This window comes from Girardinichthys multiradiatus, chromosome 11 (assembly GCF_021462225.1).
Source record: "Girardinichthys multiradiatus isolate DD_20200921_A chromosome 11, DD_fGirMul_XY1, whole genome shotgun sequence".
Lineage (NCBI taxonomy): Eukaryota > Metazoa > Chordata > Actinopteri > Cyprinodontiformes > Goodeidae > Girardinichthys > Girardinichthys multiradiatus.
This window is the reverse complement of record NC_061804.1, coordinates 23,317,793-23,579,446: the sequence shown is the minus strand read 5'-3', so window position 1 is coordinate 23,579,446 and position 261,654 is coordinate 23,317,793. Positions and strand designations below refer to the sequence as shown.

Below are 261,654 nucleotides of genomic sequence, written 5' to 3'. Positions count from 1 at the left end.
GAGGCTGGAAAAATCTTCTTCCGTCTTGTTCTTGTTGCTTATTTTCTGTTTTATTCTTTAACCTATTCTTCTATCTGTTCTACTGTTTTAAGCTTACCCCAAAGCTTTCTGTCACCAATCAATCCTGCACTGACAGATGAGCTTAGGGTACCTCTTCCCTATTATTAGTTGTGTTTCTGGAGAAAGCATCTCATTGACATGTTTAACAGGTCTTTGTCTTGAAAATACTACCTTCCTTCCATAAAAGAAAAAAATTGAGGTCACTCTGTAAGTTCCAGACTGACAGGAAATACTAACATTTGAATAACAAATGAACATACTAAATAGAAGAATCTCTGGGTCCGTAAAAAGATTTACAAAGGTTTTTTTCCACATTCAAGAAATAATCCACTGTGGGTAAATTTACAATTTTAACTTTTAATGAACGTATTTGATTTTATCCATATGTGTGTCATCTTGATGAGACATAGACACCCCTAAAAATTACAGTTTGGATCAATAGTTTTCATACATTTGTTTTAAGATATTTTTTGGCACTACAGGCCTTTATTTTTAATTTTTAATTTCTCGACAGTAGCCAGGCAGGAAAGAGGGGCAGAGAAAGAGAGGGAGAGGCAAAGGTTGTCGGCGAGTCGAACCCAGGACAGCCTTCTACTACAAACTTCTACTGGAAGTTTATTCGTAACTACAGGCAGACGGCCAGCCCCTTGACAGCCCTATTGATTGTGGATTCCACAAACTGTTTTAATAAATGCATGGTGGTAGTATAACAATATCCTAATCAGGAATTATACACTGCTCAAAAAAATAAAGGGAACACTCAAATAACACATCCTAGATCTGAATGAATGAAATATTCTCATTGAATACTTTGTTCTGTACAAAGTTGAATGTGCTGACAACAAAATTCCACAAAAATCATCAATGGAAATCAAATTTATTAACCAATGGAGGCCTGGATTTGGAGTCAAACACAAAATTAAAGTGGAAAAACACATTACAGGCTGATCCAACTTTGATGCAATGTCCTTAAAACAAGTCAAAATGAGGCTCAGTATTGTCTGTGGCCTCCACGTGTCTGTATGACTTCCCTACAACGCCTGGTCATGCTCTTGATGAGACGGCGGATGGTCTCCTGAGGGATCTCCCCCCAGACCTGGACTAAAGCATCCGCCAACTCCTGGACAGTCTGTGGTGCAACGTGATGTTGGTGGATGGAGCGAGACATGATGTCCCAGATGTGCTCAATCGGATTCAGGTCTGGGGAACGGGCGGGCCAGTCCATAGCTTCAATGTCTTCATCTTGCAGGAACTGCTGACACACTCCAGCCACATGAGGTCTAGCATTGTCCTGCATTAGGAGGAACCCAGGGCCAACCGCACCAGCATATGGTCTCACAAGGGGTCTGAGGATCTCATCTCGGTACCTAATGGCAGTCAGGCTACTTCTGGTGAGCACATGGAGGGCTGTGCGGCCCTCCAAAGAAATGCCACCCCACACCATTACTGACCCACTGCCAAACCGGTCATGCTGAAGGATGTTGCAGGCAGCAGATCGCTCTCCACGGTGTCTCCAGACTCTGTCACGTCTGTCACATGTGCTCAGTGTGAACCTGCTTTCATCTGTGAAGAGCACAGGGTGCCAGTGGCGAATTTGCCAATCCTGGTGTTCTCTGGCAAATGCCAAGCGTCCTGCACGGTGTTGGGCTGTGAGCACAACCCCCATTTGTGGAAGTCGGGCCCTCATACCATCCTCATGGAGTCAGTTTCTAACCGTTTGTGCAGACACATGCACATTTGTGGCCTGCTGGAGGTCATTTTGCAGGCCTCTGGCAGTGCTCCTCCTGTTCCTCCTTGCACAAAGGCGGAGGTAGCGGTCCTGCTGCTGGGTTGTTGCCCTCCTAAGGCCTCCTCCACGTCTCCTGGTGTACTGGCCTGTCTCCTGGTAGTGCCTCCAGGCTCTGGACACTGCTGACAGACACAGCAAACCTTCTTGCCACAGCTCGCATTGATCCTGGATGAGCTGCACTACCCGAGCCACTTGTGTGGGTTGTAGAGTCCGTCTCATGCTACCAAGAGTGTGAAAGCACCACCAACATTCAAAAGTGACCAAAATATCAGCCAGAAAGCATAGGTATTGAGAAGTGGTCTGTGGTCCCCACCTGCAGAACCACTCCTTTATTGAGTGTGTCTTGCTAATTGCCAAAGATTTCCCCCTGTTGTCTATTCCATTTGCACAACAGCTGTGAAATTGATTGTCAACCAGTGTTGCTTACTAAGTGGACAGTTTGATTTAACAGAAGTTTGATTTACTTGGAGTTATATTGTGTTGTTTAAGTGTTCCCTTTATTTTTTTGAGCAGTGTATTTGTTCTCTGCACTGAGTTATTTAGGGTTAGGCATTTGCCAATATCTCACCCCAATCTGATTTTACATTAAATCAATAAATCAATCTTATGAATAGGCCCACGCTTAAAATCTAGCTTTAAAGTGCGGTGAAATAACACACTAGATTTGTTTAAGATTTTATTATCTACAGTAGTAAAGTGATTATGTCCCACTTAATTGACTCACCAATGAAATTCCAGGCTCAGTAGTATCCCATTTTTCCTGACAGCATCAAATATTTTGCATCAACCAGAGTTACTGTAGTAAAGCCCTAAGTTAACCTTGTATTATGGGGTTAACTCGGTCAAGAAAGCTAACATAATGTTCTGACAATGCATTCCCTAAAAACTCTCCTAGCCTTAGTATTACGCTGATCTTAATCAGTATCAACAGTTACAGTTATCAAAAAATGCATGTCTTTTGTGTTAGCATGTTGCTTATCTTAGCACCTTAGCATGAACTGTATTTTCAATGAGGTGTCAGCTAATTGTATGATGACAAAATTTAGAAAATATACATGTTTCCATATAAGTATGGTGATCAAGAGATCACACACATAATTCACTGAAAGCATCATAGGTTATAAGCAGAGTTGTAAATGACTACATTCAAATAAGCATTATTGGGTGTAGCTCAGTTTTTATAGAACTCACAACTGAACAATGCTGTTATTTACAAACTTGAAGTGAGTTTAGCTCTGCCTGGCAAAATTTAAAAACCCTCTATTTAGGAGTGAGCAAATGATATAAACTGTGTGTTTCTAGGGAAAATCCTTAAAATCCCACACAAATAAGAAGCTCGAATTAAATAATAGATTTTGTCTTTAATTGAGTAAAGATTTTGTTTCCTGATGTGCTTAAACAGAATCAGGAGTTTATAAAAGAGGAGCACTGTGGCCTTGCAGTAAGAAGGTCCTGGGTTCAACTCCCGGCCGGGGGTCTTTCTGCATAGAGTTTGCATGAACTCCCCGTGCATGCGTGGGTTCTCTCAGGGTACTCTGGCTTCCTCCCACAGTCCAAAGGCATGCCTGTTAGGTTGATTGGTTTCTCTAAATTGCCCTTAGACGTGTGAATGAACGTGTGCATGGTTGTTTGTGTGTTGCCCTGCGATGGACTGACAGTCCAGGGTGTACCCCGCCTCCCGGCCATAGACTGCTGGAGACAGGCACCAGCTTCCTGGTATAAAATGACTGACTGACTGAATTAGGGTTGCAAAAATAAATCTAAATTACAATTTTACAGTGAATTTGAGGAACTGCCTCAACTCCCTGCTATTTGAGTAGCAATTTGCTCTTGTCTGATTGTGCTAGGCTTGGGATGTCCAAAATAAAAAACATGTTTTAACACAAGCTTGGCTATAAGTGTAATTGGTAGCAGGTCAGTTTGAGCCAAATGTCTATGATCAATTTTATAAATATATTAGAGGAGCTGCAATGTCATGTCTTGAACACTTGGTTGAGGAGACACACACAGCATATGTCTTCCAACTATTGGGGTAAAGCAACTCTCACATTTGTTTTGTAGATCAGGCAAATGCTTATGAGCATGTAACATGAGACACTTTGAGAGTACTGTTCAAGTATGGATTCCCAGGGATGTCCTTAAGAATCTTTGTATAACCAAAGGATTAACTGTGTCTGCAATCCCACTTCAAGGTCAAACTTCTTCTCAGTCAGGTTTAGACTCTGCCAGGGCTACCTTGTCACAAACGTCTTGTTAATGATTGAGGGTTGGATGGAATATAATACAGATACAGATTTGGGTCTCGTCTTAAGTAATGTAGTTGTTGCTATGTCCTTTTTGTTCGATTTACCCGTCCATCCATGCTCTAACTCTCACCTAAAGTAATGAGATACAGATTGCGACAGAAAGAGCAAGATTCTAAATAGAAACATCTGAAAAAATAACTTCCTTGGTTAGGTGGCTGTGTTCACAGGGTGAAGATCTGCATCATTCATTGAAAGCTTGGAGTAAACCCACTGGTCCAATTCATCAAAAGGAGTTAATTGAGGTGGTTGAACTATCTGATCAGGATGCCCTCTAGGTGCACCCCTCTAAAGATTTTCTGGGTACATCTGAATTGGAGGAGTCACCCTCTCAGATCAGTGGAAGACAATGGGTGGATAGATATTTCTCAGTTTATTCAGTTTCCTTCTTATGCCATGGCTGGCAGCTTCAAATATTTTAAATCTCTAATCTCTTTCCACTAATTGAAAAATAAAGATCACACAATAGTATAATAATTGATGTTCAAACATCGGCTTTCTGATCCTGTGCAGTTTCTAAGACATCCAGTCTCTTTGGCTCAGTGTTGGATCGTTAACCACCCCTGAGGATCTGATGAATTTGAGTATGACACAAAAAGGCAGGTAGCAGCAAAAAAATGGGGAGGCTCACTTGTCCGTTGTAATGGAAATTCTTTTATTAAGCATTCCATAGTGTATGACCTTTAGGTTACCTCACTCCTCAGAACATCTGTGTTAGAGGAGGAAGCTGTAAAAGCCATTATCAGAAGTTTAATGGTTAAAACCCACAGTTAGGATGATGTGTTGGGAAGGACAGATGGGTTCCTAGATTACTTTGTCACCTCTGAACCCGAGAAGGGTCTGGGGTCATAACACACAGACTCTTTGAAGTTGAGATAACACTGTCATGTTCTGGTATAAATACTGTGTGTAAATGTTGATCGGGGCTCTGCCTAACTGACTAACCTCAGTGACAGAGTCATTCAAACGCTGAATGCCTTTGAATAAAACTTATAAAGACAAAGTCCGGATTTTCTCTTGTTATGAGTCAACTTCTACCCACTTTGATAAGAAAATTCCACAACAATTTTAGCGTCACGAACAGGATCTAACGTGCGAGAGGAGACTGCAGGATGGGACACGGACGCCTGGCCAGTCTGAGAGTTGTTCTCAGTCCACCTCCATATTACGGGAGGGGAGTCCGGGTGCCCGCCTGCGGCTTCTGGCCAATTGGATCCGAACTATTTGTCTTCAAATACATCTGGATGAGAAGTTGCTCTGTATGATATAATGTATATTATTATTTTTATTACACATTAACCATCATCTCCTAACTAATTAATTAGGTTCCAGAGTTGCGAGAGGGAGGACATCAGCTGAGGGCCCGGTCACCCTGTTAAGGAATGACAGGGAGGTTCTTATTGGTAACAATGGGATAAAGCAGAACACAGGGTTTTGCGGGTGGTTTTTAGCAATTTTCTACACTTCATAAAGGAGAAAAGCCAGAGGGCAGACGTGCTGCTGAACGGGTAAAAAGGAAAAAAAATGGTTCCGGAACCTTGAGGCATCAGGGGTGTCTCCTTCTTCAGACTCTGATTTATAAAATAATGAAAGGAAAAAGTGGGGATGATTGTGTTAAATGTGCTTTAATTTGGAAGATAACATTGGTTTTTCACAGTGTGGAAGTTTAAGTGTAAATAAATAAAAACAAAACAAAAAAGAAGTTAAAACTTTCCTGAAGGAAGTTTCATTTGTCTTAAATATTGCGATCAGTCGGAAAAGAAGGTAAAAAGTGAAAAGGGACATTAGAGAGTCGAAAATAAAGTTGTTTTAGAAAGGAGTATAGTGCATGTTGTGGAAGGAAGTGACAGGCAGGTGGACAACTGACTGACTGACTGATAATATTTCTTTGTGCAAAATCTGAACCTATACTAAACTTTTTCTTCTGCCTCTCTCACACACAAATACACACATATATGGGATTTGAGTTCAACATCTGCGTTTTTGAGTCTGGATTTTAGAAACCTGCCCTTCTCCATGGCTATTACACAGAGACGCTTCTCCAGCACAGCCTGAAAGAGAGAGATCTGCCTTCCTGTCTGCCTGTTTATTGCAAATCGCAGTGTGAGTTTCCACCAAAAACGAAACTCAGAAGAAGTCTGGCCCCACTGAGATGGACAACGATCCATGCTGTTTGCAAGAGCCAGATGAGTGATACACTGGATTTATATTGAAAGCATCTTATGCGGGCAGAAGAGAAACAAGCCGGAGCAAAGTTTCTTCTTTCTCCCTCCTGAAAGAAGTCAAAGTGGACAAAGAATGATTGAATGTCTCACCAACAGACCGGGGAAGAGCCTGGTTGTTTTTTTTGGACTGATAGAGGACTGTGTGTGTGACAGTCTGACACTGGAGCGATTTAGAAACTGATGGGGGTAACGTACAAACACACACACATTTGCATAAATCTTTTCCTATTTTCTGCAACGAAGAACGCTTATTAACCGCTGCTCATGTGACGCTTGCTTGACGTTGAGAGATATAGCGGGTTAAAATATTATTTTAGGGTTAGAAAAGTATCTTTAAAAGGGTGATAACTTAGCTCATTTGATACTTTTCAGTTAATTCTTTCAGAGAAACAAGTTCTCTTTTGTTGTGGAATATTTAGGGTCAATTATTCTAGTTATTAAAAGTTATTAAAAGCAGAGGAAGTTACAACATCTCCAAAACTCAGCAGTAACCAAGTGTTTCTATGTTATTCTCAGGACAGATCTCATGAAGGAACATTTTTTAAAACCCAGCGCATGCGTAAAACCTGATGGGTTTCTCCTTCAGGCATTATTTTCTGTTGTCAGATTTTGTATCCCATAAATCTAATGGGTAGAGACCTCATTAAAACAGGCTTAGTTCTACTGCAGATGGTCTTCATACAGTACTTACAGTTTGGTGCAGTTTATGTTCGCAAGTGCTAACTGACGCTTATGGAAAGTACAAATTCATTGTTTTTCACAGCAGCTGCTGGGAAGAGGTTATATTAATTTTTTTCCTTCCCTCTTCTGATTCATGCAGCGTGTTGGTTTACACTGTACCTTATATCAGGTCCTGACAAAAACTATGGAAGGCTTGGTTCTGCAGTTTCTTTTTTCTCCCTTTGGGGAAGGAAAGGAAACCTGATCAGTTCTGTGTTGCACAGAAATATTAAAACACTTGTTGTTTTCTAAGATATAACCAGCTAAAACTTTTAAAACTTTTGAGAGTAATTGGTTTTGTTAAACACATTTTCCTTGGTAAAACAAACCATTAAAATGAGAATGGGAAAAATTGGGTTACTTTTGAAGGTAAGAAAGAATCTGATTGGACAGTGGTACCACACAAAAATTAAACTAATCTCATGTTTTCTAAAAGACTCTGCATGAAAAGGCCTTCAGAACTGTGGAGTTATTTTCCACCACAGTAACAAGTTTTTTAAGCATGCTTTTTCTTTATTTTAAAACAGATCTGCTTTTTGTTTTGTTTTGTTTTTGGCTTTTTAGCATAATGTTTGTCTGACGCTTCTTATGAACTGGGTTAGAAGCAAATATGATCTGAGGTAAATTAGGAGCTGTGAACTAATAATTTTAAATCTGATTATTGTCCAAGCAGAAATAATATATTTAGCCAATTCTTCAATCTCTGCAGAAAGTTAACACCATTGTTCAATGCAGTAGTACTCAACTTGTGGTTCCTGGACTCCTGAAGCCCGTGAGCCATAGATTTTGGGTCCATAAAATTATAATATTTAATTAAAGGTAGACCGATTACCTATTAAAACAGATCTAAGTCAATGATGAGTTCCAGTCATTTTGGTGGCTTTGAAATGCAATAATACTCAAAATTTCTACTCTGGGGAACACAGATTGGGGTTAAAGAGTTTTGTTTTGGAACCAAGGTTAGGATTTTTATAACAGAATCAAGACAAGTAAAATCGTTCATTTTAGGAAAAGAAAAGAAATAAAGGCTCTCTTAACAGTAAGAGGATGGTCGGCTCAAGCTCCAGTCTCCTTGTTTGATTTCTTAGGGTTTAAAGATTAAAGGAATACATATGAGTACAAAGGTACACAAGGTGATTTCAGATTACTAAGAGATAAAATATTGGAACATTTATCAGCATTTGGATTGTAAAAGAGGGGTTCTAGTAATACGTTTTCCCCAACTCTCAAAATTTAAATAGCCCAAATTAAAGAAAATTAGGTTTGTTCTTTTTGAAACACTATGTGGGAAAAAGTCCAGTTTGGAGACAAGCTTCTTATCTTAATTTCTGATTAAGTCAAACACTGCAGTTTTGTTTAGTTTGGGTATACCATAAAAATGTCAATGCTGACTTTTTTAATTTCCCCTCGGGGATCGATAAAGTATCTTTGAATTTGAATTGAATTAAATTAAAAATACTTCTTTGCATTTAACATGAAATTCTGCAATACAGCTGCGATCAAATTGAGCCAAACAAAAAGAGAATTATAACAATAACTCTCAGGATTGTAGTTATTATTATAGAGTTACAGTATAAAGAATTAGCAAAAGGTTTCAGCATCAGTGAATTTGGAATCAATTAAGAGAAAACTTTTGCTGTGCTTCTAAATAGTTTGAGATCTCTTTGGATTATGTGCACTCATTTTTTAAAAAGGATCCTGAAGATTATCATAACAACATTGATCAATTACAGCATTAAAAGATATGGCTGAGAAAACATATTCTGAAAAGAGATTGTTAAAAATTTCTTTTAATTCTTGAAGCTTCAAATTTGGCCATTTGTTTGTCTTTGATATTTTGTCTTTGTTTTGTTGGAATGAAGGTTCGTTTATTTGTTGCATGAAACAATAATCCATGTTTAGAATAATGTTTCTAAATCCCAGATTGATTAAAACTTTGAGTTTTCAGGAGAGTTAAGAAGCTGCTTGTTTCTGAGGTAGGTGCATGTTAACAGTTTTGCAGTTTAAGGATCACTAAGATGGGTTGGGATGAAGAAACTGTGGGTCCGCCCATAGGCTGCCAATCAGAGGTTAGTTCTGCCTGACTCCGCCCACCTACCAGGTTGGTTCATGCCTTTGCTTCCATGGTAACGCTCAGCACCTCCCTTCCTGAGTTTTAACACTGTTTAAGAGACAATAGAATTAAAATGCTTGTAGTGATTGTTGCCTTAATAACATGTTTTCTTTGGATGTAGCATGACTTTTAGATTTATGTGTTTTACTATAAAAAGGTTAATGAAATAGTTTACACTAGTTTGAAGAATTAGTTTTGCATACAGAATCATTGGTGATTTATTATATTGGAAGTTTCCCTGGTGCCATTAAGCTAGCTGACAGTTCAAGATATGCCAAAAGTAAGGAATATATTTTTGATGAAAATCTGAGTCATGACTTTATACTTGGTGGGAATTATTTATTAGATTCGAATTTGTAGGGTTTATGCATCTGAATTACATTAGATGGCTATTAATCTAATACTCATCTTCTTACAAGACAAATCAGCATGATATGTGACTAATTTCTAAGTGAGACATTGATGAACTGACTAATTAAAGTTTGTGTTTAGTTGTTAATGAAACTGAATTGCAGTTAAAAACATCTGGATTTTCTTTATGTAGCTTTCATTAAATTCATAGTGACACATAGTTATGTCAGAATTCATTTCTTTGGTTCTAGGTAATGTGATCTTGGTTACTAGAAAATTTTTGTACAAACCTTTTGCTGGATTGTCGCATGGGTTGGACCCTGCGTCAGAAGAGGGGAATGTCAGAATAAAGCAACATGGGGTTCCAAAAGTTTTAGCACTCATGGGAAAAAGGGTAACTCGTACCTCCAGTGAGGACTTAGTGACAATGCGAAAGAGACGTACTTTCTTTATATAAATGGTGCATAGCTCCCTAAGACCACATTCTGAAAACCTCTCTGAAGGTATGCTGTTGATTCTTTTGTGAAATTTTACATATCCACAGATTAGACCATTTTTGAAATTCTTTTTGGGTATTCTGAAACTATGAAATATTGACCTGTAATCAGACCTTCCACAAACATCATGTCACATTTTTGATATTCAGAATATTTAGCTGATGGTCACTGCTAGTATATCAGGTGAAGTCAGAAGATCAATTCTTTTAATTTTGTTGGATGTTTTGATGAAGTTCATGTATTTAAGCACTTAGGTTTGAGAATGGGACTTTGAATTGAAAATTAGCCAAGCGTTGTGAAGGCTCTACCTATTGTTCTCCCTTATATAAGATTGAGACAAAGGACACAGGCAAATCTCAGTCCTTTTGAAGTGCTGTGTGGCAGGTCTCCTAATTTGGACATGGGGATATTGCCAAGATCATTTTCTTCCACATCTTTGTGTGAAGGTAGGATGTTGTTTTACTGTCAAAACCTGTCCACTGTGTTTTCTCAAGTTTCACAGACAGTGAAGGCTGCATTACCAGAAACAGCCACTTCCACCCTCCAGTTCTTTATTCCTGGCGACTAGATTCTGCTCAGAGAGTCTAGGAGAAAACACTGGAAGTCCAGGGCTGGAATGGCCCATATCAGATCCTACTAGACACCCAGGAAAGCTGCAGGAAAGCTCTAGGTCCTCCAGCTTCATCTGGCGTCCAGGACACAAGTCATCTTCCAACTGGATCATCCACGGCCTGAAAGGTGTGAGGACAGCGGACCACCACAAGACAAAGAACTGTAAGCTGATCACTGGCGAGCGATTGAAGAGGTGGTTGAAGAACACTGTTCTTACAAGGGCACAATAATCCCTTGGGCAGTGCAACGTTATTTCAGAATCTACTTAAGGCCATCGCATTGCCTGAAAGTTAGAAATCATAAGGTCATTTGCCTCACTGCACACACACCACAGTGAGAGACACATAGGAAACATACAGGGAAGACCTCTACACATTGCACGTAACCTTTCTCTGGATGATGGACTGTTGACGTCTGCAACAGAGAGACAGTCAAACATGCGCCATGATGCTTATTCTCCTTAATTTCTTAATATTTGGTGGCTATTAGGCTCCTTTGCCTGGATAGCAAGGGTCAGCCAAATTCTTTTCTCCCACTTTGACAGCGAGACTGACTCTGAGGAGGAAATGCTTTTATCTAACTTTCATGGTTATTGCTCGATATGGTATTATTACAAATTTGAATGTGTTCATTTCCACTGTTGTTTAGTTGGACTATGGAAGCCTAACTTCCAGCAGGTTAGAGTTCCTGTTTCTAAATATATTTCTAGAGGAGCTTCCTACGACCGCCCACCTGTACCAGACAGGTAACAGGGCAGCTTGAAGCCACTCAAGAGAGACAGCAGAATTTTGCTTTTTTTGTTTTTTAAGTTGTGCTTATAATTTGTTTTCTTTGGAAAAAGCTGTTTGCTTTCAGTACCAGAAGAAAGGACATTCCACTTCAAGGTCACGATGCAGCTATATGGAAGGTGGTATGTTCTGATGCTAATGATTGGTATTGCAAGTATTTTTATGACTCTTGTGTTCATTTGGGAAAAGGTACAGCAAAGATAATGTAAGGCTAATCTGAGGAATTATGCTAATAATACTCATCAGCGGATTCGAAGAGAGATTCATCACTTTCCTGACTACTATGATCATGCTGATAATGTCTGGTGGCAACGGATGCATCAAACTGTGAGGAATATTGGAAATGACAGTTGCTATGTTTGTTGTTTGATTCCACGTGCTATTAATGATCAACCATTTTTAATACCTGTTCCTATTGATACTACTTTCTTTCCAGATAGGCAACATAACCAGCTGGTGGAGGCCATTTTTCCTTGGGTGAGGAATTATACTGTTAGGGAAAGCAGAAATGTTAGTAGACTTTCTAGTGAGACTAATTTAACATGTGCGTCTACGGGAACTCTTTATAGAATTTGGGGTATTAGAAATCCGATTAAAGATCCAGATATTTGTATTGCTCAGGAGGAAAGTAGACCTTATTTCCTTGGGAAGACAGTAGGTTGCGAAGCTATTATATCTGTTTTATGTGCTTTAATCAACAGACATAAATTTGAGTCATGTCCTATCAGAACTGATCCTTCTACTATTTCAGGATCTTTGGTCCCAGATCCCTTTGTGTTAACTTTTAATCTTACTGCTTTATCTGAGGAAGGTTTCACTGTTCTGACTACGGAGCAGCAGGCTATTAGAACGATGAGTTTGCAAATAGAATGGCTTTGGATTATCTGTTAGCTGAGAGGGGTGTTGGTTTTGAAGAATTTTCCTTTAGTTGTGATTATCTTGTAATCAGAAGAAAGGAGTGTGATGGAAATTCTTGCAGTAAGCATTCCACAGTGTATGACCTTTAGGTTACCTCACTCCTCAGAACATCTGTGTTAGAGGAGGAAGCTGTAAAAGCCATTATCAGAAGTTTAATGGTTAAAACCCACAGTTAGGATGATGTGTTGGGAAGGACAGATGGGTTCCTAGATAACTTTGTCACCTCTGAACCCGAGAAGGGTCTGGGGTCATAAAACACAGACTCTTTGAAGTTGAGATAACACTGTCATGTTCTGGTATAAATACTGTGTGTAAATGTTGATCGGGGCTCTGCCTAACTGACTAACCTCAGTGACAGAGTCATTCAAACGCTGAATGCCTTTGGATAAAACTTATAAAGACAAAGTCCGGATTTTCTCTTGTTATGAGTCAACTTCTACCCACTTTGATAAGAAAATTCCACAACACCGTAAACTGGCGGTTGTAGTCAGCACGGAGATAATTAAATCTTTATGCAGACGTTGGTCTCCTGTGTTGACTGTCAGCTTGAAAGCTCCTGCATGGCCTTCTGTCACCTGCCTGAGCTTCAGGGATTCCTTCTCTGACACAAGCTTGTTATTCTTGTTCAAGGGGAAAAATTAAGTGGACCACAAATTTGGAATATATACAATTCTTTATAAGTGAAATGAAAGGCGCTAAAATATCAGAGGTTAACTGGTTAAATGAGATTTCTGTCTTTCTTCTGTTCTATGTGTACAGGTCCTTCTCAAAATATTAGCATATTGTGATAAAGTTCATTATTTTCCATAATGTCATGATGAAAATTTAACATTCATATATTTTAGATTCATTGCACACTAACTGAAATATTTCAGGTCTTTTATTGTCTTAATATGTATGATTTTGGCATACAGCTCATGAAAACCCAAAATTCCTATCTCACAAAATTAGCATATCATTAAAAGGGTCTCTAAACGAGCTATGAACCTAATCATCTGAATCAACGAGTTAACTCTAAACACCTGCAAAAGATTCCTGAGGCCTTTAAAACTGCCAGCCTGGTTCATCACTCAAAACCCCAATCATGGGTAAGACTGCCGACCTGACTGCTGTCCAGAAGGCCACTATTGACACCCTCAAGCAAGAGGGTAAGACACAGAAAGAAATTTCTGAACGAATAGGCTGTTCCCAGAGTGCTGTATCAAGGCACCTCAGTGGGAAGTCTGTGGGAAGGAAAAAGTGTGGCAGAAAATGCTGCACAACGAGAAGAGGTGACCGGACCCTGAGGAAGATTGTGGAGAAGGGCCGATTCCAGACCTTGGGGGACCTGCGGAAGCAGTGGACTGAGTCTGGAGTAGAAACATCCAGAGCCACCGTGCACAGGCGTGTGCAGGAAATGGGCTACAGGTGCCGCATTCCCCAGACCTGGGCTACAGAGAAGCAGCACTGGACTGTTGCTCAGTGGTCCAAAGTACTTTTTTTGGATGAAAGCAAATTCTGCATGTCATTCGGAAATCAAGGTGCCAGAGTCTGGAGGAAGACTGGGGAGAAGGAAATGCCAAAATGCCAGAAGTCCAGTGTCAAGTACCCACAGTCAGTGATGGTCTGGGGTGCCGTGTCAGCTGCTGGTGTTGGTCCACTGTGTTTTATCAAGGGCAGGGTCAATGCAGCTAGCTATTAGGAAATTGTGGAGCACTTCATGCTTCCATCTGCTGAAAAGCTTTATGGAGATGAAGATTTCATTTTTCAGCACGACCTGGCACCTGCTCACAGTGCCAAAACCACTGGTAAATGGTTTACTGACCATGGTATCACTGTGCTCAATTGGCCTGCCAACTCTCCTGACCTGAACCCCATAGAGAATCTGTGGGATATTGTGAAGAGAACGTTGAGAGACTCAAGACCCAACACTCTGGATGAGCTAAAGGCCGCTATCGAAGCATCCTGGGCCTCCATAAGACCTCAGCAGTGCCACAGGCTGATTGCCTCCATGCCACGCCGCATGGAAGCAGTCATTTCTGCCAAAGGATTCCCGACCAAGTATTGAGTGCATAACTGTACATTATTATTTGAAGGTTGACGTTTTTTGTATTAAAAACACTTTTCTTTTATTGGTCGGATGAAATATGCTAATTTTGTGAGATAGGAATTTTGGGTTTTCATGAGCTGTATGCCAAAATCATCCGTATTAAGACAATAAAAGACCTGAAATATTTCAGTTAGTGTGCAATGAATCTAACATATATGAATGTTAAATTTTCATCATGACATTATGGAAAATAATGAACTTTATCACAATATGCTAATATTTTGAGAAGGACCTGTATGTGCATGTTTCCTTGGTGCACATGTAATGTAATGGGTTTACTGCGCAATTAGTTGTAGCCCAAGTTTTTGAACTCCTAATTGGAGCTCAAAAACTCCATCTGCATTTCACATTACAGAGATAATGTGAGGTATATTTAAATTCTTAAAAACACAAGAATGCTGCAAAACAATAAAAATCTTCTGTCTTGATAAACTCAACCCACATACGAAACACAATGTAATACTGTCTTGAGTGGCAGTGTCAGGCTGATGAGAGAACAGAATAAAAACTTCACTGGCAAATAAGTTCAAATCATAGAGGGATTTATGTTAGACAGATCCAGCTCACAATCAGCTGAGGGTGTAGAGCTTGGCTGTGAAAATGAACACGATGATGTCTCTTAGCAGGAAGTCACAAAAGAGCAGCATGCCAAATGTGAGATTAAACTTTGAAGTAAATAGATACCATGCACAGCAAAACATTGCAGTAGATATAAATCTTTGCAGTGTTTTTACTAATACTTCGTATATATTTGCTGAGTGAAAATGTGCAAAGCATTGATTTAGAAACCAAAACCAAAAATGATAGAATTAATCAGTTTTGTTTATTTACTGAATTAAACCACGAGTAAGCTTTTTGGGTAATTTATGTTTGAATGCAATATTATTTTGTGCTAAATTATTTTAACATGTATTTCATCCTTCTTCTGTGCCGGTTTAGTAATGTTAATGACGATATAAATGATGCACACTATCACTGTGGCCACAAGAGGGTTCTGTCACATGAAAGTTGCTGAAACTGTTCATGTTGTCAGACAACCTCATGGAGTTGTGTTCTTGGAATAAGTAAACAAGGTGTAGGTTTATATTTGATGTTAAGATAGGCTGAGACACAAGTAAATATTGAACCACAGAGGCACCAAATGCATAGCTAAAAACATATTGAACAAACTCAGCACATACTGAACCAACAATAAAACCCAGGAATTGTATCTTCCTTCTCATTCAGTTGTAGAATAAAAGCCTGAAATGGTGTACTAACCTTTACAAACTTTATTTTAAGAATCACTTTTGTCTTTGTACTAAGCCTGAATAAGCTCAGTGCAACAAGCCTCCCCTTAAGGCCATAAATGTAGTTTCTCAGGGAGCCAGTAAGGAACCTTGAAAGACATTAACATTAAATACCACACATGGGGAGGTGGGGGGGTGATCAGCACCCAGTCACCTTCTTTCACCTCACCAGGAACCTGTAGGGCTTCAGAAACATCATTTGGCCAGCTATTAGCATTTTGTATGTCTCTAAACTGTAATGTCTTCCTCATGTAGTCTGCTAACGTCGCATCTTGTTGTGGATCTTTTAGGTCTTTTTGTAAATCAGGGATATAATAAGGTCTGCCATGTATTATTTCAAAGGTGTTAATCCACCCTGAGCTGATGGGGTTATCCTCATATTAAGTTTTACTATATCTAAACATTCAACCCAATTTCTTTTTGTTTCTTCCATTGTCTTCCTAAGCTTACTTTTAACTGTCCCATTTGTTCTTTTTACCAACCCTGCACTTTAGGGGTGATAGCTACAATGTGTTTTCAGGTCAATCTTGAAACATTTACCAAGTTCTTATATGACTTTGTTAACAAAATGTATTCCATTATCACTATAAATCCTTCTTGGAATTCTAAATGTACATTGTCCCTTTTTGCCACTGTTATAGCATCTGGGCCTTTGCAAGGAAAGATTTCCTTGGGGGTACATATCAAATAAGAAAAAAAAATGTTGTAAGTTTTTAGTAAGTATTAAATCCATATTTAATCCATATGTAGTGAATTGTTTGTTCACTTAGCCAATCATCCCCCCGGTTGAGACATGGCTCTGCACATGCCTCACATTTGCAATTCAGTGGAACATTGATTTAGGTAATATAGGCTTTCCTTCAGAGCATCTAGTAATCCCTTCATATTTACCCTCAACTAATTTAGCTGGTAACAGCACAGCATATAATAATTTCAGTAATAACTCTGCATTTTTCATTGTGCTACCAAATATACCTTTATTTTTATTTATTTCCATACAAAATATGTGCTGTCCAAGATGTTAATAAAACCCTGTAAGGTGTCTCGATAGACAAGGTTAAATCATATTTAATTTGATCTTTCCGGCAAATATTTCTCTTTGGCCATAATAACATTGCTCTCTTTTAATTATCTGGTTCCATAACAAATTTTTTTTTTGTATTCATCAGCAAGATTATAACAGCTGTGAATAATCTATTCTAATTTAGTTTTATTTAGATGCATCTATTCTAAATCTAACCTCTTTTATTAAATGCAGTAAGTCCTCATTATATTTAAAAATGAGGTCACTATTTCTGTTAGCTGCTATTATTTTAATAATGCTTGGTTTAGTTTAGGTTTCATTAGTTCTAAAAAAAACCTCACTCCTCATCAATTTAGAAAGCTTAATAAAATTGATGAACACAAAAATAAAGAACACGTCATGTCTTATAATCTTAGTTTGTCTCACCCAGTTTTATAAACACACCTGCACAGTTTCAGTCATCTATAGCTGTTTCCTTTTTAATTACACTTAGTATTTATTTCAAGTAACTAAAGTTTATTTCAATTATCTCAAGTTTTCTCAATTTCAGGAATAGTAATTCTGTCCAGTAATTTTGCTAAGGAGCATTTCATCTTGTGTTAAATTTTAATTGTAATTTGATCATTCTGAACCTGACTGGGAAAAGTCCAAACATTTGTTAAAATCATTTTGTTTCACCATAAAACTTGACCTAATATGATGGTACTGTTGAGGATCATACTTGCACTTATAGGCTTTCATTATTATCATGCACATATACCCTAATTTTTACATAACATAAAACAAACATTTCACAAAAACAGACAGACAAAATGGACAAACATTGGCCACATAAAATTTAATAACTCTGTTTGTAAAATAAATTCAACAAAATTAAAGACAGGTCTATGAGCTTTCTTATGTTTATCAGTATTTCAATTCAGGTAGAATCTTTACTATCTTTAGATGATTTTGGAAAAATTCTGGAAAACTTATTGAGGTAAACATTTGGCAAATGATCATTAGAACATCAGACCTTTATTACCGCCTTTAAGGTCCCTCAAAGACACTCTTTAATGAAATCAATCATTCCCATTCACACACATTCACACACTGACAACTTTTCCCCCCATGGCTGTCAATAATATCCACTTGATGATTTTTAAGATTTTGTATTTTTATAATGTAAAGCACTTTGAATTGCCCTGCTGCTGAAATGTGCTATACAAATATATTTACTTAGTTACTTCTCTATCAGAGCAATTTCATTTACAAAAATTCCCATACAATTTTCTTTTTATATTTTTAAAATCAAGTCTCTGGATCCAGAGACTTGAGGTACTCAGGGCGGATCTCATCCACCCCCGAAGCCCTGCCACCGCGGAGCTTTTTAACCACCTCGGTGACTTCAGCCTGGGTGATGAAAGAGTCAAGCCCCGAGTCCCCAGCCTCTGTTTCCACCACGGAATGCGTGATGGCAGGATTGAGGAGATCCTCGAAGTACTCCTTCCACCGCCCGATAATGTCCTCAGTCGAGGTCAGCAGTCTCCCGCCCCCACTATAAACAGTGTTGGCGAAGCACTGCTTCCCCCTCCCGAGGCGACGGACGGTTTGCCAGAATCGCTTCGAGGCCAACCGGTAGTCCTTCTCCATGGCCTCACCGAACTCCTCCCAGGCCCGTGTTTTTGCCTCTGCCACAGCCCGGGCCGCAGCACGCTTGGCCTCACGGTACCCGTCAGACGCCTCAGGAGTCCCACAAGCCAACCACAGCCGATAGGACTCCTTCTTCAGCTTAACAGCATCCCTTACTGCCGGTGTCCACCACCGGGTTCTGGGATTGCTGCCGCGACAGGCACCGCAGACCTTACGGCCACAGCTACGGGCAGCAGCATCGACAATAGATGCGGAGAACATGGTCCACTCGGACTCTATGTCTCCAACATCCCCCGGGATCTGGTCGAAGCTCTCCTGGAGGTGGGAGTTGAATACATCCCTGGCCGAGGGCTCCGCCAGACGTTCCCAGCAGACCCTCACTATGCGCTTGGGCCTGCCAAGTCTGACTGGCTTTCTCCTCCTCCAGCGGATCCAACTCACCACCAGGTGATGATCAGTGGACAGCTCAGCCCCTCTCTTCACCCGAGTGTCCAAAACATGCGGCTGAAGATCTGATGATACGACAACAAAGTTGATCATCGACCTCCTGCCTAGGGTGTCCTGGTGCCAAGTCCACTGATGGACACCCTTATGTTTGAACATGGTGTTCGTTATGGACAATCCGTGACTAGCACAGAAGTCCAATAACAAAACACCACTCGGATTCAGATCGGGGAGGCCATTCCTCCCGATCACGCCTCTCCAGGTGTCACTGTCGTTCCCCACGTGGGCGTTGAAGTCCCCCAGCAGAATAATGGAGTCCCCAGGAGGGGCACTATCCAGCACCCCCGACAGGGACGCCAAGAAGGCAGGGTACTCTGCACTGCCACTCGGCCCGTAGGCTGAAATGATAGTCAGAGACCTCTCCCCAACTCGAAGGCGCAGGGATACGACCCTCTCATCCACTGGGGTAAACCCCAACACGAGACGGCTGAGCTGGGGGGCAACAAGCAAACCCACACCAGCCCGCCGCCTCTCCCTGTGGGCCACTACAGAGTAGAACAGAGTCCAACCCCTCTCAAGGAGATGGGTTCCAGAGCCCACGCTGTGCGTGGAGGCAAGCCCGACTATTTCTAGTCGATATCTCTCGACCTCCCGCACAAGCTCAGGCTCCTTCCCCCCCAGCGAGGTGACATTCCACGTCCCTAGAGCCAGCCTAAGCATCCGGGGATCGGGCCGCTGAGGTCTCCACCTTCGTCCGCCACCCAATCCTCTTTGCACCGGTCCCTCACGGTTCCCCCTGCAGGTGGTGGGCCCACTCGTTCGGGCTTGGCCCGGCCGGGTCCCACGAGGAGGAACCCGTCAACCAAGCGCTCTCCAACGAGTCCCGACACCAGGCCTGGCTCCAGGGTGGGACCCCAGATCCGCCATACCGGGCGACATCATGTGCCTCGATATTTGTTTCTTCATGAGGGATTCTTGAACCACTCTTTGTCTGACCCATCACCTAGAGCCTGTTTGCCATGGGAGACCCTACCAGGGGCATTTAGGCCCCAGACAACATAGCCTCTAGGATCATTTGAGCACTCAAATCCCTCCACCACGTTAAGGTGATGGTTCAAGGAGGGATGTTGTAGGGCTGTCATGGTTGACACGTCTCTTCAACATTGCGTGGCGGTCGGGGACAGTGCCTCTGGACTGGCAGACTGGGGTGGTGGTCCCCCTTCATAAGAAGGGTGACAGGAGGGTGTTTTCCAACTAAAGGGGGATCACACTCCTCAGCCTCCCTGGTAAGGCCTACGCCAGGGTATTGGCAGAGGAGAGTCCAGCCAATAGTCGAACCTCGGCTTCAGGAGGAGCAGTGTGGTTTTCGTCTCGGCCGTGGAACACTGGACCAGCTCTACACCCTCTACAGGGTGCTCGAGGGTTCATGGGAGTTTGCCCAACCGGTTCACATGTGTTTTGTGGACCTGGAGAAGGCATTCGACTGTGTCCCTCGTGATGCCCTGTGGGGGGTGCTCCAGGAGTATGGAATCGGGGGCCCTTTACTAGGGGCCATCCGGTCCCTGTACAAGCAGAGCGGAGCAGGAGTTTGGTCCGCATTGCCGGCACTAAGTCGGACCTGTTCCCAGTGCATGTTGGACTCCGGCAGGGCTGCCCTTTGTCACCGGTCCTGTTCATAACTTTTATGGACAGGATTTCTAGACGCAGCCAAGGGCCGGAGGGGGTCGGGTTTGGGGACCAGTGGATTTCGTCTCTTCTTTTTGCAGATGACGTGGTCCTGCTGGCCCCCTCTAGCCAAGACCTACAGCATGCGCTGTGGCGGTTCGCAGCCGAGTGTGAAGCGGCTGGGATGAGGATCAGCTCCTCCAAGTCCGAGGCCATGGTACTCGACCGGAAAAGGGTGGCTTGTCCTCTTCAGGTTGGAGGGGAGTTCCTGCCTCAAGTGGAGGAGTTTAAGTATCTCGGGGTCTTGTTCACGAGTGAGGGAAGAATGGAGCGGGAGATCGACAGACGGATCGGTGCGGCTGCCACAGTAACGGGGGCGCTGTGCCGGTCCATTGTGGTGAAGAGAGAGCTGAGCAAAGCTCTCAATTTACTGGTCGGTCTACGTTCCTACCCTCACTTATGGCCATGAACTTTGGGTCATGACCGAAAGAACGAGATCCCGGATACAAGCGGCTGAAATGAGCTTCCTCCGTAGGGTGGCCGGGCACTCCCTTAGAGATAGGGTGAGGAGCTCGGCCATCCGGGAGGGGCTCGGAGTAGAGCCGCTGCTCCTCCACATCGAGAGGAGCCAGTTGAGGTGGCTCGGGCATCTATACCGGATGCCTCCTGGACGCCTTCCTTGGGAGGTGTTCCAGGCACGTCCCACCGGGAGGAGGCCCAGGGGACGGCCCAGGACACGCTGGAGGGACTATGTCTCTCGGCTGGCCTGGGAATGCCTTGGGCTCCCCCTGGAGGAACTGGAGGAGGTGTCTCCTCCAGCATCAATTCTTTTTTATCCACCAAGGATCAATAAGGTGGTGTTTGTGGGTCCACCTTGAAGGTGTTGTCTTTTGGGTCCATCCAATCTGGAGAAGTGTCAGGTTATCATTGTCAGGTCAGTGAGGTTCATAAGTCAGTCAGAACCTTGGTCATTTGGTCTTGGGTCGTTTTTGGTCATTTGGTCTGTGCTCATAATGTTTCATGGATCTAACCGATGATTAGTCAACAAAACCTCCACACAGTGTGATGTTATTTCTCAAGCTTCCACCTGTTGAAGAAAAAGTTATTGTTAATAAATTAACTGCATTTCCCAGGAACACTGCATTCCTCCTGGATGATCATCACCTGTTGAAAAACGTCATTATTATGTTAGTTGTTTCACATATTCAATCAGATCATTAAACATTCCAGTAGGTTAAGTTATTATTATCTCATCTTCCACATAGAAGGTATCAGTAGGGGGTTGTTTTTTCTTTCCACTGACCACCTTTTCAGCATGCATTGCCCAGTTCTGCCAACTGCTAACCGAGCAGGTGGGTAGATCAATATTATCTTTTGTGACCCAGTTACGAATCTCAGGTAAAGCATTTGCCTGGAGGGCATTTTTTAACTGCTGTTTATAGGGAGTGTCATCAGCAGTGTCATTGATGCCATCCAGTTTAATTGCCTGTTTTCTCCGCCTAGTATTACCCAGACTGTTGCATGCCCAGAATGAAGCATGGGGGTGGATGAGGGATGGTTTGGGCTGCCATATCATGGCATTCCCTTGGCCCAATACGTGTGCTAGATGGGCGCGTCACTGCCAAGGACTACCGAACCATACTTGAGGACCATGTGCATCCAATGGTTCAAACATTGTATCCTGAAGGCGGTGCACCAATACACACAGCAAGACTGGTGAAAGATTGGTTTGATGAACATGAAAGTGAAGTTGAACATCTCCCATGGCCTGCACAGTCACCAGATCTAAATATTATTGAGCCACTTTGGGGTGATATGGAGGAGCGAGTCAGGAAACGTTTTCCTCCACCAGTATCACGTATTTACCTGGCCACTATCCTGCAAGAAGAATGGCTTAAAATCCCTCTGACCACTGTGCAGGACTTGTATATGTCATTCCCAAGACGAATTGACGCTGTATTGGCTGCAAAAGGAGGCCCTACACCATACTAATAAATTATTGTGGTCTTAAACCAGGTGTTACAGTTTCATTGTCCAACCCATGTATATATAACAGAGGTGCATTTTGTTATACATATCTTGTACCATCAAATCAAAACAGAATTTCTCAATGGGCCCCCAGCATCTCCTGGAAAACAGGCTTCTAGATCAAACACCTAGGTTTGATCCGGTTTTCCGCTTTGAGTTCTAATCTCGGAGAATGCAGGGGTTTTAGACTGAGATACGATGGCACCTAATATCCAAATCAGAATTCCTTACGACACCTCTCAGCTGTCCTTACGAGTACCTCTAAACTCAAAAACTCCTATTTATTCTTATTTTTCTAATATACTTAGTTGGTTCCGTCTTACCTGTGCATTCATTCACACTGTCTGTCGAAACGCGTTGATCCACCTTTCCGGTGCCCCTTGGCCGATTCAGTGGTTACCAACACAGAATGCAGGATTTTTGTTCTCCAGACATTCTGGAAGCTGCGCAGAATGGATCCCCACATGTACCACTGAGCCCCGGGGTGGCAGATTTTCAGCGATCCGGCTCGAAGGACCAATGAAGCTAATCTCCGGAGCTGTTGGGGGGGTGGCATGCTGTCCGGCCGACCAAACTGCAAGTTACTGGTAACCACGGTGATGTGGTCCCTGTTGTCCTCCTTTCAGAAACTGCTTCACTTCTGCTTCTGCAGATCTCAGAGAGAAAGTCAAGCAACATTTGTACCGTAATTTACCCCTTTTTATGAATGAATACCGGATACACATACAGCAATTCATTCGTACTTAACTTTGTGCATATAATAGAGTGTTCGTCACTTCCTGTTTTCGCTGTTGCACTTTGTGGATTGTTTGGTGTGTGAAGGCTCTCTCATTTGATCTGATTTCTCTCTACTGTGATACCTCTTACTTGTTCTAATACATAAGCACGTTAAAACACATACTTTCTGTTGCTGCTTTTAATGTTTGGGGAATGTCCATGTTTTACAGGATTTTTTCTAGTAGTGGTAAGGAGTCGCTAGCTTAGCATTAGCTTTAGCTCCAGCATGGCTACCCTTTCTGCTGGTTCTCTCTCTGAGTCTCCTCCTCTCTCCTGCTCTCTGTGTCAGATGTTCAGTTTCTCCTCTGCCTCCTTTAGTGATATTGGTACGTGTAATAAATGTAGCATTTATGTTGCTTTGGAGGCGAGGGTGTCAGAATTGGAGGCCTGGCTCTGCGCTGTTGAAAAACCAGCAGATAGCCGAGGCACCTTAGCCAGCGTGGAGCCATTGAGGGTAGGTCCCAGTAGCAGTCCTTCAGCGGAGCCCGCGCAGTCAGGGCCTCAGGCCAGCTGGGTGACGGTACGTACAAAGCATAGTCCTAGATCCCAGCCCACAGGTCACCACCAACCGGTCTTCGTTTCTAACAGATTTTCCCCGCTCAGCAACACACCTGCTGAGGAGCCGACTCTGGTAATTGGCAGCTCCATAAGGTGGCACTAGAGACACCAGCGACCATAGTCAAATGTCTGCCAAGGGCCAGAACGGGCGACATCAAATCCTACCTGAAACTGCTGGCTAAGGATAAGCGTAAATACAGTAAGATTGTTATTCACGCTGGCGGTAATGACACCCGATTACGTCAATCGTAGGTCACCAAAGCTAGTGTTGCTTCGGTGTGTAAGTTTGCCAAAACAATGTCGGACTCCGTCCGTTCTCTGGTCCCCTCCCCGATCTGACCAGTGACGACATGTTTAGTCGCATGCTGTCATTCAACCGCTGGCTGTTGTTGAAAATTAAAATCATGCAATTTCATGCTATTAGTTTAGTTTGCATGTGAGAACATTAAACTGAGATTTAACATGAGTGAGCCTTGAGGAGAGAGTACAGATCACAGCAGGGGTCGTGATGGCACAAGGGTGAAACAGAGGTTAGAAGGTTCTCGGCAGCTGCAAGCAATAAAAGCTGGCTGTAGGGACAATAAAGCAATACATGTCAACTTTTGGCCATGGTATAGATGCCACAAGGGAGCTTGGCTGATTTACAACAACTGACGGAAAAAGGGAAGGCACAGTCAGTAAGCTTTGAAGTCAACAGTATAAAGATGTACTGGAACTTGTAATGACAGAGACATCTGGGTAAAGACAGCCATGCTTTGCTGAAAATCTGCAATCTCTCTCCGTAAGGGCCCTTATGTAATTTTGTTTTCTTTATGTAATTTGCTTTTCTTTGTGTTATTTTGTATATTCATCTTGCATTAGAAATCCTTGGACTTATTATTTTCCAAATTAAACTTGCGTTAATCTTAATTTCCTGCTCTTCATCTGTTCTTTCTCATGACATCCGGACTGGGAGAGGTTGAGGCTGCAAGAATATCAGTGATAGCATTATTTGACCTCAACACTTGTCCAGACAACAATGTGGGCTACATTGATAATTGACGAACATTTTGGGGAAAACCTGGTCTGATCCGGAGAGACGGCATCCATCCCACTTTGGATGGAGCAGCTCTTCTTTCTAGGAATCTGGCCAAATTTATTAGTTCTCCAAACCTCTGACAACCCAGGGTTCACACCAGGAAGCAGGTTCGTAGTTCAACACTCCCCACGCAGCTTCTGTACTGCTACTCACCCATTACCCTATTAAGACAGTGTCTCGCCCACGGCCAAAATTGAATAGATTAAAAAAATAATCTAAAACGAGGAAATCAGGAAAATCTAATAAAAATAAACACAACTCAGACTAAAAAGAAAAAGAAAACAATTAAATGTGGCTTACTAAACATAAGATCTCTCTCTTCAAAGACTTTGCTAGTTAGTGACCTGATTTGTGACAATCAGATTGATTTATTTTGCCTCACAGAAACCTGGCTGCAGCAAGAGGATTATGTTACTATAAATGATTCAACTCCTACTAATTATTTAAATTTTCACATTCCTCAAAATACTGGGCGTGGAGAAGGAGTAGCAACCATCTTTCAGTCCGATTTATTGACTAGTTCCAGATCAATCAATAACTACAACTCTTTTGAATATTTAATCCTTAGTTTTCCTCATCCAAATTGCAAAGCACTAAAACCACTTCTCTGTGTTGTTTTGTACCATCCACCAGGTCCTTACTCTCAATTTGTAGGTCAGTTTTCAGACCTTTTATCTGATTTAGTGTTAAATACAGATAAGGTTATTATAGTGGGGGATTTTAACATTCATGTTGACACTGAAAGTGATAGCTTAAATATAGCCTTTAATGCTATCTTAGACTCAATTGGCTTTGCTCAAAACATTAACAAACCTACCCACCTTTGTCTTCATTCTCTGGACCTTGTGCTGACATATAGCATTGAGTGTAAAGACATAACAATATTTTCTCATAACCCTGTCCTGTCTGACCATTTTTTAATAACCTTTGAGTTTAATTTAACTGAGTACTCCACACCTGAAAGAAAATTTCATTATAGTAGATCATTATCAGACAATGCTGTAACAACCTTTAAAGAATCTGTTCCACTTTTGATTTCCTCATTATCACAGAAAAGCACAGTGGAGGGCACTGCCCCTTCACAAATTGATTCTCTTGTTCATAGTGTTACTTCATCATTGCGTGGTGCATAAGACTATGCAGCCCCCTTGAAAAAGAAGGTAATTATTCATAGGAGGCTAGCTCCCTGCCTTAATTCAGAACTACGTACTTTAAAGCACAATGTTAGAAAATTGGAGAGAAAATGGCGCTGTACACACCTAGAGGATTCCTACTTAATCTGGAAAAATAGCCTACTGTTGTATAAAAAGACACTTCACCCAAGCTAGAACAGCTTATTTCTCATCATTAATAGAAGAGAACAAGAATAATCCCAGGTTTCTCCTGAGTACAGTTGCTAAACTTACACAGAGTCATAGCTCTGTTGAGCTATCCATTCCCTTAGCTCTCAGCAGGCATGACTTTATGGGATTCTTCCAAAATAAAATTGATTCTATTAAAAAGAAAATCTTTGACATACTCCTGAATATGATTACTTCATCCTCAGCAAGTGAGACAGCATTGGAAGTAACTGTAGAACCTGATCTGTGTTTGGACTGCTTCGATCCTGTGGAGCTTCCTGAGTTATCAGAAATATTAGCTTCATCTAAACCTTCAACTTGTATGTTAGACCCAATCCCAACCAAATAATTTAAGGAAGTCTTCCCTCTGATTACCAGCCCCATTTTAGATATAATTAATTTATCCTTAGTAAATGGATATGTACCACAAACTTTTAAGGTAGCTGTAATTAAACCTTTGCTTAAGAAACCTTCGCATGATCGAGATGACTTAATAAATTACAGACCTATATCCAATCTTCCATTCTTATCTGAAATTCTTGAGAAAATAGTTGCTAATCAAACGTGTGAGCATTTACACAGCAATGACCTGTTCGAAGAGTTTCAGTCAGGCTTCCGAGCTCATCATAGCACTGAAACAGCTCTGCTGAAAGTCACTAATTATATTCTTATGGCCTCAGATAATGGACTTGTGTCTGTTCTGGTTCTGTTAGATCTCAGTGCTGCATTTGATACAGTCGGTCACAATATTCTCTTAGAAAGGCTGGAATATGCTGTAGGGATCAGGGGAACAGTGCTAGGCTGGTTTAAATCTTATTTGTATGACAGATTCCAGTTTGTTCATGTAAATGATAAATCATCTTTAAACTCCAGGGTTAATTGTGGAGTACCACGAGGTTCAGTACCTGGGCCAATTCTCTTTACTATATATATGCTTCCAATAGGTAAAATAATCTGGCAGCATAGAATACATTTTCACTGTTATGCTGATGACACTCAGGTTTACTTATCCATGAATCCTGATGAGCCCAACCAATTAGATAGACTACAAGCATGTCTTGAAAACATAAAAACTTGGATGACTTTAAATTTTCTGCTTCTAAATTCAGACAAGACAAAAGTTGTCGTCTTTGGAACGGAGTCTTAAAAAAAACAAACTGCTTAGTCAATCACTTAACCTGGATGGCATTAAATTGACCTCCAATAATAAAGTAAAAAACCTTGGTGTTATTTTTGACCAGGACATGTCATTTAAATCCCATATTAAACAGGTTTCTAGGATTTCCTTCTTTCATCTCTGGAACATTACCAAAATTAGAAATATCCTGTCCAGGAGTGACGCTGAAAAACTAGTCCATGTTTTTGTTACTTCAAGGCTGGACTATTGTAATTCGTTACTATCAGGATGTCCACAAAATGCAGTTAAAAGCCTTCAGCTGATTCAAAATGCTGCAGTAAAAGTTCTGATGAAAATTAAAAAGAGACATCAAATTTCCCCTACTTTAGCTTATCATCATTGGCTCCCAGAATATCCAGAATAGAATTTTAAATTCTCCTCACATACAAAGCCCTTAATGATCTAGCTCCATCATACATCAGAGATCTGATTGCAGAATGCAAACAGTTAGTGTGCTACCAAAGGCTGTTTCCACAAGAAAACACTGAGTGCTTGTCTGTCACATACGGGTTTCAAACAATTAAAAGGCAAAAATATTTTTCTTTTATTTACAACTTCTATAAACTTACTGCATGTATTACATTTAGCAAAAAACTTTTTAACTGCAAAAACACACATACAAATGCACAAAATGTTATTTAATTTATATTTACGCCACCAACTACATTTTTTGCAACCTAAAGATGCGTAAAAACCCTAAAATTACTTCTAATTCATTCATTGATATACGGTAATATTATACTTAGAAAAATAAAAGCTTCAGTTTAAGTTTGTTCATTCAGGTGGCAATAAAACTCTATCTATTTTAACAATATTATTCAAAATGTTTGTGAACTTTATCCCTGTTATGCATTACTTTCTGTTCCCCAGTGGTGTGAGTAATTTGTAAAAAAGTGGCTTCTTTCTCCTAGTCACTCTTCAAAATTGAATGGATGGGAGAACATGACATTTAAGTAAACCAGATGCGTGTTGATCCTCATGAATCAGGAAAAAGCCTTAAAAATAGCTGCTTGCACAAACTTACCCATATCTATAGACAGAGCAATGCATAGAATGTTCAAAACATCTCCAAATGTGACAAATAAGGCTGGGAACCAAGATACAAAGTTAACACCCTTTTGGAAGACTGTAGCAAATTCAATTCAAATCTGAAAATAGCCAAGGTTGTAAATGCCAGTATCAATGTCAAATGTATTTATAAAGCACATTTAAAAACAACAGTTGGCCAAAGTACTTCACAATTACACCAACAATCATAAAACAATATGGTATTTGTTTACAGCTAATGCTGGTTATTGGATATGCCCCCACACTAAAGAACCTATTTGTAAGTATTTTGCCCCCATCTAGTGTATACAGTGTGAGCTACATCTATTTTATGAAAGCAGTAATGCTCGGTCAGCAGGCAGCGTGGATTTTGGTTGATAAACTAAACATTCGAAATTTGAAGTAATTGTGTAAAGAAAAATATATATACCAGCTTAATTATGTCATTCAATAGTGGTATATCTGAATATACAACATGTGACAAAAATTCTTACTTATTCGTAATTTTTGTTTTGTAGCCTTTTTACAACATCAGGCACTATTGAAATGCAATATTAAAATAAATTGGCTATTTATATAATATTTGTAGAATCATAGAAATAGTAGTATGTAGAAGTATGTAACATGGAATTATTTTATGATAAATTCATATGATGAGTAAGTAATTAATAATTCTGAATATATTTAGCTGTATTTGCACTACTATGATGACCGCAATGTGATGGTTGTTCAAAGGATTATTTTTTTGTGCCATACCTATTGTTGCTAATAATTGAGACGCCTACAGATACACGTAATTTTAGGTGCAATATTGGAATTCAAAAGCAATTTAAATGGCTAATGCGAGTGTACCTTACGCCTGTGCATTTAAATAAATACAATAATAATATCCCAGATCTTTGTGTAAAGTGTAATTCTAAAGGGACTTTAATACACTGCATGTGGGAATGCAGACAAATCAATATATTTTGGAAAGAGGTGAGATACATAATTGAAACAAATCTCTCAAAGCCATTTCCATTCGATTTTAAATTATTTCTGTTAGCTTTATACCCCGAGAAGCCTAATTTAGGATGGCAAAATGTACTTTTATAGATATACGTCTGCTATCTGCAAAAAAGTGCATTGGAAGAATGTCAATAGACCTGGTGCCACCCAATGGATGAGGCATATGTTGTCTAATTTGCCACTAGAAAGAATAATATACATTAGAAAGTCCAAACAATAAAGTTTTGAGGAGATTTGGGGTCCTTTCATTAACTTGTTGGACTCTTGATTTGCTGGAACCCGCAAGGCGACAAGCTGAATAGACTTGTACAAAGCTATTCCATCAGTTTGACAATGCTCAATTACCCCTGTTGTTTTGAGAAGCTGTGTTTTTTTAATTTTAGGCCTTCAAGAGAGGGCTGTGTGCGCATGTGATCTCATAAAGACGCACGGTCTCGACATTAAGAAATATTTGTCTGGTGCATACATACATGCAGTTAAAAGCAATACACTTTTTTTGTCAGTGTGAAATCACTTTCAGCTGACCTCCACAAGTACAGCAAAAACTGTTATACAAAGCAAGTTAACATTCATCAATCATATAAAGAGGGGTTTCATAGGTTCTGATATATGGAGTTGCACCTCGAAGTGGGGAAAAGCTGTGTCTCACTTCGTCTTGCAGCTGTATACTTGACAGGAGGTGGGGGAGGTTTGAATGGAGGCGGGAGGTCCATCCTACAGGAGGTACTGATTAGTGACATTGCTGGATATTAAAAACGCACAAAAGTTACAGGTCACGCGATTCCATAGCAAACTATGAGAGATGTTAGCATTTTTCATGTCTGATAACCCTGCTTGGGTGCAGGGAGCTGGAGAAGGATGAAAGTTAAAATTTTACCTCTTTTTTCTGAGTTGCCTCCAGTAAAGAATGATGACCATGACAATCAATAACAGCAGAAGAACGGTGACGGACACCAACAATGTATGACTCCGTCTGGTTGCTAAGGAGCAGATTGCATGAAAAAAAGCAAAATCAGTTATTTGGAGGATAGACAGCTGCAGATAAATTCGTAACGTATTGATTACCTTTCCTCCAGATTCCATAAATGCTCTTAATGAATGCAATGCTATAATACATAGAGGCTGAAAAGTGTTTCTTGTAACCCCCCCCCCCAGTTGTGCTGTAACTTTGGACAATCTGTCTAATTAGTCTTGCACCCAACAAGGTATCTAGCCTGAGGCTGATAAAGTTAAAGTTTGTAAAGGTCACACGTGAAGATTTTGTGTATGGTAAAGACGGACTGTGGATAATATTCAGCAGTGGCTCTTTGGGGATTTGTTTTTCAAGCATACAGTTATGCAAATTGTTTTCATTGTTCACGTTTAGATCTATGTGACCTGGCCTTGATAGCCACAAATAAAGCTTTTCCACATTGTCTCTAAAGGAAAACAGAAGAATTCAAACATTTTCAATGCAAAAACAAAAGCAATACAATTGGACCTTAGCTGGAGTCCATTAAAAAAATAACATCAACTCTGTTGATATTGCCCAATCCTGAGTGCATTTTAATAGCAAACAATAATAAACTATATTTATCAAATATTACCTTTGTCATTCCTTACAATCACTGTAGCTCTGGCAGTTGGAACTGTTCGAGGGTGTCCAGTACGTTCTAATATGTTCTGGGTGGTCCTGAACTCCTCTGTGCTTATTGAGACTTTAGCCTCTGTGTACAGTCTGTTAATACTTGACTCATTCTTCGTCTCATCACTGGCTGTTCTCTGTGCTGACGTGAGCTCTGTCGTGTCATTACTCGGCATGCTAGAGCTGTGTAAGTGACTGGCGATGGATTGTGTTGTTGAAGGAGTTATATGTCCTTCAGCAGGGACTATAACTGTGCTGGAGTTTGGTTGAGTGGGCCACTGTATATCTGTTGAAACTGTGGGGGTTAATGAAATTGCAGCGTTGGTGTGTGGTGAATCAGTTGGACCCTGAGTTGACTTTGTAGGACCTGAAAGTTAGAAAACAATAATAAAAACTGATGGCTTAGCATCACTGTAAGCTGAATGAGGTTATGTTTGTTACATTAAATACTTTTTTGGAACTACAGAAATATCCAATGAGCCATGTGCAAAAAATTTAAAATTATGCCTTAAACTACAGAAAAAAAACTAAAACAACAATCACAAATTCAATGGTATGATTAATTTTTCAAGTTTTCTTTTCCTGCAGAAACATTAAAACAAATAAATGGCACATGGGCTCTAAAAACATCCATCCATCCATCCATCCATCCATCCATCCATCCATCCATCTCCCTTAGTCATGGCCTAACTCACAGTCAATGGACAAGATGATAAAAAACCATGCACACAAAAACATTTGTACGAGATTCCCTGGGATTCCTAAAAAAAATCCTGGGGTTTTAAATCCAGGGGCTTTTGATGGAAAAGGGGTTATATACAAACTCATATTTAAATATTTAAATTTAAATATAATTTAGAGAATCCATTTAACTTAACATGCTTGTTGTGAGAGGAAACCGGAGTACCCTGAAAAAAAACTCCCCAAGCATTCAGTAGAAATTGCTACAAAGTCAATAACTTGATCCGATCAAATGTCCACTGTTGCCACATGCTCATTCAAGAGGAGGGATTGTTGCAACTTCAGTTACTTAATTGAATCAGCAGGATTTCCTTAGAAAAAAAAAATTCTTTTTCCATATTGTTTTCTTTAAAAGGCTCTAGTTTTTAATTAGTATCCAAATAATTGAATATACGTTTTTTGTAATTTATGCTTCATTAAGTTGATCACAGTCAAGGAACATGTGATGTTCATCCATGAATTCCTGTTTTGCCGAGAACTGGAACTGTGACGATCAAGGCTGGAAAAGGATCCACATTTATCTTGCCACCACGTTCAGTGAGCAGCATGGTATAGGCAGTTAAAAAGAAAGTCTTCAGAGCAAAACAAAAAACTATTTTAAGGCTTTTGTACATCTATATAGGAATGCCAATCAATAAAGAAGGTGCTGTAAATTTAATGAAAAACACATTTTGAGGATGCTGCGATGGACTGGCGACCTGTCCAGGGGGTGCCCTGCCTCCCGCCCATAGATTGCTGGAGATAGGCACCAGTTTCCCCGCGACCCACTATGGAAGAAGCGGAAGAAAATGACTGACTGACTGACTGACTGACAATTTGAGGAAGGGAATTTCCTGTAAACCTGAATACCATGTGTTACCATTAAATCTTGTTTTTGTCGGGGTGTGACTTTTTGGACTTTGTGGCTTTGTGTTTGTTTACCTTTTGCTTAGACGTTTCTATTTTGGTTTTTGCATCATGTTTGTTTAGTTCTCTTGCTCCCTTTACTGCCTCCTAGTGTTTTGTTGTTTCTTTCCCCTCGCTCCTAGTCTCCTTTAGAGATTGCTGTTCTATTATTTATTATGGTTTTCTTATAATTATGATAATTATTATATTTGTTGTTATTCTGGTTCCTTTGACCTCGTATTATTCTAGTCCCCTTGTCTTCCTTGTATTCTCTAGTTTAATTTCTCATTTAGTATCTTTGTGTTTATTTATGGTTTGGTATTTGTTCACTTTGCACTCTTCTTGTTCACTAGTTCATGTTCTCTGTTCCTCCTCATCTTGGTTCCCTTTCTGTTTTATTCTATTCTGTGTTAGTTCCTTTATTCTGTTCTTTCTAGCTTAGTTCCTTATGTTTAGTTTCTATAGTTCTAGTTCTCCTTCCTGTTAGGCCAGCTTTAGTTATTGTTTACATCTTAGTTTGTATTTATTTTAGTCTTCTCTTCCTCTGCTTCATTCCCTGTTTGGTTCAGTCAGTGTTTAGTTTTGTTTACGTTTGTACTTAGGGTTTCTTTAAGGTTTCTTTGGATAGATCTTAGGTTATGTTGTTCTTTTGTTCCCTTTAGTTTCTCTGTTTACTTTAGTTAATAATTATTCTAGGTTCTTATGTTTCTTTGGTTCTTTATCTTTGTCCTTAGCTTCCTTTAGTTCTTGTTTCCTGATTCTTGTTTATGCAGTACTTACTTATAGTTTTGTTTTATAGTCAGTTCCCTTTAGGTTATGTTTTAGTCCAGTTCCTCTCATGTCCTCTTTGTTTTCTAGTTAGGTCTCCTTAGCAACTATCCATACTCCCTCAGTTCTCTGCAGCCTGGTTCACACCTGTTTTCTATTCTCCTCTGATTTCCTGCCTCTGTGTCTCATTGGTTCATACCTCACTCCCCTCTGCTTATAAGCTCTCTAGTTCTCTTTGTTCTTCGCTGGTTCCTATTGGTCCACTATTATGCCTATGTTTCGTGCTACGCTCCTGCAGTGACTTCATGTAAGTTTTGGCTCAGCTCCTGTTTACCCCTGCAGTGATAATTACTAAGTTTTTGCTATCTTTTTGAAACCTTTAGAATGTGGACTATACAACATTTTGCTACGTTTTGAGAAGAAGCCTTTGCATAAAACTTTAGACTTTTACAACATGCTGTTACCCAGCTCTTGTCTGCGCTTTGGTCCGCCAGAAAACTCGACAGTTTTGTCCAGAGGCAACATAATTATCACTTGTGTGCCCTCTGAAGGTCACTACTTATAATATATTTTGTGTGGATGGTCCACGCCTTAAAATGTGCAAAACATGTAGGCTGTGAATAGTTTTTTTTCCCTTAGTAAGACATTTTAAGTTTGCTCTGAACTCTTTCAACAAAACCTCACATGATCCATTATCATATGGGTCATGTGAGGTTTGCTAATCTTTACGATGCATACATGTCCTAAAATGTCAAGCTATTTCTTGAATAAAGTTCACAATATACAGCAACATTAGAGTACCTGGTGCACAGGGATAGATTAGTAAAATGCTGCCCAAGTTGGCATTTATGAGTATATGGTAAGATCATTCAAGAATAATATATTGGTAAGCCATGACCACAGTCTTCAGGCAAAAATGTGCCCATAAATAGCACAAAATCAATATTACAGTAGTCCTACATTTTTTTTTTTTTGAGAATGGGAAAAGTAAGTTTTCCTCTCCAGTAAAATGCAAATGCAAGCCCCACTATAGAAATCTCAGCCTCTCATATTAGACATGACAGAATCAATAAAAAGATCCTTCATTTTTTTTTTGGTTTTGTTGCAGTGCTGAAAAAAAAAACAATTTGGTGCAGCAGTTTCCTTTCAAGCAGTGTTCAGTGTGCTTATGCTGCTTCTTGCTGTACTTCTCTAGTCTGCCCAATAGACTGTGCTCTCACCTTCTTCCGGGTTTCCGTACGTTTGTTTCTGTGGTTTGAACATGAAGATGAAGGACAGGAAGGAACTTCTGACATCTAGGCGGTCTTCCTTTTGTCACTCATTCTCATGAAACAAGTATACAGGATTACATGTAGACATTATTTTTTCACCTGACCACAGCCAACTCTCAGCAGTTGCAAAACCGTAGTAGTAGACGGTTTTTTGAAGAATTAAATCCTGTGAGTTCTATATCAGCTGAACTCAGTTTCATTTTCATCCTTATCCCTTTGAACAATTGATTTGCAGCAAATAACCGTGTATTTCTCAATTTATTCCCAGTTATCCTTATGACGTGGCTGTCAGCTTTAAATCCTTTGAATCTCTACGTTCCCTTTCAGTTAGTTAAAATTAAAACTGAGTGAGCTACAGCATAATAATGGAAGTTCAAGTATGAGCTTTCAGATGCAGTGCAGTTTATTAAGACATTCGACCTCTTTGGCCCAGTGTTAGATTGTTAATCCACCCCTGAGGATCTGATGAAATTGAGTTTTACACAAAGAGGCAGGTAGCAGCAAAGAAATAGGGAGGCTCACCTGTCCTTAAACTGGTGGTTGTAGTCTGCACGGAGATCAAAAACTCTTTATGCAGACGTTTGTTTCCTGTGTTGACTGTTAGCTCGTAAACTCCTGCATAGGCTTCTGTCACCTGCCACAGCTCCAGGTATTCGATCTCTGACACAAGCTTGTTGTTCTAGACCACAAACAGATAATTTAGAACATTAAAAACCCTGTTAGAAAACAATAATTTTGCATGTAAAGTTAAACTACACTGCTCAAAAAAATAAAGGGAGCACTCAAATAACACATCCTAGGTCTGAATGAAGGAAATATTCTCATTGAATACTTGTTCTGTACAAAGTTGAATGTGCTGACAAACAAATCACACAAAAATCATCAATGGAAATCAAATTTATTAACCAATGGAGGCCTAGATTTTGAGTCACACACTAAATTAAAGTGAAAAACACACTAGAGGCTGATCCAACTTTGATGTAATGTCCTTTAAACAAGTCAAAATGAGGCTCAGTATTGTGTGTGGCCTCCACGTGCCTGTATGACCTCCCTGCAACGCCTGGGCATGCTCCTGATGAGATGGCGGATGGTCTCCTGAGGGATCTCCCCCCAGACCTGGACTAAAGCATCCGCCAACTTCTGGAGAGTCTGCGGTGCATCGTGACGTTGGTGGATGGAGCGAGACATGATGTCCCAGATGTGCTCAGTCGGATTCAGGTCTGGGGAACGGGCGGGCCAGTCCATAGCTTCAATGTCTTCATCTTGCAGGAACTGCTGACACACTCCAGCCACATGAGGTCTAGCATTGTCCTGTATTAGGAGGAATCTAGGGCCAACTGCACCAGCATACGGTCTCACAAGGGGTCTGAGGATCTCATCTCGGTAGCTAATGGCAGTCAGGCTACCTCTAGGGAGCACATGGATGGCCATGCGGCCCTCCAAAGAAATGCCCCCCCACACCATTACAGACCCACTGCCAAACTGGTCATGCTGAAGGATGTTGCAGGCAGCAGATCGCTCTCCACGGTGTCTCCAGACTGTCACGTCTGTCACATGTGCTCAGTGGGAACCTGCTTTCATCTGTGAAGACCACAGGGCACCAGTGGCAAATTTTCCAATCCTGGTTCTCTGACAAATGCCAAGTGTCCTGCACGGTGTTGGGCTGTGAGCACAACCCCCATTTGTGGACGTCGGGCCCTCATACCATCCTCATGGAGTCGGTTTCTAACCGTTTGTGCAGACACATGCACATTTGTGACCTGCTGGAGGTCATTTTGCAGGGTTCTGGCAGTGCTCCTCCTGTTCCTCCTTGCACAAAAGCGGAGATAGTGGTCCTGCTGCTGGGTTGTTGCCCTCCTACGGCCTCCTCCACGTCTCCTGGTGTACTGGCCTGTCTCCTGGTAGCGCCTCCAGGCTCTGGACACTACGCTGACAGACACAGCAAACCTTCCTGCCACAGCTCGCATTGATCCTGGATGAGCTGCACTACCTGAGCCACTTGTGTGGGTTGTAGAGTCCGTCTCATGCTACCACGAGTGTGAAAGCACCACCAACATTCAAAAGTGACCAAAACATCAGCCAGAAAGCATAGTTACTGAGAAGTGGTCTGTGGTCCCCACCTGCAGAACCACTCCTTTATTGAGTGTGTCTTGCTAATTGCCAAAGATTTCCCCCTGTTCTCTATTCCATTTGTACAACAGCATGTGACATTGATTGTTAATCAGTGTCTCTTCCTAAGTGGACAGTTTGATTTCACAGAAGTTTGATTTACTTGGAGTTATGTTGTGTTGTTTAAGTGTTCCCTTTATTTTTTTGAGCAGTGTATATATTTAAATACACTATATAAAGAAACACATAACTGTTTTCCTCACTGTGACAACAAATTAGCCTGAATGCATCCTGTTTTTAAACCGTCTGGATTACCAAAATAGTTTGGTTACCATACAAACTTAGTATTTCAAATCATTTTAAACTGTATGATTTCTTCAGACATTTTGGGCATCCTTCCGCAAGCTCCTCACATTTGTTTCCTGGAAGTTTGGCCCATTCCTGCTGACAGAACTGATGTAACTGAGTTGAGTTTGTAGGCTGCCTTGCTGAAATTTACAATGGGGCTGAGATCAGTGTTTTGCGGTTCCCACTCCACAACATTGACTTTGCTGTTCTTTAGCCACTTTGGCAGCAGGTTTATGGTCTTTGTCCGTTTCAAATACCCATTTGTTCCCATTTAACTTCCTGGTTTATCTCTTTAGATTTTTCTTCAGTATTTCTGTACACATATACAGTACATCCTAATGAATTTGTATATTATTAAAAAGTTAGTTTATATCAGTAACTCAGTTCACTAATTGAAACACATTATATTGACTAATTACACACAGAGCAGTGTTTTCTAGTTTTTATTTTTGTTACGATCGTCATTTAATTTCCCTTTGAGATTAATAAAGTATTTTTGAATTGAATTGAATGATGATTGGCAGCTTGAAGCTAATAAAAACATTAACATTAAACATTAAATTTCTTAGAAGATTAGAATATTATATCAGACTGATAAAAAACATATTAATAAAGAAATGTGGACTAAATCAAAGTATGTTTATTACCTGCTTAAAGGTTATTTTCTAAAAGGTACAAATTAGCCTAATCAGAAGGCATATTCCAATTTACTGAGATGCACTTGTAATGTTCTTTCCTCATGATGATGTATAATTATTATATTTTATTAAATATACCAGTTCCTCCAGCAGCAAAACACTCCCACAATTCCTGATTCTGCCATCCTTGTACTTCATAGGTGAGTTGGTTGTCTCAGGCTTGCAAGCTTTAGCTTTGTTCCTTCAAGAGTTACAATGGTCATTATAATCAAATGGATAATCAGAGCCCTAGGCATGACTCCAAATGTTAAGGTCTCTGTCTTGAGTGCACTTGTAAAGTGTAATGTGTTTTTTATGTTGTTTTCGAACGGCCTTCTTCTGTTTGAGTGGCCTTTCAGCCAATGTTGGAACAGAACGTGTTTCACTGTGGATAATGAAACTGTTCCCAGCTCAGCCATCATCTTCACAAGGTCTTATGCTTTGATTCTGTGTTTGAAATGTACATTTAACAATAAAACACATTAATCTCTGCGACACACAGAATGCGTCTCTTTCCTAAATGGTATGATGGCTGGAAATTCCCATGGAGTTTATACTTGCATATAATTATTTCAAGAGTTGAACATTCACCTTCAAGCAATTCTCTCCCTGATATCTTGGCACATTTCTTTGGATTTTTTCATGGTGTCACAAAAGGACACAGTGTGTTTGGCCTGTGGCTCTAATTAACTCAATTGTTAATTAATCACATGCCTACAAAGCCATGATATCATTATAGAGACTTTTCCAAATTGTTTAAACACAGAGCAAACCTTTTGTATGTACACATCTGAATTTGGAAAAATTGGTTCTGAAAAATACATGACCTACCTAATCCTACCTGACATAAGACAGGACATGTTTTGTTTGGTTTAATGTCAGACCATGAGAAATTGGTCTTTTTATGAAGTCTACATATATATATATTGGGATTCAAATATGACAGAAATGAAGGGTACTGAAATCTCATGCCATGACAGGAAAATGTAACTTCCCATGTTTAACTTTATTTAGGTACCAGGGTAGCTTTTGGCTTCTGGATGGATTTTAATCGTCAGCTTTATTTATTATATCTGTCATAATCTGCCTGCGTTAGGAGTTTTAGTTTCCTTATTCTCTTGTGTTAGGTTTTGAGTTTAAGTTCAATTCAATTCAGTTTTATTTATATAGCGCCAATTCACAACACATGTTGTCTCAAGGCACTTCACAACAGTCAGGTACATACATTCCAATTAATCCTAATCACTGAACAGTGCAGTCAGATTCAGTTATTTATTCAAATTGGATAAAAAGGTTTTCTGTCTAAGGAAACCCAGCAGATTGCATCCAGTCAGAGACTTGTATCAGTCCCTCCTCCCAGATGAACATGTAGAGACAGTGGAGAGGAAAAACTCCCTTTTAACAGGAAGAAACCTCCAGCAGAACCAGGCTCAGTGTGAGCGGCCATCTGCCACGACCGACTGGGGATTTGAGAGAACAGAGCAGAGATACAAAGAGAACAAAGAAGCACTGATCCAGGAGTCCTTTCTATGGGAAGGAAAAGCCTGGTCTGTTTTTTCTGAACTTCCCTGTTAATGTTTTCAGTTGCCCTTATTGTAGTTAATTCATTGTGGTTTAGATTCATGATTTATTTTTATGTTTAGATGTTACTGTTACTTCCTTGGACTCCCTGCTCATCTGTGTTAATTAGCCTTTCTCCTTCAGTTGTCCTGCATCCAGCTGCTCCATATTTCTCCTGATTGGCTCCCCATGTTTATTAGTTATATTCTCTATTATGGTCTTATAAGACATTAAAGCTGCATGCAGCATTGAAGGCCCTCGCAGCTCAGCTTAACTCGGCCCGTGCAGCGACCGTGGGAGTCTGGCATCGCCGCCCGCATGCCACCGACATAGCCGTCGCTTGATTCCACACGTCGCCACTACCTGACACTGAGCGAACTGTTATATGATCTTCGGTCATGCAGAGTTCTGGTCTGGTGAGAAGCATTTAAAATTTGGGAGAAATCCGATGTTCCAGATGGAAGCTGCACTCAGTTGTTTATTAGTGGGCGAGGCTAAAATGATGTCATCAGTTGACTGTGACAACATGTTCAGTATTGATCCCTGATGATGTATACTACATTTGAAGTGGATCCAATGATGTATGAGGGAGATAGAGCACTTAAAATTTCCTAGGGGGTGCTGTTGATCCAAATTCCAATGTAATCCAATAGAGCTGTGTGGGGGTTGACAAAGGTCAACCAAAGCATGGCTTTGGGGTTGATTTAAAAAAAAAAATATTCTAGGGGGGTGCTGTAGAAGAATTAGGCCACCACATATTTCATCAGATCTCTTTTGGGGACTGGACTAGGATCACTCATTTTGAATTTGGTGCAGATCAGATGATCTATGTGGAAATTAGAGCCAAACGTATGGCCATGGCATGACGTTAAACATCACTGCACCACCACGGCCACGCCCTTTTATGAAAAGTCACTGTGCTTCAAACAAAGTTAGACCCACTAGTTATCAGCCACCTGACACAGTTTCAAGTTGATTAAGTGTAGACAGCCAGATAGCGACCTTTCCCAGTAAAAAAAGTAACTTATTGTTCTCTGGGGGCGTGGCTTTGATGATGTCAGCATATGAACCCATAGGATCGTTGATAACCCGAAGGTCCTCCTTCATGCCCACTTTGGTGTAATTTGGCATTTGTTTGGGAAGGTTATTGCAATTTCTCACTTTGGGCGCGAACGGCAAGTTCGTGCCCTGGCCACACTCCCTAAACATGGCCGAAAAATCACGATTTTGATGACTTTTAATCCCCCATGCCTTAACTGCATATTGACAAAATATGAAGCCGATAGCTCAAAATCCCTAGGAGGAGTTTGTTAAAGTTCGGGGTGAGTAAAAGTGAAAAATGTGTTTCCATTACCTTCGTCCACCTGTACTGTGCATTGGAGTTCACTGTGCATTGTATTGTAGCATTGTCTCCAAAGTGGACCTCAAACACGCTGTTGGCATTGCACAATAGTTTGATCTCATCTGGGGAGAAAGCTTGAGGTAAATATGAATCCTTAACAAAACAAGAATGACGCAAAAGCAATAAAACATTTCAGTCTGTCTTCTTTTGTTAATATGGTCAAAACGTCTTCATGTAAAAACTGTTATGGTAAATGGCTGATAAGGGAACAAAAACCTTTTTCTGGCAAATTAAGTTGAAATTAAATATTCATAATGTGCATAGACTTAAAAAAGCATTTTGCTGTATCACTTTTTTATAAAGGAGCAGACTTACCTCTTACTGTTAACTTTGTCTCGTTGGTAAAACTACCTGAAACAAACGTCAAGATCTCACAGCTATATTTCCCACTGTCCCATTTGTTCACCCAGGGAAGGTGTAGATACGAACCCATTAAATGGTTTTCATCATCTCTTTTTACTTGGATTGTGAAGTTAGGCCAATACTGAAAGTGTCCGTGTATTGGGTTATACACGGCAAGGCTTGTTCGTCCATTTTTAATCCATTTAATTTGGATAATCTTGTGATAAATAGCATTTTTCAGCAAGCAAGGCATGGTAATGTTCTCGCCCACCTCAGCTTCCAGTGTTTCATTAACAAACAACTCAGAATTCTTTGCTCCTGTCAGAAAGATGAAATAAAAATGAAAGTAGAGAACATGGGGAGACAAAAATCTACCACATTTTAAAGCTGACACAGGTTGCTGGGCACTAGAATCCATACAGATAAAACACACTTAACTAAGGCAGCTTGTGATGCCACAAGTCAATAGACAGTTTACATCTAATGGTGAACATCTTAACATTGCTGGTATATAAAAAAAGCAAGAGCACATGTGCATTGGATTACCTCGGATAATAGAAGCAAGGAGCAGAAGAGAAAAGGCTATCCCCAGTACACTTTCAGCCATGTTTGAGCAAGTGATTAAAGCCAATCACTTTGAATCCATAGAGCGATTTAGCAAATACAGTAACAGTTCACCATCAACTGAGGTGGAAGAGTGAGACTGGAAGACTGTGAGAGTGCTAACAGGGTGATCTAGCTTTACAGGAAGCCACACAAAAACGAATGCATCATGTGCCTAGCACTGAAAGCTTGAGGTTGAAACCACTCATGTAAAGCAGACTTTTGCAGTCACTCTAAATTTTTTCAGCGTTTACTGCAACTTAGTGTTTGTCAGCAGTGGTAAGTAAAAATATGCAAAAAATAGATTTGAAATTATTTAAGAATAGTACCAAGGGAAATACCAAACGCAGAAGGATTAATAAATTTTGTTTATTTACTGAAATCTATCCTTCAAACATGCTCATGTCCCTTGTGCTGAAGTGCAATATTTTTTTGGCTTCAGTCTTATTTTTCCTTTGAAACTCTAATAATGGTTCCTGCTCTTTTTTGCTACCATAGTTATCACTGTGACCACTAGAGAGTTCTGTCACATGAAACAGCCAATGTCCTGTCACATAATGTTGTGAAGAACACCAGATTAGACAATTTTTCTTTAGCTTAGATGCAGAAACAACCAAGCTAGGGAGTTACCTTTAATGCAAGATAGGCTGAAACACAAATAAAAGTGCATCCTTAAAGACAATCAATACATAGCCTAAAGCATAGTAAACAAACTCAGCACACACTCTTAAAAACACATTTTCATTCAGTTTATCATCTTTGCAATGTATGCTGCTTAAAAGAGACTTTAGTTTTTAACCTTTTTCCAGACAGCCCTCTTACTAATAGCCACAAAAATGTAGCTTATAAGATCAACACCACCAACAATATTATTTTTCAGTAAACATGTTCCAAAACTCAATCTTAAATTAAGAGAATTTTTCAACGTAAAAATATTTCAATGGAATTTTATGTGAAAGACCAACACAAAGTGGTATACAATTGTGAAGTGGAATGGAAATTATACATTATTTCTTTTTATTTTATTTTTTACAAATAAAAAACTGAAAAGGGCATTGTGCAAAAGTATTTAGCCCCCCTGAGTCAATACTTTGTGGAACCACCTTTAGCTGCAATTACAGCTGCAAGTCTTTTAGGGTATGTCTCTACCAACTTTGCACATTCAGTGACTAAAACTTGTGCCCATTTGTCTTTGCAAAACAGTTCAAGCTCAGTCAGATTAGATGGAGAGCATTTGTAAACAGCGGTTTTCAGTTCTTGCCACAGATTCTCTATTGGGTTTAGGTCTGGACTTTGACTGGGCCATTTTAACACATTAATATATTTTGTTTTAAATCATTCCATTGTACCCCTGGCTTTATGTTTAAGGTCGTTGTCCTGCTGTATTTGGCTCCATCCATCTTCCCATCAACTCTGACCATCTTCCCTGTCCCCGCTAAAGAGAAGCACCCCCAGAGCATGATGCTGCCACCACCATATTTGACAGTGGGGATGGTGTGTTCAGATGTGCAGAGTTAGTTCTCCGCCACACAGTGTTTAAATTTTGGCCCAAAAAGGTCAATTTTGGTCTCGTCTGACCAAAGCATCTTCTCCCACATGTTTGCTGTGTCCCCAACATGGCTTCTGGCAAACTGCAAATGGGACTTCTTATGGCTTTCTTTTAACAATGCCTTTCATCTTGACACTCTTCCATAAAGACCAGATTTGTGCAGTGCACGACTAATAGTTGTCCTGTGGTCAGATTCCCCCACCTGAGCTGTGGATCTCTGCAGTTCATCCAGAGTCACCATGGGCCTCTTGGGTGCATCTCTGATCAGTGCTCTCCTTGTTCGGCCTGTGAGTTAAGGTGGACAGCCTTGTCTTGGTAGGTTTACAGTTGGGCCATACTCGGATGAGGGTTTAAACAGTGCTCCGTGAGATGTTCAAAGCTTGGAAATATCTTTTTATAGCCTAAGCCTGCTTTACACTTCTCCACAGCTTTATCCCTGACCTGTCTGGTGTGTTCCTTCAACTTCATGATGCTGTTTGCTCCCCGATATTATTTTAACCAACCTCTGAGGCCGTAACAGAGCAGCTGTTGTTGTATGGAGATTAGATTACACACAGGTGGACTCTATTTAGTCATTAGCAATCATCAGGCAACTTCTGAAGGCAATTAGTTGCATTCAGTGTAAAAGTGGCTGAATACTTTTGCACACTTCACTTTTCCGTTTTTTTATTTGTAAAAAATGTTTTAAATCATGTATGATTTTTCTTTTCATTTCACAGTTGTGTACCACTTTGTGTTGGTCTTTCACATAAAATTCCAATAAGATATATTTATGTTTGTGGTTGTAATGTGACAATACGTGAGAGAGAGAGAGAGAGAGAAAGAGATTTTCTAAGAAACATAATTTTCTGTTTCCGTTTGTGTTAAGACATAGTTGACAAAATGAACAGAAATAACTATAGAATGCATCTGTAGTGATGAAAGGTTTAAACATGTAATTACAATTATAATATTTATATACTTATAAAATGTATAAAAACATTTTTCTGGTGGCATTTGTAGTTTACATATTCAACATAAAACATTTATTCATTAATTTACTTACAAAATCTAGCAATTACTGTAAGTTAAACCGCCTTGTTTTTCTCTTAATAAAACTTGTACTGGGTGGTCTTAAAATAGTTAGTAGACACCATTGAGTTTGATTCTTTTTGGTACCAGTAAGTGAAATTTGTGGCTTACAAAACATACATTTAAGCTCTAAATTATTCATACCCCTTGAAGGTTTAGGTTTAGAATAACCATTTACAGGTCCTTCTCAAAAAATTTGCATATTGTGATAAAGTTCATTATTTTCTATAATGTAATGATGAAAATTTAACATTCATATATTTTAGATTCATTGCACGGTGGCGCAGTTGGTAGCACTGTTGCCTTGCAGCAAGAAGGTCCTGGGTTCAATTCCCAGCCTGGGGTCTTTCTGCATGGAGTTTGCATGTTCTCCCCGTGCATGTGTGGGTTCTCACCGGGTACTCTGGCTTCCTCCCACAGTCCAAAGACATACCTGTTAGGTTAATTGGTCACTCTAAATTTCCCTTAGGTGTATGAATGAGTGTGTGCGTGGTTGTTTGTGTGTTGCCCTGTGATGGACTGGCGACCTGTCCAGGGTGTACCCTGCCTCTCGCCCATAGACTGCTGGAGATAGGCACCAGCTCCCCCGTGGCCCACTATGGAATAAGCGGTAGAAAATGACTGACTGACTGACTGCACACTAACTGAAATATTTCAGGTCTTTTATTGTCTTAATACGGATGATTTTGGCATACAGCTCATGAAAACCCCAAATTCCTATCTCACAAAATTAGCATATTTCATCCGACCAATAAAAGAAAAGTGTTTTTTATACAAAAAACGTCAACCTTCAAATAATCATGTACAGTTATGCACTCAATACTTGGTCGGGAATCCTTTGGCAGAAATGACTGCTTCAATGCGGCGTGGCATGGAGGCAATCAGCCTGTGGCACTGCTGAGGTCTTATGGAGGCCCAGGATGCTTCGATAGCGGCCTTTAGCTCATCCAGAGTGTTGGGTCTTGAGTCTCTCAACGTTCTCTTCACAATATCCCACAGATTCTCTATGGGGTTCAGGTCAGGAGAGTTGGCAGGCCAATTGAGCACAGTGGTACCATGGTCAGTAAACCATTTACCAGTGGTTTTGGCACTGTGAGCAGGTGCCAGATTGTGCTGAAAAATGAAATCTTCATCTCCATAAAGCTTTTCAGCAGATGGAAGCATGAAGTGCTCCAAAATCTCCTGATAGCTAGCTGCATTGACCCTGCCCTTGATAAAACACAGTGGACCAACACCAGCAGCTGACACGGCACCCCAGACCATCACTGACTGTGGGTACTTGACACTAGACTTCTGGCATTTTGGCATTTCCTTCTCTCCAGTCTTCCTCCAGACTCTGGCACCTTGATTTCCGAATGACATGCAGAATTTGCTTTCATCCAAAAAAAGTACTTTGGACCACTGAGCAACAGTCCAGTGCTGCTTCACTGTAGCCCAGGTCTGGGGAATGCAGCACCTGTAGCCCATTTCCTGCACACGCCTGTGCACGGTGGCTCTGGATGTTTCTACTCCAGACTCAGTCCACTGCTTCCGCAGGTCCCCCAAGGTCTGGAATCGGCTCTTCTCCACAATCTTCCTCAGGGTCCGGTCACCTCTTCTCGTTGTGCAGCGTTTTCTGCCCCACTTTTTCCTTCCCACAGACTTCCCACTGAGGTGCCTTGATACAGCACTCTGGGAACAGCCTATTCGTTCAGAAATTTCTTTCTGTGTCTTACCCTCTTGCTTGAGGGTGTCAATAGTGGCCTTCTGGACAGCAGTCAGGTCGGCAGTCTTACCCATGATTGGGGTTTTGAATGATGAACCAGGCTGGGAGTTTTAAAGGCCTCAGGAATCTTTTGCAGGTGTTTAGAGTTAACTCGTTGATTCAGATGATGAGGTTCATAGCTCGTTTAGAGACCCTTTTAATGATATGCTAATTTTATGAGATAGGAATTTTGGGTTTTCATGAGCTGTATGCCAAAATCATCCGTATTAAGACAATAAAAGACCTGAAATATTTCAGTTAGTGTGCAATGAATGTAAAATATATGAATGTTAAATTTTCATCATGACATTATGGAAAATAATGAACTTTATCACAATATGCTAATATTTTGAGAAGGACCTGTAGTTTGACCAGCATGTTCCCTCTTACTGGAAGTAAAAATAACATTTTGGAGTGGCCAACCACAGTCCCGACTTGAACCTGATATAGGATATGTGGATGGAACTAAAGATTAGCCTGATGGCATGGAGGCCTTCCAACCTCAAAGACTTGGAATCCATCGCCAAAGATAACTCATCAAAATACCTATGAAAACTTGCAAATCTTGGTCATAATTTATAAGACGTCTTACACTGCTGTAATTCAGATAACAATTTTTTCATTGATAAGTTTTACTTCTTCATACCCCTTTTCAGACAATTTATATTAATTAATAATCAATGTCAGATCTCAGGTTAAATATACTGACAAGTTTGCTTGTTGGAAAATGTTTATTTTACTGGTTGCTATTTGTGTTTAAGTTAATTTAATTTATTTGGAACTGAAAATTTAATTTAATGTTTACCAAACACTTTTTTGTATGGTATTTGGATATTTGTTTGTTTGTTATAAGCATTTCTGATATTGATTTATTTACCAAAATCATTGTCTGAAATAAATAAAAAAAAGTGTATGAATAATTTTCAACATAATTTTTCATATGATCTAGTTGAGACAAAGAAAATTAGTGTTAACTTTTATGAAATTTAGTTTATTCACATTTTAGGAGCTCTCATCTTCATTCATTACAAAGAGTCACCTAAGACCCTACATTGCATTTAGGTGATTGATCATTTGGAAGTCATATTATGTGTCTGACCTTTATCACTTACTGTATATTAGGACTAACAAGAGTGAAGGCCATGTAATAAATTTCTATCAGTATTCTGCCAGGGTTTAGAGAGAGACTTTGCTGCTTTGCTCCATTAGATAAGGGCAGTGTCACTTCCATTGGGAGTTGTGGGATTCTCAAGGATTTCTGACATGAGTTATCACTCTGCTTCGTTCAGCTGTCCAGGAGAAACTGTGATAACAAAAATATAAAGCTAGTTTAGTGTCTGTAAAATCGCTTCTCAATTCCCATAGTAAATAAAAAATATGGTAGAGATTGTTTTCACAATTTATCGCATAATGACAGAGTAATTACTTCTGTCTCCACTACCTTGCTTTCTTTTTATGTGCTTTTATGTGTGGTGAAAGTAACAGCTAACAAGGAGGAATACTCAGCTCATCCTCTACACATTTGCAGGTAATAGTTACACATTTAATTCATGCATGCTCAGGAAGTCTCAAGGGCTCTTGGATACCCCTGTGAAGTGCAGCAAATTATATTTTGAGAAGAATGTTACATGAGAGCAGTGACTGCCAACTCTGAGTAAAGGTATTTAGGTGTGTGTGAGAGAATGTGATGCATATTTGCACATTTCTGACCTCAAGGGGGTGGGTAAGCTGCATTACGTGTTCACACATTGTCCGTGGCTCATTCAGACATTTTTGGTACTGCTATGAACACACTCACATCTCTGAGCAAGTGAGACCTTTAAAGTGGATGCATTATTAAAATCTAAGCATGTTGGACAGATTGCGTGACAGCAAACCAGTTTAAGCCCAAGACTTTTTCATGATGCTGCTTTTACATATAACTTTGATTTCAAATTCTAATCAGGATCTTGTTGGGCCCAACTGCCCAAAAGGAACGGACTGATCAAACTACATCTCCCAGGATTCATAATATTGCCAGAGATTCTGCTGGCCTCACAGAGAGAAACTTTGCTGGTTGATTCCAATGGCTTGCGGTGTAAGGGAGCGTGAAACACTTTGAACATTTGAAGAAGAAGCTTGGAAAAAGCTTTAGATCACTGCCTGTGTATCCGCACAGTTACGACCTTAAACCCGCTGCTTGTGGTACCAGCCCTGTAGAATTTGAATATAGATTGTTGTTGGAAAAATTTATATAAGTTATCATTGTTCAGTTTACATCATGTTTATGTCTGAAGTTCTACTATAGTTAAGATGATTCTTATGATTGTTTTTTAGTGTGAAAAAGGGTTCGTGGAAGGTTAAGGAATGTGGTCTGGAGTGGATCACTCCCTGGACATGACAAGCTTATACCATTAACTACTGTGTTAAATTGAAATCTCTGTAAGATTTGGCTGAACCAATTCCCGCCTTTTGCTTGTTGGAATGTGAGTTGTAAATAAAAGGCTGGTGCAAAGATTTTCCCTTTGTGAGAAGGAAGTCGCTGTTCTGGCAGAGGACTGTCTCTCTCTTGCAAGTCAAACTTACTTGGTTCACTTGTGTCTTATTTTACACTTGTCTGTATTTATCAGCTTTCTAACTCTAACAATTATCCAAGAAGAGATGGATCTGTCTCTAGTTATGTCAATAAAGTGGTTTTCCTCCACTGCCAAGTAGGAAACGTTCATGTCACGTACAGTACCAACTCGGCCTCGCTTAGCCCTGCTAAGAAGGAGGTACCAAAAAGGTAGGTACCGGTACTGAAATAACAGTAATGGAAATGCTTGTTAAGCGAGCCGAGTGGAGATGAGTCGAGCCAAATCGAGCCAGTGGAAAAGGGGCAATAGTGGAAAAGGGGCAATAGTTTAACTTCTTCTATCCACCTTACAGAGCTATGCTTCCAAATGAAGTTTTTTAACGCAATGGTAAATGGTCTGCAATTGTATAACGCTTTATCAAGGCCAAGGACTCCAAAGCGGTTTGCACTACAATCAGTCATTCACTCATTTACACACCGACAGTGGTAAGCTACACTGTCCAACGGATGTGATGCTGCCATACAATCGGTACCAACGGGCCCTCTGACCACTATGAGCAGGCAAGACGGATGAATTGTCTTGCACAAGGACACAACGTGTTATACAGACGAAGCAGGGGTTCAAACCGGCAACCCAACAGTTACAGGAAGAATCCCTTCCACCTGAACCACAATGCCCCATAGTTGCCATTTCTGACACAGTTCCTTAACACTATCAGTCCTTTAGTTGTATTGTCAGGTGGTGTTAATAAATTCTGCTTCAAACACTGTGTGAGATTGTGAAGCATTCAGAAAGCAACTGCTTGTTGTTTAAAACACTGTTAATAAATCAGCTTGGTGAAATTTAGGGCATCTCTTTGATGGGCTAATGAGATAAACAATGCAATTTTGTAGATAAAAGGTCTCCCTGCACTGATCTTCCACATAGAAAATGGGTGCTACTAGTACCCCGGCACCAGTTATTTTTGATTCCACCTCCACAAGCAATGGCTTTGGTACTGAACAACTTGAACAACTCTTAAATGTGCCACACAAAGCATACAAATTTTGTCAGGAGCTATGGGTGGGTTCATAGATACTAGCAGCCAATCAATAGGTTGTGGGCGCTATGTTTGTATAAATGGCTGTTTGTCTTTTAGTGTGCTAAATTTAAAGCAAGAAAATCTTAAAAACACAGACTTTATAAGTAACAAAAAGTCAGATTAGTACTGCAATACTACAACCTCACTGCTGTTTTTTTAATACCACCCCATTATTTATGCCCCTTTTCCACTGGCTCGATTTGGCCAGCCCGGAACAGCTCCACATGGCTCTACACGTTGTGTGTTGCATTTCCATAGATCTGCTTCCGCTCCGCTGAAAGGAACACCTCCTGGAGGTGCGGCTTTAAAGCATCATGGGTCTTATTTGTGAGCTTGATTGGGGTTCTTCTTCAATTCCAAGAAGATATAAACCGAAGTCCTATGATCGCCAGAAAAGCTTGCACCTCATCGTTGCTCCAAGGGGTGACTTTTCCGGATAACTGTACGAACTCCATCATATGTTTCTCTCACTCGCTTGAATGCACGTTTGAAAATAGCAGTTGTTTGTTTTTTTAACGCTGGTCAGTGATCAGTGAACAGCCGTTTGTTCACGTCACGTACAGTACCAACTTGGCCTCGCTTAGCCCTGCTAAGAAGGAGGTACCAAAAAGGTAGGTACCGGTACTGAAATAACAGTAATGGAAATGCTCGTGAAGCGAGCCGAGTGGAGCTGAGTCGAGCTGAGTCGAGCCAAATCGAGCCAGTGGAAAAGGGGCATTAGTTTAACTTCTTCTATCCACCTTACAGAGCTATGCTTCCAAATGAAGTTTTTTAACTTAATGGTAAATGGTCTGCACTTGTATAACGCTTTATCAAGGCCAATGACTCCAAAGCGGTTTGCACTACAATCAGTCATTCACTCATTTACACACAGGCAGTAGTAAGCTACACTGTCCAACGGAAGTGATGCTGCCATACAATCGGTACCAACGGGCCCTCTGACCACTATGAGCAGGCAAGACGGATTAATTGTCTTGCACAAGCAACCCAACAGTTACAGGAAGAATCCCTTCCACCTGAGCCACAATGCCCCATAGTTGCCATTTCTGACACAGTTCCTTAACACTATCAGTCCTTTAGTTGTATTGTCAGGTGGTGTTAATAAATTCTGCTTCATACACTATGTGTGAGATTGTGAAGCATTCAGAAAGCAAACACTGTTAATAAATCAGTCTGGTGAAATTTAGGCATCTCTTTGATGGGGTAATGGGATAAACAATGCAGTTTTGTAGACAAAAGGTCTCCCTGCACTAATCTTCCACATAGAAAATTGATCTGTCTCTAGTTATGTCAACAAAGTGGTTACCCTCCACTGCCAAGTAGGAAACGTTATGGGCTCCGCGAGCCAGCCAGCCAATGACTCTGTACACTGAGAACGCAACCAAAAACACAGTAAGAGGCAATGACTCTGTACACTGAGAACGCAACCAAAAACACAGTAAGAGGCTTGTGTCTAGGCAGAGATAAATTAGTTCAAGATGGAATGATTTATATTGTTTCATTGTGTTTGTTGATGTGCTTTAAAGAATTGTATGCAGGCCACCGAGCCGACACTCCACGCTGTCTCTTGGGCTCTGGACTGTTTGAGTTTATTGCAGGTTGCTGAGTCTGCTCTGCACAACTGGTTAGATTGGGAGTAGCATTAAAAAACCATACAACTGGGTCTGTTTATTTCATTGGGCTTAACCTTTATTCTTCTTCAATACACATTCATACCTTTGTTTTATGGACTCATAAGGTTTTGCTTACTTTGACTGGTCTTTCCTGCTGTTTGCAGTCATTCCCTTTGTTTTAATTTGCAACAATGTTGTGTGTACACTTATTTTGTCTGCTAGCGTGAGTGCTAGTTTGCACCCACCCCAACATACGCACGCACGCACGCACGCACACACACACACACACACACACACACACACACACACACACATCCGTGTTTTACTATCTTTATGAGGACTTTTCGGTTACTTCCATTGACTTCCATTCATTTTCCTTGATTTTTAGTGCCTAACCCTGACCCTAACACTAACCCTAACCCTAACCAGTTAATACCTAACCCTAACCCTAACAATAACTCAATTCATACCCTCATCCTAAACCTAACCCCTGTCCCAAGAACGGAATTTGAAAAAGTGAGGACCAGGAAAATGTCCTCACTTTGTCAAAATGTCCTCACTTTGCGATAAAAATACAAAAAATGGTTCTCACTCAGCAACAAGTACAAGAACACACACACACACGCATTAAACCTGCTTAGTAAGATCTTTCAGGTTTAGGGAAGTCTGGACCCGTTAGATGGAGAGCTGGATTGAGCAATCCCTTTAGACATGGGAAAGTAGGAGGGAGGGGTTAGCTCATCGGACAACAAAAACACACACACATCCCACAGCCTTTGGACTAATTTCCTCGATCTCACTCCCCAATAATATATTTTGGTCCTAACACATACATATCCAACTGTAACTGTGTTGAACAGTGACATTGTTGCAATGTACTTTTGTATTATTTTAATATTGTGAATTAGTTGATTTGTTTCTCAGTTATTCCTCATCCTTTTTTTAATCATCATTCTTTTGCTAAATCTGTCTTTTCTGTTGTTGCCATTAGTCAGTGGAATACCTTACCAAATGAGATTATAACATGTACAAGTATCTCAGTGTTTGCATATTTGACAAAGAATTGGCTTCTATCAAAACTAGTTTGTACTCATTAGTATGTGTGAGTGCGTAAGTGTATGTGTGTATGAACAAATAGGTGTGTTTATTGTATAGGTGCAAGTGGGTGATAGAGAAATGGTGAATCCCTGGAGGTCTTTAATAATTGGCATTTCTCATATACATTTACATGGAAAACAGTAAGTTTTGATTAACATTAGCCTGTCAAGGGACCACAGGTGGAAATTGGTATATTTTGCTGTAACCTTGCACCATGCATATTTCCTGTTTTTAGGTCAATGTATTGTTGTGCACTGTCCCTGTACAAATAATAACTTATGAATGATGATGATTATTAACTGGTTTAGCAGTTTGCCAACTATATTTTTCTATTTCCTTGGTGGTTGGGTTTAATGTTAGCTAGCATTGTTAGAACTTTATTGGCTCATGTATTTGTCTGCAAAGTTGAACTATTGTATTAATAAATTCTCTTGTTCTGGAGAGAAGATGTTTGTATTTATTCTGTGTATGTGTACAGTGCTTGTTGTTTGAGAACACAAGTGCATGAATTCACTCCGTCATCTATTGTTTTATAATACCACCTCATTAGACTGGCATTCATAGAACAATGGCTGGCAGATATTGAAGGTTGTTTGGCTATAATTTTTAACAATCAGGTGGTGCTCCAACTTGTTAGTTTGACTAAGAGAAATATTCAAATTTCATTATTAATACTGTTATTAATTAATTATTAATCATAATTCTTAATAGTTGCTGATAGGTTAACATTGTTCCTAATCACTGCGCTAAAATCGAATAGCGACTGTTTTTCGGAGTTCATATAACTGTAAGCAGCTTTCTTCATCATCCTCTTCATTGAGTTTTGAATTAAACGTATTTGAGCTTGGGTGCTAAAACCCAGTTTTATGTTATGTGATCTACTGACCACCCAAATAAAAATACAAATACTTGTTAAATGAATTTTTGGAATTTTTAGCAGAGATCATGGGAAAATATGATTAACTCCTTTTTGTTAAAGAATTTTACGTTATGTGTGTTGTCCTGATAAACCGATGGTTAAGAACTTTTAAAGTCTATTCATAGTCTATTTTTAATTTCACACAATCGGTGTCTGGACCTACAGTATGTGGCTGGACCTTATCTTATCATTCTGTCTTGTCTGTTTCAAATTTGATGTTTGGGATTGTATTTTATGATAATAAGCCTGTGTTATTTGATATTCCTTTGTCCGATAGCTGAGTTAAACGTTGCGCTTCTGCGCTGTAGTGATGTTTAATCAATCCATCCACTACTGTGCAGTTTTCAGCTTTGTTTGATCAGAAAAGTGTCTTTCTTGGCTCTCTGTCAGTGGACACAGATGGACTCAGCTCCTGGTTTCACTCTAGCTGCTAAACTGCATTAGATGCCATGCCTCTAGTAAAAACCAGACAGCATAAAGGTAAAGCTGAGCCTTGGCTAAACAACACCATATGTATGGTTAGACGTAAGTGTCAAAAAGTTGAACGGAAGTGGAAAAATGACAAACCGTAGGTGTTATTTTAAATATGCTAGCATCGTTTTCAGGTCTTGTGAAACAAGCAAAAAGGAAGTATTTGTCAGTGTGTCACATTGTCACAGGCCACATGTTTTATTTAAAACTACTGTCTCTGCTCTAACTGCTCCTGAAAATACTTTTAAGTCTTCCCCAGAGGCATGTGAAAAAGTGAAAAGGTGAATAATGTCAGGGCTCTTGTATCACCCCATGCTTTTGAGCCTTCGTCTTTGCCTCTTGTTCTGCTGCTTTCTACCAGTTTGAGCCTGTGACTTTGTCTGTTCTATATGGGGTTGTTGATTATCTGAAGCCCTTGGGGTCCACTGCTGATGTTTCACCTCACTTGTTTAAAGAGCATATTTATATGAGGGTTTTTAATGACATCCTTTTAGCTACAGATTCAGGGAACCATGCAATCCTAGTTTTTCTAGACTCAACAGCTGCTTTCAACACAATAGACAATAACATTCTGATATCCTGCTTAGAGCATTGCATAGGCATCCAGGGTACTGCACTAGAGTGGTTCAAACCGCACCTGGCTGACAGAACGTTTTGTGTGGGACTAAATGATTGCAGATCCTTTTCTGTTGTGATGTGGGGTCCTGCAGGGCTAGATGGTTGGACCATTGCTATTTTCCCGGTATCTCCTACCCCTTGGCTCCATTTCCAGAAAGCTTGGAATTGCTTTTTATTGTAATGCAAATGATACTCAGGCTTACATACCCCTAAAACAGGAAGATGACTGTTGTATGTTGGGTATGCAGGGGTTGGACAATGAAACTGAAACACCTGGTTTTAGACCACAATAATTTATTAGTATGGTGTAGGGCCTCCTTTTGTGGCCAATACAGCGTCAATTCGTCTTGGGAATGACATATACAAGTCCTGCACAGTGGTCAGAGGGATTTTAAGCCATTCTTCTTGCAGGATAGTGGCCAGGTCACTACGTGATACTGGTGGAGGACAACTTTTTCTGACTCGCTCCTCCAAAACACCTCAAAGTGGCTCAATAATATTTAGATCTGGTGACTGTGCAGGCCGTGGGAGATGTTCAACTTCCCTTTCATGTTCATCAAACCAATCTTTCACCAGTTTTGCTGTGTGTATTGGTGCATTGTCATCCTGATACACGGCACCGCCTTCAGGATACAATGTTTGAACCATTGGATGCACATGGTCCTCAAGAATGGTTCGGTAGTCCTTGGCAGTGACGCGCCCATCTAGCACAAGTATTGGGCCAAGGGAATGCCATGATATGGCAGCCCAAACCATCACTGATCCACCCCCATGCTTTACTCAGGGCATGCAACAGTCTGGGTGGTGCGCTTTTTGGGGGCTTCTCCACACCACTGCACAGTGGTCAGAGGCATTTTAAGCCTTTCTTCTTGCAGGCTGTGTGTATTGGTGCATTGTCATCCTGATACACGGCACCAACTTCAGGATACAATGATTGAACCATTGGATGCACATGGTCCTCAAGAATGGTTCGGGAGTCCTTGGCAGTGATGCGCCCATCTAGCACAAGTATTGGGCCCAAACCATCACTCTGGGCATGCAACAGTCTGGGTGGTACGCTTCTTTGGGGCTTCTCTACACCGTAACTCTCCAGGATGTAGGGAAAACAGTAAAGATGGACTCATCAGACAACACTACATGTTTCACATTGTCCACAGCCCAAGATTTGCACTCTTTGCACCATTGAAACCGATGTTTGGCATTGGCATGAGTGACCAAAGGTTTTGCTATAGCAGCCCGGCCATGTACAGGTCCTTCTCAAAATATTAGCATATTGTGATAAAGTTCATTATTTTCCATAATGTAATGATGGAAATTTAACATTCATATATTTTAGATTCATTGCACACTAACTGAAATATTTCAGGTCTTTTATTGTCTTAATATGGATGATTTTGGCATACAGCTCATGAAAACCCAAAATTCCTATCTCACAAAATTAGCATATTTCATCCGACCAATAAAAGAAAAGTGTTTTTTATACAAAAAACGTCAACCTTCAAATAATCATGTACAGTTATGCACTCAATACTTGGTCGGGAATCCTTTGGCAGAAATGACTGCTTCAATGCGGCGTGGCATGGAGGCAATCAGCCTGTGGCACTGCTGAGGTCTTATGGAGGCCCAGGATGCTTCGATAGCAGCCTTTAGCTCATCCAGAGTGTTGGGTCTTGAGTCTCTCAACGTTCTCTTCACAATATCCCACCGATTCTCTATGGGGTTCAGGTCCGGAGAGTTGGCAGGCCAATTGAGCACAGTGATACCATGGTCAGTAAACCATTTACCAGTGGTTTTGGCACTGTGAGCAGGTGCCAGGTCGTGCTGAAAAATGAAATCTTCATCTCCATAAAGCTTTTCAGCAGATGGAAGCATGAAGTGCTCCACAATCTCCTGGTAGCTAGCTGCATTGACCCTGCCCTTGATAAAACACAGTGGACCAACACCAGCAGCTCACACGGCACCCCAGACCATCACTGACTGTGGGTACTTGACACTGGACTTCTCCCACACTGTTTATGAACATAATAATAATTAATGCACACACATAATATATCTCCACAATACCGTGGCTCTTGATACATCACAAAGACTTGCTGTCTTGGTCACAGATGCGCCAGCAAGACGTGCACCAACAATTTGTCCTATTTTGAACTCTGGTATGTCACCCATAATGTTGTGTGCATTTCAATATTTTGAGCAAAACTGTGGTATTACCCTGCTAATTGAACCTTCACACTCTGCTCTTACTGGTGCAATGCGCAATCAATGAAAACTGGCTACCTGGCTGGTCCAATTTAGCCATGAAACCTCACACACTAAAATGAAAGGTGTTTCATTGTCCAACCCCTGTAAATGAATGTCTTGTGGAATTAAAAGCTTGGATGGCCTTTAATTTTTAATTTCATTATAAAAAACACTGAGTCTTCTTCTGTCTTGGGTCTTTTTCTGGTGTAGACATTTGCAGTTTGGCAGATTAGACAAAATGTAATGTCACAAATCTTCAAATAAAATGCATAGAGTGTCAGGTCAGGTGCAGCCGAGGACCGCAGTATGCAGACGAGCAGGAAGTATTGGTGGAGAATAAAGTGTTTTAATAAATAAAAACTCATTTCAGCAGGTGGTGACAGAAGTAGGCATGGACAGGCAGTCAGGACAGGCAGGCATGAATCATGGCAGACTTGGCAAAACAGGCTTGGCATGAGCAGAGCGGTAACAGAATGAACTGAAACGTAAGTGGAGGCAGCTCGTCCTCGAGCTCCTCCGGGACAGGAACTGGAAGTGGAGGCAGTCCATTCCCGAACCCCACAAGGGCAGGAACATGATGGGAGGGCGGTTTGTTCTCGGACCCCTCCAAAACAAGACCAGTAATGGGATCGGGAGCCGGCAGCAGTGATAATGACCAATCAAGGGTGAAGCCAGGAGCAGAAGCGTCACGCTGACCCGCCTCGGAAACAGGGGCTGAACCATCGCCCCTGTGACGCCGTCTGCGGCGTGGGGAAAAGGCTGAGGGAGAGACGTATTGCAGGGAACTGCCTCCTGGAAGGGGAATCGCCAGCCTTGAACCCCAGAATGGCGAGCGCTTCTCCCTCGCCACTCACTGCTCCTCCGCCACTTCAGCCTGCTGTGTGCAGCTTTCCACAGCATGCCGGAGAACCGTAATGTTTCTGCTAGGAATGAACAAAATGAAGGTGTATAAATGGAGCATGGTATAGGTGAAAAACAAAACTCATTAACATGGTGCAGATGGAGCGAATGAAGCTAATTGCAAACAGACAGGAAAAAACAAAACGTGGCAGGACCAAAACAGAAATTCAAGGATAAAAACTAGGTAAGGTAAGGTAAGTTTATTTATAAACCGCTTTTCAGTAATGTGACATTCAAAGCGCTGTAGATGAGGAATAACAATTACAATACAATCACAAAGAAAATAAACACAGATACAGACACAGAAAAACAAATCAAATGACACTAAAAATCCTTGGGAGTAATAATAATTAATAATCCTTCCAAGTTTACCGGTAGAAATTGGTTCCCAGCCACTCTTAATAATAAAGCATTTTATGCTAAAGGAAGATGATAATATTTATAGTCTCATCATCCCACTGAATTCTAACAAGGGAAGCTGAGTCACTGGTACAAAACAGCTTTAATCCACATTTTCAGGCGCTAATAATATATTGCTTTTACTGGTTCTGAAGTTGAACCAAGTAATAACAGTCCATTGTAGCCTAATTAAGGAAGCTAGGTCATTGGTGTAAGAGCAGCTATAGTCCAAATTACTAATAATATTTGGTTTTCGCTGGTAATCCTTCTGATAAAACTAAAGATCAATGAAAAAGTAATGAAATCACGCAATTAGGTGTAGGGCTAAGCAACACACAAGAAGAAAAGATTTTGCAAGAGTACGGTGGAATCCTGGGGGTGCGAATATATAACTCTGTGTGTGAATTAGACTGTCAACACTGATAGAGCGCCATTGTCCTTGAGGAGAAAGATGGAAGTTTTCTCAATCGGCCGCAAAGTCTTATCGGGTCACAGCTGTTCGGGGTGCTGGGAAAGAGCGCCAATCTTACATAACATCCAGGAAATATTTTGTCGACAGCCACTTAGCAGAAGTTGCCATGGCCACGTTGGGGCACCAGATTTAGAAAAACAAGAAGTGTTCTGGTTCAAGCAGTTGTGTGGATTTCTAAATACTTTAAGAGTTTTTACTGTTATCTCTCAATTGCGAATCCAAATATCCAAATTTCTGGGACTTTCCCGCAGTTCTGGAGCGAACAATCTTCTCCATTATTAAATCCTTTCACCTCTGAGTCCAGAAGCCGCTTCCAGGCTACGATTCTGTTCAAGAACCGTATCCAGCTTGCGGCTTAGCTCTCTTAACAATTCAGTCTGAGCATTGATCGCTCTGCAGATTCCATCTAACATCGCAGGCAGCTTTGGGATGCTTTGAACAGCTGCCCACGTTTTGCTACTCACTCGATAAGTCAGGTAGCTCCAAGAAGCAGAAATCCTGTTATCAAAGATCCAAATATATAAATGTCTTCTGCGTCCTCAACCGACATAGTAGTCAAGCACACGATCTTCCACTGTTGCCAGGAATCCATTGTGTATCCAGAGAAGAATGTACCGGCTGGGCAAGAGGGTTCTCCTTTACCCTGTCTTCCCGTGGAAAAAATTTGATCAATTGCGTTGAGAAACCAGCTGACCAAATCCATAATTTGCAAGTTTGGAATATATGTAAAGTGAGGCTCTGAGAAAAACACAGACAAAAGCAGATGCAGAAGCAGGCAAGAGGGAGGGAGAGAAAACGCATACAAGTCTACAGCATATTACTCCTGTGTTGTAGAAAAATGCGCATCCAGAGACTGATGATTGTCACTCAGAATCAGCTTTATTAGAATCTTGCAAGAGAGAAGGATTTTACAGCATTGGAGATGTGCTCAGTAGTGCTGCCAAATCATTCTGCCCAGACAAAGTAAAAGTTATCCTATAAGCTACAACAGTTTTCAAGGTGACTCTCAAGAGACCTGTTGTCCTAGACATAATCTTAACAGTGTGGCATACATATTATCTCACACAGCTGTGAAGCAGAAGGTGAGAAACCATTACTCTAAGACTAAACAAAGAAGAATGGAACAACACAGAGGGGTTCTAATACTTTTGTCAGTTCCTGTGAGTATCAAGGAGTAAAAAAGAAGCAAGGCACTAAAATTTCCATTACAATCCACCTTCGATTATAATGAAACTAGTTTCATATGTTATCGAACACCTGAAAATTTTTTACTGAATGACAATGAAGGAAAGTACAAGAAAATAAATTTAAAAAATGTGAATTGATTAGTAATAAAATGAATAATAAAAACGAATCAAAAATGTATTATATGAAACAAGTAATAATAAAAATTGACTGAATAATGTAAAATGAATAATGAAACATTATTACCAAGCTAAACACTACAGCAAATTTACTATAACTGTCATCCTCTTTATTGAAAATAATTTGTCATTCTGATGGAAACAAAAAACATCTTTTCAATCAACAACCTTTTAAGGAATGATCAGATAAAATGAATACACACATAATTTAAAAAAAAAAAAATTAAATGAAGAAAATATAGTAGAATATATTAGTACACCGAATATACTAGCAAAATTAAATCAGCAGTTATCATCCACCCTGTGTGTTCAGTACACATCTACATAATTAGAATAAGGAGGATTATATGAATAGATGTAAAATGAATATCGGTAATTTTATCAGAAAGCATCATCATCATGAGAGTCGCTGTCAGACTCATCAGAGCAATCCATGGGTTCCTCTACACCTGTGAGGAGAGGCATCTGATATGACCTAAAGGAGTCCTCCTTTGACAGAGCTGTAGTGATCAATCTGTTAGTTAGAGTGCGCAGTCAGGGAATGGCACAACATCCACAGCAAATGAGAATACCTGTAAAGATGGCAAATGAAGTTATACCTGTAATAATAAAATCCTTCCATTTACCAAAAGTGTCAGCAAACCAATCAGGCAAAGAATCTACATCAGAGTTGTCTGTCATGTGATGAGCCACGGTTTCATCTAGGGCTCTGGCTACGGAACCATCGGAGGCTGTATTATTTGGAATAAAAGTACAGCATAAAGAACCAAACATGGCACAAACACCTCCCTTTTCAGCTAACAACATATCTAAAGCCATTCTGTTTTGCCAAGACATAAGAGAACTGGAGGATAACTGGTCAGTTACGCCTACTATTACATCTCTGGTAATGTTTGCTAAGCGCTGTATATTATAGTGGACATAATAGTGGACATATTGGTTTTAGCAGTAAATGTAATCCATTCTAACCAGATGTTTTTATCAGAAAATCCAGTTTCAACTTGTAACATTACTTCAGGTGATGAGACATTTAAGTAAGTGACCAATGCTTGAGGAGGTGTGGTTGGGCTAGGAGAAGTGTTAACACCAGAAATATCTAGACTTTAATCAGGAGGTTTAGGCTGATCCACAAACTGAATCCGAAACAATGCCTGTGGGTCTTTTCCAAAAACATCAGCTCCTAAAATCAAAACAACTTCATTAAGATTTGCATGTTTAACAGTAGGCCAGGGATTCTTCCACATTTCTCTGACGGTTATTACCAGTGGATTATACCTAGTGTTGTCAGCTCGTTGAGTAGATCTGTCTCTAATCAAACTGATGCGTTGCCGCAGGCCCTGTGGAATATAGTTAGAGTTCGGGTTGACATAACCTTTTGGATTTGAATTCCAGTACACATAAGTCCAGACACGGGTTGAGACCCCACTTTCCAAATGCTTGGACACAGATGTACACATCTGCATTCTGAAGCCAACTGTCACGACCTTCACAGGGGACCACATCACAGAGGTCAATCCTCACTGTTACTGTGGTATTCTTAGGAACCTGTATGGTTACCAGCCCTGAGTTCCTCTCTATGATGGCCATCGGAACTGCTCTGCCTGTCCTGATGTGCTTCTGAGCAACAAATACATGCAAAGGAAAAAAACAATATAACATAACAATGATGAATACAAAGAATAACACATGGAATAGTCTTTCCCTATCTCTTGTAGTCCTTCATTTTGGAAGATTCGGGGCTGAAAGGAGGCATCCTCTTCTCGTCCAAGTACTCCTTTTAACAAACGTTGCACTCCCCAAGAGATTATTGTACCCTTGTCAGAACAGTGTTCTTCATCCCCCTTTTCAATCACTCTCCAGTGATTAGCTTACAGTTCGTAGCCTTGTGGTGGGCCGCTGTCCTCACACGTTAAGCAGGAGAAGATCCAGGTAAAAGATTCTTTGGATCCTGGGAATCCTGAGGAGCTGGAATCTTTTTGCAATGCGATGCATGTATCCACGTGATTCGCTCTGCCACCTTCACAGCCGTGTGGGTGACCAGCAGGATCTGAAATGGTCCTCTCCAGCGCCTGGACCAGTGTTTCCTCTTAAACTCTCTGACCAGAACCCAGTCGCCTGGCACCAAAGAATGGAGGGCAGATGTGACTGTCTCAGGTAGTGGGTAGGGACATTGCTCCCTCCAATGTCCCTTTCGGCCACACTTGAAACAGGTGTCGGGATCACAAAAATGTCTTCCCGGACCTCTCCGTGGGCCTCGCTTTCGTCGATATCCTCCATCCCTATTACTTCCGACATTTTGGTACATCGTAATCGTGGCTAGATGCAGTTCTTTGTCAGATGCTTCTTTTTTTACTCTGCTGCCGTTCTTCAAACATAAGTTGAGCATGTTTGGCATGTCTACGAACATTGGCAAGGCGAGGATGATCAGCCCAGCCCACATATGCTCCCTTAAGATGTTGTGCTAAAAGTGAAAGCATTCCTTTTATGACCGCATCACAAACAAGGGTCTCCCAGACCCCTGCTTCTGTACCCACTTCTTTGGGTGTTTCTATTCCACTGTACTTGGTCACTGCTTCGATCACTCTGGTGATGAAATCGTAAGTGTCTTCATCACCTTTCTGCTTACAGGCATAGATGTTAGTCATATTGATCTTTCGTGGAAACTCTTTCTTTATGGCAACTGCCAGGACATCAACGGCATTCCTGTATTCCATATTTGAAACATGATCCCAATCCTCATGTTTCAGACGTCGGTTTTGAACAGGGAGCTTGTTATGGATTTTTGCAATGTCAGACACAGTTCTTTTACGTGTCAGGATTCTGCATATTTCCGCACCAGTAGGATGATGTTCCTTGCAAAAATCAGACAAATTGGTGGAAAAAACGTCACCTGACTGAGATAGGTCAGGGAGAGGTTTTGCACACTCCTCGATGTCATGAGAAGTGCAGGACCGGAAAACCAGGTTAGGTCCATTTGGACCCATTACTTCCACCATAGGTGCAGTGCGAGTGTGTCCCTGAACCAGTCCCTTCTGTCTGGTATGAGAAGACGGAGGGCTGGAGTTCGGACCTGGCAGTGAATCAGAAGGATCTGAGGAACTGTGCAGCTGTGCAGATGTGGTGTTAGAGCTGTCTTCCACCTTCAGTGACTACTGTTGCTGCGAGGCTGCAGATGTGGCTGATTCTGCAGCTGGAGATTTGGAGGTCGCTGCTGCAGAGGAGGAGCTGTCAGGCTGCTGTTCGTTTCTGATGGGTCGGTAAACATAAGAGTCCAGATCGTGGTCCACCACAGCCGCCAGAGTCATCAAAGCTCGTAGATCAGGGTATAAAAAGTGAGAAATAAGAGAAGAATTAACAGAAGTGTCAGACTTTACAGTTGGATTATAAGGGGGTGGGGTTATTTTGTGTATTTTTGCATCAGTATTAGGACCACAGTTGGTAAGAACAGGTACAGAGATAGAGCTTTTATTTTGTCGCCCACCCATGTCTTTACTGTCATCCTGATTCCCTGGCATCAATTTAGAGGTTTTTTTCTTTTGGCGTCGCTCAGCTTAATCTTTCCAACATTTTAAGCATGCTTTATATTTTTTCATATCCTGGTAATCTTTTTGATCTATTTTCTTTTTCTTTTGTTCCTCCTTTTCTTTTATAGCTTCTTCAACCCTCTGTAAAACTGTAAGATTGTATGAACCCCCTGCAGGAAAGTTAAATTCTTTAACCCATTTATTTATGCACTCAGTGCTTTGTTGATCATATTTTTTTACCATAAAATTGAACGTTTCTCCTTGGGGAGGAGGTAATCCCTTAAAACTGAATTGCTGTCCCATACTTGACAGCCTGGCCACACCCTTTACTTACTGGTAAATGGGGGAATATTCCTTTAAAACCTGCAGACGTCTCCACAAGAGTTTAGAGCTTTATGGCACCCTGATCGCCCTCCCCCTAACTTACTGGTTAGGGGAGCCTCACTCAACCGTACAGGGAGGGGTCTCTACTGGTGAATTACTGTTCACCCAGGTGCAGCGTGGCATCAACCGCGCCAGCGAGGTCCGTACACCTCGCTCCTGTTCCAAGGAGGGAAAAATCCCAGATCCCCTTTGTCCCCAGTAGAAAACTGTTACTTTTAACCTTTTAGTTAAAATTTAAGAAGTCCTTATTATTATTAAGCTTATTATTATTTTTCTCTATTTTTGCAATTTAATTTATAGGCATTTGTTTTTGTTTTCCTAATATAACCTAATGATAATAATTATTGTGCTGATTCAAGATCTCACCATCTCTGGGGATAAAAAGAGGTTATTTCTGGATTCCAGTGCTGAGTCTCCCAGGAATCTAGACGCAGAAGTCCTCCGTCCCTGTAACACTAAGCAGGGTAAAGGCAAGGAATCTCTTCCAAGGCTGGCGCCTGGCCCTTCTTTGTCGATGTCCCCAGAGTAAATCAGTCAAGGAATCCTGTTGGTGACGCCAAATTATTGTAGACAAATTCGCATCCAGAGACTGATGATTGTCACTCAGAAACAGCTTTATTAGAATCTTGCAAGAGAGAAGGATTTTACAGCATTGGAGATGTGCTCAGTAGTGCTGCCAAATCATTCTGATCAGACAAAGTAAAAGTTCTCCTATAAGCTACAACAGTTTTCAAGGTGACTCTCATGAGACCTGTTGTCCTAGACATAATCTTAACAGTGTGGCATACATATTATCTCACACAGCTGTGAAGCAGAAGGCTGAGAAACCATTACTCTAAGACTAAACAAAGAAGAATGGAACAACACAGAGGGGTCCTAATACTTTTGTCAGGTCCTGTGAGTATCAAGGAGTAAAAAAGAAGCAAGGCACTAAAATTTCCATAACACCTGTTTTACCCTCCCTGCACCAGCTGCCTGTCCATTTAGAGTTCATTTAAAAATTCTTTTATTTGTTTTTAAGGCTTTAAATGGTCTTGCCCCTCCGTATCCCCCCTGAGCAACTGCACCTGCTCCCCCTTTCTCGGTCACTCAGATCAGCTGACCAGCTTTTGCTGGAGGTGCCAAGGACACGGAGAAAGCTCTTCCCGTGAGCTTGGACTTTTGATGTTGCAGCTCCCAAATTATGGAATGAATTGCTGCTGTAAATTAGAAATGCCTCATTACTAGCCATTTTAAATCTGCTCTTAAAACCTACCTTTTTAATTTTTGAAATTTATTTTAATTTCTAATGTTTTGTTCATTTATTTTAATCATTCTTTTTTCTTTAGGACTTCGGTCAGCTGTTTTTAAAGTGCTTTATAAAAGAAGGTGGCTTGGACTGGCTTTGAGGTCTTCCTTTAAAAAGAATATTCTTCAGCCCAGTTCCAAAGTTCTCGCATAGCAGCTTGCAGATCAGCTTTGCATGATGGAGACAAACTGCCCTATTTTTCTACTTACATTTTCAGTGAGCAAATTTTGGCCATGTTTAAGGCTTCTTTTTTGGCCCAAATTCTCAATACACTGCAGAAAAGCAGGCAAGTTAAAACTGTTTATTGTAGTCAGCTTGAATAGTATGGTTTTGACTTTAAGCAAGGAAGCAGCTGTCAATTTGTTGCAAGTGACTCGACAGCAGAAAACACTCAAGAAGTAGCAAAGCAAATGTTTAAACATCTTGGGTTCCAGTAACTGTGATCAGCAGTTAATTTAGCTCAGGTGAAATTTGCAGATAACCTTGAAGTTAATTGTTTGGTGCCTTACCTATTTCTTGGATGGATAAAGGTTTTCCTGGATGGCAGACAATTATTTTTAAGATCTGCAATAGCAGCTGTTAAATAAAACAGCGTTCTGTTATACATGTTATTTTGTCCCCATTTTAATTATTTTAATTGATTTAGTGTCATGCTGTGCGGTTTGTGGGTAGGTGATATGACCAGGTATCACCGAGATAAGTACGACCCAGGACACAGCGGGGAACAAAGGAACTTAAATACCAGCAGGAAATACAGTGAGAACCAATTAAATACAAGACCAGGTAATTAGGAGAAACAAGAAACAGGTGCAAGCTAGGCTGCGATAAACAGAAGGAAACAAGGACCAGACCGGGTAAAATAAACAAAAACACAAACTCAAAAACACAGATACTGGCTGGATACGAAACTTAGCCCCCTTCTAGATCAGTGACTGTATATATCTGCCAGGGGCTATATGCAGTCTTAAAGGTCCTTAGATAGAATAATTCCTTTCTCTATATTTATGCAAATATGGATCACTAAATCATATTAAATTGCGGTGAGATTACAAGATTTTAGATTGAGTTTTTTTTTTTTTTTTTTTACCAAAGCTGAGCTCTGTGTTATTCATCTATAAACCAATGATCTGAAGCCACTTACCAATACAAAAATGCCATTTTACCAGACAGCTGTAGAGAAAATGTTTTTTTGCCCAAGTTGCAGACTTTTGAAAAACCCAGCATTGAAATTCATTATTTAACCTTTTCTGCTGTTCTGCCTCCAAATCCTTAGATTATGAATAGTTCTGTGCTTGTGAGCAGCGACTCCTGATAGTTTAATCTCAAATAATTAATTTATTCTATTTGTGGAAATAGGAGATGGTAAAAGGACAGGCACATCCATACTAATGGGAGTGTCCATGCATTTCAATAAATTGAATAAGAGATGTTTTCAACCGACTTTCTTTGATTCCCTAGGGGGACTGTACCTTAACTGTTTCCATAAAAGTTATTTTTTCTCAGTTTGAAGTGATACAAATCTAACTTTGCTGTACAGAGTTGAATCTCAGCAAATAGTTTCTCTCTGTACACCTTCAGTTTCCATTCACTTCTAGTTTTTGACACTTCTTTAATAAATACTAGAGATCTTCCTGAATTGTAGGTACAGGTCCTTCTCAAAATATTAGCATATTGTGATAAAGTTCATTATTTTCCATAATGTCATGATGAAAATTTAACATTCATATATTTTAGATTCATTGCACACTAACTGAAATATTTCAGGTCTTTTATTGTCTCAATACGGTTGATTTTGGCATACAGCTCATGAAAACCCAAAATTCCTATCTCACAAAATTAGCATATTTCATCCGACCAATAAAAGAAAAGTGTTTTTAATACAAAAAACGTCAACCTTCAAATAATCATGTACAGTTATGCACTCAATACTTGGTCGGGAATCCTTTGGCAGAAATGACTGCTTCAATGTGGCGTGGCATGGAGGCAATCAGCCTGTGGCACTGCTGAGGTCTTATGGAGGCCCAGGATGCTTCGATAGCGGCCTTTAGCTCATCCAGAGTATTGGGTCTTGAGTCTCTCAACGTTCTCTTCACAATATCCCACAGATTCTCTATGGGGTTCAGGTCAGGAGAGTTGGCAGGCCAATTGAGCACAGTGATACCATGGTCAGTAAACCATTTACCAGTGGTTTTGGCACTGTGAGCAGGTGCCAGGTCGTGCTGAAAAATGAAATCTTCATCTCCATAAAGCTTTTCAGCAGATGGAAGCATGAAGTGCTCCAAAATCTCCTGATAGCTAGCTGCATTGACCCTGCCCTTGATAAAACACAGTGGACCAACACCAGCAGCTGACACGGCACCCCAGACCATCACTGACTGTACTTGACACTGGACTTCTGGCATTTTGGCATTTCCTTCTCCCCAGTCTTCGTCCAGACTCTGGCACCTTGATTTCCGAATGACATGCAGAATTTGCTTTCATCCGAAAAAAGTACTTTGGACCACTGAGCAACAGTCCAGTGCTGCTTCTCTGTAGCCCAGGTCAGGCGCTTCTGCCGCTGTTTCTGGTTCAAAAGTGGCTTGACCTGGGGAATGCGGCACCTGTAGCCCATTTCCTGCACACGCCTGTGCACGGTGGCTCTGGATGTTTCTACTCCAGACTCAGTCCACTGCTTCCGCAGGTCCCCCAAGGTCTGGAATCGGCCCTTCTCCACAATCTTCCTCAGGGTCCGGTCACCTCTTCTCGTTGTGCAGTGTTTTCTGCCACACTTCTTCCTTCCCACAGACTTCCCACTGAGGTGCCTTGATACAGCACTCTGGGAACAGCCTATTCGTTCAGAAATTTCTTTCTGTGTCTTACCCTCTTGCTTGAGGGTGTCAATAGTGGCCTTCTGGACAGCAGTCAGGTCGGCAGTCTTACCCATGATTGGGGTTTTGAGTGATGAACCAGGCTGGGAGTTTTAAAGGCCTCAGGACTCTTTTGCAGGTGTTTAGAGTTAACTCGTTGATTCAGATGATTAGGTTCATAGCTCGTTTAGAGACCCTTTTAATGATATGCTAATTTTGTGAGATAGGAATTTTGGGTTTTCATGAGCTGTATGCCAAAATCATCTGTATTAAGACAATAAAAGACCTGAAATATTTCAGTTAGTGTGCAATGAATCTAAAATATATGAATGTTAAATTTTCATCATTACATTATGGAAAATAATGAACTTTATCACAATATGCTAATATTTTGAGAAGGACCTGTATGTATCATCACTACATTGTTTTATAGATGACATTTCACATTTTAAATCTAGCTGCTACAAAGTGTGATCCGTTTCTCTGTGATTCTGGTAAAAAAACAAAAATCTATGAGTCTTCCTATCATGGTCTGAGGTTGTTTTGGACCAAAATGCAAACAGTCGATGGGGCTCAGCATATTGAAAATAGATCTTTTTTAATTAAGGCTCGGAGATCAGCACTTACAGGAGATTCACAGAAGAAAATTCACAAGAAGCATAAGCCAAAGAGCTCGGGGAAAGATGTGACAAACATGGTATACATGAAATGAGGAACCAGCGAAGAATAATTAGAGGAACCGGGTATATAAGCAGGGAGAGAAGGAGAGTAGACAAATGAGGGAGAAGCTCGGTTAATCTGCTAAAGGAGTAGATGTTCCACAAATATACACATATTCAGACTGAAGGTAAGATGTGTTTTCATTTTTTTTTTTTTTTTTTTTAAATCAATGCTTAAACAGAGTTTGAAAACGTTCTGTGGTAAATGTATGCTACTGACTCAAACTCTCCTTGGATTACTACTTGGCATGGCACAGAACGAGCAAGGTGTCTGCAGGTTGCTGGGCAACCAGAAAAGGTTCAGAAAATAGTTTGCTTCCCAGTGTTTTATTTGGATGCAGAATGAATCTGTCAAGATGTCAGATGAAAGCTGTTGCATAGCATTTCCTAATGAAAGACGAGCAGTAGCTAACTGTATGTTTTTAAGATCCTCAGAGTTGTGTGAATATACAATACATACTATATTGCCAAAAGTATTGGGGCACACCACAGAATCAATGAATTTCATTGTTCATAGCTGCAGATATATTCTGGTGTGGAGAAACTTGACTGGCCTACACAGTAACTATGAACATGCTTCTAAACCTTGTGGAAGACGTTAACAGAATGGTTAAAGTTGCTATTGCTGGCAACAGTTAGTCCATCAACAAGTTGGACCTCATATGGATTGAAAATATTATTTCATCAAAGGTAATTTACATGTAAAAGTAGACAGACAATTACTTTTGGCAATGTAGTGTATTTGTGTATGTGTGAAACCCTCCCTTACTGGAAGTATGTAGGTGATGTCACAGATAGCTGCACCAAATCTGAATTTACTTTAACTTAGTTTATCAGAAGTTTAAAGAAGATGTTTTAAGCATGACTAACAGAAAATATCATCATTGTGTACGTTCAGTTAATGGCTTAATGTGCTGCTGGACCAGTGTTTCACAAACCTCTCACATCCAGTCCTGAAGAATAATTAAAGCCATGATTTGTGACTTGTTTTAAAATACAGAGGCATTGCTAATAAACCACTAAGGGAGAGCATATGGCCTAAGGTCAATTTGGTCCTTTATCATGTGATACTTAAATTTTGTACCTCCGTTTTGTAACAGTAAAATGTTGCCATTTTATTCCCATCTATGGCCATTTTTACCCGTAAAGGAACCATTAAATACCATTGCGCTAACTTTTTTGTCCCAAACGTTTTGCCTCATTGTATTTGTACTATTTGAAGTATAGACTTCTATTTTTCAGGGTTGGTGATTTAAGGACATAAATATTTATAAAATAAAATTAGAAAAAAGCTAACTTGTAACTATATTTGTGTATCAGAAATGACCACTTGGCAGACATGAAACATCCAGAAGGTGGATACAAATATACATGCTTGGTCCGAAATGTCCAAATCTGATCAATACAGCAAAAAGTAGGAAAAAATGAATATCCACTGACAAAACCAGCTTTATAACTGTTCTACTATTTTTATCCATTTTTGGATAAGTTTGAATACATTTTAAAACCCATTTACTGCCCAAAAACAACCTTTTGGGTCACACCCTCAAAACTTTATATGGACTTCCAAATTTAAAATCAGTAGTTAATATTATCTGCAACTCTTTTTTTTCCGCTGTGTCTGAGACAAATCAAGAAGAGGAAATTTGACTGCATATGTTATTGAAGGAGTTTTATTTCCTCCTTCATCTGTAACATGTGCAGCAATAGCTTGAAATGACTTTTTAGGGGGAAAATTTAATTTGAGAAAGCTAACTCTCAGACATAGAATTTGAGATGTCTGATGTGACAGACAGTGTAGTTGGAAACAAGATAAACTACAATATGTGTCAGAGTCTGAGTCTGTATGTGTGTGTGTGTTTGTGTGTTTGGTGTACTTGTCTACATAACCATTCAGTGTTTCACAGTTGGTGCTGGAGCTCTCAGGTGTGCTGGATGACAGGTGTCTCCTATCTGCTGATTTCTTGGAGGAGTACTTAAGCGGGAGGCTGCCAGCACTTTGATGCCAGAGTGTTTGCCTTAGTGGTAACAAGCTCAGCCTCTACTGATCTTTTGCTTCGATTTTGAACTTCAAGTAACTTTGTATTGTGTTCCCACGCAGGTTTTTACCTGAGGCATTGTTTACCTTGCTGAGTTCCGACTACCTGAGCTCCATTTGGCTGGCACCAAGATCACAACAAAGAAGACAACTGAACGATCTTCCTTCGCAAGTTAAGACTCTGAATCTCTCTACCCCTGGTGGTTCAAGCTACAACAATTTAGTAAGCCATTTCTCAGATCTAAGTAATCACTTACTTCATATCATTCGTTTGTTCACCAGTTCATTCTTCTTCTTTCCCGTTGTAGAATATAAACTATTTATGTGTGTAATGTAGAACATAAACCATCTATGTGTGTAACTGGAAGGTGCAGATATAGGGGAGTGAAAACATAGGGAGTGAGAAGCATAGAAAGTGCAAAGTCATAAATTGGTGAATGACAAGGGAGTAAGGCATAGAAAGGGCGAGGTCGTAAATGGAGGGGGGTGAAGGAGACAGGGGAGGATGAGTTTGCTAGAAGAGAATAACCAGAAGCACTCCTTATTTGGGCCTAAGGAAATGTTATGCTATATACATGATTGACATGATATATGTATATGTTGAACACACCCTTAAGACTGAATAAAACGAGCTGGAAGCAGAGACACACCAGAGTTGGGCTCGCAGGTCTTGTCTGGAGCATCTTTCTCTCACTCTGCCGAGGGGAACATAAGTTGATTGTACTTGTGTTTATTTCACTCTTTTGAAACCTGTACCCAAATCAACGGACCCGGGGAAGCAGAGACGGCTTTGACAATTGGAGGCTCGTCCGGGATTTGGAAGAATAGGTGAAAAATTGGGATCACTGACAAAGACCAACAGACATCGGACATGGCTAGCCAAAAAGTACAGAAAAGGTAAGCAGAACCTGTTTAATCAAACTCTGCTTTTGGATTTTTGATAGGCTAAATTAATATTGTGTCTGATGTCTAAATAAGTCTGAAGTCTGCCAAAACTTAAGAAAAATAGTGTTATAAATGTTGACTAGGATTTACACTGGTGAATAGGATGTTGTTTTAAGAGAATTACAAGACTTAGTGGTGGTGTTGTGTGGAAAAATATAGTAATTTCTCGAACGTGGCGGTTCAGAGTAATCCTCGACGGGGGACTCCTGTTAGCTGGGTTGGAGGCCCGGGGAGAGTGAGAAACCCCAAATTCTACAGAAAAGTAAATACACTGAGATCAGGCACAAACACTTGGGTGTGAATGCCGTGTTTTACGTGAGTTCTGCCTCAGTAAAACTGGATTACAGACGTAATAAAAGCACAAGCACATAGTCTGAGAATAAATCATGTGAATTGATAAAATAAATGAACTGTGAGCTGAAATACAGGAATTCAGCAAGACCAGGCTTTTTGGTAAAAAACTCTTGAGTTGTGCGCAGAGGAAATAATCTGTGTTACAAACATTATTAGGCGGAGTGAGTGAAAACTTGTGTGACTGGAGAGCAGCTGTGCAGAGCGGCTCTCATAGCAGGTGACTGAATGCAGTTTTCTGTCCAGGAAACCTCACGGTGATAACAAGGACAGACTACTGATTGCTGCTTTTGATGAGTAACGGAAATATTTCTCTGTGAAAATTCAGATTACAGACATCTGCATAAACACAGAAGGAACAATATAAGCGGTGGAGATAACACCGTAATATATAAAAATCAATGAGCTGTGAGTTGGGTAAAAATCAACAACACCAGACAGAAATAAAAGTTAAAAGAATGAGCTCTTAGTTGGATAAATAACCGACAACAGACTTGTTAGGGTTAAAAATTAATGAGCTGTAAAGTTGGAGATGAATAACCAACAACAGACATTGTTAGAGTGAATGAGCTGGACACAAAACACACCAGCAAAAATTAGACAAGATTTATAGTTTAAGTCCATGAGCTGTAAGACACACACACACACTGACCACTAAAAACAGGCTTCTGGGGGTTGAATGTGTTCTGGTGTATTGGAGGTTGGTCAGAACTGAATGAGTGAGTGACTGAGATAACGCATTAAAAATATATCTTTTAGAAAAAAGGATAGTAGTTGTCATAACAATGGAAGGTGAATTTGATAATAGTGCAAAAGAACAGAATGATTCATGGAAGACCATAGAGAATCAGCTGTCAATAATGAAGACTGCTATTAAGAAATCACTTGAATGCAGAGAAGGACAAAAGCTGGTTAAACGGATGGACTCTAAAATAAATGAAGAATTGTCAAAAGATGGAAAGAGCAAGACAGAGAGAATCTTGGCAAGTGGTTTTGGTTGAAGGTGAATAAATTAAAACAGGAGAGAGACTTGGCTGACAAACAGTGTAGAGACAGCAGATGGTTGGGCAGAGGGAAATGGAAGCAACTTGCACAAAAAATAGAAACAAATGGGTTTGTTATGGCTAAGTAGCGACCATGCAATGACTGACAGGAAAAGCAGACAGATTAAAGATAACAGTGCAGTTGAACTGCCACCACAATATGAACGTTTTGCACATCAGCCCACTTTATCAGCCCCCACTTCTCCTCTTACTGGTTTATATCCCATGCTGCAAGTTACTGGGGGAAAAGTGAGCGTGTGTGATTTACCCCCAGAGACTGCCCAGCTTCCTTCTGGCTCATCACCACCAGATCCCTCCTCCTTGGCCCCCACCTCTGTCTGCTCACATTCCACTGCTGTGTCTGTACTCTCATCCGGAGGCTCATTCATTTCACAGGATCCACTAACTGACCCATTTGCTGACCGGGTATTACGGGACAAATTGCAGCCAGTTTCTGGCCCAATAAAATGTTCCACCCCGTATATTTCCCATTCACCTAGCGATATGGAATTGGTCACACCTCTGAAACCAGATGTAACTGAGGGCTCAGTTAATATGACAGTGTCAGGAAAATGGATAAAAGAAGAACCACTGACTGCAGTAACTTATTGTGACGCTGCTATGCAGGCACCACCCATTACAGTACAGAATCAGTTACCAATTGAAAATGAGGAAGTTATGTCATCTCCCTTGTTGGATGGGTGCGAAAACTTATCACTCATGTAAAAACTTTGTGTTGCAAGGCACCTGCACTATGCCTTCCTCCCTGTGTGTGTGAATTGTTATCTCCGTGAGAACCAGCCTCCTTTCTGTCTCACACACACACACACCCTGTCTGAACTGTCTGTTGAATTGTGTATATAAATAAAGAGATAGGGTGTCAAAACTTTGTAGTTGCACTGCAAAGTGGGCTACCCTTGCTGCAAGTAACTCTGACTGTATCGTTCTTACCTCTGAGTTGACTAAATAATACCTAACATTATTGGTCCTTCGTAGCCGGATTAATTCAATAACCTTATTTCTCTTTGCTTTAACAGTGACTCTGGGATCTGTGGGGGAAGCCTGACGTCGAGCGAAGCACCGCTGCACAGCCTCCATTAGCTGGAGCTGCTGAAAGTCCCGGTGTGTGTGAATTCACACCTGGCCAGTGGGTTATCGCCTTCCTCGGCGCGGGGTGACTCTCACAGGGTCCAGAGAGTCACCAAGAAGTCAACTCCAAGGTGAGACAGTTTTAAAATACAGTTCATAAGAAAAGTACTTAACAGTCGTTGGTAGTATGTCGCCGGTAAGGACGCTGCAATGGGATGGTTTTATTCCACCGTGAAAGGAATAGTGACAAATTTGGTACAATCCCGCTGTGAAGGGGATTAAAGAAAACGACTGAGGATTATTCCCCTGCGAGGGAATAGAGTACAGCGCTATATAAATAAAAGAAGAAAAGTACTTAAAAGTCGTTGGTAGTGCGTCGCCGGTAAGGACGCTGCATTGGTATGGTTTTATTCCACCGTGAAAGGAATAGTGACAAATTAAGGTAGGGCCCCGCCAAGAAGGGGGCCAAATAAAACGACTAAGGGTTATTCCCCTGCGAGGGAATAGAATAAGCACTATAAAAGTAAAAAGAACGGAGTAAATTGAGCTCATAAAATAACACCAAGTTAACTTAGAAAAATTACAAGGTACCTGAAACTAACTGTGTGACTGTGTTGTGTGTGTATGGAGGACTAAGCATTTTAATAGAATCATAGCAGGATTCTGCTAGTCCTGTGTTTTCTTTTGCCCAGATTAAAACTACGTACTGGTGACTTTGGAGATTCAGGTCGGATTTCATTCCAGAAAATTAACACCGCTGCAAATTAGTCGCAGTAGAAGGCCGTGTTAATGTCCTCCCCATACGTCTCATGCCAGTGACCTTTTATCTGGGACATTCATACTACAATTAAACTAACATAAAACATAATGGGGAAGAAACAAAGTAAACTAATTGACTTAGAAGGGGATGTAAAGTTTATGGAGAACTATGTAAAAGGAGCAGGTATGATCTGTCATAGATGGAATAAAAAATAAAAAACATGGGTTTTTGGGCAAATTAGATACAAATGATGTCTTAAAATTACAAGGGGATCTAAAATGAGAAATAATGAAAACTAAAAAGAGAAAAATAACAAAGAACAATGGGGAAGGGACAAAGAAAAAACTCTGATTTTACAGAAATATGTACACGATGGCATAAAAATACGGATTTTCAGGTAACTTAATTATCACTAAAACTACACGGGGATCTTCAACTGGAGATTATGCATTCAAAAGATTCAAGAGACAATAAAAAGCCTTGCCAGATTATAATTTCAAAGGGGACTTTTCAGTCCCTGAGTGCACACAGTTGATAAACAGATTAAAACAAAAAGATGAATAAAAAAAAAAACAATAAGAGCAACCTTTAACTGACATAGCCATAATACTGATGCCTTAAGAAAAGCACAGGAAAAAAACTTTCAGCTTAACTGAAAACAAATAAAGGGGGCGGACCGCCACCCATCCCAGTTTAGAATACCAAGGTAGCCCCAAATTATAAAGACTAAGAGGTGGTTTTAGAGGACGTGGTAAAGGAAGTTAAAAGAGGAGGTGACAATGTGGACAACATGGAAACTGTCCAACTGGACAACCCAGTGAACAATGACTAGAGAAGGGAGAACAAAATGTTGTTAAAGAAGTAATCTGAGAGTAAAAGATTTTGTAGGCAAGCATTAGTGAGAAACAGGTGCTTTAAAAATCATTCTATGTTGTTATACTACTAACAATATCATGATAAAATGCAAAAGATTCATTTTACAGGGAAATTATTTCATATTTGGCTCAGATTGTGTGCATTCTTGATTTTTCCTCTTTGAGAGAAGTTAAATGTCAGCTCTGTGAGATGACCTTGACAAAGAGATGCAGCTGCCTGAAAACAAAGATAAAACTTCTGCAAACAGCAGAAGCCTGTCTCTGCTGAAAGGTCTGAAAATGTTTTTTAACTCTACCTCTGCATGTGTCAAACTCAAGGTCCGCGGGCCAAAACCGGACCCCAGAAGTTTAGTGATTCTCTAGAAGTAGAGCCTTTTAATATGGTGATTGTGTGCTTGAATGTTATTTTGTCAATCAATAAGCAGTTTTGTTTACATTCTGCCACAATCTGCCTTTTGAAAATGTTTTGAATCTTGCTCTTTATGTATAAAAAAAAAAAGAAAAATTGGCTAAAGTCTGCAGACATAAAATTAACCCGGATTGAAGCTCTAACTATGTTTATTTAATCTGAGATCCTCTCCAAATGCAACAGTATATGTCAGTCTACATGAGATACTAACAACTTCACCTACTGGTATAATATAAAGATCTGATTGAATATGTGAAACAAATAATGATGAAAGTTTTTCAACAGGTGATGCTCATCCAGGAGGAAGACAGTGTTCCTAGGAAATGCAGCTCATTCATTAACAATCAATTTTTCTCCTATAGGTGGACATTTTGCTGACTAATCATAGGCTGGATCTATGAAACATTATGAGCACAGACCAAATGACCAATGTTCTGACTGACTTATGAACCTCACTGACCTGACAATGATAACATGACACCCAACAGATAACACCTTTAAGGTGGACCCCACTAAGACCACCTTATTGATTCTTGGTGAATAAAAAAAAAAAGAATTGAAGCGTTTAAAACAGACCTAGTGGAAACAAAAGGGGTTATGAGGAAACAACGTGCATTTTAAGAATAATAGAAGTCAAATTATGTTAAAATCTTTGCAAATAAAATGACTCTGACAGAGAAATAAGTAAGTAGTGTGTGAATGTGTGTGAATGGGAATGACTGATTTCATTGTAATGCATCTTTGAGGGACTTTAAAAGCGCCAATAAAGGTCTGATGTTCTGATGATCTTTGCCAAACTTATATCTTAATAAGGTTACCAGAATCTTTTTCGAAAAATCATATAAAGATAGCAAAGGTTCTACCTGTATTGAAAATACTGATAACCATAAGAAAGTTCATAGATCCGTCTTCAATTTTTCACAATTCTTTTACAAACAGGGTATTTAAACTTTCATGTGGCCAAATGTCTGTGTTTGACTTTCTGTTTTTGTGAAATACATGTCTGATTCATGTTATGTAAAAATTAGAGTCCTCAACATTACCATGATAATATTAGGTCAGTTCTCTATGGTAAAACGAAAAGATTTTAACAGACGTTTAGACTTTTTCCAGTCAGGTTCAAAATGATTGAATTAGACTCAAACTTAACATAAGATGAAATGAACCTTAACAGAATTACTGGACTGGACTGAAATAGAGAAAACTTGAGTTAATTGAAACAAACTTTAGTTACTTGAACTAAATACAAAGCTGACTGAAACTGTATGTTGTATCTATAAAACTGGGTAAGATAAACTAAGATTATAAGATATAATATGCCCTTCATTTTTTGTGTTCATCAGTGAGTGAGTTTTTATTTTTATTTTTAATAAGAACTAAACCAAGCATTATTTAAAATAATAGCAACTACCAAAAATAGTGATCTCATTTTTAAATGTAATAAGGACATATAAAATATAATAAAAAAGAATAATAAGAATTTAGAAAAACAGAGGCTTTAAACCTCTGCAGGAACAGCACTGACACTGTCGAAAGTGGATCCTAATACAGGAATCTGGAAGCTCACTCTAGGATGGACAGTCAAAGTCCATCCAAGGACACATTTAGATGAGGAAGAGGGACAAATACAGGCCTTAGCTGAGAGCAAAGAGAGCAACATGCATCCTGCCCTAGCTGCTGTCCCACTTGAACTGTGGTCCCAATCATCAACTGATGTAGGACTTATAAAGGGATTTCCCACCATACAAGGTTAAACTAATATCTGAAAAAAGGCTATTAGTCCGCCAATACCCATTCAAGCCAGAAGCTGAAGAAGGTACTAAGCCAGTAATACAAGATATGTTGAAGTCAGGAATATTAAGAGAAGCACCTGACGCTACATGCAAGGCATATCACACTGACATCGCTATTATTATCACAGCCAAACATAACTCTAAAAAGATGTGCCCCTTAAATCCAAGTATTCTAATACCTACTGCAGAAGATGGAAAACCACATTCTTATAAAGCAAAAGTTGAAGAAGGCACAAAACCCAGACAAGACATTTCTCAAACCCTTATACCAGATTCATGTGTTGTGTTTGTAGATGGCTCAGCATCTAAAGATGAATATGGAAAGAATAGAGTTGGTTATGTAGTAACAACCATCGATAGGATAATAGAAGCTAAATTTCTACCCAATACATGCTCAGCCCAAACAGCAGAATTATATGCTGTCGTAAGAGCATGTGAATTACATGAGGGACAAATACTTACTATATACACAGACAGCCAATACGTTTTCGGATCAGTACATCACCATGCTAAGATTTGACAAAATAGAGGTTTTAAAACATCATCAGGGACAGAACTAACTCATTTCAACCTATTAAAGAGAAAATGTCAGATCTGCTATTTATAGACACAGACGTGCTGAAAGACGCCCAACAGTCAGCACCCAAGACAGAAATAAAGGCCTGGCTAAAGAGAGGAGCACAGAAAAAAGATGACATCTATCAGATAGAAGATAAACCAATCCTCCCAAAACATTTATACAACACAGCGGCTACAGTGACACATTGGGAAGACCCACGTGTCAAGGGGGGAATATGTCACATCTGGTAAAGCATTAATGCTACACTATACATTTTTCTGACTATGCAAAGAATTTTTGCAGATCATGCATAATTGGTTGCAAACACGGGGGAAGAAATATTGCCTAGTTGCAATAGATGAACCTAGTGACACATTTCTTCCCCACATATGGTATCCCACAGATTATAAGGTCAGATAATGGAACTCATTTTGTAAATAAATTAATAGAACTAAGTTCTAAAGCATTAGGGTTTCAGTTAAAGATTAAGGAAAACAATGGAAGAAACAGGGATTCCATGGCCCGAATGCCTATCCCTGGTTAATTATGGATGAGAATAACTCCAAATCAAACTGGTCTTACTCCATTTGCCACCTACTGTACATCATTGTATAACTCCACCCAATATATTCTGAGCCTGAGATCACGTGACACCAAGTTGCTGATGTAAATTTGTATTCTCAAAGAAATAGTACATGGCAGACCGTTTTCTCTGCCCTCTGACATGAATGAAATAGAGAAAGCACAACAGGAAACTTCATTAGCTGAGTGGATGAATAAAATGTTGCAGACAAAAGAAAAACAAATGTCCAGTGGTGTGCTGATAATCTCTGCTCCTATCCCACAGAACGACCTGAGGCCTGGAGACCTGGTCCTGATTAAGACACTCCACCGGAAGGATTGGAGCACTCCTCGGTGGAAAGGGCCGTTTCAAATACTCCTGACAACGCCCACAGCTCTGAAAATAGCAGAGAGGCCTTCCTGGATTGATAAAAGCCACTCTAAGCCAGTTTTGCCGTTACAGGAGCCAGATCAACCGACGGGGTAGCAGAAGGAAGTCCAGATTCAAAGAAGTTGGAGGACCCATATGGCCCAGTATCTCAAACCGGTGAAGAAAACAGCTGATCTGCGCCCAATTATAAAATGGCTCTCTGTAACATGTGGACAGGACTGATAAGCCTGGGTCAGATCTATACCGAAAATGACAGAACACTCTGGCCAACAAGACCCTGCAGAAAAACTCTGAAGAACTCTTTCAGAACATGCAAATCAGCTTCATTCTCATGATTCATCTCTCCATTTTCTTACAGAGCAGCAGCATCAAACTAACCAGCAGTTAGTGCAGATCACCTCTATGCTACAGAAGACCCTCAGTACCCAGTCCACCACACAGGTAGATGGCGCTGCTGAATTCCCAGTAACTCCACAGCCGCCTCAATCTTGTGACGTCATTTCCCGTAACCCTGATAAGTTTTCTGGAGAGGTGGGTAATTGTAGAGGGTTTTTACTCCAATGTGCCCTAGTTTTCAACCGCTCTCCAAGTTCCTTCCTGCATGATGATGTTAACATTTCATACATCATTGGTTTATTGACTGGCAAGGCTTTGCAATGGGCTGAGGCCTGATTTTCAGATTCTTGTAATTTTGGTTGTACCTTTGAAGAATTTATTCAGGAATTTAAGCAGACATTTTCCTCAGAATTAGATAAGTCAGACACTGGATGGCAGCTGCGGGCATTAAAGCAACGCAATAGACCCCTCACTGAGTTTTCAGTAGAAGTTCGTACTTTGGCAGCAGCTTCCCGTTGGAATGATTGTGCTTTAAAGTCTGCATTTTTTCATGCCTAAGACGAGTTAGCTCTGGTTGATGAACCTACCACATTGAATGAAGTAATTTCTTTGGCCACAAGAGTGGATGACAGAATAAGGGAGAGAAGGAGAACCAGAACAGAAAGATCTAGTATTGGATCACGGTTTAACTTTTCACCCATTGCTAAACCCACTCAACCCTTAGCTACTGGGTCAGAACCTATGTTGATAGGACGCACCCGGTTAACTCCAGAAGAGAGACAGAGACGCAGGCAAGCCAAGCAGTGCTTTTACTGTGGTTCTCCTGACCATTTTGTAGCTGACTGTCCTGTTTGTCATTAAATAGTGAAGCCCCTAGACTCAACTTGCCAGCCACTATCACAGTTAATCAACAGACATTGACTATGTTTGCTTTGAATGATTCCGGAAGTGAACAGAATTTGATTGATTCAGGATTAGTAAGCCAAGCCGGAATTGAGGTTGAACCTCTTGCTTCCTCTCAATCTGTGTTAGCCCTTGATGGACAGGCCTTACAGCGAATTACACATCAGACCAAACCCATTGACCTTTTACTATCAGGAAATCATAGAGTGAAGATATTTTTCTTTGTATTTCCGGTATCACAGGGCTCTTTGTTCTTAGGTTACCCGTGGTTACGGAAACATAATCCTCATCTTGATTGGTCGAAAGGTCATGTTGAATCTTGGCCCATTAGTTGCCACTCATCTTGCCTTCAGTCAGCGTTTTCTCCAAGCTTTTCTGAACAGATTAGTGAGGAGAATGAGGACATTGATCTATCACATGTACCCCCAGAATATCATGACCTCAAGGGAGTTTTTAGTAAGAACAAGGCTTGTCCTTACCACCCCATAGGCCTTATGACTACACTATTGACCTTCTCCCTGGTGCCCCCTTACCATCTAGCAGACTGTACAATATCTCTCATCCCAAAACAGAAATCTATGAAGAGTTATATTAGTGAATCCTTATCTGCAGGTATAATCCGACCATCTTCTTCACCTCTTGTAGGGAAAAAGGATGGGTCATTGAGACCCTGTATTGACTATAGGGGTCTTAATCAAATCACTGTCTAAAACAAATATCCTCTTCCACTACTTTCCTCAGGTTTTGAACCGGTTCATGGTGCCACAGTATTTACTAAGCTAGATCTGAGAAATGCTTACCATCTTGTTAGGATTCGCCAGGGGGATGAGTGGAAGACGGCCTTCAAGACTCCACACGGTCACTTTGAATACCTGGTCATGCCTTTTGGTCTATGCAATGCTCCTGCTGTCTTTCAGGCCCTTGTTAACGACGTGCTTAGAGATTTTTTGAGCTTTTTTGTTTTTGTGTATCTAGATGACATTCTGATCTATTCTAAGAGCATTGAGGAGCATAGTCTCTGTATGTGGGTCAGATCTATACCGAAAATGACAATATGATACTGCAGTGCTGTTAAGACCTCACAAGTAAAATTCAGATTGAGATTATTTAGTGTAATTGTAACAACTACAAGGAGAATCAAATTCCAAGCCCTTCAGTGCAGATGTAAAATCACAATGAAAATAAAAAAAACAACACACAGACTTAAAGTCTGGACAAATATGAAAAAAATATAAATACATAGCAGCAAAAATACACTACTGGTCAAATGTTTTAGAATGCCTTTCTCATTTAATGAAGGTATCAAAATAGTGTATAAACACAAACCAAAAATTGTTAGACAACTTTAAATATGTTACGTTTTAGATTCCTTAAGGTAGCCACCCTTTGTTGTGATGACGGAAATATTAACCTTTGGCCGTCTCTCAGTGCAACTCTGGGAAGTTCTTTCAAAACTCTTTGTAAAACCATTTCAGGTGACCCCTCATGAAGATCATGGAGAGAATGCCAAGAGAGCAAAGCAGTCATCAAAGCAAAGGGTGGATATTCTGAAGATTCTAAAATACAAAAATGTGTAGTTATTTCACTTTTTGTTTACTAAATAATTCCATGTGTGTTCATTCACAGTTTTGTTGCCTTTGGGTAGAATTTATAATGTAAATAGTCATGAAAATAAAGAGACCCATTAAGTGAGAAAGTGTATGTAAAACATTTGACCGATAGAGTATATATCTAAAAGAGAGCATTAAGTACCAGACCACGGAGATTTCCAGTGGCAGTAGATATTGCACAGTGACAGTGGACGTGAAGATTACACCTTCATCTCCATATTGCGCATTATTTTAGAGTGACCTACAGTATGACATGGTTTTATTTTATTTCAAAGGCATTCAAGCTCTAACAGCAATCTGATTAACTATTTTTCCTGTCTGTTTGTTTATCATTGCTTTGATGGCCCTGTACCGTCTGCCTAGCGACATTAGCTTAATCAGAGACTGGCCAGAATAGGATGAGCCTGTAAGGATGTTATCCACCCTCCTGAGGCAGTAAGAGCCATGAAGGTCCTCCAGTGAAGGTAGAGATCACCCAATGATCTTCACTGCTATTTTGGTGAACCTCTAGAGCTCATTCCTGTTTGCTACCGTGCAGCTGGCAAACCACGTGCAGAGACAGTATGTGAGGATGCTCTCCATGGTGGAGCTGTATAATAACTGTATAAGAACACAAGCAATCCCTGGTTGATATTATGTTTCCTGATTCTTTCCTAGGGAGCCTTTGCTGTGCCTTCATTACCATCTGTGTGGTGTTCCTATCCCAGGTCAGTTTCTCCTCCATGTGGACCCCCAGGAGACAGAATAATTTTGTGATCTTTCAGCACCAGTCCAGAGATGCCATTAGGGCCCATTGCTTTACATGGGTTGACACCCCTCAGTGTGTACCTCACTTCGTGCTCACCTACCGAAACGGTGAAGTTGCTCCCAGCTGCTGATGTTGATTCGGCTGCTCCAGATGATTCAGTCTCAAAGTGAGCAAAGAAGAGAATAAGCTCTTCTGTCAGTGTAACATTACCCTCAGCAGCTTTTATGTCGGGTTTGCAGCTATGGTTGTGAATTGCTAGACTGCTGTCCTTGCCTGCCTGCTGTTGTTGCTAAATGGTAAATGTCCTGCACTTGTATAGTGCTTTATCAAGTCCCCGCAGACACCAAACCGCTTTACACTACAATCAGTCATCCACCCATTCATTCACACACTGACAGTAGTAAGCTAACATTGTAGCCTCAGGTGCCCTGGGGCAGACCGACAGAAGCAAAGTTGCTGTACATTGGACACCACCAGGCCCTCTGACCACCAACTGGCAACCCACCGGTTAGAGGAAAAACTCCTTGCACATGAGCCATAGTCTCCCCTGTTGTCATATATATAAGGACATGGGGGACACCTGGACAGCACTGCAGCTGACCGACCAGCAGCTGAAGGTATTCAGGATGATGGAGGCAGAGACAAAAGCTGGCTCAAGCCTTCAGTCAGGGTTGCTGTACCTCTTGTGCAGTACACCATTACTTGCTGGCTTTGCTAGACTCTGAACTGTGTTTTAAACTTTGCTGAAAGTTGTTTTTGGCTGTGGTTTGCAAATGTGATGAGTAAGTTTTCTTTTGGGAGAACAAGTTGTGTGAGTGAGCTGTTGTGTTTTAACCTGGTCTTTCCTGGTTTGTTTTCTTGTGAACCTTTAACTATTATACTTAATTTGTTGGATTACTCTCTCTGCAGAACAGATGCTTTATTATACTTAATTTGTTGGTTTACTCTCTCTGCAGAACAGATGCTTTATTTTACTTAATTTGTTGGTTTACTCTCTCTGCAGAACAGATGCTTTATTATACTTAATTTGTTGGTTTACTCTCTCTGCAGAAAAGATGCTTTCTAACTTGTGTGTTTCAAATGTAGTGCCTTGTCTCTTTGGCTGCCTTTTCCTCACCCTTTTTCCTTTATGCTTTTTAAATTTTTTTTGTTTTGGATGTGAAAATTTGTGTAACTATCGTGAGCTACAAGCCCAAACAGTTAAAAGGCCAACAATGCAAAAATTATATTTTATGCCCCTTTAAATTATGCTTTATGCAAATCAACTTTTCTTACAATCATTTTATTACCTCCTTCCAACTGTAACACCTAAAATAATACCATAATGCTTCCAGAAATTATTTTGTAAAAACAACCTGTTAATGTTAATCTGAAAGCTCTGCTCAGCCTTTGCCCCACAGTCACCACATGCTGAGCCAGTATGTTGCAAACAGGCAAACGTGCTGTAGATAAAGATAAACAACAAAGCTGAACTGCGATTATTGTCGAAAGAATACAGGTATTGTATGGTGGGCTGAAAACAGATTGGCATATTAAGACACAATATTTAGGGTTATTTATGTTTGCCCTTAGTTTAAAGGGAAGACAGCAACTTTCTGTGAAATTTTCACATTTACCGTGATTGCTTTAACCCCTTTCGTCCAACCGAAAGTGTGCCTTTTGTGTAATCTGCAATTTTCCCCAACATGTGGGAAAAAGTTCACAGTTTCTTTTGAAAGAAGAATAGATAGTGAGGGATAATAAGTGTAGCAACGTTAGAGCAGCCGGAAAATCTAAGCAATGTTAAATGTTCTGGGAGTGTGAAATTTTTTGGACTTTAGAGGAGTAGGAGGACAAGTGAGGAAGGGAGAGGCAATTTCAGAAAGCCTTTGTCTGTGATAAAAAACAGAAGCTTTGAAACTTGTCAGATCTGTACACAATGGGCCACAGAATGATCTGTTTATTGTGTTGAATATTGCATACAGTGTGTGGTGGAATAGCTCTACAAGAAATTTAAGACTGAATTGCTTATTGACTCATCTTCAAACATGACCCAGTGAGAAGCACTTACAGAAAATTGCAACTCTGCAAACTAATTACAATTGAATAAATTAAGAATTGTCTCATTCTTTGGTTAGAACTTAAATGTTAGTTAAAAATAATTAATAGACAAAAGTATTATATATAACAAACCCACTCATGTCATCCTGACAAGCAAAAGTTAATGCTAAAAGATACTCGTACTCGTCGTCTCGCTTTTCCGGGACCGGGTCGTGGGGGCAGCAGACTCAGCAGAGTCTGACGTCCCCCTCCCCACGACAGGACCACGTCAAAAAGAGACGAAATCCACTGGTCCCCAAACTAGACACCCTCCGGCCCTTCGCTGCGCCTAGAAATCCTGTCCATTAAAGTTATGAACAGGACCGGTGACAAAGGGAAGCCCTGCTGGACTCCAACATGCTTTGGGAACTGGTCCAACTTAGTGCCGGCAATGCGGACCAAACTCCAGCCCCGCTTGTACAGAGACTGGATGGCCCCTAATAAAGGGCCCCCGATTCCATACTCCTGGAGCACCCCCCACAGGGCACCAGGACACAGTCAAATGCCTTCTCCAGGTCCACAAAACTCATGTGGACTGCTTGGGCAAACTCACATGAACCCTCGAGTACCCTGTAGAGGGTATAGAGCTGGTCCAGTGTTCCACGGCCGGGACGAAAACCACACTGCTCCTCCTGAAGCCGAGGTTCGACTATCCGCTGGACTCTCCTCTCCAATACCCTGGCGTAGGCCTTACCAGGGAGGCTGAGGAGTGTCATCCCCCTGTAGTTGGAACACACCCTCCGGTCACCCTTCTTATGAAGGGGGACCACTATGGGGTAAGAACGCTGTCAAAAACAATGTGTATGTAAAGAAATGTGTGCATATTAGTCAATAGTTGTGCATAAGTAAAATCCAAACGAGGTATTGTATATTTTCTCTGTAACAATACAAAATAAAATGTTACAGTTTCAAGAAATTACAAACACAAAGTTCAAGTTTACAGTTGTGGTTTATTCTTTATGAATACAATATGCTATAACAGTTTGTGAATACGATTTCTTTTCTTTGAGAATACGAATTTACATCAGCGCCTTGGTGTCACGTGATCTCAGGCTCAGAATATAGTGGATGGAGTTATATAATGATGTACAGTAGGTGGCAGTATGCACTGCTGAATTTGTTGCGAACCGCCAGCAGAAAAAGAGAAGAAGAAGAAGCAGCAGCACTAGCGCCAAGATGACGGACCAAGAGCATATATTAACGACATTAAGACATATATAAACTTTTTAACATTACCTGGCTTTGTACCGTAGTTTATTGGTCCGTTGGTGGGTGGCCACTTTGTTTAAAGATTTACTAAAGTGTAAAAAAGTATTTCTGGGCAAATTTGACTCTTTTGAATATTTGGCTCTCCAGGTAAAGAGCCTGGTCTGAAGCATGTTCTTGAAGATTTACAGGCCTCCTAAATCCCAAAAAACCTTTTCAGTGATTTTAATGAGCTTTTGTCTGTGATATGTGTTGATTACGACTGTTTAATGATTGTGGGAGACTTCAACATTCACATGGACAATCCTGAAGACAGACGTGCAATAGAACTATGTGACTCTTAGAAATTTTGGTTTGACTCAACGTAAAACAGCAAACGCACAAACAGGGACATATTTTGGACTTGATCATCACTAAGGGTCTAAACATTTCCAAGGTGTCTGTAACTGATGTTGCCCTGTCTGACCACCTTTCTGTTATTTTTGAAAGCATCATATGCAATGACTCAGTTAGCCAAAGAGACATTATAAGAAAATGCATCTTTAAGGATGGTGCTGCTGAAACCTTTAACCAGATTTCCTCTTCTACCTCCACTTTGCCCTGTAACACTGTAGATGAGCTGGTAGAAAACTTTCTTTCTAAAATCTCGGACATCATTGATTTAATTGCTCCAAATAAAGTGAAAGTTGTTTCTTGGAAGAAAATGTCTCCACGGAGAAGTGCTCCACCAGTCAGAAATGAAAAAAAGGAGTGTCGAAAAGCTGAACGCAGGTGGCAAAAGACTGGACTCCAGGTTCACTATATTATCTATAAAGAGAGACTATACAGATATAACCTACAACTGTGTTGGGACCCACAGCCATTGATTAAAACATCAAGATGCGGTACGGACTTTTCTGGAACTTTCAAAATAAATTGCATTTAACCTACTTCCAGCACATTTGGAAAAGGGGGGGTAACAGCGGACTTCCCATGATTCCACTGGCCGTATAAAACCCCCACCTTTCCAATGTTCCGATCTCTTCCATCCGGACTCTGCTTCGAGGCTGGCAGGAGAGACAGCGCACTAATGTCTCTTTGCTGGCAAACAGACATAACTCTTCAACTGGATCCAAGAGTGTCATACAATCACCGATCATATGCACAAGTTAAGTACGGATTAATTACTGTCTGTGTATCCGGTATATTCATTCATGAAAGGGGGTAATAATTAAGGTGTAAGCATGGCTTGACTTTTCTCTCTGAGGTCTACAGAGATTACAGAGAGTTCCCAGCACAACGCCGAGTAAAACAGTTTCTCAAGGTAGGACTACAAAACGCGTCACAGTGGTAACGTGCAGTTGGCCGGCAACAGACCGAGCCGCCCCCCCAACTGCTCCGGAGGTTAGCTGAACCTCACCCTCGTTCCAAGTGGATGTTTCTTCAAACTTCATCGTTACCCAGACAACTCCTCAGCACGGTTCAAACGAGGTTAGGGTTTGGACAGAGAGATGGAACTATTTAGAATGAAATAATCTAAACCTTTTTCATTTTATGAAGTTTGGTTTTCTTTGTGTTGAACTCAGCTATCTTGGTGCTAGCAGGCCATCTGCAGCACACGTGCTCAGTTTCGTGTTCTGTGTTTGTGTGTTTTTAAAGTTAAGACAAACCGTATTTAAAGGGTGATTTTAAGCACAGAAGATTGATCATAATGCGCCGTCCGCGCTTATGCATTTGAACCCTTTTATTAACGGTATTTTAAAGGTGTGTGTTTGATTCTGGTGCTAAGCTATAAGCTTCTTTTGTTAGCTGTACCTGCTAACAGCTAAGAACACGTGCTTGCTGCTAAAGAATATTTACCCAGAAAGGTTGTTAGTTTTCAATCCAGTAAATAATAGTTCCCTAAACATTATTTTTTACTAAACTTGATAACTAAGTAAACACCATTAAGACCCATTTCTCCAAAAATATTTGGCTCTTTTCCAAAATATTTCCTTAAATATTTTACCATTTCCTTAATAATATTTCTTTAAATATTATTTTAATAAATAAAGGCAGCTAATGAGACAACGTTGAGAATTGGTCATCCAGAAGGTTGGTTTTATTCAGCAGATCATTCTTTAAAACATTAGTTTATTAAAATAATATTTTATCTGATCTTGCATTGTGAGTGGTTGTCTAAAGGTTTGCCGATTATTGCCTAAGTTAGTTCCAAGACTAACTTAACTTCACTTCCAGATTCTTCAAGATAATCCTTGGTTCTCAAACATAAACATTGCATGGTAATGTTGCATCACTCTTTTGGTCATGGATTTTTAACCATCTTTTATCAACTTGTTTATATTGTACATAGCCCATTAGTCTTTGTTATTCTTTAATTCTGCTTGGTAGTTTAGTTGGATTGTTTTAGCATAGTAAATAGTTTGTTAATTGAAATATGTTTGACTCTGAGTTGACTTATTTTTGCTAATAAATTCTTGTATTTTAAGAAATTGTGTGAATTAATTCCATGTGTGTGCAGAGTTTTGCTGTTCAATAATGTTAGAGCTTGTCTCACCCTTTTCTATTTTGCCCTAATACCATCGCCTTACTGGGCTGGTATTCACAGGACTACCCTTAACAGACCAAAATATTATTTGATAAAATATTAATATAAATATTAAATAATATTTTCAGATTAATAGTCACAACAACTGAAAAAGGGAATCTTTCTTTTCTGAAATGATCGGCAAAAACATTAACAATCCTCGTGCATTATTTGCCACGGTCGACAGGTTAAACCCTCCTGTAACTGTGGCATCTAAAATCCACTCTACCAGGGCCTCTAATGGATTTGCTAACTTCTTCACTGAAAAAACCCAAAAGATCAGAGAGGCAGTCAGCACATCCACATCAACTCCAGTACCAAAGTTGTCTCCAAGTAGAACTGATTTTGACAAAACTTCCCAATTTCACCAAATAAACTACAAAAACTTAGAAGTAATTGTACAGCAACTAAGCTCTTCTTCCTGCTGTCTCGATGTTTTACCCACAGCTTTCCTTAAGAAAGCTTTGCCCGCAATAACATCTGATTTAACACAAATAATAAACGCGTCCCTTTTGTCAGGTGTTTTCCCCCAGGTCCTGAAAACAGCAATTATCAAACCTCTATTGAAAAAGAGCAACTTGGAGAAGTTGCTACTACAGAACTACAGGCCTATATCAAACCTCCCCTTCATCAGTAAGATTATTGAAAAAGCTGTGTTTCAGCAGTTAAACAACTTCCTAACAATGACCAACAGCTTCGATGTCTTCCAGACAGGCTTCCGTGCTCACCACAGTACAGAGACTGCTCTTGTCAAGGTTTTCAATGACATCCGTATAAATGCAGACTGTGAAAGAAACACAGTGCTGGTATTATTGGACCTCAGTGCAGCATTCGACACTATTGATCACTCCATTTTATTAGAGTGCCTGGAAAACTGGGTCGGCCATTCTGGTACATCACTCAATTGGTTTAAATCCTACTTGAAGGACAGGGACTTTTTTGTGTCTGTAGATAACTTTACATCAGAGACCACAAAAATCACATGTGGCGTTCCCCAAGGATCCATCTTAGGGCCCCTCCTATTCAATATCTACATGCTCCCCCTAACTCAGATTTTAATAAACAACAACATAAGTTATCATAACTATGCAGACGACACACAGCTATACGTCACAATGCCACCAGGTGACTATGAACCCATTCAAGCGCTGGGTAAATGCTTAGAAGAAATCAATGCATGGATGGGCCAAAATTTTCTTCAGCTGAATCAAAACAAAACTGAAGTAATAATCCTTGGACCAAAGGAAGAGCAGTTAAAAGTTAGCACACAGCTTCAGTTAATACAGCTAGAAACCACCAGTCAGGCTCGAAACCTGGGTGTAGTGATGGACTCAGACCTAAACCTTCAGAGGCACATAAAGATGGTAACAAGGTCAGCCTTCTATCACCTAAAAAAACATGTCCAGGATTAAATCACTAATGTCTCAGCAGGACCTTGAAAAACTAATTCATGCGTTCATCTTTAGTAGAATTGATTACTGCAACGGTGTCTTCACAGGTCTGCCTAAAAAGTCGATCAGACACCTGCAGTTGATCCAGAACTCTGCTGCCCGCGTCCTCACTAGAACTAAGAAAGTGGAGCACATCACCCCAGTTCTAAAGTCCCTACACAGGCTCCCTGTAGCTCAGAGAATATACTTTAAAATACTTATGTTAATCACTGAATGGCTTAGCACCAAAATACATTACAGACTTGTTGTCAGTGTATCAACCACCCAGACCTCTCAGGTCTTCTGGCACAAATCTACTCTGCATACCCAGAACCAGAACCATACATGGAGAAGCAGCTTTTAGTTCTTATAATCCACTAATTTGGAATAAACTCCCAGAAAAGTGTAAAAGCACCGAAACCCTAAGTTGCTTTAAATCAAGATTAAAACTTTTTTTTAGAGTTGCCTTTGAATGTGTTATCTAAACATTGTTGGTTGGACTTTCAGTCCAATTTTCCTTTCATTTTCTTATCCATCATTCTATTCTATTCTCTCTTTTTTTTAAATTACCTCTGTTTGATTTTCTGTATCATTGTAATGTTTTTCCTTGTGTACAGCACCTTGAGTGCCTTGTTGCTGAAAAGTGCTATATGAATAAACTTGACTTGACTTGACCGGGTTCGGGGATTGCAGCTGCGACAGATAAAGCAGACCTCACGGCCGCTGCTACGAGCAGCAGCATCGACAATAGATGTGGAGAACATGGTCCACTCGGACTCTATGTCTCCAACATCCCCCGGAATCTGGTCAAAACTCTCCCGGAGGTGGGAGTTGAATACATTCCTGGCCGAGGGCTCTGCCAGACGTTCCCGGCAGACCCTCACTATGCGCTTGGGCCTGCCAAGTTTGTCCGGCTTTCTCCTCTTCCAGCGGATCCAACTCACCACCAGGTGGTGATCAGTGGACAGCTAAGCCTCTCTCTTCATCTGAGTGTCCAAAACATGCGGCCGAAGGTCTGATGATATGACAACAAAGTTTAATAAAAGGTTTAATAAATTAACAAAAACTTACTGGCAGGCCGGAGGTGAACAAAAACGTGGAGCAGAGACCAAAGGGCTTGGGCATGAAACTGGCTTGGCTTGGCAAAAACAGTAGTGGACAGCACAGCAGATGAGATGACAGTATAATGATCCAGAAGAGTATAAATACAAGTGAAGCTAGGAGACTGATTGGCAAAGTGCAGGTGGACCAAATGAAGCTGATTGTAATCTGTGGCAGGGAGTGGAAACAACATAAATGTACTGCACAGAGAAGCAATAAAACATTTGGTGCATTTTCATGGATTAATCACTTATTTGCATCTGGTTTGATAGATAAACAAAAAATCCAAGGTTTAAACAGCTTAGTAACCAAAAGGGGTGTAATGATACATCTTGCTCACAAGACATGATATTGGGTTTACGTGTAGCCAATCAATCCCTACCTATAGATGAAAGGTAGCTGGTTCAAATCCTGTCTGGGCCCAGCTTTGTCCCACAGACAAAGCACATGCAGTTTAGGTTAACTGGTGACTCTAAATTACATTTCTGGTGAGAGCCTGTCTGTGAATGGTTACCTGTAGCTCTTCGCCAGCCCTGCAATGAAATGGCAGCCTGGCCAGGATGTACACTGGCTTTCATTTGGAGAGACGGAAGCTGTTACTGGGGATTAATGCATGAGTAATTTCATTAAAGATTGTTTCATAATTTGGGCCATCATTGTAATGTCTCAATGTCTCTAATAGCAGTTCAAGATACTCCATTAAAGACTGTTGTTACTGGTGTATCAGTACGGTAATCAAAAAACGTTTTTTCATTTATGAAAATGAAAACAAGAAAATGACCACAATTGACTTCAACATGAGCAGTGTTGCACAGTGTTGCATAAATAAGCAAATCAAAGTAGCAGTACAAGAACAACAAACACACACAAAAATTACAGAATGCTGTTCAAACAAGTACTATAGAACCCCAAACAACTCTTTATATAAAACACAAAGCTGTTAACAGCAGCATAAAGTTAGCACACAATTCAATGGAACAAAGTAACTAAAGAAAAAAATACAAAGTTATTTACCATAACAAACAGAGACTGATTTATTTGAGATGAGAACTTCCATAAAACATGAAAATGCTGGTGTTATTGGTATGTAGTTTTATCTTTGCACAGTGGCTCTCCTCTTTTCCCATAACAGAAATCATAAAAAAGCCAAACTAAAGAAATATGGTGTGTTGTGTTTTTTAAAACAGTGACCATTCACTACTCTCAAAATGTCAGCTGAGAGCTGGTAATCCCCATTTATCCCTGTGATATGAGTAAGATATAGCCTGTTAAACACAGCACAGCGGGTGGATAACTGTGAATGTGACAGATATTTATAATTTTGAATGGTTTTTTTTTTTCTCATTGCTTCTCTGCACAACAAAACAACTGGCGTTCTTTCACTTTCCCACTTTCCTCCAGTTGTGAGGAGGACTTTATTTGTGCACATACACAGTGTCTTCTGAGATGACAAAGCCACTGAGACTTCATTTCAGATATTCTCTCTGTGAAAAGTAGAGTGCCAATGGCCCCCCCCCGAATAACATTAGCCACCCCAAGGCTGAGTCGTCCACGTGTCAGTGAACGCACCTGCCTTTTCTGATTACAAATGCATGCAACATAAGAAGATGGTTAGAGTTTGCCCTTTTAATTTTTCAAGTTACTTGTTTATATTTGTATTGTAATGAACCACTGCTCTGTCTCATTAAATTATCGGCATCTAAGCTGTCGACTCGGTAACATGTATAACACTGTAAAGAGGGTAAAGCTCGGTAATGTGTATAGGGGATAATTCGTCATGCACTGCAGAGGTCTGTAGCAGGTTCTGATCCAGCAGGTGAGTTAAAGTAATTTGGTTAGCCTGTTCTATCTGAATGTCTGATGGTGTCTGTCAGTTATGTTGCTGGGTCTAATATGTTCACTTTGAAATGGATGCAACCCGTCTATATGTATATTTACACCCAGCATCCATGCGGTATTTTTCCTCTCATGCTGACTCCAGCTAGCTGCATTCTACCTGTGAGACCCACAGTGTACATGTTTGCAGAGGTGTAGCACCCAAGCCATGGCCGGTGTGTGCTTTTTCTAACTTGATCTCCACATTATAAGTGATGAAAACACAGGACTGAAGTAATGATAAACCGGTATATTTCATTTGTTACCAAATATAGTTCAGGGTACAAATAAAGGCCTTTGAGCCAATTAGTTAGGCTAAAAATGCAGCTTGTGGCCGCAATATTTATATACTCATATGGGAAATTGTGATTACAATGAATTATATACAAATGTTTTATTTTTGTATTCTGTTTTGTAGAACCACAAACACTTGTACCTGGTACCTTATTCTGCTTATTAAGGAAACCGGTAAAGCATCACCTGGCCTGATCATTGACTTGGAGGTCATACAGGCATTTACCCTGTGCACACTCTATGATCACAACCATAGTAAACTGGTCATTAATCTTAGAAATCACCATTACAGTTAACGCATTCAGTTATGTTTAGAACCTGGTTTATCAAACACTGAATGAACATTCATTTAAGTTTATTTTGTAGTTTTCACAGTGCTGAAAAGTATTCTGGAGATGCAAGCATTTTCTTGGATGCTCTGAAAAAGAGAAATAAATATCTGCACCCATCAGAGACTCTCTTCTGGGATTTTTTGATGTCAAGGACTTCTACATGTAGGTTGTGAAACTTTGAATGCTAGAAAGTGTTGTGGAGAACTTTAAATAGTCTTTTCTAGTCAGTCTAAAATGTAGATTTATAAAAACAAAAGACAAATGGTCTGTGATGTTTTTTGTTGTTGTTGTTCCTATTAATATTATAGCATCACAGCATTTTTCAAAATCAGTCCTTGGTTCTGATTTTGGTGTGTCACCCCAAGATTTTTATTGGCCCCATTTGGCCTCCCCTCTGAAAAATTTCCGGGGGCGTCACTAAGATAAACAAAGATAAACATATTAAGATAAACGTATTAAGATAAACAAAGATAAACATCTTTGTTTATCTTAAATCCCTCTATTTTTATTTAGACTCTGTAGTGGGTGTAATTATCTTTTTTTTTTCACTCTCGTGTGTACACTAAACTGGCAGGACAAAGAGATTTAGTAAATTAGCTGTTTTGTACTTTAGTTTAATCATTAGTGGAGTTTATCTTGCTGTTACATAACACTCTGGAACGCAATGAGCCATGTTTTTCTTCTAATTTGAAAGTGCCTCAAACAAAACACAAACTGGGATACAGGAATTTCTTTACTTATGCTTAACAGATTCCTTACTCTCATTTCTCCAGGCTTTTTGCTTGAACACAGAACTTCTGGGAATCCTTTTTAGTGCAATGAGGCAGATCGAATGCAACAGATGAGAAATTTAGCCTCCAACTGTTAGCTAATATACAGAATTGTGTACAAAGCCTGACTCCAAGTGCAACCCCCTTGTCTCCATCAAACCCTAGAAATATATTTTGTCACTTGCTGGTTTTGAATAGGTCATAATATTTAGATAATTAGAACTATTTAGATATTATATTTAATCACAACTCCTTTGTTAGGGTAAGCAAAACATCATAGTTATGGCAAAAAAACATACATACAAACAAAAATACATACTTTGTGAACTGTTACCAGGAAGACTAGTCTATGCTATTTTGAAAGCTTACAGTGCAGTTTCACTCACATCCACAAGAGGTCACATACTATGGGTACCCTGAATTCCCTGCATGACTAACCAGCAACAAGGCTGTTTTAAAAGGAGCATGCTCTCTCCATGCGAGGTGCAACCTGTCCTCTTGGATGTTTGTCATTCTAACAGGACAAGAGTATGCATGAACATTATATTTGTACTTTCAAAAGAATTTAATCAAAAAAGTGCATTAACTAACATGATCAAAGAGGAGAAATAATTCATTGCAACTTATTTTAGCTAATTAAATCACTAAAAAGACATTTTGAAAGCCCCGGGACTGTGATGTTTCCTTTTGTTTTCTTAAAATTGGACGTCATTTAGATTCAGAAGACTTCTTTAATTAAGTCTTGTTTGTTCAACTTTGCAAATGAAACACCAGCTACTAGAATTTAAAATAATCTATTATGTAGAACCACATTGACCTTAACACGCAAAAAAATGAGCTAAATATGACTACCAAGCAGATGTGTCAGGAAAATCCATTTCATTTTTCTTCCTTTTTCAACTGAAGATAAGTTTGTAGCACAGCTGCTGTGCTTAGGTCTGTATTTATAAATACACTGACACTTCTTTCGTACAGCTGTCCTATGTAAAAATACTTAGAAGTCAGTTCCTAGATAAGTATGCTTATGTGAGTTTGTCTATACTATCCGACCTAAATTTTAAAAAAGGACACATTCTTGGCAAAAATGTAAGGTAATGTTTTGTTTTTAAAGGGAAAAAGAAAAAAGAAAAGAAAAACGCTTTAGACTATTAAAAAACTATTCTTAATAAAAATAATATTCTAAATCTTTCAATGCTAAATGTCGCCTATACAATATTAGGTTGTAATATTGGAGGTCCTGTTATACCTGAAAGATTTTATGCTTAATAAAAGCACTGTCCTCAATTTTATGTTACCTCTCTATGATAATAAATTCCCTATAAAAACACCATGTATGATGAAACATACAATAAAAATGAATATCCATTAAAATTACTCATAAAGATTTTTAGCTCTATTAGGAAAGAAAAAGACAGATAGTAATTCTGATGGTTAAACATCATTTTTACATGAATGTATTCCATCTGTGGGAGGTGCATAGTAATGTTACCAGTTCATTATCACAGACATATTCTGTAAAAAAAAAATGATGGCACAGTAAATCCTTCTAAGCAGATCTTGCAGAATTAGCTGATCTGATGCCTTTAAGGGAACAGCTTATGCAGAATGTTTTGAGTCCTCAAGAACACCGAGGTACTACAGGGCAGAGAGGGCTTTTCAAGTGAGTTGCTTCTCTGGGTTTTAGATGTTAACCTAAATTTGTACTGTTTAGCATTACTAGCAGTATTTATAGTCCTGGCAGATTTAAAGTTATTTTGATTCCAAAGAAAGTTTATTTTTCTAATAGGAAATGAGAGAGAGAGATCTCAAAAAACATAAAAGAATGTAAAAACAATCTGTTTTATTTACATTTACATTACATGGCATACCAAAAATTTTTAATATCACTTTCTACATTTTTTGGCATTACGGCTTTCGAAAAATTGCTGACCAGTTTTTTGCATATTTCCACTGGTGTTTTTAATGATTCATCCAAATCTTTGAGGTTGGAAGGCCTACTTGCCCTTACCTTAATCTATAGTCCCCTCCACAGATTCACTATCAGATTTAAATCCATACTATGTCAGCTACTTCAAAATGTTACTATTACTTCCAGTCAGAAGACACATGATGATAAATTTAAAACCTTACTTCAAACCAAACTTTTCCAATTGTATGAAAAAGTTTGGGTTGAACTGTACATAAGGACACAAACAAGAACACTCTCTAAGTACAAGAGCTAAAAGCATAGAAGCAAAGTATCATTTATTTTTATTAGATCTCTTCACAGTGATTCCCCCAAGGCTCCTGTCCTGTCTCTATTATATCATTTTGCATTTTACCAAGGCACAACATTTTGCCTCTAAAATACTGCTTCAACATTAGTTTTTATCAAGAGGCAGCATCTGTAATATCTTCTGTCAGTGCATTTATATTTCCTGTTCAACCAAACCAAGCTAGCTGTTTTTTGTAAGCATTTGACTTTACATGATCAACACAAAATAGCACTTAACCAAAGTTAAAGGATTAAAGATTAAATTTAATGCCTTCAAAAGTCACTTAATTAGTAAATAAAGTCAATTTGGGCATAATCCATTCTCATTATAAGTACAGAGGTTCTGTTAATGCCTCTGATATTTGTTAGAGTATGTTAGACAAACACAGGGTTTAACATGACAGGAAAATGACAGCAAAACTTGACAGTTGATGTTCAGATACTCCACATTCAGTCTGAATGAGCTTGAGCCCAAAAAGGTTGGTTAAGATTTACTTCAAACACCTTCCTGTATTTGCAGTAAGGGGTGGTTCTGCAAAAATATTGGCTCACTGGCTTTTAACACGAATCAATTTCAGACTGTTCGTATATTTATTTATAAACAACGTCGAAAATCATGTATCATCTTGCTACCGATTCACAATTCAGTGTTCATTTGTGTTGGTCTATCCAAAAAAAACCCAATAAAATCCATTGAATTTTATGGTTATAACTTGCCATCATCCAAAAAAGAGCTTTTTAAATTTTTGATGCTGCTGTTGTACATAATTTTTCTGTTTTATTATACACTTATATTGTAACAAGTTCAAGTTTCAAAAGTATCACCTTTCTTACATACAGGTCCTTCTCAAAAAATTAGCATATTGTGATAAAGTTAATTATTTTCTATAATGTAATGATGAAAATTTAACATTCATATATTTTAGATTCATTGCACACTAACTGAAATATTTCAGGTCTTTTATTGTCTTAATACGGATGATTGTGGCATACAGCTCATGAAAACCCAAAATTCCTATCTCACAAAATTAGCATATTTCATCCGACCAATAAAAGAAAAGTGTTTTTAATACAAAAAAACGTCAACCTTCAAATAATCATGTACAGTTATGCACTCAATACTTGGTCTGGAATCCTTTTGCAGAAATGACTGCTTCAATGCGGCGTGGCATGGAGGCAATCAGCCTGTGGCACTGCTGAGGTCTTATGGAGGCCCAGGATGCTTCGATAGCGGCCTTTAGCTCATCCAGAGTGTTGGGTCTTGAGTCTCTCAACGTTCTCTTCACAATATCCCACAGATTCTCTATGGGGTTCAGGTCAGGAGAGTTGGCAGGCCAATTGAGCACAGTGATACCATGGTCAGTAAACAATTTACCAGTGGTTTTGGCACTGTGAGCAGGTGCCAGGTCGTGCTGAAAAATGAAATCTTCATCTCCATAAAGCTTTTCAGCAGATGGAAGCATGAAGTGCTCCAAAATCTCCTGATAGCTAGCTGCATTGACCCTGCCCTTGATAAAACACAGTGGACCAACACCAGCAGCTGACACGGCACCCCAGACCATCACTGACTGTGGGTACTTGACACTGGACTTCTGGCATTTTGGCATTTCCTTCTCCCCAGTCTTCCTCCAGACTCTGGCACCTTGATTTCCGAATGACATGCAGAATTTGCTTTCATCCGAAAAAAGTACTTTGGACCACTGAGCAACAGTCCAGTGCTGCTTCTCTGTAGCCCAGGACTGGGGAATGCGGCACCTGTAGCCCATTTCCTGCACACGCCTGTGCACGGTGGCTCTGGATGTTTCTACTCCAGACTCAGTCCACTGCTTCCGCAGGTCCCCCAAGGTCTGGAATCGGCCCTTCTCCACAATCTTCCTCAGGGTCCGGTCACCTCTTCTCATTGTGCAGCGTTTTCTGCCACACTTTTTCCTTCCCACAGACTTCCCACTGAGGTGCCTTGATACAGCACTCTGGGAACAGACTATTCGTTCAGAAATTTCTTTCTGTGTCTTACCCTCTTGCTTGAGGGTGTCAAAAGTGGCCTTCTGGACAGCAGTCAGGTCGGCAGTCTTACCCATGATTGGGGTTTTGAGTGATGAACCAGGCTGGGAGTTTTAAAGGCCTCAGGAATCTTTTGCAGGTGTTTAGAGTTAACTCGTTGATTCAGATGATTAGGTTCATAGCTCGTTTAGAGACCCTTTTAATGATATGCTAATTTTGTGAGATAGGAATTTTGGGTTTTCATAAGCTGTATGCCACAATCATCCGTATTAAGACAATAAAAGACCTGAAATATGTCAGTTAGTGTGCAATGAATCTAAAATATATGAATGTTAAATTTTCATCATGACATTATGGAAAATAATGAACTTTATCACAATATGCTAATTTTTTGAGAAGGACCTGTAGATGAAGGTTATTTATTTGTCTTTGCTGCATGAAAAGTGCTGACCTAGTACTTGACGGTTTATGCATTCCTTTCCAACTTACAGAAGTGAGTAAAGTTGCCAACTGGGCAGCAGTGTTTAAAGTGGCATAAGGTGCTGCAGTGCTGGCATGGCCTGATGGAGTCACATTGAGACGTGACTCATTATTCTGCTTGGGACTAATTACATGTCCACGTTTTCAGCAGTTAGTTATCATAATTGTTTCCTCTTCTGCTTCCTCTAACCAAAAGATCTACACTTGACACTTGATAACAGCTATAAATTCGATCGCCAAATATCAAAGTTAATAGGAACTGAAAACAATTTCCACTGTAACAACAGAATAAAAAAGGTGTCTGAAAATAACAATAGATAGGGAAATGGGGAAGAAATAGAAAATGAATAAAAAGAGCATTGCTGATGCATTTGATGATTGATTTTAAATATACTGCCCTTATATACAATTGATTAAAATGTCAACTTTGAACAGAGAAAACATTATCTGCTAAACTCAGTAACAATACTCATGCCGTTCTGTGAAAACTATTTAGAAGGAATTGTTTCTTTAGTATTTTGATATGAAGCATGGTGACAGTGAATACTTAAAGTTGAACATGAATCTAAAGCAATCTGTTATCTGGATTTAATTCCACATACAGGTCCTTCTCAAAAAATTAGCATATTGTGATAAGGTTCATTATTTTCCATAATGTCATGATGAAAATTTAACATTCATATATTTTAAATTCATTGCACACTAACCGAAATATTTCAGGTCTTTTATTGTCTTAATATGGATGATTTTGGCATACAGTTCATGAAAACCCAAAATTCCTATCTCACAAAATTAGCATATCCTTAAAAGGGTCTCTAAATGAGCTATGAACCTAATCATCTGAATCAACGAGTTAACTCTAAACACCTGCAAAAGATTCCTGAGGCCTTTAAAACTCCCAGCCTGGTTCATCACTCAAAACCCCAATCATGGGTAAGACTGCCAACCTGACTGTTGTCCAGAAGGCCACTATTGACACCCTCAAGCAAGAGGGTAAGACACAGAAAGACATTTCTGAACGAATAGGCTGTTCCCAGAGTGCTGTATCAAGGCACCTCAGTGGGAAGTCTGTGGGAAGGAAAAAGTGTGGCAGAAAACGCTGCACAACGAGAAGAGGTGACCTGACCCTGAGGAAGATTGTGGAGAAGGGCCGATTCCAGACCTTGGGGGACCTGCGGAAGCAGTGGACTGAGTCTGGAGTAGAAACATCCAGAGCCACCGTCCACAGGCGTGTGCAGGAAATGGACTACAGGTGCCGCATTCCCCAGACCTGGGCTACAGAGAAGCAGCACTGGACTGTTGCTCAGTCGTCCAAAGTACTTTTTTTGGATGAAAGCAAATTCTGCATGTCATTCGGAAATCAAGGTGCCAGAGTCTGGAGGAAGACTGGGGAGAAGGAAATGCCAAAATGCCAGAAGTCCAGTGTCAAGTACCCACAGTCAGTGATGGTCTGGGGTGCCGTGTCAGCTGCTGGTGTTGGTCCACTGTGTTTTATCAAGGGCAGGGTCAATGCAGCTAGCTATCAGGAGATTTTGGAGCACTTCATGCTTCCATCTGCTGAAAAGCTTTATGGAGATGAAGATTTCATTTTTCAGCACGACCTGGCACCTGCTCACAGTGCCAAAACCACTGGTAAATGGTTTACTGACCATGGTATCACTGTGCTCAATTGGCCTGCCAACTCTCCTGACCTGAACCCCATAGAGAATCTGTGGGATATTGTGAAGAGAACGTTGAGAGACTCAAGACCCAACACTCTGGATGAGCTAAAGGCCGCTATCGAAGCATGCTGGGCCTCCATAAGACCTCAGCAATGCCACAGGCTGATTGCCTCCATGCCACGCTGCAATGAAGCAGTCATTTCTGCCAAAGGATTCCCGACCAAGTATTGAGTGCATAACTGTACATGATTATTTGAAGGTTGACGTTTTTTGTATTAAAAACACTTTTCTTTTATTGGTCGGATGAAATATGCTAATTTTGTGAGATAGGAATTTTGGGTTTTCATGAGCTGTATGCCACAATCATCCGTATTAAGACAATAAAAGACCTGAAATATTTCAGTTAATGTGCAATGAATCTAAAATATATGAATATTGAATTTTCATCATTACATTATAGAAAATAATGAACTTTATCACAATATGCTAATTTTTTGAGAAGGACCTGTATTGTTTGTGCTACTACCTCTTTAATTAGGGTTTTACAAAGACTGTAGACTACAGTAGATTACAAAGATTTACAGAAATTGTTTTGAGCCAGACCACCGAGTCTGCTTCGGGTGTTGTTTGTGAGAGTAGAGTTTCTCAAGGAAGAAAATGTTTTCATTACCAATAGTTAATTGTACCAATATAGTTTAAAGGAGCAATTGTTTTTATTGTAAATTACATCTGAGTGTTTTATTTTTTTTTCCATTTATAACATGTATTAGCAATAGCTTGAGGTACATTTTTAGGGCTAAAATGTTGTGACAAAAATAACTGTAGATGAACTTGAGTATGAAATGAAAATGGAAAAGTGTCACATATAGTGTCTTCCGAATAAAATGGACAATTAGTGTCAGTGTGGTTAATCCCTCACAAGTAAAACATGGACAGATTATGTGGAGAAAAGCAAGACTTGCACAACCACTGAATGGGTCCATTATATAAAGTATTCTGGTGACAGTAGACATACATTTACAGTTTATGTCACAAGGGCTTATTCACCACAATGCTGAATGGCAGTCTAGGCTCATGTTAGGCTAGATTATTCCACAGGTGCCAGTTTGTTAAATCTCCAAGGGACTGCACTCAGGCAACAGGCCTATTTACTTCTTCTTTCTCACTGGAACAGTAACAGTATAATCTTACTTTTATAACCCAGATTAGAGCTGGAGCCTCTACTATCACTACTTTAGTGCTGGGTTGACATAGTGTTATGAACTGATGCCCAAGTATGCTATTTCAAACTCACCACTCTTGTGCAATGTTCGGCTGCGTTTTTGGCTGCCTTGTGTTTGCTTTTTTCACACTTTTTAATGTATTTCTTGATTTCCAACATGGGAATGAGTATAACTATCATGAGATCCAAAATAGAGTACAGCTGAAAAAGAAATGTTGTAAAAAATGACAAATGCCCTTTAGGACGTTGTTAAGCTGTTTTTGAATTTGTTTTCTCAAAGTGGCAAGAAACTATTTAACTGATAATGTGCCCACTAAAATCTCAATGATATGGCTTAAATGTCATATATGCTGTAATTTGCTGCTGTTACTTGCTTAAACATCAATTTGAGACAGGTACACCCATGCAGTTAACAGAATATGGCAAATAAAGTAGGTTAACGATTATATAACCCTATATATGCACACCTTGAAAATATTGCAAAGTGAAATCGGAGTGCTAGCTTTCTCTTTAAAAAAGTGGGAGAGACAGGAAATTGGACGTGAAAGACGATTATACATTTGACATCTCTGTATTATAAAGTGGGATTTGGTTCTTGCTCCCCTAACCACATCAAGCATGCTTATGCAACTGCCTCTGTTCTTATTTGGGCAAACAGCCAGTCACTTAGCTTGTAAAGCACAGCAGCAACAGCAGTTCCAGTATTCACACACTGAGAACGAGCCTGGTCACGGTATCTGCTTCCTGATATCCAGCTGGTGAGCTGGCTGACCTATTTGAACTGTAGGCTCCGAGCCAATGGAACATACGGACAATAGGGCAGTGTGATTATAAATGCAAAAGAGATAATATTATAGTGGACCCATTATACCTTTATTTTTGCTTTCTATTTTGAATTTTGAGTTTAATAGAGTAGATTGAAATTACTGAGTTTGATGTTTGATGTAAAGAATAAATTATTTATTCTAATCTAACTTTTTTATCTTTTGTCAGTTGATCTTTTGTCTAAAATAAACATTTCTGCACACACAATTGTAAATGTATTTATTTATTTAAGTTTAATTGATAGGGACAGACACATTAACATAGACCAACTGAACAAAACAGCAGTCTCATGTTTGCGTCATAGTGCAATAGCAACAGCTAATTCGCAGCACTTGTCCCTATATGGGCTTTTAAAAAAGTACCTCTAAAAAGTTAAGTTATAATCATTTAAAATAGCACAACATAATGTTGACAACATCTACAAACAAACAAACAGTGAAACATAAAACATCAAAAATGGGTACAATTCTGTTTTTGACATAACCAGTTTTGTTTGTTTTTTGAACGTACTGAAACTGGTTACAGACTTTAAATCAACAGGAAGTGAGTTCCAAACTGTAGTTCCTCTCACGGACAGAGCACTTTGAGCAAAAGTGGTTCTTCGAAACGGGAACTTACAATTTCCATCTGAAGCCGCTCTGGTAGATCTGCTATTGCCCTGCAGTCTCTGTATGCAATCGCTTAATGGTGTAGGTGCATATCCATGTAAACACTTAAAAATAAATTTTAAAAGATTATAATTTATAAAATTAGGAAAGTCTAAAATGCCAAATTTGGCCAAAATGTGACAATGATGGAATCTGATTGGCTTTTGATATAAAACCTTTAAAGCCCGATTATAGAGACTTGCTAATGGTTTGAGTATAGCTTGACCAGTCTGAGACCAGACAGTAGCGCCACATGAAAAATGTGAGAGAATCATTGAGTTCAAAAACATCTCTGCACAGTGAAGTGTTAAACAATTTCTAATAATTTTATAACAGTTTATATTTGATCTAACAGTTTTGCTGATGTTATCAACATGGCTCCTAAAATTTTGCTGAGCATCCAGAATTATTTCTAAATATTTTTCTTGTGATACTTGATCGATAGGATCCCCACTGATCTGGATATTCAAGGACTGTAATGACGTTTTCTTGATTGAAAAGCAAATACACTTTGTTTTATTTGTATTGAGAGTTAAACAAGAATCATTTAGCCATGATGATAATCTCCGCAGGCTGTCCTGAAGTTTTTCACTAACTACAATACTGCTCTTGTCCGATGTGTAAACAATGGTGTCATCAGCATTCATTTGCAGGTTAACTTCAGGACAAATTTCAGGAAGACTGTTAACATACAGACTAAAAAGGACCGGTCCTAGGATAGTTCCTTGTGGAATCCCTATTACTATTTTACAAAAGACAGATTTACTATTAATAATGACAACACATTGTTCACGATCTTTCATATATGATTGAAACCAAGACAATGAGCGTTCTGAGAAATTAAATAATGAAAGCCTTGAGATCAGTAAATTATGATTCACTGTATCAAAAGCCTTTTTCAGGTCAAGGAAAACTGCACCAGTAATTTGTCCCCTGTCAAGTGATTGTTTAACCTTTTCAAGCAGCAGACTTATAGCCGTCTCTGTTGAATTATTATGTCTGAAGCCAAACTGAAGAGGATGCAAAAGATTGTTACTTTCTAAATACAATAATAGTTGTTCTAGAATAATTTTCTCCAGCACTTTTGACATGACCGGAACGACATTTATTGGCCTGTAGTTGCTGATTTCCTGGGGACTTCCTGATTTCCATGTATTGGGGAATTGCCCTGTTCTGATGGAAATATTAATTATGTGAGTTAAAGTTAAAATGGTGCAACGTTTGTCAGTTCCTTAATTTTGAATTTTGGAGGTTCAAGAGCTGTTGTTCTACATTGTTCTCCATGTGTGGGAGGTTGGAAAAAGTCCTCATCACTCTGGTCTTTTGTGCATTCCACATATACTGAATAGGCAAAGTTAAAAATATTAATTGCCAAATGTCTCGACTATTTTGGAATTATTTTACAGACTATAGTCTTTCAGGATGGACTGGTGTCTCCAATGCCTAGTTTCCCTGTATACCTCATGTTGCAGGAGCAGATAGGTATGAAGATCACAATGATGACCTGAAATATGTTGCGAGCATTGATCTGTTTTAATTCCAAAAGTATCCCCCTTATTTGAGTTAATGGATTTAATATCTGTGGATGTCTGTTTCTTTCTTTCAAAGGTCTTTCAAAGTCTTTAAAATGACAGCTTCTCGATAACATCCATAGATACATTCCCATCGAAAGTATCAGCTTGGATTTTATGAGCCCACTATGCATGCTGCAGGTTTTCTTCAGAAACACTTTATCACATATCAATTAAGATAAAAGACATATTTGTTGGTAAACATTAAACCTATCGCATCTTCACATTTTCTTATGCTTTTGGTGGGTTTTTATAGTGTGAAATATATAAATGTATTTCCCATTAATTTTCATATGACAAGATAAAGATGATGAAAACATTGTAATGTGTATAGTGTGATTAACCATTTTTTTCCAGGGAGCATTGGTCCAGGAGTAGGCTCATCTTTTGATTTTGTAGCTGTTCAAAAAAATACTGCAGAAGCTCATAACCATTCTTGACAATATTCTCATAAAAAGGATTAGTTCTGTTACAAGCTGTTGTAGAACTGGACCCAAATCCAGACAGGAGACAGGCAGAGTCACAGAATTCAAACAAAACTCAACTAAGGTAGAACACATCATGATATATTTTCAAGGTAAGGTTAATTTAACAGCTTATAATCACTCAATATCTTACATATAACTCTTTTGGAGTATTCATTTAGTATAAATTCAGAACGGTTTAAAGGTTAACAAAACAACGTTTGAATAAAACACAATTGCTTTTTAAAAAAATTAAAGGTATTTAAAAGCTGTAAAAGACTGCTTTGGCCTAGGCCCCTCTCTGTGTTGCAATTAACTTCAACCTCTAGGAGCAGCTAATGTAGATGTATAATACATGTGGAATATACAAGAGTTATTTACTGCAGGATATGTGTTAGCTCCCTGTAATTTATTTAACCAAATCTCACTCAAAAATCCTAAATTTCTGCTGCAGTTGGTGGCAGTTACCAAAAGGGTGGAGTTGATTGATGATTGATTTTAAATAATTTAATGGAGTTTTTGTTGTTGTTGCATCATATTATACAGGTTTAATACTGATTATGTACATATTAAACACTCACAACAATTTCCAAAGAAAAAAATACATTATTAAGTATAGTCTGGCTTATCTTTTGATATGTTAACAAAACATATATAGTTCAATAATCTTTAGTTCTTTAGTAAAGTCATCTGGAGCATTGAGAAATCTATTCTGATGGGCAGGCTTAGGCAAGATATGTATCCGGGCGGAAAAAGAAAATAAAGCATGAAGAAGGAAATAATGATGCACTTGCATGCATAATTTACCCCAGATACACTGGCAACCAATAGATCTTTCATTTTAAATAGTACTGTGTTTGATTCTAGACAACAAAATGATATTTTTCAGTCTTAAGCAAAAAGGCCATTTTGAAATGAATTCTAATCACATAAATTCCAAAGAATGCATAACCCTACCTTTAAAATTGAAGTCCCAAACTACAGTCCTTTCCCCACTGTGCAGTTCTAATACAACTGTTACTTTTATTCCATTGTAATGCATTTGCAACCTGAATTAGTTTTATGTAAATAGATGGAGCAAAACAAAGTTGATAAATATGCAGAACGCAATCCAAGAACCAAATTTGATACCTGCATACATGCATATTCAGTGTGACCTGGAGCCTAGTGTGCATCCACAAAAAATATCTTCTGTACCAACTTTCATGCTCTGCTGAGAGTCTTTAACGTGCATTTGTGTTTTGGCTTTGTAATCCCTCGAAGCATTGTGTGACAAGTCATAGCGTGACAGCAGCTTGCTGTTGCACAGCTTCCAAATGCACTTGGTGCTGCTCTTTCATAAAGGGATGATAGAGCTGTCCCCCTCGATGAAATACTGGGTTTGCTGTGTGCTGGAAATTAAGTCTAAATAAACTGGTGTTGAGTGATGATCTGTTCCTTTCAGATGAGTTGCTTTGTAGTTGCTCTTTGGCTGTTTGTGTTGCTTCTGAAGCTTGTGCTTAAACTCTCTGGCAACTTATTGTACTTCACTTCACACACATAATTACAACTACATTTCTTTCACCCATTTGTTTGCAAGCACTTTTCTAGGTAAACTTAGTTTTTTGTCGTGAGCATAAAAAGTACATAAGCTCTGCATTTCTCTTGTTTATGACATTTCTCTTTGCTGCAAAACTACTTAAAGACACAAACTCTGCTTGACGTTTGAGGAGATCATGTCACCATGAGATTCCTTCAGGAATACACTGTCTTCTATGCTATGTCAGCTGCCAATTAGTGCACACATCTAGTAGTGAATTTTCCAAGGCAACCCTGACATCTAACATATGCTATTTATAAGCATTACTGAGACTGCAAAAGGTGGCTTATGGCTGAATATTTAGAATATTTGCATAATCTAAAGGTTAAAAGTGAGGATCCCTTACTTTAAGTTGTGGTCAACACTTTCTGCATTGCTGACCCACTTAACACTGACAGCAATAGATTTAAGCTACAGTATGCGGTGTGAAAATGCATTTTCACACTTTGACTAGATACAAGCCGTTTCCACACACCAAGATGTACACACCTAAAAAAGAGGTCACCACACATGATGTTTTTTGTGCTCAGGGACATTGTTTAAAAAATGATGAATACACATTTAGAAAAAAAGAAGAATTCAATAAGTTGTTTTCAAGCAACACCCGCAGTGATTTGGACATGTAGTGCTCAGGAAGTCCTCAGATCTGACCTTTTACTACTTTTAACTGCTTTTCTTTAACCCACCATGCTATAACTTTAGGTCTTGCAAAATAACCTCCAGTTCCACAAGGTTTGGTCCAGGTACTCTCCAAATTATGCTCAAAGGAAATTTTGTCTTAGTATCTATCAATGTTTGTCAACTACTAAGAAGTATTTTTTGAAACACTCAGGATTTGTAGTTTTAGCTGAGAATCATATCACTAAAACTCTAAACAACAATGCACTTTAGAAAGTAGCAGTTTTGTCATGATCTGTTTTTTAGTTTTGATTTCGACCTTGCTCATGATTGTTTTATTAGTTCTCAACTTTTCTGTATTTCTTACTAATTCTTGTATTTTGTGTATGGTTTATTTTGGTTCAGTTTTATCTTTAAGGCATCTCCTTGGGTTAGATTTTGTCCTTGTATTTCTGTCTAGTTCCAGTCATATTTTGATGTCATTTTCAGCCATTGCAATCAGCTGCATTCAGCCCACATGTAAACAGTCATGTAAACAGTTTCACTGCTTTCACCTATGCCGTGCTCTACATGTACCTGTTCTGTACTGTTTAATGCTTGCTGGAGTATACTGTTTGCCGTGTCATGGCATGCCAAGCCAAACCAATGCTGTCCTCGACTGTTTTGCTCATGCCATTTTAATCTAATGTTCTTGCCTGCATCTGCTACCTCCTGCCTGCTGTGTTTTTATTTATTTATTATTTATTAAACCTTTTTTACTTGCCACGCTGCCTCTGCCTGTCTGCACTCGGATCTGCTCCAAAAACCTTTTGTCCACAAAAAGTGCAATTCAAAAGTATTTAAGTTTACAATTTCAAAAGCATTAAAGTTTACACAAGTTTTCCTCTGACTACCTATCAAATAATGAATACTGAAAAATATTGCAGCATTAAGTTAAATTTTGGGTGTCAAAACAACATCATAAAATTTAATTTGCAGGGATTAATGTGATAATACGGCATGTTTTTTGCTTATGATAGAGCCTGAAAGTCTGTAATTACACTAGACAAAGCAACTCTGAGGCCATGCTCAATGTGTACTCTGTTTCTGTTTTCTCTTTGGCTGAACCAGACCGGAGAAGCCTCGCTTACAGAGAAAGGTAGTTCTGAATAGTGAGATATTTTCTTCATCTATGGTGAGAGCAATGGGTGTCAACTTACAATAGGCGTCAGCATTAAGGAATATTATCTCCACTTCTAAGCCGGGGTCAGGACACATCAGTTGAGAGATACTGGTCTAATAAGATGGATCTCTTGCATTACCTCAGTCCACCTTTGATTGGTTGATGACAACCCCTTGTGATGTCTCCTCTCCCAGAAACATGCTGCAGAGAGAGAATCTGAGTTCAGGGAGATTTAGAGTGTATTCACACCTGCCACTTTTGGGCCACTTTGAACGAACCAGATTTTGTTTCCCTTCCTTGGTCCAAACCTTTTGTGCAGGTATAAATACACCCAAGCAAACCCTGGTCCAGACCCACTTTTTGAGGTGGTCTCGGTCCGCTTCCAAACAAATTCTGGTGCGGTTTGCTTCTGGTGTGAATATGAACAGGCCTCGATCCAACCCAACTACAGAAAACATATGTCTCTTTGCACTTAACAAGCTACCGTAGCAGTGAATGTTATACTGAAATCTTAACCTGAACTGTGCTCTGTTGATTAGCAATGCTGTTGCCTGCGTATTGTAGCTTGGCGCAGAGCACAACACCTCCTTCGGCTTGCAGCACACATTCTCTGATGGGGTTCCAAAATTATAAACAGAACATTGCAAAATCTGTGTTGAACAAGCACCTCATGACCCTCACAGGGAAATTGCAGCTGTACTCGTACTCATACTCATCGTCTTCCGCTTTATCCGGGACCGGGTCGCGGGGGCAGCAGACTCAGCAGAGACGCCCAGACGTCCCTCTCCCCAGACACCTCCTCCAGCTCCTCCGGGGGGAGCCGAAGGCGTTCCCAGGCCAGCCGAGAGACATAGTCCCTCCAGCGTGTCCTGGGTCGTCCCCTGGGCCTCCTCCCGGTGGGACGTGCCTGGAACACCTCCCGAGGAAGGCGTCCAGAAGGCATCCGGTATAGATGCCCAAGCCACCTCAACTGGCTCCTCTCGATGTGGAGGAGCAGCGGCTCTACTCCGATCCCCTCCCGGATGGCCGAGCTCCTCACCCTATCTCTAAGGGAGTGCCCGACCACCCTACGGAGGAAGCTCATTTCAGCCGCTTGTATCCGGGATCTCGTTCTTTCGGTCATGACCCAAAGTTCATGGCCATAGGTGAGGGTAGGAACGTAGACCGACCGGTAAATTGAGAGCTTCGCTTTTCGGCTCAGCTCTCTCTTCACTACAACGGACCGGCACAGCACCCCCATTACTGTGGCAGCTGCACCGATCCGTCTGTCAATCTCCCGCTCCATTCTTCCCTCACTCCTGAACAAGACCCCGAGATACTTAAACTCCTCCACTTGAGGCAGGAACTCCCCTCCAACCTGAAGAGGACAAGCCACCCTTTTCCGGTCGAGAACCATGGCCTCGGACTTGGAGGAGCTGATCTTCATCCCAGCCGCTTCACACTCGGCTACGAACCGCCCCAGTGCATGCTTTAGGTCTTGGCTAGAGGTGGCCAGCAGGACCACGTCATCTGCAAATAGAAGAGACAAAATCCTCTGGTCCCCAAACCAGACCCCCTTCGGCCCTTGGCTGCATCTAGAAATCCTGACCATAAAAGTTATGAACAGGACCGGTGACAAAACGCAGCCCTGCCGGAGTCCAACATGCATTGGGAACAGGTCCGACTTAGTGCTGGCAATGCGAACCAAACTCCAGCTCCGCTTGTACAGAGACCGGATGGCCCCAAGTAAAGGGCCCCCGATTCCATACTCCTGGAGCACCCCCCACAGGGCATCACGAGGGACACAGTCAAATGCTTTCCCCAGGTCCACAAAACACATGTGGACCGGTTAGGCAAACTCCCATGAACCCTCGAGCACCCTGTAGAGGGTATAGAGCTGGTCCAGTGTTCCACGGCCGGGACGAAAACCACACTGCTCCTCCTGAAGCCGGGGTTTGACTATCGGCCGGACTCTCCTCTCCAATACCCTGGCATAGGCCTTACCAGGGAAGCTGAGGACTGTGATCCCCCTGTAGTTGGAACACACCCTCAGGTCACCCTTCTTATGTAGGGGGACCACCACCTCAGTCTGCCAATCCAAAGGCACTGTCCCCGTCCGCCACGCGATGTTGAAGAGGTGTGTCAACCATGACAGCCCCACAACATCCAAAGACTTGAGGTACTCAGGGCGGATCTCATCCAACCCCGAAGCCCTGCCACCGCGGAGCTTTTTAACCACCTCGGTGACTTCAGCCCGGGTGATGAAAGAGTCCAACCCCGAGTCCCCAGCCACTGTTTCCATCAGGGAATGCGTGATGGCACGATTGAGGAGATCCTCGAAGTACTCCTTCCACCACCCGATGATGCCCCCAGTCGAGGTCAGCAGCTCCCCACCCCCACTGTAAACAGTGTTGGCGAAGCACTGCTTCCCCCTCCTGAGGTGCCTGACAGTTTGCCAGAATTGCTTCGAGGCCAACCAGTAGTCCTTCTCCATGGCCTCACCGAACTCCTCCCAGGCCTGAGTTTTTGTCTCTGCCGCCGCCCGGGCCGTGGCACGCTTGGCCCCACGGTACCCGTCAGCCGCCTCAGGAGTCCCACAAGCCAACCACAGCCGATAGGACTCCTTCTTCAGCTTAACAGCGTCCCTTACTGCCGGTGTCCACCACCGGATTCGGGGATTGCGCACCTTTTTATTTATATATGTGTAAATATATAAATAAAGTATTTATATATTTACATTGTAAATAAGTATATTCTGTAATGCAAAAACAAAACAAAAGAACAAAGTGTACTGGAGTCAAATTCCTTGTTTGTATGTACGAACTTGGCAATAAAGCTGATTCTGATTCTGATTTTTTAATTAATTAACAAAATTGTGAACATTCAGATCCCACAACACTTACTTCTTTTTAGTAATAGTTGTAGAACAGTATAAATGTTGTTGGTCGTTGGTGTTTGTTATTAAACATGTTTTATAGCTCAGGTAATTATTAGTAAACATACATTTGTGTGATTAATTATAAATTTAATTCTTTATTAAATTAATTAACAGGTATAATTGTTTTTTCATAAACATTTATTCAATGCCCTTCTTCGCTTGTAATAAACATCACTCAACAGGGTCTGCCCTAATTTAATTGTTTCAAAAGCTTATCAGACAAATTTAGAAACATTAAAAATAGTCAAATGTTGCTTAATTACTATACAGACTGCTCTCAGTTAACATTTCTGTACAAAATAGATGCACAGCCTGGAGACTGGCTTGTTTTCCCAGAAAAGAGAAAGCCTGTTTATGTCATTTTAAGTCTTCCAGAAAATTTTGCCTCTGAGCACGTGTTAGTCGATGTACAGTGTCATGTTCAGTCATCCTCAAATGGTGAGTTATACCACCCTGCCTTTTCTGACCCCTGTATGTGGAAAACAGCTTCTCTATGAGACCCAGCAGCAAGATGCTCTTCTCTGCTATTTTGCTTTTCAGAAGAGAAATCTTTTTGCTGCTACCCATTTAGCTCCCCTCTGCTATTTCTTCACTTTAAATCAGTCATCCAGATGTTATGTTTCACTTTTTAGCAAAAAAACGAGTTACAAGACCCAATTGTTGGTAAGCTTTTGCCTAGGAAAAGGCTATGTGTGCTGCTTGATATATTTGTTTTATTACTTGACGGCATAGCATACAGGTTGCACCACGATATTTTTTTTAATCCAAGAGGGCCAGAAAGACACAAACCAAAGCCTTTGATATTCTCCAATTCATGCACCTCCTATGTTTGAGACACATGAACTGGGTGAAGTGGGCGAATAACGTGTCCACTTCACCCAGTTTCATTCATTCATTTCATCTTCATTTATTGTCCCTTTTATTGTGTATGCAGCATGGGTGACTATACTGCATTTGATCATGTTTGATACAGTAGATTCTATGGTTGAATTGAAACAGGGTTTAAAGGCAATACTCCACTTTAGGGCATTGATGGGATTTAATTAGGCATCCTAATTACATAACTGTTTTATATTAATAGTGACACAGAGTGACATTTTCAAGACTAACCACTTTTAATTACCTGACATACATTTTCCCCTCTCCTTTATGTGTTTTCACTGCAGAACTTGCCTTTTTGTCTGAAAATCTCTGAAAAGCCTGAATGTTAATGGGAACATTGGGTCTGTTCGCAGAAGCTGCAGGATTGTCATCTATTATGCTATCAGATCTCTGTAGAAAGCTTACATAAAAGCTGCAGTGGCGGCCGTGTATCTTCTGAGTGTCAGGTGTATGGAAAATGTACAATATGCCATATAGTTAACCAGAACACTTCATGAGTGATGTGAGAACTACTGACTTGCAGAGGCATAGAGGGATAAGGAACAAGAGGTTGTTTTTGCCCATATCTTCCAAAACGTTGGAGTGTACGGGGCCTTGAAGGCCCGCTCATACCTCTTCCACTTTTTCATAAAACTAGAATTGTCATAGTATTTTATTGGATTTTATGTGATACACCAATGAGTAGTGCATAGTTGTTAAGTGAAAGGAAGAACTCTGATACCTCTAAATAAAATCCAGTGCAAAAACTGAAGAAGACAATCTGATGCACTGTTTGACTGTATTTTAGAAATAAAGTCATAAAATTCTCTTCAGCTCAATCAGGACAAAACTGAAGGTTTACTTAAACCTTCAAAGAGGGAAATGCACAAGTGCACAACTTTGAACTGGCTTTGAAAACTTCAGATCAAGTAAAAAACATTGTGGTGATGTTTGATAAAAATCTGACTTACATCACTACCATTGCATTATTACTTACATCACATTAGAATGTTACAAAGAATATGTTTTATCATTGGAAGAACAGCTTCTCTGTTACACAGATTCTCAGGCTCAAACACATGCTTCTGCAACATGCCAATTTGATCAATTTGACCAATTAGTAATGCTAAGCTTTCTGCTTTTCAGAAGAAGAACATGGATCAACTGCAGGTCCTGCTAAACTCTGCTGGAATAATGGTAATGTGGACAAGTAATAGAGCTCAGAACATGCTGGTTTTGAAGTCTCTGAATTGGCTACAGTCTGTGTGTTTTAGGATCGATTTTAGGGTGCTTTTGTTGCTTTTTCAAAGTTCTTGTGGTTTTGGTCCAACCTATTTATCTGATGTGCTTCACCTTACAGACCCACTTGAGTCCTTTGATCTTTTTAAAAAGGGTCTTCTGTTGGTACCTAAAATTAAAACTCAAACTCACCATTAGGTATTTTCTTAATTGGAAATAGCCCACCTGACGTTCAGAGGGAAGCTGAGAGTATTAAAATTTTTAACGGCAAACTAAAGAAAATTTTTATAAACTGAGCTTTTATGTGAACTTTAGAAATTCTGTAATTCTTTTTCCATACATTCCTTTTATAGATCAAATTTCAATAAAGGCTTTATTTGTTGGTTTTTCTGCATTTGTAAGTTAATTGTAATGGTGATAGATATATATTTATCTTTTTAACCTAGTTTTTTTTTTTCATTTTACTTCTTATCGAAACAACTGAAATAAACCCTTTTAGTTTCATGTTTCAAGTCAGCTCTTTGACAAGCATCCAGAGATTCACAAGAAACACAGGAAATGTTAAAATTATATTTACATACAAAACCAATGAATAAGTGTCCAAGTCCAGGAAGAAGACTTGGGTTAGTACCTTTTAGTGAAAAGGTGATACTACCACATAGGTTAACCATCAGTTGAACACCAGATTACGAACAGCTGCAGCTTGCTCAGATTTGATGGTGTTCTTTGGTTTGTCCTAAGCTCCTACTTCAAACAATGTTGTGTGAAGTTAATTGCAATAAGCTCAGTTTTTATATCTTTCTCCTAAGCATTCTCCAAATCATTAAAATGTTTACTGGCATACCAAAGACCTGAATATACATGTACTGCAGGGGGCTGCAGGATTAAAATCCATAATGGATTGTGTTATCAATGGTGTTCCTAGTGACTGATGTCCCAACTGCCTTCAGATCATTACCAACCTCCTTCCATGTAATTGTGGGCAGATCCCCCACCTTCATTAAGATCACCGACATCACCCCATGAGACAAAAGCTCATATGGACCTTGAGACCGAGTACAACAGTGTAAATGGACTGAACTTATATAGCGCTTTTCCAGTCATACAGACCACTCAAAGCACTTTACACTAGAGCCACATTCACCCAATTGCACTCACTAATGCTCACACATTCATACACCGATACACAGATCGGTAGGCAACTTGAGGTTAAGTGCCTTGCCCAGGGGCACATTGACCTATGGCAGGAGGAAGCTAGAATCAAACCCACAACCTTCTGATTGCAAGCCGACTACTCTTCCTACTGAGCCACAGTTGCCTCCTTCGAGTATAGGTAATTTTAGATATTTTCCACTTATACACAATCACACTAGCAGCTGTTACCTTTCCATCAGGTTCTTCCTGATGGTCTTATTTCTCAGTCCAGCCTCATGCAAAGATCTACTATCTTGTCCATGGCATCATTCTGCTTTGATTTTGCTCACTGTGCAGGAGACATTGGAAAGGAAGAAATTGCCATTGAGAGCTGAACAACTGGTTATTATTCTGCCTCTCTTCAATAAAGTAATTACCATACAATTGAAGACTGTTCATTTCTTTCTAAGTGAGCAAAATTTAAAAATCAGCAGGAGATCGCATAATTATTGCAGCTATCTGCTGTATTTGTTAAATAATCATTTAGAAAGTGAGCCTTCAACAAAAATTAAAATTTGACAGAAAAAAGATCAACTGGCAGCAAATACTTTAGGAAATGTAACTAATGAACAATATGTGATAACACAATCATGGTTCTACTATATGCAAATCTCAGTGCAGGACGGAGCACAACAGACAGAACACTCATTAACTTCTCTGAGCAATGCACGAGGACTTCAGCGTTAAAAAGTACGACATGGTAAAATAAATATTAAAGTTTGTTCTGTATATTGTTTTTGTAATGCTGTTCAGCTTTGCCTAAGAACTACTAATGTTAATGTAACCACTTCACTAAGTGCCACATTTGCAAAGAAAATACATGTGTGGTTGGTGAATGAGAAAGATGCAACACTGTTTCAACACTTGAAAATCTGATTCTGATCATTTTACCTGTCCTCTCTAAATCTGTAGTAGGTACATGGAACAAGGGAAGATATGACTAAAATTTAGCAATTAAATTTTAGCGTTTGCTTCCAAGTTTTAAAAAAAGTATAAGAAAAAGTACCGGATGCCTCCTGGACGCCTTCGTCGGGAGGTGTTCCAGGCACGTCCCACCGGGAGGAGGCCCAAGGGACGGCCCAGGACACGCTGGAGGGACTATGTCTCTCGGCTGGCCTGGGAACGCCTTGGGCTCCCCCTGGAGGAGCTGGAGGAGGTGTCTGGGGAGAGGGACGTCTGGGCGTCTCTGCTGAGTCTTCTGCCCCCGCGACCCGGTCCCGGATAAGCGGAAGACGACGATGACGACTGATAAGAAAAAGTAAAGCTTTATACAATTATTTGATGCAGGGAGTGATTAGATTTCTTGGGGTGCAAAAACATGAGTAAACAGCAACAAGAGTCGATAGAATAAGCTATTTAGGTATTGGCAAGTTTTTCACACATATTCAACTCTGCTTCTCAGTCCACAAATGCATTTCCCTATAAGCCTGTCAACTTGTTGCACATCAGCATTTTGTTTTTATGGCATTAGAAGACATGATGCCACAACAAAATAATGCTTGCTTTCCTATGTATTGAACACTGTAGCATATGCATCTTGATCACAACATAAGCCATGTTGCAACAGCTCTTTTGGACATCTCAGAAAATTCGGTCACATGGAGCCACAGTTCCCAAGTGTCACGTTAACTGCAAATATGTACAACTGTTACAGAAACAACACAGCTGCAACTCAAACGTCACAGCAATGACCCAAAAATATCATTACATTGTATCATGCTATGCTATGCAGATGGTTTACTCACCAGGGCCCACTGGATTCTTGAAACCTGAAGTGACACTTAAGACATCCCTTACTCTCTGATCAATTTGGCTGTTAATCAACTGATCACTTGGGGACATTGATGTAACATTGAAATTGTATTTCCAGATTTCAGTTGATCCCTTAATATAAAACAGAACAAAACAAAACAGAACAAGATAGCGATGTCATGGTAATGTTTCAGCCGACACCCACATGCTGATAGGCAGAACATCAAAAGTGGCATACTTAATGACTTAAGAGCCACATAACACATGTGTTTCATGGAAAAATCTGGACAAATAAAGAGCCTTTTGCATTTATGCATATCTAAATGAGAGTCTATAGTTTTGGATGAACTTACCGATGATTTAAGATTTTGAGTTTCTAACTGCTAAGATACACGCTGATTCTAACATAAAAATAGTGCATGTCACTACATTTTTTCCAATAGATGAGTTCAGTTTGTGGTTTAAAACTAAACTTGACCAATTAAGATGTGAAAAAAAGCAGAGAAATTTAGTTTTTTAAGTTTTGGAAATGAATGCTTTACTGAGCACACACTATTGAAGGATCTATCCAGGATAACAAGTCCAGATTTTTCTAAATTATACTAATCTTAGATTGTCCAGATGCCAAAGAAATGGTGGAAAGTCCCTTTAGCACACTGCTGAACTAGAAAGCAGCTTTAGCACAGAGTTGTGTCATGATTGTGAAAAAATAGATACCCGCCCCCCAAAATAAAATTGTTGCAGATTTTTCTCATTATCCACAGCCTCAACCTCCGAATAACTTGTAAACAGGAAATTGCAGGAAAAATACTCCAATCATTTTAATTATTTAACAGCTCTGAGAGACGAAGTGAAGCTGACACAACTCTGATTAAAGTGGAAATAGATTAATATAAAAAGCAAACTACCAGTGAGCTGAAGAAAGTTGGCTTTTCAAGATCTTTGATGTAGAACTGTTGATCTTCAATTTCAATTAACTGTGCATAGTAGGCATGTACAGCCAAGAGCTGCATTTTGTTCATGATTACTTGCACTGTAATGGGTTTTTTGCATGCTTAAAACCTATTTTCACTTCTAACAGCTGATAAAACATGTTAAAATAATATGAGAACTATTTCTATTGTTACAAGGTTAGATTATCAGTTGCATGAAGGAGGTACAGTAATTAACTCGTTTGGATTCAGCAAGGCTGTACTCTACACAACAGAGACTTAACACTGAACAAAAGTCTCTTTCATATTTAAGAAAGAGAGCAAGCTAGAAAGCATTTTGAATGAGTAGGAATTATTATAAATTAATCAATGACAATATAAAAAGGTTATTTATTGCAATAATTCAATTAAAAAAGTGAAATTCATATTAATAAATACAAATAAATGAAATTATTTACACAAATTTTGATTATTATTGATTACAGCCAATGAAAACCAAAATTCAAATTCTCAATAAACTGAATGCTACATTAAAATTATTTGCAATACAGAAATGTCAGCCTACACAATTGTTTTTTTGCAAATACAACTTTTTAGATCATGAAACTTGCATGATCCTTAACATATCTCTTCCCCTGGTAAACGTTCCCTTTGCTGCTATGTGTCGGTCAAGGTTAGCTCCAGAGCTAATACTGACACCTTGTATTGTTTGCCATATATATGTAGGAAATATCAAAGTGAACATGATGGAAAAAAGTAAGGTTAGGTTATCTGTATAGCATATTTCAGCAACACAACAACTCAAACTTGACTATAATTTATCACAAATTTTGGGTGAAACCCTGATGTTTCAATTTAACTCTCACCAGCTTTAAGTAATCTCTTCCCCTGATTATTGAGTCTTTTCGCAGGGAAGGATCTTTGCAAGTTAGACCTAATGTTTTACTTTGCTGAAAAAAGCTTCACAAAACCAAAACGTTTCATCAAAAACTTTATTCTGGCTACTAAAAAAAACATGATAAGAAGGATTTAAGCTTCACAGGGGTGAAAGTAGTTTTAAATTCTAGCCAGTACTTAGGGGCGGAGCTAGAGGGGGGGCTGGGGAGGCACTGGGGGCATGTATACATGCATATATACATAATGTGTGTGTGTTAATTGTTACTCTCATCTGTGGCCCCCTCGAGATCTCTCTCTCTCGCAGCAAAATCCAAACTCAAACTAATTAAAATGTATCAATATTTTACTTTACTGTAGGCTGTCTGTATAAGGCAGAAATTAGAATCACTTGACAATGTATATATATATATATATATATATATATATATATATATATATATTTCAATTGTTAAGAACTGCCATGTATGAAACAATGATAAACCTTTTTCTGATGCATAACTTTTCATCTTGAGTTTCCATCTTTTCTTTTGAACAAATAAGTTATTGTTCTCTGCATTGTGGTCAAGTTTTGATTTCATTTAAATAAAACATTTGCCAGTTCGGTTGTTTTTGCGGTTTTTATTTAAAAGTCTGTAGATGGTAAGTGATTTATTGTTCGTCCTGTCCTAATGCAGGTGGCGGTTTTTTATGTCTGTGCACCACCTGTGTATAATCTCCCAGTCCATTACATCGAATGCACCAATCTCCTTAGCAACCGTTCTGTTTTTGGAGGTAAGCGCGCATGCGCTCTCGTGTAGTGTATGTGAAATCTCTGGTCATAAGCAATATTTTCGAGCTGTACTGTGTTATTGTAATTCAGCAAAATTACATGAAACACGAGTTACTCTCCCTTTGCTTTTAAATGGGGTATTTAGCAGCGAGCAGACAGACATTAAACGTAGCGGTGCTCGTTTTAAACCCTGGCCGTTCACAAAAACCTCGAGCTCCGAGGGGAGAAAAGCAAAGCAAAAGCATTGAGGATCCATCATAGCAGAACAGTTCAGAAACAATTTGGAATGAGGGGAAAAAAGCTAAATTTATAAACAGATTAAGTCGTGTTTTAGACTGACTATTGGTAGCGGATCTGTTCTTCTTTGTGTGCTCGTGAGTTTTTGCAGCTGTAGCTGGTTCTGGATAGCGGTTTCATAGCAGACAGCCGTTCTTCCCTCTTCACCGGTACTATGTACCAGCGCAGAATCTTTTAGTGGTACGCAGTACCGGACTGTACCGGCTCACTTTCACCCCTGATCAATAATGAATCTGACTTTGTCAAAGGCAAATTGCTTTTTCATTTCGTGAGCCACATTCTGCAGCTGGCAAACTGATGGTCAGTCAAACACTGATGGATACATACCAAATGATGTACAGCCTCAGATATTGTTCACTCAATAAAGGGTGGCTATTTGGAAGAATATAAAATATAAAAATATTTAGAGTTATTTCACACTTTTTGTTAACTATGTAATTCCATGTGTGTTCATTCACAGTTTTGATGCTTTTGGTGAGGCTCTATAATGTAAATGGTCATGAAAATAAACTGACCCAATAGGTGAGAACATGGATCTAATCTATTTGGGTGAAATTTACATCTAATAGACCAGGCAATGTTTTTCTAATCTGCTTGTTGGCACATGGTGTGATCTTCTGCTGTTGTAGCCCATCTGCTTCAAAGTTCAATGTGTTGTGAATAAGAAAATGGTTTTCATCATAGCTTCAGTATTACAAGTTGCCAACTGAATGAGCCACTGTTGCCTTTCGGTCATCTTGAATCAGTCTGACCATTTTCCTCAGAACTCTCACTTGCACAAGGTATTTTTGTCGATGCAACTGCTGCTCACTGGATATTTTCTATTTTTCAGACTGGCCTCCAAACCAGAGAGATAAATCCCTTTTTTCCCCCATTCAGCAAGTCTACAAGCATTGAGCTGCTGTCATGTGACTGGCTGATTTGCTATTTGTGTTAACACTTTATAAAGTTTCTGGTGAGTTTATGTTCTTTGCTGCAGGTAGTTCTTTCTGTTTGAAATTAGGTTTTTGCCCTTATCTGTGTTAAAATCTTAAGTTTTTATTTGGGTTAATGTCAGGATCTGTGCTTTGTGTGTCTGTTGGTGCTTTTACTGTGCTCAGACCCTAGATGGCGTGGAATCTGGAGGAGAGGTGACAGGTGTTTGTTATTCCCCTGATTATTCTGCAAAGGACTATTTAAGGAGGAGGCTGCCAGCAACACACTGCCAGAGTGTTGCCCCTTAGTGGTACTACTCAGCCACGTTACCTTTGCCTTTGATCTTGCCTTGTACACCAAGTAACTTTGTCTTTGTATCCTGCAGGTTTCCTAACCTGATTTTGCCTTGCATTAAATCCTGCCTGGATAAACAGTCTTCTGGAAGGAAGCAATCCAGTTCCATGAACAAAGACTCAAGTCTCTCATGACTTCGTTGGATCACGCCGGCTGGCAGCCTCCTGATTCCTGCGTACCTCGGACCTCCATCTGCGAACCCTGTCCACCCTCCTCCCTCCATCGCACCTCGTGGATTACAAACTCTCCTGGCTTACCATATCCACCAACTTCAGTCTCACCGGCAAACAACCACTTGGTTTCTCCACGTCCCCTCTGGCGGATCCCTCCACCATTCTTTGTAAGACAGATTTATTATTTTCATGAGTTCAGCCCCAGAGTTATCTGCTTACCTTCTTGTTTATTTCTGCAGTTTGCATCCTGGTTCCAGTTCCCTGCATTATTCACTCAGTTGTAAATAAACACTTTAATGAACAGTACCGTCTCCTGAACTGCTTTCTGCATGTGGGTCAAATCCTTTAAACTCAATATGACAGTTAAACTTGTATAGTCTGTTCCCCCAATGGATCTTATTATGTTATGTTCTCCCTTTTTTTTATTTTAGTTTTTTAATTGTTCCACCTGTGTAAGTTGCCCGACTGCCTCACGCCTTGATTTGATTTGCTCTAATGTTCCCTGGCTTGCTTCTAGTGTGTTTTGTTTATCATTTAGAAATGAACAAATATATTTAACTTTTCACCTGCCTTTTCTAAGCTAAAGGGTCCTGCTTGTTTTTTTGTTTTCTCAATCAAAAGGCAAATATTTTAAAAAATCAGCTTTGTTTGTGGCTTCTTAAAAATACCAAAGCTTTTTGTAGATTTAAAAAAATATGTGGTGCTGTTTGTCATATCTCAAGTAATTAAAAAATGATATAACTACAGATGTTTTTTTTTTTTTTTTTTTTTTTTACAACTGCTAACTTAAACTTCTACGATTTCACAGGTTGTACTGTGTTCTGCTTTATCCTGGTTGTACCTGGTAGAGTAGGAGAATTTGCATAAATGCTTACATATAGTCAGTGAAATGTCCAGTGCTCACAGAAATTAAAATCTGTTAGTCTCTAGTGATAAACTAGAACTGCTGCCTCTCTGAGTGCCTCCCAGAGCCCATCAAAAAGCAGCTTACATGCATGTCTATATTACTGATTCAGCATGCACTGAAATGGGTGGGAAATATGGCCCGGGTGCTCTACCGCTCACCGGTCATGGGCCATGACCAAGAAAAGTGTCATCAGTGCCTTTTTCCACAAAGTCCCAGGATACCTTGGATTTTTATTAGCTGGGTAATTTGTGTGCTTTCTGTTTCCACTGCTCTTAAAGGCAACAGAAAATTTATTTAAAAAAGCCTAATGACATTTGTGGAATTTTTGAAGAAAACTACACTAAACTACTCTCCAGTCCAGTGGGTGGCGGTAATAAGAAACCAAAGGCCAAAAAAACAAAGCCCAACCGAGAAGCCCAGATCCTGCCATTTGTGAACAAAACAAGATGGAGAAAGCACAACTCACTTTTTTTGCTTGTGGTGTTGTATCCCATTGTAACTGTAAAGGTGCGAATATGAATATCGTATAAAGTACAAAACAATACTCGGGTTTTAAATATGACAGGTGAGCTGAAGTCCGAACACTGCAGGAGAGGGTCCACCAATCATCATTGCTCAGCACATAATCGCGGCCCTCAACAATCCTGGGTTAATCTGAAAGTCCTAACCCCCAGACCTGGACCTTTTATCCAAACGTACCTGTTTTTACAAAAAGAATCAAGAACTAGTAATCAATGCAAAACTGATTTGAATTTTTTCATAAATAATCAAATTACTATTTTTTAATGGTTACCTAAATAAAAATAAAATAAAGATTTACACAAATTCTAAAGATAAAAGACAATATTAGAGAATCTACGCACTAACTGTAAACAAATAGGAACGTTTAATAAATAAGAAAATAAACATTTAACGTTATTGTCTTTAGCAGGGCTTCTCAACTTTTGCAGTCTAAAGAGCCAATTTTGCCCTTGCACTTTTACATAGACAGAACATTATATTGAACATACCAATATTGAAGGTTTATTTATGGACATCCGTGAAAAAAGCATGTTGATTGGGGTCTAATTACTTTTTTACCATTAGTGTTATTCTGTAGAAAGAATTCCATGTTGTGGGAGTTCTTTGCATTAAAATTCAATGAATATGACATGAGTATTTCTGGAGATTGACTGTCCATCCATCCAAGACATCCTCAGAACACATGACATGACAACACACTGGATCATCGAACTGCGGCCTAGGTTGTCCTGGTGCCAAGAGCACATATGGACACCCTTATGCTTGAACATGGTGTTAGTTATGGACAATCAATGACTTTCACAGAAGTCCAATAACAAAACACCAGAGACACTAGAGAGAGATTCTATTAATATTTTTAACCATATAGTTAATTCATTGTAGAACACACCATATTTACTTTCAATCATGATTATTTCAAGTATGACTAACCATTGAATAATTCAATGCTTGTTGAATTTCTAATTGAACATGAATATGATTTTTTATTTAAAGAAAATATATTTCTGACAAGCACTGAGAAAAAAACAAAACGATTTTAGCATAACACAAGACCAATCAGCCCATACTACCACCTGCAAGGATAAGAGGCTTGTTTTGACATGGCCAAGAGCCTTTCAATGCCATTGGAGTTGGCTTGAATAGAAAACATTGTCAAAGTAAGTCAAGTTCACATCCATGGACAGTAGGCGATCACTGTAGGTTACTGTTTTATGTTTATTTCCCTAGTATATCTGTGTAATTTAGATGACAGATTGTGTTTCTTCCTTATTGTTTGAAGTTACATGAAAGACTATAGTGTTGACTGTGTAGAACTGAGGGATGAAACAAACCCCATTTATGGCACTAAAACTATGCTTTAGTGCTGTTAAAGATTATATGGTTGGTTTTAAACAAGATATTTTTTCATTGTGAGAGTCTGTGTGGGCAGATCCATTTCATTAGTGAGCGCTACAAGTTGGATAGGATGTACACTATGCTCTTCATTTAATCAAACTACTTTGTGTGCATTTTCATATGGTTTGGGCCCCTGAGGGCTCTTGCCTACTTAAGCATGCATTTGGTTTGAAGCTAAATGCATCTCGAATGCCTTGCTATTTTGTCTCAGCACATGAAATATGTGTATGCATGTTAAAAATGGAAAATATGATTACCTCAGGGCTGCCATGTTCACAGGAAACAATTTTGGAAGCAAGTTTTAAAATGCTTACTTTTCTCCTTTCCACGTTGTTCTTTTACCAGTTCAGCAATGCTTGTATAACACAGTTTGATTTTCCCCAATTAGCATACAAATACTTTGTAGATACATTCTGAGCTAAATTGACATTGGTGTTTCTACAATAATTAACAAAGTTTGCCTCAACATAGACTACATACTATTAACTAGACGTGGTGGAGTAGATGACATGTAGCTTTTTGGTAGACACAAAGAGACACAAGCAAAAAACATTATGGATTCTCCATAACTGAAGAATGCATAAGGATTCATCACTGTGGAAGAATTGTCATATGATGATTTTGCAAAGCACCATTTACAGTGCCTTCAAAATTATTTAAACCCTCACAAAACTCACAAAGACCGGGCCGTCCACACAAGCTGACAAGCCAGCCAAAGAGAGCATTAAGCAAAGAAGCAGCCAATAGGCCCACGGACACTTTGGAGGAGCTGCAGAGATCTTTTGGCAATACAACTTATGCACTCCACAATTTGTCCTTTATGTAAGAGTGGCAAGAAGCCATTGTTAAAGGAAAGCTTTAAGAAGTCCTGTTTGCCAGTAGTCATAGTGGCCATTAATTCCACTATGACTACAATTCTATTGTAAATGTTCCTCAATCTACAATTCTGATGGACCTTCCTGATATTTGTAATAACTTTCTTCATTTCTTTGTTGACAAAGTTTAGTCCACGAGGTCATTAATCACATCTTCTGGACTTGATCCATCTACCTTTGTTCCCTGCTTGGCTGTCTTTAAGCAGCTGGAGCCTGTTTCACTTTCATTTTTAAACAGTAGTTGAACAAATGAAACCTTCAGGTTCTCTCTGTGATACAATCACTGCACATATTTTTAAACAGGTGTTCTCTTCTATTGGATCCTCCGTCCTTGCCATCATTAACAGCAGTATGGCCTATGAAGTGGGTCCTAATGCTTTTAAGCGTGCTGTGGTAAACCCACTGATAAAACACTGAGGAGATCCAAGCCACAGACATCCAAAGGCTCCCAAAGCACAGGAACCCCAGGAGAACCACCGCCGGGACTACCGCAACCCCCCCAGAGAAGAGCAGTGGAGAGTCCCAGGGGATCCACCCAGCAGCGACAATGCAGAAGCCACAGGGAGCCGCAGCGACAAGGGAGCCAGAACACACCAAAGCACCCAGCCCCGGACACCGAGAACCCCAAGTACACCAGCGGGCAGAGACTCCAGCCACTGGCAGGTAGTGTGGCGGGGAGGAAATAGGCCCCCCATAAGATGGAATTTTCTGAGCTTTAATGAAAAGAAAACAGAGGTGATTTTATTCAGCCCTAATAGGAATTCATGCACTCCTCTTCCAAGCCTTGATGATCTGGAACCATTTGTCAAGCAACAGGTTACAAATGTTGGAGTAAAGCTGGATTCAGATTTCAAGTTCCATAAACAGGTCAGCAGTGTCTTGCAGAAAATTTTCTTTTAGCTACATCAGGTACCGAAACTAAAACCAATGTTGTCAAACCATGATCTGGAGATAATTCATGCATTTATCACAACGCATCTTGATTACTGAATCAGCTGGATCAGCCAGGCCTCTCTTTCATGCCTTCAGCTTGTCCAAAATGCTGGTGCTCATCTTTTAAAAGGAACACGCAAACACAAACTCTCTCTCACTCTGTCTTCATTCCACTGGCTGCCTGTGCGCCAAAGAATTGATTTTAAAATTCTACTCTTAGCTTTTAAATGTCTAAATGGTCTTGCTCCTCCATACCTCTCTGATTTGCATCAGCCTTATGTTTCACCAAGGTCTCTTAGATCATCTGAACAGCGTCTCTTGACTGTACCAAAAACTAGGCAGAAACTAAGAGGAGATCGGCCTTTTCAGTTGTGGCAGAAAAATTGTGGAATAAGTTGCTATTAAGTATCAGACAAGCTCTTCTCTTACACCTACTTTCAGTGGTCTTTGACACAGTGTGGGTCGGTCTATTGTTGATCTTGGTTTATTTGCTACAGTTTGTTGGGTGATTTTACTCAGTTTTTATTTGTGGTTATATTTCACTGTTTTATTATTTGTCTTGATTTTACCTTTTCGTATTGTACAGCATTTGGTTTAAATAATTAGTTTTTAAATGTGCTTTATAAATAAAATGGATTGGATAGTAAACATGCGGAGGACGGTGCTTTGGTCAGATTAGAGCAAAGTTGAAATTCTACACGCATTGTTTTTAGGCCCTACTCACATCCCCACTAACACTAACATTAGGAACTGTTTTCTTGTTATAGAGGTAAATTGGGACACTTGTATCTACATTAGTTGGGCAGTCTGAATGTATCCTGGAACACATTTAAACAACACCTAACTCAGTTGGTGATATAATTTTGGTTTAAAGGTTTAAAACTGTAAAGTGTGTCTATTTATTTCAGATGAGGTTAGGCACCTTTATCTGAGTCACTCATAGAGATGGGCTGACCTCCATAAAAGATGCAGGCATTTATCTGAGCAACCAGTGACAACAAAAGTGTTTTGTACTTGAAGTCAACAGTTTGGGTTAGAATAGGACTTATTTATTTATTCTAAGTTTGAGTACCAATTACATATTTTAGCACTGTGGAAATGTGCTGATCTCTCTACGTTAGAGAGACAATTAGGAGGGCAGACAAATTATTTCATCATACAAAGGCAAAGTCAAGAGGCATAAAACCACTTTGAAATGCAATATTAAGAGGCAGAGAGTGTAAATAGACTGTAGCAAAAAATAAGAAAAATATATTTCAATACAAAACATGTAAATTATTATAGTGCAATCACACAAAGACTGCCACTGCAACACAGATATGACGCAGTTCTCAAAAGCAGTAATTGCTGTGTTCAAAACATTAGCAGTCCAACAATATATATCACTGTTTTTGCCAAATTATATTTCTACACGACAAAACAATTTATTTGGAGGTGTAGTAGAGTAATAGAAAACTCTAGGACCTACTGCCATGGCATGCATCCAGTGGATTCTCCACAATTTAAAAATTAATTTAAAAACAATAGATTGATTTCAGATTTCAGATTTCAATCAGCCAGGTCACTCATTCTGAGAAAAAAACATGTCAAACAGGTGACAAAAACAGGGTGAAGGCAGTAAATGTCATACTCTGGTTAGAATGAGTTTCTGAATGGAATTCTGACTATAATGGGTCATTCCAGACAGTGTTTAGAAGAACAATGTGCTTTAATTAAAACTTTGATTAGAGTATACAGTGAATTAAGATCAGAAAAAATACAATTTAAATCAAAACCAGTAATATATGAGGAAACATAAAAATTAGATCTGAATAGATCACACAATTCCTAAGACTCATCCAACACTGAGCTGCTGGGCGAGTAAACAAAGTCTACAATTACTTGTCAATACTGTAACAATTACAAAATACCTACGTGAAGCACAGCAATTGGCACAAAACCCAAACAAAGATGCATTGTTAAAAAAAATCATGTGATGAATTTGCCAAAGACTGGAAGGATGCAACATTGGGTTAATGAACATTATTATTTTAGGATTAAACAGTTTGTCAAGAATCCTTCATGAGGACTACTAGATTGAGGCACGTGACGTTGCCCTGTATGGCGGATCCGAGGTCCCACCCTTCAGCCAGGCCTGGAGTCGGGACTCACCGAAGAGCGCCTGGTGGCCGGGTTGCTCCTTGCGGGACCCGTCCAAGCCCGAACAAGAGACGCGAGGCCATCCCCCAGTGGGCCCACCACCTGCAGGGGGAACCGTGAGGGACTGGTGCAAAGAGGATTGGGCGGCGGACGAAGGTGGAGACCTCAGCGGCCCGATCCCCGGATGCTTAAGTTGGCTCCAGGGACGTGGAATGTCACCTCGCTGGGGGGGGGAGGAGCCCGAGCTTGTGCAGGAGGTCGAGAGATGTCAACTAAAAATAGTCGGGCTCGCCTCCACGCACAGCGTGGGCTCTGGAACCCATCTCCTCGAGAAAGGCTGGACTCTCTTCTACTCTGTAGTGGCCCACGGGGAGAGGCGGCGGGCTGGGTTGGGTAAGCTTGTTGCCCCTCAGCTCAGCTGTCTCGTTTTGGGGTTTACCCCAGTGAATGAGAAGGTCGCATCCCTACGCCTTCGGGTTGTGGACAGGCCTCTGACTGTTGTTTCGGCCAGGGGCCGAGCGGTAGTGCGGAGTACCCGGACTTCTTGGCGTCCCTGTCGGGGGTGGTGGATAGTGCCCCTCCAGGGGACTCCATTATTCTGCTGGGGGACTTCAGCGCCCACATGGGGAACGACAGTGACACCTGGAGAGGCGTGAGGAGATGTTACAGGCTATGTATGGAGAGGGGGTTGAGATTTTACCCTCGCCTTTGTTGCTGGAGGAGATGGAGTGTTTCGGTGTATCTGACCGGGTCCCCATGAATGTAGTACCGGATCGGAATCATACCTCTCCAGCTTGTCCCTCCTCCAGGCGACGTCGCCCTCGCCGCAAGCGCTCCACCCCAGCTGCAGCAGCTCCCGCCGAGCTCAACCTGCCCACAGTTGCTTCGCCGGAGCCATCCTCGTCTGAAGCGGCACCTGCTGTGGCCGAATTCCCCGCTGGTTTCGGCTCCTGCCCTGGACGACGTCGTCGCCGTGGAACAGTCGCCATTGGGGAGGTTCAGATGGGCGCCTCCAACCCTTCTACAGAGGGTCCATCTGCCATGGCCTCCTCGCGGCTATCTTCCCCGGAGTTGGTGGGGGGCCGTCCAGCGCCCTCTGCAGTTCTCCAGCCGCCGGTGCAGCCTCCAGCCTTGAATTGGGTTCAAGCCGGGCTGGAGAAAAGGAAAGAGGATTTCATGAAAGGACGTTGCTCTGATTTCGTACTTCACTTAATGGATCATCCAGAGGATCTGAATCTGGTGCACTCTATTCAACAGGCCGAATTCATTGTGGAGGGATGGCTCGACGCTCCAGCTCCTCTTTCTGCTGGAGGTCCTTTCGACCCTCTTCTTGTGGCCGTTAGACCAGCACAGAGCTCCAAGGATTCTGAGCCACAGTCGACCGCCGTCAAGCCGCATGAACCACAGCATGCAGTCCAACCTCTGGACTCACAGCATGCGGCCAAACCTCTGGACTCATAGCACGCGGCCAAGCCCCTGGACTCACAGCATGCGGCCAAGTCCCTGGACTCACAGCATGCGGCCAAGCCCCTGGACTCACAACATGCGGCCAAGCCCCTGGACTCACAGCATGCGGCCAAGCCCCTGTACTCACAGCCTGCGGCAAAGCCAGAAGACCTTCAGCCTAGTTCCTGGGTTTCCTGAGGGGTCCGAGGACGGACCACCTCTCATCCTAGTTCCTGAGTTTCCTGAGGGGTCCGAGGACGGACCGCCTCAGATCTTGGCTCCAGGATCCACTGACACTGAGACTGACATACCACATCCAGACACACCACATCCAGACACGCCACATCTAGACACACCAAAGCCGGACGCCAGGCCCAAGCCTCTGCAGGCTCTGCCTATGCCCAAGTCTTCGCTGCAGTTCTGGCTTTGCCGCAGACCTCTGAGGCACCTGCTTCCATGTCGCAGACCACCTGACTCCTCGCTTCGTGGGCTTGCCGGGCATCTCCGCTGCCGGCCTCCGGGCAGCCTGCATCCTCGCCGCTGGCTGCTGCACCGCAGATCTCCTAGACACCTGCATCTCTGTCACCGCCGGACTCCGGATCATCAGCTTCTTCGCTGGCTACTGCGCCGCAGACCTCCGGATCGTCGGCCTCTTCGTTGGCTACTTTGTCGCAGGTCTCTACGGCTTTTGCCGCCGACCGCCCAGAACTCTGTGGTGCAGGTCCGGTCGCCTGCCTGAACTCTGTGCCTGCTGGGGACGACCTCCTGGTCGCCCGCTTGAACTCTGTGCCTGCTGGGGACGACCTCCTGGTCGCCCGCCTGAACTCTGTGCCAGCTGGGGATGACCTCCTGGTCGCCCGCCTGAACTCTGTGCCTGCTGGGGATGATTTCATGGTCGCCCGCCTGAACTCTGTGCCTGCTGGGGATGACCTCCTGGTCGCCCGCCTGAACTCTGTGCCTGCTGGGGACGACCACCTGGTCGCCCGCCTGAACTCTGTGCCTGCTGGGGACGACCTCCTGGTTGCCCGCCTGAACTCTGTTTTTTCCTGCCATCACGCATCCCTGGTGGAAACAGAGGCTGGGGACTCGGGATTGGACTCTTTCATCACCCAGGCTGAAGTCACCGAGGTAGTTAAAATGTTCCACGGTGGCAGGGCTTCGGGGGTGGATGAGATCCACCCTGAGTACCTCAAATCTCTGGATGTTGTAGGGCTGTCATGGTTGACACGCCTCTTCAACATTGCGTGGCGGTTGGGGACAGTGCCTCTGGACTGGCAGACTGTGTGGTGGTCCCCCTTCATAAGAAGGGTGACCGGAGGGTGTGTTCCAACTACAGAGGGATCACACTCCTCAGCCTCCCTGGTAAGGCCTACGCCAGGGTATTGATGAGGAGAGTCCGGCTGATAGTCAAACCTCAGCTTCAGGAGGAGCAGTGTGGTTTTCGTCCCGGCCGTGGAACACTGGAACAGCTCTATACCCTCTACAGGGTACTTGAGGGTTCATGGGAGTTTGTCTAACTGGTCCACATGTGTTTTGTGGACCTGGAGAAAGCATTCGACTGTGTCCCTCGTGATGCCCTGTGGGGGGTGTTCCAGGAGTATGGAATCGGGGGCCCTTTATGAGGGGCCATCGGGTCGCTGTACAAGCGGAGCTGGAGTTTGGTCCGCATTGCCGGCACTAAGTCGGACCAGTTCCCGGCGCATGTTGGACTCCGGCAGGGCTGCCCTTTGTCACCAGTCCTGTTCATAACTTTTAATGACAGGATTTCTAGATGTAGCCAAGGGCCGGAGCGGGTCTGGTTTGGGGACCAGTGGATTTCGTCTCTTCTGTTTGTAGATGACGTGGTCCTGCTGGCCCCCTCTAGCCAAGACCTACAGCATGCGCTGGGGCAGTGTGCAGCCGAGTCTGAAGCGGATGGGATGAAGATCAGCTCCTCCAAGTCAGAGGCCATTGTACTCGATCTGAAAAGGGTGGCTTGTCCTCTTCAGGTTGGAGGGGAGTTCCTGCCTCAAGTGGAGGAGTTCAAGTATCTCGGGTTCTTGTTCACGAGTGAGGGAAGAATGGAGTGGGAGATCGACAGACGGATCGTTGCAGCTGCCGCAGTAATAGGGGCACTGTGCTGGTCTGTTGTGGTGATAAGAGAGCTGAGCCGAAAAGCAAAGCTCTCGATATACCGGTCGGTCTACGTTCCTACCCTCACCTACAGCCATGAACTTTGGGTCATGACCGAAAAAACGAGATCCTGGATACAAGCGGCTGAAATGAGCTTCCTCCATAGGGTGGCCAGGCACTCCCTTAGAGATAGGGTGAGGAGCTTGGCCATCCGGTAGGGGCTCGGAGTAGAGCTGCTGCTCCTCCACATCGAGAGGAGCCAGTTGAGGTGGCTTGGGCATCTATACCGGATGCCTCCTGGATGCCTTCCTCGGGAGGTGCTCCAGGCACGTCCCACCGGGAGAAGGCCCGGGGGACGGCCCAGGACACGCTGGAGGGACCATGTCTCTCGGCTGGCCTGTGAATGCCTTGGGCTCCCCCCGGAGGAGCTGGAGGAGGTGTCTGGGGAGAGGGACGTCTGGGTGTCTCTGCTGAGTCTGCTGCCCCTGCAACCCGGTCCCGGATAAGCGGAAGACGACGAGTACGAGTACGAGTTTGTCAGATGAATCCCAAACACTAAATTCAAGTCACAGTACACTGAAACAGTGAGGCATGAAGGCAGAGGCATTCATTATGTGGCACAGGTGTCAAATGCTGGTGTTATACAATTTTTAGATCTGTCTCTGCTTCAGTATAACTGTTTCAATTTATCAGGTCACTTCTATGAGCCGCAGGATACTGCTCTTGAAAGATTGATGTTTGACACCCCTGTGCTGTGGAGATGTCACTCATACTATGGCCCACAGTAATTAATTGTAATTGCCTTGTGATATAGAGGAAATGCCTAAAAACTTTTGTTTCAGCAAGTCAGTACCCTAAAAAACACCAGTATCTTGGTTTCAGACAAACAAAATTAAAGATATAGAGTGGTCCCAATCCCAAACATTTGTGGGGTGAAACCAAACATGTTTCTTAGGAAAAACCAAAAATGTTATATTAAATTGTGCCACACTGGAATACATGTTAACAGGTGCCAGAAGTCATTTCTAAAAATGTTTGTTTTGAAGCACTAGTGGCCATTATTTTTCGAAAGTAGGCAGGCAGGAAATGGGGTGGAAAAAGGGGGAAGACATGTAGCACCGGTCTCCGGGGTCAGGACTCAAACCCAGGACAGCTGGGTCGAGGACTGAAACCTCCATTTATGGGTCGTGCTCTCTACCACTACGCCACGCACCATAGTGGTATTATTATTTTATTGATTCAGAGGAAAGCCAAATGTAAAAGCATTTTTCTGTCTATAATGTGATGTACAGTAATGTGCAAATGTTTTAGGCAGGTGTGAAAAAATGCTGTAAACAAATAATGCTTTCAGAAATTGAAGTGTTAATCATTTATTTTCATCAATCAATAAAATGCAGTGAATTAACAAAAGAGAAATCTAAATGAAATCAATATTTGTTGTGAACACCCTTTGCCTTCAAAATAGCATTAATTCTTCTAGGTACACTTGCACACAGTTTTTGAAGGAACTCAGCTGGTAGGTTGTTTCAAACATCGTGGAGAACTAACCACAGATCTTCTATGGATGTAGGCTTTCTCACATCCTTCTGTCTCTTCATGTATTCCCAGACACACTTGATGATGTTGAGATCAGGGCTCTGTGGGGGGCACACCATCACTTCTAGTAATTCTTGTTCTTCTTTATGCTGAAGATGGTTCTTAATAACTTTGGCTGTATGTTTGGGTTCGCTCACTTAGCATTTTGTAAACTGATAATAATAAACAATCATCAGTTATATTTCTGAAAGTTTTCTTTGTTTACAGCATTTTTTCACACCCGCCTAAAACTTTTGCACAGTACTGTATGTGGTGCTGGACGAACTTAAATGTAACAGATTTTGAAACTTTCCTAACCAAAACAGGTAACTGTGGTTTATAGGTCACTGACTGTATTATGGCAAATTTGCTCAAACTGTGTTAACCACCGACATTAAAGTTTTATGCCCAATAAGTTTCATCCCCAACCTACTCTTTAGAACTATCTTGTTCTTGTCTTGTCTTTTTGTACTCATGCAGGCATAAATAAAATGTCCATAAACCTTCGCTGTCTCTTGTAACAAGGGAAACTCTATGGCTTCCTGAACATGTGGTGGCGTTCGAGGACACAAACAACTCTTCACAGCAACACATAGCAGGGCTGCAAATATTCCTGGGGTAGCAGAGAGAGCAAATGTTAATGCATTTTGTATTAGATGGGAGCTGGTGCTTGTAGCTTTGGCCACTTCAACATTCACGGCTCAGCTTGGCACGTGCACCGGTGGCTCTTCGTTTCGTAGCACGTGAGCTGCAATGCCTTCTTTGCTGCTTATTTTGACCATTTGTAATGTATACATCTAAAATGTTTATTCAAAGCTACTAAGATTAACATGAATTATAATTCTCAGACTTTATTGTTGTTCAGTCTATTGCTGCATACAATACATTTTTTTTTTGTAACCAAGAAATTAAGCTGCTACTTTTATGCAAAGCAGCTTACAAATTTGAAACAACATTCAGTCTCTACTACAGTGAAAGACTCTAGAGCATGTAACAATAGTCAGTTTTTCCAAGTCTATGTTAAGTCTCAAGTCTTTAAGGGGCAAACCAAGTCTCTAATGAACGAAATTCGTCAATTTCACATCTGATGCTTCTGTCTGCATGAAACATGAAGTTGCTCTAGATTATTATTTCACATCATTATCCTTTGCCCTTATTTACCAAATGAACATTTACCATCTTTACTGTTGTATCTGCTATGTCACCTTGGCTGGGCAGCAGAGTCTCCTTGTGGAAGACTCCACATTTTAAAACTGACAGGTGTTAATATTTTTTTTCATACCAACAAAATGTTCCCTAAACATCATGTTGTAACCACCATGTTTCACTGTGGGTATGGTATTCCTTCAGTTATTTTCAGTACTGTTTTTATGACAAACCTACCTCTTAGAATTATGGCAAAAAGTTCAAGTGCGGTCTCAAAAGAACATAACACATTGTTCTAACAGGCTTTGGAAGATTTTAGCAAGAAATTAATGTTTTTGTTTTGAAGAAAATGCTTGTGTTTTTGGAGCCTACACCTTAGTCCAGTCATATGGAAGAACCAGAAAACTATTGTCAGAACAGAACCAGTTGTAACCAGAAAGTGCTGCACCTCCTTAAGGTTTGCTGTAGACCCCCTAACCAGTTTCCATATTGTATTTTCAATCATTATGGGAACGTCCAGTTTTAGCAACATCGTCGTTGTTTTATATTTTCTCTTAATGATGACTGTCTTTACTGTGCCATGGTGTGTAATGGAATGGATTTTTCTATATCTTCCCCTTACTGACACCTTCCTACAGTGAGATGATTTTGAACCTTTATAACCTCTATGCAAATACAAGGTTCTTGTAAATGTTCCGTTTAAAAATTCCATACTTTTCCAGTCTCTAATGTCAATAATTTTCTACAATGCTGGGCTCTGGTGGGCCTTTTGGACATCTGAGTAAAAAGCTGTAGTTGGGTGTAATTATTTTTATTTTTTCTAGTAAACTTGAAAAAAGATAGATAATGAAGTAAAGGGTCATTTTTCTGCTGCTTTTCGGCATCTAAAGCAACTCAAATTGTCTTCATTTTAAAACTTTTACAGTTAGACTTATAAAGTCCAGAGTGGTGTCATAATGTGGGTTTTGTAGTAGGACCAAAGTGCACGGAAGGAGATCTCAGGAGCCAGACGATTGCAGGTAAGAAGGCTTTAATTTCTTGGCTCACACAGCTTGGGCAAGGAAACCAGGAGTATGCTGAGCTCCATCCAGACAAGAATACAGCACATAGACATTTGACATGACTCGGATACACGACCAGGTACGACCAGGAACAAAAATAAGTACGACAGGGAACAGCGGGGAACAAAGGCTCTAAGGAGCTTGAATAGAAACAGGAAATGGCGGGAGAGCAATCAACAGAGGGAGTAATTATGAGGAACAAGTAATAGGTGTGGGTCAGACTGAAGGGAGTGAAACCAATTAACATTATAATACAAACAGAGGGTAAACTACCCCTGCAATGAACTGGCGACCTGTCCAGGGTGTACCCTGCCTCTCACCCATAGACTGCTGGGGATAGGCACCAGCTCCCCCGCGACCCACTATGGAATAAGGGGTAGAAAATGACTGACTGACTGACTGACAGAGGGTAAACTAAGAACCAGACTGGGAGAAATAAAAAAACACAACACAGACACAGACTAGGCACGACAAGTGGATTTAAAAAAATACCAATTTTAAAAGTTTTAAAAGACAGTTATGTCCTTGATTTGTTTGTTATTTAGACAGGACTCAGTTTTGATTCATATGAGTGAATTTATCTTTAGGTGCTGTCATTAACTGAAAAAACTAATTACCATTGATATGGCTAAAATCTTTTTTTGTGGCACTAATGGCCTTTATTTTGGTTATTTTTCCAAATAGTCATACAGGAAGCAGGGTAGAGAGGTGTGGAAGACATGCAGACCCAAGTCTTCTTCTTCGAGGACTGAGGCCTACGTATATGAGTCGCATGCTCTACCACAATGCCACTAGCCATGCCCTAAAATCTATAATTATAAAGTGAATACAAATCTACGTAAGGAGCCTTTTATTCCCCAGAAACTTAAATTGAAATGAAGAATAAAGTTTGAAAAATCAAGCTGGACTTAATAATACAGGAGCTGTCTAACATTGATGTATTTCTATTTAAGTGTTTAGCAACCTTCTGCATTATATAATCCGCTACAATGTAAACAGAGATAGCTTGTAACGCAGTTATGGTTCTGATAAAGTGATAGACAGTGATGAATATTTCATGTTGTAGGATGAAAATGCCCCACACAGAGATGTAAGGAAAAAGAAAGATCTTCAGATGAGGAGGTGGACAGATGAAGGAGAGCCATGTCAGAGTCTGCACAGGAAAAACAAGAGAGGGAATAAAAACAGATATTGTTGTGAAAGAGGAAAACACTTGACAGAAAAACAATAAAAAATCTTCCAGGCAATTTATTGGTGAGAATAATGCATAGAACACTAACACACAAGTGGAAATCTGAGCCATTTTTAGTTTTTATTGGATGAGAGACAGCGGCATCATGCAGACCGGTCAAAAATTATGTTTAAATAAATAATTAAATAATAAGGTTTCAATGTCAGCTATTTTAATTTAGCAGTTCAATGTAAAATTATGTAAGTGTATTGACTTTTAAAATTATGCTCCAAACTGACCAAATATAAACTTTATGCACCTGCCCTCCTGTAAGGCTTCTCTATATCCCTGTTTTTGAGGGATAAAGAAGTATAAAGAAGAACAAGAAAACAGAAAGAGAGTGACTGAATGAAGCTCTGCTGCTTGTTTGCACAAGCCAGGAAATACAGACACTACATGGGCAAGAGAGAGACTGGTGCCAAAGTGAAATGAGCTGCTTATTCACGTTGGTGAAAAATAACCCAAAACTAAATTAAAAATGTGCCCTGTGAAATTAGATGCTCTGCCTTTCCAGCAGCGGTTACGGAAACAAGAAGCGATTGGGCCGTGAAGCAACTCAAGGGTAAATGGAGAGCAGCTCTGTCGATCAGTTCAGTAGTCAGTGACGGTGGTAAAAGCTGAGGTGAGAAAGCAGGCTGTTGATTGGTCCTGAACAGATGGAGAATTACAGGGTCAGCAGTCATAGGGTAGGCACAGCCCATTTTCTGAAGCAGACGTTTAATGTCCAATTCAACATAGAATGATGCCGCGGGACATTGTGTGGATGACGTCAAGCAAGGCAGAGAGCAAAGGTGAGGAAGTTTGGTGGTGGAAGGAATTTAAAGTCTTGAAAAAAACTACTAAAATTGCTTCCATGCAACTGCATAAAAGAAAAGAGTAGAGCATCAGTCCTCTTTCCACTGGGACTAGTTAAACAAGGTTTTTGTTCAATGATAAGCTGAATATTTGAACTGAGTTGTTTTGCAAGCTGACTATGCTATATTCACCATTAGTTCAGTTAAATTCAATTCATTTTATTTATATAGCACCCATTGACAGCATATATTGTCTCAAGGAACTTTACACAGTCAATTCAATCATTCAGTTATACAGATTTCAAGTTGGGTACATACATTCCAGTTAATTCATAACATCAAACAGTACCATCAGATTCAGTTTATTATTTAAATTGGTAAAGCAATTTTCTATCTAAGGAAACCCAGTAGATTGCACCAGTCAGTGACTTGCAGCATTCACTCCTCCTGGATGAGCAGGTAGAGACAGTGAACACTCGTTTGCATTGACTTTGCAGCCATCCCTCATACTGAGCATACCTGTAGCAACAGTGGAGAGGAAAACTCCCTTTTAAGAAGAAACCTCCAGCAGAACAAGGTTCAGTGTGAGCGGCAATCTGCCACGACCGACTTAGGGTTTGAGAGAACGAAGCAGAGACACAAAAAGAACACAGAAGCACTGATCCAGGGTGTACTTTTTATAGGAAAAAGGCCTTTAGAGGTTTCATCTAGGAGGGAAAGACAGCAAAGCAGATGAACTCTGAGCCAGTTTTCAAGTCTAGAGTATGAAAGAGAGGACACACAGTCACAGTAGAAGCTTAGTCAGTAGCTATGTCTAGGAGAGAGTCAGTGTTAAACACTGAAAGACAGGGCCAAGTGTATCATCTGTATAAGGTGTGCATTAAGTAGTTGGCAGCTGCAGCTGCAGTCCCCTTCCTGGAAGGTGCCACAGTTAAACACAGAGCCAGACCAGGTGTAGTTTCTAGAAAGAGAAAAAAGAGAGCAAAAAATAATTACACTGCTAATTAGTATTTTTTTTAAATAACATTAAAGCTTATCCTCTCTCAGTGAAAGAAGTGCAACCTTCAAGCTTATCCTCTCTCAGTGAAAGATGTGCAATATAGTTTCCATACAGCAGTTTGACTTTGTTTAAACTTTTTTAAATAAAGAGAAAAAGATTCTTCACTTGCAATGAAAGTTTCAACGCAGTAAAAGCTGTAAATATTATCCCAACTTTCCATCTATTCCATTAACGGAAGATAAAATTAAACTGACCTTTTTTCTGTCTGTGTTTTGATGATAAGTCCTTTGACATGAAATGTCTTTATTTTATGTTTATTTGGACAAGAAGAGCACCAGCACCACACAGTTTCTCTGTGCTCCCTGCTGCGAGGACGAAACTCAATGCTTTTAGGCTCTATTTGACATGCTTTTCACCAACTCCATACTGAATCCTCTTTTTCATAGACCCCCTGCTATCATTTGCTCCTGGCATACTTCCTCATCAAGGTACTCTGGCTTAAACTAAAGTTAGTATTTAAATATATATTAAGTATATTAAATATAAGTTTAAAAGTTGACTATTTGAATGTACTTACTTTGAGTATTGCCTCACCACCTTTGACTGTCTGATGAGCGTGTGTATTTTTGTACTCACCATCACTGGCTTACATCCAAAGTTTACTTTTCAGCCTAATGACAGCTTTGATTTATGTACTTAACACCAACAATGTCCAGCTTTTATCAGCTGAGGAACAATGCACTACATCACCTTCTCAAAGGTACATATATAACAGTCTTAGACAATGTTTTAAAATCATAATTAATCATTTTGTAGCCTTGATTAATGACTGTGTATGTATCAATCAAGCTTTGACAAATGCTTATAAATCACAGGTCATAAGAATGTATTTTTATTGAACAGATTGTGTCAGTAAATCTCCAATTTTAACAACACTGTATTGAAACTATATTGCCTTTGACCAATGTCATTACATTTTAATGCTATCATATCTAACAGTTTGGACTGCGCTATTAAGAAAGGGTTCTAACTTAAAATATTCTAAAAACATATTTTCATATTATCAGTGTCAGGTCTTACATTATATGTACTGTTGTGATTATAAATATGAATATATTATTTTATATTTGATATTAATATTTTAATATTTTATTAAATAATATTTCGGTCTGTTAAGGGTTGTCCTGTGAATACCAACCCGATAAGGCGGTGGTATTAGGACAAAATTGAAAGGGATGAGCCAAGTTCTGACATTATTGAACAGGAAAACTCTGTACACACATGGCATGAATTCACACAATTTCTTAAAGTACAATAATTTATTAACAAAAATAAGTCAACTCAAGTCAAACATATTTCAATCAACAAACTCTTTACCATGCTAAAACAATCCAACTAAACTACCAAGCAGAATTAAAGAATAAGGAATACTAATGGGCTATGTAAAATATAAACAAGTTGATCAAACATGGCTGAAAGTCATGACCGAAATTGCAATATTACCATGGAATATTAACGTAAATTCCAGATTATAAGCCGCTACTTTTTTCACACACTTTGAACACTGCGGCCTATACAATGGTGCGGCTAATGCATGTTTATTTTCATGCCGCCAAAAACATTTTGCCAGGTAACAGTAGACCAAATCAAAGAGGTCCAATGAAATTGTGCGATAAAACAAGAGCACTTTCACAATTCAATTACCGATATTGTAAATCAATCATTTATATTCACCCTCATCAACATGTAAAATCACGGGTTTCGAAAGGCTGGACTCCTGCGTGATTAAGGGGACTGGGTGCACTCAAGTGAGAGCATCAATGAGGAGGCTGAAGTGAGTGACGAGATCCTGAGTCTGTTCAATTCGGACACTGAAGAACAGGACTTTGATGGTTTCAGTGCGCAGGAAGAAGATGAAGAAGGCGCTCAATGACTTTTGACCTGGTAGGCTGCAGTGTATATCAGTTAGGAGATATTGGAATGTTGTTTGTGCACTGTTCAGTAAAAAAGCATTAGCAACGAAATTTGTGTTACTGATAACGTACGTATATTTAAAGGTAGCTGTGTTAGCCACTGTTCGAGAAAAAGAAATGCAATATGCATTTGTTTATATTACTATACGGATTAAGTTAAAAGTTAAAAATTCCTCACGTGTAATATCTTTCTGTGTAAACCATATTACAATGTTGGACACCCACGGCTTAACATCCGGTGCGGCCTGTACAAGTACAAAATTGGCTTTCTTTCTAAAATTAGAGCTTTTAATCAGGTGCACTCTGTAGTCTGGAATTTACGGTATTTATGTTTGAGAACCAAGGATTATCTTGAAGAATCTGGAAGTGAAGTTAAGTTAGTCTTGGAACCAACTTAGGCAATAATTGGTATACCTTTAAACAACCATTCAGAGTGCAAGATCAGATAAAATATTATTTTAATAAAATAATATTTTAAAGAATGATTTGCTGAATAAAACCAACCTTCTGGATAACAAATGCTCAACGGTGTTTAATTAGCTGCCTTTATTTATCAAAATAATATTTAGGGAAATATTATTTTCTAGACTGAAAACTAACAACCTTTTTGGGTAAATGATCTTTAGTAGGCAAGCACGTGTTCTTAGCTGTTAGCGGTTGGAGCTAACAAAAGAAGCTTATAGCTTATCATCAGAATCACACATATACCTTTAAAATACCACAAATAAAAGGGTTAAAATGCATAAGCGTGGGTGGCACGCTATGGCCGAGCCTCTGTGTTTAAAATCACCCTTTAAATAAAGTTTGTCTTAACTTTAAAAAAAAAAAACACAGAACATACAAACTGAGCACATGTGCTGAACAGATAATCCGCCAGCACTAAGATGGCTGAGTTTTCAACATAAACAAAACCAAAGATCATAAAAAGACAAATTTTTAAATTATTTCATTATAAACTACTTCTCTCTGCCCAAAACACAACCTCTTACGTGAACCATGCTCAGGAAAAGTTGTCCGGGTGACGAAGTTGAAAGAAGCATTCACAGTGAACAAAGGGTTAACTGCAGCTAACCTCTGAAGCTGTGGGGTGGGGTGGCTCGTTCTGCCGGGCCGGTCAAACTGCACATTACTGCTGTAGCCACGGTGATGCGGTCCCGTTGTCCTTCCTTCAGACCAGGAAAAACTGCTCCACTCTGCGTTGTAGAAACAGGGTCTCTGCTGGGAACTTTCTGGAACACAGTTTGCTTCTGTAGACCTCAGAGAGAAAGTCAAGCAACGCTTGTACCTTAGTTACACCCGTTCATGAATGAATACCGGAATCACGAACAGCAATTCATTCCTACTTAACTTAGTGCATATGATCGCGTGATTGTATGACACTCTTGGATCAAGTTTGAAGAGTTATGTCTGTTTGCCTGCAAAGAGACATTAGCGCGCTGTGTCCCTCCGTCCAGTTCCTCTGGCGACCTGTGTGGAGGAGATCAGTTTGTTGCAAAAGCGGGGTTTTTATTTGGATAGTGACGTCACGGGAGGTCCGCTGTTACCCCGTTTCTGGCTGTGCTGGAAGTTGGTTAATGCGGTATATTTTGAAAGTTCCATACAATTTCTTACTGGCCATTCATTTTGTACCCATGGCTGGGTCCCGACAGTACCCTGGCCACACTGCTCCTTCTGTGTATGATTTTTGGTTCCAAAATTACAATTTTGTTTTAAAGAACCTTTAATAATCAATTAAGTCCAGGTTTAACAATTATGTCTAGTGGAGTTTTTATGGTTATCTCTTCCTAGAAAAAAATAAAAGCATCAAGTATGCCATTATTTTATTTTTACAAACAAAAACATATGCTTGGTCTCACAGTGATAAAATGCAAACTGTATGTCATTGAAGTTTGGTGCAGAATCAACTATTTCAGGTCTAACCTGTCTCAGTATTTTATATATTCAACTAATCAAAAGTGGTCCAGATTCTTACAAAAAAGATAGATTTTTATTTTAGTGCCAAATAGGAATACATAAATCTCTTGGCAATGTGTCAGGCCCACTGTGGGCCGCAGGGACTGACCCGGGCTCTGGTTGTCATGTTTCAAAGGCAATTTCCTGACCCACATGCAGAATCAAAACATGTACAACTAGGTCCTCCATATGGTATGCCTGAAATGCGAAGACAGAATAAGTGAAAAAATAATAGTTAACAAATTTTATTTTTACTTTTTTAAAATTGAATTCTAAAGCAGACGTTTAATGTCCATTAATGTCCACATTTTTAATTGAATTCTGCTTAGTGCCACACACAATCTGAAAATACCACAAACATAAGTTTTTTTTAATCACCACCTTAGGAAACATTTATAAAAAACATCTGTTTTCAAAACCTGCATGTGGTCAGGAGGTGCATAGGCAACACTAAATATCCATTTTAGCATGGGCATGAAAGTAAGCAATGGCCAATTCGTTCATGCGCAACTGACAGGGTTTTTTTTCTCTCCAGGGTGCCATTCCATGATAGAAGAACAACTTGCACATAATTACTAATTATATTAATGTACCTTCATTGCAAAATTCTCTTTGAATTCTTTAAAATCTTAGCACCAATGTTGCTCTCGGTCTTTACTATGACTGGCTGAGTGTACCTGCCAGTTAACGATCTTGCTATGGCTTTGTTGAAATCACAAATTACTATCATATATTTTCATACAATATACCTTAACAATAATCTGTTATTCAACAATTTATTGTTCTAACATGTCATTACTGAGCTAATGACATGAGCTAATGACCATCTGCGGCGCCAAGATGGCGCCGCAGATGGTCGCCTCGGCGTGTTGGTGCGCATTGTTTTGTTTTGTTTTTTGCTTTAAAACGGTCTTCTGTGATGGTACCCGGAGCTCTCTGACCAGAGAAGAACTCATGAACATCAGGGCTACTACACCAGAGGAGTTATTTCCAACATTTCTACCTACTGCTCTGGAATATTTGGACATTCTGGTCAAAGGTGCGCTCACCTTTGTTCACGCGGTGAAACGCCGGAAGAGAGGGAAACGGGCTGGGGTGCTGGTACGTCTTCGCCAGCGTGGACTACGAACACCGTTACCTGGAATATTTCTCTCTAACGTGCGCTCACTTCCCAACAAAATGGAGGAACTACAACTGTTGTTGGGGAAAAACAGGGACTTTTATTCATCGGCAGTTTTGTGCTTCACGGAGACGTGGCTGTGTGGATTAATACCGGACTCCGCGCTGCAGCTGGCAGGATTCCAGCTCTACAGAGCGGACAGAGACACGGAACTCTCCGGCAAAGCGAAAGGTGGAGGAATCTGTTTTTACCTCAACAGTGGTTGGTGCAACGACGTGACAGTGATTCAACAGCACTGTTCTCCAGACCTGGAAGCCTTCATCATAAACTGTAAGCCTTTCTATTCCCCCCGTGAGTTCGCTTCGTTCATCCTGGTCGGTGTTTACATCCCACCGCATGCTAACGTGCAGGTCGCACAGCGCATGCTCGCCGACCAGATACTGAGTGTGGAGCGGACCAACCCGGACTCCTTAGTAATCGTCGCTGGCGACTTTAACAAAGGTAATCTGACCCACGAACTCCCCAAATATAGACAGTTTATAAAATGTCCGACCAGAGAGGACAACATTCTGGATCACTGTTACACCACCATCAGAGACGCTTATCACGCCGTCCCACGTGCTGCACTGGGCCAATCCGACCACATCATGGTCCACCTGATTCCTGCATACAGGCAGAAACTAAAGCTCTGCAAACCTGTTGTGAGGACGACAAGGAAGTGGAGCAGTGAGGCTGTGGAGAATCTCCAGGCGTGTTTAGGCTGTACAGACTGGGATGTGTTCAGGACTACTACCAACAGTCTGGACGAGTACACAGAGGCTGTGACTTCCTACATCAGCTTCTGTGAGGACAGCTGTGTACCATCATGCACCAGGGTGAGTTACAACAACGACAAACCCTGGTTCACAGCTAAACTCAGAAGGTTAAGACTGGATAAGGAAGAGGCCTTCAGGAGTGGGGACAAAGACATATACAGAGAGGCCAAGTACAAGTTTGGCAAGGCAGTGAAAGAGGCCAAACGACTGTACTCTGAGAAGCTCCAAAACCAGTTCTCAGCCAACGACTCTGCGTCTGTCTGGAAAGGGCTCAAGCAAATCACCAACTACAAGCCGAAAGCCCCCCACTCCATCAACGACCGACGCCTCGCCAACGACCTGAACGAGTTCTACTGCCGCTTTGAAAGACAAAGGGACAGTCCTGCAACCATCTCCCACGACGCCCCCCAACAGCTGCAGCCACAATCCACCACCCCCACCTCCCCAACCTCAAGAGGGGCCTTGGCACCTCCAACCCCCACCAGCCCCCTACCCACGCCGAGGACGGCTCTTTCCATCCAGGAGAGGGACGTCAACAAACTCTTCAGGAGACAGAACCCCCGGAAAGCTGCTGGTCCGGATTCTGTCTCACCAGCCAGCCTGAAGCACTGCGCTGATCAGCTGTCTCCAGTCTTCACAGACATTTTTAACACCTCACTGGAGACATGTCATGTGCCAGCCTGCTTCAAGTCCTCCACCATCGTCCCTGTTCCCAAGAAGCCAAGGACCACAGGGCTTAATGACTTCAGACCCGTCGCCCTGACCTCTGTGGTGATGAAGTCCTTTGAGCGCCTTGTGCTCTCACACCTAAAAGACATCACCGACCCCCTCCTGGACCCCCTGCAGTTTGCCTACAGAGCCAACAGGTCTGTAGATGATGCAGTCAACCTAGCCCTTCACTTCATCCTCCGGCACCTGGACTCCACAGGAACCTATGCCAGGATCCTGTTTGTGGATTTCAGCTCTGCCTTCAACACCATCGTCCCAGCTCTGCTCCAGGAGAAGCTCTCCCAGCTGAGTGTGCCCGACTCCACCTGCAGGTGGATCACTGACTTCCTGTCTGACAGGAAGCAGCGCGTGAGGCTGGGGAAGCACGTCTCTGACTCCCTGACCATCAGCACCGGTTCCCCCCAAGGCTGTGTTCTCTCTCCTCTGCTCTTCTCCCTGTACACCAACAGCTGCACCTCCAGTCACCAGTCTGTCAAGCTTCTGAAGTTTGCGGACGACACCACCCTGATCGGACTCATCTCTGATGGTGACGAGTCTGCGTACAGATGGGAAGTGGACCATCTGTTGGACTGGTGCAGCCAGAACAGCCTTGAGCTCAACGCTCTAAAGACAGTGGAGATGGTTGTGAACTTCAGGCAGAACCCAGCCCCACCTGCCCCCATCACCCTCTGTGACTCCACAATTGACACTGTGGAATCTTTCCGCTTCCTGGGAACCATCATCTCCCAGGATCTCAAGTGGGAGGCTAACATCAGCTCCCTCATCAAGAAAGCCCAGCAGAGGATGTTCTTCCTGCGGCAGCTGAAGAAATTCAACCTGCCAAAGACTATGATGGTGCACTTCTACACAGCCATCATTGAGTCCATCCTCACCTCCTCCATCACCATCTGGTACGCCGCTGCTACAGCCAAGGATAAGGGCAGGCTGCAGCGTGTCATTCGGTCTGCTGAGAAGGTGATTGGCTGCAGTCTACTGTCACTCCAGGAACTGTACACCTCCAGGACCCTGAAGCGGGCAGGGAAGATTCTGGCTGATCCCTCCCACCCTGGTCACAGACTCTTTGAGACTCTCCCCTCTGGCAGGAGGCTGCGGTCCATCCGGACCAAAACCTCACGCCACAAGAACAGTTTTTTCCCATCTGCCACCAGCCTGGTTAACAAAGCCCGGAAACCACCCTGACATTCCCCCTTTCCCCCACACCCCCCCTTTTTTTGCTGACAGGACACCTGTAACCTGTAACTCTATGCGTTACATTAACGCTCAGCTTGGACTCCTGCTTTACTTGCACAATGATCATCTGCACTGTTGTATTGCTCTTGCATCTTATACTGCTCTATATTTACTCTCACTCACTTAAAACTGTGCACTTATATTTATATTATATTGTAGATATGTTTGTACTGTTTAATTTGTATTGTATTGCACCGACTACGCCAAAACAAATTCCTTGTATGTCCAAAAACGTACTTGGCAATAAAGCTTTTCTGATTCTGATTCTGATTCTGATTCTGATGTTAACACTATCTCTTTTCAACAATACTGAAGAGAAAAAGAACCCCAAAGAACCCCAAAAATGCTTTTATCTGTATGATAAAATGTACAAGATAGACACATGATGATAACATGATGGTGTTATCAAAAAGTTTCATGGTAATAAAACTGTGGAATCTCCTCAAGAACCTCGTATTAGATGGAACCTCAGTAAGAGAAGTTTGTAACTATAGAAAAAAGAAATACTGCACCAGACATCTAAAACACCTCAGGCTGACCTGGAGCAATCTGCAGTGTTGATTTCAGCCTATGATGCTGCCTCACACTGAGCCAACAAGACAGAACCTGTGAAAGAAATTCAAAATGAGTTGGGGCAGAGAAATGTTTGCATGTTATTAATTTTCTGAAATTTAGTGTTGAGTAGTCTATGAGTGCTTTTCTAGTAATTAATATTGCAAAGTTTTGGCAACAGAATTATCACTGTATTTCTTTCTCTTTTTTAACTACTGTTATTTTATTTTGATAAAATTCTCCTGAAGTCAGTTTAAAATCAGCAACCTCACCTGCATATTTTGCCCATGGCAGGAAGCCAGAGTACCTGGAAGAACAGATTGACGCATGGGGGAGACTGTGCAAAATCCATATAGAAAGGCCTCAGCATCTTTGTTTAAACCCATAGAATGGAAGTCTAGGAGGCACATGGTTTTTACACAAAATGTATAAAATAAATCTAGCAACTAGGTGCATTTTCACAAGTTTCACACTGGACTTAACAAACAGAGATAAAGCAATAAACTTCAGGGTCTCCAAGGCCCAAACAACAAACAAGATACCCCCTTTTGACTGAAAATAAAAACAATTCTTATCTAACAAAACAAAGTTACAATGCCTTTGCTCCCTAGCTGGCTACAAAACAGGAGAATAACTAGTTGAAAGAAAATGACAGAGGACGTCTACCAAACCCCCCATCTAACATCCCCATCTTCAAGAACAGTTCACCAAAACAAGATTTAACTTCAGAATCACTCTCAGACACTCAGACTCACACATAAGTTTTACCGTCTACCAAATCCCAGATGCCCAAGGAGAAAGGGCGTGCCACTGGATGAGTTAAGCTTTTATGTAATCCACTGATGAAAAGGGGGGTGACTTCAGCTGTGCATCAAGGTTTGACAGGAGGCCTGCAGACAATCATGAAAAGAAAAGAAGCTCTCTTATATTAAGAGAGCTCTAGAGGTCAGTGGATGTAACTATCTTTTTGCTGCAATTTTGGATTTGAATTCAGGTCTGCTCTGGGCCATTCTAACTTATAAAGATGTCCAGTTGTATGTTTAGGGTTATTGGGCTGCCTGGCAGTTCCACCCTCAGCATTCTTCTATCAATGTACTCACCATCCCTCCTCTTTACATGTCAAAACCATCTCAGTCTGGCCTCTCTGGCCTTATTCCCAATACATCTAACATGAGCTGTCCCTCTGATGTACTCTTTCCTGATCCTATCTATCCTCATCACTCCCAAAGAGAAAATGTCTGCCCCCTCCAGCTCTGCCTCCTGTCTCTTCCTCCATGCCATTGTCTCTAAACCATACAACATCGCTGGTCTCACCACCGTCTTGTAAAACTTTCCTTTCATTCTCGGTGGTACTCTTTTATCAAACAACACACCTGACACTTTTCTCCACCTTCTTCATCTGTTACCTCACAGCTCTACGTGGGTCCTTAACCTCATCTGCCTAACTGTCCATCACCACAGGAAACAGGAAAGGGCTCAGAGCCAATCCTTGATGCAGTTCCACTTTCACCTTGAACTACTCTGTTACATCTGCAGCACACCTCACCACTGTCTTACAGCTCCCATATATGTCTTGCACCATACGTTTTTGCCACTTTAGCCTTCCTCATACAATACCACAGCCTTCTGACTTCAGTCTAGCTTCCACAACTTTTTTCCTATAACTTCATTGAATGACTTATCAACTTTACTCCACTGTAGTTGCCACAACTCTGCACATATCTCTTGTTTTTGAAAATTGGCATCAGCAAACTTCTCCTCTATTGACCAGGCATCTTCTCGCTCTCTAAGTTCTAATTGAACAGCCTAGTCAAAACCTCTACTGCCGTCTCTCCTAGACACTTCCATACGTCCACTGGTATATCATCATCTCTTCTATGCCTTCCTTACTTCATCTTTACTGATCTTTGCTACTTCCTGATCCACAATGGTTGCTTCTTCTGCTCTTTGTTCTCTCAGTTTCCTCATTCATCAGCTCTTCAAAGTACTCTTTCCTTCTTCCTGTCACACTTGTTGCACCTGATTACATTTCCATTTCAGCCCTTAATCACCCTAACCTGCAGAACACCTCTGTCTCTCTGCTTTGCCAACATATATAAGTCCTTCTCTCCCTCCTTTCTGCCCAACCTAACATATTAGTCACTGCATGCCCTTTTTTTGGCCTTAGCAACCTCTACCTTTCCAGACTTATAAATGTCAATGCATTTGTTTCTCGCCTGTTCATGAATTTCTTAAGAAGGGGTGAAGCTCTATTGTTTCTCATAAATACCTAGCCTACTTCATGCTCTCAGATATTTTTGATTTGAATGATATCACAGGTCATGGACTTGTGGCAAGTGAATGTGAACCAAAAGTGTCATTAGTCACAGTTAATTTAGATTTACATGGGAGAAGTATGCTTTCAAATAATGGTAAGCTGTATAGTTTTTCTTTTTTTCTTAAATAATACAATCATCATTTGAAAATAGTATTTTGTTTTTACACAGGTCATATTTGTCTAATATTGGAAATGTTTTGATCACCTGAAACATCTGTATTAGGCTGACCACTCGTCCAACTATCTGACAATTGGCTGTTGGAAATAGGCATCAGCCTCCTCTGACCCTACAAGGATACAAAGGTATTGTATATGAAATAACTACATGAGTATGGGAGTTTGTGAGGTCTTCAAGAAGTTGATGAATCCTGGCTGGCTGGCTGGATAGATCTTTAATGTACTTGCGGAACAAGGTTTGCATATTTCTTCATATTGCTCATAATAATGTAAATTTGATTAACTGGATTGCAAGCACCAGTCAATAGATTTCATAGATATAAACAAAAATCCAAGTTGAAAGAAGTTCAGTTTTAATTGCTACCTATAAAGTGGAGAAAATAAATCAAAACCCCTGTGGAAAAATGAAATTGCTAAATAGTTTACGTAATATATTTTTCTGTTTATTGCCAGTAGCATGCTTATGGCAGGGCTTGACACATGTTTACTGTCTAATAAGCTGTTTACTTAAATCGACAGAGCAGAATACACAAATAAGTATCCATTATGGTTACATAGATAGTAAAAGTTATACACACAAATTCTAGAGAATGAGGGTTTTTCTTTTAAAACAAGAAAAAGAGACAAAGGACTCTTTTTTTATGCTTTAGCTTTTACATTTTATAACACAGAGTGTTTGGGCGCATGTGAAGGGACACTAACAGGCTTTATTATGTATCCACCCCTATGGAGAGACATGCTTAAATGTTCTCTGATTAACATAATACACTGCAGCAGAGCTGAGATGCAGATATGTTTCCAGTCCCCTTTGCTTGTCTGCCAGCAAGATTATGCAAAAACTCCCAGCCTGGGTTTCATCAAGCCTGGCAAAGGCAGCACAGGAAAATAAAAAAACATTTTAATTTTGCAGTGGATCTGGATAACTGCCTTTCAAATTGTCAGTAATGGGAAGGTATTCATGAGTAGGTAGTGCAATTCAAACAATCAAGTCTGATGCAGCTTTGTTGTCAGATACTGGCTTATAAAGACTTCAGATACGATTTGCCTTGGAACCACATACCTAGAAATACTTTGTTTTTCAAGAGTTAACAAATCTGTTCAGTGACATCATGTTCAAACCATGTTGATGGATGGATAACATACTTTTGCTTAGGTTTCTATTTTTGGCTAGGGAAAGTTTACAAATTAACACTTAGCGCTTTTACAGCTACAGTTATGCTACAGTAATGGCATTGTTTAATAAAGCAAGTAAAGCTCCAAAGCAAAACTTCAAGACAAATGTATGAAACTCTGATCAATCTACAGATGATAGGCAAAAGGGTATATTAGACTGTTCAAAAAAACGCATTGTCAGAGTTTTACTTTAATACTTTTTTCTGCACCATTGGCCTTTATTGACAGTAACCAGAGAGGAAATGGGGCAACAGAGAAGATGGGAAGACATGCAGCAAAGGTCTCAAGGTTGGGAGATGAACCCAGGATGGGTTCTGTTAACCAAAAAAGTGCTTTTCGATTTGGCTTTTCTTTGAATCACTGAGCTAATATTCAGTTGCATAACCACTTTTTCTGAGAGCTGCTTCTCATCTGTGTTGCATAATAACAAACAGGTTTTCATTGCATGCCCCAATTTTTTTCATGACTGTATATTGACTGAATAAGTTTCAACAATGAGAGCTCCTACAACATCTAATATCCATTCTGTAGATTATTAAAGTATCAGAGATTTTTTTTTTTATTACATGTCCATATGTGCGATTCATTCAACATTTATTTGTACATGGCCTGATCAAAGGCAGTCATAACTATGGTACCATATATGGTTCAAAGCGTATTTGTAATCATCTATGAAATTTAGCTTGTTTCTCAGACATCACTAAGTGTCAGTAATGTCAGTAGTACAATGCATACAAGTATTGTCAAATAAAAGTGTGGAAAACTTTGCTAACTAACAATTCACGAACAGATTAACAAATCTCCATATTGTGTTATTTAATAGGCAAGAAAAAAAAATATCACAATAGTAAAATAGTGAATGCGTTTGGTTTTCATAACCATGGACAGGGAAGCTGGTCACAGGTTATGGAAAGATGGATTGGTCAAAATAGAGTAGTAATTGAAAAAAAATATGTGAAAGGCTGAAGAAGAATTGAGAGGACAGAGGTCCACAACGATCCAAAGCATAAGGCCAGAGCTACATCGATATGGTTTAGATCAGTGGTTCTCAATTCTGGTCCTCAGGGCCCAACAGTCTTTTCTGCTTTAGATATGTCTCTGCTCAACCACACCTAGTTCAAATGATTGCATTACATGCTCAGGGTGCTATCAAGTGCTACGGAGGCTGTTACTCATATATTCAATTAAGTCAGCTGTTTGGTAGCATGGAAACAACTCTAACATCCAGGGCAGTGGATCCTAAGGACCAGGATTGAGAACCACTGGTTTGAGACATACAGGGGTTGGACAATGAAACTGAAACACCTGGTTTTAGACCACAATCATTTATTAGTATGGTGTAGGGCCTCCTTTTGCGGCCAATACAGCGTCAATTCGTCTTGGGAATGACATATACAAGTCCTGCACAGTGGCCAGAGGGATTTTAAGCCATTCTTCTTGCAAGATAGTGGCCAGGTCACTACGTGATACTGGTGGAGGAAAACGTTTCCTGACTCGCTCCTCCAAAACACCCCAAAGTGGCTCAATAATATTTAGATCTGGTCACTGTGCAGGCCATGGGAGATGTTCATCTTCACTTTCATGTTCATCAAACCAATCTTTCACCAGTCTTGCTGTGTGTATTGGTGCATTGTCATCCTGATACACGGCACCGCCTTCAGGATACAATGTTTGAACCATTGGATGCACATGGTCCTCAAGAATGGTTTGGTACTCCTTGGCAGTGACGCGGCCATCTAGCACAAGTATTGGGCCAAGAGAATGCCATGATATGGCAGCCCAAACCATCACTGATCCACCCCATGCTTCACTCTGGGCATGCAACAGTCTGGGTGGTATGCTTCTTTGGGGCTTCTCCACACCGTAACTCTCCCGCATGTGGGGAAAAGAGTAAAGGTGGACTCATCAGAGAACAATACATGTTTCACATTGTCCACAGCCCAAGATTTGCGCTCCTTGCCCCATTGAAACCGACGTTTGGCATTGGCATGAGTGACCAAAGGTTTGTCTATAGCAGCCCGGCCGTGTATATTGACCTTGTGGATCTCCCGACGGACAGTTCTGGTGGAAACAGGAGAGTTGAGGTGCACATTTAATTCTGCCGTGATTTGGGCAGCCGTGGTTTTATGTTTTTTGGATACAATCCAGGTTAGCACCCGAACATCCCTTTCAGACAGCTTCCTCTTGCGTCCACAGTTAGTCCTGTTGGATGTGGATCGTCCTTCTTGGTGGTATGCTGACATTACCCTGGATACCGTGGCTCTCGATACATCACAAAGACTTGCTGTCTTGGTCACAGATGCGCCAGCAAGTCGTGCACCAACAATTTGCCCTCTTTTGAACTCTGGTATGTCACCCATAATGTTGTGTGCATATCAATATTTTGAGCAAAACTGTGCTCTTATCCCGCTAATTGAACCTTCATACTCTGCTCTTACTGGTGCAATGTGCAATCAATGAAGACTGGCTACCAGACTGGTCCAATTTAGCCATGAAACCTCACACACTAAAATGACAGGTGTTTCAGTTTCATTGTCTAACCCCTGTATATTACTGTGTTAAAATGGCCCAATCTAAGCTATTTTCTAAATCCAATTAAAAATACATTGCAAGACTTCAAAAGTGATGTTCACAGCAATCCTCCATTTAATCTGACTGAGATTTAGCTATTTTGAAAAGAACATTTGGAAACATCTTAGCCTTTAGATGGACAAAGCAGGTAAAGATAAACTCAATGACACTTGCAGCTGTAATTATAGTGAATGGTTGTTTACAGTATTGATTCAATGGAGTCAATGTATCATGGTCTCATTTAAATACCTTATGGTTTATGTGATAAAATGTAAAAAAGTTAAAGTGGTATCAATACTTTTACAAGGCACTGTGTTTATAAAATGCATACAGTGTGATACACATGCCAAATTAGGATCCCTTACCTTATACGCATTTGCTACTGAAGGTAAAGGACACAGGAGAAGGATACCACTAATGGCATTGGTGGACTTGATTTGCAGATCATTTTATCAGTAGTGACAGAGACAAATTACATTTTTACTTCTTGATCTTAGCTTTCCATCGATGTCTCTATCTCACCTTTGATTAAAAACCTGCTTGTGTGACCAAAATATTCATGTATCTTTAACAGGCTATATTTAACTCTTTAGTCAAATAAATGCTGTTATGTGACATTTTTGTATTTGTCTAGAATCACAAATGAGCAAACCTTTTTAGCTAATCTAAAACCAAAAGTAAATTTTTCCAAGGCTAGGTCGGTTCCTATATTTTTGCAGTCATGCAGTAATATCCTAGGTCGATTGGTTCCTGAGAAATCTGTGCCCTACTTTCAGCTCAACATATAGAATGAATTTACTTTTGCTAAATAGCTGGTAGCAAAGCAATGCCGTTCCACCTCAGCAGTAACACTACATGTATTTTTTACTGGTGAGCTCCGGCAGAAATGGTAGGTCTGGCAATGAGCAGTTGACAAGTTTGAAAATGAGTTGTGCCCCTTCATCTAATCGGCTCCCCTATGAAGGACTTGAAGTTTTGGGTTTAACATTTGATTTATTTGGCTGGAGAACAAAGCCATCTGATTGACTAACTGATTCAAGGCCAGCTGTCAAACTGGACTTTCATGCACTGCCTTTAGGTAAGTCTCAGGCTGGACATGACTGCACTAAATCATAAACACAATCCAGCAACCAAGAAATAAATAGAGGGACAATCAATCTGCTATCAATGTAAAGATATATATGCTTAGCCAGTTTTTGACCAAAAGACCAACAGAAAGAGAAAGTAAAATCCACTTTGACTTTTCCACAGTAATTAAATTTGTCTCTCCTGAAGGTCATTACGAAGCTGTATGTTTTAAAATAAATCAGTTCTGTTTAATTACAATCTTCTGCTAGTAACCATACTCATTTAACTAGCCTAAGTCTTCAGAGACTGATACCACACTCCTCAGGGAGGTTTGTTATCCCAAAAACATCCTGTGTTTTATCATTTGTGGTTTGTGGAACAAACCCAACCCTTCATGTTTCATTCTGCGAAAAGCTTATTCTTTTAAGTCACTAGAGACAGCTCATATATTTTGCTTTGTGTTCCTGCCATGATAAATTTCTAATGGATGCTTTAGCAAAACTCTACCAATCTCTCACTTTATTTTGTTCACCGCTTGTGGAGTTGAAACTTTAGTACCATACTATAATTTTTCCAAAAATTGTAACAAGACATAGAAAATAATTTAATAATTATGTCTCAAGAGACTATAAAAATGGTCAATTCAAACTGCTGATACAAGAGTAAGATGTCTGTTCTTGCATTGATCCTTTAAAGAGAAACTAGAGAGTTTTTTCTAGTGTACATGAATGTTTTCATGAGGGTTTCAAATCAACAACAAAAAAAAAAAGAAAATGGCTCCACATTAATGTCAATGTTAACTCATGAAAGAAAGTCACAAGACATCCTATGTGTGGTTTGCCATAAACCATGTCGGGGAAACAACAAACATGTAGAATAAGGAGCTCTGGTCAGATGAAACTGAAATTGAACATTCTGGTCTACATGGAAAACTACGTGTGAGCGAAAATTAACATTGCTCATCACTCTGAACACACTTTCCCCACAATGAAATACGGGAGTGGCAGCATCATGCTATGGAAATGCTTTAATATGTGTTAAATTTTGAAATATATTCATATCATGTAGTGTTGTAGATCCATGATTCACAGCTTATGGTTCAAGTAGTTTACCAGTGAAAGAACCAGATCCAAGACAGACATGCAAAACAAACAAACAAAGAAAAAAAAACACTCAATACTGATAAACATTCAGACCATTCTGCTAAACAAAAAACAGCCGTGAAAAGCAAGTATTTTTTTATGCTAAAGAACAAACTTTCATTTAAAATAAACCAAGAAGTGACTGTAAGTACTGACAATGATCACATTTGATCATGTTTGTAGTAATTAGGACCCAAATGCAGACTGGTGAGTAAGAGGGCTGAAAGGAATTTAATAATAAATTCTGTTTATTTATATAATGCTAATTCACAACAAATGCATTTTGTTAAGCACGGAATTTGTTATTCAGTGCTTAACACTCAACCTCCATTAGTACTGGTTATACAGATGTCACGATTATTTGCAGATTAGCTTTGCAAACATATCAACTTTTCATATACCACCATGTGATTCAGGATATTCAGAGTGATCTACAGGGGACAATTTGCTTTCTAAAACACCTATTCAGCTGGGCAAAAAGGACAATTTTGGTCCCATCTGACCAGAGCACCTATTTTCACATGTGTGTTGTGTCCCCTACATAAATCTGAACAGTTATTCTTATGACTTTCTTTTAACAATTGTTTTCATAAAGTCACTCCATAATCACTAGGAGTGCACTACTGGTTTATTTTTTTTTTTAATGACAGATTCTATCACGTGAGCTGTGAACCTCTAAAGCTCCTCCTGGAGTTACAGTGGGCCATCTGAGTACCTCTCTGATTAATGTATTCTTTACCCCAGCCTCTCTGTTTAGGTGTCTTGTTAGGTTTTTAATTGTGCCATATTCTTTTCATCTATAGGTGATGGCTTAGATTAGAATTTTGTTTTATAACCTAACCATCTTGTAAACCTTTCCAGAGTGATACCAGACCTGTCTGGTGTCATACAAATAAACACACATTTTTTTCAGATTATTATTCACAAATAAATTGAAATATGTGTATAATTTTTCTTTCATTTCACAATTATGCCCTGCATTATATTAGTCTAATCACATACAGTTCCTAAGAAAATGCCATGAAGACCTACAAGGCACTGTATGAAAAATGACAAAGTGAATAGAATATACAATAATGTTTCAATACAACTTATTGAAAGTGTAAGAGGATCTTATGATGTGCTGCATTACTGAAGGCAAAATAACCTGAATATATTTTGTAATTTGATAAAACTTTTTCATGTCTCATTGTGCTCAAACCATCTGAGTACTTCCTTAGTTTGCAGCGACTGGCTGCTTCTGTTCAACTTAACCCCATCCAAATTTCCATTTTATCAGAGGAGCTGTAATGAACAGATCACAGATTAGTATTCAGTGTTGTCTTTAATCCTTCCAGTCAGGACACCGAGATACCTCCTGGACTGCCTCTGCTTGAGCAAATTTAGAGCAGAAGAGTCCTGCCAATCAACACCAGCAGATGAACATTTACTCATTCAGGATGCATTCAAGAAATCACTTAGAAATCAAAATGCATTTATTAATGAAATGCCACAAAATGCTGATTTACCTATGCAAACATGCATGACATTAGTAGACCATTTGAAAAAATGTGGGTTTTGTTTGGTCAAGTTTTAAATGAAAATATCTCAAAGAAAGATCTCACAATTTATCTGTAATGCAAAATGTATGTGGAAACAAAATCCATTGTTCACTGCAATAACATCTCAGTGCTGACTGTATTGTATGTATGTCAAGATTGTCTCATAGCTTTGCAAATATCCCACCAGCACTTTGCATGTCTGCATGGTCAATGAGAAAATAATGATATCATAATTTTCCTTCAGTTTGTTGATACTTACTGAATAATTGGTATTAATGGATACATGGATACGTAAAACACAAAGCAAGAAACTGTGTGCGGTGTTGTCTAATGGCCTGAAACTGCTGCGATTTTAAATATTGGTGTTTACCTTTGACCCTTGAGCACAGAGAATTGTGCAGTCTGTTGTTTTTTTTCTCTCTCTTTTCATGGAGAGCATCAATCTTTAGTAGTTGATCCAGCTGCCCACACAGTATTTTTTAAAGTCAGGAAGTCTCACCCATCTTTATTTCCAAAAGACCAAGAATCATCAATCCATTTCTCTTTACAAACCGTAGGAATCATTTTAGTAATCATAACTCACATAAAACATTAAATGTTCAGTCTGATTTAATGTCAGACAGAAAAAAAAATTACATGACTTTTTATTTAATGTGTAAAAACATCTGCTTTTAATTATATGCACCACAGTTTTGATTTTTTTTTAAGTCTAAGAGAAATGTGGCAATGAGCCAGTATTAAAGTTTCTTAATCTCATCCTATGCTGTGCAGACTTAAAGAGAAGCCCCAGCAAGAAGACATTCCTTTCCATCTGTTGATTAATTCAGTTAATAATTATATGACCACTTGGGAGTACTCACCCCCTGATGCTCAGACAATTAAATCAACAACATCATTGCAAAAGTGACTTTGTCCCACACAGTAGGGCACTGTGCATTTTATAAACTCCATTCCAACACACCTAATACCCAAAACATCATAAGTGACACACATGCCCCACAGACACTGGTGGATATTTTGCTAAACGTGCTAATGAGATATGCTAAAATATGGAGCAAAATAAGAAACATTGGCATCAGCTTTAATTTGGTTAAATTTACATACTCATTTTTATGTGTAACCAACAAGAAAGTTACCATTTATTTGCCAGAAGCCTGACAAAATAGCTAGGATAAGTTGTGATAAAAAATAAATTAAAAAAATACAAAAAATCCCTGGACACTATTCAACACAATATCTCCACAACAGTACGAGGTTGTATCTTCTTTTCAGTCTTGATTAGGTAATTGGTAAAGCTAATCTTAGCTGCTCACCTAAAACTCTTTCATGACAAAGGTTGGAAGATTTGCACAGTTCATTCTTGTTGCTGATTTTTAATCATCTTTGGAGCAACATTCAGATTAAAGTAGTGGCAACTGTTTAGGAAACAACTTTTTCTAAGATGAAAATTAACTTTACATCATGCATGCTGTGAGACACAGTTTATAGATGTTCTTGTTTTACTTCTCTGTAAATATACAGAACACAAATTCAACTGCAGCTTGTAGATAACATAGAATAGTAAATCAGCGCTGGAGTTAACGATATTCTTGTTATTATGGATGTTTCTAATTTCCTGGATACAGTTGGCATTATCGGTTTTGCTCTTTAAAGTTAAGTGTTTGGCTATTTCAGTGTGGATAATGTATCGTCATTTAATTTGTTGATCATTAAAGTTTCTACAACTCCAGTATAATTGTTTTTACTTCCAGCTAAATTACACCAGGTTGCTGGATCAAACCGAACAAATACACTTCCAGTCTTAATATACTTTAGTGTAATTCATGATTACAAAAATGAAACAGAGAGGAAAAAGGATAGAAAGACTTAATTTGGGTCTTTAGTGATATTTAAATATTAATATAAGTTTAAAACAACTAAGTGAATAATGTTCTGCAGCTTGTTAAGACTTAAAAGTCTATGGTAAATACACCATCAAGTGAAGAAAAGCATATAACGCACTAAAATATTAATCTTGGAGCTCAATTTAAAAAGAGTCAAAGGGCAAAACCTGAATTAGGGCCAACTAATGTCCTTTAAGTGCATTTCCATTTATTATAACGGTCTTAATATGGGTGACAACACAGAGTTCGCTTACATGATTTCTGATATACATTTTATACATAATTATAGTGGATTTATTATGCATTTTACACATACAACTCCTGCTGTAGTCTGTTTAATTACAGTTTGAATCTCAATGTAAAGTCCTTTACTGCATTTCCAATGTTTGATCTGAATTTTGACAACTGAATATTGACAAGTTTATTTTTATAAGTGCAATTAAAAGTTCTTACTGTCAGAAAGTGTGGTTCTTGCAGTTGGACCCATATGCAAACAAGGAGCAGCACGGTGATCTGAAGGATTTTACTAAAAATAAAGACCAAAATTATTGAGCAGGCATGAGGTGAACAAGGCATGAGGCATAAACAGAAAGCTGGGCATGAAACAGGCATAGACATGGGCAGGCAAAGCAAGTGTACAGTAGAATCCAGTGACGAACAACAACAAACAGAGAGCTGATATGGGGAACAGGTGCAGGCAATGGAGTGAATAAGGTGGTGCAGTAAAATCTATTTAATGGCACATGGCTTTGGCTGAGGGCGGACAACTAACAGTCTTTCATGGAGCTGAACAGAAATACAAGAAAACCCAGTGAAAATGTCTTACAGAGAACAAGAAAAAGTACAAAGAATACAAGAATGAACAGATAACTAATATGGCAACAAGTACTAATAAATGAGCACAGGGAAATAACCTTAATAAGACAAGGCCTTAAGAATATAATAAACAGCAGGAAAAAGGTCCGAACACAAATCCAAAATAAAACCAAAACCCAAACATCTCAAGATTGTAAAAATTATTTAGCCTTGGATCTTATGATTGTGTAACTCCAGTACAGGGCGATCTGCACTGCAACTAGAAAGCACTACAAATTACAGTGCAACCTAAAGCTTTTTTTAACTGTGATAACACAAAACCAACCTCATATTAAATGGTGTTGAAGCAGTTTTTTTTTGGCAACAACATGAATTGATCTATGATAAGCAATAGAAAGAACAGAAGAAGAACAATTGTATGTTAATGCTTTATGCTGTATGTTAATGAAACATAAAAATAATATCATTCATCCACTTGCTATAGTTGTCCCATTAACTTTATGGTGCTGTTAATTCTTGTTCTCTAACAATGTTTTGACGAATTTATAGGTGTATCTGTACTGAGATTGAATTACACGCAGGTGTTTATCATATTTATGCATTGAAGTTATCATAGCTACAAATTAATGAGGTCAGAAAACAGATTTTAAAATGAAATATTTAAGAAGCCAAACTAATATTACACTTCTATGGACAAAAAGTTGTTCTGGCTTCTCAGCTGATGGATTGTTGTGGTTCGCCTCATAAAGACACGATGGTGCACAGCCACAGCCAAGACAGGTTGGCTCTGCAGCAGGTGATAAAACCGGCATAGTACATCATTTGGTACATGTCCTGGGAGCACTAGCGATATTAGTTATGAATGAATTGTTTGCTAAGAGCCCACAGAATAGTAAAAAACAATATCTACCTTGTTTTTGTATCTTCTGAATTCAGAGCATTTCGTTCCCTCAGGCCATGAGCCTGTTAAATTCATCCTTACTGCTCTTCGTGAAACAGTTTTATTAAAATATGAAGGGTTTTGTGAATAGCGCAAGGAACCTTTGTTATGTTTTAAAATATGTTTGATGATAAAGATTTAATAATTTATTGGATCATGATTGGAACATAGCACTAAATTTAAAGTGTAATGATATACAAGTGATTCTAAAAACACAGGCATAATTACACCTTTGTCACGGCTGGTATGGCGGAGGACCCCAGAATGCAGACAAGCAGGAAGCAACGTGGCGTGGTGAGTTGAAAAAAGATTTAATAACCAAAAAGAAACTTGCAGGCAGACAGGTAGTTGCAGATGCAGGCATGGACAAACTTAGGCAAAACAGGCTTGACAGAACAGGCTTGGCATAAACACATGAACTGTGATGTTTCTGCGAGGAATGAACAGAACATATATGTATATATGGAGCAAGAACCAGATGAAACGAGGAGAATGAATACTAGGTGCACGTGAACCGAATGAAGATGATTGAAAACAGACAGGAGAAAACAAAACATGGCGAGAGCAGAAAAGAGACTCTTGAATACAAGCTAATAGAACTAGAAAAACATAAAACTAAAGCATAACCAGTCAGAAATCCTAACTTGCCAAAACATGAACTAGAAGACAAAAACTAAAGCATGACCAGGAAAATAAAAAACAGATGCATGATTCAAAACCTATCAAGAATAATAATAAAAATAATAAGAAGAAGAAGAACCCAAAAACATCCACAAATCATGACAACCTCAGGATAAACTAAGACACAACTATATTAGCAGAGTATCCACTCAAGATCTGCATAGAACAACATGATAGTGTTGGACAGCAGCTGAATCCAATTACTTTAAGCACTGAGAAAACAGACTAAAAAACACTAAGAGGTGAAATACTTAATCACCGCTGCTGAACACTCAGCCAGTTTCAGAGGAGCATGACAGGTTGGCTGCTATACAGCCATGTTTCTGTTTGTTTAGGGCGACTGTTGCTGACGGAGCAGGGCCCCGTGTCTGTTCTCATGACAACTGCAGTCCCAAAGTGGAGGCCTCAGCAGCTATCAGCTCTCTTCAGGCTCCTGGGGTCCTCTGCAAAGATGAGACTGCTACTGCAGCTCTTGTTTTCTTGCATTTGCAAAGTACAGTAATATAAAGACTGTTTTTGCAGAAGTAATACCACCATAACTTATTTTTAACAGCAGTCACATAGGGCTGACTGGTAGGTGAGCACAAGCTGCAATCTGGACAAGGCAGCCCAGAGTCAACAGATTTGGACAGATTTTTGTGCAGAATCAAACTTGCTTGAAGAAAATATTTGAAATCTGGTTGGAAGGATTACAAGGTCAGCAGTAAAGGATTACTGAATAGGGCTATTTGAAAAGGGAAAAACTGTTTGCCATACTTATGGTTATTTATTGTTGTGGAGAAAAGGTCATATCCTTTTTTTATTGATTTCAATGGCTTATAGGTGGGTTGGTCACTTCAAACATGCTGTGCAACTGGAAATTGCTGGACCTGACTTAACTTTTAATCAGTCTAAAAGGTTTTCAAAAACATATGTCAGAACGTTAGGAAATATGTTTGTCTTCACTTCTTCTAAACCTCAGTATAAGCAAAGTAAACAGTTCGACATGCTTCTGATCCACACACCAGAATCAGAATCAGAATAATCTTTATTGTCCAAGCTGGTGAGCACAAATAGTGAATTTTACTTCGGTTTATAAACTTTAGACGTGTAAGTACAGTCAAATTCTTCTTCTATGTATATAGAAAAAAGAAAGGCGGGTGGTCACAGTGCAAATATGCTTATTTTGTTTTACAGCTGAGTAGCTGACTTCTCTGGCTGTAAACGTTTTCATTGTGTTCATCAAAAGTCAGTGTGGCAGAAAAAACTGTCTCTGTGGAGGATGGTTCTTGCGAATAGCACTCTGTAGCACTGACCTGAAGGTAAAAGTGAAAATAGATTGTGACCAGGATGTGTGGAGTCTGCATAGATATTAGCTGCCACTGTCATGACCCTAGACAGTTACAGGTCTTGGAAGGAGGGAAGGTCAGCCCTGAAGATTTTTTCTGCAGACCTAATTGTTTGTTGCAATCTAGACCTATACTGTTTTGTGGTTGAGCCGAATCACACAGCGATGAATGTGCACAGAACAAACTGAAAGTTGGAAGTCCCTGGAAGTCCGACATAATCTTGAGCAGGATAAACTCCAGATGGTTCTGACCGCACCAGTGGACCTGTTGATCTACCTCCTGTCTATATGCAGTCTCATCATTGTCCTGTATCATAACAATGACATTGGTGTCATCTTCCTCAGTGATTGTTAGTGCAGGCAGGGGTCAGAGGTGAGAGGGGAGTCTGAGGCTTTTCCTTGACATTATCCTTTATGACAAGTTTTTGTCTAATTTGGAGGATATATCCTAAAGTGAACCCAGCTTTGGAGATTGTAGCACACTTCCTTCAGTTTCCTGATTTGTTTACTGGCATTCCCTGCAGACAATGCAGGCAAGAAGGATAGACATTTGTGATCTTCCTCCAAGGCTTTATGGACCTGATCAAGTTCATCTCGAGAGTACAAGGTATGTTGCTGGGTGTGTCATCACTTTTACTAGATTCCTTCCTCTTTTACTTGCCATGGGAGTATGAAGCAGTTCAGTCTGCATCAATCAAGTCTTACCTACCTGGCAGATTTGTCAGGTTTATAAGGCTTTAGAGTATAACTGGGTGGAAAAATTGTGTAGCGACATGCACCAGGTCTCTATTCCTTCACACCACCTCAGGCCAAAAATAAATACATTTTATTTAAAGACAGCGATTTCACTTATTTGCCTGAACTGCAGTTTTTCTTGATTAATTCAGGACTACAGTCTTTCACAATTCAAATTGCTAGATCATATTGTAGGATTAGGTAACTATTACATGTGTCACTTTTAGCTTTCCTTTTTCCCCAGGTCAATTCAGACTGACAGTTTGCAATTCCAACTTGCCGGGAATGTGTTGGTATAGTTATAGACACACAGCTGGTCTAGTCTTTGACAAACAGATCAAACTGTATGCCCTCCCCTTTTCCTTTGCAATTGAGAAATATCTACATCCAAGTTAGTTGAGTGTTTGTTCACCCAAAGGTTTGAAACCAGTTGCCAATACATCATACTGGATGTATTGGCAACCCATCATCTTCTCCCCATGTGTATCTTTCACCCATGTGTCCCCAATGGAAAAGACACATGGGTGGAAGACAATGGGTGTCTCAGCGGACACCCATCATCTTCCACCCAAATGTCTTTTCCATTCGGGACAACCACAGACATGGCAGGAAGTGCCAGGAAGTCAGGTGGACTTAAGTTGGACATTTAGAAACTATCATACTGAGATAGGGTTCTGGATGGCATGCTAAAGAGTAATTCCATTCAAACATCCCAGTCTGTTGGAAAACAAGCACATATTGAATGCTGAATGGCACAGAAAGAGAAAGAGAGTTGGAGACAGAAAGGGTTGGACTGCTATAATGCCTACTGGATGCCAGCCTGAGATCTGTAACACCAAAGTTGAGATTCCAATGAGCATAAAATTAGAAAATGTTGGATTATTCTACAAATTTTAAACAAGATAAGAATGCATGTGGAAAGAGAGAGAACTTCCTCTACCCCTGTCTATTCCTCCTTCTCAGACACGATGGCAATCGTGCAAGGTTTAGCGAAAAGTCAATAAATCTGACAAATTTAATGTTAATTTTACCTCCTTATTTTAGACCCTTTCATTCTTTAGTAGAAATTGTTTGATTGCTCTTTGTTGTTTGTCCCCATATTAGTGTTAGTTGGTGTGTAAGTTATATTTCTAATCAATAAAAGCATGCACAAATATGTAGCATTTTGATTCATAATTCAGTTAGTTGCTCATTGTTATATTTCCCCTGTTCTTATCTCTGGTAGAAAAACAAGTCATAAGGCCAAGATAAAAAAAAAAACCCAATTGCTTTGTAAGTGTATGATAATTGGTTGTTTGAAGGGAAAGGAAAGAATTCACATCAGATTGTTAAATAAATTATTTAATTAATGTTGAAACACATGAGATTGATTTACTTACTAATTGTACAGCAATATACTTTAATAAAGCACTAATATTTGCTACACAATGGTTCAGGACACCCTTTTCTTTGGCCTCTCTGATAATTAGCTAATTTATCTGGTGCTGGGGAAATTGAAGTAATACAGGACATGGCCGCTCATCTCTCTTTAACCTGGGTGCTAAAGAGTAATTTGCTCTAGGTTTTGCAGAGAGGCCCAGCGAAGAATTCAGTCTCTGTCAGTGGACTCCGGCGGACCAAGTATGCACAGTTTTGTCTAATGACAGCTATTTTCCAGGTCAGATACTTTTGAAAATAGCTTACCGTTTGCTTCTTGGAGGCTAGTGCATGCTTCCTCCAGGTCCCTGATCTGTCGACCCCGATCCAAAGAAAGGTTGTTGGGTAAGTACTCTTTTTTTCTGTGTGGGCAAAATTGACAACTTTAGAAAACTTTGGAGTGTATTCTGGTAGTGGAGCTACAGCATACCAAGGTCGAGGACAAAGATTTTCTTTTTGGTCTTTGTAATTTATTTTAAGTTTTTTTTCTTATTAAAGTTAAATTATATAAACGATGCCCCTCCATACATTTTAGAATTTGCTATCAGTGTTTTAGCATTACTTCACATGTTTCATAGTTTTATATTTTATAGGTTAGTCTGCTTGCAAAACAGTGTTTTTGTTTTACTAATTTTAGAAATATTTGAAAATATAATGTCTTAGTGATCCCAGAATACAAGGAAAAAAAGGAAAGGATTGTGCATTTTCAGATGTTGTCCTTGTGTAAGATTTAGAATGGACTACCCCTCAAATCAAATCTGCAGCAAATGTCAACCACTTATAAATCCTTGCAAAAGACTTGTTTTTATGGCTTGCATTAAAATCCATCTCAAAAAAAGATTTACATTTAACATTTTTATGTAAATCTTTATATGCATTTAAAATTTTAAATGTAAATCTTTATTTACATTTAAAATTTTAAATGCATATAAAGATTTACATTTAAAATTTTAATTATTTTGGTTATTGTCTGATTATTCCACTTTTCTTTTTACAATTTTAAACCAGTGACCAAAACTATAAAGTGTACCTTAAAAAAAGTTAATCTGAAATACTTTTATCCTGTGGACAGATTCAGCCACATTCTTGGATTTTATCCCCTAATTCAAAGAAAATATTTTTATAGCATCCCCCAAAATCTGATACAGAATTATAAGCTACAAATATGCTATCAAATACTATAAAGTAAGGGAATCTGGAAAAAAAGATGGGAATTAACATGTATACAATAATGATTTAAGTTATAACTATTTCTATATTAAAGCCGTATTGCAAGTTAATTGCAAATGTGTCAAGGCTACACAAAGAAAGGTAGAAACACAATTTAAGCTACTATTGTTAAGGTTGGTTTTCATAAAAGACCCAAGCAGAGCTCCATTTTCATGCAGCTTACATATAAATGTAATATTACTGAACATAAATCCACTAGTCCTTTGATCCCTTTGCCTTCCAAAGGCCCTGCTGAGACCTGCACAACAGGCAAGTGGCTCCTGTCTTAAATGTGAAGGGGTCTATGAGACCAAAAGGGCACAGGGGTTTAAAGCACGTGTTTACTCACTCACTGGACTGGTGCATTTTCCTCCCACATTTAAGTATGTATCATGGCTGTCTGCGTCCAAAATGAATTTTTGAGAAGATGTGAGTACAGATCTGTTACACTGTATTTACAGCGTTTAATAGCTTTAATAATGGTACAATAACCACTTGTAGCTCAATCAACTATCAATATTTAATCTCTTCCTGAAAATGAAATTTATTTTTTATTTATTATTTTTTAGTTGAATTAAAAAGGTACTATAAACCATAGATTGTCTTTGTTAATCCGTCCATTATCCTCAATTAAAAGTCTCCATTGGCACATTAATAGCTCAATAAAGATCTTGAAAGCAAACAATACAAAACAAAAACAAGGAATTACATTTTGGGAGCTCGAAGGAGGCAGATATGGGAATTAAACACTTTTTGATCTGTTAAACTTCCTAATAGACAGTGTCAAAGGGGCAAGCTTTTTTTTGGTGCAGAGCGAATAAATGGAACCTAATTACTAAACTTTCCCCATTAATCACTTGAACATCAGCTGACTCTTTAATCCGTGGAGAAGCCAATGGTTTTAGGGGCTACGTTTTAATGAAAGGGCACCTCCTGGAAGCATGCAGCCTTATGTTATTGCATGCATACCTCCCAGAAATTACTATATCACATACAGAAATCATAAAGAGAGAGAGCTGAACATTAAGCACTGTTTGACTATCTTACGCCTTTGAAGAGGCTGACTGAAATGGCGATCTCAGCAGCGACTTTGATTATGTGGACCCTGCAATTATTCATCATGATCAAGGGGTGACGTTTCTTAACTACTCCCACCATTCTTAATCATAATCATTACCTCCCTGGTGCTGGATTGCCTCCAGCCACTTGTCACTGTCCTGCCCTCTGCTTAAAATCTAATCTACCTATACTTCTCTATGTTGTCACAGCAATTTTTCTTTCATCCCCCCCAAACAGAAAACCAAAACAAAACAGTATGATGGTTTCTGTCTAGTTCTAAATCAGTTTTTACAACAAAGAGATTATTAGAAAAATATAGAAGTTTATGAATAAACATTAAATTCAGGGGTGAATATTTTATATTTTCCCAAGTGTAACATGCATGCTTTTACATCTCACTTCCTGATTTAATCTTACTAGAAAAATAAGCATCTTTAACCAAACCATTCCCCTCTTCATTCCTTATGTGTGAACAAACAGATGTGCACTTCCTAAAGCAAAGCACCTGGGCCTCATGGCATAAGGAGGTTTAATATATGTACTTTCTGGAGGAGGCTTTTCAGCTTTTAATCAAGCTCATTCAGAGTGTCTCATCAACAGTTAATATTTGGATCCTGGTCTACAAAATGGAATATTATGGTGAGCAGCCATAAAAGTAACAATATAAGTATGATGTCTCGCAAAAATAATCATACCTGCTGAACCTTTTCTAAATTGTTTCATATTATGACCACATATTTTTTATGTATTTCATACAGATTTTATTTGATTGACTAACAGTAATAGGCCCATAATTGTGAGGTAAAAGAAACATGTTACAGCGTTTTCAATTTTCTTTTTCAAATTTAAGTCTAAGAATTGTGGTATGCATTTGTATTAAGTCTCCTTTACTCTAATATCTCAAAACAAAATCCAGTGTAACCAGTTTCCTTCAAAAATCTGGGTGTAGATTTTCTCTTTTGATTAATGCTACTGTACATGGTCTCTGTTCAATAACCTAAATAATCAAAAAACTTTATTAGTAAATAGAGTACATCCGTGTATAGTGTAATACACATGTTCTGTGAAGCATTACAAGTTTGTTAGACAACATTAGAGAACAAATCGATCATTCTGTTTGACCAAGTGCAAAGAACACAACAGAGCAGAGTTAGGCTATTAAAAGGTATCCTAAGCCTGAAACATCTCATAGGGCACTGTCCAGTCCATCACTGGGACAAGCAAAAAGTGTGGCAGGGAACAGGGAATTTTGTTGTTAGATGCTGCAAAGGACCTCAGAATGGGACAAAGGCTCACTTTCCAGGATAAAAACATTTTATTCTGCTGGATAAAGCATACAACCAGAGATACAATGGAATGGTTTGGATAAAAATATATTAATATGTATGAATGGCCCAGTCAAAGTCCAGACCTAAACCCTATTGAGATTCTGTGGCAAGACTTGAAAGCTCATATAGCCACAGAAGCCCTCCATCCAGCCTGACTGAGCTTGAGCTATTTTGCAAAGTAAAACAGGCTAAAATGTGCAAAACGGATCAGACTTGAAAGCTGTATATGCTAATCTATTTTGGTCTAATAAATAAAATCTCAAATAAAATAAAGTTTGTGTTTGTAACATAATAAAATGTGAAACATTTCAAGGTTTCATGATTCATTGGTGTTTAGGTTTTGGTTCTTTTCTGTTGGTTTTCTGATCATTTCTGGGTTATTATTGTTTTTCACTGTACCTCACTGGATTCTTCCATTATGCTAAGCCCGGTTCAACATCCTGCTCTGCCTCATGTTAGTTTGTAAACTTTTAAGTGCTTTAAAAAATCCTTTTACCATCATACTCATGCCACTGATATCTCTGCATTTGGGTCCCCTACAACCATGTTATATGACACAAGGGGTATGAATGCACTCTGCATAATAAGTTATAGTGTTACACGCTCATTATTTGTGTGTGCTGAATGTATAGATACATAACCACTGAAACCCAATGAAGTATGATGTATCAGTTTTATTTTTCCATAACACTGTGTTTCAGTAAAACTTTACATATAATGCATATCTTTACACACAGACACACAAACAGTTCATTTTAACGAGAGTCGCCCTGACAGCTGACTCTTGAGTATTGAAATTTTTAATTCCATTACATTCCAGTAATTTCCCTTTGGTTATTCAGACCATCCTGTGGGCATCATCCTGGCCTGCTCCTGTTAGTGAATCCTTGTCAGCGGGCAATGGCCACAAATAACACCAGACAAGCATGCACATTCACACAGCCTTGGGAACAAGACATTTATCATGACACGGGAAGTCAAGTGACTAAATGCCGAAAATGTAAGTTCAGTCAACAGTTACCAACATTAAAATTAGTTTGGTTGTAATAAAGCAATAAAAAGATGTTTTTTAATCAGTATTCATAAAAGCCATCTATGACATAAAGGTCAGGTTGCCACATTTAATTAGTTACATACTGGACTTAAACCACATCTTTTGCCACGTCTTTTGCATGGATGTTCCATAACAGCATCAGGTCGGTGTGAACAAGTCATCTTATTAAACATTTCAAGCAGTCACTTTAGCTTATGCCTAAAAGATTTCAGCTGGCAAAGAAAAAAAATGCTACCTGTGTGCAACGAGCTGCAGACAATGGAGGACGAGGGGAGGCACTGAATGTAAATATTAACAAGCTAAGGAGCTCTCATGCTTTGTCAGTGAATCTGGTTTTCATTATTATAGTTGCAGGCCTGAACTGTGTACTCTGTATTAGTGTCTTATTTGGAAACGCTATGACAGGTATATGCACAGCAACACTTCACTATTCATGTCACTTCTCTGATGGCTTAGAATTCAGTTATGCTCCCAAAGATTATTGTTTTATTTTCATCTTTCCAAAGGTACGCTGCAAATAATTTGATCAGTGTTGCACCCTCCGTAGTCAGCTGGTGTTGTCATACTGTTAAATAATCCTTTGACACACACACACACACACACACGCATTCCCTCACTCTGAGCTCTCAGCTGACATGTTAATTATTTGTCATGTATATGCCATAACATTATTTAATTTTCTTCTCATGCCATGGAGTCTATCAGGTTTCAGTTTTGAAAGGGTTCCTTTTTGAAACCGACTACCTGGCTTTCAAAAATAAACGTATTGAACTTTTCAACACTTGTTCATTTTACAACCAAAAACTTTAATATATTTATTTCTTTGGGATATTTACACTCAAAAGGTAATGCAAGAAAATAAAGGATACATTGTTTTCTCATTTGTTTTTCAGTACTACCAATCTTCTTCAGCTGTTCCTTTACTGGTTAATAATAAATATTTCTAATAAACCCTCTTTAATCAGAACTTCAGCCAAGCTTTCTGAAGTGATATAAATATTTGTTTTCACCCTCCTCCAATCTAGTAACCCTAAACACAACACAGTATGGCCAACTGTTTTCAAGTCACCTAATTGGTTAATGTTTGCATTCATCCCTCTTTAATCTGATAACTTAAATGAAATCTAGTACAACAGATATCTTTCAGGTCACCTAACTGGTAAATATTTGTATATACCCCTTAAATATGAAAGTCCTAATAAAACCCCAGTACAACCAATAGCCTTATCCAAATACTAAATATTTGTGCTTAGCCTCCTTCAGTCTGACAAATTAAATCCAGAACAACAAATGGACCTCAGAAGTCACCTAATTAATAAACATATGTTTTCACTCCCTCTTTTTTCTGATATCCTAAATAAAATTCAGAATAACCAATTGCCTGTTTGAATGTAATTTCTTCTCAATATCCAGAACAGACTAAATTCAGTCTTTGGCCAGACTTGAAAATCATTTTTCAGAGACACTCTCCCACCAATCTTGTTGAGTTCAACCTATTTTGAGAAGATAAATATACAAAAACGTTAGCATCTAGATGTGAAAAAATGTTAGACACACCCTAAAAGACTTGCAGCTCTAACTGCAGTGAAAGGTGGTTCTAAGTATCAACTCGGGGGCTGAATAAAAATGTAAGCCTGTCACATAGCTTAGTTTTATTTGTGAAAAGCGAACAAAAGCAAAAAGAAAACCATGTATCCTTGTCCTTCCACTTCAACATTGATAAAATTCAAGACAAAATACACTGCAATTTGGGGAACGATTCAGAAGTCAAGTCATGAGGCAAGTTTTTTTTGCTGCCCTTCAAATTCGCAAAGGGCTAGCAAGCCTTTCTCTGAAGGCAAGTTTTTCAAAGAATGCTGGGTAGAGACAGCAGGTCAATATCACCAAGGATGGATCGCCAAATTTATCTGGAAAAAAACTTTGGGCAGCTGAAAAGAATCCAGGATAAAGTGAAAGGGGAAACCCTGACCAGAATGTTATTTTCCTTCACTGCATCATTCATTAGTAAGTCCGTATTGCAGCTTAATCATGTCATTAATCCAGTCATAACACTTGTTAACATACGAGCAAGAGGACTTCAGCACTGTCAATTTATTACATTCCTGGAGGAAACTGATGCTGATCACCAGGACTTGCTTTAGCACTCTTGTGTCTGCTGGTTAAGTTAAGTTTGGGCAAAGTGTTTCAATGAGTAAGGGAGCTAAGAGAGGAGATTAGCACATTTTTGGAGTTAATGGAGAAATCCAATGAACTTCCTGAGCTGAGGGACAGGAACTGGCTTTTTGACTTTGCCTTTGTTGTGGACATATTTTCACACATGAATAAGTTGAACATGAAGCTACAGGGGGAAAATCAGTTTGTGTACAACAAGTGCACAAATGTGAGAGCCTTCAAATCCAAGCTGACCTTGTACAAATTTTAAACTCTTCTTTTGCTCATTTCCCCACAGAAAGAGGCCTCCTGATACGTGAAGAAATACAGCAAATCAATTAACGACCTACACAAAGAATTCTGCTGTAGGTTGTCTGATTTTAAAAAAACTGAAAAGTCACTTCAGCTGGTGTCCTGTCCGTTGTCACAAGATCCTGAAACAGCACCACAGGAACTGCAGTTGGAACTGATTGATCTTCAGTCTGACTCCACCTTGAAGGAGAAGTTCAGCACGCTTAAACTTAACGACTTTTATGCTTCACTGAACAAAGCCACGTTTCCAAACCTCCGGAGAACAGCAAAGAAGATGCTGGTGTTGTTTGGCTCGATCTACGCGTGTAAGAAGAGATTCAGCATCATGAACATCAACAAAGCACGTCACAGATCCAAGTTAACTGTCCAACACCTCGGATCTATCCTGAGAATCACCACAACAAAACTTACTCCAGACTTTGATGCACTGGCAAAACAGGGAGATCAACAACACTGTTCCCACTGAAATTGAGCATGAGTTTCTCTACTGTGTTGTGAAAAAAATACACTTGAAAAATAATTTGAACAATAAGCTTTGCATATCAATGCTTAAAGGCCAAAACCTTTTATGTTATGGCTTTTACATGTCATGTATATTAGTTCACACAAATACTACATCAAATTTTAGAACCCATTGTGGCCCACGAGTCAAAAGGTTTGCCCACCCCTGGATTAGGGGGAATAAATACTTTTGCAAGACACTCTAACCATACAGGAACTTGCTAGGTCTTGGTTGTGAGAAATACAGTCAAGGTAAAAGAAGGTCAATCCTTTGACAGATCAAACAAAATGCATTTGTATTGCATGCAGGATTTAGTAAAAGTTTTCCTTAGCTGTAATGATGTGAATGCAGAGTTTAGTAGAGATACACTGACTGTGTAACCTCACCAAATACAGCATTCAAAAGAAATAGCTGCAAACAATAGAATTGCCATTTATTGTCTTCTTTGAGGCAGATAACTATTTAAACCTTTGCTAAGTAAATTAAAAGCAGCTTTTTTCAATGCACTCAATGCAAAAAGTAATCAGAGATTTAATTTTTTAATCAGAAATTTAAATGTTTAGATTTCTTGAAATGTGTAGTGCAACCATTTCAGAAGCTCCAGTTGCAGCATCTTACTGGCTTTAAACAAATTCTAGATTACTAATTAAAAATCTGGATGTCATTTTTAAAATAAAATTGGGACCAAGCATTGTACAGCTAGTGCCATCAGCTCAAATCCAAGACCTGTCATGCATTGCCTTGCAAAAGTATTCATGGCCTTTTACTTTTTCACATTTTGTCACATTAGAAGTTTTTCATAACTTTTATTAAGATTGTAAGTAATAGACCCACACAAAGTAGCTTATGATTGTGAAGTGGAAGGAACATAATAAATGGTTTTAACAATGTTTCAAATTAAAACTCTGGAAAGTGTGGCATGCATTTGTAATCACACCCAATACTTTGAAAGACAGCCTGTAGTTGCTGTAATTATAGCTTCAAAGTTTTTGGAGCATGTATCTACGTTCTCTGTACATCTAGAGGAAGAAGGGTTTTATTTGCAAACTGTTTGCAAAATGCCTCAAGCTTCATAAGATTGGACAGAGGGTTTCTCTTGATACTCGTGTGGCAAACTGCAAATGGGACTTTTAATGGCTTCCTTTTAACAATGGTGTTCAGTTGGCACTCTTCCATAAAGACCACACTACTACGTGTAAGTCTGTTTCATGAAATCCCAAGAGATACATTTAAGGTTCTAATTTGTAGTTATGTGGAAAACGTAAAGTGGTATGAATATGCGTACAAGACCCTATATTAACAAAAACCAAAATTATTTACCTTTTAGGAATGTAATCATTAATTTCAATTTGCAGCAGAAAGATTGTATTTTAATCTACAGCTGAGAAGTTGTGCTTTACTATATGTGGTAAGAAACAGCATCTCAATCACAACCAGCCTAACAAAGCAGTGGAGCTTACAAGCCATTTGGTGATATGAATGATAAAGGTCCAGTAAAATAAGGGTGCTTATAGAGAGCATACTTTGCAGGAATAAAAATGCAAATTGTCACATAATTTTGCCAAAGGGCACACAGTTAGAAAATACAGAGGACAAAAAAAGGTAATAGCTGTTCCTCTGGTTCATCAATTGCATTTCATGTCTAAGCTCTGCACATAAGCCTCTGCACAAAACTGCAGAGAGGGAAACAAATACATTTAATAGACAATTGTCTTGAATGCATCACAAAAAAGCTGAATGGAGGCTTGCTAAATTGGTACATAAAAAGAACTATGGCACTTGCCGTCATATTTTTAACTTTGACACTATTTTATTAACTGTAAGGCAATATATAAAAAAAAAAAGAAACAAAAAATAGACAATAAGAGAGAATTTTTTTTTTTTTTTTTTCAAATTCCCCCCCCCCAACATCATGACATAAATTAGGTACATCTTACCCCCTGTATCTATTCGACATTTCTTTGGTTTCAACTGATCTCTTAGCTCCCTCAGTGCATCTAAAACATTCCCTAGCTGCTTCAGTGGTATGTGTCACTATAAATTGGCAGCATCAATTTTTTTAATGACTTTATCTCACCTCCATAAGTAGTCTATTGTCATTGTTAGTGTCTATCTATTCTTGCCTTTTCAACCAAGCAATATTTTCCAGCTGATGGTTTTCCGCCATTTGTGTATCACAAGTCTATTTTTTCATCCATCCTGCAGTTGTTGCATATCTGTCCTAATTCAATAATGCTTTGAGTTTGACCTCTGCATCTGTTAAAGTAACATTCTAACCTATGGCTTTTACTTTTTTACTCAGATTAAGAGCATTTAAAATGTTTTGGAAAATAATTTAAACATTAAAGTAAAATAACAACATGTTTTGCACACCTTGCTTTGCAATTCCTCACTATTCAAACATTTCCAATTTTTAGGAATATATATTTGTTTTTTATTAATATAATCTGAAAAACCAATCAACAAATACGATGGATGGGCCAAATGTATACGAAATGTTTTAGATGCACAAATGTAGTTTAATGGGAGGAGAGATTAAGTAATATCCAACAACATACAGTTAATTGTGTGGGGTTACTGAGCTTCAAATATATATATATATATATATACATACATATATATACAGTACATATATTTATATTTTTAAAAAAGCACATTTTGAATACATTTCTATACCACAGTTAAAAACCAGACTGACAATAATTTACAAAATATTCCTGTGAAATGTCTTCAGACTCTCTCATACTGCAGCTAGTCAACTGCGAATGTGTGTACAACAAAATGTTCAATAGGCACCCTGAGATGGATATACAGATATGAGCTGTATGTTCTTCACAATCTGAGTTGTTTGAATCGCTTTTCAGTAAAGAGGCAATAAATATCACTCAATTGTCATATTTAATACTACAAAGTGACCAACATCTTACCCTTTTTCTTAAATAGCTGACCGTTGTTTGTTTTTAATCCACAGTGAAAACATTGGAATACTACATCCCTGGTATTAAAGGTGTGTATATATATATATATATATATATATATATAGTGTAAATCTAAACAAACCCAAAGATGAATGACCTTTAAAATGAAAACCTAAAGTTTTGCATAAGTGTATTAGAATTAAGAGAAATAACTCAAACTGCAAGAGGCTTTTACATATTGTCCAGCATATGATGTAGGGGGCAGAGGAAACCAGTTTAATGTATATTGCATGTAGTTTACGATGGTTTGTTTGTTGGGTACTGAATATATCCTAACTTTGTAGACCAGAACAAATCTTGACCTCTTTTTCGTATCACACGGGCTGCAAACCAGCACCATCATTTATATCTTTTTCATAATAAATCTATGATGACATCTGGAAATACAGCTGTCCTAAACTGATGGACTCCGTTATCAATTCACACCGACCACTGTGAATCCCTTTAACTGTGACAAACACTGCATTTTGAGTTGCATAGTGGTATGTTGGTGTGCCCATGCAGCTGCACTTGGCTATTTGGTGAAATTGCTAATAGATATAGTTAATTATATTGACATCAGTGCACAGACCTCTTTAATAAGAAGGCTCGGTGTCCTTCTGTCCAAATATTAAAGTACCAAAAATGATTGCAGTGGTTTCCTTTTTAAGAATATCATTTTCCTAGTTTATGCATTTTGAAGCATTAAAATTTGTATTTGTTACCTGGAATAAATCAGATTTGCTCAAATTATAACTATGGTGAACAGTAAAACACATTGAACATGAGTTATGAATTAACAAATTGCTATATAAACTTTGTGCAGAAAACCCAATGTATTCCATCTCCACTTTATCAACATAAATAAAATAAATAACTAAAAAATAAAAATAAATAAAATGAACATAGAAAGAAAATTAGGTTGGGTCCTGCCAATGATTCTCATTCAACATGGAAGAATCCACTACAAGTGTTGGCGAGAGAAGCAGGGGGCTAACAGAGGCAGAGCCCTTCTCTTTTGACTAAAGGTTAGTACCGAGACAATCAACTAATCAGATTCCCCTGTTTAATAAATTGCAGACAGAGAATCAGCTGATCAGTTTAAATCGCACATCAAATTTAGGATGAAAGAGGTTTTAGGTGACTTTACGTGTGCAATGCTTGATGGATTGTTTTGACTATTACCGAGACTCCTTATCTGTTGAGATTATAACAACCGGTATGTCTCAGGATCAAAGAAAATTGTCTAAAAAAGAGAAAATATACAGTAAGAAGCAGTTTTATGGATGAAAATAATATTTGTGGATGAAAAATATAAAAGCCACAATCAACCTAAGTATGCCCACAGTTTGCCCATATCCTGCTGAATATTCCCAATAATATAACCGACCAAGTCACAAAGCTTAGGCCATCTCAGACAGGTTTCTTAAGCATGACAATGCTCTAATGGGTCCCCAAAGTAACCAGACCACCTTTGTGATATGATGGGCTGGGAGATCCAGCTCACATATCTGCAGTAACTCTGTGATGCTATCTTGTCAATATGGACCAAAATCTCTAGGGAATGTTTACAATACCTTGTCAAATTTATATAGGCTAAAGCAAAGGGTCAACTTAGTACCAAGGTAGATAAAGTGGCTGGTAAGCAGATGACAGAAAAGAAAAAAGAACCAGATGAAAAATAACTTTAACCTGTTGATCCTGTTTACATACAAACTCAGATCGGCCCTGCAGCACAACCAGGTGATGCAGGGCGTTAGGAAGGTAAAACTCTAAAACAATCAATAGGAAATGCTTTAAGATTAGTTGGATTGTTTATGACTTACTCATTGGTTTTATCATGTAGCAATAATGCGCACAGCTACTCATTGAAGTGTTTAGTAGTCTTCATTGTTGCTGTTGAACATTATTTTAATATAGATGAATAAAAGTAATTATCGTAAATGTTTCTGCAACAATAAGTTGTTGTCAAATGGCAATAGCCAGACAAGCTAGAGTAACTGAACTCTGTAGTTCAAATTAGCATAGCTAGTCTTTTACACAGTTACTGTCTAAACTATTAATGCTGAAAATTCACCAACAATCTATTTTGAAAAAAGTGGTTAACCTCTGCCCCCTCCCTCCTAGAAGGAAAGAAAATTTCTGTCGTCTCCCTTTATGAGCACCAATATTATTACAAAGTTTACTAACCTGTTCATGGATGATATCCTTAGATCATTTACTTAATCAAACAGTCTTTTTTAACATTACTAAGTTAGGATTTATTTGGAAGTATTTAAATGTTACTTTAACCTAATTGTTAAATAATTAACCTGTTCAAACAGCTATAATGCTAATAACCCTCCTAATTCCATAAACTCATAGGTTATTAAAAATTACAATAAGATTCTGTGCTTAATTAACCAAATTATGATAAAAATCAGTTTTTTCACAAAATCATGCAGTATATAGCATTCTACTAAGGCTAAATATAGGTCTAAATCCAGTAGCTGCAAAGTATGGGTTTGAAGGCTGGAACACCAACAATAGAACATATAAGGTTTCCTCCACATGCCACATCACATGCAAATTATAAAAAAAAAAAAAAAACTGAAATTAATTAAAAGCACCTCTGAGGTGACCTGTTGCTCATTTTAGCTTGATTTGTATAAAACAACAGTTAATTAAAATCCTGAATTAATTTACTAAGTTGTTGTTACTAAGTTCATTTTACGGTTCTTTTTAGTGCAAAAAAGATCAAACTAGGCAGTATAAGGTATGTATGTGTATGCTACTGCAGCATTTAGGCTCAGTGTGTAAATCTAACCGCGTAACTGCCACAGACTTAACTGTCTGTCATTCTATCATCTCTGTCACAAAAAGTTCCTTCTACAGCTTACAGGTGAGGCGAGTTTTATTATTTGAGGCGTTTGAAGTTACTCAAAGAGGTGTGTGTTTACTAGTGGTGCTTACCTAGTTTTGTGAAACATGTCTACAGGTCTACAGCAGCAGAAATGAAAGGATATCACATTTTCAATGTAATCTTAAAGAACCATTCGATTTGTAATAATAGCATAATGAAACTGCAATGCTTGGCTTTTGCTCTGTGGATGCAAATCAGTTCCGAAGAGGAACACACACATTGTCATCACATTAAAAGATGTTGAGCTAATCCTAAAAGCACTTCAGTCACTTTAAAAAGCTGTCATGTGTATTTAATAAAATTGTTCAAATCTTTGTTGTGTAATAAATAAATAAAAAAGCCATGTTTTCCAGTTCCATTGGTTTCTTCTTACTCCTTAGCTGCACAACCGTCTTGATGTCACATAAAAACAGGAATTACCACAAGACACGTTTAAGAATCCAGGGTTCATTCTTTGATTACACGATCTCTGACTGACTCGTTATTGTTGAGGGGCGGAGGCAGTGACTGCTTGCTCCTCATGCTCCTGCCATCGGTGGCGGCCCGCGACGTTTCCGTCATGAACAGCCGGGTCACCCAGACGGAGGTGACAATGCATTTGTACTCGTTCCTGAAATTCCTGTTGAGTAAACCATAGATGATGGCATTCAGGCAGCTGTTGAAGTAGGCCATGAAGTAGCTTACAACAAAAAGCCACTCGGGGATGTGGGGACCCACACGAGCTGGATCTATCGCCACCGCCAAACCTATCAGGTTGAGTGGGGCCCAGCAGATGGCGAACAGGACAAATACTACAAACATGGTGATAAAATTCCGCAAGTCACTTGGTCTGAGGCGAGGACTGTCTTCAGTCTTCACTTTACGCCGTACCTGGATATGATAAAAGGAGAAATTAGGCTGTAAGTTATACAATTATACATACACAAAGAAAAAAAACAACAGATGCATGATATACTATTTACTCATATATAGTCCAGAATATATAACATATTATTGTGTAAAAATTAACTCACCTTCTAACTCGCCTTTATAACTATATAAGCTATAACCTTTACAGGGTTTTGTAGTTTTCCAGATTTATCTGAATTATTTTTGTTTCATTTTGAAAAGCTAAAAAAACCCAAAACTTTAATGTAGTTTATTGGGATTTTATGTGATGGAGCAAAAGAAAGTACTCCCTAATTGTGAAGCAGAAGGATATGATGCATGGTTTTCATATTTTAAAATCATGGTGTAAAGACATACTGTATATTCAGACCCTTTAATCTGATTCCCCTGAAAAGAAAATTACCTGTTGCCTTCAGAAGTCACCTACTTAGTAAATAGAGTGCACCTGTGTGTAGTTTTCTCCTGCCTATAAATACAGCTGCTCTGTAAACCATATAACAAACCTTTAACATTTCACAGAGCAATGTTCAAGACATCTTTGAAAAAGAAAGGGAATGGCACAACAGGAAGCCTATCAAAACAGGTTCGTTAACCAAAGATGATAGTTGACAGATCTTTTATTCAATGTTCATTTAATAAACTTGGCCTTTATGAAAGAGTGTTATGAAAACCATTGTTGAAAGAAAGATGTGCCATTTACAGTTTGGTTTGTGATATAGAGAACACACCATCCCAACTGGGAAAAAAAGTTTGCTTTTGAGCAAAGACAGGCTAGCTGGTTAAAGCTGAATGGAGTTATGAATGGGGCAAACTGGTTTTAGTCTGCAAAAAACTTTAGGCTAGGGAAGAGGCTCACCATTTATCAGGCCAACAACTTTAAACATATAGCCAGAGCCACAATTGAAGGATTTAGATCAAAGCATATTAACGTCTAGAATGGCCCAGTCAAAGTCCAGATGTAAATCCAATTTCAAGACTTTAAAATTAATTTGATGTCAACACTCTCCATTGTATCTGAGTGAGCTGGAGCTACTTTACAATACGAATTGGCAAACACTTCCAGTTTTAGATGTGCAAACCTGGTAGAGAAATAAACTAAAATATATTGCAGTACTTTTAGTGAAATGAGTTTCTATAAAAAATAGGTTCAGGGTTCTGAATAAATATGCACATCACGAGTTTCAGATTTTTATTTGTAAAAAACTTTAAAAACCATGTCAACATTTCTTCTACTTTACACTTATGTATTACTTTGTAATGGTCTCCCTCAGAAAATCCCATAAAATAAAGTAAAGTGTGTGATTGCTGCTGATAAAATGTGAAAAGGTTAAGGGAGTATTAACAATTTTGAATGGCACTATATCCATATGAGTCATTTTGAACTTTTGTATTCTCATGCTAGTCTCAGTGGGATTTCATTGATCAGATAATTAGATTGTATTTTTAGAATGTATTTTGGCAGCTAAAAGATAGCCGATGTTTATTAATGTGTCTTTAATTAAAGGACAAAGTTGTGAAATGTGAAATAGCCATATTATTTGTTACATTTTCAATAACAAAAAAAAGATTTTGAGACATACCTGAATCACAAGAACCCAGATGCGTAGATAACAAAAAGTAACCACGGCAATGGGAACCAGAAAGTGAACCACCACTACTGCCACGGTGTAGGAGCTGCTGACATTCTGGGCAAAGGTGCAGGAGTAGACCCGCGGGTCGTAGCGCAGAGAACCAACAAAGAAATTCGGAACAATGGCAACGATAGTGAGCACCCAGATTAAGGCAACAAACAGCAAAGTGTTGCGATAGCTGTACAGTCGGCTGTAGGAGAAGGAGTGACAGATGTAGCAGTATCTGTTCACCGCGATGCCGGTGATGTTGAAAATGGACCCAATGACACTCAGCCCCATAAGGAAACCGCTGACCTAAAATAAGAGAAAAAGCGGGATGTTTTTGTCAAGCTTCATTGAGAGTGTGCTTTAAAGGCATTGTCTTTTTAGTAAAGTGAGACGATGACTGATGTGGTTTTACCATGCATTGTGTGTTTCCAAGTGCCCAGCCATCATGGAAGAGAGCATAGAGGACCAGGGGATAGGGGTAGAAGGCTACCACAAGGTCAGCAAAGGCCAGACTCACCACGAACACATTACCTGGAGAGTAAAAGGTAAAATGATGAGATTAGATCCCCGAAACATTGTTTTATGCTCCCAGATCATCAAAACACAACAAATGTCTCTGCAAATGTTCAAACTTTTGCTTTCTTCACTCTGCCTCAATGCAACAAAAAATTGCACAACTGGTCAGATTTTATCAGGTGGCAGACCTGCAGACTTTCATCATTGTTTCTGGCTATTAAAGATAAGCACATTCAACAATGGTTCAAATTAATTCACACAGCTTTGTCTCATACCCTGCACTGTCAAAACGGAGCAAATACTAGATGGTTGCATGGGATGTGATTTTCAGCGGGCCTATCTCACGATGTTCAGGCTGAGATTACAAAAGGTTTGTAGCCTGTACCCCACAGCAGATTGCCTCACCCTAGACAAAGTTTTATCAGGACAGGCAGAGTCCGTAGTTTGACAGAGTGGAGGGGAAAGCATGTGGACAAAGCACTCAGGGCATGCAGGTCTTTTTTCATCTTGCTGCTACTCAGCCTAATCCAAGGAGAACTTGTTCGCAAAATCCAGTTAGTGCATCACAGAAATGCCACTGTGCCTTTTAGATATGACCACAGCATAAGCTTTGCAAAGAAAACCAGCAAAATCACATATTTCCCAAATTTAAAGTAATTCTTTATGAGTTCCTTATTTAGAAGTTAACCAGGCCATTCGTGGCCATATAACATCTAATTATATTCACACAGTTGTGCACAATAGCGATTTGCCATTTCTCATCCTGCTGATACACTCGTGTCACCGCCAATGCTGGCCGCCCCATCTACCTGTGTGTTTGTCCTTTTCCTTTTGTTTGTTGGGAGAGGACATATGATAGCAGTGCACAGGGACAAGATAAATAACCCGATAAAAAAAAAGCAGACTATCATTGGCTCACCTCCAGAATCTTTAGAGGTTATGTTAAAAATGAACCTGGAATTTAAGGACACCACTGCCTAACTGTCTGTACTTCCAATGCACTTCCACTGCTGCTTATGCAACTACACTAAAAAACATTGACGAAGAGATATTTGCAGACGCTGTAATTGTTAACCTTTGTGATAGTATCGGACCAAAAACCCTAATAGTGGGCAACACAGCTGTGGATGGGATTAAAAACGTCTGCAACAAGAAAAACACAGAAGTTATGATTGGTACCAGTAACGTGGTGTCCGATATCTCAGAGAATATTCTTGCAATTACAGAAAAGCGCCCATCTCTAGAAAACCTTATTATGCACTGTAGAGCCATGGATGACGTGGCTAAGAAAAAAATCAGAAGGATTGAAGGAAGATTTCACTTGTCTTCTGAATATTGTTGGAGGTCTCAATATCAAGGTGTTTCTCAGCGGACCCTTTGCACCGGTTTTCTGTGGAGATTAGATTTTTCGAGACTTCTGATGATTAATAAGTGGTTGAAAAAAACATGTGCTACCACACCTGTAAACTTCATCAACAACATCAATATTTTTTGGGGAAAAAGACAACTCTTCAAGCAAAATGGTTTCTGTTTGTACAAGCCGGGAGCCATATGTCTCACATCTAATCTTACTGGATTCTGATAACATGAAAGGAGCTCTTAAAATCGGGACCCAAATGGCCACAACATCTTTTCCATTCAACACCCCCCGTGGCCGAGGCCCTGCTACTGAACCAACATCTTCTAAATGCCTCAGAGCCCCACCACCTCCTAATCTATCTCCTCCTAATCAGGACCTTCAAATCACGTCTCTGTGATACAGTCTGGGCCCCAGTGGTAACTCTATCAGAAATGAACATGTCCAGGAAAAACTTGGGCCCCTAATAGGAGATAGTTGTAAAATCTCTGTGCTTATACCTGACAGAAAGAACAAAGCTAAAAGGATAAGAAACAGTGATTAACAATAAAAAAAAAAAAAATAAACTGTCAGGTACAACCAGACACAGAGTTAATATCAGCAACTAAGTCATATAAACTGGCTTTATTGAACATTAGATCTCTGTCAGGAAAATCATTTTTAATCAATGACTTAATTACTGACCACGATCTTGATGTTATGTTTTTAACAGAAACACGGTTACATGAATTTAATGAAGCTCCCATTCTGATAGAGGCGACGCCTCCGAACTACAGTTTTCTTTGTGAGAGCAGACAGCAAAGAAAGGGGGTGGCCACTTTGTTTAAAGATTTACTAAAGTGTAAAAAAGTATTTCTGGGCAAATTTGACTCTTTTGCATATTTGGCTCTCCGGGTAAAGAGCCCGGTCCGAACCATGTTCTTGAATATTTACAGGCCTCCTAAGTCCAAAACAAACTTTTTCAGTGATTTTAATGAGCTTTTATCTGTGATATGGGTTGATTATGACTGTTTAATTATTGTGGGAGACTTCAACATTCACATGGACAATCCTGAAGACAGAAGTACAGTAGATCTATGTGACACTCTTGGAAACTTTGGTTTGGCTCAACATGTTAAAGAGGAAACACACAAACAGGGACATATTTTGGACTTGATCATCACTAAGGGTCTAAACATTTCCAAGGTGTCTGTAACTGATGTTGCCCTATCTGACCACTTTTCTGTTATTTTTGAAAGCATCATCTGCAATGTCTCAGTTTGCCAAAGAGACATTATAAGAAAACGCATCTTTAAGGACGGTGCTGCTGAAATCTTTAACCAGATTTACTCTTCTACCTCCACTTTGCCCTGTAACACTGTAGATGAGCTGGTAGACAACTTTCATTCTAAAATCTCGGACATCATTGATTCAACTGCTCCAATTAAAGTGAAAGTCGTTTCTGGGAAGAAAATGTCTCCGTGGAGAAGTGCTCCACCAGTCAGAAGTGAAAAAAGGAGTGTCGAAAAGCTGAACGCAGGTGGCGAAAGACTGGACTTCAGGTTTACTATATTATCTCTAAAGAGAGACTATACAGCTATAACCAGGGGTGAAGGTAGTTTTAAATTCATGCCGGTACTTAGGGGCAGAGCTAGAGGGGGAACTGGGAAGGCACTGGGGGTAATATTTTGTGTGTATATATATATATATATATATATAAATATATACACAAAATGTGTGTGTGTTAATTGTTACTCTCATCTGTGGCCCCCTCGAGATCATTCTCTCTCTCAGCAAAGTTCAAACTAATTAAAACGTATCAATATTTTACTTTACTGTAGGCTGTCTGTATAAGGTAGAAATTATAATCACTTGACAATGTAGAATATATATATTTCAATTGTTAAGAACTGCCATGTATGAAACAATGATAAACCATTTTCTGATGTATAACTTTTCATCTTCAGTTTCCGTCTTTTCTTTTGAACAAAGAAGTTATTGTTCTCTGCATTGTGGTCAAGTTTTGATTTCATTTAAATAAAATATGTGACATTTCGGTTCTTTTATTTTTTATTTAAGTCTGTCGATGGTAAGTGATTTATTGATCGTCCTGTCCTAATGCAAGCAGCGGTTTTTTTGTCTGTGCACCACCTGTGTAAAATCTCCCAGTCCATTAAATCGAACACACCGATCTCCTTAGCAACTGCTCTGTTTTGGAGGTATAAGCGCGCATGCGTTCTCGTGTAGTGTATATGAAATCTCTTATCATAATCCGTGTTTTCAAGCTGTACTGTGTTTTTGTAATTTAGCAAAATAACATGAAACACAACTAGTTACTTTCCCTTTGCTTTTAACTGGGGTATTTAGCAGCGAGCAGACAGACATTAAACGTAGCGGTGCTCGTTTTAAAGGCTGGCCGTTCACAAAAGCCTCGAGCTCCGAGGGAAGCAAAGCAAGAGCATTGAGGCTCCAGCATTGCACGAACAGTTCAGAAACAATTTAGAATGAGGGGAAAAAAGCTACATTCATAAACAGATTCAATCGTGTTTTAGACTGCCTATTGGTAGCGGATCTGATATTCTTTGTGTGGTCGTGAATGTTTGCAGTCGTAGCTGGTTCTGGATGACTGCTTCATAGCAGACCAGTTCTTCCCTCTTCCCAGTACTGCGTACCGACGCAGAATACTTTAGTGGTACGCAGTACAAGACCGTACCGGCTCACTTTCACCCCTGGATATAACCTACAACTGAAAAATGCAAGGGAATCTTTCTTTTCTGAGATCATCAGCAAAAACATTAACAATGCTTGTGCATTATTTGCCATGGTCGACCGGTTAACAAACCCTCCTGTAACTTTAGCATCTGAACTCCACTCTACCAGGGCCTGCAATGAATTTGCTAAATTCTTTACTGAAAAAACCCCAAGGATCAGAGGGGCAGTCAGCACATCCATATCAACTCCAGTACCAACGTTGTGCAACTAGAACTGATTTTGACAAAATTTCCCAATTTCATCAAATAGACTATAAAAACTTAGAAGAAATTGTACAGCAACTAAGCTCTTTTTCCTGCTGTCGCGATGTTTTACAAACAGCTTTCCTTAAGAAAGCTTTGCCCGCAATAACATCTGATTTAACACAAATAATAAACACATCCCTTTTGTCAGGTGTTTTCTCCCAGGCCCTGAAAACAGCAATTATCATACCTCTATTGAAAAAGAGCAACTTGGACAAGCTGCTACTACAGAACTACAGGCCTATATCAAACCTCCCCTTCATCAGTAAGATTATTGAAAAAGCTGTGTTTCAACAGTTAAACAACTTCCTAACAATGACCAACTGCTACGATGTCAGGTTACCATGCTCACCACAGTACAGAGACTGCTCTTGTCAAGGTGTTCAACGACATCCGTATAAATGCAGACTGTGGAAAACCACAGTGCTGGTATTATTGGACCTTACTGCAGCATTCGACACTGTTGATCTCTCCATTTTATTAGAGCACCTGGAAAACTGGGTCTGCCTTTCTGGTACAGCACTCAGTTGGTTTAAATCCTACTTGAAGGACAAGGACTTTTTTGTGTCTGTAGGTAACTTTACATCAGAGACCACAAAAATCACATGTGGCGTTCCCCAAGGATCCATCTTAGGGCCCCTCCTATTCAATATCTACATGCTCCCCCTAACTCAGATTTTAATAAACAACGACATAAGTTATTATAACTATGCAGATGACACACAGCTATACGTAATGATGTCACCAGGTGACTATGAACCCATTCAAGCGCTGGGTAAATGCTTAGAAGAAATCAATGCTTGGATGTGTCAGACTTTTCTTCAGCTCACTCAAAACAAAACTGAAGTAATAATCTTTGGACCAAAGGAAGAGCATTTAAAAGTTAGCACACAGCTTCAGTTAATACAGCTAGAAACCACCAGTCAGGCTTGAAACCTGGGTGTAGTGATGGACTCAGACCTGAACCTTCAGAGGCACATAAAGACAGTAACAAGGTCGGCCTTCTATCACCTAAAGAACATCTCCAGGATTCAAGCAATAATGTCTCAGCAGGACCTTGAAAAACTAATTCATCCTTCATCCATCTTTAGTAGAATTGATTACTGCTACGGTGTCTTCACAGGTCTGCCTAAAAAGTCGATCAGACAGCTGCAGTTGATCCAGAACGCTGCTGGCCGCGTTCTCACTAAAACTAAGAAAGTGGGGCACATCACCCCAGTTCTAAAGTCCTTACACTGGCTGCCTGTAGCTCAGAGAATAGAATCTGAGAATCTGTTAATCTATAAATCACTAAATGGCTTCGCACCAAAATACATTACAGACTTGTTGTCAGTGTATCAACCATCCAGACCTCTCAGGTCTTCTGGCTCATATCTACTCTGCATACACAGAGCCAGAACCAAACACGGAGAAGCAGCTTTTAGTTCTTATGCTCCACTAATCTGGAATAAACTCCCAGAAAACTGTAAAATCGCCGAAACCCTAAGTTACTTTAATTCAAGATTAAAAGCTTATTTGTATAGAGTGGCCTTTGAATGTGTTCTCTAAACATTATTAGTTAAGTTTTCAGTCCAATTTTCCTTTCGGATTTTTGACTTATAGCCTAATAAAAATTTCAGCTCCAGTTATGTATACAATTCCAATTCAGTTAACTGATATGAATAAACCTTAAATAAACCTTGCCACTCAAGTGCTGTATAACTAAAAACAGTAACTGTTCAGCATACCCATTCTTGCATCTTTGTTGAGTTGCAAAGTTAGTATTCGAGTCACTGCACAAGAGCTGTCGGTTCTCCCAAAAGGTGAAATGCATTATTTGATGTAGTATTTCAGGCTTGTTATTTTGTCAGGAGAACAAATAACTACAAGCTGAAACAGAGCTCACCTTGTGTTTCACCTGCCAGTTCATGAAAAGCTCATTTGCTGGGCAGCAGTTGTTCACCAGAAGTGCAACTAATATTCCCAAGCCTTGGACCATATTATTGATTATAGAGGATGGGTTCTCTGGTTTGTCACATTCTCAGAAAAACACTCTGGGGGATTGCAGGAGCTTGTAGTTTCTGGTATAATCATCCAACCAAGTCAAAAGTTCATGGAGATACACAGGAAATGTATTTATAGTTGTGCTTTAATTGCACCATGCTGTTAACATATTTGGTTTTATAATTATAGAATGTGCACATGTGCCCTTTGGTGTGTTACTGTCAACCTAACAATGTTACAATGCTCTGTGAATCTTTAAAAGGAGACATCACTTGAGCACCTCCTGTACAATGCTTTTAGTGAAATAAAATGTGCCTAACACTCCCTTTTGTGTTGACTCACATTTATAGTACAGAATCCTGATGCATTTTGTCATAATGGTTAAATATTTATGCTTTACATGAATAATTAACAATTTCATGTGTTAATTATGATAACTATGTTGTTAGTTTAATAGTCTAGTAAGAATAGTCTTTTAACCAGCCTTTGATACACACATGCAACTTGTCTGATTTGACATCAGGCTTGTAGACTTTAGATCTTTCTTAAAAGTCCTGTTCTTAACACTTGAAACATCTAGAATTGTGACAATGAAGGCTGGATGACAATTGACAAAGAAGTTTCTACCAAAAGCCAAATGAAGGAGGGTAGTATGGGCTGGAGAACTGCACCAAAGAGTGGCTTTATGGGGTCACCAACTCATGACATTAGTCTCTATTTACATACAAATCAGTTTCTTAGAAGACATGGCAGGAAAAAAACAACCTTTTTTTCTGTCCTTACATCAAAAAGCAAAGAAGGCTTATTAACTGGAAACACTGAGCTCTGACATCAAACACAAGAGGTGTGTTTTCTGTAAATATGCATTTCATGCCCACCGTATGCAGGATAATCTGTGATGCTTCAGGCCTGTTTCTATTCCAAATGCCCCGGACACCTAGTTGGGAGTCCATGTCATCGAGAACTCTTTGAAATACCATGAGATTTTGAATAAAAGTTTAATTGCCTCTGCCAGATGGTTAGCCCATCTGATGAACACTAATGACTTTTCTGTCAAATTTAGACAAGAGATAACTTATGGGTACAGCTTTTCTCTTTTCAGCCAAATTCCTGTTATTTAGATTTAAAGCAAACATCTTTCCACTATATGTCGTGCTAAACTAAAGCTAAAGTTTATTATGTCTAACCTCAGCCACTGACACCGGCAAGAATAAAAACTAATGTGGTCTTGAATACAGACATTTACCTTTCTAGCTTTTATTGCATCCTACTGGGGTAATCAGCCACATTGATGTATAACCCGATCTATCATCTTCATTTTGCTTCCCCATTTTATTCTATAATCAGGTGCCCCATCCCTGCTTTATATGCGTAAGATAAGGAGAAAATACACAGAGTAAAATGCTAATTGTATATGTATGGAACTCTATTCACTGGGGAGTTCCACTAAATAAATTCTTCCAGTAAAGAAATTATTTAACACAATCACCAGTTCTAACTCTGCAGGTGGGCCTGTTTGACTGCATATATGTACATGCAGCAACCCACAATTCAATGCCGGTAAGAAAAAGTACCTGTTGAAAAAAACATGAGTGTGGATTTGTGGCAGATGTACCATGGTTACTTTAATTCTAGACTATTAAGACTTTATAATCCAATTCTACTAACCCTTTACATTGCATTGAATAGAAATTGAAGGTCTGTTTGAAAGAGAGTAGGTGACTCGCTATATCTTTTGGTAATATGACAGCCCGTAGTAAAAATTACCTCTCAGTTTGGAAAGATTAAAGTTAATTACAAAAGGTTATTTGCATGTGGGCTTATGGGCAAACATCAGCAAATCATTTATGAAAAACAGCCATGTATCATATATAGAGTTAAAACTACACACATGCAGATGTGTGCAGAGAGTGCCTTCTTGGTGTGCCCCAAACAACAATCTAAGGTTGCCTGAACGCCCAAAAAAATTTTCAAAGCGCTTTTTTGGGGGTTTTTGAAAAAAATGTATAGGTTTCATGAAACTCAAACTAAGTTTAAAAAAATTGTCTGTGCAGATAAGAATAATTCAATTCAAGTTTGATTTCAAGGTAGACATGATCAAATGCAGTCCAAAATGTCTTTAAAAACATGAGATGGAGGCATTCAATCAGAAACCACCAATCAAATACCAACTTTAGCCAGCTTTCTGCAATCAAGTCTTGCAAGACCATGAAATTAGATTAAATTACTGATTAGAATCAAATTGCAAAATTTTCAAAAATGTCCACTTTTTTAGACCTAATTGAAAAGTTATTCACCTTTGTAACATGCAAATTGTGTTGTCTACATACTACAAACCAGAAATAGCGTTGAATAAAGGTTTTCTGAAAATTACTGGTGCTGCAATTTACAGGTCCTTCTCAAAATATTAGCATATTGTGATAAAGTTCATTATTTTCCATAATGTCATGATGAAAATTTAACATTCATATATTTCAGATTCATTGCACACTAACTGAAATATTTCAGGTCTTTTATTGTCTTAATATGGATGATTTTGGCATACAGCTCATGAAAACCCAAAATTCCTATCTCACAAAATTAGCATATTTCATCAGACCAATAAAAGAAAAGTGTTTTTAATACAAAAAACGTCAACCTTCAAATAATCATGTACAGTTATGCACTCAATACTTGGTCGGGAATCCTTTTGCAGAAATGACTGCTTCAATGCGGCGTGGCATGGAGGCAATCAGCCTGTGGCACTGCTGAGGTCTTATGGAGGCCCAGGATGCTTCGATAGCGGCCTTTAGCTCATCCAGAGTGTTGGGTCTTGAGTCTCTCAACGTTCTCTTCACAATATCCCACAGATTCTCTATGGGGTTCAGGTCAGGAGAGTTGGCAGGCCAATTGAGCACAGTTATACCATGGTCAGTAAACCATTTACCAGTGGTTTTGGCACTGTGAGCAGGTGCCAGGTCGTGCTGAAAAATGAAATCTTCATCTCCATAAAGCTTTTCAGCAGATGGAAGCATGAAGTGCTCCAAAATCTCCTGATCGCTAGCTGCATTGACCCTGCCCTTGATAAAACACAATGGACCAACACCAGCAGCTGACACGGCACCCCAGACCATCACTGACTGTGGGTACTTGACACTGGACTTCTGGCATTTTGGCATTTCCTTCTCCCCAGTCTTCCTCCAGACTCTGGCACCTTGATTTCCGAATGACATGCAGAATTTGCTTTCATCCGAAAAAAGTACTTTGGACCACTGAGCAACAGTCCAGTGCTGCTTCTCTGTAGCCCAGGTCAGGCGCTTCTGCCGCTGTTTCTGGTTCAAAAGTGACTTGACCTGGGGAATGTGGCACCTGTAGCCCATTTCCTGCACACGCCTGTGCACGGTGGCTCTGGATGTTTCTACTCCAGACTCAGTCCATTGCTTCCGCAGGTCCCCCAAGGTCTGGAATCGGCCCTTCTCCACAATCTTCCTCAGGGTCCGGTCACCTCTTCTTGTTGTGCAGCGTTTTCTGCCACACTTTTTCCTTCCCACAGACTTCCCACTGAGGTGCCTTGATACAGCACTCTGGGAACAGCCTATTCGTTCAGAAATTTATTTCTGTGTCTTACCCTCTTGCTTGAGGGTGTCAATAGTGGCCTTCTGGACAGCAGTCAGGTCGGCAGTCTTACCCATGATTGGGGTTTTGAGTGATGAACCAGGCTGGGAGTTTTAAAGGCCTCAGGAATCTTTTGCAGGTGTTTAGAGTTAACTCGTTGATTCAGATGATTAGGTTCATAGCTCGTTTAGAGACCCTTTTAATGATATGCTAATTTTGTGAGATAGGAATTTTGGGTTTTCATGAGCTGTATGCCAAAATCATCCGTATTAAGACAATAAAAGACCTGAAATATTTCAGTTAGTGTGCAATGAATCTAAATTATATGAATGTTAAATTTTCATCATGACATTATGGAAAATAATTAACTTTATCACAATATGCTAATATTTTGAGAAGGACCTGTACATGCTAAACCGAATCACCTCAGGGAAGACAAAAAGTGCACATTTTGAAAAGTAACTCTTTAGCTGCATGCCATCAGGTTTTAAATCACTCAAGCCAATTATCACAATTGTGTTTTCTTCCAAACAGGTGCTTAAGCTGTTAAATGTATCACCTATGACCCTGTGTTCAACAACATAAAAAATGTCAAGTGTTAAAATATCCCTCATTAATTAAGAGCTTTTTTCCATAAACCTATGTAATATTATGTTGTTTTTATGACATAAACAAAAGTAACATTGATGTGTATTTGTTTTTTACTGACATTCTTAATCAGAATGAAGTTTTATTTTACATTAAAAAAGGTTTTAAAAACATCATAGATATTTATTAAGATGGACTTATGCAGGAACTAGCATAGTTAATTAAAATAGTTGCATGTTTGTAAGCAAAATAATGAAAATAATATTTTATTAAGTATCATGATGCTCCTCACAATGAATAACTGTTGATTGTAATACAGTATATTGGCATATTTATTTGTATCAACTTTGCACTCTTACTGGTTTTCTTCCACTATTGTTTACAGATGTGGACTGGGTGATTACTTACATGCTGATGATGCATAGTATGATGTTATAAAGATGCAGCAATCCATTTAAAAATATTATTTCTTCCAGCTTTGCTGCTCAAGAAGTTGTTGATGTCAGGATCTGTGCTTTGTCTGTTTGTTTGGTGCCTTTACTGTGCTTAGCCCCTAGATGGCGTGGAACCTGGAGGAGAGGTGACAGGTGTTCTTCATTCCCTTGATTACCTACTGAGGAGTATATTAGGAGGAGGCTGCCAGCAACTCACTGCCAGAGTGTTGTTCCTTAGTGGTACAGCTCAAGCCACATTACCTTGTCTTGCCTTGAACTTTTAGTAATTTGAATTTTGTTACCTTGCAGGATTACCAGAACCTGACCTTGCCTTGTCATGTGGAACTCTGCCTGGATTAACAACTTCTGGAAAGAAGCTATCCAGCTCCATGAGTAAAGACTCTAACCACTCGTTACTTCATTGGACCTCACCAGTTGGCAACCTCCTGAATTCTTCGCTCCTTGGATTACCACTCAAGAACCCTGTCCACCCTCCTCCTTCCACTGCGCCAACTTCTGAAAACCCTGGACCGTCTTATCATTCTGGCACACCATTATCCACCCTCATCTACCTCACGGGTAAACAACTATTTGGTCTCTCTGCTCCTCCACCCTCTGGTGGATCATCCCAGTAAGGCTGAATTATTATTCTTTAGTTTTTGACCCTGAGTATTCCCTGCTTACCATCCTGTTTATTTTACAGCTGGTTTCCCGGTTCAAGTTTCCCTACCCACGTCCCTACACTGTAAATAAACTCTTCACCGAAAAACTTAGTCTCCTGAATTGCTTTCTGCATGTGGGTCAAATCCGTTAAAACCAATATGACAGTTGATCTTTAAACAGCCAGACTTTTTTAATATACATGTCATGTGCTACTATAAAATCATCTATATTTTTGTTTCTTTGTATCATCATCCTTTATGTCGGTATACTTTGCTTCAGGGCAAAACTTTAGATGTATAGATAGCTAAAGGGACCTAGTAAGTAGTACTACCCCGAGAAAATTACTGAGTCTTAAGTTCTTGGAATATTTTAGCTGACTGTAAATGACTTTGCATGGTATTTAATACACATGCTTATAAGGTTAATGTAACTGAAACTATTGCTGTCTCTTCGTAGTCTCTAAGGTGTATTTGAGTTGTGACTCTTAAAAGTCTACTGCCTTTGTTTGAAGTGTAAAGTTAAAATGTCTTATTTTGGTTTTATCTGGGGGGAAAAGGACTTGAAGACATGCAGTATGTAAATGCTAGTGTGAGGCATGTTAAAAGTACATGAACAAAATGTGTCTTTTGTATGTCTCTGGGTCTGCAGATACCAATGGTTGTACATCAGAAAAGATTGAGTTAACATTTAGTTTCTCCACAGAAGTTCTTGCTGTGACTGCAGGGGAAAAAGTATTCTGACTTTTTCTGACAAAATATCAGCCTTCTATTTGTCACATGGCACATGTGCACTACTTTGATAGATGTGGAATGTATTTTGTATTTATTTTTTGTACTTTTAGTCTAGTCCCTTATGTTGCCCTTTTTTATTTATATTTCATATATGTTCTGTCAGTACAATAATATATGTGGATGTTCATGGATCATTCTATAAAATAAAGTAAATAACTGCTCTTTCCAAAATTTCCCCCTACATGTTTACTCACAGTAGCAACTAGTTGTTTTCTCAGTGCCTGAGCCAAATGAATAACAGATTGTAGCATACAGTTTTTGGGCCTTTCTTCCAAACACCAAATTTAGCAATAGCTTAAGGCCCAAACAAGTTGTGGTAGGAAAATAACTGTAGATTGACCTATATAGATTGACCAATGAGTGATGGTGTCCTCAGAATAATGTTTTGCCAGCTACATTACTGTAGTGAAACCAAACTCCTACAAGTAAAACACAGACTGACTGCATGTACAAACATGAGACTTTAAGTTGCTTCCATTCATTGCTACCATGTTTTACACAACCACTGCTTTGCTATCACTACTTTCATTCTGGCTGCGCATTGTGATCTACATCAGTGCCTAATGTAACATCTGTAATGTCATCACTCTTCATTAACTTTCCACCATGTACTTTGTGCTCACTTTCTTTCACAATTTTATAACATATTTCTATACTTCAGACAAGCAAATCAAATGAACACAACTAAAAAGCAGAGTTTGTAAAAAGGATTATAGATGCCAACTGACAATGCCAATCTAAAACTTTAATGTAACAAGCTGCCTAATTCGCCTTTTCCATTGACAATTCCAGCTCCGCACATCTCTACTCCACTTGGTCTCATTCTACACGGCGCGAAACCTGTTAAGTTTCCATTGACCCACTGATGGCTGGAGTTATGGCTTGAAGCCCCTTCTCCAGCCTTCAGTGTAGTGCGCTGTACCGCTATCAATGTTACTGTGTGACATCGTCACATTAAAGTAATCTGTGTGAAAAACATTAATAGAAAACAAAAACAGAAGTAAACAAAATACAAATAATGTTTGTATTGTATATGCAAGAATGTCCTATATATGTTTTTTCATGTATAAAATGATCCACTGAGATAATAATGTAGACCACAGCCCAGCCAGAACATACAAAATAAAATAAGGCTCTGGGGTTTTAATGTGAGGGAGGTGTGGCAGGAGAAGGGAGAGGAGAGACGCTGCTGTCTGGACTGCTAAAGTTAGTTAAGATTTTGGGGTTTATCATGAAGTTTTTGTCTTAGCCATGGTAATAACGAGGACATGGACTTTAAAGTGCGAACATTTGACCATTGTGAAGTTAGTCTTAGGTTGAATATTGTATATTTGCGCCCCCCAATCTAGTAGGGTTTGATCCTATGCTGAAAGGCGACCACAATGCTCGCACTGACCATTGTGTTTTTTATATTATTGTCTCTCTTGAGGTTTATTAATTTTCTCTGCACTACCTCAGTGAAAAACGTCTCTTTTTTCCTCGTCCCATGGCCAATCAGTGATCAGCAGTTTGCTCACGTCACATGTAGTCCCTACTCACCCCTAATCGTACCTGCTACTGTGTAGGTCCCAAAAACCATAGGAACCGGGCCAGACAAACTGGCAATTGAAATGCTTGCACAACGTGCTGAGTGGAGTGGAGCTGTCCTAATTAAACCCCATGGTAAAGGGGCATTCAATTTTCCACAATCGGTGTTAACGAAAACAACACTTCTTTGCAAACATGCATGCAGATGTCACATGTGGCTCACTTGTTTTGTGGTAACCCACCTGAACATTTTTAAAATCATATGTTAAGGATTATGATGATCTGACTTGATCAATTTAGGGTTAAGTAATCTTCTAAAGCTAAAAGTGTTGATGTTGTTTTAGGGTTTAGGGCTATCAGATCTAGATTTGGATTATTTCATAATAAAAAAGCTCATGGGAAGGGGTTGAATTAGGACAGGCAACTGGTAAAGAGCTTTTTTTTAAAAGATGAAAGAAAATGCATAATGTTGAGTTTAATCTGCTGTAGCAGTTGGTAGAGTACAGTGTCTGTTTTGCACTACTACTTGTTTTCCTTTTTTATGCCTAAAGAATAGATTGGATGTTCCTAAAGCAGAATTTGGACAGCTCTTCACATGGTTATTCACGTGTACATAATTGCATACGGAACCGTTGACTGAAACTTAATCCTCTTTCACATAAGTAATGCGTGATTGAGTACTGTAATGAACAATATTAGAACAAAAAGGGGTTTTTTGACTTTTCCCTCCATTTCTGCAAGCCATTCCCCAAGAGAACAGATTGCAATAATTTTCCTCTCATTAGCTTTTTCTCATGTCTTTCCTGTGGGAGGACATGCTAGGCAGATTTGCATTGTTTGCATTTAAATTTGTTTTTAGGGGAAGGATGAGGAAAAAAATAGGTGGTAGGTTCCAGAGGGAGTGATGTGGAGGAGGGAAAAAGTGGTCAAGCAACAATAAAAACGTGTTAAAAACGCAACTCCCACAAGACATGACCTATACATTTAACTGTTATTATATAATGAAGCCATCATGTTTAGTAATTTCTACAATTGTAGTTAAACTCGTACTTTAATAAATAAAACAAAAAGAGCAAAAGAGACATCCTCTAACTAGGTCTGTAGATTTTAATAAACATACTTGTCGCAAAGAAAAGTAAAATTAGGAAAATGGCAAATCATAAAAGGAGATTAAAGGTCCCCAGAGAATGATGCTGTTAGTAGTTTAGGAAAAGACCAAGAGTAGGCTGATGAGAACAAACAAGATGAAAAGTAATATTCCCTTTCTTAGTGTAGACAAGGCAATAAACAATCTTGTCATCAGCGCTATACATCATCCTTTGTGCAGCTCAGGTCTGTCCATGTGAGCAACTTCCTCCTTCCACAGCCAGCCCACTGCCTGGCCATACATATCAGTCACCATTAGACTACTTTCAACCTCTTTCACCTTATTTTCTGATTGTTCACTCTAACTGCTTCTTATATTCTTAACCAAAGACACCAAACATTTTAAACAACATAACTCACTGTTCATCATCTGTTAAGACCTTTTCTTCACCCCACCTCCACTAACAGACTCTTTGCCTCCACAGAGGTTAAATGTACACTTAAGGTTGAACACTCTTTTGCTCTTACAGCTTTGTTAGTTCACAGCTGTAATGGCAGATTTGTTGAATACACATTCATGATTAGGATTTACTTTTCCACCACATTCTAAAGGTGCACTATTAGATTGAGATGTGGTGATTATGAAAGCTATTAGGGTACTAGGAACTCATTGTGATGATTTGGGAAATGGTCCTTCATTCTGCTTGAAGTATGATTCAGGAATGCAATTGCATATAAAATATTCTTGGTTGGTAGTTAGGGGTCCAAAGCCTGCCAAGAATATATCCCCCACACCATTACAACACCACCACCAACAAAGACAATGAATACAAGACAGGATAGATCCATCCTTTTACATTTTTCATGCCAAATACCTAAATTGAATTGGAGCCTCAGCTTCCTGTTTTTGGCGATCAGGAGTGGCTTCAAGGTTCAATGTTTTGTATTCAGACATGGTATTTCACCCAGCTTAAGCCACTATTCCACACAGACCTTGAATAGTACGAATCGCCAAGAACTGTTTAATATTAGGATTTGTGAGGATTCTTGGAATCTTGGAAATTTCCCTAAAATTCAGTTAAGACACAGGTACAATGGATAAAGATAAAATCGTGAGATTCTGCTTAATTTGTAAGAATATGTCACGAATTCAGTATGATTTACAAGAATCTATTTGGAACACTGCACAGACGTCAGGAATCAGTTAACAATAATCCAAATGTATCTGAATCAGCTACGATTAAATTCTGGTGACCAGATGTCCGAGATTCGCAGGGACAGTCCCCGTTTTGGACGATGGCAAAAGATTTCCACAGGAATGTCCCCAGTATTAGGGTTTTATGAATGAGGAAGAAATTTTGCATGTAGACTGTTATTACAGTAGCCGGGTAGAAAGCGCAAGTGAGCATGCTGCGGCTAAAACAGCACTATGGTAGCTGGTCGTGCTGCTATAAACATAGAAGAGTAGAAGAAAAAGAGCCAAGCAAGCTGCCTTTCAAAAAGAAAAAAATATGTAAGCAGCGACATGGAGCTGTCCTGTGATATGGTATGTGTGAATTTATTTCTTTTGTTTGGACTGTGCTGATCCTTGCTGTGATAAAGGTTTGGTTCACGGTAGGAATGAGGGTGAGATTATCACCTGGTTAAATCTGCATTTCTTCTGTTGTATGAGCTTGTAGCTCCAAATGCAAATAGTTTATTTTGCTAAACATGGTATTTTTGTAATTTCATCAGCTGAGAAATCTAGTTAAATAATTAAAAACGGTTGATATTTATAATGAAATCAACAATGTTTTTTTGCACACACAACAGCCACTCATTGGATGTTTACTCTTTTTTGGAGGCGTTCTTTCTAAATCAGAAAGACGGGCTTGCATGAAATTCCCAGCAGATCAGCCGTTTCTAAAATATTCAAACCAACCCCTCTGACACCAACAACCTTGCCACATTTAAGATCTGTTGAATCCACTTTGTTTTCCATTCTGGTGCTTGTTTGAACTTCAGCAAATTGTCATTACCACTTCTGGATGCCAAGTGCCTAAAGTTACTTCAATGTGATTCGCTTGTTCACTTTTTTCGTTAATAGGTATACCTAAAAAAGTGGCTGGGGAGTATAGTTCTTAGAGCCATACCTCACACATCCTGAGACTATAAGATGATGGTTAGGCAATGTTTCTACACTGAATTGAGTTTTTCCTTTCAACTATGAGAAGTAAATTATCATGAAATTGCCTTTATCAACCTGCTGATATATAAAAATTAGTTCATAGGAAAGGCAAAACGACAAGAAAGTTTAAGTCTGTCTACAGAGTTCAGTAAATGTCTGGTGTAAGTGAATAGCATTTATTACCTCAGGCAAACATATAGTTAGGGCTTCTGCAGCAGCAAGGGCAAATATAGCCTATAATGCCTGAGTCACTGTTAGTATTTTATCCATTACTCACTATTTTCTATTCCCAAGCATTAGGTCTGACACTCACATCTGTCTGACCCTCCAGTACTTCCTGTCTAACGTCAGCCTAGTTTGAGTTAATTGGTACAAACATCCCCGAGGTTACATTTTAATTAAAAACCGTGAAGAAGATCACATGCTTTGAGTTTGACCATGTTAATTTACCTGGAAATTTGTAATTGATACTACCACCCAACAGAGGAAGGTGCATTGAAATGGGCAGTCTATCAGTTACAGGGAGTACATTTTTTTGTATTTCCCTCAAGGTGGAAAACGCCAAAGCTGAATATACTAATATTGTAAAAAGTTGGCTGGAATGGCATTTCAATTAATGTAAAAACTGCTTAAAAATTACAATGTTTTCAGTGATTTCTCCTTTATTTCTAACAGAGTTGGTTTTCTGCTTTTTAGGGTTCCAAGTCCGCAGAGCAAGGCGAAGGCCATGCAAGGCATGGCTGTTCGCCTGCTCCCAGGGGATCAGGGAACCCTATTGTAATTTTATAGTTTTTTCATGACTCTTTTCCACTAAAAGTTGTTGGGTGAAATAATCAGAAAATGCTGGAAAAATTCTATTAAAAAGTCTATTAAATAAACAAGACGGCCACTCACACACAAAAATTCAGACCCCTCAATAACCAGCGAATACTATTACGAAGGATAATGGAAAATGTGAGCCACCCACTTAGGTACAATCACAGCTTCTGATTGGGACAACCGGGTCAGTTGTCCAAAGTAGATGGGCGGGGAGGGGGCTCAGAACCGGGATTTCCAACCATCAAATTTTGGTGAAACTTTTTTTTTGTTTGTGAAGAAAAGTATAAGTCCGATATATAAGTTACATAAAACCTTTTTTTTTTCTTCCTATTTGTCCTTGGAGTAGTGGTCTGGAACCCCTCCATCCCGCTGAAACAACTCATGACTTTGAGCCACTCTCGTAAAGAATAAAATGCAGAGAGAAAACTATGCAACCTCAATCTTTCCTGGAACAAGTCTCTTGTGTCAAATAAGTTCATTATTTTTATCTCAAATAAATACATTTTTTTCACTTAAATCTTTTTTAATCATATATAAATATGTATATACAGTACTGTGCAAAAGTTTTAGGCAGTGTGAAAAAATGCTGTAAACAAAGAATGCTTTCAAAAATGGAAGTGTTAATCATTTATTTTCATCAATCAACAACTGCAGAGAATGAACAAAAGATAAATCTAAATCAAATCAATATTTGGTGTGACCACCCTTTGCCTTCAAAACAGCATCGATTCTTCCACAGTTTTTGAAGGAACTCAGCTGGTAGGTTTTTTCGAACATCTTGGCGAACTAACCACAGATCTTCTGTGGATGTAGGCTTTCTCACATCCTTCTCTTAATGTAATACCAGACACACTTGATGATGTTGAGATCAGGGCTCTGTGGGGGCCATACCATCACTTCTAGTAAGTTTTGTTCTTCTTTACGCAGAAGATAGTTCTTAATGACTTTGGCTGTGTGTTTGGTTTCGCTCACTTAGCATTCTGTAAATTGATAAAGTTCAACAATCACCATTTATATTTATTTTTTTATTTTTTGTTAACCATGTCCTGTCTGGCAGAGTGGTGCTCAGAATTGTTGTCTGAGTACCACGAAAAAGCCTAACAGATTTACTTTCACAAGTGGAGCATTATAGCTAACGCTTTAAAGCTCTGCTTGAAAGTTATAAAATAAACTTTTTTGGGATTATTTAAATTGTTACGGACACAGAGATGAAAGGAAAAAGGACAAAAATAAGAAGCATGAAAGAGAGAGAGGTGAGGCAAAAGGGAAAAGGGGAGAGAAGGAGAAAAGAATGGAGGAAAGAAAGACGGATGAAGAGAATACAAGATAACACCCTTCTTGCTTCTACACCTGCAGAAACGTTTATGTTAACAGCTTTTTTACCAAAAAGTGCACAATACTTATGAATGCAAGATGTATTTAGTGGTAAATGCGGCTCAATATAGAACATTTGTGTATCTGTTAACACCTGAATTTAAACACCTGTGGGTCTGAGTGTGAGCTCGCCTGTGTATACAAGGTTTCGCCATAAAAATATGCAATAGTGTGTGTTAGGAGCCACAGACCTTCCCCCCTGGACCTGGGACAGATATTGAGGAGATCCGAACCATAGACATCCAAAGGCCCCCAGAGAACACGAACTACAGGAGACAGTGCAGTAGTCCCCGCAACCCCCCCAGAGAAAAGCAGGGGAGAGTCCCTGGGGAACCACCCAGCAGCCACAGTGCAGAAGCCCCAGGGAGCTGCAGCGACAAGCCCACAGGCCCCGACGACAGCCGTCTACGCCTGAGCAGATCCAGCCATGGACCCAGAGACCCGAGACCCCGGTACATATCACTCCCCAAGCAGAGGCCCGACAGACCCCAGGGGTTCAGCTCTGTTGTATATTGTACTTATACATACATATGTGTACATATACATATTGTAAAAGTTACACTAAACAAATTTTGGTTAAAAAATTATTACATTTAGGGACATGGTAAACAATGTATATTATTCCTGATATTGACATATTCATTACTTATTTAATAAAGGGATGATAATAAACACTCATCTGAACATATATCTTGAGAAATGTTTAATAAACTTTTTAATAAATTTTTTTATGAGTTTTTGAAATCGGGCCATTATTGACTTATATTGTACAAATGATGCTTTAAGATTTGTTTGCTGAAAATGCATTTAATATAAGGATGAGTGGGGCGGGGCCAGGATGTGGACCTCTGGGTTGGGCTTGGAGCTCGTTTAGACCTGCTTGCAGTTCTAAGTTTATATTGAATACCTTCCTAAAAACACTGTCATTTAGTTATCCTATATTTCCAATACAGTCTGTTAGATTTACTTGGTTAAGGTAAAAAACATATAATGTATGATCAACTTACTCATTAACCATGAGATTTTACCTTCCTGCTATAATGTGCTACACCCATACAGGTGTATGACTCTGAATGAGTTGTTTTAGGCTGGTAACATAATTGTCCAGAAATGTCAGTGTAATTACAGGTGCCAACGTACAAAATACACAGACAAAAGAATTTTCCAACTAAATTTACAGGGCATCATTGTTGTAGTGTATCTTTTATAGGCCATTGTTGAAATACCACTATGTAATTGGTACAGCTGCTTTAACGGTCAAAGCAGCACCTGGCTGGAAAAGGTCACATTAAGGTGTAGCAAAAATTTTGTCAGGTACAACATTCTTTTTGGCCAAATTGCCTGTGTTTTTTCTCTCCGAAAGGCTGTGTATGAAATATTTATTTATTTATTTTTGCTGTCAGACTTACTGTTATCCCTCCTGTTAATACTTTGTAAAACCCCATTTTTGCCAAATGGACACCACAAAATTTCACAGGTTTGTAGTATACAGAGAGGATATTTGACTCTTGGCACAATGTTTTTAGACTGTCCAGGGTCCTGGTTCCTTGATCATGCCTTGCTCTTTCCTCTTTGCTTGAAAGACCCAATAATTATCCATTTTATGTTTACAGCTGGATATTTTAAAGAGTGCAAGACTCTAACAAGGCTTGTAAGGCTAAATTTAGCATTGGGCAGAGCTTTTATATCACTTAACTTTCTGCTTACTGAGTGTGATGGAAAGACATGCATGGGTCCAGTTTTGTTAACAGTCTGTGGATTTTGAAGTAGGTCATATAGGCAGTAGCCCATGGTGCCATTAGAAAGGGGTGCCCACAAGGAGCCAATAAAAAGTATAACTTCTCTGTCAGTTGCCTGCAAGTGTTCTTTGGTTAATTGCATGTGCAGTCAAAGGGAAGTTGGCACCCCCTGAATAGATTGACTATGAATGCATGCTATGTGCTTTGTGCAGGACTGCTCTGCATTTTATCCCACCACCATCATTCATTTTGATTGGTTGTGTTGGGCATCTACCCCAGCCACATGGAGAACACGAACTGAACTGCACACAAAAAACAAGACTGGTAAAAAAAAGACAGGTAAAAACTCCCAGAATCCCAGAATACAGATTACGAACCCATTTTCATGTCAGCTCCTAGGAGCTCCGGCCCCCACTTTTGGAATCCCAGTGACGTAATAGAAGTGTAAAGGCATAAGTGGAGCAGTGCTTCTTGTCCTGCAGCAACAGCTGCATTGGGGGGAGACATGCACATGAATCTCTTGATTATGCCGGCCAAGTTAAAGACTGCATCTTTGAAGAAATACCTTGGATCCAAAGTAAGGGTCGAAAACAAGACTAGTCCACAGAAACTGGCTGTCTGAGACTCCTGCAGAACATATCTGATAAAAGATTCACCAAGAAGAGATGGTGTGTCTCTTAATACATCAATGAAATGGTTTTCCCCACTGCCTGAAGAAAACAGCATTGAAACTGTAGCTCTGTGTACTGAACGGGCTTACCAGTACATAGCCCCCAAACCAACCGCTAGACTGAGAGCGACTCACTGGCCCATGGACATACTGAATCACCCATTGTTTATCAGAAAACTCACAATAAGAGGATGTGTCTGGGCAGAAATAATTAAATAGGATAAAACAATTCAAATATAATTGATTTCATTGTGTTTTGTTTTGGTGTGGTTTAAATTGTTTGGCAGGAGCAGGCCCTGAGCTGCTAGGCAGGGGCTATTAGCGCTACAGGTTCTGTTTTGGAACGTTGATGACAATGTTGTTGACAATCTGCAATGTGAGCTTATTCCGTTTTGTCTGTGTTTCATCTTCTTCTCTGCTCTCACTAACCCACATAAACATTGGGTTGCATTGTCCGTATAAATGCTGCTAACGTTAAAGCCCTGCTATTGCTAACATGGTAGTCACCATGCTGTGTTTCACACATTAGTATTTGTATTAGAGATACAGTTACACTGGGACGTAGAGGGATTGCTAAATAGTGCCGCAGCCGCTATTTTCCTTTTTGTTAGCTGAGCCGCTAATTCCATCACAAGATGGCTATTGTCCGTCTGTCATCTTCTGAGTCTATATACGTTTTTTGCCACCATTTTGATAGTTTATAACTCCATCCGATCTGTCAACTTGAACATCAAGAAACAATTGTCAAACATGTTACTGATTTCTAAGTTGACAAATAATTATTTATTTATTATAATATTATTTTCCCCTTCTGCTTTGCATTGTTGACTGGTTTTTTAAACACTACCAATTGTTATTCTTTGTGAGCATTTTAAGCTAATTTAGTCTCATTCCTAGTTCTTCATAACAAACATTGATTCTTAAACATACATATTTACACTGAACTGTGATATCCCTGCATTGTTACTACATTAGTTAGTTTTAATCAGGCAGTTTTATTCTTATTTGTTCCTATAATCATTTTTCTTTAGTATTAGTATTAGTATTATTCTTTAGTATTATTCTTTTTCCTCTTTACCTAATAGCTTAGTTGAATGTTACTAGCCTAGTTAAAGAGTTTATTGACAAAAGTATTGACTGGAAATTTAAGTATTTTATCAATAAATTCTTGTATTTTGGAGAGAGGTTGTTTTTGTTTATTTTGTATATGTATTTTATGCTTGCTGATTGAGAATGTTAGTGAGCAAATTCACTTATTTATTAATTGTTCTACAATACCACACCTCACCAGGCAGGTATTCATCAAGCAATAACTGACAGAGATTGAGAGTTGTTTGGCTATTATTTCCTGATAATCAGCTGGTGCGCCAACCTGTTCATTTTAATTAAATTTACCAACTTTTTTAGGGGGGAGGGGCGTCAGAAGGAGGCTCACTCAGGCCACCATTCATGCACAAACCGGCACTGGTGACAGTTGCAGTTGTGAACGTCTTAATTATTTCGATGACTGTAGATACTGTATGGTCAAATTTAGGCAAATCACTATTTTCTTGCCTTACTTTAACGGAATCTTCTCTTGTCTTTCCTATTTTGATCATTGGCTAAGGGAAATGGACATCTTTGTCAGGTTATATTTACAGTATATACCGGTTAAACAGAAAATCATAGATTATTAATTAAAATAATAAAAGTTAACAAGTGTGCAAATAAATATAGAACATTTTGTTTTGTAGAAATCAACTGGTTTTCATGTGTAAATGTTAAATAAAATCTAGTCAAATTTAAGGTTTGTTCAATGGTTTGTTTTAGTGTGAGAAATGAATTACTTTGCAACTGCAATAAAAGAGGAGTTTAGTTCAGGATTTTGAAGGGTGCCCACAAGTATGTAAAGCATTGTCTGTATCTCTTTAGCTTGAAAGTCAGGAAACAGTTTCAGGAATCTGAACTTCTGGCCACCTCCAACATCATGTGGGCTCTGTCACCTTTATCACTTCTATGTTACCGCAGAACTCTGGATGGCCCTTGAAGGTCGGCAAGTGTTCTTAAACCCCTGTTACGTTACTGGAAGTTCTACTGAGTCAAAGAAACACTCACTGGAGGCGAGTGTGTAGGAGCTGCTGGTCGGCTGCTGCTTTGAACCCAGCCTTGTACTGAAGCTTTGCTTTTAGCTGCCTCCTTCAGGTCTCTTTCTCTGACTCAGTCACTTTTCTTTATAACCTAATGTCACTGGTTGTTTACCAGTATAAAATGTGCAAAAGTCAATATGAAGTCTCATTTTAAGTGACATTTTATCACTACAGACAGGTGTTAAAGTGTTAGGCAAGTAGTTGTGTGTTATCCAATGCAAGATGATGAAATAAGCAACATCTTCCACTGTGGGAGCATAAATAATTCCCTATACGTTATGTAAACACGCACACACAAGGATCTGCACACTAGTGCCTAAATACTATTGCTTAAGACGAAAATAGTACAAGCCTTTTTACCCTCAGAAAATAACAACTTGATGTGGTTTTGTATCCTTTTACTACTGCTCTTGCACCACTTTGAAGGTTACAAAGCACACTGCTGTGAAAACCCTAGCACTCACTGCACGCTGATTATCTGAAAGGCAATTTACTACCTCGCAATGCAAGCTATGTTGCAGGCAAAAATTTGAACCGGCTGTAACTGCTGAGAAAGTAACCTCCATAATGAGGGAGCAACTTAAATCATGGTAAGTCTCTAAAGTAAGAGAGTCGATGTGTATGTAGTCCTCATATACTTGCAAGAAAGTAAGCAAAACAGGCATTAGGAGTAATATTATCATATTACTGTATGGGTTTGTGACAATTTACTGCATCTGCAACATGTCTACGACAAGAACCTAGACGCTAACCTTCATTATTCTTATTTTGTGTGAGCATCCCAATGTGCTGCTTGTGATTCACATTTTGTCTTTCTGATGCCACTTTGAGCTAAGTACCAGTTTATGAGCTGTGCCAGATCACAGAATGCCGTACATCTGTGTGGGCATATGAGCATGTGGGTTAATTTACTCAGACTTGTGCATATAATGCATCTACCAGATAGCTGCACATAAAATAATTTATTCAAAACTCTATGTGCAGGATGGGGAAAAGACACTTTCTTGGCATTAGACTGCATTGCTCTGGGATAATTGTTTACATTCTACAGGCAGCAATTCCACAAAAAATAGGCTTATTTCTGAGCTCAAAAGCTTGGCTCAATTATAAATAATAATCCAATCTACACCAAGATGTCAGTGAGAAACAGCTGTGTAATATAGGAGTGCACATTAAAAAAGTTAATCTGAATGAACCAAACTTTAGTGCAGTTTCAGTTGGCTTCTGCAATTTACATAATTAGCTGCACTGAGTAACAGGCAAACAAATTTCATTTTAGAACACATAAAGGGAACTTCAGGGCAAAAGCTAAATAAAAAAAGACACTGCTGGTATGTGCAGTGTTAAGCATATTTGTAAAGCGTGACAGATGGTTCTGTATCATGTAACGACTGGAAAACATGGCTCAGTTACCATATACATGAGGGCAAGTTGGACTAACATCAGAAAATAAAATCTGAAAATAAAATCCCTCAGTTTATGACTTGCTCATCAGTACCTTTATTAAATCAAGATTTATTTTCTTTTCTTGTCACAGCAATTCGACCAAATTGCTCCACCATCTGATTCAATGGCCATCCACATAGTGTCTGGCCATTGAATAATTAGAGGCTTGTCAGAGCATGTGGCTGTTGCTTTGGGATTTGTCAGAGTTTGGCCAAGATGAGATTTGCTCTGCCTGAGAAAGTCAGCATATGGACAACCTCGGTGGAGTTATAATCCACTGCGGTGGAATGATAAAAACTTGTCAGGTGAAGAGGTGAGTCAAGGATTTACAACTGGTGCTTTTATTCCGCACACAGAAACTCACAACCCCCAAGAACTGTCTTGTTAAGTGGTTTTTTTTTTTGTGTCACGGTTGTGTTCTGCCATGCTGAATGTGGATCTGACGCTAAGACCATTTTCTGCTTTTTTTTGGTCTCATTAGGTGCAATATTAGAAGCAGACAACCTAAAACGCATAAATAAATGCAGAATTAGCCTTCCCATTACAAATATCTATCCAATTTACTTCTATAAGTAAATTGCCCCTTTATACAGTAGATAATAAATGAAATAAAAGGAAATAATCAATACGCTTCGTCAGTACCTCTGACCAAGCCATTTGAAATAAGTGATCATAAAATCACCTAATTAGTAAATAAGCATCTGCCTGTATGTAACTTATTCTTAATTACAGTTGCTCTGTGAAAGCCTAGAGGTTTATTAGATAACATTACTGCACAAACAGCATCATGAAGATCATAAAGAAAATCAAGAAGTTTAAAGCAGGGTAAGGTTGGAAAACAATTTGTACAATTTATGCAGATTTTTAACCCATTTCTCTCTTCCAACATGACCCATTCATTGTGATGGCTCTTAAGATAATCTTATGAGATAGTCCTGTTGTGTGTGATGTGTTAAGAGTGATCTAGTCTGCTTGGAAGGACGTCTGGACTGCTCCGACCTCAAATCAGGGATATTCTTCTGGATTGTCTTCTCCCAATAAATGAGCATGCAGCCTGTTGAATGTGACATGTAGCCAATCAGAAAGCAAGGTGATGGAAACACAGAGGGAAATTACTCTGAACTCACATTTGATCTTGAGAGGGTTTGCGAGGTTTCCTGTCCGACACATGAATGTTCTCGAGTGAAGTCTGTTCATGTGTGGTATGTTGTGCTTGCCATGTGGCTGTACACAACACACTGTAGGACCAAACCTGTTATACCTACGACATTTTATCATAATATGTGGGGTCTCTAAGGGTTTGAAAATTAACCGACAATTTTAAAATCTTGCCGTGTGAAGCAGTCACTAGGAATTACCCAGCGAGTTGTTCAGTCCATCAAACAAAAGTGGAAAAAGCATAGTAAAAATGCAAACCTACCAAGACAATTCTGTCCTCCTAAACTGACAGAAGACCATTTTCAAAAATAATAAAAAGTAATTTATTATTTAATTATTTAAGCAGCCAATGGTAACTATGGATTCAAAATAAGGATACAAATCTGGTCTACAGGTCCTTCTCAAAATATTAGCATATTGTGATAAAGTTCATTATTTTCCATAATGTCATGTCTCCCACCACCATGATTCACTGAAGGAACACTTTATCAAGGCTAAAGTGGAGTGTTATTTTTTTTGCCACACAAAGCTTTTTGAATATAGGACTGACAGGTCAGCTTTGGTCTCATCTGATCAAAGCACCTACTTATATGTGTTTGCTGTATTATTTACATGGCTTGTGGCAAAATTTAGACAGTATTTTTATACATTTCTTTTACCAGTGACTTTCCTTTCACCACTCTTCCATAAAGGCCATATGTTTTGGATATATGACTAATTGATCCACCTAGGTTGTGGATCTCAACAGCTCCTCCAGAGTTACCATGGATCTCTTGGATGATTCCCAATAAAATATGCTGAGGTTTGTGGTTGTAACTTGACAAAAGATGTATGGATAGTTTTTCAAGGCACTGTCAGTAACAGGGAACAAAGAGAAGATAATGAAATGTAAAACTGTAGTTGGTCCATTAGATGTTTAAAAAGAAATGCTTTACTTTGAAAATTTAAGTTTAAGAACATAAAAGTCAAGTTTTTATTTGTTATTTTTGTAATCTGATGAGATTTGGGGGAGAAAATGTGGGAAGGAGGCTGTAATTGTACCTTCTGAGCATTGCTCTATTTGTCACATAAGACACCAATAATCAGTATCCAGCAAAACATTGCTGATGACCAATATTAGAACTAGGCAATTCCTTTCAAATTTAAACCTAATGTCATTTTAAAGGCTCTTCACATGTCTTGCTGAAAATTCTCTTGCACCCATGTTTTTTATCAATATGTGTTCAGTGGTTTCTTTGAATAATAAATATGTTTTGAAAAATCTAACTTAATTTGAAAACATTGTTCTTAACCATCCAACCTAACAACTTTGTCAGGCTTTAAGTGATTGGGCACTCTTAACTTGATAATAGCATTCAGTGTTTATGTGAAAAGTAGAAATGCTCAAAGTTTTTTGGTTAATTTTTGATCTCTGGATTTTGTAAAACTTTTACTTGTCTATACCAATTTTAGCTGACTGAATTCTCTCAAAGAGCTAAAATTAACAGAAACCAACATATTTTTTCTAACCCACCCTGAGTGGCCATTAATTACTTGTATTATTAGCAGAGGCATGTTATGCTGTTTGTGTGAGGTGTGTGAGAGAGCAGTCGCAAAGTTTTCTGATTTGCAAACAAAGAAAATAAATTTGGATCTAAAAGCTGTTTTTAGTGTTGGATATTTTATTAGCGTGATTAGTGGTTAGCATTACCCTTCAGACCTGGTTTTATTCTACTGGGCAAAACAAAAAATTCAACAGATTTGTACTCCTCTTCAGCATAGAAATAAAGGGAAAAAAATACATTTTTGCTAACTCATGTTTTTATTTGTGTTTTTTTTCCGTTTTCCATTTTTTTCTATGTCCATTGCAATGGACGTCACCATTAAATGATGGTACAATGTCATACAAATTAAGTACAATAGGCAATATTTTTCACATAGGTTTCATGTAATAACTAATTATGACCTCAATAAAAAACATCCCATTCCCCTTAAGTAATTTTTCCAAATGCATTGTGATGCTTTTGATTTTCGGGTGGATCAGAAATGGAGAAGAAGCTGAGCACAGGGCGCTGGTGGACCGCTTTGTGGTATGGTGTAGAAACAATCATCTCATCTTGAACATAAATAAAACAAAGGAGATTATTTAGATTTCTAGAGAAACAAGAATAAGTTAAAAACTATTTCCATTAAGGTAGAAGTAGTGGAGGTGGTGGAGGAGTATAAATACCTCGGTGTTCACCTGGACAACAGACTAGAGTGGAGATGCAACTGTGAAGCCATCTACAAGAAGGGACTGGGCAGACTGTACTTCTTGAGGAAGCTTAGGTCCTTCAGTGTTTGCAGCAAGATGCTGCATATCTTCTATAAGTCTTATAAGTCTGCTGTGGAGAGTGTGATCTCTTCTGCCATCATCTGCTGGGGAAGCAGCATCAGAGCCAGGGACTTAAAAAAGCTCAACAAGCTAATAAAGAAGGCTGGCTGTGTTCTGGGTCCCCCGCTAGAACCTCTGGCAATCATTTTGCAAAGAACAATTCTTCATAAAATGAAGAACATTATGGAGAAGCCTGAGCATCTTCTTCATGAGACTGTCCTACAAAAACAGTGTGTTCAGTCATTGGCTTCTTCAGATGTGCTGTAAGACAGACAGCTACAGGAGATCCTTCCTGTCCCCAGCCATCAGCATCAACAATGACTTTTTCAAGAAACCTGTATAATATAAGCGACAACATTTAATCTACAGGTCCTTCTCAAAATATTAGCATATTGTGATAAAGTTAATTATTTTCCATAATGTCATGATGAAAATTTAACATTCATATATTTTAGATTCATTGCACACTAACTGAAATATTTCAGGTCTTTTATTGTCTTAATACGGATGATTTTGGCATACAGCTCATGAAAACCCAAAATTCCTATCTCACAAAATTAGCATATTTCATCCGACCAATAAAAGAAAAGTGTTTTTAATACAAAAAACCTCAACCTTCAAATAATCATGTACAGTTATGCACTCAATACTTGGTCGGGAATCCTTTTGCAGAAATGACTGCTTCAATGCGGCGTGGCATGGAGGCAATCAGCCTGTGGCACTGCTGAGGTCTTATGGAGGCCCAGGATGCTTCGATAGCGGCCTTTAGCTCATCCAGAGTGTTGGGTCTTGAGTCTCGCAACGTTCTCTTCACAATATCCCACAGATTCTCTATGGGGTTCAGGTCAGGAGATTTTGGCATTTCCTTCTCCCCAGTCTTCCTCCAGACTCTGGCACCTTGATTTCCGAATGACATGCAGAATTTGCTTTCATCCGAAAAAAGTACTTTGGACCACTGAGCAACAGTCCAGTGCTGCTTCTCTGTAGCCCAGGTCAGGCGCTTCTGCTGCTGTTTCTGGTTCAAAAGTGGCTTGACCTGGGGAATGCGGCACCTGTAGCCCATTTCCTGCACACGCCTGTGCACGGTGGCTGTGGATGTTTCTACTCCAGACTCAGTCCACTGCTTCCGCAGGTCCCCCAAGGTCTGGAATCGGCCCTTCTCCACAATCTTCCTCAGGGTCCGGTCACCTCTTCTCGTTGTGCAGCGTTTTCTGCCACACTTTTTCCTTCCCACAGACTTCCCACTGAGGTGCCTTGATACAGCACTCTGGGAACAGCCTATTCGTTCAGAAATTTCTTTCTGTGTCTTACCCTCTTGCTTGAGGGTGTCAATAGTGGCCTTCTGGACAGCAGTCAGGTCGGCAGTCTTACCCATGATTGGGGTTTTGAGTGATGAACCAGGCTAGGAGTTTTAAAGGCCTCAGGAATCTTTTGCAGGTGTTTAGAGTTAACTCGTTGATTCAGATGATTAGGTTCATAGCTCGTTTAGAGACCCTTTTAATGATATGCTAATTTTGTGAGATAGGAATTTTGGGTTTTCATGAGCTGTATGCCAAAATCATCCGTATTAAGACAATAAAAGACCTGAAATATTTCAGTTAGTGTGCAATGAATCTAAAATATATGAATGTTAAATTTTCATCATGACATTATGGAAAATAATTAACTTTATCACAATATGCTAATATTTTGAGAAGGACCTGTATATGAAAGACTAGAATAAACGATACAAAAGTCCTGTTTGCACATTGCCGTATGCCATGCAGGAGACACAGATATCATGTGGCAGAGGGAACTCTTGTGATGTTATGTGGTGGGGATGGACCCAGGTAAATGGGAGTCTCATGATGCAGGTGATAAAGATTTAGTAGTATAGTATATTTAGTAGTAAGTATAAACTTACAAAACAAATACAAATCTGGTGAGTAGGTACATAAACAGGCATGCATGAAACAGCTGTAAAGGTGAATAAGTGAGATGCATAGAAGCTAGGAGAGAACATGAACAAAGGAGCTGAGGGAAAATTACTAATAAATACAGAAAAAACACAGATGGACTTAATATGACACAAAATTATCTAACTGAACCAAAACCTAATATCAAAATGAGAATATAAATCAATACACAAATAACAGAAATGAAGAAAGAAGTAAACATTTCAACACAAAGAAGTAAACCGAATACGGAACACCATTAGTAACAAAATTCAACAACTCACAAATAATCAAAATACAAAACCAAGGAGATAAACAAAACACTAAAATGCATGGATCATGACAGTTATGCAAAATCAAAATTTAACAGTTTGGTCATCATGCCAAACATTGTGTGGTGAAAGCTGAACAACGTTAGATCGTAAAATGTGGTAGTCTTGAAATAAGATTTTAAAATTACAGATAACTTTTCAATATAATTTTTGACATCAAGGCTAATTAATATGTTAGTATGGCAGAGACAAATCCAATTGGTAATCTGTGTCAAGATTTAAAAAAGGATATTAACAGACACTTAGACTACTCCGTCTGAGGTTGACCTATTTTTCAAAGAAGAATTTGGGAAAATAAACTCTATATGTGCAAAGTTAGTAGAGATGAAGAATGAGTTAAATAGAAAAGCACAGCGCACTTTTACTATTTTTTGTGAAAGAAAGAAAGAAAAGAAAGAAGATTTGTATGGGTCTGTCATTAAAATTCCAAGAGCATACATTTGAGTTAGTGGTTATAAAAAGCTTTTGAAAGGCACTGTAGCTTCTTCTATAATGTGAAACATGTTTAAGGAAACAAAATCTATTCAGGATTACTGTGTGCTACACTTTGTATATAGTCACTTTTGTAAGGTGTTGTGACAATCTTATACGTCAAGTCAGCTATCCAGACAGGATCCATATGAAAATCTCCCCAAATCATTTGATGCAAATGTTTTCCTCGTGATTTGTCAAAGACAGTATAAATTTGAGAAAAGTGGCTACCGAGTCTTGCATAATAGAGCTGGAAGTAATAAAGACACTAAGTGCCTGGAAGAATAATTAGTCCAACCTAGAAGTAAAACATGCATCAAAGCAGTAGTATCTGAAATCAGAGTAGAAATAAATGACTATTCAAAATGATGGATAATTGTTTCTTTTAAAGTTTTTTCCTAGTGCAAAATAATTAAAGACACCTAAAATGCAAATCATAAAGTGGCAAAGTGTTTCCTTTAGGCTTCATTTTTATAAAGATGATGTTTATTACAACAGTGTCTGAAAGTGTGTTTTGTGGTTTATCCCAGGGGCAGGAAACATATGAAAAGAAAAGTCAATAATCATAATTTGAAAAGAGACGACTGGTAGGACCTGCTTACAAGAGCATAATCTTGAACCTAATTTGAACCTGATTAAAGAGATGGAAAGGGATAATAAACCGAACAAATAGTAGAGATCTGTTTGAAAGTTTAGAACACATTTACAAAAACCCAGCAATTGGGAGTCTTCACTGAAGCTAAAATGTCTCATTGATCGTGGAATGCATTGAAGAAACATCAGAAGTTTTAAAGAGTGAATAGTTCAACCTGATCCAACACACCAGCTACTGCACACTGATTTTCAGAGTCAGACAGTAGGTTGTAGCTACCTCTAACATATCCAAACTGCTTTTTCCTCAATGATGGAGCACAGCTTGAAGATATTATCAAAAATTTAAACGTGTCTTTCAAGCTCAGTGGGTAGGTGAGATAAGCAGCTGGTTTAACTGTGTATTCAATGATTAATGGATATTTAATGGTACATCCTATTTAATGTTAATGTGGGGACTCAAACCGAATCCCCGCATGGTCATATGACTATTCTGTAAAAGGTCTGTTAAAGGTCCACAGAGAGTTGTTTTATCAGGCTCTTTTGTCCTTGATTTAACATGAGCTAAAAAGCTCATATGCAGCTTAGCAAGTTTACTCTTTTGCACCGTTGTAGGAGGCACAAAAGGCCTGATTATACTTGCTATGCAGATTGACAAATGTTTCCATCAGTCCAACCGTCCACCCGTCCTTCCATCCATCCATCCATCCATCCATATATCCATCCATCCATCCAGGGGAAACCTAGACATCCCTTTTCCCATGTAGGATGATGGATGTACCTGACAAACCTCCAAAAGCTCCCAGAAGGCATCCAGATTAGATGCCACAACCACCTCAAGTGGCTCTATGGACTCTAAGTCAAGCTTCCCCTGGATGGTGGATCTCATCTACTTATCTCTGAGGTTGAGTGATGCCTGTTTACTGAGGAAACTTAATCAGCTGCTTGTAACTAGAAGTTCACTCTTTCGATCGTGATTTATATCTCGAGCATAGGTGAGGAACGTAGATACTTTGATACGTAGATAATTTGACCAGAAACATAGTCAAATTAGTGCTGGTAGTACTGGTAGCACTAATATTATTGCATTATTGCAGATCTGCCTTCCGTGTAATACCGTAGCATGCATAATTTGATCACAAACAAAGCCAGACTGCCACAGATGTTTTAGACAGGTGGAAGAATTTCACACCCCAGTTCTCACACACCAATTTACACTGCACATGGGCACCACTACAGCACTTACACAACTGCCACTCATGTAGTGCAGCAAGTATGCAAATGGTCTTTCTACATTAAAACATCCACCCACCTCAGGATGCTGAATGATTGAACTGGTGCCACCTGACCTATATTCTGATTAATTGTGCGAATATTTAGCTAACCACTGGAGTCCTTTGGAGAAAGTCAAATATGTTGCAAAGGTGTATTAAAAAAAATTTGAATCCATTTGGAAGCTATAGCTGATATTGTTTTTCTGTCCTTATGGAGGTTCAATAAAGTTTTATGGTTTACTAATTTTTTTGGCACAGTAAAAAGGGTTTTAGAGCCTGTGTGTGAAAAGACTTAGTTTTAAACTTTGCTTTATTTAAACTAAGCTAGACTAGCATAATCAGAACCTCAACATAAAACAGGAGCGAAGCAGCAACATATTCTACATCCAATAACTTGTCAAAGAGGGAGATGGCTCTACCAAACGACATTTAGAGCAGCTATGTTCTTCGCCAGAAATAAAGCCATGATCCAATAATCTAATTTGCCACTTCCACTACAACTGTTGTTGGGGAAAAACAGGGACTTTTATTCATCGGCGGTTTGTGCTTCACAGAGACGTGGCTGTGTGGATTAATACCGGACTGTGCGCTGCAGCTGGCAGGATTCCAGCTCTACAGAGCGGACAGAGACACGGAACTCTCCGGCAAAGCGAAAGGTGGAGGAATCTGTTTCTATCTCAACAGTGGTTGGTGCAACGACGTGACAGTGATTCAACAGCACTGTTCTCCAGACCTGGAAGCCTTCATCATAAACTGTAAGCCTTCTATTCCCCCCGTGAGTTCGCTTCGTTCATCCTGGTAGGTGTTTACATCCCTCCGCAAGCTAACGTGCGGGTCGCACAGCACGTGCTCGCCGACCAGATACTGAGTGTGGAGCGGACCAACCCGGACTCCTTAGTTATCGTCGATGGTGACTTTAACAAAGGTAATCTCACCCACGAACTCCCCAAATATAGACAGTTTATAAATTGTCCGACCAGAGAGGACAACATTCTGGATCACTGTTACACCACCATCAGAGACGCTTATCACGCCGTCCCACGTGCTGCACTGGGCCAGTCCGACCACATCATTGTCCACCTGATTCCTGCATACAGGCAGAAACTAAAGCTCTGCAAACCTGTTGTGAGGATGACAAGGAAGTGCAGCAGTGAGGCTGTGGAGAATCTCCAGGTGTGTTTAGGCTGTACAGACTGGGATGTGTTCAGGACTACTACCAACAGTCTGGACGAGTACACAGAAGCTGTGACTTCCTACATCAGCTTCTGTGAGGACAGCTGTGTACCATCATGCACCAGGGTGAGTTGCAACAACGACAAACCCTGGTTCACAGCCAAACTCAGAAGGTTAAGATTGGATAAGGAAGAGGCCTTTAGGAGTGGGGACAAAGACATATACAGAGAGGCGACGTACAAGTTTGGCAAGGCAGTGTAAGAGGCCAAACGACTGTACTCTGAGAAGCTCCAAAACCAGTTCTCAGCCAACGACTCTGCGTCTGTCTGGAAAGGGCTCAGGCAGATCACCAATGACAAGCCAAAAGCCCCCCACTCTGTCAACAACCAACGCCTCGCCAACGACCTGAACGAGTTCTACTGCCACTTTGAAAGACAAAGGGACAGTCCTGCAACCAACCCCCATGACACCCCCCAACAGCGGCAGGCACAATTCACCGCCCCCACCTCCCCAACCTTAAGAGGGGCCTTGGCACCTCCAACCCCCACCCTGAAGTTCCCCCCCACCAGCCCCCTACCCACGGCTCTTTCCATCCAGGAGAGGGACGTCAACAAACTCTTCAGGAGACAGAACCCCCGGAAAGCTGCTGGACCAGATTCTGTCTCACCAGCCAGCCTGAAGCACTGCGCTGATCAGCTGTCTCCAGTCTTCACAGACATTTTTAACACCTCACTGGAGACATGTTATGTGCCAGCCTGCTTCAAGTCCTCCACCATCGTCCCTGTTCCCAAGAAGCCAAGGACCACAGGGCTTAATGACTTCAGACCCGTCGCCCTAACCTCTGTGGTGATGAAGTCCTTTGAGCGCCTTGTGCTCTCACACCTAAAATACATCACCGACCCCTTCCTGGACCCCCTGCAATTTGTCTACAGAGCCAACAGGTCTGTAGATGATGCAGCCAACTTAGCCCTTCACTTCATCCTCCGGCACCTGGACTCCACAGGAACCTACGCCAGGATCCTGTTTGTGGATTTCAGCTCTGCCTTCAACACCATCGTCCCAGCTCTGCTCCAGGAGAAGCTCTCCCAGCTGAGTGTGCCCGACTCCACCTGCAGGTGGATCACTGACTTCCTGTCTGACAGGAAGCAGCGCGTGAGGCTGGGGAAGTACGTCTCTGACTCCCTGACTATCAGCACCGGTTCCCCCCAAGGCTGTGTTCTCTCTCCTCTGCTCTTCTCCCTGTACACCAACAGCTGCACCTCCAGTCACCAGTCTGTCAAGCTTCTGAAGTTTGCAGATGACACCACCCTGATCGGACTCATCTCTGATGGTGACGAGTCCGCGTACAGATGGGACGTGGACCATCTGTTGGACTGGTGCAGCCAGAACAACCTTGAGCTCAACGCTCTAAAGACAATGGAGATGGATATGGACTTCAGGCAGAACCCAGCCCCACCTGCCCCCATCACCCTCTGTGACTCCACAATTGACACTGTGGAATCTTTCCGCTTCCTGGGAACCATCATCTCCCAGGATCTCAAGTGGGAGCCAAACATCAGCTCCCTCATCAAGAAAGCCCAGCAGAGGATGTTCTTCCTGTGGCAGCTGAAGAAATTCAACCTGCCAAAGACTATGATGGTGCACTTCTACACAGCCATCATTGAGTCCATCCTCACCTCCTCCATCACCATCTGGTATGCCGCTGCTACAGCCAAGGATAAGGGCAGGCTCCATCGTGTCATTCGGTCTGCTGAGAAGGTGATTGGCTGCAGTCTACTGTCACAACTGTACACCTCCAGGACCCTGAAGCGGGCTGGGAAGATTCTGGCTGATCCCTCCCACTCCGGTCACAGACTCTTTGAAACTCTCCCCTCTGGCAGGAGGCTGCGGTCCATCCGGGCCAAAACCTCATGCCACAAGAACAGTTTTTTTTCCATCTGCCACCAGCCTTGTAAACAAAGCCCGGAAACCACCCTGACACTCTCCCTTTCCCCCACACCCCCCTTTTTTTTTTTTTTTTTGCTGACAGGACACCTGTAACCTGCAACTCTGTGCGTTACATTAATGCTCAGCTTGGACTCCTGCTTTACTTGCACTGCCAAACTTGCACACTGATCACACCTGCAGTGCTGTACCGCTCTGGCATCCTATACTGCTCTACATTTACTCTCACTCACTTAAAACTGTGCACATATATGTATATTATATTGTAGATAGGTTTATGCTGTTTAATTTGTATTGTATTGCACCGACTACGCCAAAACAAATTCCTTGTATGTCCAAAAACGTACTTGGCAATAAAGCTTTTCTGATTCTTTTGGAAGGAATTTATGTGCGGACAATTGTTATTTTATTTTTTATATTTCATTCAAAGCATTATTGTACTATTCTGTTAACACTAAGAATGTGAATAACAAAAATTGTTTTTTAAAATATATTTCAGAAAAAAACAGATAAGACACAGGTTAAAAAGCTTCATCTGGAAAGTTTTATCTTTTTCAATAATATAAAACAAGGACCCAGTTTTTCCATTATTCCCACTGGCAGATGAATGTAAAAGTATGTATGTATCTATGTAAAAGCATGTATCATACTATGTATCTGTGTAATAGTAGCTTAAATACAGAGGAATACAGGTGTTTCCACTGAAAAACACAAAAGTAAAAAAGCTTTGTCAGAAGCTACAGAATAAGAAACAAAATGGTGCAGTGGCTGGATTGTTTATATTTTTAAAAATTTTATTTTCAATACAAAGCATAAGAAAAATGTATCATTCAGGGCTGCACATTTATTTCTTTTATTTATTGTTTTTTTTTTCTGCTGTTGCAGCAGTGTACCCTTCAGCAGCTGGAACCGGAGGTAACTGTCTATGTAGCCTGTGCCCCGAACTGGCCCTAACAAGTCATGTACCCAATCCTGACACAAATGAGCACTGAATTCCACACCTTTGATCCCATTGCACACAACTATTCAAGCCTGGAGTGTATCAAAAGCGAGACAGATAATTTGAAAACTTGACAGGACTTAATGTTTTTCAAAGTCAGCCTTGTTTCCTCACATATACACCTGTATAACATGTATTTTTCATCACACCAATGTACATGGCATGATAGTAAACACAGTGGCAACAGTTTGAGTGAGAGATAAAACCAAATATGATTTAGACTTAGTCTTCAAGTGGACTTGGGTTGTATTTTATACTGAAGGTGTATAAATAAACTTTAAGAAAGACTCTCCTTATGCTGGAAGCAGATAAGTATGCTTGACTCAGTGGGGATGTTGCTAATAGCCTAAATTAGGGCACAATAGCTTAAGTGTTCTAGGACCCCATCCCAAACAACAAAGAAGCTCAAACTGAGGCAGACACTTGATTTCCTTGCCTCATATGTGAGCTCCTTATCATCTCTGCCAACTGAGGACACATGCTTCTGGTTGGCTCGTGGTTTACTTACCAGTAGCATACGGTTTTAGTTTATCTTAAAGCCATATCTAAAGCCCCTCGCTGCTGCTACTGGTGTAAGCACTACCCCTTTGTCTTGATGTCAACAAAGCTTACTTCCAGGGAAAATGAGAAAACATTAATGACACATGTAACGCTTCTCTGTGAAGTTTTGTCATGGAAATCTTTCCACTTTTCCAAAAAACCTTAACATTAATTCACCACTCTGTGCTTAAAATACATGTTTTTTTTAAATATCTTGAAACAAAAGTAAATAAAGACATTTTATTACAGGTTCACACTAGGCTGATGAGTTGTGCAACACAAAACCCATCCACATTTCTGAAGGAAATTTGCCATTTTAAACCCCAATCTTCATTTGTTCCAGACTGTTTCATTTCGGTTAAAACAAAGGAAGGCCTACCAACTTTTGCTGGTTATGAATCAAACAAACTGAAACATAATCCTGTCCATCTTTTACATTTGGGTATTATATTGACTGGATCAGCAAAATAAAATAAAAATAAAACTAATTATAATTGATTTTTGATCTCTTTATACTTGGCATCTTACATCTTAGATATCAAAAGCAGAAATCTAACAAACCATTCCTCAAAACACTAATCGACCCCCTTGGCCTAACCTTCAGGTTACTACCATTTCACCATAAAGGCTTGACTTAAAATGTGGACCTGTTTTCATAGTCTTTCTAAAAGTACGAAAATATGTTTCAACAACAAATTCAGAAACGTGTAAAGATGTAAGCAAGTTGATGAAATGTTTGTTGAAAAATGCAAATATAGAAAAGCATAACAATCTGACAAACAGCTGGATGAGATCCCAACCAAAACAGTCCATGAGCTGGATGGTTAAAACAAAGATAGCAGGAAGGCTACAGCAATATGTTCATGGGTTTAAAAGCTTGTTGTATAGTACTGGGACCAAAGGCTTGAACATGAGATCTTAGATCTGTGTGGCATTTTTTAATTTCTGAAAATTTACCAGATTTTACATTAGTTGCAGATACTGAGCTAAGAATGAGCTAATATTTAATTCGACCCATTTGATAACTTTAGTTAAAGTAAAAAAGCTAAATGTTTTGCATTGTATAATTACTTTGACTTCTGTTACAACCGCTGTGAAAACACAATCATATATCAATTTAATATTATATTATATTATATTATATTATATTATATTATCAGTCAGTCATTTTCTACCGCTTATTCCATAGTGGGTCGCAGGGAAGCTGGTGCCTATCTCCAGCAGTCTATGGGCGAGAGGCGGGGTTCACCCTGGACAGGTCGCCAGTCCATCAGGGATATTATATTATATTATATTATATTATATTATATTATATTATCTAAAATCAGCATTGGCTATTTTATGAACTCCAAAAATGACTAACTGTAACAATATATACTATAAACAATAAATTATCTTGAAGGAGATTTAAATAGTTCAAATATCAATTAATCCAACAAAATTCTAAGTCCATTTAAAAAGTTGTTTTAAAAGATGTAGATAAAAAAAATATTGGTACAAGGAAGCAAAATTTAGCTTCAATGTTGAAGCTAAAGCTGGCCTGTTCAAAGTTTCAATGTTGACATGGTTATCCTGCACAAAATCATCTATTTTCTACTGTTCTCCCTGTTAAAGCAAAATTGGCTGATCCTAATCAAAGATCCAGGTCATCTGCTTTCGTAACTTCCCTGCAGAAAGTTGTTTACGTTACGGATAAACCTACAGATGTTTGTAGAATGTTCAAACATATGTATAAAAACAAAATTCCTGTGAAAAATTATTAACAGAAAAGTAATGTCCATTAGTGTCCTCACCACCAAAGAAAATCCAACCAACTTTTTTTCTCATTTGACTGACACACAGCTGACTGATAGCTTGCATTATTGACTGAGAGTATAAGTCTCCATTAATTGGGAAATACCCACACATAGTCAACCAATACATTTAAACCACAGGAAAGGCTTGAAGACTACAAACAAACAAACAAACCATTTTATGTCTAAATGGACACGTTAATCTCTTGCTGATTATTTTTGATATGACAGGGGTAATTTTTCAACATAAACACACCAATACATCAAGCAAAACCAAACCTGACTTTGAACAATTTTTTGTAGGATAAAGACCTGAAATGGCCATAAGATGTCAATAGTAATCTAGTATCTCTATGTTACAAGTTGGGATTCAGTACTTTTTATTTCTATCTATCTATCTATCTATCTATCTATCTATCTATCTATCTATCTATCTATCTATCTATCTATCTATCTATCTATCTATCTATCTATCTATCTATCTATCTATCTATCTATCTATCTATCTATCTATCTATCTATCTATCTATCTATCTATCTATCTATCTATCTATCTATCTATCTATCTATCTATCTATCTATCTATCTATCTATCTATCTATCTATCTATCTATCTATCTATCTATCTATCTATCTATCTATCTATCTATCTATCTATCTATCTCCTACGCTCTGTGAGACCATGCAGTTGCTGTGTAACCATAAGCAACTGCTTTGTTCAGTTATGCCTTGGTCTAAGTGTGACTGAGGGCCAGTGTTGGGCATGTTACTTTAAAAAAGTAATTAGTTATAGTTACTAGTTACTTCTCCTAAAAGTAACTGAGTTAGTAACTGAGTTACTCCACTATAAAAGTAACTAGTTCACAGGGAAAGTTCACTCACTGGCCACGTTATTAGGTACACCTGTCCATGTCAATGCAAATTTCTTATCAGTCAATCACATGGCAGCAACTCAATGCATTTAGGCATGTAGACATGGTCAAGACGATCTGCTGCAGTTCAAACAGAGCATCAGAATAGGGAAGAAAGGTGATTTGAGTAACTTTGAACGTGGCATGGTTGTTGGTGCCAGACGGGCTGGTCTGAGTATTTTAGAAACTGCTGATCAACTGGGATTTTCATGCACTACCATCTCTAGGGTTTACAGAGAATGGTCCGAAAAGGAGAAAATATCCAGTGAGCGGCGGTTCTGTGGGCGCAAATGCCTTGTTGATGCCAGAGGTCAGAGGAGAATGGCCAGACTGGTTCGAGCTGATAGAAAGGCAACAGTAACTCAAATAACCACTTGTTACAACCAAGGCATGCAGAAGAGCATCTCTGAACGCACAACACGTCGAACCTTGAGGCGGATGGGCTACAGCAGCAGAAAACCACACCGGGTGCCACTCCTGTCAGCTAAGAACAGGAAACTGAGGCTACAATTTGCGCAGGCTGACCAAAATTGGACAATAGAAGATTGGAAAAATGTTGCCTGGTCTGATGAGTCTCGATTTCTGCTGCGACATTCGGATGGTAGGGTCAGAATTTGGTGTCAACAACATGAAAGCATCCTTGAAACTCGGTTCAGGCTGGTGGTGGTGGTGTAATGGTGTGGGGGATATTTTCTCTGCTCTATACTTACTCTCACTCACTTAAAACTGTGCACATATATTTATATTATATTGTAGATATGTTTATACTGTTTAATTTGTATTGTATTGCACCGACTATGCCAAAACAAATTCCTTGTATGTCCAAAAACGTACTTGGCAATAAAGCTTTTCTGATTCTGATTCTGATCGCTGCTTTCTCTATCACATATATTGTGTGGTTTTTTTTTGTTTTGTTGTTGTTTTGTATAGATCTACACAAAGATAGATTAAGCACACCTTCCTGCAATAAATTCCCCATTAAGAGGAAAATTACTCCTTCAACATTTTTTATCCTCATTGAAGTGTACTTAATTTGTAATTTCTCTTGCACTTGCTGCTACTTCTATTGCAGGCAGGGCTTTCCAATGTTTTAACTGAGCCTCACAGGAAAGGGTTCACCAGGCAGAGTCTATATATGCAGACGAAGCTTTAGCACTCACTAGGTAGATTTTAAAGAGCAGGACTACAACAAAATGTGACAGAAGAAACAATTCTAGAGATTCTCAAATTGGGATGGCAAAGCATATAGACCACTGATTGGCTGAAGCGCTTTATGACATTGTCAGGTTTAAACAACCTAACAATATTTATAACAACACAAAAAGAAGAGAGAGAGACAAAATGTTAGTTATTTTACTCGTACGAGGAGAACGATCAGAAACATGTTCAGTTACAAGTCCCCAATCATTCTGAACAGCATCTGTCCGCCTCCTCTTTTTATTGTCTTTCGGGGGTCCCTAGTTTACATAAAACATTGTTCTCTAAAGGATGGGGGAAAACAACAGCTGCATCGTAAACAGGTCATAAACAGCTTTATACATTAACAACACATTTCCCACAGTCTCCTACAACTGGTAGGGTCAGTTGTGACTTTTGTTGAGTGTAATCAGCCTTCATCTTTATGACCTCCTCAACTGGACTGCTTCCTTCTCTGCTAGTTCAGCTCCATTTATGATCTTTGCCTGCAGACAAACTCACACATCCTTTCTCACACATACATCATGAAAGGTTATATAATCAAATAGTTAAGTTAAAGAATAGGAGAAAACATAAGATAAATCTATATTCAATTATTCCAACAGACATACTGAGAATTAGCAGTTCAGAGGGATTTTGCAAATGTAAAGTTCTTTTTAAGGATTCTTTTAAGGATGTTTTTAGGTTCAGATATTTTCTTGGCACACATTGGGGCCTTTAGTACCAATTGAGCATCGTGTCAACGCCACAGCCTACCTGAGTATTGTTGCTGACCGTGTTCATCCCTTTATGACCACAGTGTACCCATCTTCTGATGGTTACTTCCAGCAGGATAACGCGCCATGTCATAAAGCACGAATCATCTCAGACTGGTTTCTGGAACATGACAATGAGTTCACTGTACTCAAACGGCCTCCACAGTCACCAGATCTTAATCCAGTAGAGCACCTTTGGAATGTGGTGAAATGGGAGATTCGCATCATGGATGTGCAGCCGACAAATCTGCAGCATCTGTGTGATGCTATCATGTCAATATGGACCAAACTCTCTGAGGAATGTTTACAGTACCTTGTTGCATCTATGCCACAAAGGTAGTCCCAGCGGTGGTTCTCCTGGGGTTCCTGTGCTTTGGAGGGCCTTTGGATGTCTGTGGCTCGGATCTCCTCAGTGTCCGTCCGGGGACCATGGGGCAGGTCTGTGGGTCCTCGCTATTGCGTATTTTTGTGAAGAAACCTTGTATACAAAAGCGCGTCCACACTCATACTCACAGGTGTTAAGCTTCAGGTGTTGACAGATACACAGATGTTCTATATTGGGCTGCACCTCTCACTAAGTACATTTTACATTCATAAGTACCGTGCACTATTTTGTTAAAAAAATAAATAAAAAAACAGCTGCAGGTGTATAAGCAAGCAGAGTGTAATCTTGTATTCTCTTCATCCTTCTTTCTCTCCTCTACTCTTTCCTCCTTTTCTCCCCTTTTTCCCTTTTCCCCCATCTCTCTCTTTTTTGAGCTTCTTTTTTCCTTTTCATTTCAGTCTCCGTGTCCGTAACAATTGAAATATTCCCAAAGAAGTTTATAATAAAGTTTCTTATATAAACATCAAGCAGAGCTTTAAAGCATTAGCTGTGATGCTCTGCTTGTGAAAGTAAATCTGTTGGACAATTTCTTGGCACTCAGACAACAATTCTGAGCGCTGCTCTGCCAGAAACGACACGGTAAAAAAAAAAAACGGCGTGCCTAATAAAGTGGCCGGTGAGTGTAACTACTGCGTTACTTTTTTGAAGTTTAAATATGTCTACGAATTTAAAGTTTTTTTCTAAGGTTTCACAAGCCAGTTGCATAAAGTGGAATTACGTAGACAAGTACTCACACCAAACTTTTAATATTTACTTCACATGTACGTTCTTGCCTCAAAGAGAATAAAGTACTGCCTGTACTTTCACTATGAAAACACAGTCTTTCCCTCCAGACCACCAATGTTGCAGCTTACATCTGCTAGTTTACATGACCAGGGCTGCTGTGTGTGTAACTGAAATGCCTCAGATTGGCTTACCATGAAAGCTTAATCTACCTTAGTCAACCATCATCACTTATACTATTGTCTTGCCATTCACTCCTCCCTTCACCAAACTAAAAAGGCTTAGCTCCTGTGGCTGTGAGCCATGACAGATGATAAGAACATTTGTTTATAACCCGCCCCCTTTAAGTGTCGGCAATGGTAACAGCATTGTAACAATGGAAAATGTAATTAGTTTGATTACTTGTTACTGAAAAAAGTGATGCCGTTTTCCCATCACAACTGAGATTATTACAAATATGTTACCAGTTTGAGTAATGCTTTAAAACAAGCTTTAAAAGATGACAGGTTTACAAGAGGTTTACAAGTTTCCCTCTGAGTCATTGTGTAGCATTTGAGATGAATGCATTAACAAAAATAAATAAATAAATACATTTCCCAAACCAGAATTGGATAGCAAACTGCTGCAGTTTTCTGTTTTGTGCTCAAACAAAAAAAGGAAAAGAGTGCAAACTTTCTCTCCTGTCTAGGCTGCATAGTAGTGTAATGATTACATTTTTATTGTGTTTCCTTTTCTTATTATGTAGTTTGTATGGTCTCCCCATGCATGTTTGGATGTCAGATTTGGAAATGTTGGGGTTCTTTTAGAAATAGGCAATGGTCTTCATTCTCTTGTGAATACACTGTTCCCGTTCAGATCCCACATCCACTGGGATGGACATAACTTATTTCTGAGTCTAAAATTTGGGATTTTGTTGTTTGAATTATGCTTGTTAATGATTGGTTTCTTATTATCCACTGATATTGAAGTATTAATTGTTAACTTGATTTAAGTGAGCTTCAGGCACCAGGCAGGATAAATTGTGATTTCACAACTAATTTATTTTATCTAATATTTTCCAGTTTAAAATCTCAGACTTTAATGAATTGCTTGTAAAAGGAGAGTTGTCAGATCTTGTGTGCTTGTGTTCAGGAAATGAGGCAGATGAGACCATGAATGAGATAGATGGTAAGTTGAGAAGTAAAGACAAGTTGAGGAGTTAAGGCCTCTGCCTGAAGCGCAGCATGACTGGCTGATCACATGCCAAATTATAAGAATGAGGTAAAGGCTACCAGATGCAAGAAACCATACTGCACAGGAAAAACGAACATCTTTTGTGACAAATTAAACATCCACCTGAGCCTTTGAGCCACACCGAAACTGGCTGCTAATCGAAAATGACAAAAATTAAAAACCCAGCAAACTGATAATTTACCATGTGTTTAGTGACTATATAATGAGCTGTTACATGTTTAGTTTACTATAATTTAATTCAATACAAAATTCAAAAATACTTTATCAATCCCAAAGGTAGATTAAATGTTGTCGCTTATATGATACAGGTTTCCTGAAAGAGTCATTGTTGATGCTGATGGCTGGGGACAGGAAGGATCTCCTGTAGCTGTCTGTCTTACAGCACATCTGAAGAAGCCAATGACTGAACACACTGTTTTTGTAGGACAGTCTCATGAAGCAGATGCTCAGGCTTCTCCATAATGTTCTTCATTTTATGAAGAATTGTTCTTTGCAAAATGATTGCCAGAGGTTCTAGCGGGGGACCCAGAACACAGCCAGCCTTCTTTATTAGCTTGTTGAGCTTTTTTAAGTCCCTGGCTCTGATGCTGCTTCCCCAGCAGATGATGGCAGAAGAGATCACACTCTCCACAGCAGACTTATAGAAGATATGCAGCATCTTGCTGCAAACACTGAAGGACCTAAGCTTCCTCAAGAAGTACAGTCTGCCCAGTCCCTTCTTGTAGATGGCTTCACAGTTGCATCTCCACTCTAGTCTGTTGTCCAGGTGAACACCGAGGTATTTATACTCCTCCACCACCTCCACTACTTCTACCTTAATGGAAATAGTTTTTAACTTATTCTTGTTTCTCTAGAAATCTAAATAATCTCCTTTGTTTTATTTATGTTCAAGATGAGATGATTGTTTCTACACCATACCACAAAGCGGTCCACCAGCGCCCTGTGCTCAGCTTCTTCTCCATTTCTGATGCACCCGAAAATCAAAAGCATCACAATGCATTTGGAAAAATTACTTAAGGGGAATGGGATGTTTTTTGTTGAGGTCATAATTAGTTATTACATGAAACCTATGTGAAAAATATTGCCTATTGTACTTAATTTGTATGACATTGTACCATCATTTAATGGTGACGTCCATTGCAATGGACATAGAAAGAAATGGAAAACGGAAAAAAAACTAAAACAAAAATAAAAACATGAGTTAGCAAAAATGTATTTTTTCCCTTTATTTCTATGCTGAAGAGGAGTACAAATCTGTTGATTTTTTTTTTTTTGCCCAGTAGAATAAAACCAGGTCTGAAGGGTAATGCTAACCACTAATCATGCTAGTAAAATATCCAACACTAAAAACAGCTTTTAGATTCAAATTTATTTTCTTTGTTTGCAAATCAGAAAACTTTGCGACTGCTCTCTCACACACCTCACACAAACAGCATAACATGCCTCTGCTAATAATACAAGTAATTAATGGCCACTCAGGGTGGGTTAGAAAAAATATGTTGGTTTCTGTTAATTTTAGCTCTTTGAGAGAATTCAGTCAGCTAAAATTGGTATAGACAAGTAAAAGTTTTACAAAATCCAGAGATCAAAAATTAACCAAAAAACTTTGAGCATTTCTACTTTTCACATAAACACTGCATGCTATTATCAAGTTAAGAGTGCCCAATCACTTAAAGCCTGACATAGTTGTTAGGTTGGATGGTTAAGAACAATGTTTTCAAATTAAGTTAGATTTTTCAAAACATATTTATTATTCAAAGAAACTGAACACATATTGATAAAAAACATGGGTGCAAGAGAATTTTCAGCAAGACATGTGAAGAGCCTTTAAAATGACATTAGGTTTAAATTTGAAAGGAATTGCCTAGTTCTAATATTGGTCATCAGCAATGTTTTGCTGGATACTGATTATTGGTGTCTTATGTGACAAATAGAGCAATGTTCAGAAGGTACAATTACAGCCTCCTTCCCACATTTTCTCCCCCAAATCTCATCAGATTACAAAAATAACAAATAAAAACTTGACTTTTATGTTCTTAAACTTAAATTTTCAAAGTAAAGCATTTCTTTTTAAACATCTAATGGACCAACTGCAGTTTTACATTTCATTATCTTCTCTTTGTTCCCTATTACTGACAGTGCCTTGAAAAACTATCCATACATCTTTTGTCAAGTTACAACCACAAACCTCAGCATATTTTATTGGGAATCATCCAAGAGATCCATGGTAACTCTGGAGGAGCTGTTGAGATCCACAACCTAGGTGGATCAATTAGTCATATATCCAAAACATATGGCCTTTATGGAAGAGTGGTGAAAGGAAAGTCACTGGTAAAAGAAATGTATAAAAATCCTGTCTAAATTTTGCCACAAGCCATGTAAATAATACAGCAAACACATATAAGTAGGTGCTTTGATCAGATGAGACCAAAGCTGACCTGTCAGTCCTATATTCAAAAAGCTTTGTGTTGCAAAAAAAATAACACTCCACCTTAGCCTTGATAAAGTGTTCCTTCAGTGAATCATGGTGGTGGGAGAAATCATGCTGGAAGAAAACGTTCCCTCAGTCATTACAGGGAAATTCTGGAAGACAACCTGTTAGAGGTTGCCAAGGACTTGAGACTGTGGCAAGCAAGACAGCAACCTTAAGCATAAACCCAGAGCTTGGTATTTTAGAATGGCCCAGTCAAAGTCCAAACCTAAATTTAACTGAGAAACTTTCACCCTTCAGATGTGCAAAGCTATTAGAGACATAATCCATTGTTGTGAAATAATGACTGTTAGCAACTCTTAATAATTATTAACAAAATCATTAACATGGTTTGAATATTTAATTTTAGCCAAACAACTTTTGGTCTGTCAGGGATTGTCCTGTGAATGTCAGCCCTATGTGGCAGTAATATAAAACAATCTGTAGAAAGTGAATTTGAGCACTAGCCTTCCCAAACAGCAAGGCCTGCACATATATCATTAGCTTCATAGTATAACAGTTATGCTATGAGGCTAATGATATATAGAATGAACACAAACAACTTTACAAAATATAATAATTAATTAGCAAAAATAATTTAACTTCAGGCTAACATACCTCAGTTAATAAACTCTTTAACTTGGCTATTAACATTTGTTGACCTCATAAGGTGATGAAATTATTTAGATGCATGCTTTGGTAATTGAATTTTCTCATCATTGATCAATAAAAAAAGACAAAAAACAGGTCATTAATTGATTTGATTTTTCAAAATATAAAATTAAAGCACAAGCAGTTTTTTCTTTTAGTTGTCAAAAATGGAAGTCTTTTCTTTCAATGTTTAGAAAAAAAATAAGATATCAATGTCGAATCATTTTTTCTTTTCATATTCCTAGACAGGCTACAAATTCTGCAACCTTGTAAATTGTGACTGTAGGAGGGGCTGTTTCTTCTGTACCCCTTAAAGTGTTGACCACCATAAATGCTGAACTATGCCATTTATGGGCATTGGGTTTGTGCATATTATGGTAATTGCACATTCTCTTCAAAAACCTGTAATGAAAGGCAAAATATATATTTTTTTGTTGAAAATACAAAATTTTGAATTTGAATTAAAGTTCTTTCCAAAACAAATGAGTAGAATTTTAAACATGCTTTAATTATTTTGTTTATGTTAAAAAACAGAAAAACACAAATGCACTGGCAAAAATAATTACCATTGTTTATTCGGGGGTATTGTTGTAATATTCACTGAAGTAGTATAAACAACATAAGAGACTGCAGTGAACATAAACAACATAGACAACGATTGTATGTTTACCAAATACATCAATACAAAATCAAAAAACAATCAATTAAAGCAATAGTACATAAAGTAAAATGCATAAAACTATATATATGTATGTGTTTCACCCCATGATGTCACCACCCAAAGAGGTTAGTGTTTCAACCATCAGGCTCATAACGTTATCGTAAATGTGACTTTTTTTTTTATCCTTATCATTGTCGAAACCCATGAGATTTAATATTTGTTTTTGTTCACCTAATTTTTGTTCATTACAATATGTGGCACAAAACAGCGCTAGTCACAGCAAAACTACGAAGTTCGCAGAATTAAAGGCATGTCTTATGTAAAGATTTAAGCCAATTTTGAAATTGTATTTCACCATAAAAGAAAGAAATGGTACTTAAATTTCATGTTTTGTACTTTGAGATGAAAATCAAGTAACCAGTCAATATTTTTCATTAGTTTTTATTTTTTATAGCTTTTTTGTTTCTCTTTACCAGGGATTTTATGGTTTTTTTAGTTTTTTTTAATGAGATAAACCAAATGTAACTTTCTGTTAATCTGTTTTTGACTGCAAATGAAAAAATATCTGTATTTAATTGAAATGTTTTGAAACAAAATTCAGCTCCACCTAACCACCATGTTTTTGGTTTTTCTTTACGGCTTTCTGATGAGACAATCAAATTACCAATACATCCAATTACTGTGCACTGTTTGGTTCATTAATCTGATGTCAATAGTCCTGATATTCTTGTGGATGTTACCTGACAGGCTACCACTAATGAAAACATTTTCAGTAATCAATCACATCCTTCTCTTAACAGTGACACATCCTAATGGCAGTTTTCAACCTTCCAGCAGTGCCCCATCTTAGACACTGCAAACTGCTCATTCTTTTTGAGAACATAGGACAACAACAACAAAAACACTACAATGCTTTTATTGAACCTTTTGTATTTTAAACACAAAACTATGCAATATATTTTCTTGCTTTTCCATACTGGTTCCTAAAAAAAATCCAATGACCAAAAGCTAGATCCCCCAATGTACACACGTGGACAAAATTGTTGGTACCCTTCGGTTAATGGTCACAGAAATAACTTGAATCTGACAAATGTAATAATGAATAAACATTCTTTGAAAATGATCAAGTTAAAGTCAGACATTGCTTTTCAAAAATGCTTCAACAGAATTATAAAAAAAAAATAAACTCATGAAACATGCCTGGACAAAAATGATGGTACCCTGAAAATAATGTGACCAAAGGGACATGTTAAATCAAGGTGTGTCCATTAATTAGCATCACAGGTGTCTACATTCTTGTAATCAGTCAGTGGGCCTATATATAGGGTTACAGGTAGTCACTGTGCTGTTTGGTGACATGGTTTGTACCACACTCAACATGGACCAGAGGAAGTGAAGGAAAGAGTTGTCTCAGGAGATTAGAAATAAAATTATAGACAAGCATGTTAAAGGTAAAGGTTATAAGACCATCTCCAAGCAGCTTCATGTTCTTGTGACTACAGTTGCACATATTATTCAGAAATTTAAGATCCATGGGACTGTAGCCAACCTCCCTGGGCGTGGACGCAGGAGGAAAATTGATGACAAAACAAAGAGACGGATAATAAGAACGGTAACAAAAGAGCCCAGAAGAACTTCTAAAGAGATTAAAGGTGAACTTCAAGCTCAAGGAACATCAGTGTCAGATCGCACCATCCGACGTTGTTTGAGGCAATGTGAACTTAATGGGAAACGATCAAGGAATCATTGTTGTTGAAAACAAATCATAAAAAAGCCAGACTGGAATTTGCCAAACTACATGTTGACAAGCCATAAAGATCCTGGGAGAATGTCCTATGGACAGATGAGACAAAAATGTATCTTTTTATGCAAGGCACATCAGCTCTATGTTCGCAGACGGAAAAATTAAGCATATGAAGAAAAGAACACTGTGCCTGCTGTGAAACATGGAGGAGGCTCCGTTATGTTCTGGGGCTGCTTTGCTGCATCTGGCACAGGGTGTCTTCAATCTGTGTGGGGTATAATGACATCTTAAGACTATCAAGCCATTCTAGAGAGAAATGTGCTGCCCAGTGTCAGAAAGCTTGGTCTCAGTCGCAGGTCGGTCTTGCAACAGGATAATGACCCAAAACACACGGCTAAAAACACCCAGGAATTGCTAAGAGGAAAACATTGGGCTATTCTGAAGTGGCCTTCTATGAGCACTGACCTAAATCCTATTGAGCATCTTTGGAAGGAGCTGAAACATGCCATCTGGAAAAGGCCCCCTTCAAACCTGAGACAACTGGAGCAGTTTGCTCATGAGGAGTGGGCCAGAATACCTGCTGAAAGGTGCAGAAGTCTCACTGACAGTTATAGGAAACGTTTGATTGCGGTGATTGCCTCAAAAGGTTGTGCAACAAAATATTAAGTTAAGGGGACCATCATTTTTGTCTAGGCCTGTTTCATGAGTTTATTTTTTTAAATAATTCTGTTGAAGCATGTTTGAAAAGCAATATCTGACTTTCATTTGTTCATCTTCATAGAATATTTATTCATTATTACATTTGTCAGATTCAAGTTATTTCTGTGACCATTGCGGGTTATTCTTTTATTAACCGAGGGGTATCAACAATTTTGTCCACATGTTTATCATCCTTCTGATGCCTCTTTTCTTCAGTTTGACCTTAAGAGTGAATCCACATAAATAAACACAGAGCAAAAACAATACTGAGGACTGTCGATACATTTCATTGTAACATTTCTACGTACAAATTTGTTTTTCTATCTTCTGTAATTATACTTCCTGTCATTGAAACATGTAGTGGGACTACATATAGAAATGGGTGTGCCTGGTGGGAGCAGTGTCCTTGTTGTCATAATTGATGTGTTTTCAAACAGAACAGCAGTCTGCTGAGCTAGGAGCCGGATATTTCCTGGAAAGATAAGATTTCCTTACCTGGGGTTAAAGGTTCATTTCAATTAAACCACATATGCTATGACTCACAAATTATCACTTTGCAAAAGGTCAGTTTGTAATTCCACGTGAAAGCAAGAGAAAAAGCTGGATGTGCCTATAAACATGTCCCAATGGCAATTAGATGTATGTGCACTATTGTTAGGATTTACAGCTTTGTTGCTCAGTTTCATGTTCAGCATCCTTGTTTTTATCTAGTTTGTCTGTGGTATAAAGCTGGATGAATGGCTTATATGTAAGTTTACATTCAGTTCTGGGTTTTTTTAGTACCTCACGTCCTACCTGGATCTATCACAGGGGCAACTTATGATGAAAACCTAAAATGCCCTGGGGCAGGTTAAATTCAAGATAAGATGACAGGACATGTAAAAAGAATAAGAAAGGTAAAGGTGTCTCACCACGGAGGTATACTCATCTCTCCTCTGTTTTATACAGGTCAAGCGGTTGGATTTTCACCGAAAAGTCTCTTATATTCCAGAAGAACTGAATGCTTATATCAGTGTCAATGTCAAATTTGTTTGTATATCACATCCAAAAAACTTCTAAAAAACTGGATACACTTAGGTGGGACAATCTGTTGACTATAAGTCATCCAGTCCAAATTGGGCCTTTATGGAATAAAGAACACCATTGTTGAAAGAAAGCAACAGGGAGTCCATATTAAAGTTTGCCACAAGTCATGTAGGCAACACAGCAAACATATGGAACAAGGTGCTGTGATCAGATAAAACCAAGCTTAAACATTTTGCACTGTAGTATGTTTATAAAAATTAACTGTACATCATCCCGAATACACCATCTGCTCAGTGAAATATGGTGGTGGCAGCATCATGCTGTGGGAATTATTTTTTTTCATTAGAGACAAAGAAGCAAGTCAGTAGGACAGCTATCCTAAACATCCAGCCAGAGATCAAAAGCATACCCACGTGTTACAATATGCATTAATAATTTCACAAGACATGTAAGGCTTCGCCGTTGTATTTTCCTAAAATAATTTTGGTAGATTTTAGTTGTGGTTGCAGAAAAAAAAAAAAAAAATGTGTATTCATTAATGAGCTCTAACAAAATTATCCACATGATATGGTCCCAAACTACTCTGCTGTGAGTCCCATAATGGGGGAATCATGATCACATTGTACAAAGATTATAGAAATCATACTCCACTGAGCATTTAGACACTATTAACAAATAAAGTCATGTAAAAAAATGAGGACACCCCATGAAAGCCTGAATGTTTTTCTAACATGTTTTAACATTTACTATACATTTTAATATTACAATCACTTCATGTAATTCAGGACACACCCACATATATTCCTTTAAAAAATGGCTAAAATCACACACAGGCGTATCACATTCAGTAACGTCAAGAATATAAATCCTTAGCATTTTGAAGGAGGTTTGCGCTGTTTCAGCCTTAGACATTTAGTTTGGTGTGCTCTTGACTGATGAATTAAGAGTCAACACCAATTGTAAGATCAAAAGAGCTGTCTGAGGCCTTCAGAAAGAAGATTGTAGCTGTTCATGAGTCTGGTAGGGGGTTTAAAAAAGTCTTCAAGTGGAGTAGGTTCAAAGCAAACTGGCAACATGTTCAGGTCTGACCATTTGAGCAAGGTCACCATTGGAGCAGATGGCAAAATGCTAAAAGAAGTCTCCAAAAATAATAAAGACTTATAACAAGTTGATATGAAGTGCGTGCCTCTTCAATTAAAAATAAACTGCAAAGTTTAATTTTCATAGGAGGTGTGAAAGGAGGAAACACTGGTTCTCTATGGAAAACAGGCTAAGGCTTGCCATAGAGAACTTAAAAAAAGACCTGGATGTCTGAAATAATGTTCTTTGAAGAGATGTGTCTAAAATCTTACATTTGTGGACACCAGAACAGAGGAGATGTTTGGTGTAAACTAAATACAGCATTCCACGAAAGTAACCATATGCAAACTCTGAAGGTATTTCAACCAAAGGAGTAAGACAAATATCTGGGGTTAGGTGTTGACTGAGTAAATCAAGGTTAATTCTTGGTGTGTAAATGTAATAAAATCTGTTTTTTCTAGTGATACATAAAAAGGAATAGACATCAATTTGTAAAAATGTTTTTTGAAAGACCTGAGTATTTAATGTGGTGTCCTAATTCTTCCATTGGACTAAAGAGTACAGCAGAGTTGGCTGTATGTTTTCTTAATCTGCTTGTACTCAATTGAAACGGTTTCCTCCTACTTGGGTATTTGATTAGTCGAGTAAAAAAATCCATTGTTGGTCAGATTTTCAGTTGCTAGGATAACAAAGATATTGCTGCCAACTGTTCTTCTGCAAAGCTTTTAATCCAGCTCAAGCTGCTTTATCGAAGTCAGTTGAAATCTATTGAGGATCTTCTACAACAATAACATACAAAAAAATTATTTGTACTGGTCACAGAACTAGAGAAAAAGATGCACGTTTTTAAACATGCTGTTATCTTTTGACAAGCTTTTGTTTGAGCATGGAGATTAACTCAAGTGAGGGTGGTTTACATTCAAAATACACTCCATGAATGTTTTGCCCAAGGCAAGCTAAAACCTCACTCATCCTCCACTCCCACCCCCGCCCTTGGCGTTCAAGACCCAACATTTACAATGCACAACAACAGAGCTGAATTTCTCCTCTATTCCTTCACGTCAGAACTGCCATTGATTTACCTCACTCTGTTGTCCCAAATATCTGCAGTAGTTTAACATCAAGCCAGGAAATGTACTACAAAATAACAACCGTGCAATGCACAACTTCTTTTAATATTGAGGGATTATCTTAAACTATTACTTTATTTTTCTAAGTGTATAAGTTGGGTTGTATAGGATGTTCGGATTCTTGAGCTTACTGGCATCTCCACTGAGGATAGCAAAAAAAAAAACATTAAGTCCGGTCAGTCCTAGGAGATTGACCTTTGAATTGCAAGATGAACTGAAAAGCAAAGCAGATGATTAAATCAGAAAGCTGTCTTAACTCATCATTATAACTGTGAATACAAAGAAAATAAAATCCACATTAATGCTGGACTGCACAAAAGGAGAAATGTATTGACAATATTGATCATGAAATCATGAAAGGTAGCCATTAAAAGACACAACCTTTCCCTTTATGTTAATTATTGCCTTCTTCTCCCCATGTCATTATTTATAGAATTACTTCAGTCTGACCGATTTAAAGGGCTTTCATCTCTTTGGGCATTCTGTGCTAGATCCAAAAAAAAATATTGGCATTTTGGTTGGCCCTCATTTGTGACTCAGTGTCACAACTGCCAAGTTATGCTAGGACTTCAAAACATACTCTGACCATGAGTTGTAAAATGGATTAACAAGAACCGGAGAACATGTAACCCTCAGAGGAAAGAAAATGACTTTTTTATTTTTTTTTGTCATTTCAAAAATACTCCTTCTGCTTAATTAATTGTAATCCTAATGTGTTCTAGTGCAATGCCTATGCCCAGAGAGCAGTCTGATGAGCCTCAGTGAGCACATTTTAGAAACCAACTAATGCTGTCAGGACAAATCTGAATGGGTTTATTCATTTTCTGAACCAATTCAACTGCAGAATTATTAGAAGTAAAAAAAAAAGGTTAAAGAACTTTTTCCAAATATGCAAATAGGGGGGGGGGGGGGGGGGGGGGGGGGGAATTCATGCATTAAATGGTGGCAATAGTGGCTTAGGTGGTAGGGGTTCGCCCTGTAACAGGTGGGTTGCCGGTAAAACCCCCAGCTCGGTCCATCTCAATCGCTGTGTCCTTGGGCAAGAAACTTCACCCACCTTGCAGGCTGATGGTGGTCAGAGGGCCCGGTGTTGCTGATTGTGTGGCAGCCTATCACTGTCAGAGTGTGAATATGTGTATGAATGGGTGGATGACTGATTGTAGTGTAAAGCGCTTGAATAAAGGCGCTATACAAGTGCAGGTCATTTACCATTTAGTTCCTTTTCAAATATTTCTTTAATTCATGGTTTCTTCTTGGAAGAGACTGATTATGCCAATCTATAATGAGATGTGCTACTGCACTGTATTTAACATGACTTCAGGGTGAACAAATGGAAAGCTGGTTGAATGAAACCTGTTCTATTGTCAATTTTCTGTGAGGGTAAGGACGCTGTCTTTAATATTAGTATGACTTAATGACTTACGTCACACTAGGACGTAACTCAACCTGACGTAACTCAACCTGACGTAACCCTAGTTGGTTTGCTGATACAGCATTGTGAAGTTTTTCATTTCTGGACAATAGAGCTATAGTAATCTGACATGATTCACAGCACCTTGCAAAAATATGAATACCCTTTTTTAACTTTTTAACATATTGTCATTGTTATGTGATAGACTAACACAAAGTAACACAAAGTGCATAATTGTGAAGTAGAAAGAAAAGCATAAAGGTTTTCTATAATTACAAATTAGAATCTGAACAGTGTGGCATGCATTTGCCTTCAGCCTCTGTAATTCAAAATTGTGGAACCACTTTTCACTGCAATTACAGCTGTGGGTCTTTTTAAGGTATGTCTCTACTAGCTTTGCAAATCTAAAAACTGATATTTTTGCCCATTCCTCTTTGCACAATAGCTCCACCTCAGTCGAACTGGCATGACAGCATCAACAAATTTCAAGTCTCGATCCTCAATTAGATGTAAGACTTTGAGTAGGCCATTTTAAAACATGAATAAGATTTGATCTAATTCCATTGTAGTTTTAGCAGTATTGTCCTGCTAGAAGGTGAACTTCCATCCCAGTCTCAAGTAGTTTGTAGCCTCCACTATCGCCCTGTATTTAGTTCTATCCACCTTTACATCAAGTCTGACCTGCTTCCCCTGCCCTATTGAAGAAAAGCATCCCCACAGCCTGATGCTGCCATCACTATGCATCACAGTAGAGATGATTTTTTATGTGGAATGTAGGCCAGAAAGTTCAGTTTTGGTCCCACTGGACCAGAGTATTTTTATCCATATGTTTGCTGTGTCTCCTACATGGCATGTGAAAACTTAAAACAGGACTTCATATTGCTTTCCTCTTAGGAATCATCACCTGAATTTTCCCACTTTGAGACAATAGAGGATGGATATTTAAATTCTATTCTATTGTATTGACCAGCTTTGTCGAGTACACAAATGCTCTAATTGAGAGAGTCAAGTTAATTAGGTTCTCTAATTAATGCTGTCTTTGCCTTGCCTGGCCTGCCAGTTTAGGTGAATGCTGATATCTTGGCAGGTTTGTAGTTGTGCCATAGTCTTTGCATTTTCAGATGATGGATTGAACAGTGACCCATGAGATGTTCACAGGTTGGGATATTGTTTAAACTAACCATGCTTAAACTCCTCCACAACTATATCATTGACCTGTCTGCTGTGTTCACTAATGTTCTCTCACAAACCTCTGAGACCTTCACAGAATAGCTGTATATATACAGAAGTTAAATTGCACACAGCTTGACTCTTATTTAGATAAACATATGCACCCCCTCACACCACCTTCACCGTTCCCGGCATGATGTTGTTTTGTCAACTGTTGCTTCTTTGTGCTGAGGTTTTTTTGCAATCTCAAACTGTATCCTGCTAAGGATAAAGTGTGAAATATGATTTTTTTCCCCCTCTACTTACCTAATGTGGCCTCTTTTCTCATCTAACAAGGGCAGCGCCTGTGAGTGGGCAGCAAAGCCTCGGTGACCCGTCTCCCTTGTCTTGTGTCATGATGTATGTTTGGACGGGTTGTACTGGAATTCTAATTTAACCTCGGGGATCAATAAAGTATCTTTGAATTGAATTGAATTGAATTGAATTTACTGATGATGGGACTTATTTCGAGTATTACAGTAAAGGGTGTAAAACAAAATCAAATCTGTATGCACAAATATGTGCTACTAATCCAGATAAAATACATTGTAGTTGGTGGTTGCAGCATCACAAATTCACAAAGGAAATAATTTTACTTTTGCAAATCGCTTTATAGTGAGATCTTTGAGCCTACACAGACTGTTTTTGCTTAAAAACAGCCAAACCTCTATCTGAACTCAGAAGTTTGCAATAATAGATTAAAAAAAATGAGACAGGCACTCAGAGAAAGCAGTCTGTGGCCAAGGCCAGTGCTCTGTCTCACAGCTTGAAAAAAATGATCCAGAGCTCCACCTAACTTTTAATGGGTCCTCACTTTCATGCTGAAACTGAAGTTTCATGATATCAGATTGATTAGGGTGGGTGAGCGGTGGCCCAATGCTCACAAACAGGGCAACACTACTGAAAACATTCCTCAACCAATGCTCATATTTTGCACATTTGCTTCTAAGCCCATAATCAACAATGAGCATCTTTATCTACATCTCCACAGGGTTGTATCTAAGAGTGGTTGAGGAGATGGCTTCCATCCCGCTTCTCTCTCTCTCTGTCTCTCTCTCGCTCTACGTCTGCCCTAAAACAAACATCCTGAGTGCCAGTTTTGCTTATGGACTTGTTTGCATGGATACAGTTGTGTGCATCCATGCAACACCTAACCTTCTCCCTTCTTTAGCCCAGTCTCATTTTCTCATCCTGTATTGCCCTTGATTTATTACATATTCTCCATTTCACTTCCCTTCTTCTTTTTTTTTATTCTCTTTCCCCTCCTTCTCTTGAAGCAAATCCCATGCTTCCTTCCACCTCTTCACCCACTGCTGCCAGAAGGTTTTCAGAAGCTGTTACATAACGTACTTCAAATTATCACAGCATATGTATTATGGATACGGGCAGATATTTCAGACGTTGTAGGATCCGATAAGACAGATGGGGAAATAAAATTTCTGATCACTTGATTTGCAGATTAAGTGGGTCAATCTATAATTTCCATAGTTATTGAGATGAATGGAAATGGTTCTGTCAGCTACTGCGTGCGTGTGTGTGTGTGTGTGTGTGTGTGTGAACTTGTGCTACTGAATCATCTCGCTTCTCAGAACCAAAGCACTGATAACAACTGGGTGACTCTGATGACACATGACAGTAGTTCCTACACTCTCCCACTTTTTAGAGTAGTCATTCTTCCCTTTTAGTTCTGAATCTTGCATTGTCATTCTGTATTTAATTCCCTGTTTAGCTGTTTCCAAAACATTCCTTTCTGTTTTTTTTTTTTTACCTCTTTCTTTATATTCTTTTTGTGCCTCCAATATTCTAGCTTGTCTGAGCTCATCCCCGTTTCCCATTTCCCAGCTGTCTGTGTTCTAGGGAATTACAGAAGTCATGCTTCACCCAGAAGACACAGGACAGTGCCTGAGCACACAGCTCAGGCAGAAATCAGCTCCCAGAGCACTTAATGCTTCTGAAAACATCACCAGCAGTCATGTTCAACCCTCAATTCTGCCTGAATACTCACTGAGACAAAAAAGAATGCAAGAAAAAAAAACAGTAATACTAGATGATGAAAGAATTATATGGCGGGCAAAGCCTAACACCCTTGGAAAATCCCCCCAAAAACCCGCATACTCTTACCCCATGCAGTATGGATCAGTGGTAACTCAGCTCCCCTATGGATTCGACATGAAGTGACATGATGAAACTAGACTGAGTGGCTGATATTTGTCACAATGGGATGTATAATAGGATGTCAAATGCAATTTTCATGCGTGATTCCAAATGATTCAATATGAAATAAATGTATTATTTCAAATCAAACTAGCAACAGAGCTCCTGCGTCTAATCTATTTTCCCCTTTCTTTCTGAGCTACAGCTTAGCATCCCTCTGTTTTCATTTCATCTGTTATCTGCTCTGCAAATTCTTTGACTTTGCATGCTTTACCCTGTCTCCTCTGTTAGGCACCTAAAGAAAGGTTTCAGCAGGGTCGTTGAGTTGAATGGTTAAGGTCTGCCTTCAGTTGTCTGCTTTGGAGATGGTAACTATTCAACAGACAGCTGAAAAAAGCTCCTCAGGTTTAAAGGGAGTCTGATTGATCTGACTGTTTAGCATGCCTACCTCCTGTTTTGATTTTGATTCATTAAAATTAAACACCGTGATGCCTCCATGGCAACAAAAAGCCTTGGTCTGCAAAATAAAATATAGTGAAAACTACTAATACTCGTGTGTTATAGTGGAACTGAATGACATCCTGTTTGAAAAGTTGAACAAGGTCGGGAATTAAAATTCTAAATTAGCCTTGCAAAAACATTCATGCACTTTTACTGTCATGTTGCAACTTTTGAGTTATTTTATGTGGTAGACCAACACAAAGAAGTGCATAATTGTAAAGCGGAAGGAAAATAATGCTTAATGTTTTTATAAAATATAACAAACGATTAGGTGAAAACCTTGGCAGTACAGAAGTACAGAATATGGAGAAAGTGCCCTGGTGAGATAAAATTAATTTTTAACCTTTTGAACTACATGCCAAAAAACTTTATGCAGCAGAAAACTAACACTGCACATCATCCTGAAATCACCATAAGGAGGCATTGTGGTGGCAATATCATGCTTAGTACTGGAAGAATACTGGAGAAAAAACATTTTAGGGGCTGCAAAACACCTCATATCCAGGTCAGAGGTTTATCTTCCAGCAGGACAACAACCCTAAAAAAAAGTTAAAGTTACAATGGAATAGTTTACATCAACTTATATGCACCTGTTAAAATGATCCAGTTAAAAGCCAGACCTAAATCCAGCTGAGAATATGTTGTTAAGATTTGAAAATCAATGTTCACAGTCTCCATCAAGTCTGCCTGTGCTTGAGCTTCAGCTATTTTGCAAACATTTGGTCTTCAGATGTACAAAGCTGCTAGAGACATACCTAAAAAGACTTAAAGCTGTCAGTACTTACTTATAACAACATGTACAGGGGTTGGACAATGAAACTGAAACACCTGGTTTTAGACCAAAATAATGTATTAGTATGGTGTAGGGCCTCCTTTTGTGGCCAATACAGCGTCAATTCGTCTTGGGAATGACAGATACAAGTCCTGCACAGTAGTCAGAGGGATTTTAAGCCATTCTTCTTGCAGGATAGTGGTCAGGTCACTACGTGAGACAGCTTCCTCTTGCGTCCACAGTTAATCTTGTTGGATGTGGTTCGTCCTTCTTGGTGGTATGCTGACATTACCCTGGATACCGTGGCTCTTGATACATCACAAAGACTTGGTGTCTTGGTCACAGATGCGCCAGCAAGACGTCCACCAACAATTTGTCCTCTTTTGAACTCTGGTATGTCACCCATAATGTTGTGTGCATTTCAATATTTTGAGCAAAACTGTGCTCTTACCCTGCTAATTGAACCTTCACACTCTGCTCTTACTGGTGCAATGTGCAATCAATGAAGACTGGCTACCAGACTGGTCCAATTTAGCCATGAAACCTCCCACACTAAAATGACAGGTGTTTCAGTTTCATTGTCCAACCCCTGTATGTATTGACTTAGATGGGCTGAATACATTACACTTATCCCAGTTTTGTTTCTTTCAGCTTTTCCTTTAACTTTTACAATTATACACTATTATGTGTTGGTCAATCATATAAAATAATCATTAAAACATATTAAAGTTTGTGGTTGTAATGTGGCAATATGGGAAAAAGCCCAAAACGCATTGAAAATACAATAGTTTGCTATGATTACAGGCATACATTTACAATATTATAACCAGAACATTCTCTAAAATTGTAGAGAAGAAACTGTCTTTGCCTTGAAATTTATCAGAATAAAAACTAAGATGTTTTCTGACATTATTAAAGTCAGACATTTGCAACAAAAAGTGCCAGAAATCCCTTGCTAAATGGTAAAGGTGTAAATGGCAAAATTTAGGTGATGCACGTCTTGATATTTTCCAAAGTGTCAGAGGTACATCACGTCTCTTTTCCTTAATCAGAACATCTCCCTAGTGCACACTCAATGCAGCCAGCTTTTTCTTCACTGTCTGAGGTGTGTCCAATTTTGCTTTGTACATTAATAAAATTAATCTAGAACTTTTTGAGTTTTGTGGCAGAAATGTACTCCTCTGTGGCCACATTTTCTTGTCTTTGATCTACAATCGCTCCCTTTCTGTCATTTTGAAATAGATTTTTGATGAGAAAATACATTTTTGGATAACTAAATTAAACATCAACTCCAGAATAAGCAATTTATTATTGAGGTAAAAGTCAGTAGCACCTCTAGCCATTTTATGCGAAAAAAACTAAAATGAAGGTTGCTTGGGTTCGATACCAATCCGGTACCCCAATCGGTGTGCGGCACCAATGACCTAGTTCATGACAAATACCACCCAGAGAAACATTAGAATTTTAGGCAAAATGATTCAGCCTAACTTTATTAAACTGAATTGACAGAGAACCTATTATTTTGGCACCAATGTAACTCTAAAGTTGAACGACCCTTCAATAAGATTTAAACAACATAAACCTCTTTGCATAAGCCCGGTTAAATAAAATATTAATGGCCACCTTTTCCTTTCACCAAACCAGAACAAAACAAGGAATGTCCAATTATGTCAATATACAGTCCTAAGCAAATGTAACCCAGTCAGTTTGTTATTCACGGCCTCCAGGAGAGTGTGAAAACGTTGCAGGCCTGTTAGACCAATAGGAGTTGAAACCCTATAGGAAAACATTGAGAGCGTTGCAATTCACTCGTCCACTCCCCGACCTCCATTAAACGCAGCCAAACCCGTGAGCCCGAAGCGGCTAGCTCACTTAGCTCAGCTCAAAACTCGTCATGACTACTTGCGTCTGTCTCCTCTGGTCCCGCCCCTCTCGCGGCAACCAAGCTCCTCTAACTTCTTCCGAACTTTGTCCTCTCCCGTGCTTTTGTCTCGTCTTCTCTTCCTCTAGTCTGTTTTTTTTTTTTTTTTCCTTTCCTGTCCGCTCGTCTTCCTCTCCGTTTTCTCTCTCGAGCCCTCCTCTCTGTCCTCTTCCAATCTTGAGTCACGTCCTTGACGGACTGTCTCAGTGACCAATAAAAGGGCAAAACCAAATAAAATACCCAGGGCATCTTACGTCACACCAATACTTTTCAATTGCACTATTTACATAAAATAATGCTCTTAGTTGATTTACCAATAATACAGTCTTAATTACTAAGTAAGACAATTACTTAATAGCTTACCCTTACCCTTTATATTATTTAAATATTAAAGTAAAGGAAAATACTGGTGTATCAGTTTCAAAAACAAGAATATGAAATCCAAAGTTATCACCAATGTTATGCATTAGTAAATGAACGTTTACTTTTAATATATTTGAGTTTTGTCTTGACCTATGTAAAATTTCTATTAACCTCAACATAGTCATTACAGTAACCTCGGTGTAACACTGGGCTACAAGTCAAATGGAAAAGTTACTGGGAAAGTTACACATCAGGTTGATGAAGGTTAGCCTGGTCTAATTCTCTCTGGCATTTATCACCCAAATCACTTATGAATGTGCAACAGCAATACTCTTCTTTCTTCTTTGTTCAAAGGGCAGACGTGTCAGCCCTAATTCGCTTTAAATCACTGTATGGAATAACCGCTAATAGCCCTGTGCCGTGACTGACAGTTATTGTACATCTAGTAACAATTACTAGTAAAGACAGAGGTAGTGGAATGGTGTTAGTATTCAGAGGGGTGGCTCGCAAAAGTCTGCCAACAGCTGTATGTCCTGTCAAAATGTCTTTAAGCAAGACACAGAAATCCCCCATGCTTATTCCTAGGGAGACGCTCTGGATTAATGCTGTCGGCTGAATGCCTAAGATTTAAAGACGTGGAATACAGACTTAGGAACTGTCCAATAAACTGAAAAGACAAGACTGAAACTGTCCATTACAGACTACACAAATCATCTCGCTGTCAAACTTTTGCATATTTCCTCTGTCAGTCAAGGGCAAATGCACATGCATTTTTCAACTGCCAAACCACAAAACATTTTAGTCATCAAACACACTTGTAGAGAAACATGGAATTGTAACCATAAATGAATGCTTTCATGAAACCATCATATTTGGCCTTTTCAAGAGGAACTTCTCTAAAGCAGTATCCTGCCATGCACTTGTGTATCTTTGCTCTCACTCTCTCTCTTCCTCTGCTGTGTTTATAATTTAAGCACTTTGTCATGTTTTATCAGTGTAAAAACAACCAACTGATGCACAGCTAGGACAGAGCAGCAGTGAAATTAAGAGTAGCAAGAGATAACCTGGAGACTTGCTGGCTGAAACAGAGCTCTTCAGATGGAGACTGACACGCTACGAAGAGTGCTACAGAGAAACTGCCTCTCACTCTCTCTCTCTGAATATGAATGCCAACTTCACAATAGCACTGTTGGCAGTTCAGACTTGACTGGGAGTCCAAACTCCCCAAAACATAAGGATGTGGTACTCTATATGCTGTTAAAGCAGCAGAAGTGTTACTCGCTGACATTCCAGCTCAGCCGCTAGCGAGCAAGGTTGTAGACTACACTTAAAGCCAAACTGTGTAACTACTTTATGGCACAATACCTCTAGTCAAAGCTCACAAACATAGTTTAGGAGATAAATATATAATGTTTTATAGGAGCTGTTAACTAGGCTGACTGTTGGATGGACTCAAAGTTTATGCAATAGTGCCTTCTGACTGTATTTTTTATTAAAGAAAAGGAAGAGTTATAGGGATAGATTGACACAGCTCAAAGAAATACTCCCCTGTGCTTCATGCTATTTCCATTTCTGGGATTTCTTTCTTATTTATCATCTTCTTGTTCTTTTGTTCCTATATGTCCAGTTTTATTCTGATGACAGATATAGTCCTTCTGTGCATGGATGAAACAAGTCACTCATATTTCCAAAGAGAAATGGTTCTGGCATTCATTAAGACATATTCCATACCAGTACATTTTTCCATTTAGGTTTTCTTGACCTCTGACGGTATATATTCAAGTCAAAGGGCATTTCAAATTATCGGGTTTTATTATTATTATTATCTCTTTGTCCTTTAAAAAAAAATCACATGGTTTTTGGGATGATCCTCATAAACCTCTAGGACAGTGCAGTTTTTACTCAAATGGTACTCTGGACAAGCCCCCGCTTCTGCACCTGTTGTTTCGACAAATAGATGAAAAACTTCACAAACAGAAAAAGTGTAATTCATACTACCTTTGACCCATGCTTCGGTTTTCACGCTTTTGTCATGATTCACTTGTGTTAGATGTTTCTTTTCTGTTTCGCTGTTTACTTCCCTGTTTATTTGCTGTTATTCTTTTAACCCCTTAAGCATACTGGTATGAGCAGAGCAAAGTAGGTAAAACACTAAAAAATGTTTTCCCAAAATACCTCGGAGAAGGAGGCTGTAATGTTGATAAAACAAGTTGTCAAATTTGCTTTTTAGAAATACTTTCGGTTTTACAGCCCTTTAAATACACAGCCCTTCAAATTTCCTCAGGTGTTTCCTTAATCCTTCCTTGATGTATTTCACCTGGTTTCTTAAATACCTGTCCCCTATTTAATCATCTTGGTTCCCTCCTTTCTTTGCTAGTTTGTCTCGACTGCTGTCAGCATACCAGCGTTTATGTCTTGTCTCGAACTTTGGGACTTTGACCTTGGCCTCGTTTTTGGAACTACCCCTTTGGATCACGGACAATTTTTGTGTTCTTTTCCCTATAACTTAAGACCGAGTTTGTACATTGGATTCGGTCCTGCCTCACTGACAGATGCTAAGGGTTTTAGAAGCAATTTGCGCCTGAAATGACATACCCTTAATAAATCAAGTATAGCTCCACAGTTATAAGGTCTACATGCAAACTTGGTACCTGTGTAAAGGTAAGACATAAAAGAATATTTTTCAAATGGAAGCACCATTGCAATTGTTACTGTCTGATTTATTTGTGATTAAACCAATAAATAAATAAATAAATAAATCAAACACCACACACAGCTCACACAGCTGGTTAATAGGTTAAAAGTCTTTCAAACATGGCCGACTCTCTCGGAAAAATACTTTGGTACACTGCCATTTTCTTGTCCACCCCAAAGGGACCAGTATCTATGGAAACTAGAGACTCTCACCATTCCAACGATGTATCGCCCATGTTTATCTGACGTCGTCCCGTGACTTCATTTCCGTGCATACCGGACGATATAAATTGTGCAGTCTCGCAGATGCATCATTGCGCACAGCAGTAAACACAGTCAGCTCATTGTTTTAGCAAATCTCTTTCCCGTTTTTTTTGTCGTGGAATTCTTGTTCTAATAATTGCACAAAAGAGGAAATTGACTGCTCTGGAAGCTTTGGAAGAAACTACCAGGATGAGCGACATTAAAATAGAGGATTCTTCAGACACCAGCTTGGATACTGATGAGGAGGAACATGAGGAACTTCTTCTTATGGACCAAGTTCATCAGTATGTAATACTGTTACTTTTTATTTCCCGCATCTTTATATTACATGTCTGTTATTTCAAAAAAAGTTGATACACCATATTTATTTTTGTTTTGTAACCAGAAAACTGCGTCCCTCCCCCCACCCCAGCAGAAAAAAGGGATACATACCTGTCCTGTATGATTGGTTGAAAGCCTGTTGTGAAGCTGTTGTATCATTAACACTTTACCAATAACGTTACTGTTTTACAACATTGATGTTTTATATTATTTGGCTATTTTTGGAGCACAGTAGCAAATAATTTCTCATCTTGTAACCAGAAAACGTAGCAATGAACTATCCTATTTCTATATTTTTACATGCAGGAGGACGCAGGACCATCCTGCCTCCCACCACTTCAGTTGAGGCCTTCTTATCTCCTTTGATGTGAGAAGTCTCTTCTGCAAATCATTGTGTTTACAAAAGAAACGTGTCATTACAGTGTTTGCATTGTGTTCCTAGGCTTATTATAAGTCAATCACAGATGTGACTTCATTTTTAGCCTGCCATTTAGATCAACACAGTCAAATTTAGCCTTCAACATATATCTTTCTATTTCCCAATTGAAAACTATGCAGAAGAAGAAGATGAGGTGTATCAGCCACCTGCCTGTCAGCTATGGACTGCCTCAAGGCCCGTGAAGCGTAAGATTGCTACTGCTACAAGAAAAAGGAGCAGTTCAACCAGGCCAGTCTCCAGGCCAGAAAGTCAGGCTACCCCTCCACCTGGTGATGACAGCGAGGACACATGGCACTCTCCAGGTGAGCCTGACACTGGGTCGCAAGCTCCTACGTTTTCACCAAGGCATCCCCCAGCACCCAGCATTGACACAACTAGATCATGTTCAGCACTGAGCCTGTTCAAACTTGTTTTTAGTGTGAGCACCATCCGGACTATTATTAAGAACACAAATGACAATGCATAAAGAATAATTTCAACAGGAAAGAAATTCAAGTGGTCACCTCTTACAGCTGACAACCTCTTTGTCTTCTTTGCCATTATAATATACACTGGATTGGTGCAGGTCCCCTTTAGAACTGACCTCTGGAAAACAAAGTGGTTGTTCAACTTCCCGTTTCTACGACAGTGCATGGCCTGTGACAGGTTTGAAGCCATCCTCCCTGTATTCCTCTTTCCAACATCAAAGAAGATGAAGAAAACCAAAAAAAGAAGGGAACGCCTCAGTATGATAGACTGTCGAAGATTAGCCCCCTCTATAATAAGATGAAGACTGCATGTAGCTCCATCTTCCACCCAGGCAGGGAGATATGCATAAACAAGCGGTTAGTGGCGAGCAAGGCCAGGATAGGGTTCCGTCAGTTTGTTTTAGATGATTCATGTACTGGTTACACATGGAATTTTTCATCTATGAGGGAAGGACTGAGAAAGTTCAACGAGAGGGCCTCAGTGTAGCATCAGTTATGGACCTGGTGGAGTTTGACCTTTTTGGAAAGGGTTATCAGCTTTATGTGGTAACTTTTACACCAGCCCTGCTTTTTTCTACAAAATGACATTGAATGATGCTGCTGTGTGTGGCACCATCGTTCAGACGCGTATTGCCTTTCTGAAAATCACAAGGAACTCCCTGCCCAAATCAGCTGAGAGCGGAGACATTTGTCAAATGAAAGGACACCAAGGAGGTGACTGTGTGTAGTACCTTTTACAAGGTCTAAAGTTAAGACAGTGCAGAGGAGAGTGAAGCAGGGGGGTCAGTGGTGCGTCAGGGACATTGCTGTTCCTCATGCTGTGAAGAATTATAATAAGTTCATGGGAGGAGTGGACTTATCTGATGCCCTCATCCAGTACTACTCAGTACAGGGAAAACCCATGAAATGGTATAAGACATTCTTTTATATTTTGTCATAGACATTGCTGTGGTAAACTTTTTCATCCTGTTCAAGATGTTGGCCATTGGAAGAGGAGAGACTCCGACATAACAGAGGCAGTTCAGGGAGGTCCCCATGAAAGAGTTTATTGATGAATCTCCAGTTGCTGTTGCTGCAGCTAACCCAACAGCTGGTCCCTTCAACATCTGTGTGCCAGCTTCTTATGGTCAGAATGCCAATGACAAGAGGAGAAACCATGTGTTCTGTAGGGAGCAGGGCAAAATGACAAAGACTAGCCTACTGCTGCAAGTGAGATGTTGCCCTTTGTTTTACTAGCACCACCAATTGCTTCAAGGACTACCACTTCAAGTTGTAGGGTGTTTTTTTTTTTGACTGCTTAATTAATAATTATCTTGTATTTTTGTCTTGCACATTTGTGTACAATGTTCTTTGTTGATAACTGTTATCAAAAAACAGTTATCAAAACATAGTTTTTTATAGATATTTTTTTTTTTTGCACATTTGTTTACATTGTTTTCCATTGAAATATCTTGTTTTCAATAAAATCCCTGTATTTGGCGACAAAACGATACAATTCAGCTTGTTTTCTACTCATTATCAGAATCAGAATCAGCTTTATTGCCAAGTTCGTACATACAAACAAGGAATTTGACTCCAGTACACTTTGCTCTTTGGTTTTGTTTTTGCATTACAGAATATACATATTTACAATGTACAATATACACATATATAATAAAAGATGCATTTGCAACATCTGTATGCTATTGTTTTGTACTCTATTGAATGTTCATCAGAGAAACAGCCTGGGGGAAGAAACTGTCTCTGTGGCGGCTGGTTTTAGCGAACAGTGCTCGGTAGCAGCAGCCTGAAGGTAAAGCTCTGAACAGTTTATGTGCAGGGTGTGTGCAGGGTGTGTGGGGTGTGCAGAGATTTTAGCATATTAGCATACATTTATATTATTATATTATATGTTATTATGATATTATACTGTGCACAGTGGTACATTTTGATGATACACAGGGTGAATGTCATGACCAAAGGCTATGCCATATGCAGAAGGTGTCCTACAATGGAAATCAGAACTTTTATTTGACCATATTCCCTTTTTATGAGGTGAAAAACACATTTGGCACAGTTTTGACACATTTGGTAAAGTTGTGCTGAACTCCCAGCTTTGCCTGGCACATTGTCCACTAAAATCTTCACTGACATAAAATGCCTCACTGATTTAGTCCAAATTTGAGGCAGTTATGGGATTTCTAAAGTATTTTAATGGTGTTTTACAATGTTTATTTAGAAAACAATTTAGGCGAGGACCAAAAAGTAAAAAACTTTCTGTATTTAATCACAAATAAATAAGGCATAGTAACAGTTGCATCTACTGGAAATATATTCCTTGATGTCTTACGTTTACACAGGTACCAAAGGTTTGCATGTAAACTTTATAAATATGGAGGTATTCTTGATTTTTTTTCATCTACGTAATTTCAGGTGGAAATTGCCTCTAAAACTTTGTATTCCAGCTCGTCAGTGTTAATTATCCTCACGCCTGTAGTTGCTCTGCATTTTCCTTGCCACCAGTTCCTCCACATTTCAGGCGATTAGCCCTTCTAGTTCAGTGGCTGTTTTAGACGCCACCTCAATATTTATACTCTATGTTTTCATTGCTTGCAATTGGATCCTACTGTTTAGTACCTTGCTCCATTTTTGTACACCTGCATATGTTGTATGTTCTGCTGTCACCTGTAAATCTACCAATTTAGTTGATAAAGTACAGTTACTCACCATGTGGCTTCTATGGCCTGGTCTGCACATTGCTCCATCAAAGTAGCATTCCAATGCAACAATTTTTTTTATGTTTTTACACATAGAGTTAGGGTTTCCTAAATTTCAAATGTGCTGAGTGCAGAGTAATTTAGATCAGGTCTACCATAATGTATGGCTATATTTTCTTGCAGTGCTTACACTGTAAAAACACAGTGCAACATCCCCATTGACTAAAGCATTCAGGTAAGTAATGGTAACCTTCAAAACTGTTATAAGTGATTACGATGTCAGTATTAATACAGCTTCTTTCTGTGCACAGTCGTCTCACCAGTGGATTTACTTTCTTGGACACTCCAGATGTTGACTCTATGCCATCTACTTTGCATTTCTTTAAAGAGTCACAACAACACAGAAGATGCTAGTGCCAAAAAAAAATGTGTACGTACTTTTTCTTGCAGGGTTATCTAAAGAAAAACTAAATGTGCACAGTATAATTTACCAAATGGCCTCCCTAAACACAACTCTTCTAAATTTGTGTGCCTGAAGACAATTCAGAGAGTCATTTCAGAAGTTGTCCACCTACCTGCCATGAGCCACCTGGGCTCAGATGGTCAAAAGGTACTTGAATCCAGATTCAATTTAATGTCACATTATGGTTTGTGTATGGAAAACAACAACAGTTTTGACTCTGCCTCAGAATTCTGGAAAGTTGTTGCTTTCCCTGTTGGAAAGCCTGTATACTAGCACAAGTATGCAACTTTTAAATTATTCTGCAATGGCAAGGGTAGTAATAGCAAGGGCCAATCAGGCTCACACAAGTAAACAAGCACACAATTGCATACAAGACCAACTGATCCATGCTTTGAGGGTTTCAGCACCATGAAGACTGATGGAAAGACTGAGGCTCAAGGTTTCAGCACCATGGACAGAGATACTGAAGATGGAAAGCAAGAAAGGATATATGTGACTGTACTGAGCTGAGGGATTTTTTTACCTCTTCACTGTTAAATAAGGAATAATTTAACTATTATTTTTATACAGGATGAGAACTGAGAAATTTAGCTTGAGAAGGAAGAAGAAGAGAAAAAAGAAAAGGGAGGTGGGGTTGTGGATGACATAAACAAAGTCTCTTTGATGAACTGCTCTGCAAAGCCTAACTCTCTTTGAAGGTTTGCAACACCTAAGCACCTTCAAAGACAAATCTCAGGGGACAAAAGCCTGTGTCCAACAGAAGCGTACACTCAGCTTTTCACATGCTCATTCACAAATTTGTTCAAGAGAGTTCAATACAAATACAACATCAACATCTGCAGATTGTCTGTAGTATGTTTTCCCCTGATATTTTTCATTTGTACAGTTCAGTGGATTTCTTTTCAAATAACACATTTCAAACTTAACGTTTTTTCCAGTGATTCTGCTATGTTTTCAAGTGATTTTGCTGAAATAATGTCTAATTGCTTTGCAATACGAAGCAACAACAATATGTCTCAGAATTTCTATGAGTCACAGATGTTCTTATGGCGATCCCAAACTGGGATAATTATGAGTCTGTACTATACTATTTACTATTTGGGCAGTAAATAAATCAGAGCACGTGGGCCACATCAAGGTCACACACCAAACGCCAACCTTGTATCTGTTGAAATATTACAGTAGGCGGTAGGCTTGCCTCTCCAGCTCAGCAGTGCGTAATAACAAGGCGACCTCTGATCTCGCTGTTACTGTTAATATGGTCCTGTTAAGTTAGGTACTTTCCCGCTGTATTTCGTTAAGTGGGATGTTTCAGTTCACAGCGGCCATCCTTTGAGTTCACAACTGTGATTTCAGCTATGGAACTGCTGAGCGGGCAGTTTGAGTTCAGAGAGATCAGCTTTAAAGAAAAAATGTACTGTCAGTCTAAAATCCAAACACAGTTATTTCAGTTATACTTTCAGTTAAGAGATACACTAAGAAAAAAGACAACAGAGCTTTTAATAAAGCAGGAAATTAAAGGAAATTAAAATCATGTGATTAAACAGAAACAAGCCTTCCTTGAAGAGAGATTAATATGTGTATTATATGTCCAAGAATGCAAAATTTATTGTTTAGCCCATTGGTGTTGCAGTTGTGTTAATTCAGCAAAAGCCCCAACATGATTAAATGTTCTTCCTCAAACACCCAAAGCCAGAAGCACTTCCTGTTAAACGTCTGTGTGAGATTTGCACACTGCAGTTGATGTTTAATTAGTTATACCACTCGATTTGGGAGAAAGAAAATGTTTAAAAAGATCTGAGAAAAAAGGGGATTTCTGGGTCAAGTTTCTCAAATAAAATCCTATCTAACAGGTAAGTGAGCTTTTGAAATACATTTTTTTTTTACTTTCTCAAATCAGCCTTGTATAGCTTCAAATACTAAAACCACTCTGGTCAAGGTAATTCGAAGCTATGAATTCCACCTAGTATATCTATACTGTAGATTTTTTTTAAATCCATGCTTGAGTGCTCAGTGTAAGAGTGTAACATTTAAATGTTCCAGCGATGGCGGCGTTCATCTGACTGAAGGAAAACAAGCTCAAACAAAACCTTCTCCCATGTGAGTGAATGCAAAGACGGGTTTTATTACATGCTCAAATGAAAGGTTGTACCTATTCTCACATGCACAAAGTGAAGCAAGAATTCCTGTTGCATCCTGCTTGACATAAAATAGTTGCCTATTTGGGGGATACGCAAATACATGCACATTACAGGAACCCTGACTGTTGCTTGATAAACCAAAAACTGGTCAGTCAGCAGACCTCACTTCAGAAAATATCAGCGTTGACAAGTTTTAGGTCTCACCTTTTATGAGGCATCTTTATTTAAAATCGGCTATTTTGACTGAAAGACTGTTGCAGAATATTATTAGGCTGTAAACATTAAAATCAAAACCAATGTTATAAACATCAGATCATCAAGACTTATACATAGAGAAGCACCGAGGAAATGTCATTAAATGTCTGGAATTCGACAATTCAAAGCTAAAAATATTTTTTTTCCAATCAGTGAACATACCAGCAAGTCACACTGACAACAGTCACTATTGGAAGTTATTTCCCCAGGAAGAAGGCTCAAAATTAGCTTTCGTTTTTTTTACCATCAATTAAAGCAATGTTAGAGTGTAGGAAGATTCTACAGAGAAAACAGTTTTCTCTAAGAATGCTGGGTTTTCATTCTGGCTGCAACATCAGGGAGTTAAGAGTGAGCAATACAAAAGGTAATTTAACTTATAGCTAATATGAATTGCAATGTGAACTCTGTCATCATTTTGTCTTTATGTGGAAATAATAGTAAAATACTGAGGTGTGAAACAGACTCACATCTACTACACACACTGTGTGATGTGGCCTCTGGTCATAAAATAAATAATAATAATGACAGAAAGTGCTCCTGTAGAGCTACAATAAACAAATGAACAATTCCACAATCTTATACATAATAGCAAATCTGAGGTTTTTACTTCTAAATATTAAGTTGGACACTGTTGTAATTAGTTTGACCAGAATGGTTGTACTGTACTTTGTAGATTTATTAGTGATGCAGAAAGATAGTTCTGCAGTTTTTGGGGTGTTTTTCGAGAAAATTGTTGCTTTAGTTTACTATAAACTTTTTACCTTATCCATTTGCTATTAACGAGAAATCAGAATAACCTAAATTCACCATCAACAGGTTTGCACAACATGTGATTGGAATTGGCCACCAAACTTCTGATCAGTGCATCTCTACTTTTATATTTAGCTTTTTCGAGAATGTCTTTTGTTTTATTGTAGCCCAGATACACTGATCCTATTTAGAAAATGGTGCAAATGAGGAAAATGGGATACAGTGGAAGCTGAAGTCAGTAGTAGGCTCAACACACCGGCTCCTAATGTAGTGTGAATTCTAGCATTCTAGCACATCAGCACCCATGTGCCCTGTTCATGTGCTTGTAAGGAAAATAAAAATCCTTTGGAGGTTTTTGATAATGTCATATTCTGGAGGTTAAAGCCATCTGTGCATGCTGGCAGAGAGACAGTCTAATCAGGCAGTATAGGATTTTAGTTTATTTTAATCTCCTTTTCTCCATAAAAAGTTTCAGAACTTCCTGTTACACCTTGGTTAAATAGATAGAAACAATAGGGTAGTAGCTCTGTGAAAAAAACAAAAAATCATTTTCATTTATTTTGTAATTATCAGCACTGTTAAACTTTAATGACCAAGAAGTACCAGCTTGCAATTAGATGTGAAAATGTAGTAACTAATGACAACACAAATTTATAATTGAGTAATATTATAGCAAATTGTAAACATAACATGAAGTTAATGTTTCCAGAGTGAAATAAGTGTCACACATTCATTATGAGGGTATAAACCTAAATATAATATGACTATCTGGCAATAGTATGGTAACGATGTGTGGATAAACAATACAGTGCACATTTTTAAATAAAACTGAAAATATGGGGGCTATGAATTTGGAATACCCAAATACTACAGAGGTAAATTTGGATGAAAGATTTGGGGCATTACCAACCAGCATACAAAACTCCCTTAAAAAGTCAAAAGTGGTTCTTACTATTTCATTCTGGTGAAAGTTGTCTAAATGGACAAGGTCTTTTTCAAGAGCTTTACGCATGTAACTAATAGTGGATTCTGCATAAAGTCCACAAATAAGGGCAATCATTTGAAGCAGTGCAAGTTTCTGTTTAATTACATGGTAATATCACATTTCCCTAAAATCAGAAAACATCTTAAAGTTCATAATATATGCAAAACTTTACCATCAACCATTTTAAAAATAATTAGGGTTTTTTACACTTAGTTAAATATTATTAGGCTGTTATATTTGTGTTACTAAGGCTGTTACCCTAGATTTACCATCTTTTTGAGCAGTAGATAATGGGAAGTGCTACCTAGCTTTGTAGAATCATTAAGGTTTTAGCATCAGGTTTACAGATGCAAGGGATAATGTCCCACAAACTGATCTTGATTCAAGTCCAGATTTAAAAAACAAAAAAATAAAAAACAACTTTCCTATCTCCACAAGCGAACATTGGAGCAATGTCTTAGTGGTCACTTCTCTAAATAATAGACCCCAGTTTGGTTCGATAGTCAGGTTTAGGGAAAGTGTTTATGGTTCCAAGCTTTTTTTTATTTCTAAACAAGGGAGACCAGGGTCATTTTGGCAATGTTCCATTCTGTATAATTATTTATGTATACTTTTCCAGATTCAGCCTTTAAAACACACTGGCCTCAGAGGTCAACAGACATACCTTTGACTTCATTGCTTGGTTGCTTCTCTGTAATACGCAGTCAACCATGAGATCTTGTTTTCCGTTCCAAATCGTGTTTAGTCAAGTGAATTTGCCACAGTTGGATACCAGTCAAGTTGCAGAAGCATCTCTAAGACGATCGGTGAGTATTAAATGGACCTGAGCTCAATTATGAGAATGATAGCAAAAGGGTGTGAATGCTTATGTACCTGTTATCTTTAAATGTTCACGTTTTATACATTTGTAAAATATATAAAATAAGTTTTACCTTGTCATTTTGAGCTATTTTGTTTTGATTGTTAAAGCTAAAGCGAAATCTATTTTAGAATAACTGTAAAGTCATGAAATTTGAAAAAGTGAAAGGGCGTGGGTACTTTCTGTTGGCACTTCATGTAAAAGTTCTATAAACTGAAAGGCAGTTTCCCTCAAATTATAGAAGCTCATACCAAATCCGCTTTGTGTGACCTCTGCTGAATAGCCTGGTAGAAAAAAAATCACCTCACCTGCGTTCCTCAGCTTGCGGTTCCTGAACACAGAGATGATGACTAGCAGGTTCCCCAGCACATCAACCACCGTGGTGAAGATCAAGACACTGGCCAGGATAGCGATGACCCAGGCGGGACGGGCGGTCCCCTCCGCGGGCAGACTGCGCTCCAGCTGCCCCAGCCGTGGCTCAGTCCGGTTCTTCAGGAGAGTTAACGTGTCCGGCATCACTCGGTCCACAGCGCGCAGCTTCAAATCCCCTCTGAGTTGTTGATCTTTTTTTAAGTATTATTATTATTATTTCAACGTCCCGTCGGCATCGTCGGTACCGGTGTGTCCTAGATGAAACATGGAGCGCACCCTTCCCCAAGTTCCACGAGAGCGCAGGTAAAGTCCTCTACTTAAAGGCGACAATTAGTTGCTGTGGTGATCACGTGTGACGTATGAAGTTGCACGGACTCTTGGCTTCTTTTTTTGCCTCACATCTTCAGAAGCAAAGTGACCCATCCACCTCCCGCAACAAACAAGACACGGCCACGGTGCCACACCTCCTGCCGAGAGAGAGGAATATTAATTATTTCTCTTTCACAAAATAATTCCCATTAAAACAGGGCTCTTATTAATGAAGTCTTACTGTGGAACCTTACCTGGCTTGCTGGTTGGCATCTGTAACTCTCCTTTGTCTGCGTGTGCTCAAAAGATAAAAATAAAAAACAAAAAAGAATAAATAAACATAAAAAGAAGGCGATTTCCTTGCAAGACGTCAAACCGCTGGGAATATTTTTGTTTTCAACGTGCAGCGTAGTTTGTCGTCTTTAGCGATATGTGATACCTTGTCCATGCACAGGACTATGCAGTCACACGACGCAACTGGAGCTGTGCGTAGCGAAATATCACACAGTAGCAGCCCCCGGTGAGACAATGATGATGATGATGATGATGATGATAATAATGTGGAGACATCCACAGAGTGAGGACGGAGCGACGAGTGACTCGTCTCTTTCGGTGTGTGTGTATTGTGTGTGTCAGTGTCTGTATGTCTGTGTCCCTCTCTCTCTTCCCTCTTCATCCCCTACTATGCGTGCAAACAAAAAATATTTCCTAATTGTTGCCCCAACGCCTTTTTTTCTACCCTCTCCCAGCGTGACCTCACAGAATCTACCTTTGATCTCGGCACAATGGCTCGGAGGTGTTCCGACTGTAAGTACACAGAGTCGGGTCGGTTCGGGAAGTCCAATGATCACGATGTGACTTCGTGTAAAGCTTTTTTTTTTTCTCGTAGGGGTGAGCGGGGAGGACATTTTGAAAGTAAAATAATTAAATCAGACATTTTGTTGCTGTCTATGTTTAAAAAAGTCTAATTTTGGACACTGAAATAAAAAAAAGAATACATGCTAAATCATCTGGAGGTTGTGTAAATCAGTTGCAAAAGCAACCCGGTTATTTATTGATTGGATGAATCCTTAAGAAGTGCGCGCACGTTTCTGGACTCTGGAGTATTTGCGAGCAGCAGAGTCACAGCAACTGGAAGTGGCAGTTTAATCCCATTCATGCTTAACATGGGTGACTGAAAAGGGGGATGGGGACAGGGGACAACAATGCAGTCAGACTCTCTGGATCCATACGTTATCAATGAAGTCAGTGTCAGTTGTGACACATTGAGGCTATTGCATGTTTAACCCGTTTTTGCTGGACTGCAGCTGGATCCCCTTAAAGTCAGCAAGGAGAGATTAGAGTCAGCCTCAAGGCAAAGCTGATGGGTTCAGCGGGGTCTAACTGATGGTCAGGAGACAGACAGCTCCCGACTGACAACCACAGCAGCCTGCTCACGTGTAGATGCGTTTTATATGAAAATACTGGCCACTGGGGTTCGACGAAAACAATACCACACATGGAAGAAAAAAAAAAAAATCAGTGGTGTTGGAGGAGGTAAAAAAAACGCTAGTCTAACTAAAACACTGGCAATACTTTGCTGGCTGTGTTTTCCACATTTTGTCATGTCATAAGTAATTACAGTACAGAGTTGAATGTATTAAATTACTTGTGAAGTGGAAGGAATTTCATACATACTGCAGTTTTCTATTTGACCATAAAGTCCTTCTTGCCATCAGCCAGTAGACTTTATAATGATTAAGATTAGCTTACATTTGTCAGTCAGTCAATCATTTTCTACCGCTTATTCCATAGTGTGTCGCGGGGGAGCTGGTACCTATCTCCAGCAGTCTATGGGACAGGTTGCCAGTCCATCACAGGGCAACACACAAACAACCATGCACACACTCGTTCATACACCTAAAGGCAATTTAGAGTGACCAATTAACGTAACAGGCATGTCTTTGGACTGTGGGAGGAAGCCAGAGTACCCAGTGAGAACCCACGCATGCACGGGGAGAACATGCAAACTCCATGCAGAAAGACCCCAGGCCGGGAATCGAACCTAGGACCTTCTTGCTGCAAGGCAACAGTGCTACCAACTGCGCCTCCGTGCAGCCCTAGCTTACATTTGTTTTCTGTGATTCATAAGTGCTGCTTCTGTAACAAAGCAATTTCCTGTAAATGATTAAAAAGGTTCTATTCTATTCTATCCATTAACATTTACTTCTCCTTCCCATAGAAAGGACTCCTGGATCAGTGCTTCTTTGTTCTCTTTGTGTCTCTGCTCTGTTCTCTCTAACCCCCAGTCAGTTCTGGCAGATGGCCGCTTACACTGAGCCTGGTTCTGCTGGAGGTTTCTTCCTGTTAAAAGGGAGTTTTTCCTCTCCACTGTCGCTACATGCATGCTCAGTATGAGGGATTGCTGCAAAGTCAACGCCAGTGACTGTCCACTGTCTCTTCATGCTCATCTGGGAGGAGGGAATGCTGCAAGTCACTGACTGGATGCAATCTGCTGGGTTTCCTTAGACAGAAAAACTTTTTATCCAATTTGAATAAATAACTAACTCTGACTGCACTGTTCAATGGTTAGGTCTAATTGGAATGTATGTACCTGACTGTTGTGAAGTGCCTTGAGACAACATGTGTTGTGAATTGGCGCTATATAAATAAAACTGAATTGAATTGAATTGAAAATCCCCCAAAAAAGGAAGCATGCAAAGGTTTTCATCCCACTTTAGCCTGGTACCCCTAAGTAAAGTCCGGTGTAACCATGCCTTTGTAAATCAAAGAGTAAATATATTCCAACTGAGGGTAGTTGTCATACCTGCTAGTGTTTTGAGTTCTTGAGTTTGTGTTTGGTTATATTACCTGGTCTAGTCCTTTGTTTTCTGTCTCCCTGCACCCCAAGCCCACACCTGTTCTGTGTTTTCCCCTGATTGGCTTGTCACGTTAGTCATTGGTTCCCCCTGCTGTTCAGCATTGTATTTAAGCCCGTTTGTTTCCGTTGTTCCTCGCTGGTTCCTTATGTTATGTGTATGTGCGATCTCGTGTGTTGCTCCCCTGTCTGTCTCCTGCCATGGAAAACAAAGACTCGTCTTACCTTCAAATCTGGAGCTTCAGGAGTTTTTACCCGCATATTGCTCCCATCAAAAAACCAAATTATGACATAAGGAACCAGCCAATGGGACCAAGCGGGAAGAATAGTGAGGGAATTCAAGAGGGGTGAGATTTTGGTCAAATTGTTTTCCCACCTTGTTACTTTTCCCAGCTCCCCATGGAGGAGGCTGGAGATAGCTGGCAGCCTCCAGGACTGACTCGAGGCGAGGAAGGATTTTTTTCCCTGATCCCCGGATTCACCACATCATTGAGGCCGAGCGACAAAGTGCCCTGGGAGAAATCGCCGCTTCAGTGAGGAGGCCTCCTGCCCCCTCCTCCGCTCACCTCTCCACTGAAGCTGGAGGCGGCTTTCCAGCTCATGGTTTAGCTCCTGATCAGCCATCGCCGCTGCTTCCGACTCCTAATCCTGTTCCTGGTCCAGTTCCGGAGGGGTTCATGGATGAACCGCCTCCACACCCCAATCCTGTTTCTGGTCCTGTTCCAGAGGGGTTCTTGGATGAACCGCCTCCACAGCCTGATCCTGTTCCTAGTTCTGTTCCGGAGGGGTCCCAAACGAGCCACCCTCACACTCTGTTCCTGTCCATGAGGGGCTCGTGGATGGACTGCCTCCACTTCTTGCTCCTGTTCCTGTTCCTGTCCTGGAGGGCTCCGAGGAGGAACTGCCTCCATCCCTGGTTCCTGTTCCGGAGGAGTTCGTGGAGGACCTGTCTCCACTTCCTGTTCCTGTCCCTGAGGAGTGGGAGGACACATCCTCTCTGCATGCTGGGCCTTGGCGGCTCCGCTGCATATCTCCACGGCCTCACCGAAGGTCCCGGCAGTCTCTGCACTGATCGCCTGGCTTCCAGCGGTTTCCACGCCTCTGAGCTCCACCGTGGGTTCTCCTGGTCCCGCCGCCGGGCGTCAGATCATCGGCTCCTACGTCGCCGACCTGCTGATCGCCTGAAAACTTCTTCTGAAGTTCAGGATCACAAGCGCTCCCGTGAAACACCAGTGTCAAACACTGTTTAACCATCCATCCATACATCCATCTTCTATGCCCACCTATCATAGTCTATCACAAGACTTTGTGTTGGTCTGTCACAAAAATCCTAATAGAATACATTGATGTTTGTAGTTGTAATGTGATAAGATGTGGAAAATCCCAGTATATGAGTAAATTCACAATGCACTGCAGTTTAAGTGTTTTCCTGATGCATGAACTCTTTCAATAATGGCACTGATTTACTGTATAACAATACGGTCTAACGCTGTGAATTCAATTCA

General features: G+C 39.5%; 3 protein-coding genes and 1 long non-coding RNA gene across 7 annotated transcripts; 1 reads left to right on the top strand and 3 right to left on the bottom strand.

Annotated features, from left to right (window-relative positions):
- Positions 1-27,997: 27,997 nt before the first annotated feature.
- On the bottom strand, positions 27,998-41,956 carry si:ch1073-15f19.2 (T-cell surface protein tactile). Of its 2 annotated transcripts, none has more exons than XM_047379435.1 (7): positions 41,806-41,956; positions 41,233-41,577; positions 40,870-40,979; positions 35,344-35,500; positions 31,119-31,523; positions 30,410-30,512; positions 27,998-30,246 (listed from the first exon to the last, which is right to left on the bottom strand). In XM_047379435.1, the coding sequence occupies exons 1-7, from the start codon at positions 41,864-41,866 to the stop codon at positions 30,126-30,128; spliced, it is 1,302 nt and encodes a 433-aa protein (XP_047235391.1). In that variant the 5' UTR covers positions 41,867-41,956; the 3' UTR covers positions 27,998-30,125. The 2 variants fall into 2 exon arrangements, with proteins under 2 accessions (XP_047235391.1, XP_047235393.1); XM_047379437.1 differs by having other exon boundaries at positions 30,217-30,246; positions 31,135-31,523.
- A 79,388-nt stretch (positions 41,957-121,344) lies between these two features.
- On the top strand, positions 121,345-122,315 carry LOC124876956. Its single transcript, XR_007040414.1, has 2 exons — positions 121,345-121,736; positions 121,809-122,315. It is a non-coding gene; the product is annotated as an uncharacterized LOC124876956 (long non-coding RNA).
- Positions 122,316-142,088: 19,773 nt separating this feature from the next.
- On the bottom strand, positions 142,089-259,158 carry LOC124875921 (melatonin receptor type 1B-B-like). Of its 3 annotated transcripts, XM_047378343.1 has the most exons (4): positions 256,920-259,158; positions 165,132-165,226; positions 147,065-147,967; positions 142,089-142,145 (listed from the first exon to the last, which is right to left on the bottom strand). In XM_047378343.1, the coding sequence occupies exons 1-3, from the start codon at positions 257,125-257,127 to the stop codon at positions 147,938-147,940; spliced, it is 333 nt and encodes a 110-aa protein (XP_047234299.1). In that variant the 5' UTR covers positions 257,128-259,158; the 3' UTR covers positions 142,089-142,145; positions 147,065-147,937. The 3 variants fall into 3 exon arrangements, with proteins under 3 accessions (XP_047234299.1, XP_047234301.1, XP_047234300.1); XM_047378345.1 differs by lacking the exons at positions 142,089-142,145; positions 147,065-147,967 and adding an exon at positions 159,447-159,475; XM_047378344.1 differs by lacking the exons at positions 142,089-142,145; positions 147,065-147,967; positions 165,132-165,226 and adding an exon at positions 243,450-244,112 and having other exon boundaries at positions 256,920-259,111.
- On the bottom strand, positions 178,312-192,390 carry LOC124875919 (melatonin receptor type 1B-B-like). The gene is made up of 4 exons (XM_047378342.1): positions 192,285-192,390; positions 181,258-181,376; positions 180,807-181,151; positions 178,312-179,208 (listed from the first exon to the last, which is right to left on the bottom strand). The coding sequence occupies exons 1-4, from the start codon at positions 192,328-192,330 to the stop codon at positions 178,786-178,788; spliced, it is 933 nt and encodes a 310-aa protein (XP_047234298.1). The 5' UTR covers positions 192,331-192,390; the 3' UTR covers positions 178,312-178,785.
- Positions 259,159-261,654: the final 2,496 nt, after the last annotated feature.

Coding starts and splice junctions, on each gene's coding strand:
- si:ch1073-15f19.2 (XM_047379435.1), bottom strand. CDS start 41,866: ATGGCTGAAAGTGTACTGGGGATAGCCTTTTCTCTTCTGCTCCTTGCT. Junction 35,501..40,869: donor CACAGTACAGGTGGACGAAG/GTAATGGAAACA, acceptor TTTGTGGTCTAG/AACAACAAGCTTGTGTCAGA. Junction 30,247..30,409: donor AGGCAACTCAGAAAAAAGAG/GTAAAATTTTAA, acceptor TACCTCCTGTAG/GATGGACCTCCCGCCTCCAT.
- LOC124875919 (XM_047378342.1), bottom strand. CDS start 192,330: ATGGATTGCTGCATCTTTATAACATCATACTATGCATCATCAGCAT. Junction 181,377..192,284: donor ATACTATGCATCATCAGCAT/GTAAGTAATCAC, acceptor TTTACTCTCCAG/GTAATGTGTTCGTGGTGAGT. Junction 179,209..180,806: donor TCTGGGTTCTTGTGATTCAG/GTATGTCTCAAA, acceptor TATCATATCCAG/GTACGGCGTAAAGTGAAGAC.
- LOC124875921 (XM_047378343.1), bottom strand. CDS start 257,127: ATGCCGGACACGTTAACTCTCCTGAAGAACCGGACTGAGCCACGGCTG. Junction 165,227..256,919: donor CCGCAAGCTGAGGAACGCAG/GTGAGGTGATTT, acceptor TTGCCCACACAG/AAAAAAAGAGTACTTACCCA. Junction 147,968..165,131: donor TAGCCTCCAAGAAGCAAACG/GTAAGCTATTTT, acceptor GATTGTCTGCAG/GCCTCCTGTCAAACCTTGAT.